Source organism: Ochotona curzoniae, unplaced genomic scaffold (genome assembly GCF_017591425.1).
Source record: "Ochotona curzoniae isolate NIBS_2020 unplaced genomic scaffold, NIBS_Ocur_1.0 contig_4612, whole genome shotgun sequence".
Classification (NCBI taxonomy): domain Eukaryota; kingdom Metazoa; phylum Chordata; class Mammalia; order Lagomorpha; family Ochotonidae; genus Ochotona; species Ochotona curzoniae.
The window spans coordinates 2,173,112-2,461,469 of NW_024466343.1; the positions used below are offsets into that span (position 1 = coordinate 2,173,112).

At 38.2% G+C, this 288,358-nt stretch overlaps 2 protein-coding genes and 1 pseudogene across 5 annotated transcripts; 1 reads left to right on the forward strand and 2 right to left on the reverse strand.

Annotated features, from left to right (window-relative positions):
• Window positions 1-11,558: 11,558 nt before the first annotated feature.
• Window positions 11,559-181,831, reverse strand: PTGER3 (prostaglandin E receptor 3). The gene is made up of 3 exons (XM_040987208.1): window positions 180,906-181,831; window positions 135,825-136,004; window positions 11,559-11,839 (listed from the first exon to the last, which is right to left on the reverse strand). Exons 1-3 carry the CDS (start codon window positions 181,788-181,790, stop codon window positions 11,567-11,569), a joined length of 1,338 nt encoding a protein of 445 aa, XP_040843142.1. The 5' UTR covers window positions 181,791-181,831; the 3' UTR covers window positions 11,559-11,566.
• Window positions 181,832-193,009: 11,178 nt separating this feature from the next.
• On the reverse strand, window positions 193,010-208,961 carry ZRANB2 (zinc finger RANBP2-type containing 2). Of its 4 annotated transcripts, XM_040987279.1 has the most exons (12): window positions 208,663-208,739; window positions 206,881-207,006; window positions 206,609-206,661; window positions 206,412-206,520; window positions 205,856-205,938; window positions 202,098-202,174; window positions 201,519-201,653; window positions 200,311-200,483; window positions 199,078-199,164; window positions 197,140-197,298; window positions 196,171-196,245; window positions 193,010-195,669 (listed from the first exon to the last, which is right to left on the reverse strand). In XM_040987279.1, exons 2-11 carry the CDS (start codon window positions 206,952-206,954, stop codon window positions 196,212-196,214), a joined length of 984 nt encoding a protein of 327 aa, XP_040843213.1. In that variant the 5' UTR covers window positions 206,955-207,006; window positions 208,663-208,739; the 3' UTR covers window positions 193,010-195,669; window positions 196,171-196,211. The 4 variants fall into 4 exon arrangements, with proteins under 4 accessions (XP_040843213.1, XP_040843214.1, XP_040843210.1 ...); XM_040987280.1 differs by lacking the exon at window positions 206,881-207,006 and having other exon boundaries at window positions 208,663-208,785; XM_040987276.1 differs by lacking the exon at window positions 196,171-196,245.
• Window positions 208,962-228,559: 19,598 nt separating this feature from the next.
• On the forward strand, window positions 228,560-228,962 carry LOC121161017 (annotated as a pseudogene).
• Window positions 228,963-288,358: the final 59,396 nt, after the last annotated feature.

Sequence of the window (288,358 nt, forward strand, 5' to 3'; positions counted from 1 at the left end):
CCTCTGATTATATGTATGTACTACAGGCAAAGGGGGGAAATGTCAACTGGAACAAACTGGGCCTCCTTGTGGTTAGCCTGAGTACACAATACCGTCTGTCAAAGAAACAAATAGAACCCTGACTAAATCTTCACTTAGAATGGGCTCTTCACTTTCATGTTTTTGTTACAATGGACTAGAAACACACCATGGTCCTCTCACTGTAGCATAACTAGATGGTAGCCAAAGCCTTAAGCATATACATTTAAATTATTTCTGGCTGGTATTAAAATGCCATGTCCAATGACATAAGAAAAAGGAAAGAAGGAAGAAGAAAAACATGAATAAAACAGAAGGAAATATGAAAAGAATGTGAGATGAAAAAAAAAATGTGTAGTGAGTGGTAAGCGAATGGGTAACTTGGAACTCCCTCATGACTGTGGGACTGTATGGGACTAGCTGTTGCAGTGTCTGGGCCTCAAGTACTGCAAAGCGCAGGAAAAAGCCTGAGACTTCCCATTACGTCAAAGCCGTCAAAAAGCGCTAGAGTAGCACCAGATTATTAACAACACTGCCTTAAAGTAGAAAATGATACAAGTCATCTCAGGAGGAAAGTGCTCTCAATTTGACACCTCTACTTCTCCACAAATCAAGTCCCTGTTTGGAATTCTGGATTATCTGAAAGCTCTTCTTTTAAAACTCCAGTACGTAATGTGTCATGATAGTGTTAGATAGAAGGATCTATCATATAGGAAGGAAAACATACCCATCACACGTTTTCCAAGAGGAATTCTTGCACTTAATTGTGATCAAGATTTGATGCCCACCACGATTCAAAGATCTAAATCTATAGAATCTCTGCTCTTTTACACTGCTATGTTTTTATTTATGGCAGTAAAAAAAGACAATGATATGATAATAATAGTCAATATTTAAGGAATGCTCACACTGTGGTACACTCAACCCTAAGCAATGCATAAAGTAGTGAATGATCCTAGTGTACTCTGATGAATATGCTATTATCTCTTAGTTACATAGGTAAGAAAGTAGTCACAGGGAGGCTAAATGTCTTTTAAGGTGCCATACGTGGTAAATGACACAGAAGTTGGTAATGCAAATCTATCTACTGAGCAGTCTTGGGTGAGAAGGAAATCAGATTGTCTTGCTTTCTTCTCAGTGACTTCTGGTCCCCAGAGCTTTAGCATCTAGCCCTGATCAGTCTGTAGCATCTGCCTGGGCAAGGGTGTGTGTTTTTGGTTCATCAGTGTGTCCTAGTATCTACCATAATGTCATGTACTACCATCTTTGGGGATCTTGGAGAAGGTACAAACATTACTTTGTAAATCCGTGAGACTTTCACAAGTAACACTAATGTATACAAACTTCATGGTTTTAGGTAGTGTGTTGATGAGACTCCAAAATGACATTTGGTATAATTAGCAATTTTTTTTATTCAAGTTTGTTTTTTCAAAGAGATGTTTTATTGAAATATTTGAAAATAAAAATAGAAATACTAAACTTTTTTAATTTAAGGAAGAAATAATTCAATACTTGAGGCACAATTATTGCCCAATATATACAGGAAATTAATACAAAGATTTATTAGTTAACTGGTTTAAAAATGTTGCTAGATTTGTTACCACTAAATTAGAAACAAGGTATTCATCATGTTGACTTGGAAACACAAGCTTTTGGAAACATTCTGAAGAAAGAAGTGCTTGCCTCTTCTGTCTTTTGTTAGATATTTGGAATAGTGATTTCAATGAAAATGAAAACTTTTGGTAAAAGATACAATCTTATGTTAGTATAAACAATATATTTACCATTAAAAACAAAACTTTTAGAATGATTTGAGAATAAAAACATCACAATTATTGCTTATAAATGTAATATAAACCAAACAGAATGAAAACTAATTATATATTTTTCCAAACAAAAGTACTAGCCTTTTGCATTTCACATTATAAAGAACACTAATGTAAGGGCACTGGTTTTATAAGCCAAATGGAGAGATGCACATTTCCTATGTGGAACTCTTTGATGGTGTGACAGTTTTTGAGTCTTCCTCTAAGATATTTCGTTTCATAGAAATAATGAGTTGTCATGGAACCTAAAAGAATGCTAACCATTTTCATTTATTCAAATAAAATAACATTTTGTGCAGACTTAAACTGTGCTACTACTGTTTTCTCCAAATATGGCTTACCAATCACACTCTAAATCATATTTTTAGATTGTAATTCTAATTTCAAAAGAAAAGTTGGGGCCCGGTGGCATGGCTTAGCAGCTAAAGTCCTCGCCTTGAAAGTGCCAGGATCCCATTTGGGTGCTGGTTCTAATCCTGGCAGCTCCACTTCCCATCCAGCTCCCTACTTGTGCCCTGGGAAAGCAGTCAAGGACCGACCAAAGCTTTGGGACCCTGTACCCGTGTGGGAGACCTGGAGGAGGTTCCTGGCTCATGGCTCTGGATTGGCACAGCACCAGCCATTGCAGTCACTTGGGGAGTAAATCATCAGACAGATCTTCTTCTCTATCTATCCTCCTCTCTGTATATCTGACTTTGTAACAAAAATAAATAAATCTTAAAAGAAAAAACCAAATTGCAATGGATACAGTCTTGGACTAGGGCTGTTTTACCCTGGATCAATTCTTCTCTTCATATTTTGAAATTATAACTAAAATGTTATCATTCTTTGTTTAATTCTTTAAGTTTGCCTTTATTTCGGTTGTCTTCCAAAAAACGTTTAAGACAGAAGTGCAAAACAAGGCAAAAAATTCTAGAAAGCAAGCCTAAAATTTAGACATTTCTACATTTTGAATGTCATTAGGGCCACTATTGGCATTGTTTCTGACTCACAAGCCTATGGACTTTTCCAGAAAAATTCATGTATGAATACCTATTTTGTGTTTGGATGTGACATGATAATATGCTGTGATATGTCCAAAAAACTGAACTTTTCCAAACTTATTCTTAAGTCTACTGACCACTCATTTCTAATAAACTATCATCTGAACTGATTCATTGTGTAGGAATATGATTCTCATATAAACATCACCTATACTTAAAAAATAATTAGAATTTCTGTTGTCTTTAACTACCAACCATGACAACACCAGTTACATCTCTCACATTTTGTTTACAGTACTCACTAGGCTTTTAATAATCCTACTAAGCATAGGATAGCACAATTCCAGGAAGAAGAAAGGGGTAAGACTCACACTGAAAGGAGGAGATGCTCTAGTGGAACCTAAAACTAACACAAATTTTGACTATATTTGAAAACAGCTTTTCCATGATGCCAAATGTTTCTATTTCAACATTTTACCTAGGTGTCATAAAGTAATGTTCTATGAAGAAATCTGCACCACATCGAGAGCAAAGGTGAGGGAAATTAAAACAGAGGTTGGAGAGGAAACGCAAGCGTACTCTAGGTAAATGATATTATCCATTGGTGAAGTCCAAGTTACATGGAGTGCAAGGACACTGAGATGACAGAGAAAGAGAAAAGAGGTAAAATGGAAGAGACGGGATTCAAAGAGAGCCTTATGAGAACTCACTGTATTTAATAAACAAACACAAAACATCATCATCATCAATAGTACATTTTAAAAACAACCATAAATCACTAAGACATTGATATACTATCCAATTTTGTAAGAATACAAAATACAGAAAAAAAAGAAAATATCAATAAAACTTGGAAAAGTCTTACTGTACATTTCAGTCAAGAAAAATATAAAATAAATTAACAATAGTATGTGATTCCATATTCAGAAGAATGTAGAAAATTAAAACACAAATGTTGGTATAGACGCATGTCAGAGAATCCCAAATATGTGGACATTTTGATTGATATATATTTAGTTTGAAGAGGAATAAATGTGTACAAGCAAATATGTATTGCAAATATTATGCAATGCTACATAATGGAAGTAGGAACAATTTTCACTTAGCAGAGGACTGAGTAAACAAAGAATGCATTCTTCAAATTATGATATACTCCGTAACGGTTAGAAGTAATGATTTAGAGTTTCATATGATGGAATAAATCTTAAGAAACGTAATTTTGGGTGAAGAAAATAAAGTGATGAAATATATATAATGGAAATATATTTGCAAACACTCCAAGGTCAAAAAACAAGGATATAGCAATGTAATGGACGCACATATATGTAACAGAAGTACAAAGAAAGCACAAAATATGCATGTAAGAAGGACATATGACTTCTTGGTAAGAATTATCTTTGAGGGAATTGTCATAATTTACTTTTACAAAAAGAGTATTGAAGAATTTCCAGTGATGTGATCTTGACAGCAAGGTAGATTTTTAATTTCCTAGTTAAAATTTCCAAAATTCCTCCTGAAAAACAAATACATAAATTAGAATACAAAAGTAGAATACCATTGGTAACATATTAAAATAAAATGGGTGGCAACAAATTTCCAAAAAAGAGTCAGGAAAGAAAAAGACAAGTATTTAAAAAGTAAATGATACAAAATGAAAGTAGTCAAAGCAGTTCAATGCTTACATAAAAATGGACACATAAACCAGAGGAATAATGAGCCTAAAAATAAATCCATGTGGCCATTATCAATCATTGTTTGACAAGAATGTCAAGAATGTGCAGTGGAGAGAGAGTGGCCTCTTCAACAAAATGCTAGATAAGTTGAATATCATCCACATGGAATACACTGCTCTAAAAAATCAGTTCAAAATGCTTTAAAATTTTAAAGTTAAAACCTAAAAAATCTAAAACGAGAAGAAGCAAGCAGAAAAGCTTCATAAAATTAGATTTGAAATGTTATTTTGGATATGACACCAAAAGCACAGGCAACACGTGCTGAAATAAATCGAGTTGAAAATGTGCATAACCAAAGCAATCATGAGCTTTGGGCGAATGGGAGAAAATACTTCCAACTTATATATCTGCAAGATGTGATTTCTAGAATACATAAAAAACTACAACTCAACTACAAAAGAAATAACCCAATAAAGGTAGAATAAAATACAAAGACAGGCATTTATCCAAAGATATGTAAAGACAAGATGCCTATAAAAATTTGCTCAATATCATCAATCATTCAATGAAAGCATATTAGAACTTCCAGAAGCTATTACTTCATACTCCTTAAAATGACAACATCACATTTACATAAAACAATAAGTAATTGGAAAGAACGTAAAGCTATTGAAATTCTTTTGAACTACGAATGGGAATGCAAAACAGTGCAGCAAGAGTGGAAATCAATATCAAATTTCCTCAAAACCTCTAAAATGCAATTACCATATGATCTCATTTCTAATAAATGTGCAAAAAATTGGAATTAAGAGACACATATATACAGAATCTATAGAAGTGTGCTGTTCTTAGGCATGTGGATACTTACATTGTCCTCAAAAAATTGCATCTTTTACATATTGGGATTGAAATAATTTTAATTCAATACGAAATTTTTAATTTATGCATACCTTTTCATAACAAGGATGTTGCATGAAATTTCTAAAGACCTTGAGGATGCGGTTTACTCTTACCCCTACCCGGTATTAATCAGATTGAAAAGAAGGAAATTGTGTGACACAGTACACTTGGCTGCACCTGGCAACATTTTAGTAAATTAAGCCAATCAGGAAGCACAAAAACAGTGTATATAGAGTGGTCAAATTCACAGAAAGCCGTAACTGTCAGGAGGTGTGGGAAAGTTTTCAATGGGTACGAAGTTTAGGTTCTACATTGTGCAGAATTCTGAGAGGTCAATTCTACAGCAATTTGAGCATTGTTAGTACTATTAAACTGTACACTTTAATTAACATGATAAAGTATTTCTTTTTCTAAATTTTTTATTTTTCATGATAGAGTTCCTTTGGCTCATAGATTTCCCCTTCTTCCCTCCCCCAGTTTCCCACACATTGTATCATGATAAATTTTATACTAAAAGCTTATGTCAAAATATAATTTTTTCTTTTATTTCAATTTTTTAAAAGATTTATTTATTTTTGTTACAAAGCCAGATATACAGAGAGAAGGAGAGACAGAGAGGAAGCTATTCCGTCCGTTGATTCACTCCTCAAGTGACCACAACAGCCAGTGCTGCACCGATCCAAGGCCAGGGACCAAGAACCTCTTCCGGGTCTCCCACGAGGGTGCAGGGTCCCAAGGCTTTGGGCTGTCCTCAACTGCTTTCCCAGGCCATAATCAGGGAGCTGGATGGGAAGCAGGGCTGCCAGGATTAGAACCAGTACCCATATGGGATCCAGGAGCAAGGTTAGGAGTTTAGCCACTAGGCTACCGTGCCAGGCCCAAAAATGTATTTTTAAATCACAATTACAAATAGAAAAATAAAATGCATCCAAAATTAACAATTATTTTATCCTGGTGATAGGAATATCTGGTACTGTTTCCTTTAATTTCATATCTATATAAAAATTTCATAACTTTTTAAGAAAAATGAAATCTGAAACAGAGGATTGACATTTGTTCACTTGAGAGGAGTAACCTGGAGCTTTTTGTATGGTTTTAATATTCATAATCAATTAAAATATTAATTGTAGCAAATTAGTCTCATTGCACCATACGGTTATCCAATACAGGCCTGTGCATCTTAGTTCCACATTCTTTAGACAAAGAATCACAAACTGATTTAGTTGCGATGTGTAAAAAGTCATATATTTGTCACAAAGCTGAGGCCTTGGGATCAATTTTTTGAGGAGTGATGTAGGGTTTTAGTGGCTGCAGAAATGTACACCACAGATCGGAAAGGCTAGTCAAACTTTCTCAATGGAGAAGAAAACCAGAGATTGAGAGTATAGAATGGTCTGCATGTACTTGGCTATCTCGGTTTAATGTCACAATCTTCTTACAGCATCGATGGATACTAAGAGTCCTCTACTATTTTACACTTCCCTGAAAGAGAAAAAAATGCCTGAAGAATCCTGAAGTGTCTGGCAATGTGACCTGGCAGCTGAAGATCATAAGTAATTTTTTTTTCGCTAGGAATTGTTACTAATCTTGTAAGTTATAGTAGCCATGAGTCCCCCAAGATGAGTCATTTGCTTTTCATATGTTAATGTTGAAGACATCGAAAACCACAAACTGATAATAATATTAAGATAGAATTATATTCCTCAAATGAAATAAATTGCATTCTATGAAAATAAATACCACTTTAAAAACAGTTTCTGAAGAAATATATCCAGTATTACTCAACTCTTTACATTTTCGATCTGTTTTATGGTTTTAAGAATTTTCAGGATACTAACTAGCAAATATTTTAAAGATATTTTTACTTTTTAATTCAAAATAATGGTAGACTTGTAGGAATTTTCAATTGATTGGGATGATATTTGCCAGCTCTACCTTCAGACCAGAGATGGTCTCCCCAAGAAACTGTTGAATTGATCTGGGCGATAAAATGCTGGACTCTATGCATGGTGTATGTTTGCAAAGAAAGAGTCTTGACTAAATTTGAACTGTAATACTGCAACAAGGTGGAGGAATCCACCATGGGGGGAGGGCACGAGGAGGGGTAGGGGGAAATCCTATGAAACCGTGTGCAATGTAATTAATAATAATAATAAAGAATGTTTTTTAGTCAGATGCATTTCAACTTTACTATTTTCAAGAACAAATGCATCATTTTCTACCAAGAGAATTTTCCTTTTGAAACATAACTGAACCCTCACAGGGTCTTTTATAAAACAAACAAACCCTTGAGATTCTGAAGCTTCATTGGTAAATCACAAAAACGCCTGTGAAAGAATATAATGAAATATAACTACAGTTTTTGCTCTCTTGGCTTTGAACTTAACACACTAGTTTTTTTAAATTCAGTACCGGGAAGAGAGAAAGGTCAAAATATTTCCATAAGGATATTAATTTTCTTTTCTTTTTTTTTTTAGATTTTATCGGGCAGATTTTACAGAGAGGAAAAGATCTTCCTTTTGCTGGTTCTTTCCCAAAATGGCTGCAACAACCAGAGCTAAGCTGATCCAAAGCAAGTTAAGAGACAGGGGCTTCTTCTAGGTCTCCCACGTGGGTGCAGGGTCCCAAGACTTTGGCCATCTGGTACTACTTTCCCAGGCCACAAACAAGGAGCTGGATGGGAAGCAGAGTGGCCAGGACACAAACCAGCATCCACAGGGGCGCCCCAGCATTCAAGGCTAGGATTTATCCACCAGCCTACCATGCCTGGCCCTATCTTTCCTAAAAATTTCTTAGTAAAAAGATTATCATCTGTATTGAATGTAACAGGACTAATTAGTATGTTTTCTCAACTAGCTTTAAAATCAGCCTAAAAATTTACATAAATTACTTAGAGTTAACATATCAACTGGTGAAACACAATTGACAGAGAAAACAACCTGCTGAAAGTATGATTTATAAAAATCTCTTTCTCTTCTTACTTCACCTCCCTCTTTTAAATGTTTTCTTAGAGGTGAAATGACACTGAGAGACAAAGAGCTCTTCCATTTTTTGGTTCATTGCCCAAATGCTTCTAGCAGCCAGGGCTGGGCTGGATTGTATTAAGCTGGTAACAGCAAATTCCATCCAGCCTCACACAAAGGAAGCAGGGACTCAAACACGTTAGACTCCACTGGCTGCTTCCCAGGAGCATTGCTAAGAACCTGGATTGGAACTGAAATGGAATCACCCACATGATACAGGATACGGTATTCCAAGCAGTGGGTTTAATACACACTGCTGCAAGGCTAGCCCATGTTTCCTTTTGAGGCTAAATGGTTTTGCTCATTTCATTCTTCTTTAGTACCAACTCCAGATAATGTATAAAAAAGGAACATTGGTGAAATAAATTGCCACTTTTAAACTTTTGTCACAAGATTAATCCATAATCATAATCAAGCTTTAAGATAAACTTCCAGGCCTGATGGCATGGCCTAGCAGCTAAAGTCCTCACTTTGAACATGCTGGGATTCCCATATGGTGCCCCACTTCCCATCCAGCTCCCTGCCTGTGGCCTGGGAAAGTAGTTGAGCATGGCCCAAAGCCTGGGACCCTGCACCCACATGGGAGACCTAGAAGAAGCTCCTGGCTCCTGATTCTAGATTGACTCAGCTCTGGCTGTTGCAGTCACTTTGGGAGTGAATCATCCAACGGAAGATCTTCTCTGTCTCTCCTCCTCTTTGTATATCTGAATTTGCGATAAAAATAAATCTTTTTTTTTCTTTATTGATTACATTGTATTATGAGACATAGTTCTATAGGTACTGGGATTCCCCCCCCCCAACCCTCCCCCTAATAAAATAAATCTTTAAAAAATATATAAATAAATTTCCTTTCTTTCTATGACAAATGTTCTAACATGTTATATCCTGAAAGCCTTTTCTCTGTGTCTCTAGTAATTCTATTATTAACAAAGATTCCTGACATTGAATTTCAACAAGTAACCTAACATAGTGAAATAAGTGAAGGTCTCAGAAAAAGCTGGGAAGTGGGCCTCATCGTGTTCCACTGAGATTCCATATCAGCACTGGTTCATATCCCATCAGATCCACTTGCTATCCAGCACCCTGCCTGTGGCCTGGGGCAGCTGTAGAAGATGGTGCAATGCTTTGGGACCTTGCACCCATATGGGAGACCGAGAAGAAGCTCCTGGCTCCTAGTTTTGTAACAGCTCAGCTCCAGCCATTGTGGCTACTTGGGGAATGAGCCAGAGAACCAAGTATCTTTCTCTCTGTCTCTCCTTCCCTCTGTGAATCTGTATTTCCAATAAAAATAAATCTTTTTTCTTATTCTTCATTATTTTATGATACAGATCTATAGACTCTGGGATTACCCTTACCCATCACCATACTTTTACTATGCACTGGTTTCCCCTGTATTAAAACAGTAGAGTTCTTCATAAACAGTCATAAGTTTATCATTATTCTGTTTAAATATATCTTGATATTGTGGCACAGACAATGGCAAAGAGAGTCCAGTATCCTATTCTCAAGATAAATTTAACGATTTCAATGGGAATCCATCTTTGGTCTCAAAGTACAGATGCAATACTGCACTGTATCATCACATCTGAATATCATAGTATCTATTATATAGTTACTATACACCCCTATAAATGAAAAGTCATAAACAAAATCAACAGGAATTAAGTTAAAAATGTTTACAACATCATGAGGTTAAATAACATGCTACTCAATGTGTCATTGAACAAATGAAAAAGAAAAATCAAGAAACTTCTTGAAGAAAATGGTGCTAACCTATGAATCAGTGAAGAATTTAATGAGAAAAGAATGTTTTGAAGAAACGAAAATAAAACAAAAAAAAATTCATGAGATATACATTCCACTGATTTTTGTTGGTTGGATGCATCTCCTGAGGACAACAGGGATGGGTTTTGGCTTTGTATCCAGTACATTAGTCTATGATGTTTGATTAATGAGTTTAAGCAACTTACATTCAGGGTTAAAATGGATTGATGGTCATCTGGTTCCCTCATTTTAGCAATGGGTTGTTCTTTGTTTGATTAGTCTTCTGTTGTCATATTATTGGGATATTCTCCACATTTGTCTTTGATTTTGGTAGGTGCTATTTTTTTGTGTGTCAAGAGGACATCTTCAAGTATCATTTGTAAAACAGACCTGGAAGAGGTGAATTCTTTGAGCTTTACTATGAATGGATTTTCTTTAATTTTGAAAGACAAAGGAAAGCTTCGATGGCTAAGGTATTCTGGGCTCACATGTTTTCCTTTCACAAGCAGGAATATATACCACTCTGTTCTCTTCTGGCCTGTAGAGTTTGTTGTGAGAGGTCAGTAGGAGTACGATGGGGGTTCCTCCACATGTTAATAGATTTTTTTAAGTGCACATTTAAGGATCTTTTTCTTATGCTCAGCTGATGAGAGCTTGATTATCATGTGTCATGGTGAAGATCCCTTTTGGTCAATCCTAATGGGAGTTTGGTTCCCCTCCTGAATGTTGTTTCCCATTTCTTGTCCATATCAGGAAAGTTTTCCTTGATGAGTTCATTGAATACATCTTTAAGCCCAGCTTCTCTTTCTGTGCCTGCTGTAACTCCAAAAATTCTTATATTTGATGTTTTAGTAGTGTCCCTTAATCTTGAATACGTTTTTAGTTTGACTCGGCCATCCTAATATTGCAATGAAAATTAGAACTACATTACTGGTAAGTTTGAAGGAGCATGAGCATCTTGTTGTCATTGCCTAGGGCTAGGGAGCTGTGATCTGAGTCCCTGAGTAGCTCTGCCAGCTTTTTACTTGTAACAGTAAAATGAGGTATTATTTGCTGTAGCTGACTCGTAGCGTTGATCATAGAGTGTAAAAGTAATAAAATTAGTTTTTTAATTACATAAATTTTATTTTTGATAGTTTTTACTATTTGATTAAGGTGCAAAGGGTCAAGGGCTAGAGGAAAGTGAGTGAACCCATTGTTTTGACATTCTCTTTTTTCCTTCCTTTATCTGGGGGATAAAGGGAAAAGCCACACCCAGCCTCCCAGCCATCCCAAAGTCCCTGATGTGGGCAGCTGGTGAAATTGGTTTTATGTATTAGGAATTCATAAATTATTATTGACTAAGGTTTTACTGATGTTTTCTAATTACTAGTTTATTTTTACATTGAGGAAGACTTGCTTATTGTTGAAACTTCCATGAAGCATGAGCTGTCAAACACACAGTCAGAAAACATCTTTGCATTTTTCTCCACTGCTTTCTCATATTGCTGATCAGAACAAGCACCAGGATCAGCCTGAGGCAGAATGGAGAATAGGCCAGGGCCGATAATGTTCTTCTCGCTGTCTCTGGCCACTTGATGATGCCCACTGTTTGAGATGTTCCTGTTCTCATGCTGAATTTCATCCTTCTGTTCATTACTTTCATGGATTACCTTTAGAAAGAGCAAAGGATGAATGAAATCATATTCAGTTTTTTGTAAATGCAACACAAAACCAATTAATATTAAACTTTTGCACTGTGATCAAAAGCTTGGTCATTTTCTGTGATAAATGTTGAAGGAATTCATTTTTTATTCCTATGCAAGTCAATGTTTATAAAGTACTCAATGAATCATATTCCTATTAGTTCACATGTGACTTGGAGCTGTGAGTGGGCTGGGCTGTGCTAGGCTAAAGCACATGCTGAAATGCACAAGATCCGAGCCTAGAGAAGACCCTGGCAGGAGAAATCTGAGGACTCCTCTGCTGGCCACTGACCCCACTAATGAGCATGAGAACTGGGACTGGGGGTGGACCACGCTTGGCAGTACTATAGCACCCATTGGCCTACATGTACACCAGGCTGGGTAGGTGCAACACCTACTGAGGCATGCAAGAACCAAAATGGGTGTGAGCCAGCCAGGCTAGATAGGATTCCCCTGATAGGCCATAGTTCCCACTGGGGAGCACCAGAGCAAGGGCTAGGGTCATAGTACCTGGCAGCTTGCATGTGGGCCAGATCTGGGTGCAGGCGGGACTGAGCTAAGTGCCAGATGGGATGAGTAATGAGTCAAGCTAGGCCACAGAAACTCCCAGGACATACAAACCAGGTGTATGTGAGGGCCAATCCAGTGGCAGGTTGGGCTGGGCTAGGCGGTAATACCCAAAGGTTCATGTGAGATAACAGAACTGACCGGGAAGCTACATTCACCAATATGTGTGATAGACATGAACCTGACCCTGCAGGTGATAGACTGAACCTGACCCTGCTCTAGCTGGTGCAAACAAGCACCAAGTCTGAGGACACTACAGTTGAGGTTTCTTAGAGGACTCCTCAATTTGATTACTTGACTCAAAACTCTGGCCTTAAGGAAAATCACAAAATATGCGATCTTGTATGCATGTGTTGGGAGTGGGACTGCTCAGTTGCTGATGCCCATGCAGTGGAGACTATGCCCAGGTGCACATGATCGTAGACAAAACAGCCTGCTTAAACCAACAGAGAACATCGACTACCTCATCAATAGCTAGAAAGTAGAATAGGTTAAACAACACTTGGCAAGGTTTTATAGCAAATATCTAGGTCTGTGGATACACTGAATTAGACCAGGTCAGTCAACAGTCCCTAGAAAGATTTTCTTAGCCACGTTGGTGCTGATAATTTCTCAGAACTATCAAGACCACTCAGTAAGCATCCCCAGAACACTCTTCTGTACATCAAGATCTCTAAGGCGACATCAAATGATTGTCTCCATTCTTTCCCCGCTGATGTAGTTTGACAGCAAGAAGCACGTCCCCCTTTCCTCCCCCCTGGGCACAGGAAGGAGAAAAAGAAAGAAAGAAAAAAAGAACTAAAACATTTTCCTCACTCACCTTCCTCCATACCTGGACCCTCCCCATCCTACTCAGAGGTCCACATGGACATGCATCTCTACTAACTATGTAACTAATATTAAAAAATAAAATTTAAAAAAGAAAAAAATAACAAAGTATTTTGTATGTTGAAGTCAAAACTGGAATCCACATTTGTTTAGCTTGCAGATATATTAAAACATTCTAGAACTTACTATTTGATTTTGAGTTATTGAGGAAAATCAGAGCCTGGAAAGAGGAAATAATAATGAAATAATAAGATAATAATAAAACTATGAACTATTTTATAATTTTGTAACCCCAAAGTATTCTTGTCTAAAACTGGGGGATAATTGAATATTTTTCCCAAATGTATTTTTTTCCTCAAATTTAGACTATAGAATTAGAGCAGAGGAAGAGGTTGAACATGCAATGTCTAAATATTTTACATTAGAAAGCTGGATTAAATGTGTAAATTGATGCAAGCACATAACCCTTTAGTGACTCAGGAGAGTCAAAACTAGAAGTCCCTGCTGTTTCCAAGATAATATACATAAGAAATTTAAAATGCTATATATTCTAATATGTGATTATAGTTTTTAGAATTGACATTTTCCAAACTATAGAGACAAAGACTATGAAAGAGATCCTGAGCTTATACTACAGTGACAGAGAAGAGGTGAAGGGAAAGAGGGAAAGAAAGAAGGATCCCCCATCCTTTATCTTAATTAGTCCCTCTTTAGAGTTGTCTAGACATTTATCAGGCACATTGCGTTCAGTAGCTTACAGTCCATTAGGGAACAGAGACACATTCATGAATAGGAATGATATCATGTGTTCAGAGCAATATGAAGATAAGTGACAACATGGCATGGTCTCTTGGAGACAGAAGGGTTTAATTCAGGTTGAAAAATTTGCATTGTTCTTGTGCCATCCCAGGAAACAGGAACATTGGAGTTGAACAAATTCCCAGGAGGCAAGAGACTACTTCAATCTGAAAAAAAAAAAAAAACCAAAAAACAGCAGAGACACAAGGCTCCATAAAGCGAAACATGTTAAAGGAGTAGCAAAGGCTTCAGGATGCCTCTGGATACTTAAGGCATAGTCCCACAGGTGAATTTTGAAGTTTTGGCTTTTGAAATTGTGGAATCATTCTTTCAGAAATGTCTTGCTCATCTCAAACTTTGCTTTACTTAAAAGTGCTTTAGAATATATCTGCTTGTCAAGTATGATCAACAGTCGCTCATGACTAACATTTGTACTGTTGTTGGTCATTGTTTAGTGAGGATGAATCAAGAAAGCTGTTTTGAAAAATATTTATTTATCTATTTATTTTTTTTTCCATGTTGTTACCTTCATGTTTAAAGGGGGGTATTAAGGGAGAAGGCCCACCCAATTTCCCACCCTCCCCAGGTCCCGGATGTAGGGCATGCTCTGAGGTTCTTGCTCAAGTGGTTTTGATCTTGCCACAGTTATGAATCGCTGTCAATCTTGCCACTCCAAGCACTATGAGGTCTTTGAAAAATCTACTGATTGACATAGTCCATCATGACTGAGATGGTTGGTTGCCCTGTTCTGTCTTCTCTCTTTTCTTCGTTAGGGTTCTGAGTCCAGCATTTAGATTAGGAAGATCTCCAAAGAAACTTCTTGTATGTGCTAACAAGTACAGGGCCTGGCACCGTCCATTGCTCCAATCAGCTGGTGGTTGCGATGCCTGGGTTGGTTCTGTTTTCAGTCCCGACTTCCACTGGAACCAATGGGTGTTGCAGTCCAGCCTGGTTCTGCCCTCACATAAACCAGTGGGAGCTGCAGCCTAGTTGGAGCGACCCACAATAACCCCCACCAGGCCCACCCCCTACCCTGGTTTGCCAGTAAGCATAGCAGTAATCCAGTCTGTCCCACACCCCATTCAACTCCCAGCCGCTATCTTAGTTTTATGTCCTCCTGTGCAAGTGGTAGCCCAAGAGGGATGAGCCCACTGTTTCCCTCCCAGGCCTCTCCCACTTCCAGATTCCAGTTGATGCTGCGTCTAAGCCCAAACAACCCTCACCCACTTTAATTTTGTTTGCACCAGTAGGAATAATCCGCCCAGCCCAGCTTTTCCCTGATCTAGTCCACAGGGGGCACACAGGTGAGGTAGCTCTGCCTAGTCTGGTCTGCCCCCATCCCAGCCTATGCTCTCCTGCGGAAGTAGCTGTCCAGCAAAGGAACCCTCCCTTATTCCCCTGCCGGCTCTGCCCACTTCCTTTCTTGTTCTCATGTTGGTTGGGTGCTGTGGTCCCTTCCGGTACAGGCAACCTCACCTCGGCATTCCATATTGTGCACTAGTCTTTGTTGTGACCGAACCTGGTTCGACCCACACTGGTGCCTGGATTTGCCAGTGGATGACGTGGACAGATTCAGCCTGGTCTTGCCCCCACGTCTGCCAATTGTATGTCAGTGGGTAGCTTTCCATGGCCTTTTCTGGGCTGTTTCCTATCTTGTTTCTTGCGCTTACCTGCCGGGTCTGTGTCTTGCCAGAGGAGTTGTCCAGGCTCCTCCATCAGAACCTCTCCCAATGCCAGGTTTCACACTTACCAGTGGGTCCATGAGCCAACCCTACTCAATCACCTCCTGTCATAGCAGGAACTGTGGCTTTTCCTGACTGGCCTTCCACCCAATCTGGTTCTTGCTGTTGGATGTTCCAGCCCAGCCATGGTTTGTCCATACCCATGTATGGCTCACACATGGCTCAGTAGGGGTTTGAGACCTTGCCTAGTCCATCTCACATCTGCCCTGGTCCTCCAGGACACCAGGGGATGTTGGGGTCCGGCCCAGTTCGGTGCATTCAATCCCAGTCCACACTTGTGCCAAGGGAGACTATAACTGTTTCCAGATCAGAACGCAGCCCCCCTTCCAGGCCACACGCCCCTTGGTGGGAACCTCAGCCCAGCTAGGGTTGTCCCCTTTGCTCCCCAACCGGGTCTGTTCCCAGCCATAGATCACTTGCCTGCCAGTGGATGCTCTGACTCAGCTTGGCACAGTTCCTCCCCTGCCCCGAACTCTGCCTTAGACACTGTGGCTTAGCGTTCCTGGCTCCTGCAGACCAGTAGGTACAGGAGCCTAGCTCGGCATGACCTTTGCTCCTTCCTGGTTTCTAGTTTTACTTGTGGGCTAAGGTTTGCTCAGTCGTGCCTGATCTACTCTGTTCCCTTATCAGTTGACACATTAGCCAGCTGTTGGAGCTACTTTTGCAGGACAAGCCCCAAGCCATAGCTTCTGTATGGACTGGTATTTGGTGCTCAGCATTATTACTGATTACAAGTTTTACAAAGGAAGAGTTACTGCCTGTTTCAGGTCCAAGAAGCACAATGGGTTCAACCTGGAGCTAATTAAGCAGTGACTCAAAGAACCATATCCCCAGAGCTTCCCAGCCGGGCGGCCAGTAGGCGCAGCCTGGCACCAAATGGTGCACTGGCTGCCCAGGGAACTGCTCACCATGTGCACATGGCGGCCATCCAGGATCCAGGCATGAGACGCCCCGTCCACCAGCTGCCAGGAGGCTGTTGGAGATTTACATAACCCAGGCCCAAGGTTGCACCCCTCCCAAATCCCATTCACCGCCCCATGAAGGTGGCGGGTGGGTCCCGGACCTGCCCAGTCCCGGCGGCCTCCCCCCTCAGTCTACTCACCCCGAAGGAAGCAGTCCCCAGAACCCAGCAGGCCCGGGGATCGGCTCACCATGTGCACATGGCGGCTGTCTGGGATCCAGGCATGAGACGCCCTTCCTGAGACCCACCATATTTATCTATTTATTTGAAAGGTAGAATTACAGAGAGCGAGAAAGAGAGAGAGAGAGAGAGAGAGAGAGAGAGATTGTAACTATTGGCTCACTCTCCAAATGATTTCAATGTCTGAAACAGGGCTTGTCCAAAGCCAGGAGCCAGGGACTTCTTCTGGGTCTTCCACATGGGTGCAGAGGCCCAAAGGCTTGAGTCATCCTCCACTGCTTTCCCTGGCACATTAACAGGGAGCTGTATCAGAAGCGGAACAGCCAAGACTTGAATCATGTCCACATGAGATACTGGAACTGAAAATTAGTCACTGTGTCCCAGGAAAAATCTTGTGAGAAATTCATGTAGTCACTGTTGGAATCATTCCCAACTAGAATAGTGAATAACCAATTGGGTTTAGCAACATGGTGACACAATGACTCAGCCACTGTGTGAAACATGCTGGAAAATATGACAAGAGAACTCTTGAAAGGTTTGGACCCCAGGGGAAGCAGAGAGGCTGAAAAGAAGCAGGCAGATCTGTGAGATGTGTAAAATGTAAAGTCAAAAGTACTAGTGCCAGGATAGATGGGAAAAGAGGAAAAGGCTGTTGGCATTCTCTGATTGAGACAAAGATTCTATAAGAGGAAAAGGCTGTTGGGGTTCTCTGATTGAGACAAAGATGCTAGGGCCATTCTCTAATCAAGGTAGTATGGAGAGAGGGGAGTTGATTTAAAGTGAAAACAATAAACTCACTTGCGGATGATAAATTCAGATATTGAGGGATATTTTTTACAACTACATCCAGTTGTCAATAGGTGATACAGAAAAACAAAATACAAGTAGGTAATTGGGAATGGAGACAAAGATTTGAAGAACATTTATACATGATAGAAGATTGATCCAGGCTTTGAAGTTACAAAGGTGATTACAAGTGGTAAAAGTGGAAGAAATGATGAAGTATGAAATTTTCCACTTGAAAAATTTCCCAAGACACTACAACAAGTTTAAAAAGTGCCTACTCTGTAGGGTGGCTATTACAAAACCCTGAAATATCCCCTTTGGGTAATCACAATGCAAATCCATCTGCAAAGGCACACTCACTATATAACAAGAGCTACAGCTGCACCTGGTTGCCTTGAGCTTGTTTGCTATCTGAAGATTTTTCCAGGTTATTGCTGAAACAGATACTTCATCATGTTTATCTTTGTCCAACATGTGATCTAGAATAGGCCATTTGAATAACCAACTTCAATGTAGAACAATGGCATGACTAAAATAGCAAAGTGTGATATCTCCTTCTAATCAAGTTGTGTTACAAAGTATCCTCAGGGTAACCTGAATCAATGTGATTAACTCTTTCACTGATCATGTGTTCCTATAAAGTTTTACCATCCTGTACAGAGACTTCAGATGCCCAATAATCAAACATTCCTGGTATAGAGGGTTCTACTGCTGGGAGAAAGCAGACTTAACCAAGGTAATCTCCTTCAGGAATCATAGATGTTGGGAACATCTTGAAAGTATTTCAATTAGCTTTCAAGAGCCATCAGTTGTGAAATATCCTTGGTGAGTTACAGCTTTCTTGTTTATTTTAAAAACTGAAATAGAATACAATGGATTAGAATAGAAAATGTCAAGTTACATTACACACAGAACAAATGTTTGTGAAGCAACAAGCATGGATTGGAGTAAAGAAGAAAGGAATTTTGCTAACAAAAAATACCTGAGGGGAAAATGAGAGAATGGGGAAAGATAAAAGGATGCATGGGAAAGTATCAAATTCCCCATATTGGATATCATTTATGATAGATAAATGCTGAGTGTTATGGGAGAACAAATTGTATTGGTCATAAGAAACAGCCAAGCACTTTATATATGATTCAGTAGGCATGAAGACTCACAGAAGATTCTTGAACAGGTATTCCACAAGATAGAAAGTTTAATCCGAGACCTGTGGAAGAGTTCTTTTCTAAGGCACTCAGATAACAGCTGTAACTCTAATTCAGACTGAGAACTAAAAACCTACATGTGTCAAACTTCTTCCTGTCTTATGCTGTTCACTGCCTGAATTGTTCTTTAGCTCAGCTTCTTCTATGATCCTATTCTAGCTATGTATGACCTTTTGTTTATCATGTATTAAATGTGTTTTGTTAGAGAAACATCCACCTCCAACTCTTCTAGTAGGTATTTCACATTTATAATTAATAACTAATGCACTATTGTTTAATATCTGTGTCAACTGCCAGAATGTAAGGCCCATGATAGATGAAAGTTGTCTTGTTTATAGCAGTATACTCATCAATTAGGTTACTTTGTGTATTTGTGTGTCTTTATTAAGTAAAAGATCAGTGACAGTTGCTACAAACAGAAACAGATGTAAGGAGTGTTGGAAAGGATACCAGGTGGAAGCTACCAATCCACTTGGTATTAGAGGAAGGAAAAAAATAGCCAAAGTTTCCATCTCTTTTCTTTTAAACAAGCATTTTGTCTTGTAAGCTCTGTATCAGACACCATGCTGTGTCCTGGGAAAATGGAGATGAAAAAGTCACCAAACACTCTAACATTAAGACACGGTTGATAATTCAACCAAATTTGGGCCCGGCGCGGTGGCACAAGTGGTTAAGGTCCTCTCCTTGCACACCCGGGATCCCATGCAGGCGCCGGTTCTATCCCGGCAGCCCCGCTTCCCTTCCAGCTCCCTGCCTGTGGCCCGGGAAAGCAATCAAGGACAGCCCAAAGCTTTGGGACCCTGCACCCGCGTGGGAGACCCAGAAGAGGCTCCTGGCTCTGGACCGGCATAGCATTGGCCATTGCACTCACTTGGGGAGTGAATCATCAGACGGAAGATCTTCCTCTCTGTCTCTCCTCCTCTCTTTATATCCGCCTTTCCAATAATAATAATAATAATAATAATAATAATAATAACAACAACAACAACTCAACCAAGTTCATGTAAAATAGCCACTCTGAAACAGGTACTATTTAAAGCACTAAATTAGCGACAATTTTGTATGGCAGGCAGCTACAATTATGCTCTAGTTTCCACATCAGGAAGCTGACCCAGATAGTTACACAATGTTCCCAGTTCACCCTGGGAAGCAGCTGAGCTGAGACCTGGGTCCATCTTAACTGCTATGCTTGGTAGTATTTTCACAGGTAAAACAGATTGTATAAATGACAATAATAGAGGCAGACATGTGGTCTAGAAGAATTCTAGAGGAGAAAGTGGCAGTTTAAGAGGGAGAGATAAGAAAAGATTGCCTGGATAAGTACATGGAAATGAATTTTGAGAGCTGAATCTAAAGTTTTCCAGGTAGAAACACTTGGCAGAGGAATTGTAGATGAAAGCATATTTCTATACACAAAAGAAATAAATAACATGATGTTTAGCAGAATACAAAACCAATTTAGAATTCCTGGACAATTCCTGGAGACACATTACCACAGATGAAGCTACCAAGAAGGTCAGCAGGAGAGATTTGTCTGTGTTGCTAAGGGGCTAAACCAATATAAAATTAAAAGGAACATGGGGGCACTGAAATTCAGAGATGGTGTGGGATACGTCAGACTTCTCAGAAATATCAGTTCGATAGTGAAACAGAAAAAGCTGAACATGAGCTAGAAGCAGAGACACAGAACAGGAGACCGTTGTCATTAGCCAAGCAGGAGATTATGAGGGACTGATTTAGCAATAATAGTTGACACAGGAAATAAAAAAGATTTAAGACTACTGAGAACTTGGTAAGGCATGGGCTGTTGCAAAGAGAAAAATAATAGGATAACAATTTTTTCAAGGTCCTTTAATTATAAAAATTCAGGCCTCTCAGAGATAGGTGCAGCAATCAAAGAAGGGGTGCTTTCAGAGATAAATGTGCTGGATTCAATTTGGGATTTGTTTCATTAGGGACAGGTTGACATTAGGAGTCAAAAATAACATATTTGGTAACACATGGTCTTCACTAAATAACCAGTTTGACACAACTGTTAGGAGAGGCTATGGGTAGGAATGAAGTCACTTATGAAAAAACATAGCAAAGATCTGAACAAAGGCCTGATTAAACAATCACATTGGAGTGTGGGAGGAAGCTGCAGATGGGAGCAGTCAGTGTTGGCTAGGGAAGGAAGAAAAACAGGAGCCACTGGAACACATCACCAAAGGGCAGGAGAATGCCATAAACATTCCCAATCAGAAGAGTTAATCACATCCATTCTACAGACACTGTTATGTTTACTTCTTTAACTGAGCAGACCACACACATTATTATCACTCATTTGTCTGTTATGAATAGTATGATTAGACTGCGAGTTTCTCTGGAATAAAAGACCAGTGTCTTAAAGATACATTTCTGCTGCTGTCCACAGAAACCTACACCAAGAATATACTTGGTACTCAAGTGAAAAATAGAAGGTTCTTGTTTTGTGAGCATCAGGGGAGTCAATACTAGAGGGAATGAGCAGCTCCAGCAGATGGGAAATGCCTGGGTGGAGACAAAGGTTAGTAGAGGGTTTCTAATGATCCAACTGTTTGCCTTTTTGTGAATACTTCTTTTTTTTTTTAATTACATTGTATTATGTGACACAGTTTTATAGGTACTGGGATTTTCCCCAGCCCTCCCCAAACCCTCCCCCCATGGTGAATTCCTCCACCTTGTTGCGTGACCACAGTTCAAGTTCAGTTGAGATTCTTTCATTGCAAGCATATACCAAGCATAGAGTCCAGCATCTTATTGTCCAGATAAGTTCAACGGCTTGTTGGGGAGACCATCTCTGGTCTTATGGTAGAGCCGGCAGAGTATCATCCCGATAAATTAAAAACCCCAACTTACCAACTCTCAAAATTACAACTTGTCATGCAAGCTTTTTTTACTATCCACTCAATGAAGACTTTTCCAGCCATCCAGGGAAAAATTTGTTCTCTCTTCTCCATGTTGTAAGATTTTAGGAATGTGCATGGGCCTGGTGCGATAGCCCAGTAGGTTAAGTCCTTGCCTTGCATGTGCCACGATCCCATGTAAATGCCAGTCCATATCTTGGCTGCCGCACTGCCCATCCAGCTCCCTGCTTGTGGCCTAGAAGAGCAGTAGAGGATGGCTCAAAGCCTTGTGACCCTGCATGTATGTGGGAGATCCAAAACATGTTCCTGGCTCCTGGCTCCTGGCTCCTGGATTCTGGCTCCAGATTTGTTCGGCTATGGCCATTGTGGCTACTTGGGGAGTAAAATTAGTGGATGGAAGATCTTTCTGTCTTTCCTTCTCTCTGTAAATCTGACTTTCCAATAAATAAATAAATATTTTTAAAAAGAATGCACCTTTATTATCACAGTTTCACATAGTCTATTTGCTTATTTCTTTCCTCCAGATTAATGTTTTCTCTATAAGGACAAGTATCACAGCTCAGAATCAGATGGATCTTTAATTACAACTAAAAATATCTGAAATGATGGAATATGTGTCATGGTCATTATCTGTGCACACCAGGACCGGCTAAAGCCAGAAGAAATTATTCCGTTTTCAGTGACACAATATAAATATCTAGGTCCAATGCACCCCAGATTAGTAAAACCGTTTAGTGGCTAAAGATTGTTTGTGCTTATATGGCAACTAGTATTTTCTCCACATTATTATTATTATTATTTTTTCTGTAATAAAGCTCACCGAATTCCATGCAAAGCAGGAGCTAATAGACTCTGCAGATAAATCGTAGCTGTCAGTTTGACACCACAAGTTGAAGATCCTAAACAAAGCATGCTAGGTTATTATTTGGCATATGCATCATGCTAGACCTGTGTGTATGCTGCTCCTTCTTCCTGGCACTGGGGTACCTGTGTCCCTTCCCAATTTGATCTACTGGTTATCTAGTTTATCCCGTATCCATTTTTTCACCTGTATGAGTCCAGGACAATTTCATCTCCTTTAACAATCATCTCAACTTTCATACCCTGGCTCCGTATCTCCTGTGCCTGTTGTGTTTCTTCCATTTCATAATTGGCAACATTTCCCCCTTCATTTATTTCTCCTGAGGACACCTTCCTCCTTGGTGATAAGGTTTGTGTCTTCTCACCTCTCAGCTCCAGCATTAACACAGCCAGTGTGTGAAACAAGCACACATTTAGTAAATGCTGAGTAAATGTATGAATATTTTAGTCCCTCATTCACAAATACCAATGGCCAAAATGTTCATTGCTGTGGCAAGCACTAGACAACAAAAAACAGAAAGCCCAAAAGTGTCGCTAGGGGAGCTGTCTGCTGGCAGCAGCTTCATAGTAATGCAGTTTTGCTCTGTAAAAAACTCTCAAGCCTAAATCAAGAAATATTCCCTGTAAGGATGTAGAGAAATATGAAACTTCTAGAGCAAGAATTCAAATGGAAACCTACAAAACTTAGGGCAAAGTCATGCATAGATTCCCAAAGTCAGATGAGAGGCTGAATCTCAGATATTAGAAATCTTGAGATATAGCTGCTTTGTAGACACACAGGGGGGTCAAAATCCCAAAGATTTCCCCCACATAATTTTGGGAAGAGTAGAAGACAAAGATGAGAAGCCAAGGTTTTAGTATGGATGCAAATTGGATTACTTAATAAACTGGAGCCAAAAAATTAGATGCAAAGCAAGCATCCACTATCCTGATCTGACCTTGGAATGTATTATTATTATTATTATTTACCTTTGCAGCTTGCATCACCTAAAACAGGATCTATATGAAGCCATTCTGTGGGATCATCCCTTTAGTAAAGTGATATTTTAGTTTATCAAAAGTTGAAGTATGTTCTGCCCTACTACATTTCACTTGAGAACTGCATCTGTCGTATTAAGGTCCATTTATCAAGGTCATCCCCAAAGTTTGGCATCCCAAAAGTTTGTTGAAGTTTGCCCTGGTGTGCAAAGATTTACAGATATGTTTAGCCTGGCATGTACTTGTGTTGACTAAGGGGAGGGGGAAATAGGAGTAGGAGAAAGGTAGAATCTACCTTTTAAAGATATTGTGTTGTTTGGTGTCCACCTGCTACTCTGGTCTTGCCCATGAATTGTAGGTTTCTTAGTCATATTAATATAAATAGCAGAGTCTCATGCTATGACTGCTGCTGCAGGTGATCAGTGCTATTCTGCCACATGCCATTTTCTTAACTTTGCCAGATGGGTTGGTGTGAATTTGATATGTAGACTGCTGATGAAGTATAGTGAATTTTGATGTTTGTGTCTTTTCCTTACCTGCACACTTTTTAGAACCCACTACGAGCAATGGTTCTATTTCTCATAAAGTCTTGGTTTATTTTTATCTTGCGAATACTCTGAGTCCCAATAAGCTATATTTTCTTTCTACAAGTAACATTTTGATCAGTTATGCATATATATACTCTGATATCCCAAAGACATTTATAGGCTAAATCCTGAAACAGACTTGTTTTGAAAATACTGTACATTATCATATATGCAAGATCATCAAATATTCATGGAAAGTATTACCAACATTATTCATGAATTTCCATTTTTACACCAAATAACATGTTTTATGTCTATTATATAATGAAAATTTTAGGTTCAACTTATGTCAGGGCATAGGAGTGGGGATGCCTAAGGAACAAGTTTTCTGATGGAGTCTTCCTCTTTAACTTTGGCATTCCTTTTTTAAACTTCTACATTCCAGAATTGTAAGGTTTCTAGAGAAACATGGTGTTGTAACTAATAATAGCACTTGTTTTAGACCTGATGTTGCAAGTACAAAAAACAAAGCAAAAATAGAATACTTCACCCTTGTCTGTGTTTTTTTTTTTTCTTTTTCCCCCTCCCTGGATTGAGGGCAAGACAAGCATTCAGGTCAGTCTAAAGAGGCAAGAATGGAAGCAAACTCTGGGGCCAGACGATGGCGTGGGTCTGTCTGCAGTCACACTCCTTAGTCCCAGGAAGCTCTACAGACCTGAAATTCTCCATTCTAAAATGGGAAAAAATTGAGTTTATTTCCACTTAGGTTCTAGTAGGTTGCTGTGCTCCCTGTGGATGGCCAATAAATATTGACTAAATTGAATGCTGCTCTCTTATCTTCATTTCTTGCTTTCCTTGCTTTGCAGTTCTGATTCTTGAGTCCTTGAAAATCATGTGTCTCTGTCCCACAACGATGGACTTGGTCTATGGAGCTGATAAAAATAACACTTGTGCACTCCGATTGATAGTCAAAAGCTGACGTTTATTAGTGGCATCAGACTTTATACACTGAGGGTCAGATGGGATAAGGGAGGAAGTATCGAGCTGACCAACAAAACCCATCAACTGTTTCCATACTTTTGCTTGGGACTCTTTTGTTTTGTATATTCTACCAAGTGTTCTCATTCACATTCTGTTCACTCAACTGTTCTCCTACAAATGATATCCAATCAGTTATACCAAAGGTATCCATCCGGTTGTTCTCGTACAACCATTATCCAATCAATTGTAATCCCATGTTCGATGACCTTCCAGGGTATAATGTCCATCTACAATCATGTAACATATATATATATATTCCTAGAATCTTTTTAAAAAATTATTTTTATCTCATCACTTTTCTTCGCTAGGTCTCTGTATTCTAATGTCACCTTTTCCTGTTTGCTTTCTCAATGTTTGGGTTTAATCCCACAGCTTGCATTTCTGAATTTGTCTTTGTTAAGGTTTTGTAATCTGATTTCTTTCACCCTCTCTCTGTTTGCATGTTCTTGTAACCCTCCCAGATCTCTTATCTCTGTCAGCACACACACACACACACACACACACACACACACACACACGGACTTCTGTGTCTATACTTATTTCTCTCTAGTGCTACCATGAAAAGAGCAGTCTTCAAAAGAACTGGACATATTAACATTTTTTATAATTATTCAGATGTTTATTTTATATTTTTTCTTTGAGACAATGTTTTTAGTCTTCAAATAAAGAACTCAGGAAAAGTGGATTGGTGTCTACTAATCATAACACATTTCTAAATCACACAGACTGAATGGGTGAGCTCTCCCTTGGGTTTTATTTCCACTCTGCCTAGACAGGATTGCATTCCTCTGCTTATTCTGACACAAACACAGCTACATTTCATGAAATGACTATTACCCTAGGGGGAATGCTCAGCTTCTCCCTTCCCCTCGTATTTTAAGTCCTTTCCTGTCATTTGGCGCGACATATTGGCACAGAAATAATGACAGCAAAAAAGCTCTGGGAGCCTAATACTTAATTTCTTGACTTTTGTGCCTCATTTCTGAAGTTTACAGCTGTGTCTGGTAAAGACCTGAAGAGTATGACAGCATTGCCTAAGGTGTTGGTAAGTTATACTGATTACCTTTAGTATTTTAATTACTTTTCTAAACATTGGTCGAAACATTGATACCAACGTAATTGGTATCGAAGATGGTATATGGGGATTGAATTTAAAACTTGTGTCCTTGGATGAACTGAAAATAAATTCTCTGACCATCTATTTAGAAGAATAATAAAGGATGTTGCTAAAACTTTATGTGAAATATTTCATTCATCCATTACAACTACCTTGATAATAAGAGGAAACACATTTGCATGTGATGAAACTGTTCAGTTTAATGACTTGGCAAACATACAGCAAAGCCTAAACTTCTTAAATTATAGATGTGTTCTGAATGGCAATTTGTATGTTAGGAAAAACTTGAGGGCTATTTTTGTTCACAATTTTTTAAACCCTTCTCTTTTACGACTTTACATGTGACTTAATAAATCTCATTAATATGCTCATATAATTACTTTGAATGAAGGTTTTACAACTTAGTTAAATGCATGAATATTTAACTACATTTATACATGTTTACTTCCTTTTTTCAGTGCACCAACCATGCGGTATAGCAAACTTCTCAAGCACTTATCCTATTCCCATAAATATAATAATTGAATTTGTATTCATGTGCACTTCAAGTCCTTTGAATGTTTCAAATATGGTTTTAATTTCAAATTACAAGTTTAAAGCAATTGGCCTTTTAAACTTCAATTACAGATCGACCTACCACTGAAATAGGTAGAATTTTCTTAAACAGTAAAATTAAAATTTAGCATAAGAATAGGAACATTTTAGATTTGTGACTCTGATGCTTTGATTCTCTATACACAAAATTAAATTTTGCCATCATGAAGCATTAAAAACTACTATTCCCAATAATTTTACCTTCCTAAGTAATATCTACAGTGCTATTGTAATATGCTGGGCCTTGTTTATCTAAGCTACTGATCTTTGATCTAGACATCATTTTAAAGTAATTTTCTGGTGTTCACAACTTATATGAATATCTTTTCTTGGATGTGGATAGACTTGTGAATGTAATGAAGTATCCTTCCCAGGATTGTGACACATTGCAAGAGGAATTTTCTACATGCAGTCTAGTCTTTTCCACACGCAATTAAAATCCATTGATTTTTGAGCTACTCAAAAGAAAAAATTCCCAACTGGCTGAGTAAAAGTGTCTAACATTCATTTCTTCCATAGAGAAAAACCAAAACAATAATCGTAAGAAAATGAATACCTATTTTTAGATAATGCCCAGGAGAAAATTGTGGAACTCAATAAGGGAGATATAGCAGCGCTGTAGGGCCCAGAGACCTCAGTTCAGAGCATAAAGCACACTGCCAACCCAGACTCGCACCAGGGAGAGTTTGGATTGCAGCATAAAGGGTCAACAGAAGAGCCACAGCAGAGTTTATCATCACAGCCCCTGTGCCAAGCAGTTCTGACCACACAGGGAATTCAGAGTACTCACATATTAAGGGGAGTCACCTGGAGGTTTGCACAGTAGCTTCACTCTTCACTTCCTAGAAGTCTTTCCCTCTATCTCAGAGCACAGGCTGTGGCAGTGTGGGGCCTCTTGAGAAAGGAACCAATAATGGAATCCACATGGCTCCAGGAGATACAAGTTCCTGCACATCCCCATCCTTGGTCCTCATAGTCATTTTATCACATTCTCAAAATGACTGTACTTCAAAAATCCTGTGCTTCAAAAATCCAAGTTGACCATGCAGAGTTGTGATTCTAACATCGTGGTGTGCACAGCACTCTGCCTACAAGGGGATGGGAGTGCAGCAAAGTAGGGAGATTCTACCAGCAGGAAGTTAGAATTAGGGTTAGTTGCCCTATCAAACTTTTGATTAATCTTCTGTCACAATTTCCTTTCCCTCTACCACCTAGTACAATGCTTGCCTTCATTAGGAACTACACACACCCACCAGGGCTGCTGCTTAGTATTTCTGCAATCCAAGGCTCTGCTTCCAGCCCATCCCTCCTGAAGGCTACTGCCAAACATACAGACTCTTTTTGAACTAAAGACAGGTTCTCCATGAGCCTGGACTCAGCTGCATCAACTAATACTAGGACTGTGTACCCTACCAAGATTGCTTCAGTGCTCCCACAACCCTGGCCTTGCCCCTGATTCAAGAATCTTTCAGAATGAAGACTTCCAGTGCTATGATCCTGGCTCTATCCCTCGGGCTGCAGCCCACTGTCTGAGCATACAGAATGTCACTAGTACTGCAAGCTGTGCTCCGAAAACCTTAAGAGTTTTAGCCCTCACAGAATTGCTTCCTGGGCTGCTTGGCTCTATTCATATGAAGAACAAGTGCCCCATGTTCCTGCTGCCATCACTGACATTAATTACAGTACAAGAAGCTATGCAGAGACCACGACACAGATCCACGTGGACCAAGAGTCAAAGGATCTTACCAAATTGACGACTGAAGAAAAAGGCTTCGGGAAAAACTGTTTTGGCAAAGAAGCTGCACTTCAAAAATGGAGTCGATTGGCCTGACAGATACACAGATATCAACATAGGGTAAAAAAAGAAGTCTGAAATAACAAGGTAAGATGATACCTCTAAAGGAACATATTAAGTCTTTAGCAATGCACTCTGAGTAAAAACTGCTAGAGAATTCAAAGGAATGATCAAAAAGAATCTCAGCTAAAGATAAGAGACTTTCGATGGCTTAATGTAATCAGGAAAATAATGGAAGCTATGAATGAGAATTAATTAAATAGATAACAATTTTTGAAGAGAATCAAACGATAATTTTAGTGATGAAGAACTCAGCAAAAAAATATAGTCAAATGTCTCAATAGTTAACTAGGTCAAGCAGAAGAAAAAACATGATTATGAAAGTAGTAAATATTCCATTCAGACAAAAAAAAAAAGAAAAAGAAAAAATATTTTTTAAAAATGAAGAAAACAGCCTTTGAGAAATTTGGAACCCATTAAATGAGAAAATACCTGAGTATTGAAGATTCCAGAATAAAAAGAAAAAAGACAGAAAACTAATGAAATAATAGCTGAAAGCTTCCTTAATTGTGATTATATGCATTAATGTGCAGCAAGATCATACCTAAATAGATATGGCCAGAAAAGATCCTTGCCAGGACATGAATGCATTATAGCCACATTATCAAAAGAAAAGCACAAAAGGGAATTCTAGAACCTGAAAGAGAAAAATTCCAAGACACATTTAAGGAACTTTAGCCTGACTAACTTGATATTTTTTTTCAACTAAAACCTTACAGGGAAGAGGGAAATGAAATAATACAGTCCCAAAACTTGTCAAACAATTTCCAGTGAAGCTACCCTAGGTAAGTGAAGGAAAAAAAGTTTAATAAATAAGCAGAAACAAGAACTTCATCATGAGTCTTAGAGATGATGCTTTAGGAAGTCCTTCATCCAGAAGTAAAATAAAGATAGCTACGATTGTGAAATGTACGAAAGTATGAAATCCTTTGGCACTCCCACCCTAAAAGAATCAGATATGCACTGAAGAATCAGAAATGTAAAGAAAAAATACTCTTTGTTAATATGGTAAAACACAAAACCACAAAGAATAGCAAGTGAAAAGGAACAACAAAGGATGTTTGAAGCGATCAAAAGAAATGTTTACAAGTTTATTCTGTTCTCAACTGCTATTGCTTTTGGTGTCCTTCTTAGAAAGTCGGAACCTACTCCTAGGTCTTGCAGGGTATTTCCTACATTTTCTTGCAAGAGTTTGAAGGTATCTGGATGTGGGTTTAGGTCTTTTATCCATGTAGATTGGATCTTGGTGTATGATGATAGATGTGGGTCTATCTTGACCCAGCAATAGCACTCCTAGGAATATATCCAAAACACCTGTTTTACGACAAACCCACATGCATCCCTATGTTCATTGCAGCACAATCAGTAATTGCAAAAACATGGAAGCAACCAAAATGCCCATCAGCAGAAGATTGGATAAGAAAGCTTTGGTTCATCTACTCCATGGAATACTACTCAGCTATTAAAAAAAACAAAATGCAGTTCTTTGTGGCTAAATGGGCACAACTGGAAACTATAATGCTAAGGGAAATGAGTGAATCCCAAAAGATTAGATACCACATGTTTGCCTTGATTTAACCTGTAATTTTTGTTTGGTTGTTTGTTATTTTTTGAACCTGTCATTGATACTGTCTCAACCCAGATGTTTCGAAGAATGGAACTTGCATTATTTTTAACATATTGTTTACCCAATACTATGTCAATTAATTCCATAATGTTGTATATTGACACTGAGGCCTTGTTGGGGCTTTTAACTGACCGGATCTTTACTCTGTTAGACCTATCTTCAGACCATAGAAGGTCTCCCCAAGAGGCCACTGAACTTATCTGGACAATAAGACACTGAACTTTATGCTAGGCATGTGTTTGCAAGCAATGAATCTCAACTGAACTTGAACTATGGTTATGCAACAAGGTGGAGGAATCCACCATGGGGGGAGGGGTATGGGAGGGGTGGGGGGAATCCCCAGCGCCTATAAAACTGTACTACATAATACAATGTAAGCAACAATAAATAAAAAAAAAAAGAAATGTTTACGAATGACAGGACTAGATTTTTAAAAAATAAACTTTCAATATAAATGGACTAGATTTATCAGTTGATACAGATTGAATCAATAAAGACACAATCATATGCTACCTATAGAGGAATAAGACTACTTCACCAGTAAACATACACATTGACAGAAAATGAAAGGATAGAAAAAGGTAGCTGTCGGAAATATAAAAAACAATGACAAAGGTCATAATGGCTATCTGAGTATTTGGATCAGAAATAATAGATTTTAGGATAAAATTTATCTTGGGCAAAACCAGACAAGGCTGCAGTGAAAGCAGAAAGCTACAATATTATGTCCTTGATGCATATAGATACAAAAATCTCTTAACAAATTATTATCAAATCTAATTTAAGAGCACAACAAAAGGATTGCTCATTCTATCCAAAATTCATCTTAGAAATGAAAGGATACTTCAATAAAAAGAGATAAACAAATATGATAGTTCAAATCAACAGAATGAAGTCCAAAATCACATGATTATTTCACTCAATGTATAAGGAACATTTGATAAAATGTAGGATCCCTTCACAGTAGAAAAAAAAATGGACAAATTAAGTGGAAAAGGAATCTATCTCAAACTATTAAAGGAAACACAAATCAGCATCTTTTATCACACTGAATGTGGAAAAGCTGAGTGCCCTGCCTCTGAGCTCTGGAGTGAGACAGAAATGACAACTTTCACAACTTTTTATTCAATATAACCAGAGTAATCAGTCATAAGAAAGAAATGAAGGACATTCCAGTTGGAAAGGAGGAAGTCAAGCTGCCATTGTTTGCAAATGACACAGTCTTACATGGAAAATCACACTGCACCAAATATAAAATAAAACAAAATTAATACAACTGATAAATTCAGCAAAGTTGAGGATACAAAGTCAAAATATAAGAAATGATAGTCCTTTTATACATTAATCCTAAATTACCTAAAAAAAGACAATTCTGCTTCTAATAACTGCAAAAGGCATAAGAATAAATATAACTTAAAGATGTGAAAGATCTTTGAAAAAGCAATGAAAATTATGAAACAATGTTGAAAATCAAAGAGAGTTTAAAATATTCAAATATGAATTGTATTCACAGATTCGAATGAGCAGTATTTTTAAAATACACCCACCATTGAAAATAATTAGATTCAGTCAACAAAACAAGAACACAACTAAAGAATGGTAGAAAATACTTGCTAGTTACTTATAAGTAATTACATGCAGAACGTGTAGGAACCTCATGAATCATAGTAACACAGGGGAAGGCAGTATGGTACAACGTAAGCAGTATCCTCCACTTATGAAACTATCATCATATTTCAAGAGTGCTGATTTGAGTCCTGACTGCTCTGTTCATAAGCCAGATCTTTGCTTTAGCCCTTGTCATCATATGGGAGACCAGAAAGGAGTTCCTGGCTCCTGGTATCTGCCTGGTTCAGGGTTAGCTTTTATGGCCATTTGGAAAGGGAATTAGCATATGCAGTTTCTATCTCTTTCTCTCTCATTCTGTGATTCTGATGAAAACCATTCCAATAAAAGAAATTCAGAAATACAGAAAATTATCCAATTTAAAAATAAGCAAATATGTTTACATCTCATTTTTTTATTATTGCTGCATTTTATGACACAGTTTCATAGACTCTGGGATTCCCCCAACCCCTCTCATGCCCTCTCCCTATGTTGGATTCCTCCACATTGTTGCAGCAGTACAGTTCATAACAAGGCATGATTCCTTCATTGTGAGCATGAACTATGCATCTATGCATCTCTAGTCCAACATCTTATTGTCCAGATAGTTTCAACAGTTTCCTTGGGAGATTATCCCCGTTCTGAAAGCAGAGCTGGCAGAATATCATCTCCTCCAGTGAAGAGCCACAACAAAACCTCAACAGCAATTTACAATATTATGGAGTTAATTGACATAGCATTGAGTGACCAATATGTTAGAAAATGTAAGTTCTTAATGACATCCTGTGGTTACTTCCTTGATATTTCAGTTTTAGTTTATACAGAACCAGATGCTATACACTTTAAAATGGTTATAGGGTACTATTCAGCTGTCTTGAGTCTATTTTCATTTTTACATTTAGCAGTTTATAGTATTGAAGCATGATTTTACTGAACTTGGCGAATTTTGGGATAGTCCAAACAGGCTTATAATTCTAACAAAGTATATGTTAACAATTGAAACGTAGAACAGTTTTAGGTGAGGTATACATACAAATCCTCAATACCTTAGTGAGGAATAACTAGTCTTTGTGCCCTACCTAGTAATGTGTATGTGAGTCCAGGCTGACCATTTCTTGCCTGTTTTGAGCTTTTCTTATCAGTCTCTGTGTATCTAATTTTGGGGGGGGGGCTCCGGAGTGACCCTGATAGTCATTGCAAGAGAGAATGGGGATCCAAACTTGGAACTAAGTATGGACCAGAGAAAGCTCCACTCCCAGGACCTGAAGGAAGTTTACTGTTCTTCTGTTTCTGAGGACCGCTCAGGGCTCCCAGCTGTTATCCCAATGACATTAGATCCTATGAGGAAGGATCTGGGCTTTTCTATCCCGTGTGGGAGATCCAAAAGGGAGCAGATGACCTCAGAGTTCTTGGCCTATGAGGGTATTCCAGTTTCCCATGGTCTCCTTGGCAGTTGGGATATTGCCCTTGGTGCCCATACTGATAGTCCCTAGGTGAGAATCCAGGAGTCTCCAGGGTTGGGATACTAGCCTCCTCCTATCCTCCTGCTCCACTCTGGGGTCCCCCCACTGCTCCGTGCATATGACCTCCTGTTAAGAGGCTATCAGGATTGCTCTTGGTTCCCACTGTATGTATTTATAGTTTTGCTAATGTCTAATGCAGATTCGAGTCTACTATCAATAAGTTGCCTGTTATAGTCTTGATAAGTTATACTTAACATCTTCCTCACATATTCTAAGAAGGTGGAGGATTTCTCTCCTCTCCCAACCCACTACGGAATAACATAGGGTAAACACCTGCTACACCAGAAACCAATATGCACCCCTATGTTCATAGCAGCACAATCAATAATTGCAAAAACTAGGAAGCAACCGAAATGCCCATCAGCAGAATACTTGTTCATCTACTCCATGGAATACTATTCAGCTATTTAAAAAAATGAAATGCAGTTCTTTGTGGCCAAATAGGCCCGACAGGAAACCATTATGCTAAGGGAAATGAGCCAATCCCAAAAGGTTAAATACCACATGTTTGCCTGAATTTAAGATGAAATGATGTCAATCTGAAAAATGGTACCTGCAAATTGTAATATTATTTCAACCTCAAACAACCTGTACCACATGCAAAAAGATATTGTGATGTAATCAATGAACCAACAATCAATGTGAGTCAGACTGCTTATGATCTACATCAAAGAACTGTAAAATCGAATATGCTTTTAATACATCTCATCTTCAATGCTTGGGAAGTAGACATAAAACAATTATAATGTTAAATATTGGCCCATTAACTTATGCCACAATTGACTTTGAATGTCACCTCTTTCAAATTCCCTTTTGTATGCCTTATCTTAGTAACTGGTCTATTACGCACTCAGTCACCAGCGTTCTTCTAGCCTTATTCTAGCCAGCTACTCTGCCTTATCAGTTTCTGTGCTTGAATGTGCATTTTAACAGACACTATCTCACTAATTTTAACAGTCTGTTCTCCTCACGTGCAACCCTCCAAGATCTATCCTCCACCAACAGCTTGTTTTTATTAAGTTCATACAGAAAGCACTTCAGTAATTGCTATGACAGTGGCCAAAGTTCTTAGAATGGCATAAAAGCCCTGCATGATACAGCTCTAATCTTTTCCCTCTGGCTTTACTCGTAAAGTTGTCACCAAGGGCACCAAATTATACCTTGATTAGAGTCTGTATGCTTTGCTCTGTTCCTTCAGGATCTTTTAAAAAAAGATTTATTCATTTTTATTGGAAAGGCATATATATATGTATACAAAGAGAAAGAGCGACAGAGAGGAAGATCTTCCGAAAGCCAGTCCTTGACTGCTTTCCCAGGCCACAAACATAGAGCTGGATGGAAAGCAGGGCCACCAGGATAGGAACCAGTGTCCATATGGAATCCCAGCATGTTCAAGACAAGGACTTTAGCCACTGCCTATTGCGCCGGGCCCATTCCTTCAGGATCTTAAATGTATTCTCTTTCTTTTACTTTCTCCAGACCCTTTGCCTACGAATCTCTGTGAATGTGTTTATTTACTGCAGTGACCATCACCCTTCTACAAAACCCAGTTTTTTTTTATTATTTTTTTACATTTTATTGTTATTGCTATCATTTTATGATACAGTTCCATATTCCCTTATCCCCTCCCCAATTCTCTTCCCCCCTACCTAGTTCCTTTATATCATTACTAACATATAATTCTTCATACTCAGTCATATGTCCATCATTGTGGGCATGGACAATGGCAGAGAGTCCAGAATCCTATTGTCAAGATATAGTAAGCAGTTTCATTGTAAGTCCATCTTTGTCTGGAAACAGAAATGCATACCACACTGCATCCTCACATTTGGATGTTAGTCTCCATTTCACAGCTACTGTACATCCCCTCAAATGAAAAGTCATGATACAAATCAACAATAGAAAGAAAAATAGAAATTTACCATGCCATGAAGTTAAATGACATGTTACTAGATATGACAGTCTCCATTACACAGCTACTATACATTCCCTTAAGTGAAGAGCCACAAAACAAACTCAACATCCAGGAGAAAAAAGAAATTAACAACACCAAGAAGTTAAACAACATACTATTAAATGACTAACATATAGCTGAAGAAAAGAAAATCAAGAACCTTCTTGAAGAAAATGATGCCACTGCATGATCTACGAGTCATTGCATGATTTAACCAGAAGAAAGTGTTTTGAAGAGATGAAACCAACAGAAAACAACAAAACCCATGTGATATAGTTTCTGCTGATCTTTGTTGAAATGTGTCTCTTACAGACAATAAACAGATGTTTATTGTCTACTAATCTATGATGTTTGATTGAGATTAAGCCATTTACATTCAGAGTTAAATATACATGGGTGGTACTTTGGTCCTGTCATTTAAGGAATGGGTTGTTCATTGGTTTAGTCTTCTGTTGTCATTTTACTGGGGTGTTCTTCATGTTTGCCTTTGGTTTTGGTAGGTGCTATTCCTCTTCTCTGTCAAGAGAACATCTTGAAGTATCATTTGTAGGGCAGGTTTGAAAGAGGCAAATTCTTTTAGCTTTTCTTTACTCTGGAATAATTTTATTTCATTTTCAAAGACGAAAGAAAGCTTTGCTGGGTATGTTATCCTAGGCCGACAATTTTTTTTCCTTTAAAATCTGGAATATGTCACTCCATTCTCTTCTTGCCTGTAGAGTTTCCTGTGAGAGGTCTCCTGTGAACTTAATTGGCATTCCTTTATATGTCAATTCATTTTTTTCACGTGCACACTTAAGGATCTTTTCCTTATGTTCAATTGAAGAGAGCTTGATGATCACAAGTCGTGGTGAAGATCACTTTTGATCAAGCCTATTGGGAGTTCTGTGACCCTCCTGGATCTTGTTTCCCAATTCTTTCTCCAGATTAGGGACATTTTCCTTGATTATTTCATTAAATACATTTGCAAACTCAGCTTCTCTTTCTGCACCTTCCAGGACTCCCATAACTCTTATATTTGGCCTCTTAATAGTGTCTTTCAATTCTTGAATACTTTTTCTGGCCTGATCCAGCTCTACTTCCAGCTTTTTGTTTGCTTCCCCATGGTGACAGGAAATATCTTCCAATTCTGAGATTCTTTCTTCTGCTTGCTTCATTCTATTTTGGAGACTCTCCACTGTACTTGTAATTTGCTCTACTGTGTTCTTAATTTCTGATATATCAGCCTTGATTTCCTTTACTGCTTCCTTAAATTCTTTCAACTCTTGCATGAGCTTCTCATTTTTATCAGAATCTTTAAAATGAGTCTTATGTCTTGAAGTCTTCCTCAGTTAACTCTGAGGTTGGCAAAGGGTTTTGCTCCTTTGCAGGGGAGTTTTCGGTAATACTCATTGTGCCTTTGTCTCTTCTTTTGCTCTTGATCACTGTACTTCTGGTTAGCAGAGTCTTCTTCTTGGGGCAGGTTTCTAAGCTCTGTCACTCACAGGTCTACAATGCATTTTTACTTATTGCAGTTGGTACACAACTTTTTGCTTGCAGCCACTTGTGCCACAACCTCCAGCAAGTTCCAGGTCTGGGTTCTTATGTCAGATTTCCACTGTGTTCTCCACAGCTCCAACTCTTGGCTCAACACTCTCCACCTCCTGTGGTACCATGCTGGGGCTGCACCATTGTCTCTGCAACCTTTCTCCCACTTCTGGTTGGGGCAGGTCCCAGCATTAAAGAGACACCAGGTGTCCTATCTAGTTAGGTTGCTGTTGGCACTGATCTTGTTGGAACTTGTTGGACATTAGGTCTGGGTGTCACATGGGCCTATTTTGGCCAGTATAAATCCACAGTAAGTATTATTTTCCTGCAGGACCTCAGCGATTTCTCAAGAGCTCAGCACATGCGCAGTTCTCTGTTGTCCCCTGCAGTCCCAAAGCTATTGCCACAGTGCGTAAAATGGGGCCTGAAGTACCACTACTACAGTTCTTGATCTGCTGGCCATCAGATCTGAGGGCTACCCACACCTGCCCCGGGTGGAACGTGTAGAATGCCACGTCGTTGCAGTTCACCGAGTCAGAAATGAGCTCACTCTCAGCTCAGAGCATGCTCTGTCCTTTCCATTGCCCTTTCCTCCTTACGCAAAATGGTGCCCAATTCAGCTCAAGGGGGCTGACTGGGCTATGAAATCCACTCTGTTCTTGCACTGCCAGTCTAAGATTTACTGTTCTTTGCTCCTGGTCAAATCAAACAGACCAGCAGGATGGACAGTTCTTTGTCTGGATTCACCTCCCAAGCTCCCAGTGAAAGTGCCTTCCCACCTGGTTGCTGGTGGAGTTTCTGGCTGCTGGTGGAGTTCAGATCACTGTGCTGGAGTATCAGTCACTGCAACACCACGCTGCTGTGCCTGCTGCTTTCCTGTGTCTGTCAGTATCCAGGTACCCCTCTGCTGTGGTTCTGTCCTTTCCTATTTCCTGAAATATGTCCTCTCTGCTTCATCCTTATGAAATGTTTCTCTGTCTGTTTTATTGTGTCCTTACCTTATTCCACCATCTTGAGTCTCCCAACCTCAGTTTTACTTTCCACAAACTGGGCTTCCCTGACTTGCTCCCTATCTGTTTCTATTGACAATTATTTGGAATTCAAGCACAAACTGCAAACGCACTGACATGAAATTCTTCCCAGTCTATGATAAGGAATGACTCCTCTGTTCATTTCTGCGTATAGACTATGAGCTTCTTGCAGGCAGTGATTATTAACATTCACCCTGTAAAAACTCAAATGGGGAACACGAGGAGGTAGAAATTCGGAGAAAAGTGCGGAACCCCTATCCCTGAAAAAAAAAATGAATTATGGAAAACAGGAAAATAATTCAAAAATAATTGTTTGATGTAAAATTAATGTTCAATTATCTCAAATAACTTCTATTTAATTTGAAGATGTATTTTCTAAATTCCCATTTTATATGAATACAGTCACCCACAAACTGATGTTGCCCTCTATGGATCTAGACAGTGAAGAATGGGGCAGAAGCACTCTGATGAATCTTAAAGGTCTGACACTCCTAGAATTGCATCTTCTTCACTCCTTGTTCTTCTTTATAGAAGTTCTCCTTTTACACTCTAAACAGAAAAAGTGAATTTGGGAAGCAAAATAAATAAATAAATAAATAAAAAATTCATCTTTAGTTCTTGATTTGATTTTGTTAGAATGTATGTATTCAGTAAAATTATCATATCTTCTAGGTCTTCTGAAATACTCATTTATTGGTACTATTACAATTTCTTGACATAAGCATTGATTGAAATGATTTTTCCTCTTAACCTTTACTTGGCTGTGCTCCACAGGGTTTGATACGTTGTGTTGATCCCTTGATTTGTTTTAAGCAATTTTTAAATTTCCTCTTAAAATTCTTCTATAACCCATCATTTATTGAGCAGAATGTTTTTAGTCTCCATGTATTTGCATATCTCCTGGGGCAATTGATTGCTTCGTCTCAAATTTTACCACATGTATAGTATTATTTTAATTTTTAAAAATGTGCTGGAGCTTATTTTATGGCCATAATATGTTGAATTCTGGAGAAGGTTCCATGTACTAATAAAAAAATGTATATTCTTCATCTTAGACTGAAAGATTTTTTGGATATCAGTTAAGCCCATTTGTTCCATTTATTGGGTGGGCTCTGTTGTTTCTTTGCTGAGTTTCTATCTCAAAGATCTGTTCTTTGAAGTTAGTGAGGTGTTAAAGATATCCTATTATTACCATATTGGAGTCTATTTCTCACGAGGAATGGAAAGCTACACTGCTGAATTCTATCAACCATTTCAAGAAGAACTTATCCTAATCTTCCACAAGCCATTTAAAATATAAAATAGGCAGTCCATCTAAACTTTTTCTATACATCCAACATTACCTGAAAAAACAAAGCCAGAAACACAACAAAGAAAGACAAGTATAGACCAGTATCCCTAATGAACATAGAACAAAAATCCTCCACAAAATGCTAGCCAATAGAATCCAACAGTACATCAGAAAGATCATTTACCTGGACCAGGTGGAATTATCCCAGACATGATTTAACATGCATAAATGAATAGATGCGATTTACGACAGCAACAAATTGAAGAAAAGTCTGGTGCTGGTACAGAAACAGAGAAGACCAATAGAACAGAGTAGAAACCACAGAAGTGAGCCCACACATGCACAGCTAACTAATTTTGACAAGAAAACTGAAAATAATGTATCAAAGAAAGTCAGTCTCTTCAACAAACGCTGTTGGAACAATTAGATAGCAGCAAGCGGAAATAGGAAACAAAATCCCCACTTTTCACTTTACACAAAATCAGCTCCACTTGGCTCAAAGAGCCTAATCTGTAGCCAGATTCCAAAGGAAAGTATAAAAGGCACTCTACAAGACATAGGCATTGGTCAAGACTTCTTAGAAAAGTTAAAACACAGGCAGTCAATGCCAAACTAAACAATTGGGACTACATCAAACTATCAAGCTTCTGTACAGCAAAGGAAATGATCAAAAAAGTGAAGAAGCAACCTACAGAATAAGAGAGAATATTTGCACACTACACAGCCAATAGGGGACTAATATCTAGGATTTACAAAGAAACTTAATGACGGCAAAACAAACAACTCTGTGAAGAAATGGGTAAAGGAAATGAGCAAACATTTTTCAAAAGTACAAATCCAAATGGCTAATAGAAACATGAAAAAAATGCTCTGGCTCCCAAACTATCCAGGAAATACAGATAAAAACCACATTGATGTTCCATGAGATTGGCTAAGACAACTGAAAAATGATTACTGTATGACTCAGCTATCACACTCCTGAGAATATATCCAAAGGAGATGAAATCCGCATATGAGAAAGTGACCTGCAGTCCTATATTTATTACAGCACAATTCACAATTGCAAAAATACGGAAAAAAACCCAGGTGCTTGCTAAAAGAAGAATGGATAAAGAATTACGCTATATCTACTCTAAGAAATACTACCCAGCCATGAAAAAGAATGAAATTCTACAATTTTCAACAAAATTGACCCAAGTAGGGATTATAATGCTCAGTGAAATAAGGCTATCTCAAATAACAAATGTATGTTCTTTCTGTTGCAAGGCAACTGTTGTGCAAAATACAAGATAAATAGATAAATAGGTAAACATGTATATACAATATTCAGCTACACAATGTGCATAATTGATACCAGTATATTGGGCAGTAAAGATACATGGCAGTATCTCTACTCCTGAATAAAAGTGGGGTTCCCAATGATATTCTTTTTTAAGATTTATTTTTATTATTTTTTTATTGGAAAGGCGGATATACAGAGAGGAGAGACAGAGAGAAAGATCTTCCATCTGATGATTCACTCCTCAAGGCGCAATGGCCGATACTATGCCGATCCGAAGCCAGGAGCCTCTTCCGGGTCTCCCACGTGGGTGCAGGGTCCCAAAGCTTTGGGCCGTCCTCTGCTGCTTTCCCGGGCCACAAGCAGGGAGTTGGATGGGAAGCTGGGCTGCAGGGATTAGAACTGGCACCCATATGGGATCCCGGGCGTGCAAGGCGAGGACCTTAACCACTGCACCACCGCGCCGGCCCCCTCAATGATATTCTTAAATATATCTTGACAACAGGATGCTGGACTACCATTGTGTTTACCTACAATGCCATGATACCCTTAAATAGCAAATTGTTGAATTGGGACTATTGCTGAAGGACTACACTACTGTGATAATATGAAGGAAAATAGTGGAAAAGGGTGGGAGGGATGAGGGTTAAAAATTTAAAAATAAATTAAGTTATGAAGATATAGGGAGGGCCTGGTGCAGTATCTTAGTGGCTAAAGCCCTTGCCTTACATGTGCCAGGATCCCATATAGGTGCTGGTTCTAATCCTGGCAGCCCTGTTTACCATCTAGCTCACTGCTTGTGGCCGGGGAAAGCAGTCTAGGACTGCCCAAGGCCATGGGACACTGCACTCACATGGGAGCCCCGAAGGAGCCTCCTGGCTCCTGGCTCCTGGTTTTGGATTGGCTCAGCTTTGGCAATGGTGGCCACTTGGGGAGTGAATCAGTGGAGAGAATATCTTCCTTTCTGTCTCTCCTTCTCTCTGTATATCTCACTTTCCGACAAAAATAAACGAGCCTTTAAAAATGTTCCATTGGTATTGATTATAAGCTAAAGACAAACAAATAACTAAGCAGATGTAGTTTTTCAGGTCCATAGTTCTCCCTATGGGGTATGTGAGATTTGTGTGATTTGAGAATGAGAATTGATTTTTTGAAGATTTATTTTATTTGTTTGAAAGAAGGTTATTTATAGAGAGACGGGGAAGAGAGGCCTTCCTGTGTTGGGTTGGGCTACATTGAAGCCAGAAGCCAGTAAATATTCCCAGGTGTCACATGAATGCCAGGGTGCCAAGTATTTGAGTCATCTTGTGCTTCCTGGGCACATTGGCAGGGACTGCATTAGAGGCAGGGCAGTTGGGACTCTAACTGGCCCCCATACAGATGCCAGTATTATAGGCTGCAGCCTTACCTACTATACCACAATACCACTACTCCATTTTTATTAATATTTTTAGATTTATGCATATTTTTATTTCAGGTTAGAAATGACAAAGAGAGTGCTCTTCCATTGACTGGTTTGTTCTACAAATGGATGAAAACCCAGAGTCTGGAACTTCATCTAGGTCTCCCTCTTGTGCCACACTTCACTACATATTCAGGTGCATGGACAGGAAGCCAGACTGGAAGTGAAGCAGCTGGGACTTGAACTGGTACCCATATGGGATGCTGGTGCTTACAACACTGAGCCTCCCCTGCTAAGAGAACTGATATTTCATGTAACATATTTCAGGCACCTTACACTATCAAACTTAATTGTCATAATAGCCCACAATAGATAGACATCAATAACTGCATGGCACAGAGAATAAAGATGAGACATGGGGCTAACACATTTGTCATGCAGTTTAGTTATATGACAGTGTAATACTTTGATTCTGAGACAGTCTGATGCCTTCTCTCGCAGCACTCTGGCTGCTACTTCAGCACAGTACACGCCCAGCTTGCTAGGAATCTCAGTTGCTGGGTTGTACACATACCTTTGTATGTGGTGACTGATGAGACACTAGGCCTTTTCCCAATAGTTACCTTATCCAGTAGAGAATAGAAAGGTCTTTATTTGAATTTAAATTCCATTTTCTAAGTTTATGTCAGTGTTCATGGAAAAAATAAAAAGGTCTTCAACATGATTGTGACTTCTTACCTGATTAGTCAGGACTTTCCATGAATTGACAGGAATTTATTATACATGTTAAAATAAGTAAGGAAAAAAAAACTCCTTTGAAAGTTACCTCTGAATGAAATTCTTCAGATGTTCTTGTCAATGTACAGTTGCTGCTAGAAATGAAAGCAATTTTATTTGCTCATAGCTTCCCTGTTTTTATTGTCTTCCACATCCTCCAAATCTCATCTAACATTTTCTTAAATCTAACAATTTTATTTATAAAGAAAGATTTAATCCACATGTAACAGTAAAATTAAAGCACATGCTGCTGTAATCAGAAACACAATTATAAAGGCCAAGCAGCACATCTTGCTTCTGGTTAGAATAGAAAATAACATTTACAAAGACCTGATAAAACCCATTTTTCATGTAGTTTGTAATAATCATCAGCTTAGCTCTTTTAATTTCCAAATGTCATTTTGATCCTCCAAGTCTTCAAGAAAACTGTATTTAATTGCTAGTTTCTCATACAATCTTAAAGAACTTCCTTCACACTCTTCAGAAGTTTTTGTTTGTCTGATATGCAAGATAAGGGGTCACTTAGTATTGCCTTTGAAGGCAGCCTTTCCCCCCCCCCCCGATAGTATATTGCATAAAAGGTTTACTCATAGAAGAAAATCAGATATTTTAATAAAGTTCTATTGTTATTGGCAAATCTTATGCTTGCTACATTAGCACATATATGAAAATTGGAACGATACAAACAAGATCGTGAATGAAAATTCCTATTGCATTTGAACTAAGCCTCACCTGTAGGCAAAGTTGGCTTGGGCTACTGTTTGCTTGGTAAAAGTTGTCATTCAGTCCTACCACCATCCTCAGCTATTAATCCTCACAATAGTCTTATCAGCTAGGTGCTATTTTTGTAATGTGTATTTTTTATTTTCCTATTTGAAAGGCAAAGAAAGGGTAGTGGGTGAGAGAAAGGGAGGGATTTTATCTACTGGCTTACTGTCCAAATACCAACAACAGACAAGAGCCTAGATTTCTAAGAGCCTAAATCTCCATCCAGTCCTACACACGGGTGGTAGGGACTCAAGTATTTGAACCATCACCTGCTGCCTTCAAGGGTGCACAGTAAGTTGCGAGTGGAGCTATAACACAAACCCTGGCATGCTTACATGGGATACATGTGTCCCGAGATGTACTAATCCAGTTTTATAACTGTTGAAGCTGACTCAATGAGCTTAGAACTGCGCTCTCTATCACACTACTACAGAAGGTAGTGGCAGGAGTCAAGTCACCCATATCTGATATCAAAATCCAATATTTTCACCTGCAGTGTGAAATAATATTCCCTAAGTTTCTCTCAGCGATTTGTCTTGACACCACAACACTGAATACTCCTGCGGTATTCAGTAATGAGAAAAGCATATTTTTTAAAAAGACAAATACTAGAAATGAATAATGAACAAACTGACATGTTTGCCAAACATATTAATATTTTTTCCCACTTTCTCAAAACTCTGAAAGTTGATGACCAACCCTTCTTGAGTATCTGACTGTGAACATTCATAAATCAAAGTTCTTTATGGGTCATGAATAGCAATTCAAACTTTCAAAGATTAATGTGTTTGGTTGTCTACAGACTTGAGAAACATTTTCTTGGTCTCCACATAAGAGAAGACATGTTCCAATTGGTTGCTATGATCACTTATTGATTTGGAAGAGCAGCTACTCCTCCTTCCAGATAACTACAAAATCATTCATGTAAAATCCATTGTAAGGGCTGATTAAATCAGAATCATTTGGAAATCAGATTGGCAAATGCACAGCCAAATTTCGGTTCCAGATGCTGCAGATGTTTTAGAATGCTTGGCTCAGTCTCAGCAGTGAGGTTTCACAAAATCAAGTTTCTGCTTCTGTCCATAACATACTTAAGGAAGAGAATAAATGAATAGGAAAGAAGCCTGACGCAATACAAAATCAGGGACAGAAGTGTGACACCAGGTTGACAGGGGGATCTATTTCTCCTGTTATTACCTGCAAGAAACACAGTTTCAAAATTAAAGCTAAAGTGGATGAGGAGAGGTTTATCAGTGAATAAATGGTTATACTAGACCAAGGAACCTGAAGGAAAGGTTTTACAAGATCCTGCAATTACTCTCGACAATCTAGTATAAGATTAACAAATGGGGCCACCATAGGGGCATAGGGGCTAATTTTCCACCTGTGGTGTTGGCATCCCACAGGAAAGCTGGTTCATGTCTCAGCTGCTCCAGTTCCAATCCAGTTCTTTGCTTGTGACCTGGAAAAAGAGTGGAGGAAGGCTCAAGTCCTTGGGCCCCTAAACACAAATGATTCCTGGCTCCTGGCCCCTGAACACACTGATTCCTGGCTCCTGGCTACAGATTGGCTCAGCACCAGCTATTGCAGCCATTTGGGGAATGAATCAGCGAATGATGGATCTCTCTCTGTCTTTCCTTCTCTCTATAAATCTGTAAATCAAGTCTAATCAATCTAAAAAAAAAAAAAAACAGATTCAGAAGTAAGAGCAACACGGAGCATGGGTGCAGGATGTTTGGTGCTAGATTCCTGTGGTTTTTTTTTTCTTTGTTTTTGTTTTCTAAAAAATGTTGCCCTTCACAGTTAAATATCATTCCAATAAGTTTTGCAGTTTAAACACCTTCTTTTTGTAGTGATAAAGATATTCAGATGGAGGTTTTTTCTTCTTGTAATATCTTAACTAAACTGTAAGTGAGCCAACCTTGTGGGTTGAACAATGTCCACCCAAATGGCTAGAAGTCTTAATCCCCAGTACCTATAATTATTACCTTATTTGGAAACATAGTCTTTGTAGATTATCAACCTAAAATGAGGTTATTATAGTGGGACCTAATTCAAGACTATCTCCTTAAAAAAAAAAAAAAGAGGGATACAAAAGTTGGTCACAGAATTAGACATGTTTAAAGGGGAAATGTGGAAAGACTTGGGGGACATGCTATCTGCAGGCTAAGGAATGCCCAAGAAAACCAGGAACCAACAAAACCTGGGGAAAGAGAAAGAGAAAGAGTGAGTGAGAAAGGAAAACACTTCTTTTTGTTTTAAGATTTATTTATTTTTATTGCAAAGTCAGATATATAGAGAGAGGAGGAGAGAAAGAGAGGAAGATTTTACATCTGTTGATTCACTCCCCAAGTGACCGCAACAGCTGGTGCTGCGCCGATCTAAAGTCAGGAGCCAGGAACTTCCTCTAGGACTCCCACCTCCCATGTGGGTACAGGAATCCAATACTTTGGGCTGTTCTCCACTGCTTTCCCAGGCCACAAGCAGGGAGCTGGATGAGAAGTGGGGCCGCTGGGATTAGAACCGGCACCCATATGGGATCCCTGCGTGTTCAAGGCGAGGACTTTAGCTGCTAGGCCACAGTGCCAGGCCCAGGAAAGCACTTATTAGTCACAGTCCTCAGAAGCCAGTCGTGCTGACACCATGATCTCAGACTTGTAGGCTCCAGAGCCGTGAGATTATTCATTTCTGTTAAGCCTCTCAGTTTGTGGTTGTTTGGTATAAGCAGCCCTAGGATACCCTGTCCTCTTTATGCCAAATCATTACTTTTGCAATTGTTTTGATTTGCTTTTAGAAATATTACTAGTTCTTGAAATCACAAAGTCTGGGAATCCTTAAAAGATATGACCTTAAGATTCCATCCAAGCTCTGTGTTTTCTATTTCACCATGGGGAACTTCTTTTTCAAGTTTTCTGATTAGTCATCAGGGTTCATCCAATACTGGAGTTTTCCAGATTTTCCCTAACATAGCAGAGGAGAAACAAGAGTAACCATCAGCTGTTTCAAAGCCAAGTCCAATAATATCTCACTTTAGGTTTTAGAGCTCTATACATAAATAATGAGTTTATTCCCAATTGAATATCCATTAGAATAAAACTACTGATGTGAAATATGAGGATCAGAGAACTTCTTTGCTTATAAGTCTAATGTTTCTTAGACTGAGAGGTCTGAAGAGTGAATTTGCCTTTCACTAACCTTGGATACTCATTCTCCTTTCCATTCTTGTCCCAGGAGAACTACTTAAGAAGAAGTTAGGGACAGTGAGGCATGTGTCAAAGAAGATGGGAGTAGAGCTGGAAACATCAATCAGATTTTCATGAAATCATTTCATAATTACAGGCACTAAAATGTATTAAAGACCTCTACTGATTGAAGATAAGGGATGGCTTAACAGGGAATACATCAACTTTTACCGTAGTAAAATATCAAAAGAATAGGGGACAACTGGAGAGAAGTTTGCAGTGGAAAACCTACAGGAGAGAAGAGACTCTGTATATAGCAACAGAAACTACAAAAACATCTAGCAACTGGCAAGTCTATCAGCTTCTCCCATGGCTGTCAGCTGATGGCAATGCCATGATCTCAGAGTGAGGTTGAGAGAAGCCTGCACCAAATCCACATGCCACTTCTGATCTTGTCTGAGGGAGAAGTTCAAAGTCCGCACTGATCTTGGATTTGACCTGGAGAGATGGCAGGAGTCAGGGCACCTATTTACCTATATGAAGGCTGCGTTTATTGCTCTCCCAATCAAAGGACTTTGTGGATATTTATTGGGAACCAAGTGTGGCTGCTGTGCTCCACACACTAGTGGGGATTCCCTCTACTAGGCAACAGCACCTGCTGGGGAGCACAAAACTAGGGCTTGGGGTAAAAAGCCAAGCTAGGGAAGTCTGCTTGGGCCAGGTTTGGGTCAGACCAGGCTGGGCCAATACTCAGCACCCTCTATTACACTTGAGAGCCAGGATATGGTATGGACTGTGCCTTGCTGGGTTAGGTTGTAACACTTGCCAGAAAGAGCTGAGGTGCAAGCATGACATGACAGGATGGGTTGAAACATTTGCCAGCACATGCAAGACCTAGGGCTGGGAACAGAACTGGTAGGAGAACTCTGGGTACTCCCTCGCTGTGTTGCAGTTCCCACTGATGAGTTTGAAATCTGAGGCTATGGGTAGGATGCAGCCCAGGCTAGATTGGACATAACAGCCAGCAGTTTACCTTATGGTTGGGGGTAGGTCAGGCTGAGTTAAACCATAGCACCTACAGTTGTGCATGAGAGCTGATGGAATATAGGCTGGGTTGTGCTAGGCCACAACAGAAGCTGTCATGAGCTAAAGCCAGAGCTGGGGATCTAGTGTGGGTTGTTGGGGGTTACCCCAGCTAGGCCTAGGCACCCACTGGTATGCATGAGGACAGTATCTGTGACATGTTGGTTAGGCTGGGCCACATAATCCATCAGTTGATGGGAGATACAGGCCTTGGGCACAAACTGACCAGGCAGCAGCATCCACTGGTCTGTGTGTTGGCTGGTACAAGTGATGGACTGACCCTGACCCTGCACTGGCTAGCACACACAAGAGTCAAGTCTGAGGTAATCCCAGGCAAGGTTTCTTGGAGGACTCCACAACTACACACTGGACTCAGACCTGGCCACAGGAAAAAAAATTATAGGATGTGTGCTCCATCCTTGAAGTGCATGTTTTGGAATTGGGTCTCCTCAGTTGCTGATGCCTATTCAATGAACACCATGCCCAGATGCACACAGGGGTATATGAAAGCCAACTCACGTAGGTCAGTAGAGAATGTCAACTGCCTCATCAGAGGATGGAAAGCAGAACCGGTTCAACAATTCTGGTCTGGTTTTACAGTGTGTTCCTGGGTCTGTAGATGCACTAAGGTGGACTTTGTCAACTAGCAGACCTTGGAAAAAATTTCTCAGCCCTGGAGCAACCAAACAAGTAATGTCTCAGGGCTATCAAAATCACTTAAGTAATACTCTTGGAGTACTCTTTCCCACATTGGGGTCTCTAGGGCATCATCAAAGGACAATCCCCCATAATTGAGTGCTGACGTAGGTTGACAGCAAGGGACAGCTTCCTTCTCCACTGAGAACACAGGAGGAAAAAAAACAAAAGAAAAAAGAAAAACTAAGAAACATTTGTCCCACCTACCTTCCATGGTATTTTGACCTTCCTCACCATAATCAGAGGCCCACAAGGGCACATATAATTAATTCTCAATTATGTAAGTAATATTAAAAGAAAATTTGAAAATTAAAAAAACAGATTCTGTTAAAAAATAAGGGGAAATAGAACACCATGTGTCAAGTAAAATTTAGCGGAAAGCCTTGACAGGCGCCGTAAAATGGAATAAACAGTATACCAGCTAGAAGACGTATCTGGAAAATCCCATACAAAAAAAAATAATAAGAAAGGAAGAAGGAAGGAAGGAACAAAATGATATAATATATGTGTTTTAGGAGTTCCTGAGGGAATGGAAAAACAAAATGGCTTTGAAAACTTATTGAGAACAATTGCAGAAAACTTCCATAATTTAGAAAATATCCAAGAATGGAATTATGCATAGAACCTATACAGATATGATTAGAAAATAGTTTCACCATGAAGTATTATAGTCAAACTTTCAAAGGTAAAATGTATTGGCAAAAACCATTAAATGTGGAAGACAGAAGCACCAGAGTTACTTTAAAGGATCTCTAGTTGGATTGAAAACATATTTCTTATCAAAAATCCTACAGGCCAAGAGATGGAGAAATATAGTCCAAGTCCTAAAAGAAAAGATACATCAATCTAGAATACTATACCTCCTGAAATGCTCATTTATAAACTAGGATGAAACAAATGTATTACAAAACAAACAACAAGTGAGAGAATTTGTCACCGTTCATTCAGCCTTGCAAATATTGTTTAAAGATGTGCTACACAGAAGCAGAGAAAGTGCGTCAGAATCATGAAAGAATGTGAAGGCAGTCTCCTAGGAAGTAGAAAGGAGATTCAAAATAATACAAATATTTACAGAATATGTGAGGACCAGATAATTCCTTGTTCATAACAATCTTGAACATAAATTGCCTAACTTCTCCAATTAAAAGATAAGACAGTTTAGATGGATTAAAACACAAGACACATCTTCATGCTGCCTACCAGAAGATACCTTATCAACAAATACACACATAGATGGGAAGATGTGAATATAGTAAATGTGCATTAATCCAAAGACAATGCAAATAGCTATTTAAAACCAGTGTTAATGGAACTAAAGGAAGATAATACAATCATAACGGGGAACTTCAACTCTTCCAGTTCAACAATAGACAGGTCACTTGGACAAAAAAACAGTAAACAGATGATACAGCTAACCTACACTATTGGCCAAACAACTCTAATTCTATCTAGAGAACACTTGACTGCACAGCTGCAGAATACACATTCTTTTCATCAGTGCCTGGTGCTTGGACCGTTGTCAAGGATAAATCATATCATCATATCATATGTTAAGCCACAGAACAAATGTCAACAAATTAAAAAAATTGAAATCATCCCCACTGTTTTTCAGATCATATGGAATGAAGCTGGAAATTAACAATTTTTAAAATTTCAGAAAATATACAGACTATGACTAAAAACATGATCCTAAGTGAGCAGTGGCTCACAGAAGTAATCAAGAGAAATTTTAAAATTCCTAGAAATATTGAAGATGACAATACAACATATTCAAAAGTTACAGAATACAGTAAGCAGCGGTGGAAGGGAGAAGTTTGTAAAAATTAGTGTCTATATTAAAAATTTGTAAATATTTTAAATAAATGATCTATCAAGACATCTTAAGGACCTAGAAAAACGAAACCAAACTTAAAATTAAAAAGAGAGAAATAATAAAAATTAGAGACTAAGTAAACAAAATTGAAATATAAAAATATACACAGATCAGTGAACTTTTTGAAGAAAAAATTATAGATCAGGCCTGGCGCAGAAACATAGTGGCTAAAGTCCTCGCCTTGCACACGCCAGGATCCCATATGGGCACCAGTTCTAATTCTGGCTGCTCCACTTCCCTTCCAGCTCCCTGCTTGTGGCCTGGGAAAGCAATCAAGGACAGCCCAAAGCCTTGGGACCCTGCACCCATGTGGGAGACCTGGAAAAGGCTCCTGGCTTCAGATCAGCTCAGCTCAGCTCAGCTCAGCTCCAGTCATCGTGGCCACTTGGAAAGTGAGTCAGTGGATGGAAGACATTTCTATGTCTCCTTATCTCTATTTATCTGCCTTTCCAAAGAAAATAAATAAATGTTTTAAAAATGTATAGATCAATGGCTGAATTGATCAAAGAATAGACAACTCAAATTAATACAACCAGGGAGATGAAATGAGAGGCTACAAGTCATTTAACAGAAATAAAAAGAGTCATCAGGAATTACTATAAGCTTCTATAAACAAACATTGATTTTTGGACACAAGTAACTTGCTTAAATTGAAGAAACATGACATAGAAAAGCTAAATAGATATATAATCAAGACCAGATAGTTCCACTGCTGAATCCAGCAAACCTTTCATGAAAGAACTAATTAGAACTCTTGAAGTATTAGCAACAACTAAAAAGGAGGGACTCTTCTAAAATTCTTTCAATGACACCACAATCAACTTAATTCCAAAACCAGAAAATTATACAATAAGTAAAACTACAGATTCATATCTCTGATGAATTATAGAAGCAAAATTCAGCAAAAGATTAGCTAATTAAATCTAACACCTCATCATAAAGCTTATCTTCCCAGACCAAATGGAATTTTTCCTAATAATGCAGTGATGGTCCAACATACACAAATCAAAAAAAGTGACACATCACAATAACAAATTGAAAAGTAAAAACCTGGTCATAGCATGGTGGTTCAATTGGGTGTAAGCTTGTGTCCTGAGTGTGCCACTGCTTATCCAGCTCCCTGCTTGTGGCCTGGGAGAGCAGTAGAGGATTGCCCAAGCTTTGGGATCCTATAACCACATAGCAGACCCAAAAGAAGCTCCCAACTCCTGGCTTTGAAATCAGCTCAGCTCTAGCTGTTGTGGCCATTTGGGAAGTGACCTAGCAGATGGAAGGTCTGTCTCTGTTTCTCCTTCTCTCTGTAAATTCTGCCTTCCTATCAAAAATAAATTTTAAGAAAGAAAGAAAAAGAAAAAGCATATTATTGTCTCAATAGATGTAGAGAATGCATGTAGCGAATACAACACTTATAAAAACCTTGAGCAAATAAGGTGTACAAGGAACATATTTCAGAACAAGCAAGACAATGTGTAACAAACATAGCCATCATCAGAATGAATACAAGAAGCTGGAATTATTTCCACTAAGATCCAGAACCATCATACTAAGAAGCTTCCGTAACGCAAAGGAAGCAACCAATAGAATGAAGAGGTCTGACACAATGGGCAAAATATTTATAAACTGCATCTGATAAAGGAGTGATATTAAAAATTTGTAAGGAAGATGAGAAGTCAATTACAACAAAACAAGTAATCCAGTTAAGAATTAGGTGAAGAATATGGTCAGGCACTTTTGTAAGGATGAAAAACAAATGGGTATCTGTTCTTGTCTCACTTTATAAATGAGAACACTTGGTCTCAAATAGCTGAAACTGCCCTTAATTCCACAGCTGGGGAATCCAGCAGTAATCTCTATGATTCCCACAACTTTTATTTCTCCTTTATATAAAACTTGCCTGGACTATCCACCAAAGTGGTATGTGCCACAGTCACATGGACTGTCTCCCTTTCATAAACTCATTTCTTCCAGTCCTCTCTGCCTCCAGCCCATGTCCAGTACATTAAAACATCAGTTCAAACATATTCTGCTGCAGGAATACTTCCAGACTTTCTGATTTCCACATTTACTCAGTTAATTATTTAGCACTTAGATCTTAAATTGTGCAATTTTTGTTTGCTTTACATTTGCTTAAATGCTATGTTGTTTTTGATACCAACAGGTTTCCATGTTTCTCTATTTGGAAGATTACCAGCTCTGCAAACAAGAATGGATATCCTAATTCCAACCCTGCTGCTAAAGAGATATACAGACTTACTCAAATCACTTTATATTTTTATCTCTATGTTTCCTCCTTCCTACAGAAGGGAGGTGTGAAAAGACAGTGGGACGATGCTGGCTACGAAGTTTCTCCTGGTAAATGGGTATGCTGTGCTTTCCAAGCAAACCTGTTCTTTGCTCATTGTGACAAACACATTTTGAGGCTTGTTGTCTGGTTTCTCATGGAAGAGACACTCAAATATTAGCAAAGTGGACCCCTCCCTGATTTCCTTGCTGGGTTACCTAGGCTAACACTATTGAGTGTAGGCATAGGTCTTCGTTTTCTCCTCTTCCCTTTCACTCGACATTGATTGATAAATTTGATTCTAGACGAAACTGGGAGATTTTCCACATGCATCTTATCTTTACAGGCACTACTTTCATTTTCTAAAACTCAGTACCACCTCCTTAGTTCATTCGTATTCCTTTTAGATTTGTCTATTTCTTACCTTCTCTAACCACCAACCTGCCATCTGTCTGTCGTGCTGCCACAGCTTTTACAGCATTATCCCTGTGCACTGTAGTTGCATCATGTAGGAAGTACACACCGAAGCTGTTATGAGAGTAGTGTTCTGGTGTGATGAGCTGTGTTGTACAGAAGCAGTTAGATATTACGGTAACTTGCAGCACAAGTAATTGTTCCAGGAATTGCAGAAGAATTTAAGGAAACTTTACTCAGCCTGTATCTCAAAAGATGAATGAAACTGAATCAGTCTTGGAAGAGAAAAGAGTGTCATAGGCTAAAGAAGTCATATGGGAAAATACAACTGGTGCATGTAGCATTACTATGCTTTTGAAACAACTCCAAGGCATTCTGAGAGAGTGGAGGGTGGGAAAAAAAAAAAAGCATGGAGCTCTGCTTGGATTACACCGTGCAGGAATTTACTGTTGAGGAGCTCATCAGAAGATTTATGGAGTTAACGAGCAAGTTACATAGGGGTTATGAAGAAAGAAAGAAAGAAAGAAAGAAAGAAAGAAAGAAAGAAAGAAAGAAAGAAAGAAAGAAAGAAAGGAAGGAAGGAAGGAAGGAAGGAAGGAAGGAAGGAAGGAAGGAAGGAAGAAAGAAAGAAAGAAAGAAAGAAAGAAAGAAAGAAAGAAAGAAAAAAAGGAAGGAAAAAAGGAAGGAAAAAAGGAAGGAAAAAAGGAAAGAAGGAAGGAATCTGTGAAGCTATTACAGTAAGGTCCATGAAAACTGCTAAAAATATACTAGAAATAAGACAAAATAAAAATAGCCTGCTAAAGAGAAGACAAAGATGAAAAATAGCTCAGAAACAAATAGAAGTTCATACCAATTTTCATAAGAGTATGATTATACTACATCTGTGAATGATTCAGTCTTAGATATATTCCTTATTCCTCCATAGTTTCTAGGTACTGTGACTGAAATGGTGGAAATTTGGAGGTCATTGGAACATATCTTTGGAAAAAGGACATCTTTGCATCTCAGCAGCATTTCAATGGCTGCAGCCCTTTTCATAGAAGTGAACCTTAGACTGCACAAATAGCCTACAGTTGCCAGTTTTGTCTCCTGATTTTGTTACCATGCTTTTTTAGATGCAAACCTTATTTCAGATTAGTGTTGATTTTCTTATTTTATAGACCCCTGTCCCTATTCTTAAGATTTATTTATGGGCCCCGGGCGATGGCGCAGTGGTGAAGGTCCTCGCCTTGTACGCCTGGGATCCCATGGGTGCCAGTTCTAATCCCGGCGGCCCTGCTTCCCATCCAGCTCCCTGCCTGTGGCCTGGGAAAGCAGTCAAAGATGGCCCAAAGCTTTGGGACCCTGAACCCTCGCGGGCGACCAGGAAGAGGCTCCTGGCTTCGGACGGCATAGCATCGGCCGTTGCGTTCACTTGGGGAGTGAATCATCGGACGGAAAATCTTCCTTTCTGTCTCTCCTCTCTGTATATCCACCTTTCAAACAAAAAAAAATCTTTTAAAAAAAGATTTATTTATTTTTATTGGAACAGCAAATTTACAGAGAGAAGGAGACAGAGAGAAAGATGTTATGTCTGCTGCTTCATCCCCCAAGTGGCCACACTGGCAACCCACCACATGCAAGGCGAGGATTTAGCCTCTGAGCACTTTGTGCCACGCCTGTCTGTCCCTTGTCTTTACCAAGTATTGCCAAACCCCACTCCTTATCAGAGTTAGCATGGCCTCTTGGTGCAGGAAACAATGACTGAGTGTCCATGGCTCTGAGCAGATGAGATGTAGATTAAACCACAGATTAAAACTACTGTCTGCTTTTATGTCCCTTTCAGGAGGGTTGCTGCAGTTTTATATCAGGGCTTTTGAGCTGAAGGAGGAAAAAGTCTTTGAACACAATGTATGAAATATGAAATGTAACATAAACAGCTTGGCACATATGTTAATGGAAGAACTACTTTTGCTCTGTTTCATTTGAAGGCAATAGAGGAACAATAGAAGGAAGTACAACTTTGTAGAACCCTTTGCTACACAGAACTTAACCCTCCCACTAAGAACACCAAGCTCACACTATACTTGGGGCTACAGGAGGCACTGGTCTTAGCTAAACCTCCCCAAACCTAAGTGACAAAGCACCAAGGGTCTATACTCGACTGCTTTGATATTTGACCATTAATTCAACATTACATTTTAGATTAGTAGAAGAAGCAGACAGGAATATCTTACTTAGTTTTATTGTTATGACATGTATTAGAAACTAAAATTTAGTGATTTCAAAAGAACTCTTCCTGGGAAAATCAGTAACATGTGCTTTACCGAACATGTGAATATCAATCGTGTGGCAGATAGTGCACCGATATGATTAAACAGATGAGCAGGTAGGTATTTGTCAGTTTTATATCACTATAACAAATACCTGAGACATCCTAACATTATAAGAAAGAGGATTATTTTTGCTCAGGGTTCTGGAGGTGGAAAGTCTATTGGCCTCATCTGGTGGTGGATTTCTTACTGGCAGTTTCAGGTGGCACGAAGCATCTCATGGACACAAGGAATGCACTTATCTGTGATGTCCTTAGAAAGCTGCCAGAATTCCGTCATGGAGGCGCTACTCAAATGGCAAGACACTATTCGATCACTTCCCAAAGGCCCTTTACCCTACATATCATATTGGATTAAGTTTTCACCTTCTTAATACCATTAATGTAAGACATTGGGACTGATGTGGTATGCCAGTTAAGCTGTGGTTTATGACAATGGGATGCTATATAAAGTGTTGTTTTGAGCCCTGGCTGTTCTATTTCTATCCAGCTTCCTCATAATGCGTCTGGGAAAATGAGAAGCATGATCAAAGTGCTTGGGATCCTGCCCCACTTGGAATAAACCCTGAATGCAAGTGTCTACCTGCTTGCACAGTAGTTTATTTATCTGTTTAGTAAGTTTGGTTTCTAACATAGATTGAAAAAAGATGTCACTAGAAAAATCATGGAAGGAAATAAAGAGAACAAATAGATTGCACTCCAAAAGTAGAATTAAAATAAAAAATACACAGCAGAAATCTGAGGAAAGAAGAAAAATTCAGGCAGCCTCCATGCTCATGCTCTATCAAAATGTTGACTGGAGTGTACACACACACACACACACACACGTTTTTGCAAAATCGAAGAGCAGGGAGCAAGAGAGGGGCAGGCGGCAATGGGAATCAGGGAAAAGCGGAAAGCATGGTTATCTTCTTGGAATTGTACCTATGGAATGCTTAAAATCTGTTTTCTTCATATTAATATTTTTTTTTTTATTTAAAGCTCAGTCTGATAGGGAAGCGAACTGGTGCTTGTGAGGAGTTCTGGAATCGGTGTAGGAAACCTAAAAATACAGCAGCTGTGGTCAGAAAAGATAGAGTAGTATTTTTTGATGATTAGAAAATACTTCGCAGTATACCTTAAGTTTATGTATATGAGAAGGATTATACCCTTCCTAGCCTTTACTAGCTCATTTGTATTGATTAGCTTTTAGAGACCATATTCGTTTGTTAGGGTGACTGTAACAAATCACAACTTTGGTGACTTAAGACACAATTCTATTATCTCAGTTTTTGAGAGATAAAGTCTGAAATCAAGGTGTCAGGGGCATGCCTCTGAAGGCTCAAGTAGTTAATTTCAGAACTGTCTCTTCCAGTGTCTGCTAACTACTGACATTCCTGAATAATGCTTGCATTGCAGATGCATAAGTGCAATGTCTACCTCTGCCTTTCTATCATTTTTCCTTCTCCTACCTCCTTCTGTTAGAAGGATACTTGCAATTGGATAGAGAAAGCACTGAAAACCCTAGGTTATCTTCTCATATCTACATCTTATTATACTTATACCTGCAAAAACTTTTCCCCACAGGTTGACACTCACAGAATCCAGGGATTAGGATACGGATGTATCATTTTGAGGTCAGCATTCATCCTATGTGTCATGTGAATTTCTTAGTCCTTAAATTCAATTCTCCACTTTTTGACTGCTTACTAAGAGATTTCAGTTCAAAATCCTTTGTAAACAAGGTTTTTTGTCTATAAACATTGGTCTTCAAACACAGAATTTTGTGCTGTTTTTCAAATATAACAACTTTCTAAATTATACCTTGCAAATTTTATAACTTTGGGAAAATCAATTTCTCCAGTCTCTGTTTCTTCATCTTTAAAACAGGTTCACTCATAATGTTATTATGATAATTGAATCAGACTATATATAAGTTGGGGAACAATTCATGTTGCTTTGATTTCCTCCATTCTTTTTGTATCTTTAAAATCTTTGGAGAGTCAGGAAAAAAGGAAAAGGAAGTTGCACTTAACACATACAATAAATTTCCAAAAGTAAGTCCTAAGCTGGATTTTCTCAATTTGAAGTAAAGTTTTATGGATGTCGGTGACTCTTGTATTATAAACACAAGTATTAGTTAATGTAATCAGCACGCAAACTCGATTTTTTTAAAGTAAAATGAACAGCTTCTCAGGGCTTATAGTAATTCATACTGAATATGAGACCAAGTATTGTATTATTAATCAATGTCCTAGGAAAATGTCAAGTGTTTCTGTGCTTTCCAAGTCTGATTAGGTTACAGTCACAAGACTGCTTTTATTGCTAAGGACATTTATGATCATCAAATGTTAGGTCCTACAATGAGAAAATTTCACTTTATTTACTAATCATGGAGAAGGTCACACATTGGTCACATGATAGTAATAACTGTGGCTCTTGATTTTACCTTGCTTGTGAAAAACAGTCTAAAACTGAAAAGCATTTCAGGATCTAAACAGACATTTTTATCTTCATTCCCTAGTTTGAAAGACAACTGTTAAGGGGACAAATGCTGTGATGTGGTACAGTGTCTGAGATGGAGTCCTGCTTCTTCTGACAGTTTCGTGTACCCCCTACGCATACCTCCCACATGGGAGACCTGGACGAGTTATGTTTTGCCATCTTTTGCCTGTCTTAGCTTTGGTTGCTGCAAGCTTTGAATGGTGGGCAGGCAGAAGGCAGGCTCTCCCCCTTTTCTCTTTTTCTCTCTCTCCTGTTTGCTTTTCAAAACAAAAGAAAGCTTAATCTTTAAAAGTGCTTAGTTTATTCTAAATATATAACCATTTTCTGTACAAAGTTCAAAAAAGCTTACATTGTACAATAAATTGTATATGTTACAATATAATTTGAAATTGCATCTAAGCATCCCATATTTAATTTTTATGAAAATCGTTTATGTAAAAGTCATGTACTAATTGCCACATTTCTGACAGACTAACTCATAATTTGGTACAAGTCCGCAAACAGTGAATAGAAGTTTGTTAACTAAATAAAGCATAGTATGTTGGTTTTCTCTGTGTACTTTAAAGTAAATTCAACTAAAAATAGTAACTGGCAGATCAGACCCATTCTTTTACAAAAGTGCCCAAAATATGCAGTGGAGAAATGATAATACCTTCACTAAGTTATAATGTGGAAACTGGAAATTCATATGGAAATTCAGATCTGACACCCTACCTTTCACCTTACACAAAAGACATTGATTCATTTGGGAACTATGAATCTACTAGAAAGGAAGAAAACTAGGGAAGCACTTCAACATACTGACATAGGCAATTACTTTTTAAGATCCCAGAAACACAGATCCAAAAACAAACAAAATAAACAAATGAGATTATTATTAAGATGCTTCTATTCAGCAAAACAAGTTAATAACAAACAGAAGAGGCAACTTCAACAGTTGAAACAAAATTTTAACAAACTATGAGTTTGAGATAGAATTATTGTCTACAATACATAACTATTCAAAATACAAAATTCAACAACAGAAATCAGCCAATCTGGGCAAGAAACATTCAAAGGTCTGCGTGGATATTTCTCAGAAGTGCCAAAAGCCAACAAATGCCTGAAAACGTGTAATAACACCAGCCATCAAGCAAATGTAAATCTGAACCACAGTGAAGTATCTTCACACTCCATTTATACTGAATATCATCAAAAGAACAAAAAAAAAAAGGTTCACAACGATGCGGAGAAAGGGAACCCTTAGATATTGTTCATGGGAATGCAAATTAGTACAGCTACTACGGAGAACGACATGGATGTTTATCAAAAGCTAGAAATAGATTGCCACATGACTTACCTATCCATTTTTCAGTACATATTCAGAGGAAATGAAACGAGCACATGAAGTGCACAGTAAGAACTTTGTGGCTCAGCAGGAAGGAGTGCCTCAGTCTGGCTCCTTTGTCTGTATGTACTATCCAGTCAAGTGTCTGACATTCAGGGCATGATGTCAACAGTATGTCATGGGTTTCAAACCCATTGTTCTAGATTGAGAAGTATCAACAAAATGTATCACATTGGTAGAATGACACACAATACAATGCTATAGTAGAGACATTGCTACCTAAGGTTTTAGTTAATAAAAAAGCAAAGATTTATTTTTATTGGAAAAGCATATTTAGAGAGAGAAGGAGACATACACACATTTACACTGAGAAAAAGAAAAAGAGATCTTCCATTTGCTGATTCACTCCCCAAATAACCACACAGTTGGGAGGTTACATAATTTTTTCTGGTCTTATTTGCATTTCATTCTTATGTCTCAAGACAATCAAACTTATAATTTGAAATCTGGCCATAAACTCACATTAGATAAATTTCCCATGAATAATATTATTTATATGCTTTCTTATTATTCTATTTATTTGATCTGGGGAGAGGCAGATAGAGAGTTCCAATCCAATAGCTACGTCAGTACCCAGTAATCCAGAGCCACAAGCACAAAGTAGCTTTGTTTCAAGAATATAACTATCTGAGCTATCACCACTGTCTCCAATTTTCTATATTGGCAAGAAACTGATGTTGGGATAGGAGCTGGGATTTGAATCATAATGTGACAAGGTTAAGTGATCACCTTAACCACAACATTAAACATCTGTTTCTTTTTGCTTCCTTTACTTTTTAAAATATTTTACTTGAAATTTAGATTTACAGAGAACAAGAGAGAGAACGAGAGACCGAGAGTGAAAGACAGAGAGGGCGATCCTTCATTTGCTGGTTCACTCTCCAATCACAAAAATCAGGGCTGGGCTGGTTCAAAGCTGGAGTCAGCAACTTCTTTTGTTCCATGCACAAGTATTTGGACCATCTTATGCTGCTTTCCCAAGCCAAAAAGAGGGAGCTGGACTGGAAGTGAAACAGCCAGTATAAAGCCAGTGCCCATACAGGATACGAATGTCACAAGCAGAGAATTGGCCATCTACTCAATCATGTCAGCCCCGTATTTTAATTTTAATTAAATATTTTTGTTGGTACAGTGTAAGACTTTAACACATGCATTCATAATGTAAATTTTCAATCAAAATAATTAAAATTTCATTTCCTTAGATTTTTCTTTTTTTGTAAATTTTTGACTGGGCACATAGTTGTTGCCCATATTCCTAGAGTGGAGTACATTTGAATACGGGTATACAACGTGCACTGATTTATTATGCTAAAATTTGCAGGGGCGCATCTTTCCTATTTGGAGCACTAAGCTCTTTTTCTGGTTATATAAAAAAATATAGTGACAAAGTAAGTCTGACATACAAAGATGAAAACTACATTATCAAATGTGGTGCCCCGTGGAAAGTTGATATGGTCTTAAAATACTGATGTAGGTACTGAGGAAAGGTAGTGCAGGAGAGGAAGCAAAAAAACAAGTACCATAAACAGGGATAGAAGGAATCAGCACTGTTACTTGAGAGCATAGTTGGATGGCTGTAGTTTTCAATAACATGCATTTTACAGTGATTGGTTTTTTAATATTCAAACACCTCTGACATGATAATGTTCTGTTTTGTAGGTCAATGGACATAATTAACTAATATATATTATATTTATAAATTTACATCTATCTTTCATGAGCAATGATATTCTGTAGTTTCCATTTTTATAACATGCCTAGCACTTCCTAAGAATTATAGGTTCACTTCTGTTTTCCCTCCTGAACAGAGATCCTGAATTTGACATCTGTTGTTTTTTTTGCTACTTTACTATTGTTAAATGTGACTAGATGTTTGTATTTTGTTGATTCTCTGAATTTTCTGCATTACCTATTGCAAATAAACTGGTCACAGATAGACCACTCAGGAGTCTGGTAAAGTTTAGTTATATAAGCTGATACCACTCTTAGTCTTTCTTTGCTTCATACACTCACTCTTTCACTACTCATTTTAATGGCACATAAACATAATAGTGTTTGTCTTTTGAATCTATGCTGTAAGTACCATTCTATTCACTAGCAACAAAGACTTCACCCTCCAGGAACTTAAAACATAGTAGTGGTCAGAGGCAAGTACACAGAACACACAACTGTGCGTCTCTAGGAACAAAGGAGGAATTTTCAGGTGCATGTGTCTACACAAGAATGACTACGCTGTCTACTTCCAGGAGTACCTTCATTTATTTGATATCAAATCTGAGTAATTGTTTGCTACATTTGGTTTGTTCCTAACACATATCTGTTCATGGCTAAGCAATACACAATCTCTGCAATGCCTAGTCTTTTAGTTCAATTTATTGTCTAGGTTTCTGGATTCTTTGCCAGTAAAAGCAGCATTTTAACAGAGGGGGAAAAAAAAGATTTTGGAGAAAGTTTCTATCTATTGAATATTCCTATGCTTGTTAAGAGAAATGTTTATTAAATATAAAATCCATCATATCTTTATCAAGTATGCAAAATGAAGATGACATAGAAAGCTACATATTCCAACAGAATAACATCTCACCAACCATCCCTGCAGAGCATGTATAATGAATGATTTCTCAATGGCATAATATTTTCCAAACTGGAAGAACTACTCCTCCCCATGTTGTTCAGTTTTCTTGAAGAATAATACTAAAATGCCTAGAGTTAAATCTACATCTGGAGATGGGCATTTGGTGCGGTATTGAAGTGATCACTTGGGATATCTGCATGCTATGTCACAATGCCTTGTGTGAATACGTGGCTACCCTGTTTGCAATAAGGTTCCTTCTAATGAGTCCTCAAGAATACAGTAGATGATGGAAGAGGTACTTGGTACTTGCTACCTACATCAGAGGCATGGATTCATTTCCTGGCACCCGGTTTTACTCTAGATGAATCCTGGCTGCTACTGCCAGGGCTTGGGGAATAAACAAACAGATGAAGAACCTACATTTTTTTTTTCCTATGGCCCTCCTCCCTCTCTATTTTTAAAATAAAAGTGAAGAAAAATTGACGTTTTATCTCCAGTCCCTATGCTTCCAGTGTATGGGGTAAGTGAATTACTAATTGTATTCTATGTTTGTGGTTTGCAATGATTTAGGATGTAGGCTCTTTGTGTCTGAATCCATCGTAGTGCTTCCACCAGTTCAATGTCAGTGTTTAAAGTGTCAGTTACATGGCTGGGGTACTACAGTTGTCAACCTTTAGTGATAAGGCCTCATACTTATACATTTTGTTCACTATTGCTTCCCAATGATGACAATTCAAAAAGTTTTGTGAAAGGATTTAGGGCCTGGCACAGTAGCCTATAAAGTGCTTGCCTTGCATGCGCCAGAATCCCATATGTGCACCAGTTTCTATGCCAGCTTCTCCACTTTCCATCTAGCTGCCTGCTTGTGGTCTGGGAAAGCAGAAGATGGCTCAAAATCTTGGAACCCTGAGCCCACATGGGAGACCTGGAAGAAACTCCTGGCTCCTGCCTTTGGGTGGGCTCAATTTCTGCCATTGTGGCCACGTGGTGAGTGATCAGGAGATGGAAGATCTTTTTCTCTGTCCTTCTCTCTGTGTATCTGCCTTTCCAATAAAAATAAACAAATCTTTAAAAAACAAAAAACAAAGTGTTTAACCTCTCTAGTTTACCAGTCTTCTCAAGTCATCCGAAAGTAATCAAGAATAAATAATGTTTCTTATGCACATGAAAATTCAAAACACAAAATAACAATTTGTCTTCTATTCCCTAACCCCTATCTCCTAGCCTCTTAGGCCCTACCCTGCTACCAGGAGGATGGTCTTACCCAATTTTCTAGGTGTTGACATTCTAGACTGACGGTGCACTTACTTTCTACTATTTTGGTGGCTACCACAGAACAGCAAAGGAAATACTTGTTGAATGAAGAGTACTAAAAATTACAGAAAGCTCTCAAGCACATTTTATCCTCTTAAAATTCCTGCAAGAAGCCAGAGGAAAGTAGAGGCACAATGAGTGAAAAGCAGATTGTAGACAAAGGAGAAAAGTGACTTGTGACTTGTAAATGTAGGGCCTTGAGTAAGTTGTATAGTTTCTCTGATTGTCATTTGGTACTTCTGTAATGAAAATAATAGTTAAGTTAATGTCTAAATGAGATAATCAATAAAGGAATTTATTACTGTTCCTGAAAAGAAACAGATACTGCCAAAAGGAAATAGCAGGGCTGGTGTGATAGCCTAGCGGCTAAGGTCCTCGCATTGAAAGCCCGGGATCCCATAAGGGTGCCCGTTCTAATCCCAGCAGCTCCACTTCCTATCCAGCTCTCTGCTGGTGGCCTGGGAAATCAGTGAAGCATAGCCCAAAGTCTTGGGTTTCTGTGTGGGAGACCCAGATGAAGCTCCTGGCTCCTGACTTCGGATTGGCTCAGCTCCGGCTGTAGTGGCTACTTGAGGAGTGAGTCAGTGGATGGAAGATCTTCCTCTCTGTCTCTCCTTCTCTCTGTATATCTGACTTTACAATAAAAATATATAAATCTTTAAAAAACAAATAGCAGAAAAGTTTAAAACATAAATATTTTAAATTATTATACAATTTATCAGAGGAATTGATTTGTGTGATAATCCAAAACGAGCCACATCTTGATCTGTCTAGCTCCTTGTTGTGTTGTTCTTGTACAATTGCCTCAGACAGGAAATATTAATGAAGAGATTATAAAATGGAGACCGAAGAGACTTTTCTATTGCTTTGCTTAGGATGATAGGCTAGTGCAACTAATGCAAAATTGAAGAATAACTATAATTTTAATACTGCTGATTAATTTCAAATTGAGATATATTTTGATATCCAGTCTTCAGGATGCCACTAATTGCTTCATAATACATTACAGCTTTGGGTTTATGTAATGCTTTCCCTCAGAAAGCAAAAGGAGTTATCGATTCTTCATTTGTCTTCTCAGCTATCTAAAAAGATGGTATTAATAATACAGTAAATTTGTTCACTTATTCAGTTAATATTTTACTAATTACCAGCTACCATGAAGTCAGGAATTTTAGATTTATATGTAAGCAGACTGTAATTCTAACTTTTACTATTAACTCTAGGTGAGGAGTCTGACTTTAGCAATGACCCCTCAACCTGGTAAATATCATCACAGTGCACTAGCAGCAGCATGAAAGACTAGTGTGGGAATACTACAAATGAAAATTGAAATAGAGACAAGCTCAGGACATGGTGTTTGGTTCTGAATACCAGAGTCCACCAAAACATTTTTTTACACACTCTTACTCAAACACTTTGAGCACTCAGTATTAATACATCTTTAGCATATCTTAAATAATGTGCATGTAGAGCTGCTAATACATTATTTTCTGAATATATAGCCACTATATTATACAACAGTTCCACTACCATGTATATTTTTGAAAATTATACAGGTCTACTACAAAAATATGCAATGCTTTTCATAACAGCATTTTCCATTAGAGCTACACTAGGAAAGGATACAAATGTCCATCTAAAAGAGTCTGATAGGGTTAGTGCAGTGGCCTAGTGGCTAAGGTCCTTGCCTTGAATCCACTGGGATCTCATATGGGCAACCTTTCTAATTTCTGCAGCTCCACTTCCCATCCAGCTCCCTGCTTGTGGCCTAGGAAAGCAGTCGAGGACGGCCCAAAGCGTTGGCACCCTGCACCCATGTGGGAGACCTGGACGAAGCTCCTGGTGCTGGCTTAGGATTGGCGCAGCACTGGCCATTGCAGTACTTGGGGAGTGAATCAACAGATGGAAGATATTCCTCTCTGTGTATCTGCCTTTCCAGATAAATAAATCTTTAAAAAATTAAATCTTTAAAAAAAGCGTCTGAAAAAATAACTTGGTATATTCACAAATGAGAATGAATGACCCACAGCACCATACAGCAATAGTAATGAATCTTTAGACCATACAACTGTGTTGAGGAGCATGTGACAAAGTCTGCATGTTCATTGTGATATAATTTTTATAAAGTTTAGGAACAAAAGTCTACTACTGATAAATGTGTACATGTGGTAAAGTTTATAAAAGAGAAACTCCACGCGATGTGAGGCTGGATTGGTGGAAGCATGAGCAGACACATGAAAGCCAAGCAGAAGGGAAGTTCTGTAAGTGTTGTAGGATCATTAACTTTAGTATTACATATTATAATATAGACATTTAGTTTGTTTTTGTTAGTAAATATAAATTACTAATGGATATGGTTAGGGGTTCTACTATTTTCCCCCTGGGCTTCAATGTACTTCCTATAGTATATGGATAATTCTAAAACGGGCAGTAGAAGTCACTGATGCTTTCCTTGTCCAGGAATGAAATGTTTATGGTTTCACTTTAAAAACAGGGTATTTTAACAACATTGTAGGAGAATGTTGAAAGACATCCCATGTGTTGTGACACTCTGAGTCAGTAGAGTTGCTGTAGAAATAAATTATTCATTAATACTGCTCAAGAATTACTTTTACAGGTAAAGTAACAAGAATTAGGGGTATTTAAAAAGGTGAAAGTCATCTCTGAGGACTTCTAGCTTCCTAGATTAAACAACCAAAGTTATTAATCAAATATAGATTAGGGCAAAATAAGCATGATTTTACAGCTTCTAGGAGAGCTGTATACATATATATATATATAAATATGAGTTTGAAGCATTTTCAAAAAATGGCGTAGTGGTTAAAGTCCTTGCCTTGCATGCCCGGGATCCCATATGGGCGCCGGTTCTAATTCCAGCAGCCCTGCTTCCCCATCCAGCTCCTTGCTTGTGGCCTGGAAAATCAGTGAAGGACAGTCCAAAACTTTGGGACCCTGCACCTCCGTGGGAGACTCTGAAGAGCTCCTGTCTCCTGGCTTCAGATTGGCTCAGCTCCAGCTGTTGCGGCCACTTGGGGAGTGAATCACCGGATGAAGATCTTCCTCCCTGTCTAATAAGATGGAAATGAAGTTGCATTGCAACATTTAGATGTTCTTCCTGGGGGTCAGGAGAATGAAAGGCTTTGGGAATAAGGACGAGATGCAGTTAAAAAGATCAGTGACAAAGAACACAAAAGTAGATAAGATCATTCATGAAAGTGTGCAATTAAACAAAAGAGAGCTGAGCTGGATTCCTAGCAACCATCCAGCATGAAGGACGCTAAGGAGACTGTCTCAGGGTGTAGAAAGGAAAACAAAACAAGACAGCCAAGTGACCAGCCATGTCTAATGTCCCCACCTGAGTTCAGTGAAATAGAAATTGTATGTGGAAGAAAGAGAGGCCATGCAAGACCCCAAACTTTCCATGCCTTACTTGCTTTGTGATATTCTTATCTACAATCTACTGACCTTCAATGTGCCCCTGAGCATTCCAGAGAGCTGCCTGCTTGGAATGGTTAAAGGAACATGATTCTTCATTCCACATGTTGGTTGATCCCCTAGGCATCATGTAAGATCCTTCCAGCCCAGTGCTTAAAAATCCTAGCTTCAAAATGAAACATTTTTCTTAACAATAAAGGAACCTGTTCATCGTCACTTTTATATCTTATATGATTGTATATATATTATATATGCACATATATAGGAATGCATGAGGAGATTTCAAAAAGTTTATGGGGAAATGGCATTTTTTTTTTTACAATCCTTACATAGTTAAAAAGGTTCGAGGGCTACAGCAAAGTGGGTAATATAATCTTATTATATATTGTATATCTCCATATTCTTTCTTATATCCCAAGCACTGGGCTAGAGCCTGTTGGTAATAGAGCATTATCTCTGACTCAAGGAATACACACGAAATCAAAACATTTCCTAGTCACGGTGGCCTAGCAGCTAAAGTCCTCACCAGTTCCACTTCCCATCTAGCTCCCTGTTGGTGGCCTGGGAAAAGAGTCAAGGATGACCCAAAGCCTTGGGACCCTGTAACCCGCATGGGAGACCCAGAAGAGCTCCTGGCTCCTGGCTGTGGATTGGTGTAGCACCGGCCTTTAAGGTCACTTGGGGAGTGAATCAATGGATCTTCCTCTCTGTCTCTCCTCCTCTCTGTATATCTGACTTTGCAATAAAAAAAAATTAAAAAAATTTCCTAAAGAATTCATCTAAATTTAGTACATGGGGTAAAATTGATTTCTCAAGGGAAGTCACATTTAAGCTAACATCCTCGAAGCATGTCAAAGTTTGCATGAAAAATTAATTTGGGAAGAGAAGCATTCTGTTCTAAAAGAAAAGTTGAAAAACAGTACATTGTATATAAATTTTAAATTACAAGTCATGCTAGCCAAATTAAAATTTCAAATTTGCTTCCTAATGTAGCAAGATGTATTTTAAATATGTAGAGGAATATGCATAAGATATTTGCTGTTCTCCAAGAGTAATTATTTTGTTTCACTTTTGTACTGTTTGCCTTGCTGCAATCAGCATTGGGACCAATGATTATAGTTCAAAACAGCTACTCAGCAGAAAATTCAAGAAATTTATACTCTTGCAATAACCTGTTATTTCACCTTTAGAATTTACACAAACTGTGTTTTGTGTTTTTCTGTTAAATACACACATTCACAATCTAGAAACTGGGAAACCCCAATCCAACAGTCCCCTCCAACAAAGTTCCTGCTAGTTGCTTTGAACTGAGAAACCCTCTCAGTTCACAATTTTTCCAGAACTCAGCTGCAATCCAGTGTTTTGTAAGTTGGCTTGCAGATAATATCTTGCTGTGTTGCAGAAAGACTATGACTTTGACATGCTTAATGACTCATCTGATGCTGTGAAGAATGATAATGATAAAGGCTGCTACACCCAGCAGTGATCTGATCCCCCACTTCTCATTTGTGATCCATTCTTTTCTTTTGCAAGTCTTACCTGCTACCCTGCTGTGACACCCTGATGTGGGTTTATAAAGGTTAATTCAAAATAAACTTGATAAAGTTAAGTCATGTTAGTTTTATTTTTATTCTGATGGTCTATATATTTTTTTACAAATGTATAAATCTTAGCAGTATAAGACAAGGCACAGGTTTATGATAAAATGCAGCTTGATCTGTGGACGAACTATGCAGCTGATCTTATAATTTAAGTATTTCGTGCATAAGTGGAGAGGATATGAAAATAAACTAATTAAAATAAAATGGTTAGTAATAAGTAAAAAGTCTAGTAAAATATTAATCAAATAATTAAATTACTCTTTAGCCACTCTAGTTAATCAAATACTTTGTGACACACAGAACCCAGCACAAAATGACATTGCTTTCACCCTAAACCAGGTCTCTCTGAGCAATGTTTACAACACTGGTGAGCTATGAAGCAGGTGGAAAGATAATCCTAATCAAATTTCCATTCCAAAGAAGGATTCTTATCTCTGTTGTCCTTGGGGTTACTGGTAGGTGATGGAGAAATGAATACCTTTAACCTTCAATTTTTATTCCCAATGCTTTATTTGTTCCTAAAAAAAGTCAGTAGGAAAAAAGGGAAAATAAAGTAGATTCTGGAATACTACCAGGGTGGGGGGAGATTAGTGAATTAAAGAGACACATGAAATATAGGAAAATACTCTAAAGTTCCAAGAACAAACGAACTCTTTTCACTCAAGTTGAAGAAAACTTGTTTTGAGCTCTTCCTTAACAGTTTTAAAATGCTTCTGCTATAGTAGCCCTCATTTGTAACTCTTTTGATTTTCTCTTTTTTAAAATATTCAGTTTATTTTATTCGAAATACAGAGTGAAGTTGTGACACTATGTGAAAAATCCATCAGGGGTGGAAAATGGGAGAAGGGGAATCCAAGACTATGAAAAGTTGTACAATAAATTTCAAAGATAAAAATTTAAAAATAAAATAAAAAAGAAAAAATTAAATAAGAAAAAAAAAAGAGAGAGAGAGAGAAAGAAATAAGAGTGATAATTAAAGGGAGTAAGAAGAAGGCAGGAGAGAAGATAGAGAGAGAAATCTTCCATTAGCTGGTTGACTCCCAAAATGTCTCATACTTAGAACCAGGTCAGTTTGAAGCCAGAAATGCAGCCAGATCTCCATAGATTCAGGGTCTATCTTTCACTGCTTTCCCATGTGCATTAGTAGAGAGCTGAATTTAAAGCAGAGCTTCTGGGACCCATATCAGAGATCTAATCTGCTGTGCACCAATTAATTGTTCTCTCTATTCTTGATTTTCAAACCTGAATTTCAATATCTACATGCAAATGTGAGGCTAACAGATAATAACTATTATTTTACCTTTCCAAAGTATTTCTGACAATACCAACAGTTTGGCTTCACAGCTCCTACATTCAAGAGCACACATTCACAACACAGTTGGGTGGGATGTGAAAAAGGAGCAAATGAAAAGTGGGTGTATGCAAAGCAGACTGCAGTGTATTGGCCCTGTCTCACCAAGGATGAGTTAGCCACAGAGCTCCTCAATGATTTCCCAAAGCTTTACACAATGTGTGTGTGTGTGTGAGAGAGAGAGAGAGAGAGAGAGAGAAATGGGGTGGCGGGGAGAGACAGAGAGGGAGGAGAGAGGAGAGAGATCTGGTGCTTACTTGAGATTTAGTTTGTTTTTCACATCTAAACCATGACTGACTCTATTATTCCCACCCCAACATCTCACTACCCATTCTCTTCACACTATATCCAGACGCAGGTTTACTAAGGAAATGTGGTGTTCTCCCTCCTTTACCTTAAGTGTTTCTATCAGTGTCTAGGGCAGCTTGCTGAAATCTCATCTATTCACTACATCTCAAATCTCTTCTAGAAAGCCTTTCCAGCTCTCCTTGATATACATAAACACACCTGTGTGAGCACACACACACACGCACACATACAGAGGCACCACAGTTATAGATCTAAGACATAATTAAGGACTCCCTCAGTAACTGTCGTACAATGTTTCATATAGTATAATACACTTAATATTATAAATTGATCATAATTATTTGATTGTGTGTTTGTTTCTTCAATGACTTGCTTATAAGCTCCTGGAGAATAAAGTTTATTTTCTCTATATCTCACATACTTGTGTAATACTTGGTATTTAGTGATGATTCAACAAATGCTTGATGGACTCTCATTCTCTAAAGCCATATTGCTTTCCCTTGCCTCTGTGAAGTCTTACAGACCCATTAGCTTATCTCCTATGTGTTGCCACAGCCGTTTATTTATTCCATGATGTGGCTTCTGTCAGTGACTGCTTTCAATTTTATTTAATTGACTCTGCCCTGTCACTGACAATCTCAGAAAAAAAGATCTTGCCTCTTTCTATTACCCTTTTCTACTTGTAACATTGATTTGTAGGGTAAGATCTCTCTAATGCTTGCTCAAGTGAACTTATATATTGGCAGTGTTTTCTACAAAGTGATATCAAACAATCTCACATTTATTTTTATTTTCCTGGGCTGAGAACACAGCAAATCTGTGCAAGCAACACGAGGAAAGCAATGATTACCTGAGATACATAAGATTCTTTCTTTCATTTATACATTGCCAACAATTTATTCCTTATTATCATATATTTTAACGATTAGATTCACCAATGTATTTTTTTCTCAAATGCTTAGGTATTCTTATAAATTAATTACATCAGAGTGGAAAATAGTAACATTTTTCAACTCAGAAATTAGGGAAATCTTAACTTTTGATTCACTGGCACATTCTTCCAAAACAGTGACAATATTGCCAGCCATTAGAAAGAGGTCTTTTTCAAAGAGTTGCCTGAAAAGTTGAAGTATGCTGTAAATGCTGAAGTCATTGAGTGACATGAAAGAATAAAATAGCTGCAGTTAGTAAAAATAAGCTGAACAGATCTCTATCTTTTTTAAAACAATAACTCTATTTATGTAAAAGTTCTATGTTAGCCCTGTACTGATATATTCATATACATTATTACTTAATTATCTTATCAGCCTCTTTCTGAATAGATAAGAAACATTCAGTTTATCTGGTATTGTAGATTACCTGCATTATCACAGACTGTCATTCATCTCTGACTGATACATGACTTAAAAAATAGTTAATTTACTGTAGTTTGCTAGAAAGACAAAATTAGACAGGGAAGCTCTCTTTTTCCTGAACAAAAGAACTCATAAGATCACACACTGAACAAGGTAAAATGATCTGTCCTCAGTTGTGTCCAAGCCTTTAAGTTGGCCAACCAAAGCAACCTGCTAACCCTAGTTCTTTCTGTGTTGCACACTCCTGTGTCTCTGAGAATATAATCAGTAATCTGTATCATCATGAAGATGTTGCAGCATAGGAAAAATACATATCTCAAAGGAACTGGCTGTGTGTCAGGAATTCTTCTGAGAAAGCTTAGTTTGGCAAAGTTGGGTTTCTTTTAATCTTCCACATCCTCTGACTCGATGATTTCCCACTAACGCTGTACTTGGGAAACTTAATTTTCTTCCTGCTTAGTGCCCATATTAACAAAAGGGGCCCCTCTGACACCAACATGGTTTTTAAAATACTAAACAATAAATGTTTTCATGGATCAACTGGGAGAAAAAGTAGGTGTCTCCATAAATATGTGAATACTGGCCACCTGAAACATTACAGTCCAGGGAGTTTGCCCACACCAGTGTGAAGACAAAAATAAATGTGGTCGTTACATAAGGTGATTTATCATTGGAATTATGAAAAGCATGCTTTCTAAAACATTCTCCAGATCTCTTTTCCTGGCAGAAGCAGTCATAACAAGAGAAACAGTAAAATTTCCACAAGAAACAGCTTGTTGAGTTTATTATAAAACATGATGTCAGTTGTCAAAAATGATTACTTCCTCAAATTGACCTTGTCTACCCTTACAACTCTAAACTTTCTCTTCTTGGCTGTTGAAGACACATCTTGATCAGGAAATTTAAATAAAAAGATCTTGTACAAAATATCATTGAAGCTACACGTGATTCATATTTTAGAGAGAAAAGGAAATAAACAGGCCCACAATTGATACACCAATGTGTCTTGATTGTAAAGTGATGTATACTTGAGAAAAAAAATCAAATGTTTTATTGAGAAGAGACATTTTAAAGATGAAATTGATTTTTCAGAAGTCTGAGGAATTGCTTTCAAAATTTCTTATAGATAATTATCAAGATTTGTTCATTCCCTTTTATAATACACAAGAAAGTCTAAATATTTCTTAGTTTCCTCTAATCCTCATCTAGTTAGTCCTATTTAAACGAACAAGAGATATTTCTCCTTCCTCCTTTCCTACTATTTCTGCTCAATTCTGATTTATAAACCAAAACAATACATATATCACTGTACTATTTGGAGTATTTTAGCCTAAATCTTAAACTTAATTGGAGATGTGCCTTAGTAAAAAAGTTCACAAAGATTGACCTAACTGGTTTTCAATACTGTGCACGCCAAGTTAGTATGTAAATTCTATCTATAGCACATTTCTGTTTTGTTGTTCTGATTTAGTTTTAGTGTTTGCTTTGCCTTTGCTGATTCTGCATTTTCTGAACGATTAGAACTCTTAAAAAATATCCGTAGTGAAACATAGTGCTGAATACTAAGGATATGAATGTAAATGCATTCCGCTTCCTTCCTTTAAGTCATTTGAAATACATATTCACAAATACTCTAAATAGTGTTAATTGGGTGATGATTCTGGTGAGCAGTGTTGGGAATGGAGGTGTTAATTTCTAATGAATTCAGAGAAGGCTTTATTGAAGATGTGACAGTAGAACAAGATCATAGGTTCCATGGGATTAGAAAGGATGACAAACTAAAGAAAGAAAGTGTGAGATCAGAAAATTCATGATCTTTCATGGAATGTAAAAATTCAACATGGTTGGGACTAGAATATGAGAATACGTTTTTGGAGAGGAGACCGACATGTAACAGAAATGCAAAAAACTAAACAAAAAAAACCACAAAAACACTTGAAAACAAAGGAAATCAGTATGGACTCCAGTGACTTGACAATACATCACACAAACATGCACACACGGATACACATAAACATGTGAGATATAAGACCTACCTTTGAACCCTAGGTAATATGAGCTTCAGATATGTTTTCCTTGAAATGTGATTGCCTTGCCAGAATAATTAACATCTCTTGGAAACATTAAAAGTTCAAAATCTTGTGCTCTAGGGTAGGGTTAGACCAATCACCACCCCAGCACTCATATGCTACACCTATTGTTGAAGGTGGTTTTCTTATGTTTATATGAGTTACTATTAAATAATAAAAAGGATGTTCATAAATACATTTTCACATATAAAATTGAGATTTAGAAAACTGCCCTGCATGAAATGTTAGAAGAACAGAGATTTGGTGAAAATGTGTGAAGTGAATATATTTTCTAGTGGCTGGTATGGAATGAAGAAAAAACAAAGCAGAACATGAATTCTAAATGGTCTAACCATGGTTATTGCAGGCGTGCGTGGAGTGAACCAGAGGCTGGAAAAATCTATATGTGTTTTCTATCTTCTGTTATTCAAATAAAATTAAAATTTTAGAAGTCTTTAAGAGAAAAAAGAAAGAGACTCCAGGAACAGTCTTTTGGCATAGCAGGAAAATCCCACTTGGGAGACCCATGATCCATATTGGGAGTGCCTTGGATAGAATCTTGGTTTTGTTTCATATGTCAGCTTCTTGCTGATGTGCTTTGTGGGAAGTAGAGGATGGTGGCTGAAGTACTTGGGACCCTATCACTCACAACTGGAGCTCTAGATGACGTTACCAGACACTCGCTTCAGTCTGCTCCAGACTTGGCTATTGTGAGGATCTGAGGGGTAAACTAGAAAGTGGAGATGCTACCATTTGGAGCAAAATGGTTCCAACTAGAGATCATTATGCTCAGTGAAACAAGCCATTCCCAAAAAGACAAATATCATATGTTCTCTGAAACAAGGCAACATTCAGGAAAAATAAAAGATAAATAGATATATAGGTAAACATGTAAAGAGGAACGATATAATGGAGATTAGCATACTGGGAAGTGGAATTAAAAACAGTCTCCTGATTCAGCCACCTTCTCTTTGAAGTCCTTGAAGTGTTGTTTCACCAATTCCAGAGGGCTAGGAATAGAATTTGTTTGTCCCATGATGTTAAGTGAGAACAAAGACATACACCAAGACACAAAAAGGACAAAACTAGAGATCTCGAGGCTCTAACGTTTTGGTGGCAACCTGGACTCAATACAATTTTTACAGTCCTTACCTGAAACTTCCTGAACTAGACCAGAGGAGTCCACCGGCATCCCGGTTGGAGTCCTGACTCGGGGCAATGTGCTGCGCCCAGCTTGGCCCTCTGAGTCCCAGTGGTGCTCCCAGACAGACTACCTGCAGCTTCTAAAGCGATCCTGAGCCTATTTCCTCTAGTGACTGGATCTCCCAATCCACACTTCCAAGAGAGATGGTGAATAGTGCAACAGAGGGAAAAATTCCCGGGCAACGCACCAAATGTTGCATCCAAACTGAATTTCTTCACAAGAAGTGCAACCCAGAAAACTCTACTAAGCAGCAAAGTTTATTGAGGAGGCAGGTAAACCAACTGGTTGGGCTCAGCTCTCCTTACCTTCAGAAAGTGACCCCAAGGTAAGAGTTAGATGAGTTTTTATAGAGAGAGTGAATTATAAAACCATGGAAACAATAGATGATAAATCATACATGATTGATTCCTGGAACTGAGGGTGGCCAGCAGGGCATATAAGCCTGGGGTGATCTGACCGAAAATGCAAAAACTGGCAAAGTATTTTGTACAGAAGCATAAAGAGCAGGTTAGCAAACTTATACAGGCCTAAACCAAAGTGACTCCATTTTGTGACTGGATTTTACAGTAGGAGCCTGAGTTTGAGCCCCGGCTGCTCTGCTTCCAGTTCAGCTCCCCGCTTACGTAGCTGGGAAAGCAGTAGAAGATGGCCAAAGTACTTAGTCTCCTGTTTCTTCTCTTTGCCATTTCACCTTTCAAACAAAGCAACAAAAAACAGAAGATTTTTTTTAAGTACCATATTCATGTCTAACAGTGAGCAACCAAAATTTGCTTTTTTGTACCTTATAAGTTTAGTTGAATAAAGTTGATAACTTCCATTACTTACTCCAAGACATTAAATATAGCAGGCAAGATTTATATAATCACTTTCCTAATGACTTTTTTCTCAAATACCAATGAATATAATTATATGCTTCTACTATATTTTTTAAAGATTTATTTATTTTTATTGCAAAGTCAGATACATAAAGAGAGGAGGAGAGTAAGAGAAATATCTTCCATCTGATGATTCACTGCCCAAGTGACTGCACCAGCCAGTGCTGAGCCAATCCAAAGCCAGGGCCCCAGATACTCCTGTGGGTCTCCCACTTAGGTGCAGGGTCCCAAGGCTTTGGGCCGTCCTTGACTGCTTTCTCAGGTCAAAAGTAGGGAGCTGAATGGGAAGTGGGGCTGTTGGGATTAGATCTGTTGCCCATAAGGGATCCTGGTGCATTCAAGACAAGGACTTTTGCCAGTAGGCCAAGGCAATGGGCCCCAATTATCATATCTTATGTGGCATAGTAAATCACAAAATAGATAAATTACCCAGTTAAATTTTACCTAAAACCATTATTCCTTAAAAGCACAGAACTTGCAGTGACTCATCCCAAAAAACCAGATTTGAAGTACGAAAAAGACACAATATGTTGTAGTAGGTTTAAAGTTGAAGAGAATCATGTGAAAAATCACATATATGATCTTAAGAAAATGAAGATGCACCAGATGACAGCCAATGGATAAATACCTGAGCTCATATACTCAGGCATAATGAATTCAACAGTCACACAAATGAGATTGGTAAAGAAATTTGTACTACAGAAGAGAGAGCAGCCAACTCACAGCTTGATTTCCATCTTGTGAGACTCTGACCCGAGAACCTAGGTACTTGGTCATAGACTTCCAGCTACAGAAATGGGAGATCACAAACGGACATGGTTTTTGTTATAAAACAGTAGCTACTAAAACACTAAATAAGACCTTTCTCTTCTTTCACTGATTTCTAACTTAATGGCTTTGAGCTTTATTAAGAAATCCACCAATTTTAAATTCATTTGAAAGTATTGATTTTGATTGGAAGCAAGTAGGATTACAAAAATCATTGCTTTTTAAAAATGATGTATGATAAAGCATATTTTCTGGGCTGAAATTATGTTTGTGGCCAATAACCAAGCACAAATTTCAGTCACCTCTGTGTCAGGGATATCTGACCGGCATCTATTCATTTAAAAAAGCAGTAACAGCCGAGTGTTTATTTCAGGGATGATGCTAGATATGAGCAAACATATGTTTCAATTTTAGGAAAAATTTGAAGGAACTTGTATTCTTGGAGAAAGAGAGAGAAAGGCATTAATGACAGAACGTGAGGAATGGAATATCAAGGTACGAATATGTGGCTGCAGGGATGCAATGAAAAGACACCAAATTCAGTGTTGGGTTGGAGCAGGAGCGGTTCACTGGGAAGTCAAAGACCTGAGCATTACACCAAGTAGTGAAAACTGGTAGCGGGCTTTGCAGTAAGAACTGTTTCCAACAAAGTCCAATAAGTTACCTGGAAGGTCCTGGGCACACATAGACCACAGGTACAATGATCCAGCTACATGATGTTAACAAGCTTAGTAAGAAAATCAGACATAAAAAGTGGGCAGAGCTGTAATGGAAAAAGACAAAAGTCACACATAAGAATATTGGAATCAAAATTGTCTTTTGTGTGGATATAGCAATAGGAGGACCAAGAGGTTATCTGAGGTGATCTCCTGATTGGTGACAGGGCATACACATCCTACGAGTAGGCTTGGGAAGCGGGTTATGAGTCTGGGTACATAAAGTGTGAGGTCCAGCCAGCTATTGCATAACTGGTTAGGAGGCCTGAGCAAAAGCCAGATATTGGAATATTCAGCATGTGGATGTGATTTTAAATCATATAACTCACAAACGTGTTCTCTGCAAAGATCAAGTTAAATCCCTGGGGAGCTTCAAAAGACATAGGTGAAGAGGATCCTGAGAATAGATTTAAGACTACGTTTTACATATAACTAACTCAAAAACATGTGATTAATGCACTTTGTTTACTCCCCTACGCTGCCTCAATTTATTTAGTTTAGTAACTATTTGAAATTTTCTTCTTATTGATTAAATCTAATGCATGACGTTAAAAAACACTTTAGATTTAAAATGATCAGTGTGTGTTATCTTTATGAATCATTTAAAGCAATTGACTAATTTTACATGCAAGAGTTTTACTTTTTGTTTTACTTTTTGTTGCAAAGAATAAGAAGTTAATTACTTTTTGTTTTACTTTCTGCTGTAAAGAATAAGCAGTTAATTCCAGTAGTGGATATTTCTCATAGCCATTAAAAGGCCAGTTTGATGCTGTATCCAATATCAGAATAAGTAGGCTTGATGCACAATTCCACTTTCCATTAAAGGGCACTTGGAAGGTAGCAGGTAAAATTCAAGTAGTTAGGTCCCTGTCACTTACCAGGGATACTCTAACTGAATTCCAGGCTCCTGCTTTCACCCTGGCCCACCCTTGCTTCTTGTAGGTATTTGATGGCTGAGCCAGAGAAAGAGAGATCTCTCTCTTTCTCTGCTTCTCTCCTTCGCTCTCTTTTCTCTCTTTCTCTCCCTCCAGCTCTCTCTCTCTCTCTCTCTCTCTCTCTCACACACACACACATACACACCTCTATACCTTTGAAATCAATTAATTCAAAAGAAAAGTAAATATTTGTAAAAGATTTTCCTTTATTGTCTTTGAAAAGCAAAATGACAGGAAGAACTTAAGGAAGAAATAGAGATCTTGCATCCACTTGTTTGCTACCAACTGAGGCTGGGACAGACTGAAGCCAGGAGCCAGGGCTGCATCGTAATGTGCTGCCTCCCAAGCACAATAACAGGAGGCTGATATGGGAATACAGAGTAGCTGAGGTTTGACCCAGGCACTCTGACATAGGATATGGGTACATCAGGCAATGACTTACCCACTATACCACAATGCCCGCTCCCTATACTTCCTCTTTAAACAAAAAAGCAATAAGGGAAGAACATCATATATTTTAACAGAAATTTATTTAAAATTTTTTATATAGAAACTGGAATAAAGCATATCTCAGAAGACAATGAAAAAGCTGATACACCAAATTCAGAATGAAGATTCAGTAATCAAAAACCACAACTAAGCCTGAGTTTCAAATTAGAAAGTGAAAGAAACCAAATCACAGTACTGGAAACACAACTTTTTCAGTGACCCTTGCAAAAATGATGATGATGATGAAGGTTTTTCAAGATCTACCATAATGGTCCTCTTGAAAGAAAGTCACATGTTTTGGAAAGTGCACATGTTATATGTTTTAAATACTTTATGTTTTCATTTCCTGACTGTATTAGGATCATCTGCAGAAACTCCAACCGTTTTCTAATGTCTATTATTTTGCTGTTTGGAATTTTTCTTGATGATTACCATAAACAATCTTCCCCTGGGATCTTCAATTTCTGTCACCTTTAACTTGCCGGTAATTATTTTGAGACTAACTCCAGCTATCCCTAGACTTCTCAATGCTGATTCCGGACTCCAGATTTCTGGCAGGGCAAGCCCTAGAAAGCTGCAGAGATTACTCAGCCTGTTAGGTCTCTCAGCGATATGGGAGACCTGCGTTGTGTTTCTTTCTGCTTCGACTCCGGCTCAACCCGAGCTACTGTGAACATTTAGGAAAATGACTGGCGGATGTGAGCTCCATCTGTCAAATAAACAAACAAAATTTTTGACACCACCAGAACAAGTTTTGTGTTTGTTTTCATTAATAATATGCTGTATGAGTGAAGTTTATTGTAAGTACAAATCCACAGAGGTTTTATTTTTAAAAACATCTTTGCTTGAGTTTTCACTATTAAATCTTATGTATTACTTGACAATGTAATTTTCACATTTTTTCCCAAACATGAAAAATTAGACATAACCCCATTTAATTTAGAGAATGTGGTAATAGTGAAACAAGGAAAATACACTGAAACACACCCACACGGTTCCTTAAAGCTATTCTTAGAGTTTGCAGTTTTTAAAAGCAACAAATGAGAGATTTTGCTTTACTTAGGACTGTGGGACATGGCTGTCACCACAAAGTACTTTCTCTCAAATTCAGACTGCATCTCTGCCTGCTAGGTGTGTGTCCATGCATGTGCAATCCAGAGAAAGTGGCTCTAATATACTAAGTCAGGAAGCCTTCCAAGGTCTCATTCATGGATCAACCAACCTTTTACAACTTTGAATGACTTGCAGGAAGACAAGAAAAATCTTATTCACAAAAAGTTATGTTCTCATATATAGCTATGGATTTCTAAAATGTTTTTGATTCCAGTTAAAAGGGAAAAATATACAAAGCAGACATTTCTTTTTAACACAACAAAAACCTAGTCCTTAGCTTTTGAAATACCTGGATCATGGATTGTATCAAGAAAATACTGTATTTCTTTGAACATTTTATTTCATTTTATAAACTTTAAAACTTTTTTTTCTGAGTATGGAGCAGTTATAACTATGAAGACAAACTCAGGAGGGTTTTTATATACTGACATAAAATCTCTGCCTAGCATTCACTGAGTCCTCAGAACTTAAAGAATGCAAAGTACCATTAAATTAAGATAAAGATGGATTCAGTGATGCAAACATTAAAACTGCAAATTTACGTGAACACTGAGTAGGATCTTGGTAATTTCTTTATGCCATCTCATAGAGCAGTCAAATGAGATAAGAAAAAGATGAACTCTTCAGACTGTACTTAATCTGCTTTCCCTAAAAACATCTTGGTGAAGTTCCTACAGTCTCTCCTTTATAAGCATCTGTCTCTCCGGCTATACTTATTGAAAACTCTCATTCTGTGTAGCCTAGGCTAAAAGATTGGGCTCTCTTTCACACCTATTAAAATTCCAAGTTCCGGGCCCGGCGCGGTGGTGCAAGTGGTTAAAGGTCCTCGCCTTGCACGCCTGGGATCCCATATGGGCGCCGGTTCTAATCCCGGCAGCCCCGCTTCCCTTCCAGCTCCCTGCCTGTGGCCTGGGAAAGCAGTCGAGGACAGCCCAAAGCTTTGGGAACCTGCACCCGCGTGGGAGACCCAGAAGAGGCTCCTGGCTTCGGATCGGCATAGTATCGGCCCGTTGCGCTCACTTGGGGAGTGAATCATCGGACGGAAGATCTTCCTCTCTGTCTCTCCTCTCTGTATATCCGCCTTTCCAATGAAAAAATAATAAAAATAAATCTTTAAAAAAAAAAAATAAATAAATAAAATTCCAAGTTCCACCATGCATTATCTTTATGAATTAATTCAAATAATCTGCTTTCTCCTTTATTTGTCATACATTTGCTTAACCAGTTTCATAGTCCAAACACGGTTTAAAGCTCTTAATAATCTGAAACAGTAAACTGTATTATCACTTCCAATTTAAAAATGGAGGTATGGGTCAAAGAGGAAACACATTGGCTCTACTAGAAAGTGTAGAATCAGTAGTCACAGAAGTCATACTCAGGCAGTTTGGTTACAGAGTACCTGCCCTTTACTGCCAATTTACTTGCCATGCTAAACTATGCCAAATAATCTAATAATCACACTTCCTCCTTTTTATGGCAAGGTTTAATTGAGACAACTGTCGTAAAGTAAATTATACAATAAAAGACACATATTAAGTGCATCTGTTCCTGGAGTTGACTTGTTATAAAGTGAGTATATTTGATAGATCATGATGATTTTGGACCAATCGTGCCAAAACAATCCTCAATGGTTTATTTGATTGACAGTTTCTACTTCTGTACCTTTGCTAAAACTTTTTAATTTGACATTCCTATTTCCAGTGGGTCTGTCGCCTAGAACAAACATCCAGCCCATTGGCTAGGGATCCAGTTAATTTTGCTTTAAGAATCTAGTGTGCACAGTCACATGTCTTAGCTTCTCAGTCAGTCCTGCTACACTCTATTTCAGTGGTGACTTGTTTACATGTCCTTGTAAATAGTAACCTGAGAAAGTTATCAGTGACCTAAAGTGAAAACTTAAAAAATGAATGACTCGAGGGTCGCACACTGGATTAGAATTCACATGTTATTATTTTCTTTGGGGAGTCATCACATGCTCTATGCCTTAATTTGCTCATTGATATAAATGGGAATAAGAATTCATATCCTCGGCATCAATGGCAAAATTTTACATATTCTTGTTTGTGTATTGATATAATGCCAGATTTTAATGTAAAGCAAATGCTCCCCAAACTTGCTTTCTCTCTTTGAAAGTACTGTGTCTAGAAAAATAATTCAGGTCCCGTAGCATGGCCTAGCAGCTAAAGTCCTTGCCTTGAATGCCCCGGGATCCCATATGGGTACCCTTTCTAGCCCCAGCAGCTCCACTTCCCATCCAGCTCCCTGCTTGTGGCCCAGGAAAGCAGTTAAGGATGGCCTAAAGCCTTGGGACCCTGCACCCATGTGGGAGACCCGGAAGGTTCCTGGATCCTGGCTTCGGATTGGCAAGGCACTGGCTGTTGCAGTCACTTGGGGAGTGAATCATCGGACGGAAGATCTTCCTCTCTGTCTCTCCTCCTCTCTGTATATCTGACTTTGTAATAAAAATAAATAAATCTTTAAAAAAATAATTCAAATTAAACTTTTTATTGGACACGGTGCAAATCCAGACCTGCACTACTGTAGACTTTGTGAACTTCAGTGTATGCTGTTGATGTGGTGGTGAATTGCTTACATCATTTCTGGGTGTTTGCAGCTAAAATAAAAAGCACAATTCAGCTTAGAAATCATGTTATATTCCATATATGTGTTAATTTAAGTACATATTACTAAAATTTATAATGATACGTGCTGTGATTTTTTTTATGATGTATTGTTGTTTGATTTTGGGAATTATAAGAACCAAAATGTTTTTCTAAAATGCCCTATATCAAACTAAATATAAGTATCAGGGATTTCACCACAACTGCAAGGACAGTGAGTGCAAAGGAACTGTAGAATTTTCCAGTACTGCTCTATAAAGAGCTTTACAATACAGATCATTTCATGGAATATACAGTAACAACTGTCACAAAATCAATAGTCCACAAAATTGAGCTTGATCTTTGAGCTTTACACCTTGCCATTAATTTTTAAATGATTGCATATCAAATTGCTGTCATTTTCAAAGATAGTGGAGAGATAAAATCTAATGACTGGGAACTAACAGCAATATACATAAGATTTTATCTCTTATAATTACTATTCCATGTTACTTCGTTACTTGTACAAAATATTTTTAACTTATACAATAATGGATAATGTTTCACTGAACTAGATTTTGCATGATTGGGTCTTTTTATCTGAATTATGAAGAGTTTAAATGCACCCACATCCCTTGCCTGATGAAGATTATGAGTGCTCAGTTCATGTGATCCAAAATTAAGGTAAGTGTTATGATCTTCGTCAACTGGGGCCTATTAAATTAAGGTTGTGAAATCTTTGTCCTAGTTAAAACATTTTTAGGTTCTCTGCCTGCTACCTGGTGGACGTGACCTAGAGCTTGTTTGCCCTGGCCTAAGGCACAACTTCCAACACTGAATACCAAATGTGACCTCTGACATGATCGGAAGGTCAACAGAATTAGGCATGCCTTTTAGCCAACTACAGTGTCATTATTGGGTGGAGGGACTACCTAAAAAATGCCCTTTCTCCCTCCCTTTCCTTAAACCTTTAACACCTGGAATTTGTGCCGAATAAAGGGACATTCCCCACCAGCTTGTCTCCGCTGGTTCATCTACCAAAGAATACTGTCACCGCACCCTTGGTAGGCTCGGGTTCTGCTGGCAGGATTAAAACCCCTGAGAACATAAGTGCTTCTGGCAATCAGAAGCAAAGGCATCAGACTCAATTCTCAAGTATTAAGTAAAAATGTAAGAAAAGGCTCCTTGTTATTTTCTTCTAAAACAATAAATATATTCCCTGAATAGACCTTTATCCTTAGTCTCTGCATTCCAAACACAAAGATAGATCAGGGAAATAGAAGCAAAGCAGCCTCCATGTATGTAAGATCCCAGTACACATTTGTCATCCATTCATAAAAACATTTAAGATAATATTGTAATGTCACTTAAATGTTTTCATTTAGGGTTCCACAACTCTGGCAGTATTTCTTACAACCTCGCCAGGTCTATATCCAAATATTCATAGCTAGACAGGATTCAGATACAGACTAAATGAAAGACCATAGACCCTCTCTAAACTGCACTGCTCCTGGCAATCATAATTTTGCTGTGGATGGTCCTTCTCTCTAAAAGCTCCTTCTAAATAAATATCACAAAAGTAAATAAAAGATGAGTTAGCACATGCTTGTCAAAACCTCTGGGTAGCGCCAAAATACTTTCTTAAATATTGGAATGGTCTCAAGCACAGTTTGCACTTAATTCATAAACTCCATTCCTTCTTCACATGTGGAGTGCAGCAATGTGGAGGAAAGGTCTCAGTACAGTGGTGGGGTTTTACACACACACAAACATCTACGGATAAAATTACAAAGATTCATTTCTTACAAAAGCTTTGACCCATTTAAGTCCCTTGGGTTAAGGTCTATTTCCTTAGGAAATTTTGTTATATTTCATCTTTTTCTGTGTACAGAACACAATTATATATTTTCCTATGCCCTAGATTGCTTTGTTATGTTGAATGATATAAATAGACAAGCAACATTAGATTAACCCCACATCTCCAAGTAGTCTGAGGGGATTAAGCACTTACTCTATGAGAACCCCAAGACACTGAGTGGAAATAATCCAGACTAACAAAACAGCAGATTTGCAATTGGAGTCCTAAGATGGAAAGTCTCTCAGAAGACCACAGACCAAGAAAAAGGAATAATGATATGAAACAAATGGTAAAGGTCATGATGAATTTTGTAAGCCTTGTGAAAGAGTTTGGAAAACAATTACATGCATCATTAACTCAAAGAAAAGTGCCAAGGACATTTAACCAAGACACAGTTTGCTAAAGTGTTCTTTAGACATTGATGCATTCCAATCAGGAATCATCAGATGTCAGAGACTGTCACTCTCAGGGACAGGAGAATTAGTGATATGATAGGTGAAGGTCTGGATACTCGACAGCAGCACTGTTCAATAAAACATTCTTCACAATCTGATATGGTAGCCACTAGCTTCATGTGGCTATTAACACAAACATTAGTAATTCAATGATGTTGCTTGCACTTAGGACAGTAAATAGTAGAAGAAAACAGAAATCATCTTGTTGGGCACAAGAAGCAGAAATGTAGTAAAAACTCCAAACCCCTTTTCAAGTTCAGAGTAACATTGAGAACTTGGCCAATAATTTCAGTGACTGCAGCGTTTTATGTGCCAAAGTCTAGAGGCAAAAAAATCCCAGCACATAATGGCCCAAGTGAAGGAGCAAGGACAAGCAGGTAGGAAGATCAGAAACACTTGGCAGACCTTAGAACTTTAAGTTGTTTTAGAGAACAGATCAGTTGGTATTCACTGGTGGTAAAAGTAATATTGCATTTTAAAAAAGAAAAACTTGCACTGCATATTACGGGATCAAGTAACAGAGAAATGCAAAGAGGAAGACAATTTGAGGATCTCTTTTCTTGTGCACCTGACACTCTTGAATACTTAATGTGCTCCCCTTACCCATCTTAAAATTTAAAAAAAAGAAGGAAGGAAGAAAAGAGGAAGGAAGGAAGGAAGGAAGGAAGGAGAGAAGGAAGGGAGAAAGGAAAGAAAAGAAAGAAAAAGAAAGAAAGAAAGAAAGAAAGAAAGAAAGAAAGAAAGAAAGAAAGAAAGAAAGAAAGAAAGAAAGAGAAAGAAAGAGAAAGAAAGAGAAAGAAAGAAAGGGAGAAAAAAAGGTAGGTAAGTTTAATACCATTTACAAATGAAATTGTATCCAGAACTATGGTAGATTGATTTAAAATAAACATCTGTTCTGTGTCTGGAGATCTAAAATCTAGAAGATCGGAAGTAACAAATAAGCAGAATTTGAGAATTAAGGATGTTTCAGACTAATTTCTTCACCTCACTGCTACACAGCTTATCATAAGTAAATTGATGGAGTGAGTGCATTTGCCCATCTTTCAGGCAAAAACAAAAAACAAAAAACAAAAACGCTCAATTGGCAACTCATCACTTTCAATCAAAGTCAGACCTAAATCACGCAAGTCAAGTGTTCTGCAATGAGATTCCCTGCTCCAAAAAGAGCTGAAACAGATTTAAATTTCAAAACTATGTCTCATATTTTAGAGATAATACCTGAAAGTAGATACTAACATTTTATACAACTATTTAGACTTATTCTTTTACATGATAAAAATATTAGTAAGCTGCTTAATTTTAATGCATTCAATAAAAACTGCATACTTGGTTATACACAATTTTGCCTTAATTGCAGTGACATTTTTATTACTTGTTTCTTCATTTTTATATCACTGTGTTACACTATCTTTTAAGTAACAAAAAAAGTCATTAAAACATTTGAATAATTTTACCACTCTTATGTTTTACGTGAACTTAGAAATAGCAGCAAACAAATGTCTATAAAGGAAAAAAATGTTATGCAAGAGTGTCAGCGCATACTTCATAATAGTGATCATCAATAGACAAATGCTTGGATTTAAAACACTGGAGATTTCTTGAGCAGCAATGGAAAATGAAAGGGGACAAAGAACATCAATTACTGAGTACCGCCTAGGTACTTAAACATGCACAACATTAAATCATTTTTATTTCTCTTTCTTTTTTCTTTCTTTGTACCAAAGATATAGCTGATGCTGTTTGGTGGATACAAGGATAAACAAAACAAAAATACTCTCTACCATCACGAAATTCAAATTCTGGCACCATAAACACATAAACTAAACCAAATGCAATCAAGGATTGGCATTATGAAGGAAATAAATTACATGAGAGACAAAGTAAGAGGAGGCATTTATGACATACAGAAAGATCAAAAAAGTAAAGCTCGAGAAATTTTAGAAAAAATTAGAATAGTAGCATGTAGTACATACGAAAAATAGTGCCATCATAGCATGTGTAAAGGGCATGGAACAGAAAAAAGTTTTTATGTGTACTGATTAATTAATTTCTATTAGCTTTTTGAAGACCCCTTCACATGTTTTAGAGATGTAATCAACAGAACATGTAATATCTTTTAATACGATTCTCACATTACAGAATCAGCATATAAAATTGTGGTACAGGTAAAAGCTAATATAATGAGTATTTAGGATGTGGATATGTGTAAATGTACTCTGCCTTTCTTAAAGGGCATTCAATTCTATTGTCCTCCCTAAATTTATTTACTAACATTCAATATAAGTGCTATAATACCACACACCTGAAAAATTTCATCACTTTAACAATTTCGAATTGAAACATATTTTCATAACCTGATCAGCTTGTAGATTTCAAGTTCAAAAATCCATGACCTTATTTCAGTAAACTTGGCACTACAGTCTACAAACAACATAGATGTGTTTCTCCTGCACCAACTGTCGCAGTATTCTTACATGTCTTCTGGAGACGTGCTGCACTGCCACGCACTGGGAGAGTTTTCCTTTGACCACAGCAGCAGTCTGACCAATGCTGAACCACACATCCTGTTACTATCTAACACTCAGCTAAAATGACAATTCTGGTTTTGTTGCGGTCACTGCTACATTCCTTTGCTAAAACCGTGCCTGTACCTTCTGAAATTGCTTCCTAGCTTTCCTATAATTTCCCTGCTTGCCAAATCATTTAGCCCATTTACAGTTCTGAGTCAAAAAGAACCAGTTCCCCGTAAACTCAGCATTTCTGTAGGTGTTTTTTTTTTGTTCATTTTTATTGTAGCTTCACTATTGAGATTCTGGTATACATGTTAGTGGTTCCTATCAGTAATCCGGTGCCTCTGCTTTTTCAGCGTCTGGTAGATCTATGCTCTCTTACAATGTACTTACTTTTCAAAATCACGTGGCATAGCTCCTATTCTAAAAGTGTATGAGCGGCTAGCTCATGCATTTACCCCTTCCTCCACGGTCAAGTCTATTATTGCTTGAAATCTGCATTGGTCTAAACCTTGGATGAATATACTGCACAACTCTGTCCCCTCACCTGAGCCCCAACAGACAGATTCTATGAGGGCAAGAGAACCTTTGTCCATAAAATTAATAGAGCAACTGCTGCTACTCTAAAAGCTAATCTCTTGAACTGGTCTAGATTCTTCCACATTGTTGATATGAAACAAAAGAAATTTTTCAAAATAAGGGGCATAGTATAGTTGACAAAATGTGGAGGTTTGGATTTGATTGGGTTTGATTTTAACACTATCCTTATGTCTGGCATGATCTCCTGAGATTTATTTTTCTCATCTGATAAAGAGAGGTAGTAGTGTAAGTTTTCTATAATTTAGTAGGGACATCACTTCTCGGGTTTTCAGGTAAGCTCAAGTGCAGTGTAATTTAACAGGGAAAGTGTCTAGCAGGATTCTGAGCCATATATGATATTCAGTGAAAATGGAGGTTTTAACGATGGGCACCGAAGTTACCTAAATCTAAAGTCTAGAAGGATCTCTCCTTGTAGTTAGAATTGACTACAAGGAGGTACAAAATCAGGAAAATTGTCATGCTGCCCACAATACTTTGTTTCCCTGAAAGCCTCTTACTGGCCTTGAGCACACTTTATTGCCCCTTCGCTGTGCCCTGCTGCCTTCTCTGTTTACTTCCAACCGCTTTGTCATCAAGTGTTCCCAGAAAAGTATACAGAAATAACTCTTTAAAATTGCTGCCTTTGAACAGAAATGAGCTAGAGATAAAGGACCAAAGCTGTTCCCTTAGGCTTGGGTGCAGGAAGGTGGTGAGGAAAGCACAGAGGACTCAGCATGTGGGTCCATGAAGCTGCCTCACTCTCCTAGGCAGCCTTAGAAACAACTTTTACAAGGCTTTCTGTGTTTTATGAGGTGGTCCAGCGTCTGCTGCTGGAGTACCATAATCATTTGGCAGGATTGGGCACTGGCAGTACCAGTATTGTGGGCCTCAAGTACTCTTAAACATTGTCAGGGAGCCATAGCGTAGTATACTCACATTAATCCTCGTAGCAACCCTGAAAAGAGACATTAAGATCTTTGTTTTAGAAAATGGAACTGAAGCTTGAAGCTTTTAAATGATGTGCCCACATTGACTCATATTCCCCATAAATGGAACAATTTAAATTAAAAACCCGTGCCTCTGATTTTAAATCTTATTTATTTATTCAGTCCATTTCACTGTTAATAATGTTCTCTGTGTCTGGATAGGCAAAATAGATATTGTCGCTTGACAGTATCTTGCTATTATGGGAAGAAAAGAGGTAAGGAGGGATGAAGAGGAGTAGGGCTCCAGTTAGTGGGAAAGATTTCACTAAGGAGAACAATGCTAAAACCTGGCAGAGGGACAGGAAATTGGCACATGGCTAAGCCATCACTTGTGGCATCACCCATATTAAAGAATTCAGTTTCCTGCTGCTGTGAATGAATATCCAGAGGGAGTCGACATTAGACTAAATAGTTGTACACCCATCACCAAGAATCCCAACAGAGATCCCAGCTCCTGATCCCAGGTTTAGCCTGGCTGAGACATGGCCAATGCTAAGGTTTCAGGAATAAAATGGGATTCTCTCAGTCTCCCTCTCTTTTATTCTTTCTTACCCCCTCTCTATTAGTTTAAACATAAATATTATTATCTCACTATGCAAATTCTGTGTTTGTTTTTCAGCCAGCCCATCAGATATATAATATAAGTCTAAGAGACAGAGCAAATTTCATCACAGTAAGATTAATCTTAATCGGAATTTTGGATTCCATTTTAGAACTTCTGGAACTTGGGGCAGCTGTTGACACTAGAAGGCTGGGTTAGTTTCTTCAATAATCTTGGAGTCTGAAATAGGAAACTACTACAGAACATGGCCAAAGTTGTTAGGTGAATTGTACCAGTGCAGTTCCCTCTATTTACAAGAGTCATTATTATAAAAAAAAAATAATTAAGAAGGTATAGTATAGAAAGATACTTTAAAGAATTATAGGCATTTGCTCTAGTAAGTGGAATTTATTCAGGAACTGTTTTAAGAAAATTGTTTTGCTATATAAAAGATCAGTATCAGTTAGGTGTTGAGTAAATACCATTGTGATTGAGAAAACACAGCAATAGTGTTGATACAAAAAGAACTCCAGAAATATCCATATAGTTCAGTTGTTTTCCCCAAAATAATTACATCACTTCCTAGAACACAGATACACTTTTAAATCACTATTGCTCCTTGTTTTAAAAAAAAATTGTGTTGGGGAGAGCGATGTGCATGAACACAGCAATGAACAAAAAAAGTCTTTTAAATTTTACTGGCACAACTTGGAAATAAGATCAGATTAATATCATTATTAATTAAATTATTAATATTGTTATTAATAATTAAACACTGAAAATTATTCTGCCTGATTGTGAGTAGCTTTCAGAGGTCTTCAAATAAAGAAGTGAATTGGGCAAAAGCTAGACTTTGGCATCAAATAAATCAGAAAAGACCATTGATCCTGAATTCAAGATGAAAAGTTTTTTTATCAACAAAGAAAACAGAGGCTACAACACCTGTTGGCCTCATGTGAGCTGTATCAGGGAAAAGTCAGGCTGGGTTGACGATTCCTACTGGTACAAGCATAAGTCAGAGTGGGTGTAGGTTGTTTGGGCTTTGCCACGGCATCAGATAGCAGATGTAGGCACAAGGGGCTAATTCTGCCAAGTTAAACAGCAGAACTGCTTGGAGAGTGTATGATCCGGGAGTGGGAGTGGGCCCAGTAGGGAGACAGCGGACACCTCCCTCTTGAGTTACTACTCCCACTCATGTACATGAGAAGGAGGACTGGGGCTGGCATGGCTACACAGAAGGGTACCCCCGCAGCAGGTGTGTGGACTGGATTATGGAGATGGTTGGGTTGAACTAGACTTCAATGCCCATTGGCATGTAAGACAGCCAAATGGGATGTGGGACAAACTGGACTACTCTGCTGTACATACTGGCAAGCATTGGGACCAGGGCAGGGGGTGGTCCTGGTGGGGGTTATTGTGGGTAGCTCTGACTAGGCTGCAGCTTCCACTGGTTTGCATGAAGGCCGAGTGTGTGGTGGGCAGGATCAGACTGGACTGCAAAACCCATTAGCTTGTATAGAAGACAGGGCCGGAGACGGAACTGATCCAGCAATTGCAACCACTAGCATATGCATAAGCTCATTGGGGTGACGTACTATCCTGGACCCTATACTGACAAGCACACACAAGAATCAGGTCTGGGATCAACTCAGATGAGGTTTCTTCAGAGATTCCCTCAACTGACCTACTGAACTCAGAACCCTAACCATGAAGAGAAGTGCAGGTTCCATGGTCTGACCTTGGAGTGCATGTGTCAAAGCTGAGCCTCCTCAGTGGCTCAGCTGGAGCAGTGGACAGCATAGCTAGGTGCATATGGAGGATATGGCAGTCTATCAGAACCTGCAGAGGATACCTGGTACCACAACAGAGGACGGAGGACAGAACAAATTGATCAACTACCCCAGCCATGTGTTGGCAGTAAAAATCTAAGCAAACGGGGTCCGGCACAGTGGCTTAGCAGCTACATTCTCTCTGGAAATGTGCCGGGATCCCATACGGGCACCGGTTCTAATCCAGGCAGCCCCACTTTCCATCCAGCTCCCTGCTTGTTTCCTGGGATAGTAGTCGAGGACAGCCCAAGGCGAAAGAAGGCACAGATAATAACTAGCATATGTAAAATAATCTTCCTTAGTAAGATAATAATTATCTTTGCTAATAAGAAAAACAGATCAATTAGAAAATGAAAAGGGATGCAAAATCGAACTGCTCTTTAGAATACGGATGAGGATGTAGTGATGTCTAAAGAAGTGGAGCAACAAGCACCTGATTTTGTCATCACATTTTTAAAAAGATTTTTTTAAATTTGAAAATTGAGACATGAGAGACAGAGAGAAGCAGTTTCCTTGCATTAGTTCACTCCCAAGGTGGCCACAGTGGCCCAGAACTAGAGCAGGAAAAGCCAGGAGCCAGAAACTTTTTCTAGGTTCCCCTTATGGGTAACAATGGTACAAAGCACTTGGGCCATCTATAGAGCCACCAGTACCCAAATGCCTATATGGGATGCTGACATCCCAGGGAGTAGCTATACCTACTATGCGAAAACTCTGGATCCAATTGATCTTGTTTTTAATTGCAGAATATTTGAGCTAAGAGAATTTCCTAAATAGCTACACTTATAACTCCCAATTTTCAAATCTCTGGACTCATGTGGTTTGAAAATTGTGGTTTTCAAGCTTTAGCATACATAAGAATCAGCAGAGATCATCTGAAACATGCATGACTGGATTCAACTCCTAATTTCTGATTAAAAAGGTCTTAATGGGGTTCTGAGAATTTGCATTCCATCAAGCTCCAGATCCTGCTGCTGCTGTTGTTCTGTAAGAACCACTGAACTGTATCGATGTTGTCAAACCTGCCAAATAAAAAGTTTCACTGAGAGCAGCTATTTGAAAAACTGCAAAATCTTTGTAACCATGACAGACTTTCTGAATCGTAACCTCTAGGAAGAGACCTAAATTTTCTATTTTGACAATCAATTTTTAACCATGATTAGGCAATTTTGGGAACTACTATCCTAAATCTCCATGAGTTCATTCCTAGTACTTCATATTCCCACATGGTACCAATGAATTTTGCAATAAGGCAATAGCCGTGTGATGAGTTCAGAGTAGTACAAACACTGAGTTCTATAAGCTTAATCGCCTAGCACTATAATTTGACCACAGAATCCTTCCTGTTTGCATAAACAGATTCACTGGTGAACAGTCTCCCTGAGTGCCAGCAGGCCTAGATACTATGTCCAGAGAACACTGCAACAGATGGAACAGATGATGCACTGGGGTCTACCCCTCTTCTCTTGCTGCTTCTTTTCACATTACTCTAAATATTATATAGGAATTATACTTACAGGCATTTTTTTTCTTAAATTTTAAATATTTACATGTGAGTTATTCTCTATGAATTTTATTTAAAAACCACTTTCTCATCTATTTTTGGCGAGGATATTTTTGTTGGCACCTATAAAGGAAATCCCATTGGTTCACCAATGGCAAATGGTAATTCAAGTTAACTCTTTAAAGTGTTTTGATTTGGGGGCCTGGTACGGTGGCCTAGCAGCTAAAGTCTTTGCCTTGAACATGCTGGGGTCCCATATGGGCACTGGTTCCAATCCTGGCAGCCCTGTTTCTCATCCAGCTCCTGCTTGTGGCCTGAAAAAGCAGTTGAGGATGACCCAAAGCCTTGGGTTCATGCACCTGTGTCAGAAACCTGAAAGAAGCTCCTGGCTACTGGCTTCAGAACAGCTCAGTTCTGGCCTTTGTGGTCACTTGGGGAGTGAATCATCGGATGGAAGATCTTCCTCTCTGTCTCTCCTCCTCTTTGTATATCTGACTTTACAATGAAAGAAAGGAAGGAAGGAAGGAAGGAAGGAAGGAGAGAGAGAAGGAAGGAAGGAAGGAAGGAAGGAGAGAGAGAAGGAAGGAAGGAAGGAAGGAAGGAGAGAGAGAAGGAAGGGAGAAAGGAAAGAAAGAAAGAAAGAAAGAAAGAAAGAAAGAAAGAAAGAAAGAAAGAAAGAAAGAAAGAAAGAAAGAAAGAAAGAAAGAAAGAAAGAAAGAAAGAAAAAGAAAGAAAGAAATGTGGATATTTGGAAAGAGTGCAGTAATGTTACTTGCAGCCATGTTTTCCCTGTGTTTCTTTGGTGCACACCATTTCCTATCTCTCAGATCTGAAATCTAGCAATATACTCTAAGTTTATGTCTCTTGTAGTTGGTTTTCTTTGGACCACCTTTAATATCTGAGAGTTTACATAGCATTTTAAAATTAGTGGCTTAATCTTTGCAATAACTTTACAATGTATGTGTTACTTTATTCAACAAATAAGGAAACCATGACTAAATAACATAGAATCTTTAAAATGATAGTACTACCTCATATCATTCAGGATCCAAACCCAGTGCTCCCAAGCTTTAAAGCCTAAGCTGTATCTATGAGAATACACTAACCTGACTTTGAATAACCCTGTAATATGTCAGAAAGCAACATCTCCATTTTCTATTTTTTTTTTTGCCTTGAGCTTCAGAGATTACATTTAAACTCCTGGATAATATTCTGCCAGCTCTACCTTCAGACCAGAAATGGTCTCCCCAAAGAAATCATTGAATTTATCTTGACAATAAGATGCTGGACTCTGTGCTCGGTATATGTTTGCAAAGAAAAAATTTTGGCTGAATTTGAACTGTAATACTGCAACAAGGTGGAGGAATCCACCATGAGGGGAGGGCATGGGGATGGGTTGGGGGAATCCCAGTACCTATGAAACTGTCACATAATGCAACGTAATTAATTAAAAAAAAAAACAAATTAGTGGGTGGATGGGTCTGCTTTGTGCTATATCAGGTCAAGCCACCACTTGGGATACCAACTTCTGTTCCAGCTTCTTATTGACCTGCCTGAAAAGCAGAAGAAGGTCCACCTATTTCAGTCCCTTCCATCCATATAGGAGACCAGATAGAATCCCTAGCTCCTGGCTCTGGCCAGTCCCTGCCCTGGACATCGTGGCCATTTGGAGAGTAAACCAGTGGACTAAAAACTAATCAACCAGACATCTCTCACTCTCACACTCTTGTGCTCTGTGTCATTCTGTTTGCAAAAGAATAAAAATCTTTAAAAAAAAAAACCTAGTATTAAATAAGATAAAATTATTACATTTTCACCTTAGCTGCTAATGCCACATAATCTCTGCCAATTTTGGACAATTATTCAAAAATTGTGGCTAATTGCCTGGTTGAAAAGTATAAAAACTGTGTAGCCTTGATTTATTGCTGTTATTTAGATTTTCATGATTTGTTTTTATTCATCTCTCAGTCTATTCTTTTCACCAGCACAATTTGTTGAGCATCTGCTCTGTGCAACACACTGTGACATCTACACTAGACACAGAAAAGCAAAACAGTCACTGCCTTGAGAGCAAAGAAGACGGACAAATATTCCAACAAATTAAATACAGAGAGATGTTTGAGCAAGAATGAAACTTCTTGGAGTGAGTAGCCCTTGTGTAGAAACATGAAAGATGAATTGGGATTGGTCACGTAGGGTATAGGTGAAGAGAGAAATAATAACCAGTATGAAAGGAACTCTATGCACAACAGGGAGAAGAGTTACCAGCTCGACACTGCAGGAAGATAAACTGAATCGAAAAGAGTAAATCAGGACCTTACTAGAGACCAGATTGGAGAAACTTTTAAGGATTACACTAACTTGTTTTTACTTTGTCATGAAGGACATTAGAAACTATGAAAGTTATTTGAAATGAAAATATCAAACATTTTCATTGTATTAACAGAATGTCACTCTGGCAGCAGGTGTGATAGATGATCAGAGAGCCCAGGATTAGGAGTGGGACATTTATTATTGATGTAATTAATTTGGATAAGGCATTTTAGGGGCTTAGATTTATACCACAGCAGAGAAGTTAGAAGGACAAAGCTGAGAAATTCAAGCAACATAATAAAAACATAAAGAATGATCAGGTGTATAGATAAAAAGATGAACTCAATCTTAGTTTTTTCAACTTTATCTAAAGTTATTTTAAGAATATAATCCCATTTTCTATATCTGCAAGTCAGGGTATACTTCAATAGAAGAATGATGGACTTGTGACTGTTATGAGGGGCTAAAATATTGTTACAAAATAGGGGGAAACAGTGGGAGAGAGGGGTTGGAAGAAGGTGGAAGGGGAAATCCCTGAGCCTCGGGAACTGTATCATGAAAAGTAAAGAATTTAAAAATGAATAAGTAAAATTTTGAAACAGAAAAAAAGAATATATTACTATGTTTCTCTCATTTTCGCCTGCTTTCTTAGTATAATATTTACCCAATTCTGCTTCAATGTCTGTTTTTTATTACTATCAGCAGCCATGGTACCTTCCCAGTACTATTTCCATGGCAGTTAGCAAGCATTTAAGGAACACGGAAGGGTACCAAACAGTACTTTGTTCAGCCTTTTAACTACTTTATATTCCTCTCTCCTTTATTACTGCAGGTTTATGAGTGATCTTGGTTTTTTCCTGTGTGTTTAATGAAATTATGATTTTTTTTAGTGTGTGTTTTCTTCTGCATTTGCTAGGTATTCCAGTGCTCATTGCTTCATTTTCATGTTCTTGGCTTATTACTTAATTCTCACACTTTATGATTTCATGATTTTATTTTTATTAGCTCCTCAATGTAGGGCTTCATAAATACTTCTCATGTAATTCTAAAGAACTTAAGGGGATTTAGTATTTGAGTTACGGCTAGATCAATAAACAACTTAATAAAGGTATAATCAGCAATCATCAACTTTCACTATGAAATTAACTATAAACTAATTCACTTACTAGGACTCTGGTGTGCTTATTTCTGAAAAGATAGCAATATATTCAAAGTAGTAATAAAATATATATTATCTATTCTTCATATGTGTAAATTATATTTGCTTTTCATTGGCCAAATATCTTTAAGAGTATATTAATTAGAACATTTATATAGAATCAAATTAACTATCTATGTCAAAGTGAAAAATCACAAAAAAATGTGATCTTATTTGTAGGCTTACCGTTGCTTCATCTTATTCTAAAGGCAATGATCTCATTCTCAAAACAATATTTGCAGTTCAAGAAATCCAAAAAAAGACCTTCTTGTACTGCTCAAATATAAAGTCTGACAAAAAGTGGCCCAGTATCAAAAAGAAACGTAAATGGACAATAAAATATTAACTACATACCACTCTTACCTGAAATGTGACACCACATAGTTATCGTAAGCATCAATTTTATCGTGGCTCAGTCACTTAGACTATCCATCAAGTTTTTATTGACCAATGATATGTGCTTACCACTGATTGCACAGGCTCTATAGGTACAAAAGTTATATAAAGTACTGATCACGACTTGGGTAGCTTATAAAATAGCTGAGTAGTATTAAAAAAAAAAAAACCCGCAAAACCTCTCAGAGTTTTATGTCATACAAATTAGTCTTATGTAAAAAGGTATTTCAAAATAGGAAAATAAACCTGTGAACATGAATTGAAATGAACATTTTTATCTATTGGATGAGCCTACAACATTTTGAATTAACAGAATATCCAATAAAAGCCTAGATAAAGTAAAATATAAACAAAAAATATTGCTTACTGAAATTAAATATTGAAAATCATAGTAACTGAATCTATAACAAGCTATATCTATATTTCATATAGATATAATTTATGTGCATAATAATAACAATCTTAACAAAAAGTGTTTTTTAAGATTTATTTATTTTTCTTGGAAAGGCAGATATATAAAGAGAGAAGGAGAGACAGAAAGATCTTCCATGATTCGCTCCTTAAGTAGCTTCAAAAGCTGGAGCTGAGCTAACCCAAAGCCAGGAGCCAGGAACTTCTTCCAGGTCTCCCATGTGAGTGCAGGCTCCCAAGGCTTTGGGCTGTCCTCAACTGCTTTCCCAGGTCACAAGCAGGGAGCTGAAAGGGAAGTAAAGCAGCCAGGACAGGAACCAGCCCCATGTGAGATCTAAGCACATGCAAAGCAAGGAGTTAGCCTTTTGGATATCGCATGGGGCACAGCAAAAAGTTATTTTTAAAAGTAGAGAATGGCTCAAGTAATTGAGTTCCTGCTACTGTTATGGGAGACCTGGATTGAGTTTCCATCTCACAACTCTCATATTGGTACAGACTCAGCTTATCTGAGTTCATTTTAATTTTTACGGCACTATCTTTAAAAGTTTTTTTTTTATTGTGCAATAAAAGAGCAGAGCAATTTTTCTGAATTTCCATATTTTTTTAGACCATGGTAAAGACACATACATTGGGAGGAGCAAAAACTTCACAAAACACACATGTTATGAAAATACTTGGATTTAGTTCTACACTCACCATAATTTCATTGCATAATAATGAGTATCTGCTTATAGGAGATTATAAAAAATTCACTTGGTTGTTGAAGCATGACTTGAAATATTTGAATATATATAATAAAATATATTATTTTGATGAATTTATTATGTAATAAATTCATTTCTGTGGATTGGGAATTTCTAGTCAGACTACAAATTAAAACTTTTAATAAATGAGGAGAGACAGGGCAAATACTTCACATAAGCCACAGTTCAAGCCCCAGCTGCCCCTCTTCTGATCCAGCCCCCTGTTAGTGCACCTGGGAAAGCAATAGAAGATTGTCTAACTTCCTGGGTCCCTCCACCAATGTGGAAGATCTAGAAGAAGCTTCAGACTCCCAGCTTCAGTGTGGCCCAGCTCTAGCCATGGCAGCCATTTTTTTAGTATAATTCTGAATTTCAGCTAGATAAATAAATTTTTTAAACAGAAGCAGAATTACTCAACTTCTGGTTTAATCTAGTTGATAACAATGACAATGGAGTCACAGTAAAGGCTCCAGTGACACAATTGTCAATACCGAAAAACAGGCATAAATAAATCCTTATTTTTTAATTAACATATTTTTATGGTCTATAATTATGTCAATTATCAATTTTGTCTTTTTGTATGCTGAGAAGAAATTTTAATAAATCTTAAGTTGATAGTGATTCAAAATAAATGAAAGAAGAAAAAAATCTGAGTTTTTTATTGCTCAAACCAGTTTATCATCCCGCTCCAAATCATTTTCTCTGACACTTCAGAGATAATCTTAACGCTAGCTGCATCATTTCTTTGTCTTCAAAGGCAGATAAATCAATATAAAGCAGATTTCAGTTAAACATGATGTATAACTAGACTGAAAGTTAAGAACTTATATTTTCAAGTTCATCTCAGGGGAATAGAGAGCATCTCTGAAACATCAATCGAACATTTGGCATAAATATTCTTCATGTAAGTACCCCTTCATTTAGCATGCTTTTCTGTCTCATTAAACTAACACCTGTTGACTGAATTTTTGCTCCTAATGTGTTGAATTTTAGCAGTCAAAAACACTCACTAACCCTTTAAGACCAATCCACTGTACATGCACATGGAGAACATGGTAGCCCATTGAGGGCTGCAGAGGATATCTGGTACCATAGCAGAGAGTGGAGAACAGAACATGTGGACAACTACCCCAGCCATATGATGACAGCAAATGTCTGGGTGAATGGAAACTCTAAGGTCAACTGTGTCAGCCAGTGAACATCGGAAGTGATTCCTCATCCATAGATCAGTGGGATTGACAGCCGTTTGGAACGAACGCATTCATCTGGGCAGAATCCTCACAGCATGTGTCACATCGTGACCCTGAGTTGATATCAGGTGGCCCTTCCCCATCCTTGGATACCGGGATGGTTGGGAGGCTGGGTATGGCCTAAAACCTTGTCGTCCCCACCCCAGAAATGGGAAGAAGAAACAGGGTTTGGAAGCAATGATCACACCCTCTTCTCCCTAAAGCTAGGTCATTGCTACTCTGATTGACTATGCAAATATCATCTAAAGATAAAAAAAATAAATATATAAACTCAGAAAATATAACCTTTCCACCCTGTTTAACTATGTAAACATCATCTAAAGTAAGAAAAAAAAACTTGGAGAAATGTAACCTTCCCACATTGATTGGCCATGTATGTATCATCTAAAGTTTAAAAAAAAATAATAATTTTTTTAAAACGCTCTGAGAAAATGTACATGTTCACATTAATTAAAAACAGGTAAATATGTGAAGTTGGAGAAACTCCCAAAACATTGATCTTCCTTTTTCTCACCTTTTCCATGACTCATCATCTGTGAAATTCTGCCTCACTTCTTACGTACATTTTCAAAATCCCATCCAAGAAACCAATCAAACATTTAGAAGCGTGGCTTTTTGCCAATAAATCTGGTCTCAGTAAGTACCAATTATGAGAAAAATAAGATAAATTTGAAGAAATAGTCCAAACCAAAATCTAAAACCTTTTTTCAGGAAGAAACACACACACTCAAGGAAGCGGAAATTATAATTAAAAATTCAACTATGCTTTTTCATTATCAGTAGAGAGTAGGAATGCAGTAATAAGCACATATAGAGAGAATTTTCTTTTAATTTTGGATATAGTATGGGAAGTAAGATATAAACATGACGTTTATATGCCTTAGACATTAAAAACATTCTTGTTTGAAGCAGTTGTGTATGTCTTACAAATGAAAGCAATTATAAACTCACCAGATCATCAAATAATCATATCATTGAAACAACTGTCAGCATATAATTGTGGTCTAAAAAGCAACAAGGAAAGGCACAACATGGACCAACCAGGAAGTGGAATGTTTCTCCTACCAAGCCCACTATGTATTCTGATAATCCTTTTCATAGAAATATCGTGTTAATCATTTTCAAGCTGTAGCAAAACAGAGAATGTTACACACCGCTGATGAAGTATTAAGTTTACTTAATCAACCAGAACACATACTTCTTTAAAAATATAAAAAATCCTATATAATTGATTCTTTAAAATCTTCTTGTGCTAAAGAAGTTAGAATGTCAGAAAACTTCTGTAGTTTAGTCAAGCAATGTGATATTGTGTTACTCAATATAATGCCAAATTCAACCACAGCCATAATAAAGTAAATGGTGATGTGTTCCTTTGATAAACTATTACATATGTATTAAAATGAAATTTATACAGAATTTTCAGATATTCTCAGAAATGCTTATTTTAAATTAAATAGTATAGAAGATTCAAATATTCACATATAAAAAACAAATATTCACATATAGTATTACCATATGTGCACCAAACAAAATCAAATAACATATATTGAAAAATAATTTTTAAAAAGTAATAAAACAAGGACAAGTTTTTCATGAGTAGTGAACCTAAAATTAAATATGCTGCCTTTCTAAGTCTCTTCATAAGCTTTCTACAGATGGCATATCTTCCTCTAATGACTAGATAAAATTTAATTACAAAAATAAGGATAGCAATAGGGTGAGCCTATCAAAAAGAGAGAGTAAAAATATTTCTTTCTGTTTCCCAGAAAAAAAAGAGATTGTAAGAAAATAAGTATTCATGAATAATCATATCCACACACAAGAAGTTGTGAAAACTATAATTAAAAGGTAAAAGTTTTGATATGAAATATTTTAAAATCTATTCATAGTGTTTTCCTACATCTACATTTTTATAAATATTTTGAAGACCTATAGGTCTCTTTGTTCCTAGATAATATATATAATGCCAAATATAGGTATCTCAAACTTTTGCCCCTAATCAAACCAATCTTTTAATTTCATTTTCCGTAAAGTATTTTTTTCTCTACACTTGAGAGGCAGAGAATGAGCTTGACAGCTCACACGGGGAGATGGGAACTTGATCAACTCAGGTTTCCCACATAGACGCAAGACCCAACTTCTCAAGAACTGCTGTCTCCTAGTCTGAATGTCCCAGGATTTGAAGTCAGAGCCAGAGCTGATAATCCAAGCCAGGCACTCTGAAGTGGGAGCGAGGCATCATAACCCACTGCTAAGATGAATGCGCACCCCGCCACAAGCGTTGAAGCACCTATAGATAATGTGTGAAGTACAGATGTAACCAGATGTAGGACTGTGAGGGTTAGTTGAGTAAGCTTTTTATTGGTTTTATGAACCTTAAGTCATTTCCCCAGAACTAACCATGGAAACTAAACATGTAACTAACTATGTAATGTAAGCATTATTGAAAACTGTTTCTCTTTTGTGAAACATATTCAGATCTGCCACTAAAAGAAGAGGTGATAGCCTATGGAACTATATCATGGAATTAATAAATAGGTGATTAATTTTCTTTTACATCAGTCATGGAAACAGAAATCAGCAAAGACACCAACTTGCCTTAATGTCTACCTACATAATAATAAAGCATCCACTGAATGAAAGTTATTGTACCAGAGGATAAAATATAACAACCATGCTTAGTTTCCATTAAGATTACGAGTTCAACATATTCTGGACTATCAAAACTGCATGAGTAGAACCCTCAGAGTTTGCCCCACATTGGGGTGAGATGTGTGATGTGAGATGGGTGAGAGGCTGGGTGGGGCTTTTCCCTTTATTTCTTCCCTTAATCTAGATACAGAAAAAAAAATTAATGTGGAAACAATGGTTTTACCCACTTTTCTATAGCCCTTGACCCTTTGTATCCTAATCAACTATGTAAAGATAACCAAAATAAAAGAATTTAAAAAGAGTTCAACATATTCAATAAATCAAATTATTTATCATTGAAAACAATACTTGAATCTTTTAAGTTTCTCTCAGAACACACACACACACACACACACACACACACACACACGCGCACACAGAGCTCACCTAATGCATGAAAGCCCAGGAAGTTTTCATTCAATTCACCCAATAGTTACTAACAAAAATATGGAAAACTGGTGCTTGACAAAAAAAAAATCAGTCTTGAAAATTCAATACAGCCAGTCATGCATTATGTTTAAAATTATGTTTTATTTCCTAGATTGGTTACTCATTGAAGTATACATCCTATAGAAGATAACTTGTGACAACAATGGAGACAGTGTGTCAGGTTTGTGGTGAACAAAGTGGACAGTGATATCCAAGTAAAATGGGAATTTTTTAGAGTTAAGATTCTCCTAGAAATTGCTATAATGTAAACTAAGTCACAGTTCTTTTTGACCATGGGAGTTGGTTAGTTACAACACCTAACTGGAACCAGCCTCAGAAATTTCTTAGTTAGAAGATATATAAGTAGATCTTAAGAAACTATAATAGCTCCTCTAAAGAATTTAGACTCCTAAATCAGATATATATGTTTAACTTCTGTTTCAATTCTTAGAGACATATTGCCTTTGTAGTAATAACTCTGATGATAACAGAGAGAGAGAGTTTTCCATCCAATGATTTATAATGCCCACAACATTAGCTGAGTTAGAAATAAAAGAACTGGGCCTGGTCCGGTGGCCTAGCGGCTAAAGTCCTCACATTGAATGACTGGGATCCCATATGGGCGCTGGTTCTAATCCCAGCAGCTCCACTTCCCATTCACCTCTCTGCTTGTTGCTGGGGAAAGCAGTCCAAGACAGCCTAAAGCCTTGGACTGTGCACCCACATGGGAGGCCTGAAAGAAATTCCTGGCTCCTGGCTTTGGATCTGCGCAGTACCAGCCGTTGCAGTCACTTGGGGCGTGAATCATCGGACGGAAGTTCTTCATCTCTGTCTCTCCTCCTCTTTGTATATCTGACTTTGCAATAAAAATAAATAAATCTCAAAAAAAAAGAAATAAAGGAACTGAGATTCAAACCAAGCTCTCATATATGGAAAACAGGTGTCACAAGAGGTATTTTGACTAGATGAAGAAATTCCCTTGAAATTCTTCATATTTCTTGCCCACATTATACAAATGAAAAGCCAGTTTCCTAATATTTTTAAAGTCTTAACAGTCTTTTGTGAGGTGCATGAAAAGGCAGGGACTTTAAACTGTACGATACTTTCCAGCAAGAAAAAATATAATAGCTTCTTCAATTGCCTTGAGAAAAGCTTCTTCAATCGCTTTTCACAAAATCTTTTAGTATTCTGTTTCCTAAGGACCAGTTAGTAATTCTTTCATTATGAGGCAAGTTTTTCTTGCTCCTTCATGTGGTTTTTCACTAGTAGAGCACATACAATATGATACATTTATCTTTGGCTTTGCATTTTACCCATTATTCCTGCTTCAGGCGAAGCTCCGAGTAATACTTACAAAAGGAATGGATTTATTAATCTTATTTTATCATTCTTCAGTGTAAATAACTGGAAAAACATCACATTGCATCGCAGATGTATATAACATGCACAATTTAATTTGATAATTAAGCTAATAAAATAGTTTAAATAAAATGTAAATAAGTAAATAAGAAGCCTAAGTTGTTGGGTCCTTGGAAAGTGGAGAGAGGGGGATTACAGTTTGGGATGATGACCATGGGAGAAGAGCCATCACAAAAAGCACTCATAAGAAGGGTGAAGGGATCTGGGAAACAACGCAGCAGCCCTGAGCAACCACTCCTGTAATACAACATCATGGACTCTGCAATCTTCAAAGGATTCCAAAGGAACTGAAAATTATAAATCACACAGATGTGCTTGGAACATTGACATTATCTTAAAGGAAAAGAATGCTCTATAACCAGAACTGGCGATAATTGAATACAATCAAGGTCACTTACTGGATAGTAATTTCACATGATTATAAGCTGAGTGGAGGTGGGGGTTCGATGCTATCTTGGCTCTGTGCTAAACCCACAAATCACAGTACCTTTAAACAAAGTGTGAACTCAGTAAGTATTCTATTAATAGAATGAATGATCTATTCAACAAGACCAGCTCTTTGAATTGAAGACTGTGTTATAGAAATCCTGTATCTCCAAAGAATCAAACTTGATGCTGAACACAGATCGACAGTAATAACTATATCCTGGTTGATTTTACAAATCCTTTACGCCTAGAAGGAAGGGTTTTTTTTACCCCCTTAAATTTGGTGATAAACATGTACACCTGATTAAATTGGTTTATTTGTTTATGATTTACTTGCTCCCAGGCTTGTAAAGGTAAATTATGTAAAAGGAAGAGCAGTGCACTGGTCTCAACAGTACTCTGGAGATAACTGTTTCCTCTGCTATCTTCGCATTCCCTGACTCATTGACATGGATGGGTTTGTTCTGCCTAACCACAGTTTCCTGTTTCTGCTTTCCTGGAAATAGACTTTAACCTGAGGCTGTTACTGAAAAATGACCAGGTTTTACTAAGATCAAAAATCTGAGTTCACTGGAGTGCACAGTTGAGTACTACAGGAGGTTATTACTAGATACGTAGTACAGTGTAGCTTAGCTATTGTAGCTGTCCTCTATATTGCTAATAGTTTTCAATCTCATGACTAAAATAACAAGATTATTTCAATGACTCAAAATTACTTGACTAATAAAACAATCAGAGGAGGCTAGGCACTTGCATCTTGAATTCAATTATAAAAGCAGGGGAAAAAGTTGCTTCTTTTTATCTGTGTTTTTCAGGCAGTAAAAATTATTTTGCACAGTTCAGAAAACAAAATGCAAAGATTTTTTGGTGAATCAACAAAAATACTCTTTAAATCATAAGTAATTGTCAGGATCTTTTCTTGGATTGGTAACAGCATACCCTGCTGTCTCCTCCTGTCAAGTGGAGGAACTTGGGAAAATCCCCTGGTGGGTCATAGCTCCCACTGGTGAACACATGGTCCAGGCCTGGGGATCGAACAAGCTGGGCAAAGTGGCTGCAATGGCTGACTAATGTGTGGGTCAGTAAAGGAACAGGGTGGCCCAGGCAGGGCTGAGTAAACCTTAGTTCACAAGCAAATTTAAAATTAGGATGGAGCACAGGTCATGCCGAGCTAGGTTCTTAAAACCTACTGATGTGCATGAGCCAGGGATGGTAGGCCACAGAATCTATGGCAAAGGCCAAGACAGGTGAGGGGCTATGCCAAGCTGAGTCATAGCAACCAGTGGTATGCACGTGATCTATGGCTGGAAACACCCTAGCTGGGTTGGGGTTCCTACTGAAGAGTGCGGGGCCTGGAGTGGGGGCTGCGTTCTGGTCAGGATACGGCTGCAGTCTCCCTTGGCACAAGTATGGACTGGGACTGGATGCACCAGGCCGGGCTAGACTCCAGCACCATCTGGTGTTCTGGAGCACCAGGGTAGATGTAGAACAGACGAGGCTAGGTCTCTGCTCCTACTGAGTCATGTGTGAGCTATGTTTGGGTATGGACAAGCCTTGGCTGGCCTGAAACATCCAACGATAAGAACCAGATTGGGTTGAAGGCCAGTTAGGAAAGGCCACTGTTCCCGCTAGGACAGGAGGTGGACTGAGTAGGGCTGGCTCATGGACCCACAGATATGTACGAAATCTGGCATTGGGAGAGGTTCTGATGGAGGAGCCTGGGCAACTCCTCTGGCAGGACACAGTCCTTGCAGGTAAGCGCAAGAAGCACAATAAGGAACAGCCCAGACCAGGCCAGGGAAAGGTACCCACTGGCATATATTTGGCAAAGGCCAAGGGCAGACCAGGCTGAACCAGTTCACATCACCTGCTGGTGAATCTGATTACCAGAAGAGGGTAGGTTGGGCCAGGTATTGTCGCAATACATACACGTTACAGCTGGGATAGTGTACATACTTGGCTGGGGTAGACTGTAATCCCCACCGCCTGGAATTGGTGATGGGCCGGGCTGGGCCAGGCTACAGCACCAACTAGCAAATGCCGAGTTGAGGGGGGCCATACCAGACTGGGACACAGCGTTATTAGGAACCAGTGGGGGGAGGGGATAAAGCTAGTAGGGGAAATGTGGAGGGTGCCCCTGCTGGAACACCTTGCCCATGGGAGAGCATGAGTTGGGATGGGGGCAGACCAAACCAAGCAGGACTGGAACACCTGTGGGCCTCATGTGAGCTGTATCAGGGAAAAGCTAGGCCTGGTTGACTGTTCTTATTGGTGCAAACATAAATCAGAATGGGTAAGGATTGGTTGGGCTTTGCCACATCATCAGATAGCAGATGCTGGCACTGGTGGCTAATCTGTCAAGTTAAACTACAGAATCATCCGGAAAGTGCATGATCCTGGAGTAGGAGTGGGCCTAGTAGGGAGACAGTGGACACCTCCCTTTTGAGTTACCACTCCCACTCATGTACATGAGTACCAGGACTGGGGCAGGAATGGACAGACAGAATGACACCCCACAGGGTGTGTGGGCTGGATTGTGGGGATGGTTGGGTTGAACTAGACTTCAATGCCCATTGGCATGTATGACAGCTGAATGGGATGTGGGACACACTGGACTACTCTGCTGTACATACTGGCAAGCACAGGAACTAGAATAGGGGGCGGTCCTGGTGGGGGATATTGTGGATCGCTCTGACTAAGCTGCAGCTCCCACTGGTTTGAATGAAGGCCGAGTGTGTGGTGGGCAGAATCCAGCTGGACTGAAAAACCCATTGGTTCCAGTGGAAGACAGGGCTGGAAACAGAACCGACCAACAATTGCAACCACCACCTGATTGGGGTGATGGACTGTGCCAGGCGTCTGGTCCTGTACTTGCTAGTGCGTGCAAGAATTTGGTCTGGGATCACCTCAGACAAAGTTTCTTTGGGGATTTCCCCAATCAAACTGCCAGACTCAGAACCTCAACCATGAAGAGAAGTGCAGGTTCCATGGTCTGACCATGGAGTGCAAGTGTCAAAGCTGAGCCTCCTAAGAGACTCGATGGAGCACAGAACAACATATCCAGGTGCACAGGGAGGATATGGCAGTCTATCAGAACCTGCAGAGGACACCTGGTACCACAACAGAGGATAGAACAAATCATTAATCACTACCCAGCCATATGTTGGCAGTGAATACTAGGCAAACGGAGACTAAAATGGACTATGTCAGCCAGTGAATTCTGAACAGATTTCATCATGCTTGTAATGGCAAGATTGGCAGAAATTCATAACTGTTGAACTGTCAAAACCATTTGAGCAAGACCCTCAAAGCATGTCCTATATCAGGGACCTAGTGTGGGTGGGAGGCTGGATGGGGCTTCTCCCTTTATCTCCCCCTGTGCCCCAGATACAGAAAAAAAAGAGAATGTGGAAATAATAGTCTTACCCACTTTCCTGTAGTCCTTGAACCTTTGTTCCCCAATTAACCATGTAAAGATTATCAAAAAAAAAAAAGAAGAAAAAGTCATAAGTAACTGCTAATATCTTTTCTTGGATTGGTAACAGCATACCCTGCTCTCTCATCTCCACTATCTTGGAAATCCTCTCACTATTTTAGTCCATATAAAATAGAACTTGAGCCGGAGGAGGAAGCCTGTTTGTTTGAATGGTACTTTTGTAGACAAAAGCCCTTCTGTAGAGCAGATATTTAGCCACGCAGTCTAAACACCTGAGTTCCACATGTGAGTTTCCAGGTTCAATTTTCATCTCCAGCTTCTAATTCCTACAAATGCAAGCCCTGTGTTATAGCAGCGATAGTCCAAGTAATTGGGTTCCCTCAGCCCATGCAGTGTCTTCAGTTATACACCCTGACCTAGCCCAGATAATTGTGGATATTTGAGAGTGACCAGGGGATGGGAGTTCTCTCTCCCTCTCTCACTCTATCTCTCTTTCATTATTTCTCTTTATTGCTCTGTCCCTAAAATAAATAAGTAAATGCATATTTTTAAATGTCATTTATTGCTAGAAGAAGAAACAACATAGGAAAAGATGTGGATATGATGTCCTTGCCTGTCTATAAAAAGTGCTTCAGGGTACAATGTTGCAGTGTAGTGGGTTAAAACATCATTAGACATTGGCATCATATGGATGCCAGATCAAGTTCCAGCTTCTGCACTTCCTGCTCATGAGATAGTAGTGGAAGAAAGCCCAAGTGGACCCTGACCCACATGGAAGACTTCAACAAAACTCCTGGCTCCTGCCTCTTGGTTCCTGTCTTTGTCTTGATATAGCCCAGCCCTGGTCATTGCGGCCATTCCAGCATGGAAGATTTCATTTTCTCTCTCTTTCTCCTTTTATCTCTGTAATTCTGTCTTTCAAATAAATAAATAACAAATGAAAGTTTTAAAAGTGGAGTTTCAACCTCAAACCTTAGAAGTTTGGAGGAAGGGAAGAATGGAATCCCATAATGAAAAGAATGAACACTGGATGTTCCAGCACACATGCCTTGACATTAGATAAAGCATCAGTGAGAGTTGGAGTTTCTTCCAGCCTGTTGAATTCACCCTGAGTTTCCTTGGGGAGACTTTAAAGCTGAATGCCACAGAGACAGGAAGTTATATGGTTGGGACCAATATGATGCACCGGTAGAACAATTGCTGCAGAGAAAAGTGCCTAAGGCAGTATCTGAAACATGTGGTCCATCTGTGCCAGGAAGTAACAATGAAGCAAAATGAGCCAAGTAAAACTGCAAGGCTCAACACATACTGGAAAACAGCTTGCAGATTTCATCAACACTGAAACCCACTGGGACTACCAGCAGTCATCCACATCCAGGCAGGACAAAAACTGTAGGGAAGCCAGGGAAATGCACAGGCCAACCAGCACCCACTTGTGCACAAGCTACTGTTTACCCCAATCTCTTCCCATGAGGGATGTAAATTATCTCCTTCACACATATGCTATCTTGACTAAAGAAGGGAAAACATGAAATAAACAAGCTTCCTCCAAGAAACTGTTTAATAGACCATCATATTGTGATGTGAGGATGCAATGTGGTATGCACATCTACTTTTAAGTCAAAGACAGATTCCAATGAAACCGTTAAATATATCTTGATAATACAATGCTAGACTCTCTGTGATTGTCCGCACCTACAATGTCTGGATACACTTAAATAGCAGAATTATGAACTTATGATTGCTTAAGTAGGAATAAACTCTTGTAATAATATCGGGGAAATCAGGGGAGTGAGAGGCTGGGGGAGCAGGAGGGGAAATCCCAAAGCCTATGGACTGTATCATAAAATAATAATAATTTAAAAAGAAACTCAGCCAAGGGAGAAAAAGGTATAAATACCTTCAACTGTAAATCAATATCTAATTTCTCACCTCCCAGTGACTATCCCAGCCAGAAGACAACAAGGATTTGTTAGAAGAAAGCTATGTTCTGTATAGAAAAGCAAAATGTATATAAAATGGGTAAATCTCACATAAATCATACTACAGATTTAGGAGGAGCCTAGTAATATAGCTCACCCTTCCTTCCCTCTGCCCACATTCTCTACCTGCTCACCCCCTCCTTCCTCATTTCCTCTTTTTTCTAGTTTTTACAATAATATATATTCGTTTCACTCTACACTCACAGGTTTAACACTCCATTAAGTAAAAACATCACCTATGACAAGTCTAAAGTAATAACAACCACAACAGTAACAATAACAATAATAACTACTATGTCTTGGGAGTACTAAAAAAGACCGAAAAATAATCAAATACCAAGATGTCACTCTCGTATAAATCACATTTTTGCATCGAAAATTCTAAGTAGATATTTTGAAATACTTGAAATTAGTATTTGCTTTAACACCTCATTGCGACTGCATCAATTTTACCATAGCCATTAGCGAAGTGCCACCAGGGAGGATGGGATACTAATTAATATGACAATCCTCCTTACATATCTATAAAAAAGTCTTTTTTCCCCCAGTTTGATCCATTATAAAAATCAGCAGGAAGGAATCTGAATTGATGTTCATGATGACTAATTGAAAAAGACATTCTAATTCTGAACAAAATACAAATAAAGTCTGATAAAATGCATGTTATATTGTGTTGTAAACCTTGTAAAAAAGAGACTCAAAGAGAGTCAAATGAGATCATCGTGGTTTTAGAGTTTTCACATAACAGATCATTGGAAATATAGCTCAAATAAAGGGAAAAACAAGTACAATCAAGTATACATTCAAATTTACATTTGAGATGGATTAAATAAGATTAAAACTATCATATAGTAATTGCATTGAATAATGAATTTTGTGATAAAGCATGAATTTTATTTCATTTATATCCGTGCACTTTAGTGATTCAGAATATTTTCTAGACTCTGAAACCGCAGGTACCATCATTGTCTGACGTGTAATTCCTTATGGTCCCTGCTGTGTAGAGCAATAATCCCAAAACCATCAAATTCAATCAAATTAAATCAGAACCAGTGAACACTGTCATAAAGGTAATGGGTAGATACTAGCAGAAGCTATCAAATATCTTTTATATATCAGATACAGCAACTGAATAGTGAAGATCAATACAATTTAGAACTCATTGGCTACATATCTCTTCTATGTGAAACTCCATGTTGGGCATAAAAGAAAATCAACTCAGGGTGGACATTTTGCACAGTACCTAAAGTCAACCACCTGCGATGCCCACACCTCATATTAGAGTATCTGGTTCAAGTCCCAGCGTCCACTTGGAAACCAACCTCCTGCTAAGGCACATCCTGACAGCTGATGATGACATACATGGGTGACCCCAAAAGAGTTCTGGGCTCCTCTCTTTGAAATGGTCCATCCTTGGCTATTGAAGGCATTTGAGGACTAAACCAGCAAATGGAAAACCTCTCTCCCTCTCTCTCTCTCACATTCTCTCTCTATACATATGTGTGTGCGCGCGCGTGTGCGATTATGCCTCTGTCTTTCAAAAAACTGAAAATAAGTTTTCTTTTTAAAGAAGGAAATTACAAAATAAAATGGACTCAGGGCCCCGGCCTGAGAGTCTAGTGTCTAAAATCCTTGCCTTGAATGTGCCGGGATCTCATATGGGTGTTGATTCGTACACCGTACACCTGCTGCTTTACTTCCCATCCAACTCCCTGCTTGTGGCCTGGAAAAGCAGTAGAGGATGACGCAAAGCCTTGGGTCCCTGCACCTATGTAGGAGACCAGGAAGAAGTTCCTTGACCCTGTCACAGATAAGCTCAGCTCAGGCTGTTGTGGCCACTTGGGGAGTGAACCACTGGGTGGAAGATCTTTCTCTCTGTTTCTCCCTCTCTCTGTAAATCTGACTTTCTGATAAAAATAATAAATAAAGCTGTTAAAAAATAAAATAGGACCCAGCACTCTGTCCTGGTGGCTAAAGTCCTTGCCTTGAAGGTGCTGGCATCCCATATGGGCACCGGTTCTAAATCTAGCAGCTCCACTTCCCATCCAGCTCCCTGCTTGTGTCCTGGAAAAGCAGTGGAGGATGGCCCAAAGCCTTGGGATTCTGCACCCATGTGGGAGACCTGGAAGAAGTTCCTGGATCCTGGCTTCGGCACAGCACCAGCATTGCAATCATTTGGGTAGTAAATCCTTAGATGGAAGATCTTCCTCTCTGTCTCTCCTCCTCTCTGTATATCTAACTTCGCAATGAAAATAAAATAAATCTTAAAATATGAAATAAAATAAAATGAACTCATCACTAATTGAAACATTAAATTGTACATGTTGTGTAGAATATACTGTAATTATTTAATGTTGATGATAGCTGTGTGTTTGCAAACGTATTTTCACTTTTTATGCAATAAGGGCATCAAAAAAAAGTTTATATTCCCATCTTTCACATTTGTAATCTGGACCTGATAAAAATAGTTGAATAGTCAGTAAATTAACTTTAAATAAAAAATAATTCAGGAAATTATTATTCAGCTTTTCTGTTCTTAGTGATACAGTTGCTATGATCCTCAAGCATAATATTGGTAAACTATCTAATGGGTCTCTGTACTGATGGGAGATTATGAAGAAGCTCCAGGTTCCAGGCTTTGGATTAGTCCAGTTCCAGCTATAACAGCCTTTTGGGGAGAAAATTAGAAGGAAATCTTACTCAGCTTCAGCCCCTCCCTCTCTCTGTCTCTGTTTTCTGTCTATAATGCTGCCTTTCAAGTAAATAAATAAGTCTTTTTTTAAAAAAAAAAACATAGGATCAGGTGTGATATCCTAGTGGCTAAATTCTGGCCTTGCATGTGCCAGGATCCCATATGGGCACCAGTTTGTATTCCAACTGCTCCACTCCCCATTCAGTTCCCTACTTGTGGCCTGAAAAAGCAGTAGAAAATGGTCCAAAACCTGAGTATCCTGAACCCACGTAGGAGACCCAGAAGAAGCACCTGACTCCTGGCTTCAGATCAGCTCAGTTCCTGCCACTGCAGCCACTTGGGGAGTAAACCAGCGGACAGAAGATCTTTCGCTCTGTATCTCCCTCTCTCTGTATATCTGCCTTTCCAATAAAAAATAATAAAAAGATAAACTTATATAAAATAATCTACGTTGTGTAAGGGCATGTAAAAATTTATGCAACATAAGCACACATAATATGTTCTGTGAATGTGGTAGATTGCCAGTTGCTTTATACAACATACTTTCTCTTTCCTGACAATAGAGCCCTGGTTATTTGCTGAGCACCTGCTAATAGAGTGTGATTCCAGACATTCCATTTTTACGTGTGGCCATATGATTACATTTGGCCTATTATATAGGAATAAAAGTGATGAGACTTGTAGAAAACCTCCCTGAAGGAAGGAGACACTCCGGGTTTATTCCTTCTTTGTTCTTGCTAGTCATAGGCAGACTCATGGCTAGAACAGAAGGAGCTATGTTAGTCCAACGAATCAGGACAGGAAGTGTGACAACCAACAATAACTTTAACCTCCCACAATCAGGAAAGAGGCCAGCTCAGCCATGGACTGCCTACATTTGAATTGACCTGAGGAGGAGATAAGCTCTTTCTATGTTCTTTCAGACATTATTATTTTGCTTTCTGGAAATGACCAAACCTGACACACTGAAAAAGTCATTCAATCAGCCAGATTAAATTCTTAACAAATCTGCATAAAACAGAGCAAATCTACACAAAACCAAAAGGAAACTACTAACTTTCAACGTATGTAACCCAAAAGGTAGTTGATTGCGAAGGTGTTATTGATCCCTAGCATGTGTCATACCCAAAAGTTCCATAATGATTTAAGATTGTTTTCCTATAATCATCCTGAAAATTGTACAATATGTCCATGTTTTTAAATAGGATAAGTAACATGTATCATACCATGAAGTAATACAATTTTTTCTCTCCTCCCATTCTGAGTTTACAACACGGACAGCTACGTTAGAGAGAGCACAGAAAGGATACCATGCTAATTCACTGCAAACCTGCAGAGGTTGCTTTTATTTCATAAAGCAGTTTCCTTATCTGTGACATGGAGATAATGATAACACTGTCATCATTTTACTCAAGTTGGGATGAATCAAATTAAATTACTGTTGTGTAAATATTACCTCTATTATTTAACTTATTTTTTGTATTCACTGGAAAAATACTTTGGTTTTCTTTTTCCAGAATAGTTGCCTATATTTTTTAAAGATGCATTAACTTTTTTTGAAAATTATAGTAACAGAGATAGAAAGGGAGACAGATAGAGAAAAGTCTATTAACTGATTCACTCACCTAAATGCCCATTACAGCCAGCACTTAGCCAGGCTGAAGTCAGGGGCTTCATGAAAATCGCCCATGTGAGTGACAGAACCCAAAAAGTGGGACCCTCTTCCATTGCTTTTTCCAGTGCATTGTCAGGGAACTAGACTGGAAGTGGAAGATCTGAGACACAAACCAGCTCCTACATGGGGTGTTGTCACAGACAGAGGCTTTACCAGCTACAACACAAGGCCTCCCTGGATAGCTACATTTAAAAAGTAAGTTTTTCTGCCTGCATGAAATTCTTTTTTCTACTCTGACACTTACATGTCTCTGTAGAAGAATTTCATTTTTATGATGTCTTAGTTTGTCTGACCCACACATATGCAACTGTTTAGACTGAGAGAATATTATTGGGAAAGACCTTGGCTAACTTACAAGTGTTTATTTTGAAAGCAGCACTTAAGAAGTATTTGGAAAAATGTTGAGAGTAAAAATAAGTTTATTAGTTAACTAAAGAAAAATGTGTGGTTGGAATATGTCACTTACTGGTTGAATCTAAATACTACATGCAATAAGTCTTTTTAACTCAGAATGAGGCATCCAGACAGCTCACATAGCAAAATTAATTTTCCTGGCATTCAACTATTTTTAACGGGTATAAAAATTATTCTGAACCTACTAAGTACTGAAGTGCCTTCTGAAGTATCAAAATATTTTTTACCAGTCAAGAGCATCAAAGTATTTAACCAATGTATATCCCCTCCACAATCAATATTTGCAATAAAGAGATTACCAAAAAATACCACTAGATTATTCCTAAAGATTATCTGAGGCAAAAGAAAATGCTCTAATTCAGTTTCAAATGGTGAAGATGAGACCGAATGTCTTGCCGAAAAGAAACATGTGGTTTAAATTTTATTGTCAAGAACTGTCATCTGGATAGTGATTCACGTCACAGGCTTCCTTTCTACCTAGATGATCCTGAGCTGCCATTTGATTAACAGTAGAAGTCAATTGGTTCTAAATTCCGCTCAGCCTCCCTGACATCCTCCCATATACACATATATGCCCACAGGACTCCATTTCATACTAGGATCTAGAAAATGAGGCTCTACAGAAGAATGAACTTGTGTCCTGGACCTGGCCTCACACTTGCACCATCACGAGGAATCCTGTTGGGGTATGCAGTGCTGCTTCTGTCCTCTTACTACTTTTAATCTCATTGTTCCTTTTCTCCCTTCAGCCCCTCTCCACATTTCCAGTCTTCCCTTTTAAGTCTCCTCTGTGTCTTCAATACCTGACTTGGTTTTTTTGTTCAATTTCATTTTACAACCTTAACAGGTGAGTCAGCAAAGTACATTGGGAAGGGGGACAAGTATTGATAAAGGAGTGAGCAAATGGAGAACCTGATATCAGTCCTTTCTAGAAATTGCATGAGATTCATTTTATGCCTCAGTGGGCCCAGAAGGAAATTTTGAAAGGTGCCACCACTGATTTGGGCAATTTTATTTTTCTGAGACTTGCCCCTGTCATCCTTCATTCCTTTCTAGGATTTCTACAAAGAAATCGTAACACCAATTTAAGACCCAATTAATATGGCCCATTTAATAAAAATTATAATGGCTAGAGGTAATGGCGAGCCCTTAAGTCCAGTGAATTGATGCTGCTCAGTTCAACCCACAATCCTTAAAGCCTGATTCTACCTTAAACATACACATACACACATGCCTGTGGATACCTACATGTATGCAAGTATTAACAGAAGTTCTCAAAGATAGGGTACTGTTGAGTCCAGTGGGAATTCTGTTAACATAGTGATCTCTACTGCATTTTCTATCTGCATTTTCTACAATGATATACACACAATCAAATCAGCAGTAAAATATTCTTTAAAAACACTTATTTTATTAATTTGTAAGGCAGAGTTTTGAGGCACAGGGCGAGACAGAGAGAGGGGGAAAAAAAGAACAGGAAAAAAAAAGAGAGAGAGAGAGAGAATCTTTCATCCTCTGGCTCACTCTCTGAAAGGCCACATGGCCAGGGCTGAACCAACCCCAAACAGGAGCATCTGCTGGGATTTCCCTGCTTGTGCAGGGATCCAAATATCTATCCTCCATTGTTTCCCCATGCCATTATCAGGTGGCTGGACTGCAAGTGAAATAGCCGAGACTCAAACTGGCATCTATATGGGATGCATGCCACAGGTGGAAGCCTAATTCATTACACCACAACACCGGCCTCCACAGTAAAGTCTGAAAGTATGACCTCCTGTCTCCTGGGCATCAAATGGCAAAGGTCTAGTGCCAGTATCAGAAAAGACGCAACAGTGGATAAATAAATAAGAATCTTTTTATCTTTTTTTCACAATTTTGGTTAAGTTCCTCTAGAGCTAAAGCAAATAGGAAAACAGCAACTTCAGTCTTCACCTTAAATTTTAAATCTTCCTTAGAAAACCAGGATGAAAAAATAAAGTTTTGGAGCGCTTAGCAATGACCACCAATTTGGATGACTCTCAAGACTGATCATCAATGTGGACTTAACTTTGTATAGCAAGAATGTCAACATAAATAATTATACCATTACTATATGCAGAGCTCTGTGATTAATTCTATTGGATACTTGAAAATAAATTTCATTAACTGTTTTTTTCTTACTTCTTTTTTAAAAAGATTTATTTTATTTTTATTGCAAAGTCAGATATACAGAGAGGAGGGGAGACAAAGAGGTAGATCTTGCGTCCAATGATTCACTCCCTAAGTGACCACAATGGCTGTTCCTGAGCCGATCAGAAGCCAAGAGCCAGGAACTTCCTTCAGGTCTCCTACATGGGTACAGGGTCCCAAAGCTTTGGGACCCACCGCACCGGGTCCTTTTTTCTTATTTCAAAGTAAATGCATAAAAGTTGGTTTTTCTTGGGCCCAGCGGCGTGGCCTAGTGGCTAAAGTCCTCACCCTGAACACACCAAGATCCCATGTGGGCGCCGGTTCTAATCCCGGCAGCTCCACTTCCCATCCAGCTCCTTGCTTGTGGCCTGGGAAAGCAGTCGAGGATGGCCCAAAGCTTTGGGACCCTGCACCCATGTGGGATACCCAGAAGAAGTTCCTGGATTCTGGCTTCGGACCGACAGAGCATCAGCCGTTGCACTCACTTGGGGAGAGAATCATTGGATGGAAGATCGTCCTCTCTGTCTCTCTGCCTCTCTGTATATCTGATTTTCCAATAAATAAATAAATCTATAAAAAAAAAGTTGGTTTTCCTAATGTTGAAGGTGGATTTTGGATCTAGGTACACTTACTTTCTTCCCATTGCCGCATAGTCTAAGAACTGTACTCTTCCTTTTCTACAGAGTAGAACATAATAGTTTCAATTTTTTTTTTTTTTGTATTTCAAGATCACTGTTCCATTTTCAGTGTTCATTCTCCTTGATATTCAAAAAATTTATTTGGCTTCTATGAGAATGACTTCTATCCATTTTGTGATGCTAGTAATAAAACTTGGTGATAGAGTGCAAAGGTCCCCTAAGATCTAGAAGACCATTGTCTTATACCACTAAGTACTGAAAACGAGCTCATCTTAGACAGAAACTCACACTTCACAGTCAAGCCAAAATCTAGGCATATTGGACATTCTTTTTCCTATGTGCCATTAGTAAGCCTGAAGTGTGATGTAAAAATAGGGGGGGAACAAATTGTTATGTCTCAACGACTCACAGAGACTTTCAGGAATGAGTTAATGGTGTTTAAGTTTCTTGAGGTTGATAACTTTCAAGCTTTCCCTCTGACTGGCAATTTATAGCCCTGCTGAGGCACAGCACAGTACCAGGTAGGAAGCAGAATCTCCGTAGCAACAGGCTGAATAAATGAATGAAAGACGGAATGAGAGATAACTATAAATGAAAGGGAACTGTGGGCCAGTAGGTGATATGAACGCATAATAAGAAGCCAATTAGCTTCCTAAAGCTAACCAAGAAACACACTGAAGCTGCCCAGATGTTCCCCAACTTCCTTATATGTCAAGCAGGTGGCCACAATTTGTTTTTCTTAAAAGGTTCTCATTTTTAAAGGGAAGTGGTTTTACTTTGTTGTTTTGTTTTGTTTTTGCTTTTGGTTTTTGGGGGTTTTTTCTTTGTTTTGTTTCACTCTTTATCAGTCCTTGACTAGATGAATTGGGAGCAGGGATGTGAATTAGGAAGCCCAGTCATGCAGTCAAAGCTTGTGTTTCTTAGTAACTGTGCCAATCCTACTAACCACTGGCACTCTCCTCTCTAGCAGCCTAGATAATCATCTCTCAGCCTGTCCATCCCCCAGCTAAGTCTGCTGCACAGACATCTAAACCAACGCAAACACTGTTTTCCTTTACTTTCATCTCTGAGAATTAACACAAAAGTAGAAGTATTGGTTTGGATGAGACTAATAATTTATTCAATTTAACATTGTATCCAGTGGTGGCACTAAAGGACTTTTACTGCGTAGGGAAAATAGCATTTTGAATTAACATGCCAAAGAAAATCAGATGATGCCATCATCTATCATTTCATTTCCAAATTGTAGTTAATAGTGTTCTGTTAAAATGGGGGTACTTCAAAAACTCATAAAAATGCTATTAAAATAGAAGTTTGAAAATCATACATAATTCCTCAGAAAATGCATTTCTTATAAACTTTCTGAAGACTCCACATACATTTATATCAGAGTAAACTGTGTCATTAAGTTCTATAAGCCTTAATGCTTAAAACTAAAATCCTTTCTTGAACATCCTTTGATTTTTGTTTGCGCTTCTTTATGAGATCATCTGAATCAATTTAATAAATATTTCTACATTTTCTGTCTACAGTTCAAAGACTTCACTAACTTGAAGGCTGCAAGTCTGGGGAGAGGACAGGAAACAGGAGGGTCTGGCACATTAAGATTAAAAAGCTGTGGTATTCAGCCATTAAAAAAGTAGAAGTATGACATCCTGTCATTTTCACCAGTATGGATGGAACTGGAGGGCATTATGTTAGCTGAAGTATGTCAGACACAGAAAAAAAAACGCTGCCTGTTCTCACACAAGGAAGTCCAAAAAAGCAATTTTGCAAAAGTAGAGTCCAACAGCAGTCACTAAAAGGCTAGAAAGGATAAGAAGAAGGGTTAGGATTGCTGGGTTACATGTGCCATACGCAGTTACACAGGAGGGATACGTTTTAATGTTCCACAGTACAACGGGATAACTATACCATCTAACCTTTTATTATATATGTTAGTTTTGTTAAAGATTTATTTATTTATTTTTATTGGAAAGGCAAATATACAGAGAGGAGGAGAACAGAGAGGAAATTCTTCTGTCCACTGATGCGCTCCCAAAATGGCCCCAATGGCTGGAGCTGAGCAGATCCAAAGCCAAGATCCAGGAACCTCCACTAGGTCTCCCACATGGATGCAGAGTCTCCAGCCATTGGGGCATCCTCTACTGCTTTCCCATGCCACAAGCAGGGAGCTGAATGAAAAGTGGATCAGCTGGGACACAATCCAGTGCCCATATGGGATCCCGGGCATGCAAGGTGAGGATTTAGTCACCAGGCTATCGTGCCTGGCCCCCATTATATATGTTATAAAAGATTAGAAACAAGAATTTGAAGATTCACAGCATGAGAAACAATAATTATTCAGGGTGATAAGAATGCTGATTCCTCAGATTTAATTGTCACTCACTATAAACATTCATCAAATGTTCACTTTATACCATATAAATGTATACGATTAATATATGTCAATAAAAAATTTAAAAAATTTTAAAAAGGGGTCAGCATTGTATCATTGCCAACAACATCGGCATCTTCTATTGGCATTGTTTTATGTCCACTTTCAATACAGCTCCCAGCTGATAGCATGAGAACAGCAGAAGATCTCTTAAGTGTTTGGTCCCCTGCCACCGATGGGGAGACCTGGAGGAAGTTCCTATATCCTGTCTTCGGTCTGGCACAGCCCTGCTGGCAGATGCAGCCAAATGTGGAGTAAGATGGAAAAATCTTTCTCTCTTTCTTGTTGTTACTCTCACTGTGTATGTGTTCCTTTTCTCAGTAACTCTGACCTTCAAATAATTAATAAATCTTTTTAAAAATAAAAGGAACCATTACAAAATATGTGGTTATTCATTCGAAAAGCTACCAGTGCAGTGGAGGGGCCTCGTGCGTGTGCAGCTGCCTGTAATACAAGGCAGGCGGCAGGAAGGAAACACAGAGGTATTAATAATGTATTATGGATGCACAATGGAAGAAGCCGTTCATTCTGAATCAAGCAAAGGAAAAGCTCATGGAGTAAGTGCCATTTTAATCATTTTGAAAATTTTTCAATATTTTGACAGGCAAATTTACAGAGAGGAGAGAGAGAGAAATCTCCTTCCCCCAATTCACTCTCCAAATGGCTTTAATAGCCAAAGATGAACTGATCTGAAGATGGGAGCCAGGAGTTTCTTCCATGTCTCCCATGTGGTGCAGGGGCCCAAAGACTTAGACCATGCTCCACTTCTTTGCCAGCTGGACGGGAAGTGGAGTAGCCAAAACTCAAACAAATGCCGGGATAAAATACTGGTGCTGTAAGCAAAGAACTAGCTTGCTAAGACACTGTGTGGCCCGGAGTAGGTGACATTTATAATGGGCATTAAAGAATTAGCAGAATTTCATCATGTCAGAAAAAACCAAAAGGACACATAAGAAAAGAAAGCAGTAAAAAGTAACTGTTAACATGCATAACATATTTGAGAAAAGGATTTCTTGAAGTTTGGAATTAGTATTTTCCAGATAAAGCTGGGAGATAGGTTGGAACCAGTTCACTGACAGCTTTGAAAAGTGAAAGCATCCTGGCTTTGTGCAGTGGGTAATAGGGGAAACGGCAAATAGTGGCTTCCCAGTATTTGCTTGAACATTTGTTGCAATAGGAAGTTCAGTATGCCCCGCGGCAGAGCACTTTCACCTTAGGCATACTGAGTAGGCTGTCTTTCAGATTAACCCAAACTTTTTCCATCTGTGGTTGTTTCCTCAAGTCTTAGCTCAGCCTTTTCCCTATGGAATAAACTTTTGTTGTGTGAGACGTTCCTTCAAACAGTAAGGGAATCTTTCCATGATTCTTCCATGATTCTTCCATGATTCTTAGATGTAGCTACGTTTGAGGAAAAGCTTGTAAATACAAGTATTTGAAAGAACATTAAAATGATTACAATGGTTGATCTTAGTGGAACATAGGGATTATATCTTTGGGCTTTATATTTTTCTTCATTGCTTAACTTTTGTAGATGAAAAATGTTCCAGTTAAAATGGAAAGAAAATGTAGAGCCATGTGTATCTTAGGGAAAATATTTAAGAATTAAATGCAATGAATAAAAATGGAAATAATTCATTTTGAAAAACCAGAAAATTATAAAGCTGGATTCTGTGATTGGTAGATCTCTGTCTCCACAAGGCCTAAACCCACATGAAAAGTGCTCATCGAATATGTGTACTCATTAAAAATGTGTATCTTGTGATAGGCATCTGGTTATAATGAAGGCATAGCTTGGGATGTATTCAACCCATACTGGAGTGCCTAGGTTTGCATCTTGATTCTGTTTCTAATCCCAGCTTCTTGCTAATGTGCCCCCTGGGAGTTCATGGGTGACAGTTGAAGAACTTCAGTCCTGCTACCATAAGAAATTCCCAGATTGAGTTTACAGCTCCTGGTTTCAGCCAGACCCAGGCCTGGCTGTTGTGGACATTTAGGGAATGAACCAGAGGAGGGAAGATATTTCTCTCTCACTTATTTCCTGCTCATATTTCTCTTTGGGATATATCAGATATGTCAATTAAAAATAAGAATTTGTGAGTACCTACATAAATTAACCAAATCTTCACTTCATCATTGATAAAATATAATGTAAACTTGCTTATTCTCAGGGACATAGTTAGTGCCATGACTCCAAGGAGAAACCAAATACAAGGAGAAAAAGGATCACTTCATCCTAGTTAAACTGATTCATCTCCTTTTTTATTGCCTTTATCACAGCCATCATTTTCTGCTGGTTATATATGCAGATAATTTTTCATCACAGATAAATAAATGACCTTAAATACCCAAAATAAATTTCGGTTCTCATTGTATCTTAGTAAATTTATGAGAAGTTTGCACTACAAATGATGATAACGGATGACACTGTATGAATGACCCATATTAATGTAGTTTGTCTTAATGGCCTCTTCAAATACTTAGTTACCCATAACTATAAAGTGTTATTCCAATCATTATTTATAGGTTAGGTTATTGAGCTGATTCACACACATGTTACATTAGTCTGTATTAGATAGTGGTGAGAAGGCATTAACCAATTTGACTAAATCCTTTCTGAGGCTTTTCAGACAAGACCTGCCACCTCAAGGTTTATTTATTTGCCCAAGGGCTCTCATTTCTATTTTTCTGGTTCCATGTCAATTAAATTGTTGCAAGGACTTTAATTTTTTAAAGATTTAATTGTTTTTGAAAGGCAGAGTTATAAAGCAAAGAGAGACAGACAGACAGACAGAGAGGCTTACTCCCTAAATAGCCACAGCAGCCGAAGCCTGGCCAGTCTGAAGCCAGGAGCCAAGAGCTTCGTCCAGGTTTCCCACATGGGTGCAGTGGCCCAAGCCTTGTGGATCATCTTCTGCTGCTTTCCCAGGAATATTTACATGAAGTTTGATAGTGAGTGGAGCAGGTGGGAACTTAGTCTATTACATCACAGAGCTGGCCCCTTCTTTTCTCCTTTTTTAAAAAATTTATTTAAAAGGTAGAATTAGAGAGAACACACACACACAGTGAAAAATAGAGAGATTTTCCATCTGTTGACTCATTCCCTAGATAGTTGCCATGATCACACCTGGGTCAGACCAAAACCAGGAGCTTCATCCATATCTCCTACACAGGTGCGTTGTCCCAAGCATGTGGACCATCTTTCCCCAGTTTCCCAGGAGCAATAACAGAGAGCTGCATCAGAAGTGGAGAGGCTGTGCTTTGAAATAGCATCCCTATGTGATAATGACATTGCAGAAAGTGGCTTAACCAGACAGGCAACAGCACTGGCAAATGATTGAAATTCCAAATGTAGCAAATCGATTTTACATGTTGGCGATGAGGAAAAGAAGACTCAAAAACAAGGACAGGAGTTCATTCCCTGTTTCAAAGATAAAATATGCTTGATTCTGAAATCACATTTAATGTTTCAGGACGACAGAATAGATACCAAAATTAGGTGCAGGGAGATGATTTCACTGCTGAGAAGGAGTCTTCTATGCTCTCTTCCATACTGATTTTCACAAATTCTCCCTAAAGTGTTTCTGTAGTTAGGAAGTACAGTAGCTATGCTCTTCAGCTACTTAGTAAGCCACAATATAAGAATGGGAGAAAATATTTGCACACTACTCAAAAGACGGGGGACTAATAGCCAGGATTTACAAAGAGCTTCAGAAATTCAATGACAGCAAAGTAAATAACCCTGTTAAGAAATAAGTGAAGGAAATGAGCAGGCATTTTTCAAAAGAACCAATTCAAATGGCTAATAGACATATGAAACAATGCTCATGCGCCCTTGCTTTTAGGGAAATGCAAATAAAAACCACATTAAGGTTCCAATCAACTCCAGTGAGACTGGCCTACATTCAGAAATCTATTAACCACAATTGCTGGTATGGATGTGGGGGGGAAGATACCCTACTCCACTGTTGGTGGGAACATAATTAGTGCAGTCACTGTGGAAGTCAGTTAGTATGGAAAGTGCTAAGACAACTGAAAATTGGTCTACCATGTGGTCCAACTATAACTTCATGCAAAACAAAGATAAACAGATACATAGATAAATACAGGTATACACATATTCTCATGGGTGAACTATATAATGGAGACCAGCATAGCAGGACATGAAGATACATTGCAGTATGCATCGCTACTCTTGAATAAAAGGGAGATTCCCAATGAAACTCTTAAACATACTCTGACAATATTATACTAGACTTTCTACCATTGTATATGGCTACAATGTCGTGATGCATTTAAATAGCAAATTGTTGGAGTTATGACTGTTGCTGAAGGACTGAACTATTACAATAAAATATAGGAAAAGAGTGGTACAGGGGGAAATCCCTATGCCTGTTGGCCTATATCATGAAAACTAATAATTAGAGGGCCTGGTACGATAGCATAATGATTAAAGTCCTTGCACTGAATGCTCCAGGATCCCATATGGGCGCCGGTTCTAATCTAGGCAGTCCTGCTTCCCATCCAACTCCATGCTTGTGGCTTGGGAAAGCAGTCTAGGATGGCCCAAAGCCTTGGAACCCTGCATCCATGTGGGAGACCTGGAAGAGCTCCTGGCTTTGGATTGGCTCAGCTCCAGCCATTGCGGTCTCCTGTGGAGTGAATCATCAGATGGAAGATATTTCTCTCTGTCTTTCCTCCTCTTTATACATATCTGACCTTGCAATAGAAATAAATAAATCTTTAAAAAGAAAAATTATAATTATAAAAACTAAAGTATCTTATTAAAATGCAAAATTTAACATTAATTAGACAAAAATTGTACTGTAATTAAAATGGAATAATTAACGGAGAGCTAAAACCAGTGAAACAGAACATCTACATGTAATGTCAAAAACATAAAAAACAAAAGACAAAAGCATAAGTATATTATTAGAAATATGGTGTATGTGTTAGAAGAAATGTCAATAAAAGAGGCTAGAAGCTACTGCCTGTGGAGATCAGGATGATGTGTAGTTAAGTGAGGACTGTGTGTGTCATAATAAATCTTTTAACATTAGCTGACCTTTATAGCTGTCATTAAAAGATTTAGTTAAACTTTTACTTAAGAAAATTATTTAATTTAGAAAAGCAACACATGTTTGAAATATAATGGACATGAACACATCTGCTAATAAGCTCAAGTGTATGAACACCTACAGGACCTAATCTTTGTGACATTTTCTTGATTCAATCAATAAGCAGGTAAACGACAAATGCCGTCATCTAGCAACTAAGAGCATTGGATGTGGCAGCTTGGAGAAGCAAAACACAGACCCTCAAGTCAAGGATCTGCAAATTCAGCTTGAAGAAAAATCAATTCTAAAGAGCAGGGATATTGGAAACCTAAAATTTGTTTTGAGGAAGAAAGAGAACAGAAACATGTAGTGGACCTTGCTATCTTGGTCTCCTGAAGGTTCCTATGAACTGAGTTCCAGGTCTTCAGAAAGAAGTGACTTATCTGTGTTCAGTAAACAAGGCAAGTGTCATGGCATTTCCAGAAAGAAAGGGGAATCACACTTTTCCAGTTGGAAGACAACACATAGATCACACAAATGAATAAGTAAGTCTATGAGAAGCTATGCACACACCTCATCCAGAACCACAACCAGATTTTTAATATTACTTCTATGTTTTGGTGAATGTATAATTGCCCAATAACAAATTGGGAAGATGGTGCTAAATTTGTGTGAAACGAGAATAATCATAATTCATTTTAATGTCCCACTAGTGAAATCAGCATAATAAGTGACATTAACCTCTTGTAAAGGACTTCCAAAATTGTTTTCATCCTCATTGCCTATTTAATTCTAACACTCTTGTGCTATTGAGAAAATTCCAGTTCAGACAGGTTAATGAGTTGTGAAGGGAAAATAACTAGTCAATACCAAGTGATATTATTAGACCTAGGTGTTCCAAATTCTCATCAAATGTAGAAATTTTTCTTTACCATTATGATCAACAATGGATAGAGTATTTTTATATAATGATTTTATTTGAAAAATGCTCTCAAAAGTATATAGGGGTGATTATTTGGCAAAGTAGTGAGGAAGCCTCTTGGGACCAGCTTCTTGTAACAGAGTGTCTGCAGCACATTCCGGCTCCACTCTGTATTCCAGCTTCCCACTAACACACACTGGGACATACTGCTACGGGCTCCAGATTTTGGGTCCATGCCTTCTATCTTAGAGATCCAAATTCCAGCCCCAGCTCCTGACTTCCACCTGGTTCGGTGCTACCTATTTTGATATGGCAAACAATTTCTGTCTATTTCTCTGTCTCTCTGACTTTCAAATAACATAATAAAAGCATAGATAACTAGGTAAAATTTAAAAAAAATAAATGAGAGATGGTTAAAGTGCCTCTTGGGATTCTCCATCTTATGCCAGTGTGCCAATCTGAATCCCAGGTGCTCCTCTTCAGCTTTCTACTAACGTGACTGGCATGTAGCAATGATGACCCAAATTCTTGGTCCATTTCCATCCATACCATCCTTGTGGGAGACCTACATATAGTTCTGAAAGTCTGGTTTAGGTCTAGCCCAATCTTGGCTGTTATGGCCATTTGGGCAGTGACTCTTTCGATGAGAGGGATTCTTTTTCTCTCTCTCTTTTTTTTTCTCTTTCAAGTATGTAAAACTAAATAAACTTTGAAAATAAATAAGAATTACACATTTACAGTTTTATAAGACAAATTAGTTTAAATTATTATTATTCAAAATAAATGTGATGGGGCTTTTAAACTATTATTATTCAAAGGAAATTTGGTGGGGAAAAATCTGGGATCGGGGTCTGCACATTGGTGCAGCAGGCTCGTTCTTCACCCTGTGGCACTGGTTCATGTCCTGGCTGCTCCACTTCCAGTCTTGTTCTCTGCTTATGGCCTGGGAAAGTAGCAGAGGATGGCCAGTTCTTGGGGACCCTGATGCATATGGAAGACCCAGAAGATGATCCTGGCTTCCAATTTCAGATCACTTCACATCTGACCCTTGCAGCAATTTGGGGAGTGAGCTAATGGATGAAAAACCTCTGTCTGTCTCTCTTTCAGCCTTTCAAATAAAAGTAAATGTTTAAAAAAAAAGAAAAAAAGAAAATCTTGGATCAGCACAGTAGCCACAGAGATTTGTGGGACTTACAACACTCACAGAGCAGTTTCCTTTGGCATGTATCAATATTATTTTTTTAAAGTAAAAATGTATTTTGTAACCATAAGTCTTAAGACAGAGGTTAGGAATAAAATGTCCAAGAAATGTTGAAAGTAAATAACATACGGAAATAGCTTTTCCTCAAAAAAAAATGGCCTTTTATAGATCTTCCAGGAAGATCCCAAATCAACGACTCATGACAATTAATTGCATCTTCAAACACACACCTTTGCAGCTACCCAACTCACAGATACACAACTAAAACATAGGGTGCTTTGGTATCAAAGAGTTGAGTCTTATTAACAAATACTTCAATCTCTTTTTATCTTCCTAAGTAAAGCAAGAGAAATGTAAAGACAAAAGACATTACTAGGTACACACGTTTCTGTCTAGAGAACCACAAACTATAATCACCAATTTGGCGTTAGTTAGATTGATAACTGCAGTAAGAATATCTTTGTATGTCTTGCAATCTTACTCAAGATTTCAATCAGTAAGTTATCCTTGCTTCCTTTGCTGAAATGTAAATAAGTGGTGTGTGTGTGTGTGTGTGTGTGTGTGTGTGTGTGTGGGCATGCACATGCTTGTTTGCAGTAAGTGAACCTGCAGACTAAGCATCTAGCTTTCTTCTGTACATAGGGTTTCACTTTTAAGATGAGAAGTTAGTTTTAATTATTTTATTAAATGTCTCATGTGGCCTAGCACAAGGCAAATGTGTAAGGCAGATGTGATATTGGATAACCTGTATTTAAAAAAATAAAAGGTTCTGTCATTTTCCCAGCAGCTGTTTTTTCTCTGATTGGACTTTTTTGTCTCAATTCATATAAAATGACAATTTCTTAAAATTTTGGCAATTCTTTCTGATAATTCTGCTCCTGAATTGTCAATTTATTATTGTTGATGTAGTGTGAGATGTCAAACAACCTTGGCATTTTGCAGAAAGTAACTATTTTGACTTAGTTCCAATTTTAGGCTTTAGCTTTCTAAATAAACATGAAAGCACATGCAATCCCTTGATTTATAGATTCTCTCATATCAAGGTTTCTTAACTTATGTCCATAAATTCCCAAAGATATGTACACAGACTCAAGAAATCTATACAAATGCAGGCACTATGCAAGAGGCCTCTGGATTTTCTCTAGCAAGAAGATTCCTGCTTTTCATCAGAAAGGTCTCTAATTCTCACAGGAGCCCCCAGTTTTGAAATGATTAAGGTTCAGGTTCTACAGAACACGTTCTAAAAATTACCCAACTTTAAAAGACTTCAGCTAAGTAACCAGAATTTTTTTCTTCCAGTGTTCTTTTCTTGTTTTCTTTAAAGATTTATTTATTTTTATTGGAAAGTCAGATATACAGAGAGGAGATAGAGGAAAATCCTCCTTCTGCTGGTTTATTCCCCAAGTGGCCGCAGTGGCTAGTGCTGAGCTGATCTGAAGACAGGAGCCAGGAGTTTCTTTTGGGTCACATGGGTGCAGAGTCCAAAAGCTTTGGGCCATCCTCTATTGCTTTCCCACGCACAAGCATAGAGCTGGAAGGGAAGAGGAGCAGCTGAGATTAGAACCAATACCCATATGGGATGCCGGCATATGCAAGGCTAGGACTTCAGCCACTGGCCCCCAGTGTTCTTTTCAAAACCAGATTCAAACAACCCTGTATAAAAACAAAGCCTTATTTTAAAAAATGCATCACAGGGCAAGCATTTGACCTAGCATTTAAGATACCCTGTCCCATGTTGAAGTGTCTAGGCTTCATTCCTGGTTTCACTCACAGGTCTGTCTTTCTGATAGCACAGACCCTGGAAGGTAGCTGGTGATGGCTCAAGTAGTTATGTCTCTGCCACCTACATGGGAGACCTAGACTGAGTTTCTGTTCCTGTTTCTGCCTTGGCTGTAGGAGTAATTGGGGAGTACACCAGCAGATGGGAGCACTCTCTCTCCTACCCAATCACTCTGCCTTTTATGTCCTACAAAGGCATACTAGGCACAAAAGTTGATTATTCATGGTTCTTTGTTACTTGGCTGCAGAAATTTACAGTTGCCTAATGAGTACTTTTGTTCTAATTGTACTATATCAATCAGATTTGGGCTTTAAGATTTTTGTAAAACTCACTTTACAATTTCACTCTAATATGAGATTTAACTAGAATCAACTACAGGGACCAATTATGCACAAAGTCCATTAAAAGGAAAATTGAGTAAATTACTTCTTTCATATTAAAGCACCAGTCTGGAAATACGTATTTAATTAAAAATAGTAACAGGTAGATAAAAGTCATGAAAGAAAAGGACACACTTTAGACAACCCTTTGAAAGATATATAACCCAAGGATCTCTTATCAAAGAGAAAATAAGAGTTAGAGGCATCAACAGAAAGATGATACCTCTAAGAAATTGTACCTCCTGCTCTCTGAGTAGGTTTATGTGATTATGGAAGGTGATTTGCTCCCATGAAGTGGCAGCACCACATTGTTGTGCAGAAATAAACTGCATTGCAGTGCCTACAACTGTGAGAAATGCCAGAACTGTGGATTCTAGTATAAAAGGCTCACAATGTCCTACTCTACAAACCCTGGAAAGTACTTGCTTGATTGCTATAGCCCTTGCCCAGGGCAGAGGTTCTCACTGGGGACACGTTTGGTTATCACAATTAGAGAGTCATTACTGACATCTCAAGGATGAAGATCAGGGATGCTGCTGAGAAAATTAACAATGCACAGGACAATCCATTAAAACAAAGACTATCAGAGTCAATGTGTTATGAGTGTCAAGGTTGAGAGACAACACATGAAAAGTTCTGCCTACCCTGAGAAGTTACAGAGGTTTATTCTATTCAAATTCACATTTTTTGCAGGGTCACTTGAATTTTGGTTATTAAAACAAGTTGGAAATAGTTTTAAAGAAAATTAATTGAGGGACAGGCTTTGTGCTATAGTTGGATTCTTTCTGATAATACACTCTCTACATAAATACCAAAGTGACTATATATATATCACTTTGCTTTTTAAGTAAATAAAATCACATGAGTAAACAATAAAACAAAGATAGTGAATTGAAAAAATATCCTTCCAGGGACTGGAATGGTGGTACAGCAGGCTAATACTGCTCCTAAAAGCGATGGCATCACAGCAGCACGAGTTCCTGTCCAGGTTGCTCCACTTCTGATCCAGCTCTCTGCTATGGCCTGGGGAAGTACCAGAGGATGGCCCGAGGCCTTGGACCCCTGTATGTGTGGAGGAGGCTGGGAAGAAGCTTCTGGCTCCCAGCTTCTAATCAGCTCAGCTTTGGCCACTGTAGTCATTTGGGGAGTAAATTAATAGATGGAAGACCCGTCTTTCTCTTCTCACTCTATGTAAAAATCTGCTTTTAAAATAAAAATATTTTTTGAAAATAATAAAAATATCCACCCAGTTTTACATCTTCTTCTTTTGTTAAAAATGGAGATGAAATATCACCTGTAGGCAACTACTTCCCATTTTCAGGGTACATCCTCCAAGTGCTCATATAGCAAGTACTATGTAATTACTCTAAAGGTAATCAATTTACAATTATTTCTTGGTATCTCTAATATGCCCAAGTTTTGTATATAATTTACATATAACTGTTATGCATCTTAATTTACCTTATTACACCTAATACACATTAAAACTATGTAAAGTTGTTTCCTGCATTGTTTAGCAAATAATGACCAAAAAATTGTCCATGTTCAGTGCAAACACAAACATATCATGTGTTTTCAGTTCATGCTTGAATTCATGAGTGCAGAACCAATAGTTATATGTGGCTGACTATATTTGTATTTCCTTGCCACATCATAAATTTGTTGACCATGTGAGTGAGCTATTAATCCTTATGTTATATCACCTATCAAATCATGACAAATAATAGACACACACACAAAAAACACATGCCTAAGGGCAATCTAGCCTTAGGGAGCTGATTTGGATTCTCCGTACCCAATGACTAGACTAAATTTACTCAAGACTGCTTTTAGTGAGAAAATTGGTTCCAAAAACATCTGTCCATGTGTTGAGAAAAAGAAATAGGAATGTCTCATCTCATGATCTGTAGGTCTACTAGTTCAGTGGCAGAGATATTTGGCTAGCTGTAGCTATAGTAGCCATGATAATTTTTATCAGAAATTCTACACAAAAAGGAGGAAACCATAAAAACTCATCTGCAGCCTAAAATCCCATTAGGTGGAACCAAAAATAAAGTTTTCCTTAAAGGTCTTAGTAGGAATGAGGGTAAATTAGATGTATTAGTTTTAACAAATTTGACTTTGTTGTCTAGATTCCCCTGAGTGAAAAAGCAAGGGGAAGAGTCTTCCAAACACAGAACAGGTTGGTGGCACAGCCCAGCATCCATCTCTACCAGTAATCAGCTCACACCAATACCCGAGTGTTGTCTGTTGAAGAGTCTGATGATGAGCAAGGGCAGAAAAGGGAAGAATTAATTTTAGGATGTATAAACGTGATTTCGTGCTAAAAGTAATAATACGGAGATTACATCATGAAGAATTATCATGTTGAAAATGTAGAAGGAGAATCTCATATTTGCAATAAATAGACAGTAATTTATCATTTATGTGACTGTGGAATACAAAACAAGATTATCTAATTGTGCCAGATAGTATGGGTTATTGCATTATCTTGTGCCAGTATTTGACAAAACATGTCAAATAAGACTTCAGTAAAATCCTCAATACAATTAAAATAAAATATCCTTTACATCAATTTGCATCAAGAAAAAAAGACAGAGACATTTTATAATATTAAAGTTTATTTTCATTGACCAATACAACATAAATAACATACACTTATTAAATACATAGGCTAACTATGACATAAATGTCACCAAAGTTCTAATGCACTTTTCATAGCCGCATTTATTCTTTTTCTATACAATATTGAAAAGCAACCTTTCAGATACACTGGAAGATGTATTTAAATACACTAACGATAAGTATCCAGAAGACTTTACACAGAGGTGACAAAATACACCGTCCACTAATCCAACATGTATCGATGGGATGTGGAGGAAACACGGAAAACCACATGGTTTCTGTATAAATAAAGTGTCAGTGATTGTGATTCTTCAGGCATACTCAGTAATTAGTACTGATACACATTTGTTGTACATAAAGACAAACAGCACCTGTTTTTAATTTTTCAAAATTAGCTTTAGGCTATTTGTATGGAAATGTTTGTTTACAAAAAAAATAGAGTAGGTAGGATTCTTTCTCTCTCTCTCTCTCTCTCTCTCCTTCTCTCTCTCCCTCTCCCTGGTGCCTTCTCTCTTCCCTCCTGCCCTCTCATGCAGGTGAGTCTGAAGGCTCAGAGTTTAGCAGTCAATGATGACCTAAATGAACTTATCACTTGATTTCACAGGAAAGAGCCTTGACCACTTCTATTTTATTCCAGTGATGCTCAAGAGTACAAGGATGAACACAGTCTTCCTTTACTTTTATTTCAGAGATCTTACCTAAGAAGATGGAAACTATAAGTAAAGTGGAAGTGGACAGAGTTTACATCATTACCCTCTCTATGTTGCCTATCCCACCTCCCTCTTTGTATCCTTTCAAAAGAAAAAAAAAGAAGCATATCAGTAAATCACAGGCATTTCCACTATGTAACATTGGAGTTTTGACATTTACAGAAAGTGGAATCTGGGTAAGCAAACCATTTTCAAGTTAAGCTTAAAGTTTGAAAATTGACTACCTTTCAGCTAAGTCTCTGATTTGCTTTAATTGAAGGATCAAACTATTCTACTGCAAAAACATTCAACAACAGAATTTAAGAGCTGTACATCTGAAAATAACTTGAGAGGTAAGATCAACTTCAAAAGGCTCAAAAAGCATGGAATGGCTGATTGGTTATGATAAAATTGTTCCATCAAAGCAAATTTATCAAAATCAGATTTGGACTATTTCATCTATTAGACATGGTTCTCTCTCTTAAAAATAATCTGTTTCACCAATAACAAATATTTCTGTTACTTTCCTTCTCTAGAAGAATGGATAGGTAGATTAGAGTTAAGGGAAGTAGGAGGAAGAAGTCTAGTTCCCAACAATATCAACAACAATAACATAAACACATACATACATATATATGCACATATATTTAGCTTAGAAGATATGTGTTTTTTCCTTAATCTTTTGCAAATCTTTTAAAAATAATTTTCATTCTCAGTAAATAAACCATGTGACATATAAATGAGTATGATATATATACAAACACATTGCATTTCTAGGGAAATATACTATATTCTATTTACAGTATTATAATGTAATGGTATATAATTAAACTTGCATAAACCTATAAATCTCTAAATAAAGTCTCCATTTTAGAAACCATGAAGCTAAATATATGGAAGTATTTGCACAAATTAGCTGATTCATGCTTCATATGCAATCTTTAATTACTTGTTTCCTTTCGGTGCTAAATTGATGACAACTGCCTAACAGATATATATGCAAGTCAAGGCTGCTTGTTAAGTTTTAAAATGTGGCTCCCTTGTAACCTTGTCATGAGACACCACAGACATGTCTGCTGTCATCAACTGTTTATTGCAACTGCTAAAATAGTCCTGTGGAATTAGCTACAGTTGCATAATTCTGCATGTATATTTAAATGTCAGTTTTGACACATTTTAAGACATACAAAAACCAAAATAAGCTTTTGGGATGAATAAAATGTATATTTTAATTACTCAAATTAAAACTTTTATATTTTTGTAATAATGAATACCTGTCAATCACTATATCCTTCATCAACTATTTAATATATTTCAGGAGAAGCTTTCAGGGTTAAGTTATTAAAATAAGTAGGAAGTACATATCTGAAATATTCAAATAACAGATATTTTTCCTGTCTCTGGTTTTATATCATTCCAAAAGAACTACTCAGTAAGTGTTGATGTCGGGAATGATGACAGTTGATGACTAATTTGGGGTCAAAAACCATAAAAGAATAAAACATATAACATTCACCATACATTTTTGTCTGGAAAATAAACTGCTATTGGAGAGCATGGCATCATTTCCTTCCATAGCAAAGCCCATTTTATAAATTAATTATTTGGAAAATCATTGAGACCTGCAATTTTAAATATAATTATCAATTCGTTTAAGTTTAGGAATTGTCATATTTTATGTACATATTTTCCCAACTCAAACATGCCTGGCCAAACAAAGCATGTGAGAATAAATGCTAAGATCAATAAGCTTACCAGACAGTCTATTCTGTGAAACTACAGATGAACACCAAGAGCTGTACACAGCACCCTTTTTGTGTAACCTAATCATCACCAAGTGCTGACATCACTGGGATTTTTACTCTGATTTGGTTTTGTCCAGACTAATAAATGGCTGTCCAAATAACAACATCACTTACCATTAACATAACTTCTTCTTTTTCAACATTCTTTTAGATTTTGTTCTAAAACTGTAATTCTTTCACTTCATCCCTGTGTGCCCTGGACAGGAATTCATTTTTTAGCTAAGGATATGTTTCAGGATCATTTGTCTTTTGTACTTCCTTGATTTAATGAACACTGATTTTTTTTTTAAGAATAATGCCCATCACCATTTGGAATCCTAAATTATTAATGCAATGAAGCACTTTGCCCTCTAACAAGATGACACTACACCTTTGAAGATAAGCTTATCTTTAATAAGCACAGATTATTAAATTCATCACCTTGAAAATTGTGTTTGCACAAAATGCATCAACCACATGATGTGTGCCTTATGAATTTGTAGTCATTTTTTTATTTATTCTTCCACTTAAAAAATATATTTAATAGACAATTGCTACATTCCAGCTGATATACTAGATACTGAAAGGAATAACCTATTTTCATATCTCTCATGTCCACACTATGTAAACAGTTATGTATTATAATCTAGTATCAGAGGACTACAAAATGGTAAAACCCCTCAATTGCAAAGTCATTTTAATGCATTGTTCTTTCGTGAAAAGACGTATTTTTGTCTTAAAAGCCACTGAGTAATCTTTTAGGATAATCCAATTATATAGCATAGAGTATTATAATGGATTTTACTATGGGTTATTTCTCATATTTTCCATAATTTGTATTGGTGAAAGAACCATAATAAACTACATGAGCCCTCTCACCAGATATTATCTCATTCAATTTTGGTGTACATAATAACGAAATAGATACACTGTACATAATAAAATAAATTTTTCTTCAGGTGATTGCTAAATACAATAAAACACATAGCTACTATAAGGAGTATAAATAAATTCCAATATTTGAAAAAAACTAAAACAATACCAAAATAAATTGGGAAGTAAAAAAACAATAATAAAATACATATTTTTACAAAATGAATGCACCAAAGAATTTCACAAGCATTTTGAGCAGGCTTAACCTAAAGGATCACTGTGTTTGGAAGAATGTTTTTAAAAGTTCAATTCCCAAAATAAAACGTTATGACATCCTCGTTTTACAAAGGTGTCAAGCTTGGCAATCAATAATTACATTTGCGTGAGATAAAGAAAATATTATCAAAATTATTATTTCACTATATAATTTTAAATAAGTAATGCTATTTTATTAATAAATATCTGGTTAGAGATACTTCAGATAGACAGCAGAGAGTGTAAGGCATCAATATTACTCATCTTCTTATCCTATTGTTAGGTCTAACTATGGAAAGTCTTCATTGCACAATCAAAATATTTGTTTTAGAATCAATGTTGGTATTTGAAGATCCCAAATGACTAGAGTAGCTGTTTTGGAGAAAATCAAAGGAAATATTTCATCAGAGTATCTATATTTAGTGCCCAAATCAATCCTGAAATAGCATTCTGAAAAAAGATCACTTCACTGATTCTCACAGATCAGTTTCATGAATCTCCTCAAGGCTTACAGGAATGCAAGATGTACTGAGATGAAAGAATATTCAGCAAGTTGAGTAGTCACAAACTCTACCATATTTGAAATAAATGTAGTAAGTCCTTCTCAGATAAGGAACCAACCTAGTTTCCAACCTGACCAATCAATTTTGGAAGGGTAGTAACCAACTTGGTATATTGAGCAATACTTAAATAATATCACTATCAATTATTATTGTGAATATATAATACATATTTCTGTCCTAATTAAACTTTTAATGTAAGAGCAAAAATATAATAACAAATGAAAACTGGGAGACAATGAAAGAGAACACACAAGACCAATGTCCTAGAGTGAAAGCAAAGTACTATCCCCTTGTCTCCAATGATATGTGGGGTTAAATCCTTCATGTACAAACTATGCCAAGAACATAAATAAAAATGATTTCATCACATAAATAACCACATATTCAACTGCATATGGCAGGGATTCAAAAACCACTAGACTGTTATTAATATGTTTTCTCTTGTTTATGTTTCAGTATTTTTGGCACATAAAGGATTATCTATGTTTCTGAAATCATTTAGCATTATACCAAATATTCCACATTGTTGGATAAACACTGGCATGCCAGATATGTTCAAATTCACAGTATTTAGGGATCTTTGTTGCCAAAAGCTATGAACATGTCAGTTGATTAAGTGTTCTCTTTCATGCTCCTGTCTGTATAATTTCATTAGATAATGAGATAGGCTGCCCTTTCTGTCCATCATTAGAGCAGCTGGAGACAGCATTTGCTACCTGGCAAAACTTTCGAAGAAGGATCTTTCTTAGCAGCAGATAAACCCAGGGATCCAATATTTGGTTCAGTGAAGCCAGGCGAACAGCTATCAAAAAGAAGTTGCACTCTTTCTGTTTTCCTGTGTGTGTCTTGCAGTGCTCAACAGATGTCTGATTGAAGATCATTTTCAACATCATTATCTAAAAAAGAAGAACAAAAGTCATTAAGGTTCTATATATATTTATATGTACCCACACAGTACTCTAGAGAGTACTACTCTTCAATCAATCACTCAACTGAAATGTTAATTACAGCAACATTTAGACTCACAGAACACATCTGTAAGTTTTATATTGCTTTGGATTTTTCCCATATTTTGATTGTTCAACTTGATGCAACTTTTTAAAAAACACACATATTCTCAGTCTTGGTCTTTCAAATGTAATAAGCTTGAAAATACATTTATGAGTATGGTGCTGTGTTTGTGTTTGAATAAATAAACATTTGTGAATTAATATTTAAGATCAACACAAAAGAGAAAATTGAAAGTTCATAAACATATAAAAAAGTCAAATTCAATAATCACCATACAAAATGTAAATGATAACAAAATAAGCTGTTTTATACCTAATGGCTTGATCAAAATGATTATGACTGCATCAAATTTGAATGAGGATGTAGAACACAATTAGTGGGAATGTGAACTGCGGCAAACTGAACAAACTGCATTATTGCATTTGTTTTGTCCTAGTAGCACCAGTTGTGGAAATGCTTTGCCTAGACTTATTGTTCCAGCAGTTGAATCTACAAACTGTTTCCGACAGCCTGGGCCATAACGGCAAAAGAAACAGAAGTGACAGTGGTTCACATTTGCAAGAAAGGAAAGGAAAGGAACTAAGTTTTTAACTAATTTCTAAAATCATCCTTCCAGATGTACACGGATGTGGAGTGCTTGAAATGTTCCTGGATTGCACTGAGATGTCAGAATATCTAATATATTCATAATATATAATAGTATTTTTGCAAATCATAATAAATTTATCACAAAAATTCAAGTCACTGCATTTTATTCTTTTGAAGTGTGTACTACTAGCAAATTGAAAATTATTCATGTGGTTTGCATGTGTTGTTTACTGTACATTTTTGTTCAGCCCATTCTTGAGGCTCATCATTACGAGCATTCAGGATGCTTAGGTCATATACCCAAACTGAATTCAACTGCCTTAAACATACAAACAAAACACTGCTAACAACACACTTTCAGTACTGGTGCTTTCTTAAAATTCTCCTGATACAGCCATTTAGAGTAAGAGGCATCTTCCCTGATGTATTTAGCTTATTCCATTCTCACCCTCATTCAGATCTCTTCTCATTTAAATCAAAGCAGTAACAGACATCTGGGTGGCACATTTGTGGACTGAATTCTGTGTCCTGTCCCTCAAGAATGTCAACACAGACTGAGTTTCCTAAATGTCAACTTTGAGAAAATCTTCTCCAACAACAGAAGCACTTGCATTTATTCCAGTATACCAAGCAAAAATTCAACTCTGGAATCCAAAGATTTTCCCTTTTGGGCTTCGATGTATCTTTCCAATCTTGTCTGCTACTACTAGCCTATACAAAATCTCAACTCTCAACTCATTCATCTAGAACATCATTTTATTCTCTCTTTTCTACGTCTTTATTCTTTTTTTTTTTTCTACCTCAGGAAATTTTTGAATCCTAGTAAACATTTCTACTTCTATGTCTTTCAAGGTTACATTAGTTTTGCGGTTTTTTTTTTAAGATTTTACTTATTTTTATTGGAAAGGCAGATCTATAGACAGAAGAAGAGACAGAGGGAAAAATCCTCCAACCATTGATTCATTCCCTAAGTGGCCTGGCAGCTGGAGCTAGACGGCTGGTAGCCAGGAGCTTCTTCTGGGTCTCCCATGTGGGTGCAGGGTCCCAAGGCTTTAGGTCATCCTCTTCTGCTTTCCCAGGCCACAAGCAGGAGCTGGATGGGAAGTGGAGAAGCTGGGACAGACAAGAATCCATGCCCATTTGGGATCCTGGCACATACAAGGCGAGAACTGTAGCCACTAGGCTCTCACACTGTGGTCCCATCATTTTTTTTTTTTACTTACCATTATGAATCATTGTCCTCCAAAGACCTACAAATTGTGTGTGTGTGTCCAATATACAAGCACATATTAATAGGCAGATATCATATGTCCCTCAGAATCTTGGATATGAGAATAAAAATGGGCCTTATGAGTTAGGATGGATATAACCTCAGTAGACAAATACAAAGTTAGTGAATCTGACTGCAAGCAAATGAGCCAAGTATTGACATGATAGAATCTGTTTGCTCTAGGAAATCTAATAAGTGGGCTTGTAATTTTCTACTGTTAGCAAAATGGATTCCAATAGTGAGATCAAAGATGCAATTGATCTTATTAGCATTCTGTTTAATGTTAGTAAATATTTGATTGTTTTCATTCTCCATGTCCTGGGTCTTTTTCCACAGAACTAATAATGACTGGTCCCACTACTGGTAAGTCCACAGGAAGGAATAACTTAGAAGATTTTTGGTGTAGTCAGTTGGAGCCTTCATTTTATTTTACAAACACAGATGAGAGTGCTTCAAAAAAGTTACTGGGAAATGGAATTAAACACATTTTGTTGGGAAAAAAAAATTCAATACCCCTACATATATACAGTTCTTGAAAACACTTATGTTAATTATGAAAAAACTGTGAGTAAATTTCAAGGAGTTTTGGTACTAAAACAAACCTATTTAGATTTTATTTTCTATGGGCTTTTAAAAACACGATTTTATACTAAAGAGCAGGTGGCCAGGTAAGTAGACAGCAAAGAGAGGGATGGGAAAATTAACCAAAAATCCTACAAATCAGTGCAAATACTTGCCTTTAAAGTCATTCTCCTTTTGCCTTGCTGAATCACAATATACTCTCCAACTGCACACTAGCAAAGGCAACAAGGACTCCCAGATCTCATCTGTCTTATAGCACAAATTTGTGCTCTGGGGCTGGATCCATAGTCCTTGGCCAAATTCCTACCTAATGGCTGAAGAATTATTGTTCTATAAACAAATCAGAGAAGAATGGATAGGCAATCAGTAGACAGCCCTATTTTCTGACTGTAATGTCATTCACAGAAACTTGTCTGAGGAATGTATTCTATAAAAGCACAAAAAAGCTCCACAGTAAACAAATGCTCAGAGAATCATTATCCAAACAAGCCAGAAATTTCAAAAATATACATTTGTAGCATTGGGTGTGAAATTTGAGAAGCTCAAATAATTCATATACTAGTAAAATAAGAGTTAAATTACAATATAAAATAGCTATATAGTTATTAATTATGTTATATCAAGTATAGACATGTAGAACACAATGAGATGATGCCTGTTAAATAATCAGTCGCTACCCAACAAAATAATACCTAAGATTGCATGTGTATAACAATTCAAATGAGCTAAGAAAGCCTTTTATTTAAAATGAATGACTATTTCCTTTATTAATAAACATACAGTACTATAAATCAACTTTAAAATAGACACACTGTATTATAAATAATATATAAAAATAGAAAAATTACATATGTTTATTATTTTTTATTATTTTCATCAGAAAGGCAGATATACAGAGAGACGGAGAGACAGAGAGAAAGAGGTTCCATCTGCTGGCTCACTCCCCACATGGCTGCAAATCCATCCTCTACTGAGTTCCCAAGCCACAAGCACAGAGCTGGATCGGAAGTGGAGCAGCCAGGGTAGAAACAAGTGCTCAAGTTTGATCCCTGTGCATGCAAGGCTAGGATTCAGCCACTAGGCCATCACGCTGGGATCATAAGGTATTTATAATATATAATTTATTATCTTCTGATGTTGGTTCATAGCCCTGTTCACTTTCATTGCAGAAGGAAGGACAATAGCACCTGCACAAAATCAGTCATTTCCAATACAAAGGACCTTTGACTTTATTTCTGCAAATGCCAAAAAGGACTTTGATATGATTAAGCCTGGGGACTCTGGGATGAGGACACCATTCTAGATTATATGGATAGGCCCAAAGTAACCATCACCGTCTTCAAAATCAGAAAGCTCTTCTAGCTGACTAGAGAGAATAGCTGGAAGGATACAATGTTGTCTACTTTGAAAATGGAGAGGAGAGCCAAGAGCTAAGGAATGTAGAGGAATTCCTCTAGGAACTCACAAATTCAAAAAAAGTGATGTTTCCTTAGAGTTCCAGACAGCAAGGTAGCTCTGTAGGCATTGTGTTGTTGGCCCAGGAGGACCAATATCAGATTGATAACCTATGGAACCAAAGAGAAATGTCTTTGCTTTTAAGCCACCAAATTCATAGAAATGTCAGCAGTGGTTGAAAATTGACAAATCCACACAGTGAACTTTCAACACAGATTGAAAGAAAGCAAAGAATGAACTTAAAAATGAATTTATTTTCCTACAGGAGAAATATCCTAGCAAGACTGCTTACATTGCTCACTTTGTTATGAAAAAAATTTTTTTACTATAAACCTAGTAAAAATAAACTTAATCCTCACTCATTTCCTAACTTACAACATGGAAAAATGAGTGCCTGTTTTTGCAGTGGCATCAGTTAGATTTCAGTGTGTTTGCCTAAAAGGCATAAAATCAATACTTTCAACTTAGTTGTCTTCATGACAAATGAATGTTCACTAATCTTATATAAAGTTGTCTCTGGTTGCTAATTCATCCAGAACTTAATATTTGACTATTTACCATCTTCAGGAAGTATGCTATAGAATTGGTTTGAAATTATCTAAAAATTTGCCTAAATTACATTTTCTTTTTCTTTTTTGTTTTTAATTATTTTTTTTTATTCTCCATGATACAGTTCCACAGGCTCCTACATTTCCCTTCCCCTCTCCTCAAATCCCCACTCTCCTCAGTGATTTCCCCCATATCATTACAATAGTATAGCCCTTTACAATCAATCGTAAGTCCATCATTCTGCTATTTAAGTGTATCCTGACATTGTAGGCATGGGCAATGGCAGAGGGCTTAGCATGCTGTTGTCAAGACACCTTCAACAGTTTCATTGGGAGTCCATCTTTGATTTTTAAGTAGAGATACACTCAGCCATTAAAAAAAAAATGAAATCCTACCATTTGCAACCAAATGGTTCCAACTAGAGACCATTATGCCCAATAAAACAAGTCAATCCCGAAAGAATAAATACCATATATTCTCTGATATAAGGCAAAATTCATACAAAGTGCAAGATCAGTAGCCCTTTCAAGCTGTTTTTGCTACGTCTCAGGGAGTTTGATATTCGTGATTTTATTTTCACTCATTCAAAAAAAAGTTTATGTTTTTCTTATTAATTTCCTCACTGACTCATGGGTCACACAATAATATTGTTTACTTCAAGAAGGTCTTTGATTTTCTTTTCATTTCTTCAGCAACACATTGGTCATTCAGTAGCATACTATTCAACTTCATGTTGTAAATTTTCTATTTTTCTTTCTGTTGTTGATTTTGTTTCATAGCTTGTTATTTAAGAAGATGTATAATACCTGTGTGGTAGAGACCATCACATCCAGATGTGAAATTACAAGGCGGTTTGCATATCTACTTACAATTCATTTTTTTAACATAAAATATTGGATTTTCCTAATTTTTTATGACCTGGAAAATTCACCAAATTACTTGTTTAGATGAATTTTCAGTCATTTAAAAAGATCACTGAAAATTTTAAATTAATATTTTGAAGATAATAATTTAAGATTATTTTGATGAGGCTAACATAGGCCGCATATGCCTTACATTGCTTAGTGCACAGTAATTTCCAGTAATTTACTATTGAAGATGCAATGATTATGACATTATGAAACCAAGCTCTCTGAATAATAATTGTCACATGGGTAAAGACATTTTAGCTTTTCCCAGCAATCATGAAATGTGAAATATGAATATAATTGGAATTAGAAGCAGTTATCCTAATGTTATCATTTCCAAATGGAAGCAGGGATGGAAATAAGGCTCCAAATTTATCATCTAACTTTGAACATCGATGTAATTTTCATCTATCTGTTAACTTCTTCATATTTAAGGAGATAAACAGTGATTGACAACTGTTATGTACGTATTTTCAAGGATTTGTTTAGACCACTCAAACTTGGGGAGAAAATTCTCAGTCAATTAAAAATTCATATTTTGCTTTTACTCCTAACACTGAAGAGGAGGGACAAATAAAAAGAAGGTTGCTCATCTGCTAAGGGAGTTAATTTTTTTTATTTATTGTTATTGGAAAGGTGGATATAGAGAGAGGAGGAGAAACAGAGAGGAAGATCTTCCATCTGGTGGTTCACTCCCCAAGCAGCTGCAATGACTGGAGCTGAGCCAATCCAAAGACAGGAGCTCTTCCAGGTCTCCCACATGGGTGCAGGGTCCCAAGGCTTTGGGCTGTCCTCAATTGCTTTCCCAGGCCACAAGCAGGGAGCTGGATGGGAAGTGGAGCTGCTGAGATTAGAACTGACGGCCCATATGAGATCCTGGCATATTCAAGATGAGGACTTTAACCACTACTCTATTGCACCAGGCCCAGGAATTAATTTTTAAGCAACATTTAAGTACACGATGCACTGTTGCTCCTTCTGAACACCTTATATAAAGAAGCATCTGCTTGAAGAAGTAGAAATAATTCTGGCTGACTAGAACCACAGTCCTTGTGCCAGCAACCTCCCCAGACTTCATGTAACGCGCTCTGGCCCTCTGGCCTCTCTCCTGGTTATCAGCAGAATAGACTGCACTTAATTTACTCAAGATCATCAGGAACACAACATATCAGTAACCTCGATATTCTCCAACCCTGCCCACCATCAGTGCAATCACCTTGCTCCAGACAAAAGGAAACAAATGATTTGTCCTTTTCCCAGTGATAATTTTCTTTAAATGAGCAAAGAATTAACTAGAAATTGTTTTGATATTCTGCATTTGGATTGACAATTATATTCTGTGTGTATTTGATTTTTTAAATGTTTATTAATATAAAGAGAATAGATTTTTTTTGTATTTTATAGGTAGCACTAAAGCAATAACCATACTTTCTTTTCTTTCTCTCCTTCCCTCAAGGTCCCTCTTTCATTCCTTTATTTTTTTTTTCATTTAATTTTTGCAAAGTCATAATTTCAGGCCCCTTCATAATCATAAGCTTAACTTACCACTAACCATAATATTTAACAAGTAAAAAATAGAAAGACCACAATTCCACAGGCATATAAACAAAGACAAAAAGCAATCATATCACAAGATATGTTTCATTCCTCCATACTACATAAAATCTTCGGCACTCTCCTTTTTGGTTCAAAACTGCCTTGGATTGTAGGCTTCATATATTTACTAAAGGTAATGAGAAATCCTCCCGAAAATTTAATCTAAACTAAGGTTAAAAAAATTATTTAGCTGCCTGGAGCTTTCAGTGTGGGTGTTTATTCATTTCCAGTTTATCCCTAATATATGTGTTTAAGAGGCATTGCTTCACAAGCCAGTTGTTATCTGTAATGTTTTGTTTTCCATGTTCTGTTGTTATGCTTTGAAAGAATAACCTGCTATACTGGAAATTCCCCCCTTGAGTTCCTACACTGGGAATTTCTGCCCTGAAACCAGCTTGGGCCCTTTAAACTGCTTAATTACATAATTTGAAGGATTTTGATCCATTGCAGTTTCACTGTGCATGAGGATTAAGAAACAGGTGTAGTCTTTCAAGTCTGGTTACCTACCATTCTTAGGTTGTCAGAGTGTCATGCCACCCTCAATTCTACTAGATTAACAAGCTTCCCTGTCTTATCTAATCTGAAACCTTTGCAAATAAATAGCTCGCCAACAATAAAACAAAAATACTAGTAGCTGAGTCATTTCATCCTTACGACTATGTAATTTTATAAAATGCTGAAAAACAACAATGGATTAAAAATCAGAAGAGCTTAATTATAGTGCTGGCTTTGATATCATTTATGACTTTTCTAATATCATTTATTTTTCCGGGATTTATTGAATTCACTGTAAACAATGCGATTGAACTGGAAGGCATCCATATATACTTGAATAGTTACATGGTTTTTTTTTTTTAATGTATTCCGGGGCAAAAAGAGTAAGAATTTAATTTGTCAAGGAAAGAACCTAAACAGAAAACAAAAGACAATTTCTTTGCAAGAAACACCCAAATGTGTCTTTCAGTTAAGGGTAAACAGAGGTAAATTACAAAAGAGAGAGAGAGAGAGAGAGAGAGAGAGAGAGTGTATGAGAACAAAGAACTTGATTCAAGAATCTTTGCAAGAGGAGTTTTGTAAAAGCAGCAGACTTAGATAAATGTAATGGCAAAAAAAAAAAAAAAGAGGTATCCCATAATTCTAACTCACTTTGCTTCTGGTTTGGAGACCAAGTACCTAACTTTAGATCTGACTCTCCCCTGCTCTGAACAACAATTAACACCTGCTTATTGTGCACATCTTCTTCATCTAGTAATGTAGCTGCAAAAATTACAGTGAGATAAAAATAATTAACATCTTTACTTTCTAGCATACCTCTTCCCAACCCTCAGGCACTGTTGCATTATCACACATTTCCAGAACAGAACACTTTGGAGGGAGGCAGAGCATTCTGGGTTCTGCTGCAAAGAAATGAGTGCATTAAATCAATTTTCCTTAGATTTCCACCTAACAGAATGATTTCAAAACCAAAAACCCTCTTCAAAATTTCACTTAAAAAGTGTTTGGTATGCAGGAAGGAAAACTAAACACCTCCTCCCACAACCAACCCTCCACAATTGGAATTGGAGGTCCACATGGATATGTAACCCGCTCACCTTTGTAACAAATATTAAAATAAAATCAGAAATAAAAGTGTTTGGTATGATATAATCATCACAAATCATTATGTAGATCTCCACATTGTAAGCAAGCAGGCACCCTGCCTGCCCATTATTTCCTCCTACGAGCCAGCATCTCACAATGGGCATCAATTTCTGTTCTAGCTGTATCACTTCCAAACCAGCTCCCAGTTAACACACCTGGGAAAAAAACATGAAAGATAACCCAAATCCTTGGATCCTTGTCACCCACATGGAAGATACAAATGAAGCGCCAGGTCCCTGGATTTGGTCTCACTCATCCATGGTCATCATTGCCACTTGTGGTGTGAACTACAGGACAAAAGACTTCTCTTTCTCTCTCTCTCTCCCTCTCTCTCCTTTTTTCTAATAAAGTAAAAAAAATAATAATTTATGATGAGTTTATGGGATCCAGCATTGAGCTATAGTGGGAAAGCTTCCACCTGCAATGTTAGCATCCCATATTGGACTGCTTCACATTCTGGTTATTTCACTTTTGATTTAGCTCCTGCTAATAGCATGGAAAAAAAGCAGATGATAAAGGAATAATTATTTTAAGAGAAAATTTTCTCAGTTACTAGGAGTTGCAAATTCTGTGCAGTTGCTCCACATAACAGAGTAGGTAGATTAATGATTATCTTCTATGACATTAGTCACAGAATATCACCAAGTATTCAAATTCTAGCTGAACTAAAGGCAAAATTCACTCAGTGAAAGTACTCATTCCATGTATTATAGAATTAAGACAAATTTAAGAGAGTTCTCACCAATACAATTTCATGTAAGCCTAAAATGCTCAGTATATCATTACCTACCCAAAGAGTCACAGTAATAGTAATAATTAAAAGTAGCCAAAATCTTTTTATTATTCTTATTCTTCATGATGTGGTTGATAGGCACAAGGATTCCTTCCTCCAGGCCCTTCTCCACCTCCCACTGTTTTCCCCAATATTATTACAGTAGTATAGTCCTCCAGCAGCAGTAACAAGTCCAGCATTCTGCTATTTAAGTGAATCATGGCATTGTATGCATAGACAATGGTAGAAAATCTAGTATCTTATTGTCAAGGTACATATAACAGTTTTGTCAGGAGTCCTACTTTGATACTGCAATGTATCTTCACTTCCCAGTATGCTAGTCTCCATTATACAATTCATCCACGATAATATATAACAATCTCCTCTTCTCTCTCCCCTTCTGCCAGATACAGGAAGAAAAAAGAATGTGAAAGCAATTAAGCAATTGTCTTATCCACTTTCCTCCAACTGTCTCATCTACTTTCCCCATTCCTTCACCCTTCCCACGCTAATCAGTGGTCCACATAAACATACATCCATTTCAACTATGTAAACATAAAAATAAATTTAGTTTATAATACTTAGTTTTTATCTGTGTAGCTATTTGTTTTGTATTTTGCATGAAGACTGCCTTATATCAGGGAGGGCATATGATATTTATCCTTTGGAGATTGGCTTATTTCACTGTCCACAATAGTCTCTAGTCGAGACCATTTTGTTGCAAATGGTAGGAAATCAAAGCAAAGAACCAGAGGTGTGGGTTAGTTTAGTGTGCAAGACTATTCATCTTCGTATAAAAGGGAAAACATTAGAAAAATATAAGTGACAAATACTACACTGTTTAAATTATGAAACATCATCACATGCAAATGACTTAGGTATCCCAATGCCACTCAACTAAAGTCAAAATTTTGTGAAATTTTGGTACCACAAAGAGATGTTTAAGGGAATAATATATGGTACAGCAAGTTAAGCCATCAACCAAAATGCTGGCATTCTGGATTGGAGTAACAGTTCTGGCTGTGTTCTGGCTGTATTCCAAGTTGTATCATGCTAAAATGCACATGAGAGGCAGCAAATGATGGCTCACACGTTCGCATCCTTTTCGCCCACGTGAGAGACTTGGCTCAGATACCGGAGTGCTGGCTTTGGTCTGGCCTCGAACTGGCTACTGTAGGTATTTGGGTTGCAAACCAGCAGACTGAGCATCTGTGTGTGTGTGTCAATCTGCCTCTTACTGTATCTCTCCTTATCTACTTTCCAAGTAATACATTTTTTTAAAATAGTAATTTGTTAATGTAGTGGTAAAATCCAAGTATCACTATCCAGCATATCGCTATAAATAATGTCATTTTAGCTTAGTTCTTAGCTAGGCATTGTCTCTGTATAATTTTACAATTAGTAGGCAAATAGATTGACTCAATAATTGATTAAAAACACTTAATTTCTCCAGTAAATTCATTATGGCCCACTACAAAGAATGTGATTCTCAGTAAATCCCTGGCTGCAGTAATTGGTTGCATGGAAAGCATACCCTTAGCATGCAAAAATATTCCTTCTTTTGCTACATCAGTACACAAAGCTGATAATGACAGGTGTACAACCCTGAAATGGTAACTTCTTATTTAATTTTTTATTCCTTTTTTTTTAATTTTGACAAACTTTACATAGTTAAGTAGGGTAAAAAAGTTCAAGGGCTACAGGAAAGTGGGTAAGACTACTATTTTTTTCCATATTGATTCCTTCATGTTTAAAGGAGGGTATTAAGGGCCCACCCAATTTCCCATCCTCCCCAGGTCCCGGATGTAGGGTATGCTCTGAGATTCTTGCTCAAGTGGTTTTGATATTTCAACACTTATGAATCACTGCCAATCTTGCCACTCCAAGCACTATGAGGTCCTTGAAGAATCCACTGATTGACATAGTCCATCATAGCTGAGATGGCTGGTTGACCTGTCTTCTATCTTTTCTTGGTTAGGGTTCTGAGTCCAGCATTTTGATTGAGGAGATCTCCAAAGAAACTTTGTCTGGGGTGTTCTCAGACCAGATTCTTGTATGTGCTAGCAAGTAAAGGGCCCAGCACAGTCCATCACCCTGGTCAGCTGGTGGTTGCAATTGCTGGGTTGATTCTGTTTCCAGCGCTGTCTTGCACGGGAACCAATGGGTGTTGCAGTCCAGCCTGGTTCTGCCCAGCACATACTTGGCCCTCGCATAAACCAGTTGGAGCTGCAGTCTAGTTGGAGCGACCCACAATAACCCCCACCAGGCCCGCCCCCTACCCTGGTTTGCCAGAATGTGTAGCAGTAATCCAGTCTGTCCCACACCCCATTCCACCCCAGCTCCTGTCCTAGTTTTATGTCCTCCCGTGGAATTGGTAACCCAAGAGGGATGAGCCCACTATTTCCCTCCCAGGCCTCTCCCACTCCCAGATTATGCACTCTCCAGATAGTTCTGTGGTTTGACTTCACAGAACTAGCCCCCCAGTGCCAGCTGCTGCCAGCTGATGCTGTGGCTAAGCCCAAACAACCCTCACCACTCTACTTTAATTTTGTTTGCACCAGTAGGAATAATCAGCCCAGCCCGGCTTTTCCCTGATCTAGTCCACATGAGGCACATAGGTGTTGTAGCCCTGCCTAGTTTGGTCTGCCCCCATCCCAGCCCAAGCTCTCCTCAGGAGTAGCTGTCCAGCAACGGAACCCTCCCTTATACTCCTACCGCCTCTGCCCCCTCCCTTCCTTGTTCTCACGCTTGCTGGTTGGGCACTGCCATCCCTTCCAGAACAGGCAACTTCACCTTGGCATTCTGTATTATGCACTAGTCTTTGTTGCGACCAAACCCAGCTCGACCCACACTGTTCTGGTGCCTGGATTTGCCAGTGGATGATGTGGACAGGTTCAGCCTTGTCTGCCCCCGACCCCTGCCAATTGTATGCCATTGGATGACTTTCCATGGCCTGTTCTGGGCTGTTTCCTATCATGTTTCTTGCGCTTACATGCCAGGTCTGTGACCTGCCAGAGGAGTTGCCCAGGCTCCTCCATCAGAACCTCTCCCAATGCCAGGTTTCGCGAATACCTGTGGGTCCATGAGCCAGCCCTACCTTGTCCACCTCCTGTCATAGCAGGAACAGTGGCTTTTCCTGACTGGCCTTCCACCCAAACTGGTTCTTGCTGTTGGATGTTTCAGCCCAGCCATGGTTTGTCCATACCATATGGCTCACACATGGCTCAGTAGGGGTTTAAGACCTTGCCTAGTCCATTGCACATCTATCCCGGTCCTCCAGGACACCATATGGTGTTGGGGTCTGGCCTGGCTCAGTGCATCCAATCCCAGTCCACAAGTGCCAAGAGAGACTACAACCGTTTCCAGATCAGAATGCAGCCCCCATTCCAGGTCACACGCCCCTTGGTGGGAACTTCAACCCAGCTAGGGTTGTCCCCTTAGCTCCCCAATTGGGCCTGGTCACAGCCACAGATCACTTGCATGCCAGTGGATGCTCTGACTCAGCTTGGCACAGCCCCTCACCTGTCCTGACCTCTGCCTTAGACACTGTGGCTTAGCGTCCCTGGCTCATGCAGACCAGTAGGTACAAGAGCCTAGCTTGGCATGACCTGTGCTCCATCCTGGTCTTTAGTTTTGCTTGTGGACTTGCTCAGTCCTGCTTGATCTACCCTGTTCCATTACCAATTGACACATTGGCCAGCTGTTGGAGCTACTTTTCCCAACTTGTCTGACGCCCAGGTCTGAACCACATGTTCACCAGTGGAAACTATGACTCCCCAGGGGAGTTTCCCAAGTTCCTCCACTTAATCCACTCCCAGACCCAGTTCTCCTATATGCCATTGGGTTTAGGCCAGTGCCCGGCACAGTCTGGCCTTCCATTTGGCCTTGTATGAGCTGGTGAACGTTGCAGCCAGGCCCACCCCACACCCTATTCAGGATGCACATTTGGGTGCTGCTGCCCTGACCAGTCCAGACTATTGGGGGTTCCTTTACCTGTGATTGATGGCAGGTTCCTTGGTCACACCTAGCATAGTCCATCACCACCCCAACTCTTGAGATAACCAGTGGGGCTAGAATTTTCACAGGATGTGGCCCACACATCCCTCACAGAATTTAGCCCCGGTTATGGTTCTTGGAGTGCTAGTTAATGTAATGGCTTGCTTAATGTGACCCTTCTCCTGATCCATCATCATGTCAGGTAACATGATATAATTCTGCTGGACAAGCCCCAAGCCATAGCTTCTGCATGGACTGGTATTTGGTGGTCAGCATTGTTCAGTGACTACAAGTTTAACAAAGGAAGAGTTACTGCCAATGGGAATCTTTACGAATGCTTCACGTCCTAGAAGCACAACGAGTTCAACCTGGAGCTAACTAAGCAGCGACTCAAAGAACCAAAACCCCAGAGCTCCCCAGTTGGGCTGCCAACAGGCAGAGCCTGGCACCAAATGGCGCACTGGCTGCCCAGGGACAGCTCACCACGTGCACATGGTGGCTGTCGTCTAGGATCCAGGCATGAGACGCCCCGTCCTGAGACCCACCTTCTTATTTAATTTTTGCAGCATATCAAAATGACACTTTCTTTTGGACAGATGCTGTGAGAAGACTTTTTCTTACAGGAGAATCTAAAACAGATTCATTATGTACTTGGAAGGTAAAGTAGGTGAACATGGGAAGATTGAGGTCTGCTTAAGTTTATAATCTTCAGTCATGCTGCAATGTAAGACAATGTGCTCACTCTCTTAAACTAACTCTCTCTCAAACTCTCCAAAATACCTATTTTGCATGCACTCTGTAGTGACTTATTTCACAGAAGAAATATCACCTGGGTGGGGCAGGGATGGTCAGCTCTTGCCTTCTTAACCACTGACTTCAGCATCTGTAGCCATGCATTCTGACTTCCTTCTCATTTAAGATGGGTATTTCCTGTCTGTAAGACTAATCCTCTCTCTGCATCCTGAATTTAAGATCTTATTTTTCTCAGTGATCCCATGAAATCTTCTACAGTTAACTTCTCCTTTTGTTTTCTCTTTCCATTGCTATTTTTTAACCTATCAAATTTTCACAACCTCGACAAAACAAAACTGTAAATTCTTGCTTATTTACACATACTGCTCCAAGTATATTATAGCCAAACTCCTCCCAAAAGTTGCCTGCCCTCTTGAAATAAGCCCAAAACTACTGCAGTCTGACCTTAGAATCAGCAAGCCATCAAAAAGGGCTGTTCCTTAGGCCACCAACAAGGTTGTGAAATCATTGGATGTCTTAACTTGACATCTGTATAACATTGGACCTAGCTGAACACAGTTGTTTCTGAAAGATTCTCTTCCATAATATCCAGGCTGACATTTGTTCTGATTTTCTTAACTAACTTCCCTACTGTCTCTCTGAGTATTCTTTTTTGTACTTGTACTGCTCTAGAAGACCATCTTCTCACAATGAATAAATACAATGCATGCCTTGGATTGAATTTCAAGCTTCTGGAATTAACTATCCCAGCCCCAACATCGTGGACATTTGCAAAAATGAATCAGTGGATAGGGGTGCATTCTCTCTCAAGAACTAAAAAATGTAAATATGGATTCTATATGGCATATCTTTTGCCATACTTCAAGACTGTTGAATGTAGCTGACTATATACAGCCATGCCTAGCTGTCTTACATTAAACTTGGCAAATTCAAAACTGAAATCATTTCGGGCCTGTCACGGTGGCCTAGCAGCTAAAGTCATTGCTTTGAACACACTGGGACCCCATATGGGCGCCAGTTCTAATTCCAGCAGCTCCACTTCCCATCCAGCTCCCTGCATTTAGCCTGGGAAAGCAGTCAAGGACGGCACAAAGCCTTGGGACCCTGCATCCGCATGGGAGACCCAGGTGAGCTCCTGGCTCCTGGCTTCGGATCGGCGCAGCACCGGCTGTTGCAGTCTCTTGGGGAATGAATCATCCAATGGAAGATCTTCCTCTCTGTCTCTCTTCCTCCCTGTATATCTGACTTTGCAAAAAAAAAAAAAAATACATCTTAAAAAAAAACTGAAATCATTTTATCTCTCCACAGAAGTGTCTCTATCTTAATTTTCCCTGTTCAGTAAACTAAGTTTTCTAAAACAGACACTCAAAACTTATTTTGATTCATTTCTGCCTCTCTTTTTTTATTCTGCCTCATTCACCAGCTTTTTTATACTCAGTCAACCACCAAGCCACCAGTGATTTATTGGGCTAGTTTGAAAGGAAGAAATATAGAAACAAAGGGAGAGACAGAGAGAGTTCTTCCATTTACTGATTCGCTTCCCAAATGGCCACAATGGCCAGCGTGAGACAAGGCACAGCCAGGAGTTTCTTCTAGATCTCCAAAATGAGTGCCGGATGATCAATCAGAATACCTCATGCTGATTTTCCAAGTACATTACAGGGAACTTGATTGGAAGTGGAGCAGCCAGGACAAACCGGTGCCCATCTGGGATCCTGGCATTGCAGATTTCAGCTTAACCCAGTATGTCAGCTGTTAAACACCTATTTTTTTTTAATCTGTCACTTTTTCTATCTCCACTCTCATTCAACTACAAAAACAAGCTGGCACTCTCTGTTGTTTAAATCATATAGTAGTCTAATTTCTGGCCTCCATTCTGGACCTCTCTATGAAGTTTTTTACAGACGATGTCTGGAAAATGTAATTTTGTTTATTTGTATTTGTAAGTACTTTTATTAGTGTATAGAGGACAGATCTTATGTATTTCATAGATCACTTACTCCTCCTTCCTTTTGAAAACTCAGGTAACTTCTCATTGTCCTGTGTTAAGATGATTGTAGGTTGGGTGCTCGGGGAAGTACTTAAGAGGGCTCTGAGAGGCCCAGCAAGGTAGCCTAATGGCTAAAGTCCTCGCTTTGCACACTCTGAGATCCCAAATGGGCACCGGCCCCCATCCAGCTCTACTAAAAATTTGGGTCTATAAAATTGAAAGAAACGATGGCCTAGTGAGTTAAGTCACTGTCTGCAGTGCCAGAATTTCAGGTGGTCACCAGTTCACATCCAACTGCTTCACTCCCTATCCAGCTCCCTGCTAATGTGCCTGGGAAAGCAGTGAAAGATGGCTTAAGTGATTGGGTCCTTGCATCCACAGGGGCTATCCAGAAGAAGCTCCTGGTTCCTGGCTTCAAACCAGCCCAGCTCCAGTCATCACAACCATTTGTGAAATGAAGTAATGAATGGAAGATTAATCTCTCTGTTACTCTTGCTCTCTGTAATTCTTTCAAATAAATAAATAAATATTTTGAAAAATAACTAAATAAGCCAATATTAGAAATTAAATACATTGCATCTATAAGAAAGAATTCCTATTACCTACGTTTTAAATAACAAGGAAAAAAATAAAACATTATAACATAGCAGTACAGACTTTAATCAGGATATTTACCAATATTAATACACATTAAAAAGCTTTTAGTTACCATATAAACGCTACTTAAATTTTGAATATTTTTTCCTTATAGAATATTTGTCCACAAAAAGACTATCTTATGCTCATGTTACAATAAATATTCAAAATACCCCCTAACAGTCTAAGACATAATGCATTGTCTTAGTCCATTTTTAGTTGCTATAACAGAATAACACAGATTGGCAATGTATAAGCCATAGAAGTTTACTCGGTTTATGATCCTAGAGGCTGTGAAGTCCTAGCATAAGGTGCTGGCAGCTGCAAATGGCCTCTGTGCTAAATGACATGGCAGGAACTAAGGAGCAGGTGAGAGACTGAGAGAGGAAAGTGGGATGGACTTACCATTATTATAAGACCCAACTCCTGCTATAACTAACTCATATAACCCATTCATGTAGGAGAACCCATGATGTCATCACCCACCTAAGGGCCAAATAGCAATACAGTATGCCACAATGACTAAACTTCGACATGAGTTTCAGAGGGGACATTCAAACCTCAATAGCAATTTGATTTACTTACAAAACTTCCTGCCAATGTTAGGGTTCTAAGCAGTCCTGGCTGACATCAGGGCATTTCTAATTTTACATTAAATCAATTTATTTTTCCCAGGACAAAACACACGCTCAGGAAATGTATCAGCTTTCTTTACAGACACTTCCCGTCCTGTTCACTGCGAAGAGGGAATAAGTAATTGGGCGATGCCAGATCCACAGTCCAGAGAACTGAAAGTATGACATAAGAACATTGCTTTTTCTTTGACCTTAAGAACATTTATGATTTCCTAATGCTTCAATCTTTGTGAAGAGACCTATGCTAACTAATTTTTATCCATACCTTTACTGCTGGGCTTTTGCGAGGGGAGAAGGTGGCAACTAAGCATTGTTGGTGATCCCTCCCCCTTCAGAAATACTAAGTCATAGCATTAAAGACAGTGATTCCTACAACCCACTCACATCCAAGGAATGAAGATATCAGTATATCTTAAGCTGTACACAAATACATGGAGTCCAGGGCTTCAGTAGTACTGTGTAAGTACTTAGTTATTGTTCACGTGATATATAATAAACATAGAAAACTCTTCACTGTCACCTTCTAAAATATGAATTTAAACTAGGAAGGGAATGGTTACACCTTACCACAGATTCATAATGTGTCACATCCAAGAAGGCAGGGGTTCTTTTTTAACCCTGTCACCCATTAAGTTTTACATAACAGCAGTGTTGTTCTTATACATTTTTACCATCACTGTCTCAAGGATCATAAAATACTATGACATTTGCATTACTGATTTAAAAAGCTTTTCTCAAAACACTGCTCTGACAAGAGCTGGCATACCCTTTCATGAAGGCAGACTTCAACATATCATTTCGGGGAGGGGAGAGGCAGGTGCTTGGCACAGAGGTCAAGACGCGGCTTGGGATGTCCACATCTCATAGCAGAGAGACTGGGATCAGGACCTGGCTCTACTTCCTTTGCCAGCTACTTGCTAGTCTACACCCTGGGAGACCAAGTGTACTTGTGCCCCTGCTATTCAAATAGGAGATCCTGATTTTGTTATTGCTGTGTCTGTTTCTACCTGGTCCAGTCCCAAGCTTTTTCTGGCATTTGAGCAAACCAGCAGAACTCTTTCTGTGCATCTGTCTCTGTGTCTCTGCCTTTCAAAATAAAGCACATTTGACAAGCCAGTTGTTAAAACTAGTTATTTAAAATACAACTTAAACTATTCTTAACAGTTACAGATCTGTGAAAGGTTTGAAGGAAGCTTGAAGCAGATGAAATTCACATTATACATAAGAAAATGAAAAATTCTATCTCCATCTCCTATGTTTACCATTAGACTTCTTTTTGCTTATCTGTTGATTTGTGTGGATTAATACTACAAAAGTAAATAGTAGCAAACAAGAAAGCAAACATGAGGTAAAACTTATTTTTCCCATGGCTCAAATACCTGATTTTTGTGATAATCACAGGTTCCTGAAAAATGATGACCTGACCGATTAGCTTCCTCTCTCCTTAATGCTTGAACTCAGTGGATATAACTCTTACTGCATTTCTCAGCTTTCTAGGAAAACTCACAAATCTTAAAACTGTTCCTTCAGGAATGTCAGGGAAACCTTTTCTGGTGAATTCATTTAAACCCTATATCTGATATACATGTTTTCAAGAACATTTTTTTCCAGAAATTAGGGAACATATGTTAGTGACACAACTAATATTCAGTTATCCACCCTCCTTTTAATTACATCAGCTGATGACATCAACTAAGGCAACCGGAAATCAAGTCTCCAGTAGAGAGTTATTCTATAGAAATACAATTCAAACTGTGTGAGCCATACATACGTGCTTTGGGTTTTCAGTCATATTTAAGTTAATTCCCTTTAAAAACAGGGTATAATACTAACTAGAATACTGCCAAAATTTAACCAATAAGTCCCACTGTTTATTAGATGCAAGTTAAATTAATGACTGAAATAAAAAAGATCTGTGTTTGTGTTTGATTCACCCTTTAACAGCTGTAGGACTCAATACATGCTGTTTACACAGAAAATTAAAAAGAATTAAAGTATAAAAATATAAAACACTTAATCTATAAATATATAATATGATACCACTTGTATTGTAAGACCTATGTGAAGATTAAAACCCATCTAATATAAGTAAAACTCTTTTTTTTAATACGTAAAACTCTTAAAGCCAGGATCTATACTTCAATCTTCTGATTTCAAACCTAATGTTCATTTTACTTCCTTGCCACTTTACTTCGTCATTCATTCCACATCATTTATCAAGTAGATGCTATGGACCAAGAGGACTTACCCACAAGTAAGGCAACATCTATGGTTTAAAGCACTTCATAATTCACAGTAAATCTGACAAATAGATACTGTTAACAAGAGGAAGGTCATATAACTTGATTAATTGCAAAGGCAATAATCAAACAAATCTGGATTTGAAGGCAGGCTCTGAATTTTAATTACCCTGTTATGTAACATCTCAAAAGCAGTTCTCTTGTCTGAAAATGGATAATTAACTGATAGAGGCCTGTCTGGAGTGAAAAGAGGGGCATCTGTGCCAGTCTGAAGGCTAGGGAAGCACTGATTGCGAAACCAACAGACTCTTTGGAGAATTTAAAAAAAAATGGCGTCCATATTTCTGAGCACAAGACCCAGTGAATCACTCTAGGAACTGCAAAGTGACTTTTTAATGATTGAAAGTAAGGATGCGTGGAAACTGACACTGGGGGTGCTCAGTGTGGCAGGGTCCAGGATCCTTAAGACTAAACTTAGGAATTGGAAGTCTTTTTTAGTTTGGATAAAAGGCTGCTAAATAGTAACATGGCTTCCCTAGTAGAGTGTCCCTGAGGTCACTGGTGTTCTCAAGGGCTCTTTTTCTTCCCTTTAATATGAGGGGAAAGGATAAAAGCAGATTTGCAGGAACCTCAGTGGCACTGTATCATGCTGGAAGTTTTAAAACTGTCAAAACAGATTTTCTAATTTTGACTGTGGTCAAACACTTTCCCACTAAGCAAAGAGAACTCAACAAACAGTTTTATTTGTCTTATAAATAGTTTAATGAAAAGCATAAAATTTCTGAGTCATACATACTAGCTAAAAAAAATGTTTGCCTGGTAAAATTTTATCCCTGTGTCAGTGTGAGAGTGTTCTAGGCCTGAAACACACACAGAACTGGATGCTACACCATCACAGAAAGCACCTTGTAAATGGGCAAGGGGCGGGGACCAAGGGAGGGAGGAAAAGGATGACAGGGGGAAATCCCTACACTTATAAAACCACATACAAGAAAAAAAAATTTTCTAATTCATTTTTAAAAAGCAGCAGGTATAAGGGTGAAAAGAATCCTTTAACAAAGCAGTGTCAGGTAAGTGAATATTTTTACCACCTACAGGGATTTCCAGCACAGGTTCCCTAGAAAGCCAAGCTGCTGAGAAGGCTGGCCAATCCACGAACCAAACAAGTTTCCAGAAAAAAAAATCTTTTAACTACTTTTATTGCTTGGCCTGGACAGTCTCTGTGATATGTTTTTATTCCTCCCAATTAAATTGTTATTTTCTGTACAATATTTTTAGTGAGGCATTTGGCAATGTTTTAGTAAGCTAAACAAAAGAAAGAACCAGTATGCCACAAAACAGGATACTGTAAGAAAGCCTAAGCTTTACCGCTTACAGAAAGTAAAAGCAAGATAAAGTGTATAATCTTTTCAGTCTTACTATGTGCAGCTAGAAAAAATGGGAATGAAAAAACACCAAACACAAGCTGCGTTGATAATTAGACAACTCATGACAAGGATGATGCTCAAGTATCTGAAGAGTTCTGTCCCTGAGCCAGGAGTTTCACCTGGGCCTCTTATGTGGATGCACAGGCCCAAACACGTAGGCCATCTTCTGCAGCTTTCCCAGGTTCATTAGCAGGGAGCCGGATGAAAAGTGGAGCAGCCAGGAGTTGCTTCTGCATCCAAATTGGGGCGCCAACACAGTTCAACCACAATAGCACAGAACTGGTCCCAGTACTAGTCTTCTTATTCTTTGTGGCTTTTTCCAGCTTCCTGTGCACCTATTTAGGGTCACTGCATCTCCCCAACAGATCATGGCAGGAACACACATTCACAGAGTTTTGAAAATCCTTTACAATGTTTCCAAGAATGAATTCAATCGTGAAAATGAATCATCACCTTTTGCTATAAATATCTCCATTTTATACAACTTCTCTGCATTCCAAAGAGAAATTATAACAGAGTTCCCAATATCATGCCCTTCACCCGCAACTCAAAACCCCAAAGCTAACAGTGCCTCAATGTGCTGTTCACATCAGGCAACAGCCAGTGGGATAAATAAACTAAACCAGAACACCCAGGCCTGTACCAGGACTTTGAACTCCTCAAAAGAGCACCCCAAAAAGGGGACTTTTTAAATGTCGCCTTCGTCATGGGAGTAAGCAGTACCCGGGACCTCAACTGTGTGGTCAACAGCTCATCATGAGGCATGTGCTGGTTCTGCTGTCTCTTGGCGCTGAGCCCCCAGCATCCTCCTAACAGCCTTCTATGCTTGCAGTCAAACTGTTACTTGCAACCACAAGCCCAAGTCTAGGGCAGAGACTAGAGCTCTGGAGACAGAAAATATTTCCAGGAGTCCTGATACTGATCTATAGCATAATTTAATAAGAAACAGATGTGGGAGGCAAGAATTTCAAAATGTTCCCTAATGTCTTTTAGAGAACAAAGGCTCATATTAAGAAATTTACTTTGGGGTCCAGAAAAATCCTTAGTCTATTCTTGGAGGAAATTACTGCCATTAAATAAATTTCAAAATCTGCCACCCAGCATGTTGGCTGTTAGCACAGCTACTGATTTACAAAGAGAAAGGCTCTTGCCAGATTAACATCGAATCCAGACTACAATTCACCCTTTATGGAAAACCTGAGAACTTTTTTTTTTTTTACACGCTAGTCATCTTACTAATGGTGTTTATGGAGTATCTGTGAGCTTTTAGGGCCTGTTACAACCACCCCTGTTCTGCAGTAAACCTTTCATTACACTCTTAATTTTACTTCTGGACAGAGCTGGGATATTTAATTGTAGATTATCAAAATCCACATTAGTCTCTAAAGATAAAACTAGGTATTGTAAGTTTTTGTCAGCTATAGCTGTTTCCTGTATGCACAAAACAAAATGCTAGAACATAAAAGTAAACAGTGCTGCAAAATGACATAGTCACTGAAATACTGTGTTGCCTTTAAAGCAAAATTAAAACTCCACATGCAGAGTGTAAACATAAACCTGAGGCTTAAAAAAGAGAGATTGAGAGAGAGAGATAGAGAGAGAGAGAAAGAGAGACAGAGAGAAAGGCTAGCCAAGGAATTGCAGAGCTGGATCTTCAGTCGGTTCTTCAAAGCAAAGCCTGAAGGAGGAACTCAGACCCAATGCCCCAAGCCAAAGGAAAGAGGCAGTCCTTGCATCACTTCAGTTCTGGGCAAAGCCACTTGCACTCCTGACATCCTTGCAGTTCGTGTCTCTTTCAGTCCCATTGCTTTTATTTTCTTCAGCTAGCTTTCTGTTCTTTGTAGCCAAGAATCCAGATTTTTAATTTAGGGAACATTAACAAGAGGATTATTTAAGCAAAAAGTAACAAGAGTTAGTGTAACAAAAATAACCATATAAAGAAATTCCTTTCAAGACATAGTCTGCTAATTGGTTAGGTCTGTATTTTCTTCAGGGCATTTTAATGCTAATATTTTCTAAGAAAACTGCTGACTTTCCACTCTGAAACTATTCTGGCACAGGTCACAGAAAAAACACATAGCACCTGACAGAGGGCAATTACCTCCCGGCTCTGCCTCCTGCTAAGTACGTGAGTTTGAATCAGTCCCCTTCTTCTCAGGGGGACAAATACAACTCTTTGCAGACAAATGGCCACCTCACCACCCATTCCCAGAGAACAGAGATACTAGATGGTGAATAGATAAATGGCCTAGTGTCTCATAAACTTTGTCTCCAAAATACCCTGTGACTATTTCTAAATCTCTTTTACATTGCCAGCTGTGATTGTGTTTCCCATAGACAGCTTCAACACCTGCTCACCAGTTTCTCTGCTCTTCTCCCACATAGCTGTCAGAAAGGTCTTCAGAAAAACACCAGCTCAGTGTTATTCTCCTGCTCCAAATCTTCAAACAACCACCAGTAGCTCCCACACAAAAATATCAAAACTCCTTAGCATCTAAATCCCTGCCATTGGCACCAGCGCCATGGCCTGATCGGCTGTCTCTGCCTTCAGCAAAGGATTCAGGTCCATCTGATCTACTTTGAATCCAGCTCCCTGCTATGGCCTGGGGAGGGAGTGGAGGATCATTCAAGTCTTCAGGCTCCTGCATCTGCTTGGGCTACCCAGAAGAAGTGCCTGTGTTTGGATCGGCTTGGTTCTGGCCACTGCAGCCATTTGTGGAGTAAACTAATGGATGGAAGATACTTCTGTGTGTGTCTCTCCTTCTGTCTGTAACTCTGCCTTTCAAATACAATAATAAATCTTAAACAAATCCTATCACCGAAGTCACCTGGCCCACACCTCCGACTTCAGTCTGTGGAGAAGGTTAGCCTGTTTATTTCCATTTCCCCTCCACCACCTTTCTTGCTGGATTCTGGATACAGCAGCTGAGGATTAGAGTAGCTCTCTCAGCCTAGAATGCTCTTCCTGTAGAACATTCACACCTGTTTCCAGTCACATCTCAGAATAACTGTTAGTCCTCAAAGGTGTTATTCCTGATAACTCAATTCTTAAAAATATATATCAGCTTCTGATTCCTGGTTTGTTTGTTGCCTCCCTCCACTAGAATTCAAGTTCTTCTCCTAACCCTAACCCTACCCAGCATCTAGAACTGGGTCTGACATATCGCATACTTGATCACCAATCCTTGAAGACACAAGTAAGTAAATGAATTCAGCATCTCAGCTTTGTTCTAAATATGTTGCATTTATGACTCAACCTCAAGTTTCTTCATGGAATATTTTGTAAACAACACATGCTTTGAGGACAAGGGTCATGGCATGCTTCTGTTAGGCTCTCGCACAATGTCTCACACACAATCCATATCCATTAAGTGTCTGTTGAATGAGTTAGTAAATCATGGATGCTACTGCTTACACTGTTAAGGCAATTTCAAGGTACTTTCCAGTTCATAAATTTCGTAAAAATCTTCAGTGCTTAATAGAGATCTAGAATATTATACAACTTTTAGTCTAGGCTGCAGACATTACTCCTGGCCAGGCTGTGAGAAAGAGGAAGAAGATGCAGCCAAACAGAAGTGTCCTTATTCTGCCACTTCCAGCAGAGTGAGCACACAGGTGTGAAAGTTGGTGTCCCAAAAATTAGCAGCCTAACCAGGAACGGCAATGATCTTTCTTATTGTCTAGGTGAGAAGGTAAGCTGAGGAGAGAGCTGGATCATGCCACAATTCCACTTGCTCTTGGGGAACAAGTGTCCTGCACTCTCAGGCCATCAGTGAGGCTAAACTGTGTCTGGCGTCTCTGATCAACATGTAGTTTTCTTTTGGAAATCTGAGGGTAATTACTCTTATTTTTATTTTTAAGAGAGAATAATCTTATTTTGAAACTCATTTGTGTTAAATATCATCTTACAACTTTAAAACTATAAAACAATGGTTTGTTGTCGTTTCTAAGAATTAATCTTTTGGTTTTTTTTTTAAGATTTATTTTATTTTCATTACACAGTCATATATACAGCAAGGAGGAGAGACAGAGAGGAAGATCTTCCGCCTGGTGATTTATTCCCCAAGTGAGCGCAACAGTCAGTGCTGTGCCGATCCGAAGCCAGGAGCCAGAAACTACTTCCAGGTCTCCAACACGGGTGCAGGGTCCCAAAGCATTGGGCCGTCCTCAACTGCTTTTCCAGGCCACAAGCAGGGAGCTGGATGGGAAGTGGAGCTGCAGGGATTAGAACGGGCCCATATGGGATCCCTATGCATTCAAGGTGAGGCCTTTAGCCTCTAGGCCACAGTGCTGGGCCCGAATTAATCTTTTGGAACACTCTGAAGCCTAACTTGAACTCCTAACATGTGTACATTTCTGGATCCTATGTCTAATTGTTAACATTTTTTATTTTATATTTTAACACAATTTTTTTTAAAAAGATCTATCCATCCATTTGTTTGACAGACAAAGTGATAAAAAGAAGGGTTGACAAAGAAATAAGGAGAGACAGAGAGACATAGACAAATGTGCTCCATCCACTGGTTAACTGCCCCAAATGGTTAGAACAGCCAGATCTATGCCAGGCTGAAGCAAGAGCCATGACCTCCACCCTGGTTCCCCACGAGGTGGCAGAGATCCAAGCACTTGGCCATGATCTGTCACTCTCCCAGGAGCTTTAGCTACTGCTAAGCTATCCTGGGCTTTGGCTGCCCGCTCAACCTGAATGCTTTGTGGAGTACGTGGGAGGGCTGCTGTCTGAGTCCCTAGCAGTAAGCTATCCTGGAGGCAGCGTAGCTTCTATCCTTTTTACCATCAACATTTATTTTAAAGCATTTCTTCAGTCATTTAATTATTAGGTTTTTTTCTGGTTTGACATATTAACTATTCTCTGAAAAGACATATATATACATATTCTTCCACAAGCTTGTGCCAATGAATTAAAGTAGCTGAATTCCTTTATATTTATCATTTTTACTGAAGTTTTTGGCACAAAATTCATCTAAATCTACAATAGTAACTTTATATAAATATTCATGAATTTGTATTATTCAAATTTTTGATTCACTTATACATTACATAATATTTTGTGTGAACAGATATTAGTTGTCAAAAAATGTGTGGCTTTTTTGTCATAAAAATAATTATTAAACCAAATCATTATTGTTCTATATAATCCCAGGACCAGTACTGGTACTCAAGAATGAAAATAAAATGGGCCCAGTGTAATGGCTCAATTGGCTAATCCTCCCCGTACAAGTGCCAGGATTCCACGTGGACACCTCTTCATGTCCTGACTGCTCTACTTCCTAACCCGTTCCCTGCGTGTGTCCTAGTAGGCGGTATAGAATGGTTCAAAGCCTTGGGGCCTTGTACCCGTGCAGAAGCTGGGAAGAGGTTCCTGGCTCCTGGTTCCTGACTTTAGATCAGCTCAGTTACAGTAATTGTGGCAATGTGGGGAATGGTCTGGCTGACGGAAGATCTCTCCTCCTCCTTCTCTCTGTCCCTCTCCTCTCTGTAAATCTGTCTTTGCAATAAAAATAAATCTTTAAAAGATAATGGAAGCAAAAGAATGGAAATAACATTAATCAATTGAGATATTGGAAATGAATTTTTTTTAAAGTGCAGGGTCCACTGCAGTAGCCTAGTGGTTAAAGTCCTTGCCTTGCACATGACAGGATCCCATATGGGCACCAGTTCTAATCCTGGCGGCCCCACTTCCCATCCAGCTCTCTGCTTGTGGCCTGGGAATGTGGTCGAGGATGGACCAGAGTCTTGGGACCCTGCACCTGAGTGGAAGACCCGCAAGAGGCTCTTGGCTCCTGGCTTTGGACTGACGCAGCTCTGGCTGTTGTGATCACTTGGGAAGTGAATAATCAGAAGGAAGATCTTCTCTGTCTCACCTCCTTTCTGTTTCCAATTTAAAAAAATACATAATCTTTTTAAAAATCTACAATGCAGTGGGCTAAGCTGCTATGTGGGGCATGCATATCCCCTAGAGGAATGACTTGAGCAAGTCCTAGCTACTTCAGTTATAATCCATCTTCCTGCCAGGTCATCAGGGAAGCCAACGATCGCTGAAATGCTCAGGCTCCTACCGTATGGGTGGGAGACCAGGATGGAGTTCTAGACACCTGACTTCAGCCTGGCCCAGCCACAGCAGATATTTATGGAGTAACTAAGCAGATGGAAAATCAAATGTCAAAAGAGAAGAAAAAAACAGGACAAAATGAATTAAGCTACTCTGAGGCATTACACCGTAACAGCCTGAACTTTCAGTCCTAAGTTAACCACTTACTGGTGCTATTACCTTGAATAAATCACTCAAACTCTTGATTTAGTGTTTTTTAATGCTGCAAACCTAAGATAATGTTCAACTCATATGATCATTGTAAAAAATAAAATTACATGTGAGACAGGGCTTTGCTTTAGGAAAAATTTTTATGTTGCTTGAAAAGCAATACATTTCCTATAGGAAATGGTATTCAAAGGTTGGATAATTCAATAAAGAAAAGAAGAAGTGAGTTATTTTATAAAAGGATCTTTATGACTTCAGATATTATACATAATGTGAACCCTTTAATTTTACTAATATGAACCAGAAGTATAGAAAAGCAATGTGGGAGACTCGGGACGGCAAGGTCTGTGTCCAGCCGGGTGGCTTAAAACCCAGTCAGACGGACAGGGTGCCAATGTCACCAGATAAAGCCTCATGCTGCCTGGCAGTACACTCTGGGAACTTGAGGATGTAGGCTTACAATCGGTCTGGGTATGGCAAGGTGGGGGGCCAGCAGAGACCTGAGGGTTTATGTCCATGTGAGAAACAGATTCTGAGGGTCTTCCATGGACAAAACCACTGTACTTGTAGGACTAGATCACTGAATTCACAAGTTAGAGTCAGAACAAGGAATGAGTAATGTGAGGCTGGTCCATGACACTAACAAGCATATGAGTGAATCAGGTTTGGAGACAGAATCTGTGAGGGAGTATGTGAACTCAACCCTGCTGAACAACAATCTCCATTGGCACAAGATCTGTTGCTGGGAGCAGGCCTGGTTGTGGAGTTAAGGGGATGCCCCAACTGGGTTAGGATCCCCACCTGTGAGCATGAGGATCTAAATAGGGGTAGTGGACTGGGCTGCACATGGCTACAACCTCCCCCAGGAAGCAACTGGGTCTGGGAAGTGCCGGACTGGGCTGGACTCCAGCATCCACAGGTACTTGTGAGAGCTAGATCTGGTGAAGAATGGTATGGGCTAGATCTTGGCTCCTGCTGAGCCGCATGAAAACCATGTCTGAGTGTGGACCAAATGTACTTGGGCTGCAACACCCAATAATAAGATCCGGATTGGGTATGGGCCAGTTGGGCAAGGACACATTTCCTGCCAGAACAGGAGGTAGGCAGAGTCAACCTGGGCCAAGAACCCACTGGTGTGTGCAAGATTTATCACTGGGACTGATGTGATATGCCAATTAAGCTGTTGCTTATGACAGAGGGATTCTATGTTAAATACTGGTTTGAGTGCAACATCTGACATTGGGAAGAGATCTGATAGAAGAGCTTGGGAAAATCCTTTGTCAGAAATCAGTCTTTGCAGATGAGTGCAAAAACAATGGCAAGGAGCAGCCCAGACCAAGGCAGGTTATAGTAACCACCGGCATACATGTAGGTCAGGCCTGGGGATGTGCCAGCCTGGGCCAGTTCATAACATCCATGGTCAGATCTGAGAATCAAGACAGGGTGAATGAGGGGCCAGGTTGGGCTGCAATACTAGCCAGTTCATACTGAAGCCAGGACAAGGGGCTAGCTGGGCAGGGCTAACCTATAGTACCCACCAGCAGGAGCTGGAACTGGGATCAGGCTGGACCGAGCCAGGCTGAAGTACCCCCTGGTTGATGCCAAGGTGAGGTGAGCCATGTCAATCTGGGGGCGGTGGGTCTCAGGTCCACGAGTCCTGGGAGTGGCGAGTCTTGTGGGGCCTGGGTCACCTGGCTCATGTCCTTGAGCCTGCATGCATGTTGAGTGCAGTGTCTGTGAACCGTAGGGTTCCAGCGGGGCCCAGGTCACCTAGCCCAGGTTCTTGGGCCAGCTTGCGTGGTGGGTGCCAGGTCTGTGAGCCCTGAGGGTGGGGGTTCCAGCAGAGCCTGGGTCACCTGGCCTGGGCCCTTGGACCCATCTACAACTGGTCCTCCTCTGTGAAAAAGATGGAGTTGTGGACAGCTGGCCCAGATTCTCATAGAGGATGTGGCAGCCCTCTGGGGCCTGCAGAGGGCATCTGGTACCATAGCAGAAGAAGAACAGAACAAATTGGACAACTACCCCAGCCAAACGATGACAGCAAATATCTGAGCAACTGGAGACTCTAAGGACAGCTATGTCAGCCAATGGGCATTGAAAGTGTTCCCTCATCCTTGGATCAGTGAGATTGACAGCATTTCAGAATTCAAAAATCTTTTTTTTATTAAAGTGTGTATGCATCCATCTGCCCGCAGATTCAAGGACTCTGATACCCTACTCCTCAAATTTGTAATGTAGCCTGAGTTACCTTCTTTATTTGAAAAAAAGATTCATTTATTTATCTGAAAGGCAACATTACAGAGAGAGGGAAGGACAGACTCAGAGAAAGAGAGAGATCTTTCACATTCTGGTTTACGCCCTCAAATTATTGCAATGATCTGGGACAGCCTGAGACCAGATACCAGGAGCTTTTTCTGGGTCTCACATGTGAATGCAGGAGCCCAAACACTTGGGCCATCTTATGCTGCTTTCCTGGGCTGATTCAGGTGCTGCAGTCCTTGGCAGATGACATAAGGCTGACCCCAAGTTATCGTCTCAGTATGTACAGATCCTATGACTCCCGCACTGAAAGCTTTTAGTTACTTTCCAATACTCTCAAGGTAAAAAATCAAAACTCTCTGAAACAACCAAAAAGGTCCTGTGTAACCTGGTCCTGCCAAACTTCCTAGTCTCGCCTTAAAGGAGCTCTCTCTTTCATTCCCTCTAATTCATCCCACTGGTCTCAGTTTCCCCAATGCTTACAGCTGTTGCCTGCATCGTTGCCATCACATGCTGCCCTTTTCCATTCATGCTTCATCTTTCAACAGGAACCACAAATGGTATTTCTCAGCAAGGTCTTCCCTTTCCCCTCACCTCAAACAATGCACCAAGCAGGGGCCTCCTTTACCCACTCCTAAAGCACCACTTCTTGTCTTTAATATCATGCCTGTTGTTTTGTTGCATATAAAGGGAATGAATCACAAAGATATTCTCACTTTTCTGTTCATATGGACAGAGGAAATCATATTGGAATAGATGTGAAAAAAATAAGAATCACTTGTTTGAAAAATGAAAATGATCAGGTTTGCATAGAAGAAATTTGTGAGCTAGGACAAAGGAAACCTTGCACAGCACCCCTGGGTGTTTTATGGGGAGCACTTGGGAAGAAGGAGGTAGTGCTCCAGCTTCTTAGGACTTTCTTCCAAAGAAGACAATAGTGCATGAGGCTGGCATCCACATGGTCATTGGTTCCAGTCCTGCATGTTCCACTTCTGAGACCCAAAAGAAGCTCTTGGCTCCTGGCTTTGGCATCACTCAGCCCTGGCCCAGGCAGTTGCAGCCAACATGTAAATGAACCAACAGATTCAAAATCTCGCTCTCTCTCTCTCTCTCTCTGTCTCTCTGTATTTCCCTTTCCATTCGTTTCTAATAAATAAAATCTTTTTTTTTATTTATTGTTGCTTACATTGTATTATGTAGTACAGTTTTATAGGCGCTGGGGATTCCCTCCACCCCTCCCATACCCCTCCCCCCATGGTGGATTCCTCCACCTTGTTGCATAACCATAGTTCAAGTTCAGTTGAGATTCATTGCTTGCAAACACATGCCTAGCATAAAGTTCAGCGTCTTATTGTCCAGATAAGTTCAGTGGCCTCTTGGGGAGACCTTCTATGGTCTGAAGATAGGTCTAACAGAGTAAAGATCCGGTCAGTTAAAAGCCCCAACAAGGCCTCAGTATCAATATACAACATTATGGAATTAATTGACATAGTATTGGGTAAACAATATGTTACGTTTTGGGGTTTTTTGTTTGTTTGTTTGTTTGTTTTTGCCTTTTTTTTTCTTTAGAAAAGAAGCTTAGTTGCTTCCTCAATTATGTGAAAGCAAGAGACTTGGAGCAGAGTGGACAAGCCTCAAAACAGGAGGAGAAAACAGACCCTTTAGAACTATTCTGTCTGGTCTGCCAAAGCAACAACAAACAGGGCTCTAAATTGAGTAAATCAGTAGTAAGCTAATAGTTAAGTCAAAAACTGTAGAGCTTGTGAATGACATTATAAGTATCCAAATAGTTGAGTAGAAGAAAAGCTTACCTAAGCCTTCCTTAAAAGAAAACAACTGCTAGGGCAAGGCTACCCTGTCAAGGAGTGATGTGAGAACAGCACAGAGCTAAGGACTCCAGAGTAAGGACTCAGTCTGGAACAGCATGCTGTCTGACAGACACAGCTCTCTTGATCCACACAGGTTGTACACAGCTCAAGTGCAAGGAGGGTCACTCACATAGGACACATACTGTAAATGCCACCCGCTACAGCTATGTAATTGTTCAATTGGTACAGTCATCTAGGTCAGCCATGGTCACCATTGCATCTTCAGAAACAACTCCATCAATACTTACAGAAAAACTGAGCACGAGTGTGCAATCTACCTTGTTTGTAAGTGTTAAACTGTTAACATAACTGCTAAACTCTTATATACTATTAACTTTGTAACTATTTTGTCATCCTGATAAGAAGTGGGAAAATCAGCAAGAAAAAGCATCTTTCTTCCTGTGCTGAAGTGGAGCTCAGATTCTGCACTCTTGCCACATAAAGCCTTTTTCTTTTTCTTTCTTTTTTTTTTTTTTTTGAGTAAAGGCTGAAAGATTTCTTCAATCTGAAAAGAAACTGGAGTATTAAAGCCGTAGCCTCTCTGTGGCACTTACCTGCTTTGCTCTCCTGATGAAACACAAGAGTTCTCTCAAGACAGGGACACAGAATCAATACCTGCCACTCCCTGGCTCAAGAGATGATTGTTGAGGCAGTTTTATATGGAGAAACTCAGACCAGTATGATCAGCTATAAGTAACCCAAACAATGTGGTTGGTAGCAACAAGTTATTGGGGAAAATTTCTACAAAAAAGCGATTAAAGCACCACTATCTTGTCTTGTGATTTCCAAAAACAAACAAAAAGCGCTGCATTTTATCTTTCACAATCTCTTACACCTTTTACAACAATAGTAAAAAGCATACCTCTTTTTCCAAAACTCTCATGAACTACACTAATAAAGTATACTTTCAGCCATAAAAAATGACATTTATTAAGTGTTCAGGAAAAGAAGAAAATGATACAAATCAAATCCAGGTCTAGGAAACATCAAGAATTAGCAAAAAGTGTTTCTTTAAAATTATACATGGGCCCATTATAATAACCTTGTGGCTAAATCCCTGCCTTGCATGCATCAGGATCCCATGTGAGCACTGGTTTCTATCCCGGCGGCCCCACTTCCCTTCCAGCTCCCTGCTTGTGACTTGGCAAAGCAGTCGAGGACGGCCCAAAGCCTTGGTACCCTGCACCCACATGGGAGACCCAGAAGAATCTCTGGGTTTCTGGCTTCAGATTGACTCAGTTCCAGCTGTTGAGGGCACATGGGGAGGGAACCAACAGATGGAAGAACTTTCTCTCTGTATATCTACCTTTCCAATAAAAATAAGCAAATCTAAAAAATTAATAATCAGTCTGGTGCAGTGGCTAAAGTCCTTGTCTTGCAAGTGCCAGTTTCCATATAGGCACCAGTTTATGTCCCAGCTGATCCACCCCCATCTAGCCTCCCACTTGTGGCCTGGGAACACAGTTGAGGATGGCCCTAAGCCTTGGGACCTGCGCCCACATGGGAAACCTGGACAAAGATCCTGGCTCCTGACTTTGGATCAACTTAGCTCCAGCTATTGCAGCCACTTGAAGAGTGAACCGAAGATCCTTTCCTCTGAATCTCCTTCTCTCTGTAACTCTAACTTTGCAATAAAAATAAATGAATGTTTTTTTTTAAATTACACATAATTTTACTCAGTCATTAAGTGCTTAAATTAAATGGTATTACACAGTTTCAATGTGATCTTTTTATTCTTACATTACCAAGATTAAAAAAAAATAATATTGTCATTGGGGCTTCATTATGACATAGCAGGTAAAGCTGATGCCTACAATGTCAGTGTCCTATAAGGGCTCAGGTTTGAGTCTTGACTGTTCCACTTCTGGTTCTAGTAACAGCCTGGGAAATCAGTGGAAGGTGGTTCAAATGTTTGAGCTCCTTCCACCTACATGAAATGAATGAAGCTCTTAGATCCTGACTTTGGCCTAACCCAGCCCTGGCCAGTGTGCCATTTTGGACAGTGAGTCGGTGGGTAGCAGAAATATCTTATTCATTCTCTCTCTTTCTCTTTCTCTCTCTCTCTGTCCCTCTCTCTATCTGTTTGTCTTTCAAATACACAAATACATATTTTAAAAATAGTGATGTTACTTGGTATAGAATTTATTCTGTATTTCCATCACTTTTACGTAAACTTGTGACTAAACAAACTTTTTTCTTGGATAATTAAATTATGAGTGATCAGATTTTCTCTCATATCTTTTTTTTAACTTTTATTTTGAATTTTCAATTTTATGCTACAAAAATGATGACTTTTCTAGACTTTCAGTACTATAATACCAATGATAATTCCAGAATTGTTAGAATAATATGTAGGTTTTGAGTAAGCTCCACTACCCGTCACTGACATGTGCCTTCTAGTGGTGCTCCAGTGAATATCCGGGGAAAAGACCGAAAGGGAAAACAACCTTCTGTGCTACCTGTAGGCAGAACAATGTTAATAGGTTATCAGAACTGGTCAGTGCGAGTTCCTTTGTAATTCTATGATTGCCACATTAGTTTAATTTAAGGCTCATGCAAATTTTATTCTGTACTGAGGGTTAGTAGCACAGATTCTATTTGGTTAACATTTCTTGTGAAGAGACGTAGGCAATTGAAGTTGTATCATTCAGAATATTGCAGACTAGCCTGATTTAGGACAATAGCTACAGGCACAATTAGTTCAACGAAAACATTTGGATGAGGTTAGGACTATGCCCAAAAGATCAGCAAGAAGAGGCCCCTGCAAGGAAAGAACTCAGACCTCAAGGTGTGGAAACAGATGAGGACCATTCTCAATCCAAACAAAGGAATGGCTGTTCATGTGTGGAGGGCAGGCACAGCTTGCTGTAGAACATAAGTCCTTCCCCCTTTAACAGCCATGGAGCAGAACATGCTTGACCAGTGACACTGGTCTTCAGTGAAGATAATGACAAATTCTCCAGGATTAAGGGAACAGGGATAGGATGCTTAGATTCGGGAAAATAACTGGAAGCTGTACAAGGGCATGAATTCCAGGGCTGAGAAAGAACAAAAGAGAGTTGGAGGCAGGTAGAGGTAGGATTGATGAATTACAATACCTTTAAAAGTTTATGCATGCTTAGTTCATAATTTTCTTTTAGTTTTGGAAACATGGTGTTTTATTACATGTTTAAGCCAATTAACCATAATCAAGTTGTGAAGCTGCCTGTTTGTATTCTCCAGTTCCCTGGGGAAAAGGTCTCTCTGGACACAAGTCAACATTATTATATAATAAAATGCCAAAATGATATTCCAAATATGCAATGAATATTGTCAGCTTGGTTGAGTAAGTCAATAATAAAACATTTTCACAGCACTGCATTTATCCTAATTATTTTCACATATGCTTATCTCATTGATTTTCATCACAATCCTATGAAAGTGTATGTGTCTTCATTTTTGTTTCTCAAAAAAAAAAAAAAAGAAAGAAAGAAAGAAAGAAAGAAAAGAGCTCATAAAGATATCAGGTGAATTGTCTGAGGTTACCCAACTAGTTGCTCATATAATAAGATCAGATACTGACTTCTAATGATGGTATTTGCATAGAAGCCAATAAGCATGTGTTGAGCACATTTTATATGGCAAGCAACTGCAATAGAACTAGGGGAAGAATAATGTGCAAGACAGAATTACACCTACCTCCAGGAGATCTAACTGCAAAAAAGACAATCAATACGTTCATTCACACATGACTCTAACAACAGCAGGTACTGTGGGACTAAAAATCTGGGAAAATAAACCTTAAAAAGACTGAGAAAGAAGGCTTCTCTAAGAGAGTCATTTTTAGGGGTGAGTGACATAGTTCAACTGGTTAATTCTCTGCAATCACTGGCCTCCCAAATGGGTACTGTCAGTGTTCTGGCTCCTCTACTTTTCATCCAGCTCCCTGCTTATGGCCTGGGAGTGGAGATGACCCAAAGCCTTGGGACCCTGCACCCTCAAGCGTGACCTGGAAGAGATTCCTTGATCTCGGTTGGAGATCAGCCCAGCTCCGGCCAATGCAGCCATTTGCAGAGTGAACCAGCAGATGGAAGGTCTCTCTTTCTCTCTTTCTCTTTATATAAATCTCACTTTCTAATAAAAATAAACCTTTTTTTTTTTTAAAAAAATCTATGTTTCCAATAAAAATAAATAAAACTTTGAAAAAAGAGTCATTTTTAATCCAAAAGAATAATTCACCATGACCAAATGGGATTCATCCCAGGGATGCTACGATGCTTCAATATATGCAAATCAACAAGTGTGACACATCATGTCAGTAGAAAGAATGAAAGTCATATGATCAGCTTGATAGGTGGATAAAATGCATTTTACAAAATTCAATATCCCTTTATGATACAACTTGGACAAATTAGATTCAGAAAAACCACACACCTTAATGTAATAGCCCATACAAGGCAAACCAACGCATAACATATTAGGTAAGAAAAGTTAAAGGGTTTAGAATAAGACAAGGATTTCCACCACTTTTTTAGTTTGAACAATTTGGCAAAAGAAACAAAGAGCAATTAAGTTGAAAAGGGGAAGAACTAAAACACCATTTATAGATGTCTTGAATAATATATGAAAAACCAAAAAAAATCCACCAAAAAGCTGTTATCACTAATAAATTAATCAAAGTGGCCGAAACAAAGTTAACATATGAAAATCACTTGTATTATTGAACACAAATAGTAAATTAAGAATGACCGCAGATACAGGGAAAAAATGATGATATTAGTGTGGAAACAATTGTATTACCCACTTTCCTGTAGCCCTTGACCCTTTGTACCCTAATCAAGTAAGTAAGATTATTAAAAAATTGTTTTTTAAAAATCTAGAAAGCAATCCCATTTTCCAATAGCTATAATATAAATAAATAAACAAAATACCCGTGAAGTACATTTATCCAAAGAAGTAAAATATCTCTACAATGGACATTATTAGTATTGATAAAAGAAATAGGCTAGGAAACAAAAAAAAAATGGAAAATTTCATTGTTCATGTGCTGGAAGAATCAATCTTGTTAAAATTTGCATACTATCCAAAGTGGTATACAGAGTAAACTAAATCACTACCAAAATTTCAATGACATTTTTTTCAGAGTAAGAAAAACTGCTGGTAAGATTTGTATATACCTGCAAAAGATTAGCCAAAATAATCTTGAGCAAAAAGAACAAAGCAGGAAACAGGTATTGTGGCACTGCAAGTTAAGCCTCTGTATTGAGTGCCTGCCTCTTAGAGTGCATAATTATTTCCAAGCCACATTACATCCAATCTAACTTTGTTAATGCAACCTAGGAGGCAGGCAGACAATGGCTCAAGTGCTAGGGCCCTTGCTACCCACGTGGAAGATTCAGATAGAGTTCCAGACTCCTGGCTTTGGATTGAGCCTACCCTGGTTGCTGAAGGCATTAGTAGATGAAAGATATCTCTCCGTCTCTAGATCTTCCCCTCTCTCTTTCTAACAATGCTTTTCAAGAAGATGAAGATAAATAACTTTAAAATATGAAAAGATATTTATTTTTAAAAAGAACAAACAGAAAGCATTGTAATACCTAAATTTAAAATGGATTACAAAGCTATGGTAATTAAAACATCATGGTATTGGCATTAAAACATCATGGCATTGGCACAGACCAATGGTACAGAAGAGACCTTACCAAAAAAAAAAATTATGGCAAATTGATCTTTGACAAATGTCCTCCAGATGTGTAATGGAAAAAGGCTAGTCTGTTTAATAAACAGTGCTGGGAAAACTGAATATTCACATATATAAGACTGAAAAGAATCCCCTATCTCTCGCAATGTACAAAAAAATAGAAAAAAAATAGAAAAAGCACTTTAGGATATTGGAATGGACAGGAATTTTCTAAATCTGGCTCTGAAATCAAGAAAAGCAAAAATTAAAAATATACAAGCAAAATATCATTAAACTGAAGAGATTTTACCCAGCAGATGAAACAAAAAAAGAGTGAACAATCTACAAAATGTGAAAAAATATTTACAAATTATACATGTGACAATCGATCCGGAATACATTTGGGACTTTAACAACTCAACAGAACAACAAATACTTCTTATCCAGCTCCATAATTATTGCTGTGAAAGAAGTGGAGGATGGCAAGTTGCTGAAGATGTTGCAATGGATGGCATGCCCAGATGCATTTGGGGGAAATGGTAGTGTATTGGGTCCTGCAGAGGACATCTACTACCATTGTAGAAAATGGAGGGCACAATGAATTGGACAACTCTGCCAACCAAGTGTTGACAGAAAGTATCTGGGCAAATGAAAACTCTAGGGTAGACTATGCAGTCAATAGACCTTTGAAGGGCTTTTTCATTCTTGGAACAACCAAATCAACAGCTTTTCAGAACTATCAAAACCATCTGAGCAGTTCTCTTGGAACACATTCCACATTGGAGACACTGGGATGACATTTGGCAGACATATCCTTCCCTGTGTACTGATGTTGTTAGGATACTGGGCACAGCTTCTCCCTTTCTCTCTCCTGAACAGCCACTCCCCCTCCAGGTACAGGAAGAAGAAAAGGAAAACTGCAAACTATGGTCTCATCCACTTTCCCCTGTTTCTCAATTCTATCCACTCTAATCAGTTGCCCACATGGGCATATATATGTTAATTTTACACACACACATATACACGCATATATAGCACACACTCTCATTACTGGGTGTGTATCCAAGGGAGATAAAAGCCATTTGTCAGATATTTGAATTTCTATGTTGATTGTAGCACTTCTCACAATGCCAAAAAATAAAACAACCAATATTTGCTCATTAATGAATTAATGAAGAAAACATGGTGTTCATGCACAACAGAATAGTCTTCAGCCATAAATGAAGGTTGAAGTCTTTTCATTTGCTGCAACATAGATGGAACTGGAAGTCACATTAAGTGAAATAAACCTAGCTCTCAAAAAACAAACATCACATGATCTCATTCGTACACGGGATCTAAAAAATAATTTATCTCATATGATGCAGTAGAGGGAGAGATGTGGAAAGTTCGGTTGGTGGGTATGGCTAGCTAGGAGTAAGGAATTCTAGAGTTCTACTGCAGAATAAGGTGCAATATAAATAAAGCTAATGTTTTTCTCTATAGAAATAACATGAAGATGGGTTTCTGGATATGTTCACAATTAATAAATGTATATGCTTGAAAGGATAAATGCATTTACTCTGCTCAGATATTCTAATTGTATACATGTAAAGAAAGACCACATGGTACCACATTAATATGTACCATTTATACGTGTATGTTAATTTTCTAAAGGAAAACAATTTGAAAAGAAATTCTTTTTCTTTTCAAGAGGGAAATATAGGGATACAGTTCCTCATCCAGTGGTTTAGACCCTGAATTAGAAGACAGGAACTTATTACAGGTCCCCCACTGGGGTAACAGATACCTAGTTATTTGAACCATTCATTGCTGTCTCCCAGGATACATAGTAGCAGGAAGCTGGAACCAAGACTCAAACCCAGATCCTGTAATGTGGGATGCGGCCTTGCTAAGCAGATGCTTAACCATGAGGGAAAATGCACACTCCAGAAAGTGACTTGTTTCCATAAACCTTTGCTAATCCAAGAGCAGTGGTTGCTTGAGAGTTACTGCTGCATGGCTGAGGAGTAACATGACAAGTGGAGAGTATTCCAAATAAAATGAGTTTAAAACCGCAAAGAAGTTCCACTCTATGGTGTTACTGCCCTGTTGAACTGTCATTTCTGTGTTAGAGTGATTTATTATGTTTACCATACAATGTTGTTGTATACTTGGACAAGTTACAAGGGGAACTCCAAGAAAGTTAAGCTCTTCCCTTTGTTGCCATTTTTAATGAAAGTTAGAAATTTTTAAACAAAAGGAGGACCTTTATGACTAGCAAACCTCAAGAAACAGAGTTGATGAAGTTGAAATACAAAGTTTCTACTCAAGTCTGTGCTAAGAGTTGAAGGAAAATGAGGGAGGCAGAATATGACCTGTTATGGTTGTAAATCTTAGAGTTTCGAGGCATGAAGGAGATAAATAAAGAACATAGGCAGATCATAAAAATGTTCAAATGTCAGGAGTTTTAGAGAGGAATTCTCTGTACTGCTGCAGTGCAACTTAAGGTGAAGACTGCAAACTGAAGTCTAGCATCAACAATTCCTCATCTACCTCCCTTTGTAACCTCCGATGAATCACAGTCTTTTACAAATGTTTATAGTGCATATTTCTGAATGTTATTCTCAGAAAACAGAATCTAGGGAAATTTTTGTAATTCAGTTATTGACCTTTACAGATTTTTCAAAAGAGAAAGGTCAGTAAATCACAATTATGTGTCAACATTAGCCCAATTGAATTTCTTCAAAAATGATCACTAAAAAGTGTTTGTGGGCCATCAAGTGATTAGTAAGTTAAGCCTGTAATTGAGGTGCCAGAATCCAGCTCAATATTTGTTTGTTGCATCATTCCCTTAATGAAACATTAATAAATAATATTACAACTTTTTTCTCATTCCTTCCATAATTCATTTCTTCCAACTTTCTCTACCCTAAGGCCCCAACTGACCTATAAAAATAGCAAGGCATAATTGATGTCAATCCTTATTTTCTGTGATAATCTATCCACACAATTCAGCCCTACCAAAAAACTCTTATCCCTATTAAAAAAAAAAAAAAGAATCAAAGCAAGTTCAGAATCAGTGAAGGTCTAATCTCGTTACTCATGAACTAATTATCTAAACGTGGTTTCTTGAATATTCATTCTCAAACCATGATTCCTATCATTGTAGTGTGCATGCTGTTCTCACTGGGTTGCATTCCTGGGCACGCTTGTTCTTAGCCATGAGATCTATTCTCCCTGGAAGGCTGCTCTAGTAAAATTACAAGTTGTTTCTTCGGAGAGAATAAGAACTAGGTACACTTGTTTCATATCATTCTTCTTTCATAGTTTCATTCACAACTGTCAAAATACTATTTCTCTCTGAATAGAAAATTGTTTTTAAAAAGAATTTTTGTTTGAAAATCAATTAGAGAGAGAGAGAGGGGGAGAGATGGAAAGAGAGGGTAAGATCTCTCATCTGCTAGATGGGTGTAATGGCCAAGACTGGGCCACGCTGAAACCAAGAACCAGGAGCTTAATACAGGTCTCCCATGTAGGTGGCAGGTGCCCAAACAGTTGGGTCCTTTTCGGCTGCTTTCCCCAGTTTATTGTCAAGGAGCTGCAATGAAGGTGGAGCAGCCTGAACATGAACCACCACCCATGTGGGATGCTAGAATTGCAAGAGACAAATTTATCTACCACAGCATGTCAGTCCAAAACATTGTAATTTTGATTGCTTTGCCACAACTTTCTTTAATATTTCTCCTATAGTGTCTGAAACATAGCAAAGAACAAAAAAAAGGTATAAAGAAGTCTGAAGGTTCCTAAATCTTAAAACACTAATTGTAAGTTTATTTTCCCATGATGGAAACTCACATGCTGAATCATGCTCCCTGAAGTAGCATTCTAAATACAGCAGAAATTCATAGGAATATAAGATGAGCAACTGAACAAACTTTACATGAATGTAAAACAACATTAATTCTGCCAATCTATTACACCTGTCACATGTGGTACATGCAAAAGGCAAATTTTATTTCCCAGAACATAGTAGTTACCCGTAAAGTTTAAAAAAAAAATCACAAATACATTGTGAAAATTTCTTGAACTGAAGTATCCCTATTGTAGGTACTGAATGGAGAATTTACTAGTTCAAGATTAAAGGCAAAAGCTTCTACAGCTACTTATGTCCAGGTCCAGGGCTAAAAATGAGCAATCATTCTTCATAACTCACCTATAGATATTCAGTTTTATTTTTAATTTTTTAGGCCTAATTTATTTTTTATTGAAAACTCAGATACACAGAGAGGAATAGAGATCGAGAGGAAGATCTTTCATCTGCTGATTCCATTCACTCCCCAAGTAACTGCAACAGCTGGAGCTGAGCCAATTTAAAGCCAGAATCCTGGAGCCTCTTCCGGGTCTCCCCAGCGAGTGCAGGGTCCCAAGGCTTTGGCCTGTTCTTGACTGCTTTCCCAGGCCACAAGCAGGGAGCTGGAAGGGAAGCAGAGCTGTTGGGATTAGAACTGGAGTCCATATGGGAGGACTTTAGCCACTAGACTACCATGCCAAACCTGATATTCAGCTTTATATTTCCTACTTTTAAGATAGTTACAGCATCAACAACATTCTACCTGATAGAGTGCTACGTTCGAAAACTACAAAATGTCCTCATGGCTTCCTCTGAAAAACATTTGAATGTTATTCTTCTTTCTGGAAACTTGGCTATTGAATCAAATAACAGGACTAATTGCTGAGTATATCTCATAAAAATCAAACAGAATAATAATAATAATAATTCAAACAACGTTGTGGAATGAGCTAGACAATTCCAACAGAAGGGTAATCTGATGCCTTACATAAACAACGACTGAGAAGTACATAGTTTCCCACTTAATTTCACAGCTCATAGTCATATTTCACATCTGTTTTCCAGTTAATTTTACATCCCATATTTATATTGAAAAGCTTCTAGAAAAGAAAAAGAAAAATAGTGTTTACATCATAATAAGCTTTCTGTTTAAGTATTTAAAGGTGGGAACTTGTAGCAGTGGGGTGCTTTCTTATCATGATATTTCTGCTCTACTAAGTTTTACAGCAGCAACAATTGAATATTACTATAGTTACAATAGTCTTCCAAGGAAACACATACTCAAGATCACTTTTAGTAAGGATTTTGGATAATTGGTTTAGTAACAGAAGCCCAAACCAACAAAAGGCAATAGGAACATAATTTTAGCCACAGGAAAAGAAATAAACAAAACAAAACAAAACAAAAATTCTTACTTTAATACTAATACACTGAAAACTCAATTTACTAAATTCTAATGTTTCCATTCTTACAAGTCCCTATCCAATTAAGAAAGCAGTTTTGCCAGTTTCTTTCCTTTGAAATTGTTCCAACTTGGTATTGTAGATCATTCTAAAGATACATGAAGGTTTAATCTCAGTGGAACATAAAAGATAAAAACATTTCCCTTTTAAAGCAGTCATTTTTGAAGCATAAATTTCTACTCTTCAACATTATCACATGTTAAATTTATTTTATTTCCAAATTAATGTTTTCTAAGAAAAAATGCTATAAATCAATGAAAATTACCTAAAGGAAAATACTTATTGAAACTAATAATTCTGAATATGTTTTTTTAGACCATTTTCAACATCATTTATATTTTTCCTAAAGGCACTATATTCATAATATTAGAATCAAAGCTTCCGGGCCCAGCGTGATAGTGTACCGACTAAAGTCCTCACCTTGATGTGCCAGGATTCCATATGTGTGCTGGTTCTAATCCTGGCAGCCCCACTTCCCATCCAGCTCCCTGCCTGTGGCCTGGGAAAGCAGTCAAGGACGGCCCAAAGCCTTGGGAGCCTGCACCCTTGTGGGAGACCTAGAAGAGGCTCTGGGCTTCTGGCTTCAGATTGGCTCAGCCCTAGGCGTTGCAGTCATTTGGGTAGTGAATCATTGGATGGAAGATCATCCTCTCTGTCTCTCCTCCTTTCTGTATATCTGCCTTCCAAATAAAAATAAATAAATCTTCAGTTTAAAAAAAGAACCAAAGTTTTCAAATTGAAAAAACAAAAAGAAAAAAAAAACAGCTTCTAAACATTATGTCCTATTTAAAAACAAAGAGAAAGTATAAAGATGATCAACTGCTTAGCTAAACATTTTATTCACACACTAACACACTAACATACATAAAAGTTATATTAACTGCCTTTTTTCCCTAGGATTTCAATTGTGTGATAGCAAAGTTAAATGTGCAGGACTCAAATGACAGTTGTGAAAATTTCAGATGCTGTTTGTCTTTCAAGTTGGTGCTAATTACTGCACTTCATGATTTACTATTCCAACATTTGTCCCTTCCGGTTGGACCACCTTCACACCTCATTCCTCAAACACAGAGTCAGTGTTTCTAAAATTGGTGCTGGTTTTGGTAAGCCTTGGTGATGACCCCAGCATGTAGTCCAGCCCTGGGACCACAGACCTGTTACCACACAGGGACTTGTGGGTAGCTGGGTTTCAATATAACTTGTCTTTTCACCACATGTCTCTGACTTGGAGCCAAGGTTGTGCTCCAAATATATCACACCAGTTAAACACATGTATTATCAAATATCTGTTTTTCCAAGTGCAGGGGAGGGGTGAAGGGAGAACAGCACTACATTTCAACTTTAAAGGACAACAGATTTAGAACTGTATATGTTACACTACTAGGTCAATGTATTCACTACATTGAACAGTACACTTACAATGGTTGAAATAGTAAACTATATGCCATGTGTGTTTTAGCACAATAAAAAAACAACACTTTTATGTGATAGAATGTGAAACATATTTCGTTGTATATATTTCAGAGTTTTTCCACAACAGTGTGATAACTTTCCAGGTCCAATGTGTAATTAGTGCTGACACTGTCAAAACAGTGCTCAGACATCTCTTTCACCAAACCTATTGGGCCAGGCTGCCCCAGGCCTAAATGAATATCCATTGTTCAGGAACTAGCAAACAGCATTGCCCACAGACATTTCCAGCTACAAACATCATAAAAGAAAACCTAAAAAATAACATCTAAGGGCAGGTGTCTGACAAGGAATGTGTGGAAGCATCACCTGTTCCTGGTACCAGTAGGGAGAGAGCCTGCACAGTGGAGGCTCTCCTAGCTCCTGACTCCGGAAAGCTGGCTGCCAGGGCTCAGAGGCCTGGTCCCATTGACTATCTGCAAGTTCAAGTGCATCCTAGAGGATCAAGCACACTCTAAAGAGTTAAGGCTGAGGGATGTCCTAAGCTGCGCCTCTCTCACTGTCCTGTGGAAACCTAGCACATGACCTGCTGCACAGCAAGGGTGCCCTGTGGGTGTGTTGTTACAGTAAGGGGTTTTATACCTGTCTGGAGTTACAGTAGTTTCCTTGTGCAGAGTGAAAAGTGCTTGAACTTGAGAGAGGTATTAGAAACAAGCAGAAAACATAATCCGTCATTACCATTCTGTTCCAACTATACCGACACACCTCTTCTTGCACTTGCCCTGATCTAATACCTGAGAGTCCTTTCCCCCTTCTCGGATTCGAATGACAGTAGTCCTGCCATCCTCATGTGTGCACAACCAGTGCCAGCACAGCACAGAAGCTGCCTCAGCGTCCTGCCACTGTAATCACACTCTGCAGATATGGCAGTTTGGAGAAGTCTCCATGTCCCTCCCACCCCATACCCGGCAACGACCTACCAGTAGGGGTGACCAGCAGACCGAAAGCACACACATGATGCCCATGAGTTGGATGGCCGTCTCAGTCGTGATCCGGCCCCACTGGGCACTGGACTGCGATGCTGCCGCCTTTGCTCGACATCGTGACATCAGGGCCTTAATGGTGGCCAAGTTGCAGGCGAAGGTGACAGCCAGCGCCAAGAGGCCCAGGAAGGCGAAAGTGGAGGCGAAGAACAGGTTACCCCAGGTGTGTGAGGGGCTAGTCCCATTGCCCCCTTGTTTGGTGCTGATGAAGCACCATGTCCCAGGCCACTGGATGGTGTACTGGCCCACCCCCAGCACTGGCAGCAGGGCGAAGGCAAGCACCGCCAGCCATACGCCCAGCAGCACGGCGCGAGTGGCGCGCGTCTTCATGTGGCTTGCGTACCAGTGTGGCGCACGGATGGCCAGCGCCCGCTCGACAGCCATAGCACTGGCGATGAAAAGCGAAGAGAGCCCAAAAACAGTCATGGTCAGACCGAAAAAGGTGCACAGGCGCCCCGACGGGTCGAGCTGCTCCCAGCGCTGCTTGGACAGGTATACCAAAATGACCAGCGGGCTCGTGAGTAGCTGCCCAACCAGGTCAGTGAGCGCTAGCCAGCCAATGCACAACAGGAACGACTTCTTGCGCTTGCTCTCCCGACGCCGGTAGCTCCGCGACACGAGTAGCATGGCCAGCGCGTTGCCCACAAAGCCGGTGATCAGCATGGTGAGCGGGAAGGCCACCGACACGGACCCGCAGTCCTCACCCGGCCCAGGGGGGCGTGTGAGGTTGCTCTGTGCCTCTGGCGCCCACATGCCGGAATAGGAGTCGTTGAGGCGGGTACAGAAGGGAGAGTTCCCGCCGTGTCCCCGAATTTCCTTCATGTTGCCTTCGAGGTGAGGAGGGCACGGCGTCCGGGCAGCAGTGGCAGTAGCAGCACCGGCAGTACTAGCGGTGGGAGTTGGCAGACGCGGCGTGGGCGATGGTGGAGGTCGGCTGCGACCGAGGCTAGGGCCGGACTGCCCCCCATCATGGGGGGCGCAGCAGCCTCACTCTGCTCCTCCCGCCACGGCCCTGGCTCCACCAGCGCGGCAGCCCTGCGCTTCGCTGGGGAGAGTCTGAGGCTCAGAGGCGCGGGGACCCACTATAAGGGCGAGGGGGCGGGGCGGGGCGCTCGGGGGTGGGTGCAGCAGTAAGGTGGGAGGAGGTTGGAGAAGCCGCTGAGCTTCTCCCTCGTCCTCGTCCGCTGGCCTGACTCGCTGCCTGGGCTGGGAAACCGTGCAGGCGCAACCTTTTGCAAACACACGGGTTGCAGGCGGAACAGGGCGCCCCATCTGCGGCTCTGTGCCCCTCCCAGTTGTCCCCAGCAGGCAGTAAGCGGCGTGCAGCTGGGCAGTTCTCCACTGTGAACCTGCCTTCTTCTTCTAGACACAGCCTGGTACAGGAACCGACCTTTCTGAAGCCGCTGAGTTACTGAGTTACTGTGGCAAGCGTTACACACTCGACGCAAGCCGAGATCCTTTCCATACTAAGCAGTAACTTTTTCCTCTTCCTAGTTTGAAACTCTATAAACCGTCTTGAAAAGGCCGAGCTCTCAAGCCGGTTGGATTGCACCGACACGACAGTTAATGGACGGAGCCTGTTGATTTAAGGGAATAGACACAGGGAAACCCAAAATAGGATGCTTGAATTAAAAGACAATTTCAACTGCCATCACTCACATAATCCTGCCTCTGCCTCACAATCAAGAAAGATGGGCTAAGGCAAAAAAAAAAAAAAAAAAAAAAGTTGGCACGGCTTGAAGTGGCGCAATTACCAGCAGCCAGAGAGGCGTAGGCGGGGCACAGCCAGAGGCTTTGCCTCACAAAGCCTGCAGCCTTCCTTTTCAACCTTGGGCTCATTCGCTACAACTGAAATTAGACACAGCATGTATATGCCATGGAGGCCTTCTAGCCACGTGTCATTCTTGCCTTTGATGTCACACACATTCAGTGAAAGCAGCGCTAAGCCATATTTATGCATTTCCCGCCATATTCTGCGTTTTTCCAAAATAATGCGTGTTTAACAAGAGTTTTCCCATCATCAGACACTCTACAACGTTTTCAGTGATAGCTTTCTCTTTGGGGTGACTGAAACGTCAAGAAGTTTAAGAGAGGCCTCAGGCATCGACGATCATGGTCATCTTTGTCCTCCGTGAAGCACTTTCCTATAGATATTTGTAACTGTTCCCTGAAAATGAGATTCGACTGCAAGTCTGGGTTTTGTTGCTTCCTCTTATTCAGGAAAAATAATAAATATCTACAAATCCAATTTTTCCCCATTGTAGAGGGCTATGGAATCCATTTTTCCAAATAACTAGCTGTCGGAATCGGTTCCATCAAAGTTCCCTTTCCCTGGCTTAGCTGATTTTGTGTGGGTATCATTGTTAGCAAAGAAGAAGAGCATGTGACCAGTCGTGTTCTTCTTCTTTTCTAACCCACATCATTTGAATTATGTACAAGCCCTTAAAATGTTCGCTATGAAGACTTTAAAGGAGGAAAAGAAATTAGCTGAAACACCTTAACATGCATTAATCACATCAGAAACTTCATTTTAATTGGTTCTATCATTTCAAAAATGTTCACTTTTAAATGTTATTTATGAAAGTGTCATATTTACAATAAGAACAAGGAAGAATGACATGATTTTAGAACATTCCCAGAGTTTTATCGTAATATATTGGAATTAATGTTAAGCCCATATTTGAGATGTTCTCCAAAAACAACATTATTAAAGTAAAATAGTAAGTGCTAATAGTAACTGGGTTCTGGCTGTCACATAAGCATTAATAATCTGAATTGTATTGGTTGAACTTCTACTACCCTCTAGTGAGCAAAAGGCTAATAACACCATGCATACTATTTTTGAGAATTTCTAAATGCTTAAGGAATGTTTCACTTCTTTCTCCTACTTTAAAAAAAAAATATTTTTATCGGAAAGGCAGCTCTATAGAGAAGCAGAGGCAGAGTAAGATTTTCCACTTGGTTCACTCCCCAAATGGCTGCATTGGTCAGTTAAGCCAATCCGAAACCAGGAGTTTGTGTGGGTGGCCCATGAAGGTGAAAGGCCCCAGGGCTTTGGACCATCCTCCACTGCTTTCCATAAGCAGGAAGCTGGATGGGAAGTGGATCATTTGGGCCATGAAGTGGCACCCATATGGGATCCCAGCACATGTAAAGGGGGGATTTAAGTATGAATACAGAAACGTGGTCCCTTAGTTTTTCTTTCAGTTCACAAACTGAAATATCTGGTTAGTCAATAAATCAACAGATGATTAAGCTGAAAGACCATATATTCAATTTGTTTTTTTTTTTTTTTTGCTTTTAGCATTTTTAAAGTATATAATCACCTAATTGAAATTCTTAGAACTGAAATCCTTAGAACTACTTTAAATTCATAAATTGCTTAATCATGTCATATCTTTGCTTAAAAATCAAATTTATAAATATTCAAGTTTGATTTTTAAATTTGCTTTTATTGAATCTTTGAGAGACACTAAACATGGATACAAAGCAATTATTAGTAAATAGCTTTACATATTTAGTCCCTTGATGGTTTCATCATGGAAGGAAGTCATGTTAATTTTGGTGTATTTTTACCTATTTAGTATTCAGTAAGCATGTAATCTTTATCAATCACTATTGTGATTTTTTTAAGGGAACAAAGCAACAGATAAAAGTTCACATTTGTGGAATTCATTTATTTATATGAGCCCTTAATATTAATTTTTAATGGAAAGGCAAATTTACAGAAATAGATTCCATCTGTTGGTTCATTCCCCAAGTGGCAGCAATGGATGAAGCTGAGGCTTTCTGAAGCCAGGAGCCAGGAGCTTATCCTGGATTACCCTCACAGGTGCAAGGTTCCAAGTTTGGGCCATCCTCCTCTGCTTTCCAAAGCCATTAGCAGAAAGCTGGATAGTAAGTGGAGCATGGACCCAAATGGGATGCCGGCACTTCAAGAGGGAGGACTAGCCAGGTCCTGAGACCTTTTAATTCTAAATCTCAAGTTAACAGAACATTTGATCCCAGGGAGGCAGGGTTTATGTGAAATTTGGGAAAAGCAATGTATAGTTTTCAAGGTCACATAGGAGTCTCAAGAGGATTGCTACATTTAACATTCAAACACCAATAGAATTATATCAACAGAATGAAGAGGATGTTATAAAGGTTTTGTTTTGTTTTTAGTTCATGTAAGTACTTGAGTCCCTTAATCTGAAAGCCTTTTCATCCTTTTTCTTTGTATGACTTTATTATTTGAGTAAAATTCTGACTTTGCAGTAATTTGAGAGGCATCACAAAGTTTATGGAAAAATGAAATGACAAGATAAAAATGAAAAATAGGAGTGAAACTTGAGCCTAGTAGTTAATACAATTCATCTTATTTGGGAGTAACTTGGTTCAAATCCTGGCTTTTGAAATCTGGCTTTAGTTTCCGGGTTACTACAGATCCTTGGAGGCAGCACCTTTAGAGACAATCACGTGGGAGACCCAGATTGTGTTTCTGGCTCCCAACTCTGGCCTGGCCCAACTCTAGCTATTTTATTTGGGGAGTGAAACAGCAGAACAGAGGTAACTATTTGTCTAATTCTCAATTTAAAAAAAAAATCCAAATTCACCAAAAAGCTATACACCTCAATGAGTTTGCATAACTTCACTTTTTGAAAGATTTTATCTTTATTGTAAAGTCAGATATGCAGAGGACAGAGGTGATCTTCCATCCGTCGATTCATTCCCCAAGTGGCTGCATGGCTGGGGCTGAGCCAATCAGAAGTCAGGAGCCTGGAGCCTCTTCTGGGTTACCCATGCAGGTGTAGAGTCCCAAGGCTCTGGGTCATCCTTGACTGCTTTTCCAGGCAGCTGGACAGGAAGGGGGGCTGCTGGGATTAGAATCGGTGCCCATGTAAGATCCCTGTCAGTGCAAGGCAAGGACTTCAGCCACTAGGCTACTGCCCCTGGCCTGCATAACCTCAAGTTAATAAAAGCTTTATTTCTCAATGTTCCGCTTAAATAAAAGACAATTGTGATCAATACCATCACACATCCCTAAAGAACTGAAGTTCTTACTAATTCAAACATGTCAGTACAATCTTTCAACATTAAACTTAAGAAAAATGGGTGCCTTTTAAAGTTTTTAAATTAGAGGGGGCCAGTGTGATAGCTTTGCACACACAGGGATCCCATATGGGCACCTATTCTAATCCTGGCAGCCCTGCTTCCCACCCAGCTCCCTGCTTGCAGCCTGGGAAAGCAGTTGAGGACAGCCCAAGGCCTTGGGACCCTGCACCTGTGTGGAAGACCTGGATGAGGCTTTGGGCTCCAGTCTTCAGATTGATTCATCTCCAGCCGTTATGGCCGCTGGGGCAGTGATTTAGCAGACAGAAGATCTTCATCTCTGTCTCTCCTTCTATCCGTATATGACTTTCCAATAATAATAATAAAAATCTTTAAAGCGTCTGATATAGAAAATCAAAAAGGAGGAGCCAGACTGGTACTTTAAGAGGATGTCTAATGACATACCATCAAAAGTGTTTAGAACCTGCCCATGTTTGATGAAAGCAATGTGCAAGCAATGTAGTAATACTCAGTGGTGTAGCTTTTCCAGGTATTTCCTTGCTTAAAGCATTGTCTGTCACAAAATCTCCCACAGTAACATGGCTTCACTTTGGTCCTCCAGAAAGCCAATGCATGCAAAGCCATCCGTATCACCCAAAACTGTTGCTATTATAGCAGGGTGCATCTGTTAGTAACTAACCAGGGTAGTGGTAAATCTCGAGTGCTAAACACAGCTATCTGCTTCTGTACCTGACTGGAACTAAGAGCCAAGTTCACTGATTAGTTGCTCCTAAATTGATTTGAAATGCCTGGCTGCTACAGGTTAATGAGTTCTTAACCACCCCCGGCTTCAGTCATGCAGTGTGTTGGTTCCTGGAATGTAGCTGGGCTTGCAGTTGCCAAGCACTCTTCCTTACATCCAACACTTGGGTCTGGTGTGATCTCTTGCTCTCTGCAACACTACGACTTTTGCTCAGACCAGGCAACTTTTGCTTTGACAGGATCACAGGTGTTGGTACCTACTGCTTTTGTTGCTTTTGCACAAATAAAGCCATATCTCATCTGTTCTGATTCTCCCAGTTTCAGCAGGGGCCTGGCAGCGTGGCCTAGCAGCTAAAGTCCTTGCCTTGCACACCCGGGATCCCATATGGGCGCCGGTTCTAATCCCAGCAGCTCCACTTCCCATCCAGCTCTCTGCTTGTGGCCTGGGAAGGCAGTCAAGGATGGCCCAATGCTTTGGGACCCTGCACCCATGTGGGAGACCTGGAAGGTTCCTGGATCCTGGCTTCGGATTGGCAAGGCACTGGCTGTTGCAGTCACTTGGGGAGTGAATCATCGCATGGAAGATCTTCCTGTCTCTCCTCCTCTCTGTATATCTGACTTTGTAATAAAAATAACTAAATCTTTAAAAAATAATAATAAAAACATTGAAGAGGAGCCTTCAGCAAGTTCATGATAGATGCAAATTACAAAACAGCCTGTATGTGGGCATGCCAACTTCAATGCTTGAAAAGAAATTCATATTGACTATAGCATGTCTGAACAGGATCTAATTTGAGACACAATGGACATGCCAGTTTGAAGGCAGACCCTTATCAGAGCGAAGTCTTCTACAACTGAAGAGAAAATACAAACCTTATAATGTAAGTTGAGTGAAAGGATGGTGAACTCATTGGCGCTTTTTAAAAAATGAAATTGATAATACAAAGAAACCAGCCATGGGCCTGGTGCAATAGCCTAGCGGCTAAAGTCCTAGCCTTCATTTGCTAAGATCCCATATGGATGCAGGTTGATGTGCTGGCTGCACTACACCCCATCTAGTCCCCTGCTTGTGTTACGGGTAAACAGCAGAGGATGGGCCAAGACCTTGGGGTCCAGCACCACGTGGGAGACCTGGAAGAAGCTCCTGGCTTTGGCCGTTGCAGCCACTTATAGAGTGAACCAGTGTATGGGCAATCTTTCTCTCTGTATGTCCTTTTGCAATAAAAATCAATCTTCACAAAGAAACCAGCCGTTCTTAAATAGAAAAGTCAATTTACAAAGGGACAAGAAAAAGTTGAAGATGATGTTGGCAACAGTGGAGTATCCACATCAATTTGCAAAGAAAAAAAATCAACCGTTCACACTTTAACTAAAGGCTGGCGATGAAAAGCAGGAACAAGTCAACACCACAGCCATCTCGGGTAGCTGGGCTTACAGAATTCCAACTGAAGATGTAAAGTGGAGCCAATGTTCTGCTTGATGGATGTCAAAACATTACACTCCTTCAGTTACAGGCAAGAGCACATCCTGTCATGGAAATCTGAGTCAAGGTCATGATGCTGAGAAATTCTAACAGAAGGAAATGAAACTTGACATAAGCAGGTATGGTGCTATGCAGCATACTCAGAAGTGGAAGTGACCCAGGCAGAGCAAGCGTGGACTACTCATGACAAAGGTCACGGTAACACTTTCTGGAGATGCTGAACGTATTTCGAGTATTCACTTTCTTAAGTGCTACACAATGATATTAAGGAGATTCTCTACGTTCAACCAGACCTGGCCATCACTGCAGTGCCATGCTAGTCATTGCTCATCAAACCAGGGTAATTTTCCGAGTTCTAATTTGTTAGTCTTTTGTTTTTATGTAAGTTTCCTACTCCTAAAAACATTTCTGAATTTCATTCTTTATGTTCTAGGTAAAGTAATGTAATACATATACAATGCAATGGCTGAATTCCTATGAACCTTGGTAGTTCTTGGCATGACTATACTATATGTGTGATTAGCATTACCTTAAGTCTGAAAACTTGACGGAATGGAAGCTAACGACAACTGCCTTTTTATTTCATTTTCCACAAGCTTCTTGTATTCCATCATTGTGCTGTCCACTTTTTCTGTCATCTTTCAGGTATTTATATTTCAACTAATGCTTGGTTATGTTTAGCAATTTTTAGCTCAGCTTTTTAAAAAGCTAGAGGTCTTTTACCCACCAATTCATCCCCTAAATGGTCCCAACAGCCAGAGCTGGGCTAATCTAAAATAAGCAGCAAGGAGCTCTTTCTCTAACAGCGTGGGTGCAGGAGTCCAGAGCTTTGGCCTTGCCTTGTCTTTCTCAGAACATTAGTGGGGAGCCAGCCTGGAACTGCAGCAGCAGCAGCAGCATATGGATGCCCTGCATGGCAGGGGGCATGCCTTGCCATTGTGCCAGCTGGAGTCTTTCTCCCTTTTCAAATTCATTTTATTTGCAAAGATAAATAAGAGACCTTCCAGTGTCCATTTCACCCTTCAAATCCTTGCAACTGGCCGAGTTGTGCCAGGTTGAAGTCAGGAGACTGCTGTGTTCAAAAATGTTTTAAGTCTGCTCGATAATTTAGATAGCTGAAGTTCCTATTCCATCTATATGCTTAACATTTTCACTTAGACTTTACTGTACTTAAAAATATTGCTTCTTATACATCTATTATCGCCATTGCTGTTCTGCTTAAGATTCTGAGCAGGTTCAACTTATGAATGACAAAAAGCTTCATGGGCCAAATTATTGGAGACTTGTTATCTTACTTCATGGCAGCTTATGTCAAGACAATCCTATTGTCAAGAGGACCCTCTGCAGACCTACACTGAAAACCACCGACAGCCCCGGACTCCCCCTGTGAACTTTGATGATCTGATTTCCTGTCTTACCCTCAGGTGAAGCAGAATGCAGAGCTCCACCAGGGTAACTGAAAAATTATCACCTAATAATGTATCTACACAGTTTGCCTAGTTTGGGGAGGAAGCATAACTTTAATCCCAATCCTCTGCTTCCACTTTTATTCTGTAAGGCTTACAATCTGATTGCCCAGTATTCCTCAGAATTTCAAAAATGAAACAGCTGTTAGTATCTCAAATATAAGTTTTCAAATTCTCAAATAAGACTGGCAATCTGTGTTCCCACCTCCCAGTTAAAAGCAAACATTTTTAACTGGCATGCTCTATGTCAACAGCTTGATTATAAAGGCCTATATCCACAGATGAGGATGAATACAACTTGATCCACTCATAACAACTTGCCCAGTCACCTCCATTTTGACTTTCTTAAGATTCATTTTTCTTGGAAAGTCAGATTTACAAAGAAAAAGACCTTCCATCCTCTGGTTCACTCCCCAAATGACTGCTTTGGCTAAAGCTGAGCTCATCTGAAACCGACCAGGAGATTGGCACCTCCTCTGGGTCTCCCATGTGGGTGTCATTCTCTACTGCTCTTCCAGTCCACAAGCAGGAGCTGGATGGGAAGTGGATCAGCTGGGATATGAACCAGCACCCACATGGGATTGCAGTGCATGCAAGATGAGGACTTCAGTCACTAGGCTACCACACAAGGCCCTTTTGACTGTCTTCTTTACTAAGTAGACATGCTTTTTTTAAAAATAACACCTAAGGTGTAAATGTACAACATCTTTATTTTGAGCTCTGTTCCTACTTCAAAACAAGGTAACTGTCTTACTCATTTTGCAAAAGCGCTACCATCGCACTCACTGTAATATACATTTCAAAGGGCGCTTACCCATTCATTGAGAAGTTCCTGAGGCTAATTTTGCAGATCACATGGCATATTAAAAATACAGCCAAGGGGTCACAAGTATTATTTAATACATCAAAATGTATGCCAGTGAGCTTATCTATTTCTCAAACTTACTAATCTATGATCTAAGGTTGCATACTTCATAGCAAAAGCACAACACAATTATTTACAGCTAAGGTTGAGTCTATCTTCCACTGAAACACAGCTGAACTTTTTCAGTTCATAAATGGCCTATTGCACTTTAATTGAAGTGGCCCTGACACAAACCAACCACTAGTTCCCACAGTGATCTAATTAACTTTAGTATAAAACTTCTTTAAGAAACGACAATCTTTTAGCCGAAAAAATAAACATTTATTCTGTACTAGTATTGATGGAAAAAATGATCTTTTTTCTTTGAGATGTTAACAGATAGTAACTTCAAGAGCTACAGTAGGAAAATTCAGAAACCTCACTGCACTCAAACTAGAGAAAACAAGGGTCATTTTAGTGTTCTCAATTGAATCACACAGGCTGAAAGTAGAAAGGCTGGTTGTGTGTGTATGGAATGGTATCTTGGGAGAGTGATCTGTGCAAGAGTGAAAATGTTATTTGCTCAGCATGCCTCACATTTCTAGTAAATATGCTCCATGTGTTTACACCAAATTGGGGAGTATGAGCACTAGGGGAAAAAACCCATAAACTTAAACTAAAAAAATCAAAGCAAGGTACTGCAAGGTTTTAAAGAAATGACAACACGAGTAGAATCATTAGCTCAAAAGGTATAGGGCTGAGGGCTAAAATAAAGTCTCAGTTCCAGCTAAATCAGGTAGTTTTTGGAGTGAAGAGGCAAAGGGAAATCCCAGAGATTTTATACTGATAATGCTGGTTATCAATATAAAATTGGAATACCAAGTATCAGTCTTCGTGCAGTGTCGGATGTAGCGATATATATGGATGTGATATGCCAGATAAGAAGGAAATAGGCACCTGCAAGCTAACATATGCATCTGGTATCTAAAACACAAGGATGGGGTTGAGAATAACAAATATTTGCTGCACGTTTAATTTATCAGATGCTATCATGAGCATCTCTGAAATCTCATTTCATTTGTACAAGGCAGACCCTCTGATTTTCATCTGCAAAGAGACATGTATAAAGATCCTTCCCAGAAACATAACAGCTATTCTATTAGAAATATTTAACTTGGCAGCCTCAACTTCAGTGGGAAGACATCAAATCGGTCAACTCTACCACCAGATCACAATTACTAAAACAACTCATTTCAGTTAAATTATAGGCATTTAGTCTTTGTAATAACAGGCAGCAGATGGTTCCTTTTGGGGTAGGGATTAAATTCTGAGTTCAATGTGGTTTAGTTTAATCCTTAAAGAAACTAAAGCTTCCTCTCCTTTCTCAAAGGTATCTCACAGCCACAGAATGTTTGGTTCCCTAAAAACATCTTATTCCTCTATAAACAAGTTGAGGCAAGACGGATCATTCCCATTTTATACTTCCTCTTACCTGAAACATTTTGTATCTCTTTGAATAAAATTGGCTAATTTTGCTCAAAATCTTTTATCCTGCTCACTCACAGATACATTTAGTATTTACGTGGCTATTGCAAATCTTATCAGAGACCTTTTGCTAAACAGACACTAGAGAGCAATTTATATTCATTTTTTAAAAATCTGTGTATAATCTAACCATGCAATCAATATGGCTGCACAAAAGCTTCAGAGACTGTTTACTGGACTACAAAATTTGGCTCCCAGGCTATCCATTCCCATCCCTCCTCATATAGTACCCATCAAGGTTCTCAAATACAGCTTGAAGCTCTCCAACCCCACCACCATTGCTAGAGATGACTTTCCTTAGCTATTGTGTTGAAGGAACTGTCAATGGAAGATATGTGAAAACTTTGAGCAAGTATAGAACAAGCAGAAACATACAAGTACATTCAGATAAAAACAAGTGGATAAAAATGTTAAAACATTTCTAAATATGCATGGATTTCCATCTGTAATAGGCAGAAATTAATTCCCTACTTTTCACCCTCGCTATTGTGAGGTATACTTAGTAAATCTTGATAGAAGAGTAGGTTAAAGGAAAAGTAGTAACTGCCATGGTTAATTGTGGCAAACCCTTTCTTAACCAAGTGATGAAGGTTAACATTTACAGTAATACCATAGGGAAAATATGTTCACCTTTTAAGACGTAAATTAATAAAGGATTTTTCCTGTGTTTTTTCCAATATTCTATAACACTAGCCAAATTTACAATGCGGGTAAGGACCATTTACAGGAAGCCTGGCCAGTATTTTCAGAATTGTCAAACCCATTAAAGCCAGGAAAAAAATTGTCACACATCAGAAGATATTGGAAGATGACAGTCATGCAAGATAGTAATCTATACTGGATTCTGGAATTAATGGAAAAAATGAAATGAAATCTGAACTCTAAAATTAATAGAAACATACCACTGTTGGTTCCCCAGTTTCAGCAAATTTATCTTGAGAAGATGTAAATAATTAGTACAGAAAGGGTAGAAATAAATTTGATTATTCCAAAAATAATGTTTTGTCTACCAAACTTTCCAACAATAGTTGACTAGTTTGTCTACTAAATTAAAAAAAAAAGCATTTTTTTATTTAGTAAATTCATATTTTCTTTTTTCAAAGATGGTATTTGACTTTTTATCAGATAAAACACTGATAAAACATGGGTGTGAAATCTGTCAGTGATTCCCTTAAACAAGTTTTGTTAATAACTGCTTGTTCATGAAACAGGGGTAAACAAAACGTACTCTCACAATACCACAGGGAAAATTAGGTGACACCTACTAAAATTATTTTTAATTAATACCTTACATATTATTTCCTAAAACAATGTCCAGGTGAGGAAGGCTACACAGGCTTATTTCTAAATAGAAAACATTTATAACTTAAGAAAAAACTGAGAGCAGTGTAGCAATTCCCTAACTTCTTAGGAAAAGTTTTAAACAAGGTATTGTGCATACCAGATAGCAAAACAGACCTAAGGTATAGCTTCATAATTGAGCCTAGAGGTCTTATATTTGGAGCTTGTTTTAAACTTCATCATTTCAGAGACCAGCCAGCACTCTGTAGATGAAATGATCTGAAATAAGAAGCTGTATCAAGGTTAGGTAGTAGTTACAATTTTGCAATGTTTTAAACTGAGAACTCATACGTAAAAATTATGTGAATTCAAATACCTCAGAAATGAAATAATGTAGAAAGTGACAAAACTGCAATTACCTTACAAATGAGCATTAGATCAGACTTTTAAAAAAATCTCATTTATTTCTAACAAACACCACTTGATGCTTGGCTCACAGACTTTATTTACATTTGTCTACAGCATCATTTCCATAAGAAATGAACTAGTACAACTTAGATAAACCAAATGAAACCATAATTATCTGAATTGTCTGTAAACTACTAGCTAAATTTATAACCTTGCACTTGCTTAGAACAGCCGAAGTGTTAAATACAGAAAGCACAAGAATAAACCAATGGTAACAAGTGGAATCTAGGTCATCTGGGAAATTTAAAGGTGGACTTTCAAAAAGTCTGAGGCACAATTACAAGATAGTAAAAGTTCTTGTGCAACCTACAGTAAACATAGCAAAGAAAATTAAAACAAAAAACATGAGAAGCTCATTGTAAAAATATTATCAAAATATTTCTACATATTTTTGCTTTCATTTTTAGATCACTTGAAGGAAAACATTCACTTTGAGAAAAAAAAAATATAATTTTGGTCTGTCTACTAAGTACCTTAAAATGTTTTAACTTTTATTTCAATTGCAGCAGACAATGTTATGGAGAAAAAGCAACACACCAGAACAAAAAGCCCCAAGCACAATTACTGATTTCCCTTAATATACTTACCTTGTATTGTCACTGAAGATACTGTTAAGAGAAATCTTTTTGTTTTGTAACCAGAAAACAAAATGGAGCTCAAGTGACCAGATTTTGAGAAATGAAACTCTGAAAGCATTTTAAGCCATAAGTTATTACAAGTGATAAGAAAAATAATGACTTTTTATTACACCATGCAGAAATAACACCTCTTTTGTTATTCAGAAGAAAATTTTAAATGCAACCTGTTTAAACAAGTCAACACAAATGCTCTTAAATTCACAGTATCTGTTGGACTTTAACCCAAACAGAAACACACTATAAATGGCTTCCTTAATTGGCTTATTAAGTACAATTTAGCCTTTCTAACCTAATGTATCTGATAACTGCATTTTTAAAGGATATCACATAAAACTTCTCAAACTTTTAAACAAACATTTTGAAAGATGTTTTTGTTATCAGGTAACTGTATCCGTAGAAAAAAGATGAAATATTAGACGTTCTTTCTTACCCCAAACTGTGTGTCAGCAAGAGAAATGAGTAACACCTTCTCTTTCAATTAACAAGATTGTTTTGCATTAAATGTGATGGTGCAAAACAGTAAAGCTGGATAAAAGACAATGATTCTAAGGCACCCTCAGCGTAGGGAATTTCAATATAAATTACTGGCTGTTTCACAACTTTTTTTTTTTTTGGTAAGAATCATTTTTTGACATAGCTTAATGTAATGAGTTGAGTCCTTTTCTCAGATTAACATAAGCACAAAAGTTTTCAATTAATTTACCAGTCTTGCCTCCTTATCAAGCCTAAGCCTAGGTAACTTAACAAGACACATTTAGAGTTCAAAATCAAACCAAACAAACCAAAATAAAACAAACAAAAATACAAAAACAAAAAACAAGGAAAAAAAAATCCCCACAAAAATGTAAATTAAGAAACAGTACTCTGTTATAGCTGAGATGGTTTTAAATGGTGCAAATGGCTATAAATGAACAGAGCATCTATTTGGGGACATTATGGCTTAAAATGCAATTTAATTGTAATTTCACAAATAAACACAACATGTATTGTCCTGAAAAGCAATGAAAAACATGCACCTCTACTAGCAGATTTAGCACTTCTGACCAAGTAAGACACCAACTTCTTTAAAAATGTTTCATGCACTGTGTTGATTTTTTTTAAGATGTAAATTTTAACACATTATTTCTTTTTTGAACTTGAACGGGAACCAGAATGGGACGATCCAGAAGATGACCTGTGGTGCCTGTTAAGACATAATGAAAAAAGTGAAATTTCAGCATCATTCTTCAGATTATGAAACCATGAAAAAATTAAGTCACCTTGAAGATGGTAAAATAACTGGAAACTAAGATATAAACTTACACACATAAAATATTCTGGGATTTACACTTGGTTGTGCCCAGTAACAATATAATAAACATCTTTAAATTTAAAATTTTGGTCTTCTTTAAAAATATAGCCACCTCTCAATTATTTAAGATAATGAAGGAAAAGCCTTGCAAAAATCAAAATTATAGACTACATAAAACAAAGGTATACAAAATTGGTAATGAAAGCATGACTGGTTCAATCTCTGTGATGCACTGTAGAAAAGTGTAATAAACTATATGTATAACATATAGTGCAAGGCATAAGCCAAAATATATTCACAAATAATTAAGTTTTGGAGATCTAGGTCACACAAGTTGATTGTACAATTATAAGGTTATATTCATGCAGCTAATATGAATAATTCAATATCAACCTGGGTAAAGTAGTGGTGTTCCGCAGGGGTTGGCCCTGGGCTCAGGGTTGTTTAGTGTTTTCACCAATCACCTGGCTTATGGAATAGAGAACATGTTCATTAAGTTTAGATGACAACAAACTAAGGGGATTATATGTGGCTAAGATAAAAAATTGCAGAAGTGGCAAGAAAGCAATAGTACAGAGTCAGCAATTATTGTACAAAGAAATAAATGCACAGAAACAGGTTTATGTGTAATCTTAGTATCTAAACTCTTAAAAAAAAATAAAAAAGCCAAATTCAACGGTCTGTACCAGTAGGAATCATGAGAAAACCCTACTCTGGAACCCACACTACACAGACTTCACAAAATCATTACTTTGAGAAGCTAAAAGTGTATGAAAAAATTCCAAGTTACAAATGAAGCCATTTAAAATGACCATAAAACTAAGACATTGAGAACCAAGAAAAAGTTAATGAAATAGTAATTAGTCTAATTTCAAGAGTACAAGATCAATGATTTTGGTATGATTTCCTTGCAAAAGGCATGAAGCAATTCACCATGGCAATATTTATAGGTATGTAAATGAGGATGGATTCTCAGATTATGAAGGAAGATGACTATTCTAACAGATGCCCTAAATTCCTACTTCTACTATTTAATGGGAAAAAGGTATCAATTCAACATAGAGCTTCCAAACTGCAATCTAAAAATACAGAAATAACCGAGAGTTGGCTATAATAATTTTGTATGTGAAAATAAAAATTCAAACAGTAAAATGAGTAGAGTAGTTTGAGTCTATAACTTTCCTAAATGATCTGATCAAAGTACAAATATTATGCAAAAGTGCTTTTTTTTGAAGTTCAAAGGTGAAAAGTATAATTTGAAATTGGGACAGAGGAGACAATAAAATTTAACCCATGACTAGGTAGTTTAATTTACCAAACACACTTAAGAACACCCATTCTTATTTCTACAGAAACCCAAACCTTTCGGGTGACCGTGATCTTGTTCGTCTTTTTTTGCGATCACTGGTTGAAGAAGATCTAGAACGACTTCTCTTTCTGTTCCTCTCAGGAGATGATGATGAACTTGAATAAGATCTTTTTCGTGGGGAAGAAGAGCCCCTGTGGGACCTGGAGCTGGATCTTCATTGATTGAGAAACAAATCAAACATTTTATTAAGGGAAGACATGAAGAAAACTGTTATCAGCTCCACAAATAAACAGGATTTATAACTATGAAAATTTTATAAGGAATACTTACTGCTTACTCAACAGAAGACTTCTGGATCAATCATGAAAACATTCTTTTTAAATATAATTATTTTAATTTTATGCTGTTTTAGGATTTTAAGGATTTTTAGGATTTTCATCATTTGTAACTGAACACAGCGTATTGTATTAACAGAATTCTTTTTTGTTGTTTAAGGCTTTCTAAATAGTAAAATCAACAGACAGTAATTACATTTGAAAGAATTTGTTTAAAAAATTGCATCTCCACTTAGGCAGAAAAAATGTTATGTCCTACATAATTTCCTCAAAAAAAAAAAAAAAAAACCCAACAACTGTGGATTTAAATGATAACTTACTAGGTTAAACTGGTATAAAACAGGAATATGGGACAAGAATAGTAACCATATTCAGGTACTAAATATTAAAAGAAAAATTAGTAACTCTAAAGCTTGTTTCATATTTATTAAGATTGTTTTTCTAAAGGATCTCTATTCATGAAATAAATATAAAGTGTTGATATTCACATGCTTTGCAGGGGTAAATGTGCAAATATTGAAATGCAATTTTTTTCACCTTTTATATTTTTGGTTGAAGGAATTTAGCCCAAACTTCCCAAAAAATTCACCTTTGGGCTTAAAATAAAACCAGAAAGCCCAAAAGGAGAATTCTTTGGAAAGTTATAAGCAATAAAAATTGGGAAAAACATGAAGGTTGTTCTGCAAAGCTTTACTGTGTTGGTTTCCAAAGGGAATACCAAAACTCAAAGATTTTCACCTATGAAACACTAAATTAACAGGACTGTAATATTAACACAAAGTAACGTAAAACACATTTGCTCTGTATTTTATATTGGTTAATGAGTACAAGTGACTCTTTTCTCATTACTGTAATTAAACAGGTTCCCTTCAAATGATTTGACTCAAACAAACCAGTAATTTTCTACCAAGAGCCATTATTAAACTTTTGATATTTCTACAAGTGTTAAGTTTAGATCAATATATTAACCTAATAGCAAAAGCAACATTATTTTGACGAAATAGTAAAAATGGAAATAAATGTTAGATTCCCAGTACAGAGGTCACTAAATAAATTCTGAAATCTTACAATGCTCATTCAAAAACACAAGCTATGCTAGTCAACCATCCTTCTTTGCAATTTTAAGTGTTCTACAAATGTTGTATAATATCTGTTCCAAATTTCAGAGAAAAATATATGTATGATGTTCCCTAGTGTCTCTGATACAAATGGAAGTTATTTCCACAATTGTTGCAACCTTGCAAAACAAAATCTATTTTAGGCAAGATTATTCTCCCTTTTAATAACAGTTAAACCTATTCTCTTACTGGAATATCTGCTTTAAAGTACCATTCCAAAGTTTTAACAATACTAAAGATTTGGTGACAATGAGCTGGCTTTACTTTCCTACACCATAACATGCTATACCCAAACAAATCTCACACCAAAACAAGCCCAGCAATATTAATTTAATCATGGGAATGTCTGGGCACACTGTTGGCAATGGAAACACTTCATTGTAAGAAAATTAAGCTGAAGGGAAATACATTAGTTTTCTAATGCTAAAATCAAACTGACAAATAGAAGCAAACTAAGGGAGGGGCAAGCAGCAACGCCTTCTGCAGCCTTTAAATACTTTTTTCTCTCTGCTTTACAGAGAGATGCTACCTCATTCACCTTGATTTCGACCCACGAGATCTCGAACGTTCTCTGGAACTGGAACGAGATCTTGACTGCGAACTGGAAGAACTTCTTGAACGGGACCTGGAACAACATGGAAGGTTTTTTTTTTCCAGGACCACTTAAGTGAACTTTGTGATACGAAGACCAAAAGAAAAGTTATGCATTAGAATTCATTTCTCACATAAAAAGTTACTGCAGCAGAAATTTATTTTTAAAATGCAGAATTTTAAAGATTAAATAATAACTAATGAATGACTTTGAAGAAATTAAATTATACCCTCCCCTCAGATTGGAAACACTGAGCAATGCCTCTGAATATTTTGGTTTACAATCAATTCTAAATCACAGAGGGCCAAATACCCAGGAAAATAGGATCCTGGAATTTTTATCTACTTTCTCTGGAACACACCACTTTCTTCTACATAACCCATTTTCTTTGTTCTTGTCTAGGTAGCAAGAAACTCTAGATATAGGAATGTATGTAACGTGCTTATGTTTTCTGCATATTCAAATAGAGAATTAAATGGAAAATAACAATATAGCACACAGGCACATACAGCTTCACTAGATTTTAAAAATCACAAATAAAATTACAGCTGGTTAAACTAATTCTGACCTTTGTCTCTTAAAGCAATAACTATATAATAATGTCATCTAAAAAATTACTCTTTATAACCACCTTAATTTTTCAAATACTCAATTAATAGGTATCTAATTGTTTAGCGCTCAGTAATATTCTATTCCTGAATATGATTAAAATTCATCACCCACAGTATCACACACTTATGAACAGGGTTTTCAAACTTGTATATTTAAGGCTCTTGTATCCAGGCAACCCATTTCAAAGCAAATTACTTAAGTGTAATAAGCAATGATTTCATCATTGCCTACAAAATTTCTGTATTGGTCTTTATCATCTTGAATGAGAATTATTTACTTACAAAAATTCTAACTACAGCCTAGTTAGTTAGATACTTAAATATTCCCATATGTAGCAATTTAACTGATTTTAAAATGCATGAGACTAAAACAGCTTAAGATTTTACATTTCTGAAAATAAGGGAAAACAATGTGCAACAAGAGATCAAGATAAAAACAATTTTTAAAAAGGTTCCTAAAATGATCTTTTAAAAAACGTTTATTTCATCAAGAAAAATGACATTTATAAGTAAAGAAGTTAGATACTGACATTTTGACTGATGTTACCCTTGACCTGTACCCGTTTACCTGGACCTAGACCTTGAACTTGAGGGGGAGGATGAACGTGATGAAGATCGTGAATGTGAAGATCGGGACTTTGAGCGACTTCGTCTATTAGATTTCTTTTTATTACTACTATCTTCTTCTTCACTGGCATCAAGATTGTATTTTGATAGGTCAGCATCATCTTCATCCTCATCCTAATAAAAATTCAATTATAGCCAGACATTTAGATATTCATGCTACTTATCAAGAAAAACGAGTAATTCTGTGTTTTGGACATCTTCCTATCACTGTATCACCAAAATCTAACAAACTTCATCTATTAAATTTTTTATTGAAGGTAAACAAATTAGATCAGACGTAAACCTAGAAAATGAAGCTAATTTGTTCCTCAATCACGTGCACTCTGAAGTTTAGCTGTCAAGAATTTGTTTTCCATATCCTTAAGTGTTCTTTACTCTATCACTCTTGGTTTTACCTTAGAACTTCATTCTTTTTTCTCCAGTACTAATACATTACAAAACTCTTGACCTTAGAAATACATCATGGTCTTCTAATATCTCAGTATTTTGAGCCACTACCTAGAAACACATGCTAGTTATTTTGTTTAATGTTCAAATTGAACTTAAAGTACCTGTCATTAATTGAGATGCATATAGCTGGATCCTAAAACTGTACCATCTAACTCCACTTAACATCAGCAAACCTAAAAGGGCCACTAAGCATGATCATTAGGCCTAAATGCCCCCATCATTATCCAATCACAGAAGACAGTGAATGGTGAATAAATTCTTTACATTGTTACTTGTTTCCTAATTAAGAATCCTTATCTTATTCCCAGCCTCATTGAACTCAGTATTTCTACCTAAGTCACACCAATTCAAGTGTCAGTCCAAATTTTACCTCCTTAGATTATGCATCCACTAAAACCAAAGTGGTTGCTGTTCTAATCACTGTTATCATTTAATGTCCCCATTAATGTTATTGGTGTCCGAATTATCCTGTACATGTATATACTGCCTCCATTAGAATTTAGTAATAGAGTAGTACTGTCTTGGTCACTACTGTATAAAGAAAAGAGCTTGGCAGAATAAAAGCTCAAGATATTAGTAATGAGGGACTGACTGAACACACAGGAGAATGTATCTGTACACCTTTATTAAGGTTGCCAAAGGTCTGCACGTCATTGTACAAATAAGACAAAGAAGAAACAAGATAATAAAACCACTAACCTCATCTAATTTATATTTAGAAAGATCTTCATCCTCATCTTCCTCTTCTCCCTCTGACTCCTTATCTTCAACTTCTTTGAGTATAGATGCAGGTCCAACTGACTTTCCTCTGTATTTTTTCTTCTTACGTCCAAACTTAAAAAAAAAAAAATTTGTCAGCCAAAAATACATTAAGAAAAAAGCATTTTTGTTAAAGATTTACTTATTTATCTGGAAGGTATAGTGTCAAAGAGAAAGGAAGAGACAGATTTCTATCCATGGTCTCATTCTGCAACTGTCTAAAACAGCCAAGTCTGGGCCAGGTTGAGGTAAGGAGTCTGAAATTTCATCTAGGTCTCCCATTTGGATGGCAGGAACCCAAGTACTTGGGCCAACTTCCACAGCATTCTCAGATTCTACAAGCAGATCAACCCACTGTATTATATGATGGCCTCAAATTAATGTAATTTGTTAAAAAAAGAAAAAAAAAGGTAAAGCTGTTAGTTCCCAGTAAGTCGGTTTGAAAGATGAAAAGTGTTATTTTTCTTTGCATTGTGAATTTGAGATTATACTCAATCTGTTCACCAATATATAGCTTACCTCATCATATTCACCATCAGATTCTTCCCTTTCTATATATTCAACATTTTCTCTTTCATTAAAACCACCACCATACCCTAAAAAGAGGGTAAAAACAGTTATCCTAAGACAATCCATTTAAATAAAATCATTACATCTAAAAACATCACTTCCAGACATGTTAATGAGTTTGTCCATAAATTTAATCATTAATCTTAACAACAAGTAAATAAAAATAGAGAACAGTCTTAGCAACACCTTAGTTGGAAAGTCACATGGTTATATTTGTAGCTCTTTCCAATTTCAAAATGTGCTATGATTTGTACTTCATGGGTGAAAATCATCTTTTTAAATTTTTGCTTAAAGCAAGTTTTCAAAAATGTAGTAATACTCTGTAAGGAATGGGTACAACAAGAACCAAGAATCAAATTTCACTGCTGCCCAGCTGCAGATGGTCTAAAATTTTGCTGAGCAACAACACAGTAGACCTGTTATGAGAGTAGAAAATCCGCAAATAAAATAAAAACATTGAAGGCCAGCCTTTACTCTTGATATTGTTTTAAGGCAATTGTTCTATAATACTTATCTTATAATAATGCTTCTTTAAATAGCTAGTAAACTTTCAAATTAAAAGTATTCTGTGGAAAAGCAATTAGGATTAATATATCACCATGTGATATCGTAACATTTACAATTTGACAGGCTTTTGACAAAAATGTGAGAGGAATTAGCAAAATAAGAAAGTGGTTTTTAGAAAAAGAACAAATTTTTAGCAAATCTGCAACTTAGAGGGATGTGGTCACATAACACAATCTGACCAGACATTCCAGAGCAATACAAAGTAATTGCAGAATCAAGGCTTCATGAATCACCAAAATGTAATGTGTATGAAACAAAACAAACAAACAAAAAAAAAAAAATGAATTTGACAATCATGGGCATTAAATCACTTACATAAGAATAAAAATTAAATCTAGTTCAACAGCATGATTGGTCTTATGTCACAAGTGCCCGTTAAATTGGACTGTACAGCTCATAAAAAAGAATGGATTAAATAGCTCATAAAGAGATAATGTAGAAGTATTAATATTTAAACAACAGCATTTAAAATCAAGAATCAGTAGTTAAGTAGAATTCTTTACCCACATTTAGTGTTACACAAATGAGAAACAATATGGTAAAATACACTAGCTAAAGAATACATTAAAGAGTCAATATTGTGGCACAGCAGTTTAAGCTGCCATCTGCAACACTAGCATCCCATATGCGCACTAGCTTGAGTTCCAGATGATCCAATTCTGATCCAGCAGCCTGACATTGCATCCAGGAAGGCAGTGGAAAATGGCTCATGCTTGGAACCCTGCTATCCATATGGGAATCTCAGATAGAATTCCAAAATCCTGACTCTGGCCCAGTCTACATCAGCTATTGTGCCCATTTGGGGAGCGAACCAGTGTTGGAAAAATCTCTTGTTCTGTCATTCAAATGAATAACATAAACTTTTTCAAAAACAATAGTCAGAAAAAAAAACTGTGGTTAATGCAGGCAATTTTATAACAGCATGTGAGTAAAACTATTTTAAAGCGACTATCATCACAAATACAAACCTATTTTCACGTTCTCTCATACAGGACACAGAGTAAGAAACTAATTAAGATATGATGTATGAACTTTTAACAAGAAATTAAATTTGCAGAGTCTGTCCCTACACATAGGGAATATTTTAACTACCTAACAAAAAACCCTGGAGTATATTATTTAATCAGAAATAGGTGAGTTAAAGGAGTGGTGTATGTTTCCTTTGTCCTCAACTTTACAGACAACATAAAAACAGGTATTCCTATTTGTTTTTAGTACCCCTCCCCACATGTAAAATTCTTTTGCTCTTTTGCTTCAATATGCCAAATGGTTTCAAGTCTCTGGTGCTCTACAAAACGCTCTTTGTTTTTACTCAGAAGGACCAGTCCTCAACTCATTACTTGGGTCACTCATCTTTCACTGCTTCATTTAAACTAAACATGACTTTCTCAATCTTTAGTTATGCATGCCTGGTCAGCTCATCCAGGTATCCCTATGAACTGTACCAGTAGCTTGTAAGTATCTAATTCTGGACCAGGTAAAGAATTGGCAGGCTTTTTTTTTTTTTTAATAATGTTTTGAAGCACAGGAGTATAGGGTAAAATGAGTAGCCAACAATCAGTAGTTTTTGTTAAGTGTCTTATAAGTACATTTTTCAAATATTTCTCAAGGTAAAATGTAAAAAGCTGAGCCAGGGTCAATAAAAAATACAACATAGATTTAAAATACAGGCTTGGTTTGGGCAATCCAATAACTTATTTCATGCCATCAACCTTTATTGTTGAATTATTGCAGCCACAAAAATAGGAAAGGTCAAAGACATTGAAGGGATGGAAAGAAGAGAATGAGTAAATCGAAATGAAAGGTTGACAAAATTATGCTAAGCTCAGTTTAAGACCAGGTAGCTCCTGCCATAAAGTATGAAGCACTAATAAAACAGATCACGTGAAACAACTTGACTTTATCCCAGGGTAATCCAAAGTGTCTTAAACAAACAAAACTGGCTACAACTGGTCAGTAGGGGAATATGAAAAGACCAGCCAGGAAGCTATTTTTCTATATGATAAGACACACTGATCATTGTCTACAGTTGTGATGGAAAAGGAGCTACCTAAGCTGAGATGAACCTTTAAGGTTTCCAGCTTACGTAAGTATGGTAAGGTGAGTAGTACTAATCATGAGAAAGAGATCACTGGAAGAAGGCCAGGTCCTAGGGGGAAAATATCACAAATTCAGCAGGATATAACGAGTTTCACATTCACATGGCTATGCTGAATAGGGAGCTAAGTATATGGGTCAAAGAATTCTGAGTTGGAGAGATTAATGTGGGAACAACATATACTCAACCCTACACTCAAACTTGGGATTTTGTAGGCCATTTAAGAATCATGGCTTAACCTTTAGACAAAGTTCTTCTGACCTTTTCTGTTATACTAGGATAGCAAACACTTATTACCTATCATTAATAATGTCAAAACTAACAAGGGGGGGTAAGTATATTTTTATTTATTTGAAAAGACATTACTAAGAAGGGGAGACACAAAGGCATCATCCATCTCTTGTTGCACTCCCCAAGAGGTTGCAGCAGTTGGAGCTGGACTGGCCAAAAGCCTGGAGCCAAGAGCTTCTTTGGGGTCTCCAACACCTATACACTCATGCCCTTGGGCCATCATCCTCCAGTGCCTTCCCAGATGCATGAGCAAGGAGCTACTGGGAGTTTAACAGGCAACCACAGGAAGGAACATTTAAAAAAAGCAACCAAAAGCTATAGTCCTAAAATTGTACTCTATAAATTATGAAACTGAAACAAACGATTTGGACTGGGCATCTGACTTAGCGGTTATGGTGCCCTAAGGTACTGACTGAAGCACACACAAATCCAAGAACTTTTGTTCATATCCTAGCTCTTGTGGCCAATTTTAGCTTCCTGTTAATGTGTAACCTAATCCAGTCCCAGCAGCTATAAGCACTCCAGGAGTGAACCAGTAGACAGGAGTGCTCTGCTTGCTTCTGTCCCTTTGTCTTTCAAATTATAAAAAAAAAAATAAATAAAAACAAAACAAAACCTGTATACACAGAAAACCAAAATCCCAAAATAGTTAGCACCTTCTGATTACAGTGTTGTTATGACACAGTGAAAAATTTATCAACAACTTTAATTCCTTTAAAAATCATTAAGATAAAACATAGCTATGTCTTACCTGTCCTTTCTTCCAGCTTAGCATATTTTGGAGTATTACACATGTTACATTCTGATCTTCTGGCCCAATTCACATTACTGCAACTTTAGAAAGGAAAAATTTAAACAAATGGTAACACTAGAAAAACATAAAATTCTCTTATTTTAGAACCTGAAAATGAAAGCTAGGATCATTAACATAAAGAAGCGTTCATTAAAGAGAAATGTAAATCTAAGCTTGAAAAAGAAAAATGTTAAAACAAAAAAAATTACCTAATCAGATTCACGACATGTAACTTACAACTCCAAAATTAGTTTGTAATAAAACAACATGAATTTCGCCTTAATATCAGGTTAAGCATTTTTGAAAATAACAAACAGGCCTTAGTGCTTTTGAATATTCTCTTTTGGTCTTTTTTTTTTTTTTAAACTGCTACAAGCAAGTCATAGCGTTAACAATTATTACTACGACATGCAAATGAGCATTGAAAATATTTTTATGGTATGCTTAAGAGTTTCAGATACTGAGAAATTTCTGATACATTTCTGAGAGGAAGAGGACAATACAAAACACATACGTTTTACACTGCCAGTCATTAGCACTAAACAAGCCTCGGCTCTTTTCTGCAAGTGTCTTTCCTATTTCCGTGCCTCCAGCTTTCATCATCTTGGCTTCAGTTGTCTTCTCTGGAAAAAGAAATATTATAAAATATGAATCGGGGGAAATAAATGATTTACATATACAGTATTAATAGCATCTTGCTTAAATGCTTACCCCGACCGCATCGATTACAACTGGTTCTTCTAGCGAAGTTCACATTTCCACATCTGAAAATAAAAACATAAGGCATTTATATCGGTATTTATATAAGGCATTTATTGATATTTAAAAAATCTGTAAATGCTTTACACTTCAAAGGGCCTTGTTACATACATGGAATCCAAAACTTCAAATTCATCTTATTATTAATGTTAATCACAAGAAAACTTTGACTTAGAGAAACAATTCAGAGTCTGGGTCACAACCAGAGCAAAAGAAATCCTCACCTTCCACTCAGCAGCCTAACAATATTGATTAAATCATCTGGTGTCTGTGGCTTGGCTTTCCCACACGTGTGCATACCATAACAATGGAATCCTCTTGTAAAGCTGCCCCCATTTCTTCAAGAATTACTGACAAGAAGCCAGGGAATTAAAAAATCATCAAAATAATTCTCAGTACAGAAAATAAAACACACAAAAATGCAGTATGTGTTATGTAAGAAGTATAAAGTATTAGGGGAAGAACCAATTGGAGGAAACCTGGTAGGTCACGAATCAGTACTCTCTTCTCAACAAAATAAATACACACTAAAGGCAGTAGCAAAGATGATAAAAATTGACATAACTACAACCAACAACTTCAATATCCAAAGTAACCCATCTTATGAGAACAACTGTAAAATTAAAAATGTATCTTCACTCACAGGACCTTCATAATGCTTATGAACTGTCAGTAAATACAAGTCAAATGATATGAAAGACGTAATTCTTCAATTTTTAAAGAGTAATTTTAAGATGCTATTAGAAAAAAGATGTACAGTAAGTGATGATACAATCATTTCCTTATTTTCCATTCTAGAAAAATTTTATGACTCAAAAAACATTGAAAATATTCTAAAAATTTCTTAACTTACACTATACACGCTGTATTCTCTTCTATTCCCATATTTGTATATGAATCGAAATGCATTCACCTAGAGTCACACCTTCAATTCTGGTCTGTTGTCATTAAGGGCAGCTAAAATCACGTTATTCTTCATGTGAACAAGAACCCAAGAGAAAAATGTGTTGCTTTGCATCTTCCATGTTTTTAGTAAGTCTCAGCTCTGAGAGCAATCCTATTCATCTTTGGCTCTCTCATAACTAAAGCATCCGTAACTAGCACTTTACCCTTCATTCAACTGCCAAGCCATCCATCTTATTTCACGAGCACCTAAGGGAGTAACTCTACTGACATTTCCTACAAAGTTCAAGTCACATAATTTGCACGCAGTAACACTAGAACTTAGCCTGTTTTTTTTCGAAAAAGTTTGCTTTTACCTACCATGACTTCTTTTATGTGACCTGGGGACAAAAAGATAAGTTCCTTTTTTTATTCTTTTGAACACGAGCTGAGCATTAAAAATGCTCTGCTATGTCCAGCTTGGGTGCCTTTGTGTAATTTACGAAGCGCACTGGCTTTAGTAACAACGTTAAACAGCAGAACCGCCAACACGTGTGGGGACTGGGCCCAGACAGCCCTCCCGCCGTGGAGTCCTGCAGCGGCGAAAGGCTCAACCCTTCAAGGAGAAATTAAAGACCAATGAAGGAAAAACAGGTGAGAATTTTCCACCCCCCGCCCCGCAAAGGCGCAGCGTGTGGAGGAAAGCGACAAACAGTACACCCGAAGAATTCCATTAAATCTGAACCAAGCCAACAGGCGCGGAGGCAGCGGGACGGGCGCCAGAATGCCCCCGTTTCCCACCGACTCCGCAAAGTCACGTGCAGGAGACCCAGCACCAGCCCCGCTCAGATCTGCTGGCCGAAGCCTGGCCGCGGCGGGGGCAAAAGGGCAGGCCCCCAGCGCCCACGGAAAGCCGATGGACCGCTGGCGACAAACCCAAACAAAGACGCCCCGAACGCCCTCAGGAGGAGGACGGGAGCCTCCTCCCGCCGGCACACGGCAGTTCGTCTCCTTCTCCCGGCTTCCGGATCGCGAAAAATAATGAAAAGCGCTAACGCCAAAAGGACCTGAAAAGGCTTTTTCCGAAAGCCCTCGGACCCATCTCAAACCCTTCACGAACTCACTTCTTATCAGGGCAAATCCAGTCCCCATCACTGACTCGGAAATTCTTCGTCGACATCTTGAACGCCTCCACCTCAGTCAGCCGCAGCTACGTCTTCACCGGAGGAATCGGGACGGGGGCTTTCGGCACCTTGGGGCTGTCCTCACACTGCCTGACTCGCGCTTCCAGCTGCGTCAGGCACTGACAGTGAAGACGCTAGGCTAGACTTGTGTCTGAACGTTGTTGTTTGGACTAAGATACTGGTGAGATTATTTCCTGAGAAAAAAGTTATATTGCAAGTATCTTTTCTAACGCAAAACTAACAGGCGCCGTAGAGACAGCCCAGACGGGAGGTGTCGTGGCACTAGAAACACCGGAGAGCCCTCTACTGGTGGGAGGACCCAAAAAAAGTACTTCCGCTTAGGCGGGTGCAGCCAGGAAGCCAGAGGCGGAAGTGACCAATCCTTCAGGGGCGTGGAACTGCGGGTTCAAAGTTTACGTTCCGTGAGGCGATGAGTTGACTTTGTAAGGTTTGCGAGAAGTTGTTTTAACGAAAAAGGGTAGGTTTTCGTTTTCCCATCATGCAACTAGGCTATCGGTTGGAAAACTTTTTGCTTTGATACTTGAATAGTTGTAAGAGACAAATAAGCTGTGTGCTCACGGGACCCAGCCAGCCGTTTGAGAAAACTACATTAAAAACAAAAGATTTACTTACTTTTCCTGAAAAGGCAAATTTAAAGAAAGAAGGAGAGACAGAGAAAGGTCTTCCATCCGCTGGTTCACTCCTCAAATGGCTACAACTGCAGGAACTGGAGCCAGGCGTTCCTCTGGGTCTTCCACACGCTTACAAGGTCCCAAGGCTTTGGGCCGTCCTGGACTGCTTTCCTAGGATGAGAAGTGGAGCAGCTGGAGCACGAACCAGCGCCCATCTGGTATCCTGGATCCAGGAACCTATAGGTGGAGGAGTAGGCAATTAAGCCTTCACGCAGGAACCCGAACTATCTGCTCCTGTAGCACCCATTACTTCCTTCCAAAGATAAAATCCTGTACATTTTGAGTTTGTTATGTAGTGTTTTTTTTTTAAAGTTGATTTATGTACACGTATTCTTAATAAGGCATCTATATAATTTATTATTTTGTATTTTTAAAGATTTATTAATCTTTATTGGAAAAGCAGATTTACAGAAAGGAGGACATACAAAGTGAAAGATCTGTCTGCTGATTCACTTACCAAGTGGCCACAAAGCTTAGGGCTGAGTTGATCTAAATCCAGGAGCTTCTTACAGGTCTTTCCGTGTGGGTGCAGAGTCCCAAAGGTTTGGGCCATTTTTGCTTTCTTTGGCTAGAAACAGGGAGCTGGGTGGAAAGTAGAGCATCCAGGACATGAACCAGTGCCCATATGAGATCCAGCACTTGCAGGGCAAGGATTTAGCCACTGAGCCGATGTGCCAGTTACAAATTTTTAAATTGATAGACATTACTAAATTCGTCCTGGGTGATTGCATGTACTTGTATGTAGGTATAGTTCCATTATTTTTACTTGTGCATGCTGATAATTTTTCCCTCCATAGCAATCTGTTCATTCTATTTCTCAGATTTTACCCTTGGACGCAGCACTAGTATGAGTGCAGTTATTCATGCATTTTGATAAATAAATGCCAGGTTACGTGGCATATAGCGTGTACCTAAGAGGGAAATTGCTCAGTTATTTTTTTCGTTAGAATATATGGTATAAAATCTTGGCAACTTGTAAATATTGGTTGTTTGGGAATTGTTAGTTGTTAACTGTATTTTCCCTTGAAAGTTGGACACGTTTTTCTAATTTTGGAAATAGAAATATACATCTGTATTATATATTGTATATTTTATACAAGATATTTGGAATATTAGATTGCATAGATTTTGATTCCTGTTAAAAACCCTTGGGGAGTTTGATTGCTTTGTGTTAGAGCACAATGCAGTTTTGTTTAGATAGCAAGTTCAAGTTCACTCTGTGAGTACTGATTTTATGTCCAGTTTTTTACATGTTTGCTGTGCTGCTTTAGTCTATGCTATACAGCTATAACACAAAGGGATTATCTAGGGACATGAACAGTAGTTTGGTAGTTTAGCTTTTAAGATTTTTTTGGTGTTCCACTTTGTGTCTATCCTATGCATGCTCAGTTCAGGTGTGAGCTGAGCACAGAACATACGTGATTTCAAACATGCAGTTAGGAGATTCACTTCTTCAGCTGTCTCTTGTCCTATATTGCTCCCACAGTCTATCATATTTTTTGATTGTGTTGGAGTTGTTAGCTGCCTGCTTCGTCTACAGTTATCAGCTAAGGCCTCGCTGAAGCAAAGAGGTGAGAGAAAAGGACAATATGGATTCTCTCCTCACTTTTCAACCTTTTATAATGAAATCCTTTGTCAGAATTTCTCTTGGTAGTGTCTGTGTCCAGGACTTCATCCTGAGTAAAAGATCAGAAGGAAAGCAGCAAGAACGAGAGAGATGGGGTGGGAGGAAGATTTGATTTAGGTATAGTGGGTGGAAGTGAAGTACCCCCACAAACTTGTAGCTCACATCAAATTGACCGTAGTTCATCTGACCAGAGATGATAAGGTATCAGATTTTGTTACCTGTGCTGCTATTACAAATTGGTTAGATGTCAAAACTCAGAGAAAACAGGAAAACAAATACATAGATAGTTTTTCTAAGTTGTTTTACCTTAAATCCCCTTTTAAGTTAATAATTTAATTAAATATATGTTAATCATGTATGTTTATGTTGTTTACATAATTGAGAGGGATGAATGCCTATGTGGGGAGGACCAGGCATGGAGGAAGGTAGTGTGAGCCACATGTGTTTCAGTCCTTTTTTTTTTTTTTTTTCTTACTCTGTCTGCAGGGGAGGATGGGGAGAGGGCTGCTCTGTGCTGTAAAACCACATCAGCACCTGGGGAAGAGGGGTGGTACTTTGATGACACCCTCGACCCCAATCTGAAGAAGGGGGCTCCTAGAGTATTATTTAAGTGGCTTTGATATTTCTGAGATGTTGTTGGTTTCTTTACTCAAGGGTTGAGAAAATCTTTTCAAGGTCTATTGGTTGGCAAAGTCCACCTTAGTGCTCGCAGACCCAGGAACATGCTATAAAGCTTGCCAAGCAGAACTGTTCAGCCTGTTCTGCCTTCCGTCTTCTAATGAGCAATTGATATCCCTTTCTGGCCTAGATGAGCTAGCTGACTGTCATATCCTGCCTGTGCTTCCGGACACGCTGTCCCCTGCACAGGCATCAGCAACTGAAGAGGCTGTCCTGATACTTGCAGTCCTAGGTTGAACTACATATTCTGTTATTTACCCTGTGGTCAGGGTCTGAGTACAACAGTCCATTCAGAGAGTATACCTGAAACCTCACCTGTGATGATCTCAGACTTGACTCACGTAAGTCAAGTGTCAGCCAGTGTAGTGTCAAGCGCAGTCCGTCACCCGCACCAGACAACTCAAACATCGGTGGATGCACTTAGTCAGTTTCACCCCAGCCCCTATACCTCATAGAACTGACAGAAGCTTTAGCCCAGCCTAGTAAGGCTGCTGCAGACCTGCTCCTCACCCATACCAGTGCTGAGGCCTGGTTAGGGTGATCTCCAACAATCCCCACCAGGCCTGTCTCCAGACCTGGTTTTGCATGTTCCAGCTTCTGGTGTAGCCTAGCCTGGCCCTGTTCACATGTCATCTGGGGTCATGCACACCCACAAGTGCTGTGCCTTGGCTCAGCCCAATCTTTCACCAGACCCAGCTCTCATGTTTGCTGACAGTTGCTGCTGCCTTGTCTGTTCTGGCCCACTCCCAGCTCTGGCTCTTGTGCACACCAATGATAGGGACATCCTAGTGGTTCCCCTGCCCGGTATGTTCCCAGCTCCGGATCTTGTACCTGTGAGAGGGTATTGCAGTCTAGCCTGACATGACTTGCATGCACTCACTGGTGAGTGTTGTAGCCTAGCCTGACTGGCCTACACCCATCTGGGTCTCACCAGTGTGTGCTGCAGCCTATCCTAGCCTGGCCCAGCTCCAGACCCAGCCTGCATACATGCCAACAGGTGCCACAGCCTTACCTAGCTTCACCCAGCTGGTCACATTTAGCATTAGGCACTGCAGCCCAGCATGGAAGTCCCCAGAGTTCCCCACCAGGCTTGTTCCCAGCCATGGGTCTTGAGCATGCCAAGTGTTGTAGCCTAGCCCAGCCAGGCACAGCCCACATCCTGGTCTAGTTCTCATGTGTACCAACAGGTACTAAGTCCTGGCCCAATCTGGCCTGTGCCCAGACCCAGACTACACAAATGATGAGGAGTGCTGCAGCCATGCCTTTCTTGTTCCACTATCAAACCCAACTCCTGTGCTTCCAAGAGGGAACTGAGGACAAGCAGGGAAGTTCCCACATTCCCCTACCAGACCTATTCCTAGCCCCAGTTCCACATGCATCATTGGAGCAGCAGCCCTTCCTTGCATAGTCTGCCCTCAGTCCTCACCCTTGCATGTGCTGTGGCCTTCTCTAAGCCCCAGCCTTCACGAGTGTCAGATGGATTCCTGACATGTGAGTTGCGTAGTCCAGCCTGACTAGGCCCATCACTGTCCCACCTCTCCATGTAAAATGGCAGGTGCTTCAGTCTCACACAGGCAAACCTATAAGTTCCCTAAAGAATCTATCCCAGATCTGGCCCACATCCTGTTCTTACACTCACGGGTGAGCACTGTGGCTTAGCCCAGCCAGGCATACTCCCTGCCCCAGCTTTTGTGAGTGCCAGGGGGTAGCAGTATACACTGTTTAACCCAGCCCAGTTCTTCCACATGGACAGGTGCCTTGGCCTGACTCACATGGCCTTTGGTTTCCTCTCTAAACCACTCTGTCTCAACTCCATTGCCTACCTGTGAGTTCAGGGTGAATCTGTAGAAGACCCTAGAAGTCATTTATTCCGTGCTAAATATGCTGCTCCAACTGAATATGTCCCCAGATATCTTCCCCAGGCAGTCTCCAGCCTTCCCTCTGGGGTCCAGGATGGCATGGCTTGGCCGGAGTTCCCTGCCTTCACCACTTAAAGAAAAACAAAATAAAATAAGAATAAGAAATTATGCTGGCATATTGGTTAGCATAAATTTGGCAGGCCCGAATTAACCAGGCCCAGAATACCTGCAAGCTACTGGATGCTTTTCTCCTAGCAGTTTAACACTTGCTTAGGTACAAGGCAGCCTAGGCAGTGGCCTACAGCTGGGAATGAGTTCTTCATTGTAAACAAAAATACAGGTAGTAATGGCCTTACTATATCTTGATTGACACTGCAAGTCAGAAGAATGATACTAAAACCATAATTTACTAAAACAGTATCCATTATCCATTAAAATAGTTGAGAATTAAAATACTACCATGTATCACAGAGTGTATAGATCAACTGGAATTCTCATACATTGCAAGTGGAAATATCAACTGACACATCTGTTTTGAAAAATGCCACAGTGTATTAAATCTGAAAATGTGAATACACTTGGTCCTTGAAACCTTCAGAATATTTCCAACAGAAAGGAAAATGTTCCCTGAATACGTGTGCATTTGGTCTTTCTGTCAGTTGTTGATAGAAAATGTAGTTAATTCTGTTAGTTGTGTCTCAAACTATTCAGACTTCTCTTGTCATCCTAAATAATACAATTAGTATAAAAAACTACTTCATATATGTATTAGTGTGCAAGCCATTTAAATTGTGTAAACGAGTACACGTTATATTTGCAATTACTATGCCGATACAAAAGATTTGAGCATTCCGACTTTGCTACCCAACAGAGGTCCTGCTGTCAGTTCCTTGGATACCAAAGGATGACTGCAAATAATGTTTATAGTTGCACAATTCATAATATTCTCAAACTGAAAGCCTTCCAATTACTATGTAGTACCTTTATCAGGTGTAGCCTGGAAGAAATTGCCATGTGATCCCTTAGTGGAGTACTTTGTACAGCAGTGAGAATAACAAGCTGCAATGATATTGCAATGGTATCACTCACAGAAACAATATTAAATTGAAAAAGGTGGTCACAATGATATGTAATTTCATTTACATTTAATCTAGAAGCAACAAAAGTAACCTGGAACAATGAGTACCCTTTAGGAATAGATTCTGGCTGGGAAGGGACAAGAGGAACAATAGATGATAGAGCCAGAAAATTATTTGAATTTACTGTAGCCAAATTAGCTAGCTGCAGTTAGCAAAATTTTTTGGAGAATCATAGGTCAAAAAGAAAAATCTCTGATAAGTTTAATATAACACGGAAAAATTGCAGGATGTATATGGTAATGATCAGAACAGTTTGAGCTCAAGGCCTACTACTGATTTTTCCAAGAGAAGCATTCCTAGAGAAGCAGTTTCTCTTAACTGTCCTAATTAAAAAAAAAATTCCTCAAAATGACCCATTCTCTTTATTTTCATGGTTTACTCACTGAACAACCGCAAGATCGATAGTTTTGTCTCTTTCCTTAAATACATTTTATCTACCAGCATGAAATACCCAGAGCAAATTATCTACATAAGTTATTGTTTTAGATTAAGTTTTCTTCATAGATCAACAACTTAGTGTTTTCATGTTCATGCTATTTCTTATGGGTTAGAAGATGGCAATTAGCTGTGGTGAAATGGTCGAGTTGCTTAACCTAGAGTCATGAATCTGGCTCTGTATATTGTATTAGGGCTCCCTCTGCTTGTAAGAAACAAAAACCAAAATATGATGGCTTAAACCAGGAAAAGGAGGAGTGTGAATTATATATAGAGAGAAAATTATATAGAGAGGGAATGCAAGAGTGCTACACAGATCTAGCCAAAGGCACAAAATATCACTTTGTATCTAAACAACTTGCTTTCTCACTTGCCAGACTCACTGCGCACACAGTGTTTGTTTCTTTCTTTAAACCATGTTTCCCTTGTGCTTCATAAAACAGAAACAATACTTTCCTTAGACTGTCTAGAAGGGCTCTAGACTCAGCCCTGCCCATATCCCACACTTTAGAGTCCCTTCCTGAAGATGTTTAAATTCCCTATCATATCTTGGAGTTTCCTGTGGGCGCCAGTTGGTCGAAGACAAGTAGTCTTGTTGGGACTGAGGAGGTCCTCGACAAGGGAAGCTCGTAATCTTCTATTGTCCTCTGAAGCTGGGATCACTCAGGTCAGCATGACCTTCTGGTTGATACATCCCAAGCCTAGACAGGACCTCATTAGCCTAAGTCCCTGTCACTCCCTTTCAGGGACCTTTCTGTCACATTGCCTGTGTCAGTGTTTGAGGGATCCATCAGTCTCCCAGCAGTGCTGAATCCATGGGGTGGCCCAAGTCTGCATGGTCACGTAAGTTTCTGGAGGATGGTCCGGAAAGTGCAGAATTTCTTTCATGGGATTGTAGGAGTTTACTGGTTGACTGATTGTTTTCAGTGTGATTTTCAACAGGATTGGATACAGCATGAGATCAGGACTCAAGAACTATCCACTATCCAGTGCCTAAGCTAACCCTGATAGGCCTTCTTCTATCTCTGATCAGACTGGGTAGGTACCCTGATGGAGTAGTGCCCAAAGATAGCACAAAGAGCTTCAGGAGTCCTGTAACTTGGGGCCGTATAAAAAATTACCCTGCTGCTGTCAACCACAGCTGCCATACCCTGCCATGTAATTTCATCACTGCATGTCATGCTGGTCTATGTCCTGGCTATGCTTGTGCCCTCCTGGGTATTTTTAAGACTTTTCAAGGCATCATTACTGTGCTTTCTTGCCTTTAATCAGCATGGCAGCATCTTGCTCTCCTGGCTTAGGCTTAAACTTTGTTAAAGAACAAACAAACAGAGCCTAGTGCTATGGCTCAGTGGCTAAAATCCTCGCCTTGAAAGCGTAGGGATCCCCCGTGGGTGCTGGTTAGTGTTCTGGCTGCATCTAGTTCCCTGCTTGAGGCCTGGAAAAGCAGTAGAGGATGGCCCAAGCCTTGGGAGCCTGCACCCACGTGGGAGACCCAGAAGAAACTCCGGCTGCTGGTTTTGGATTGGCTTAGCTATGGCCATTGTGGCCACTTGGGGAATGAACCACTAGATGGAATATCTTTGTCTCTCCTTTCTGTAAATCTGTCTTTCAATAAAATCTAATAAACAAAAACAAAACTAATGAAAATTGCTTACTCAAAGTCTTGATATGCCCAGAGTACTTCCCTTTATTCATTAGTAATTGTGTGTAGAAGACAGGCTCATAGTAGCTATCAAGAGGATGGCATTTTGGGAATGTAGTAACTAAGGCCTTGATCATTCAAGAGACGACATCGTTGAGAAAGTGTCAATGATTGTTAATGCTAAAAAATTCTCTGAATAAATGTTATAAAATTCCAAATGATAAATTTAAGATTATTGAAATAAATAATTGTTTTATGTTTCTTCATTTTGTGGGTAAGACTGGTGTTTGTGGTCATCCTCAGTAAAAGCTGTTTGGATCACTATTCATAAGCAGCACAGAGGATATTATATTGAGATGAACACTGATGTAATCAACACTACATAAAAGGCATTAGAGAGCTGTAGAAGCAAGAAAACCTACATCATTTCAATTTATAAAGTATCCAAAGAGCCATGGCATGTGTTGGTACCTCTTTGCAGCAGGAGGTAAAAATAGCTAAGAATGGTATCTTAGACAGTAAAGAAAAAAGAGGTAATTCTTAGAAACTAGGGGACCTTTTTTTTTTCCTCATACACCAATTGATATCTGATGAACACCAAAGATAACTTTCATTCACTGGTTCATTCCCAAAATGGCTGAAGTGGCAGGCCTGGCCAGACCAAAGCCAGTGTCCAGGAACTCCATCTACATTTCTATGTGGGTACAGGGGCCCAAGTACTTATAGTGTTTTTCTGCTATTTTCCCAGATGCATTATTATAAGGGAGATGAGTCAGAAGCAGAGCAGCTGTGACTTGAACTGGTCCCCCGTATGAGATAATGATGTTGAAGGCTGCCGCTTAGTCTACTGTGCCACCATGCCAGCTTTCTTAATTTGCTTTTAAAAAACAACATAGTTTATTTAATGTTGAAACTATGTGTAAATGTTCATCTGAGATTCTTTCGTCTCTCATAGTACTCTATAAAATTTGCTAGAAGGAATGATAGGATATTATTAAATGTTGTTTATCTGAAATATTTTATAATTTGAGAGTTTTAGAAATTTAGGGGATTCAAAGATGTGAACACACAAGCAATTCATAGCTGTTCTGTAACTTAAATACTTTTTTCATTCTGTAGAAGTCACTAATAGGAAATTTTTGCCATCTGGTGTTTCAGAGCCCTTTATGAATTAATTATGGTGTTTACTAGCCTTGTGGGAGTAGAGAAGTCTAATTAGGTCAAGGAGTTTGGCCCTGCTGGAGACTGAAAGGCAACACATGTATAAGGTGTCACTGGCAAGGCTACCGCATTGCTTTCTTGAGAATACAGATTTAAAAATAAGACTAGAACAATTCAAATATGATATGTAAGTGTGTTAGGAAAATAATATCATAATTATAATAAAACTTACTACAGTTTGTTTTCAATGTGTGGTAAAAATAAAACATTTGGGCCCGGTGCGATAGTGTCGTGGTTAAGGTCCTTGCCTTGAATGTGCCGGGATCCCATATAGGTGCCGGTTCTAATCCCTGCGGCCCCGCTTCCTATCCAGCTCCCTGCCTGTGGCCTGGGAAAGCAGTTGGGGATGGCCCAAAGCTTTGGGACCCCGCAGCCACATGGGAGACCCGAAGGAGTCTCCTGGCTTCAGATTGGCTCAGCTCTAGCTGTTGCGGCTGCTTGGGGAGTGAACCATTGGATGGAAGATCTTACTTTCTGTCTCTCCTCTTTGTAAATCTGCCTTTCCAATAAATAAATAAATAAATCTTAATATATATATATATATATATATAAATTTTTACCTGACACAGGACTTTGCAAGTTTTCCGTGCTATAGGAGGAAGGGAATGCTTGCTCCTGAAAGTCCACTCATTCATTCATTCATGGCTTCAGTCATTTAACAGGCATGAGAACTAGATATTGTAGCTGAAAAGGACTCTTTCAAAGTCTCTTTCTTGAAAGAGAACATGAAGTGTTGGTGGATACGATGTGTAAATAGTTAGAAAACAATGTTGTAAGTGTAGTGTAAGCAAAATTGGAGGATATTATGGGTGTTCCCCAAAGGAAAGACTCCCTGTTCATGGGTAGGGAAGGGAAATTCACTGAGCTTATTTCGTCAGGAATCAAATCTGTTTCAACTTTGTTGTTAAAAGGTTGGGACAAGAATAACACAAACAGGATACGTAGAACATGAAATTTAAGGTGGTAGTCAGAGGTACTGCATCTGGAGGTTTCACCTGAGAGTGAGTACCTACTTAAATGTTGAGCTGTCAGCATCTGTCTCACCCTTGTCAACATCTTTTTATTCCTTTAGCCTTATCCTTCTTCTCAAGAATTTGGCTAATTTTCGCTGATGATAAATGGCTGAGAAAATAATTGACACAGGTGTAAATAGCTGGAAAAGTTTAAAGTTTACATTCTTATGAAACATTTTCAGTTTTTCATAAAATCCCAATCCATGAGTTAAAACCCAAATGTTTGCAGAGGCCAGGCAATAATATAAACTAATGAAGCAGGTATGTGTAAGATACTGGGTAACGAGGGAGGTTGTGATGAGCTATTTAAATATATTCAAAATCAACAAGAGTAGTCATACTTGGTACCTGTTCAGTGTGCTTTCCTTTTGCCATCTCAGGGTCCAAGTGTTTCTAGAAGCTTGCCAATCATAGTATTCTTCTTAAAGATAGCTTGAGATTCTTGCCCCAGGTGGTCCAAACAAAGTGAAATATCCTGATGAACGGTAAGCAGTCTGACTATGAACCCCATTCATTTCTTTTCCTAGAGGTACAATACTAGAGAAAAAGAAGTCAGCGACTTGGTCTAATCTCTTTGTTTGCTGGGTACCCTAGTAAATAAGATGATTTTAGATGGGGGGAGAAAGAAGCCTTGCTATAGAAGGCTTAGCATAATTTCCCTGGGTAAGAATTATTTCCGGGAAATGAACTTGGAATCAGTTGCTTTATAGACGTGGCTTCCTTGAAGAGTTCCAGGTAAAGTTTAAACATCTTGTAATTCCCCAAGGTATAAGATGAACATATTTAATAAATTATATCATTCCATCATTTGACATAATAATTTGCAGAATATTACACAGAGATCTTACCTGTTTTTGAGGGACAGTTGATCAGAAATACTTGGAAAGTTAATTTTCCAAGCCTTGCATTGCTATTCCTTTCCTTTCCCTTCTTGATTTCTTGGACTTTCAAAAATGATTAGTAAAGCTTAATGCTCTTTCTCGTTTTTGTGAATCTAAATTGATAAGCTAATCTTAAGTGTTAGTTCACCTGTTCATGGTGATTGATTTAAAGATAAATATATTGAATCAGAAAACATCAATAAGAATATCATATAGAATTCATTCTTGGAACATTGCAAATAGAGTTATTTATTCACTCGAGCTGCTAAGCTGGTACATACTAAGATCCACTCCATGGAGAGGGTTTCCTCACAGAAAGTCAAGGAGAGAAAATAAGAGCTGATAAGCTTATGAGAAACAGAGAGGGTAAGGAGAGGTGAGAAAGTGAACTCTGACGATGGCATTTGAATCTGGAATCGAGGACTGTCTGTAGCTAGCAAGTTGGTGCACACCCCTTTTGCTTAAGCTAAGTTGCAAGAAGCTTGTCCCGTGCAAGCAAGAATTGTGATTAATATCATAACTGGAACTTGGTGTTGGCTTAGCCTGAAGGGTCTAGAAACTCAGAAACATGCAAAGCCAGCTGGGGAGAACTAGTTCTCACATGGAATACATGATATGAAATAAGGAACATATATATTGTAAAGTGATTTTAAGCTTTGTTTCATACCTAAGTTTATTGGAGTTTCAAACACATAGAAACTTTAAAAAGTTTTAAATACAAAGGTACTTTGAAAAATTTATGAAAACAGAATGAAGAGGTAAGTTAATTTTGGGTAAAGCTACCACCTGTGACATTGGCTTCCCAGATAGGCTTCAGTTCATATCTGGTTGTTTAATTTCAGATCCAGTCCCTGCAGTTTGGACTGGGATAGACCGTGGACAAATTCCCAAATATTTGGGGCTCTGCTCTTCATTTGGAGACCTCAAATAAAGCTCCTGGCTTCAGTATGGCTCAGCCCTGGCCATTATGGCCATCTAGCAAGTGAACCAGTGGATGGAAGATCTTTCAAAGTCTCTTTTCTGTCTCTCTCACACACACACACACACACACACACATGCATACTCTTTCTGTCTCTTCCTCCCTCTCCAGTGCTTTCAAATGAATGAAATATCTTTAAAAAAGTAAAAAAATCCTTGAAATCTGTTCATAGCAAATTTATTCAAAAAGTGGAAGATGCATAGTATTAAAATTGTTCACAGATATCGAAACATTTTTGTACTAATACAAACTTTTTTTAAAAAGATTTATTTATTTATTGGAAAGTCAGATATACAGAGAGGAGGAGAGACAGAGAGGAAGATCTTCTGTCCAATGATTCACTCCCCAGGTGAGCGCAACGGCCGATACTATGCTGATCTGAAGCCAGGATCCAGGAACTTCCTCCAGGTATCCTACACGGGTGCAGGGTCCCAAAGCTTTGGGCCATCCTCAACTGCTTTCCCAGGCCACAAGTAGGGAGCTGGATGGGAAGTGGAGCTGCTGGGATTAGAACTGGCGCCCATATGGGATCCTGGGCGTGTTCAAGGTGAGGACTTTAGCCACTAGACCACGCCGCCAGGCCCCAATACAAACTTTAAACATTTTTAAATTTATGTTCTAGAGTGAGCCCATTCACTGGATTATTTCTAGATGCCCACAGTGTCTAGAGGTGCCAGCTAAAACTAGGAGCCAGTAACTTAAATCAACATCTTGCACATAGGGCCCAGCTTGGTAGTCTAGCTGGTAAAATCTTCACCATGAACACACTGGGATCCCATATGGGCACTGGTTCTAATTCCTGGCCCAGCTTCCCATTCAGCTCTTTGCTTGCAGCCTTGGAAAGCAGTCAAGGATGGCCCAAAGCCTTAGGACCCTGTACCCATGTGGAAGACCTGGAAGAGGCTCTTGGCTCCTAGCTCCTGGCTTTCAGATCAGCTCAGCTCCAGCCTTTGCTTTGTTGATCATTTCCTTTGCTGTACAGAAGCTTCTTTGTTTAATTTAGTCTTATTTGTTTATTTGGCTTTGACTGCCTGTGCTTTGGAGACTTTTCTAAGAAGTCTTTACTGATGTCTGTGTCTTGTAGAGTGCTTCCTATATTTTCCTCTAGTAGCTTAATGGTTTCTTGGGGAAGATCTAGATCCTTTATTTATTTAGAGATGATTTTTATATAAGGTGACAGGTGGGGTTCTTGTTTCTTACTTCTTTAGCTATCTAAGTTGTCTCAACATCATTTGTTGAAGAAACCACCTTTTTCTTGGGTTATTTTCACTTCATTTGTCAGGGGTTAGTGGTTATATAAGTGTGAGTATCTTTAACCCTGTGCCACAATGCCAGCCCTGGAACCAATTCTGAATCCATCACTGTTGTTGCCATGCTGTATGTTGATAGGAAGCTGGAGTCATGACCAAAGCTGCAAGTAAGACCCAGATCTGATATTTCAGGTACTCCAGTGTGGGATACAAGATCTTAACCTCTGAGCTAAACACCCACAGTGAAAATAAACTTTTGGTCCAGTTTTCCATGAGCTTTTTGAAGCACCCTCATAAAATTGTGACTATTTAAAAAAGTATTCTTAAACAGCATAAGCTATCTAGTTTAGAAGGAATGTTCTACATTTGACTGACTGTGTGATAGGTAATACATAATGTTTTATAACTTTAAATTTGATTTAGGAAGCAAAACCCCATTTTAGCAATCTTGCTTTTATGTGTAGTTTTTTGTTTCTTCTTATACAGATGTGTTGTTTTCACAAATAGGACATGAATCTTAACTTCTGTAAGCACAGCTCCTGCAACAGTGCTCAATGATTATAAGATGAATGAAGAATTGAATTTTACTCTTATCATTATTTAAACTATGCAAAAGCCTGTACAATGTGAAATTGTGCAGGAATGATTCCCTCTTCTCTACCAAGTGTGCATAAATGTTTTACCTAATTTTCAAGACTTTGTTTAATTGTGAAAAATAGTGTCAGAGTTTAAGAAATGTTGCAAACACTTGTTGAAATAACAAAATGCTTTAAATTATTCCACAACTTAAAAAAAACATAATTAGTTAATTATTTGAAATTCAGAGTTACAGAAAGAACCCAAGATAGTAAAACATCTTCCATCCTCTGGTTTACTCTCTGGATGGCAACAACATCCAGGGCTGGGCCAGGCTGAAGCCAGGAGCTTCGTCTGAGTTTCCCACCTGAGAGCAGGAACCCAAGCATTTGGTCCATCTTCCACTGCTTTTCTCAGGCCGTAGTAGGGGCCTGAATCAGAAGTGGAACATCTGGGACTCAAAGCAGCACCAATACATGATGCTGGCATTACAGACTGTCACTTTAACCACTATGCTGCAATGCTAGTCCCCATTACAGTTTTGAGTCTTGGTTGCAATCATGTAACTTTGAAACCAAAATTACCACTCTGTTTTTTGCTAGTCTGACAGTCTTGGCCTAAGTGCTCTCAGTTTCCTTAAACATATGAGAGAAATCATAATGTATCACATTATTGTTTGCATTAAATATATAGTATGCTTAAAATTTTTTACATAAAGCATATCTGGCACATAGTAAAATGTCATGTAAATGTTTTGGTAAATAGTCTTGCTATTATTCTCTAAACTTTAGTCTTATCAAAATAAAATAGTTATACATATATAAAATATGTGAATTTCAAATCAGGTAAATTATAAAATTCATGACAATAAAAATAATTATTAAAATAATGCATTTAATATTAAAGTATGCATACGCACTAACACATTTAAATAGTAAAATATAAGGTGTGGGCATTGCTTGGGTTCAAACCAAGATTCTGTAGCATATTGTTCATATGATTTGGGGAAGTTATCAACTTTTGTGTGTACCTTCTAATAAAAATGTGAAAACTGGTAGTGTATATTTTATAATATAGTTAAGTGGGTTAATCTGGTAACTCCTGTGGAGTAATAAAGATAGTGGCAGAAACATAGTAAGTAGTAAAAAATGTTAGTTTCTGATGTTACTTTGAATCTTAATCACATTCAGTGCTAAAAATGAATGTAAAACTACCTACTTGTTGAGGCTGTTATGAGGATAAACATGCCCATGAAAATGTTTGGTAAGTGGCAGTTATATGCTAAATTCCAGTTTCATTTCTGTTTTTTTTTTATGATTCAGGAGATTAATCAAAATTTTAATGTCTTCAGGTTGTCAATGTAAGGATCCGTTCTATTTTTGTTTATAGGATAGAGAAAATTGGTTAAATTTTGATCATTGACTAAGTTGACTTATCAGCTTAGTTTATTATAATTGGAAAAGGTTAGATAAATGGACTTGTATTCAGATTTCTTGTAGCAAACAGTGGTGTATAGTTGGTTGGAACTTAAGCAGATGTTATTCATTAAAAGGTGCACAAGACATGAAAGATGTCATTATGCTGTTTTGCTCCCACAACTTGCACCTGGGGCTTTTTAATGAACGTGCCCTTTGGAGACACACGACACTTTGCAAAGTATAAACCTCCCTAAACCTCTTCTTGTTTCCCACTGACAGGTCTTCGTGGTACTGTGAATAATCTTAAATGATGTGAACTATAACTAGCTGAAACATTTTTTTTGTTGGTCTGTAAGAACACATGTTAGGATAAGGCGAAGAAAAAATTGTCAAGGAATAGCTTGGGAAAATTGTGTACACTATAAAATTGTGTAGTCAAAAAATTGTGCAACTCTATAAAGATGGCAGTATATACCTAGTGACCAAGTCCAGTAGATGGCAGTTTAGTAACATATATTCTTTTGTACTGAGCAATTCAGGTTTGGGAGTTGCCTTATCTTACAATATATAGGTAAATATGTATCTTAACTTTTACTTATTAGTGTTACCTTTTTATGGAAAATTTAGCATGTTTCATCATTCTGTGTGATGTTTGATGGCTCAGAGAAGCAGAATTGTTATAAACTTGTCAATTGACATAGACTGGAAAAGAAATGTTGAAAATTTCCAGGATTTTCCCACTACTCTTTATTACAACTTAATTCATTTGGAAATATACATATTTTTGATATTTGAAGAGATAAAGGATATAGAAATCTTTCTCCAAGTAAAGTAACACCACCATGACAGTTGGTTCCTCTGAAAAACAGGCTGTAGTGTTAGCTTTTCACGTCTATTTTCTTTAAGATATTCAGCTGAAAGAGGTATGAAAAGGAGCAGAAACATACGGAATATCAGAATGAAAAGTTAATATTTCCAGTATGAAAATGAGAAAAAATAAGAGTGCAACCTCCTTAAGGACTGCAGCTCTTGTTCCATGGGATTTACTAGAAAGGCCTGGCATTAGGAAAGTTTCAGTGCCACAGAAGAAAGCTGACAGTTCTTCCTGAGATGCAATCAGACCATTACACCTGGTGTATTGGTTTAATTGAGCATGCATTGCAACCTTCAGCAAGAAATCCTCTGTCATGATACCCTATTTTCTTGGGCACTAGGGCCTGACAGATTCTTCACACAAGTAAGCAGTTGAAAGTGATACAATTTTGACATGAAATGTGCTTATATTTAAAAGCCATGAAACGGGCTTGTTTGCTTATAATTTTGTAATAAAATAAATGACCTTCTGTGTAAAAGCAGTTTTAAAAACACATCATAACATTTTAAGTATTTAGGTCTTGCAACATTTGTTCCAATTTTCTAGTGACAGACATAGAGTAATAAGATTTCCCTAACAGATGTTCAGTGCTGGTTACTCACATGTCACTCAAGCTGACAAGCTTTTCGAACAAAACATGCTCTTCCTCATGTGAGCATTTTCAAATTTCAGCTATTGCACATAATTCAATTTTAATTGAATATTATATGTTCACAAAATTCATGTTGTTAATGTGATAGAATGATTTGTAGCACACTCTGTATACTACATGATTTTCTCCTGTGTTTTTCCAACTTTAGTATGTGTGTTGCCATACATGATCTTTTTAACATTTATTTATGTATCTTGAAAGTCAGAGTTGTAGAGCAAGAGAGAAAGAGATCTTTCTATCTGCTGATTCGCCTGAAGCTGAAAGCCAAGAGCTTCCCGATCTCCTGTGTAGGTTCAGGGACCCAAGTGCTTGTATCAGCCTTTGCAGCTTTTCCAGGTCATAAGCAGATAGCTGGATGGCGAGTGGAACAGCTGGGACATGAACTGGCACCCATATGCCATGCTAGTGTCACAGCTGAAGGATTAGCATGCTAAGCTACATCACTGCATTGGCCCTTACCTGGTTTTAAAAATATATTTATTTTATTTATTTAGAAAGGCAGAGTTATAGAAATAGGAGAAGAGACAGAGAGAGGGGAATCTACCACCTGCTGATTCATTTCTCAAATAAATGCAATAATCAGGGCTAGGCAAAATTGAAACAAGGAGTTTCTTCCAGATCTCAGCACATGGTCCATCTTCCACTGCTTTCTCAGGCACATTATCAAGGAATTGGATCAGAAGTAAGCATTTGAGAATCAAGCTGTGACCTGTATGGGATGCCAGGGTCACAGGCAGCAGCTTGTGCCTACTATGCCAGAAGACTGGCCTTGGAAATAGACTCAAAATGACCACTAAGATCAGATCATATATTACAAATTTAAGTATATCTCAGACAGTATTCTAGATCCTATATGCCTTAAGAGTAACTTTGGTCCATATCATAATGAGATCATAGTATTTTGGAGTTGTGAAAGATATTTACAAATAATCTATATTAAATGAACGCATATGTTTAAAGGATTTTCTTTTTTGAATATTCCTGCAATATTTGGATTTATTTTATATACTTTAAATTATTTATTTATTTATTTTGGAAAGACAGATTTACAGAAAGAAGAGGGACAGAGAAAAAGATCTTCCATACACTGGTTTACTCCCCAAATGACCACAAAGGCCAGAGATGAGCTCATCTGGTGTCAGGAGCCAGGAACTTTTTCTAGATCTCCTACATGGGTGCAGAGTCCCAAGGCTTTGGGTCATCCCTGACAACTTTTCCAGGACACAAACAGGGAGTTAGATGGGATGTGGAGCAGCTGGGACATGAACTGGAGCCCATATGAAATCCTAGCATTTGCAAGGCAAAGATTTAGCCATTGAGCCATCACACTGGGCCTATTTGGATTTTTTTTTATTATTAATAACATTGTATTATGTGACACAGTTTTATAGGTACTGGGATTTTCCCCCATCCCAGTCCAAACCCTCCCCCCATGGTGGATTCCCCCACCTTGTTGTGTGACCACAGTTCAAATTCAGTTGAGATTCCTTCATTGTAAGCATATACCAAGCATAGAGTCAGCATCTTATTGTCCAGATTAGTTCAACAGCTTCTTGGGGAGACCTTTTTGGTCTGAAGGTAGAGCCAACAGAGTAAAAACCCGATCAATCAAAACCCCCAGTATAACATCAGCAACAATATACAATGTTATGGTATTAATTGACATAGTATTGAGTAAACACTATATTTAAAAGAATGCAAGTTCTTAACCACATCCTGTGACTACTCCATTGACATTTCAACAATTGAGGTGCATAACAGTTATAGGAGGAATGTAGCACAAGGTTTTGAAAGTATAGTAGATTTTACAATTTCTCAAAACACATGGATTGAGACGGTATTAATTACAGGTTCAAAAAGAAGAAAAAATATTACAGGTTAAATTAAGGCAAACATGTGGTATCTAACCTTTGGGGATTGGCTCATTTCCCTTAGCATTATGTTTTCCCGTTGGGCCCATTTGGCCACAAAGAACTGCATTTTTTTTTTTTTAATAGCTGAGTAGTATTGCATGGAGTAAATGAACCATAGCTTTCTTATCCTGTCTTTTTCTGATGGGCATTTCGGTTGCTTCCATGTTTTTGCAATTACTGATTGTGCTGCTGTGAACATAGGGGTGCATGTTGGTTTCTCGTGTAACAGGTGTTTTGGATATATTCCTAGGAGTGCTTTGCAAGTACCATTGGAATTAGATAGTTTTTGTTTTCATTAATTTATTCTCTCATGATGTATTTATCTCAAGATGTATTTTCCAGGAATTGTGTTAGGAATTGCTAATGCAGAATAAGTATTTCACTACCCCTGCTCCTGAGAAAACCTCAGTCCAGCTGGGAACTTAGGCAAGTAAAATAATAAGCATACTATAGTGTGATAACTTCCAAGATAGTTTTGTACACGTTCCTGTGGGGAAATAGGTGAGGGCAGCACAATCTGTGTCACTCGTGGGTTCTGTTACAACAAAGAAAAAAAATCAAAATAAAGCTGTTTCTCGAATTTGAACAGGAATTCTCAGAGGAGAAGTGAGAACTGAGGATAAGGAAATTAAACATGAATGCAGAGGGGTATGTTCAGAGAATGATAGTATAAAATGGAGAGAAAAATGGGACATGATGGAGGAGTATTGCAAAGATGATTCAGGGAAATACTGTGAATATCAGATGCTATAGTTTGATATATGTTTTGAAGGAAATAGGGAGGTATAGCAATTTTTGACAATGAATAAAAGGGATATGCTTTCATTTATATTTTTAAAGTTATCTCTTGCAATGTTGTGAAAGATGGTTTAGATTAGATAAAAAAGAATGGGCAGGTAATATATGTTCTGGTCCTGTATTAATAAATTGGAGGGGTAATGGGCCCCTTATGTTAAGATACATTTTAGGGGCACATAGTGGGGGGATGGACAGTGACAAAAAGTAGAAGGAGGACATCTTGAACCTGTCCAAGTACAATTTTAAGACCATCTGGATGGAATTCCAAGGAATCCACGAAGCCAGTGGGATCCTGAAGGGCTTTGATCTGCTGCTGAAACTTGTGGTGGACAGCAGCATTGAGCTCGTGCAAGATACGGAACAGTGCAAGCTGAGTGAGGATGCGAGCCAACTGGCCCTGGCAGTGTGCAGAGGCACCTCCGGTAGTGCTCATCTGTCCACAGAAGGACATGGAGGCCATCCCCAACTCCTCTGTCCAGCAGCAGGACACCTATCCTGCTCCCTGCTCTGGCCTCCCAGTATACCTGCTGTCCCACAAGGAAAAAATAAAATACATTTTAGGAGCTGAATCCACAGAACTCTTGTATTGAAAGGAAAGGAAAAAGGATGGCTCCAAGAGGTTTAGCTGGCCTGAAGAGTTTTGAGGGATTGGGTAGCATTTATTTAATTCTCATTAGCTTTTGAAGCTTGTAACAAATGAGAAAAATGAAGCTCTAAAATAGCACTAAAAAGCTAAGTCATTTGTAACCAGAATTGCTATGGACTGAATAATGTAAAATTCTGATGATGAAGCCTTAGCCTGCAATATGCTAGTACTTTGGGATAAGAGATTTTGGAGGTAATTAGGTTTAGGTAATTTCATGAGGGTGGAATTATCAGAAGCGGGTGAATGCTGTTACAACAAGATATTAGGGAACTATATCTCTAGCTATACCAGGAGAGGATACAGCAAGAAAGCAGCTATCCGCCAACCAGGAAAAGGGCCTTGCCATGCCATAATCCTGATCCTGGACTTACCAGTGTTGAAAATTATGAGTTATAAATGTCTGTTCATTTTGTACCAGAAGTATGAGTCATATAATTAGTAATTAGTCTGGTTGACCAGACTGCAAACTTCTAACCAGTTTCTAAAATGTCTCATGAAAAACATTATTTGTCTTTGGATGATAATCAGTTTTACCTCTATTATCTAGATTTTGATGTATTTTATACGCCAAACAGTGGAAGCATTCAAAGGAGAGTTGGACAGTTCAGTCCTAAAACTCATAAAAGAATTTCATTCAAAAACTTCAAATTTAGGAGAATAATCAAAGGTGGAGGCCCCTGGAACGATTCGTATCATCCAGAGAATGACAACTGAGGAGGATGGTGCAAGATGTTTTTAACAGTAGTGGAAAAAAAGCACTCAGTAGAAGAGGCTGAGAAGGAGTGCTGAATGGCTGTAATAGTAGTAGTGGTAATAATAATAAAATAATAATAATAGTATAATTTTCACATTATATCAAGTAGGGTCTTAGTTTTCACTTGTGACAATCCCTTGGACAGAGTTGCCTCTGTTCTTAATGGTTCACTCTCTCTAAAAGCCTGTTATAAGTGAAAAATGATCATTCACACTCTCCTTTTCTGAAGTTCAAAATGATACTCCACACAAACTCCTGTAATTGTATGTGGCCGCAAATCCATTTCCTCAGTGATTACAGACACACGGGCACACACACACACACTGATTCCCAGGCTATCTTTAAGTCAAGTTCATTTCCCACATGTCTCCATGTCATTCCAGGAACTGTTCTACTAGCGAAATGTTTTGCTATCAAATTTCAATGAAAAACTGAGCTTAGCATATCTCTCTCTTCCTTCATACTTAATTCATTTTTAAACATAGTTCTCTCTTCGTACACGCCAACTCAATAACTGACAGTTCAGGTTGCTAATAAAATACTTTTATCATGTGTTATAAATGTCAGTACACACACACACACACACACACACACACACACACATCTTAGCACTGAAGCACTGTCCTCAATTTCAGTGATCTCAGGAAATAGGAAAAGAGCAGTATATGTAAGCAGGTTATTTACAAAGCTAATGTGATAAAATAGTAGAAGTGTATTGTTAGTGGAGTATTGTGATACAGTGGAAATTTAGTAGTTGTACTTGAATTGAAAATGAAAGATTTATTATTGTAATTTAATAACTAAGCAAAAATGCCGTAGCATATAGTATGGATTAACTTATTAATTTTTTGTTTTGTTTTTGTTTTTTAAAATTTATTAATTCTTATACTTCTGTGAATTTGCTGGGTTCTACCTTTATTCATCTAGTGTCTGGGAATGACAGGTTGGGCTTGGTCTCCCTAATATATATATTATACATAATATAGAATATAGATATATTTACATAATATAGATATATCTATAATATATGTAATATAGATTATATAATATAGACACATATAGGTATATGTATTTTAGATATATATAATATATTATAAATATGTAATATTAATATAGCTATAGTTATGAAGACAAATCACCAGAGGGGCCGTAGTAAGGAAATGTATTTGAAATGAGTCTCAAAGAATTCTGTTGGGTAAATATGAGTTTAGGAGAAAAAAAAATTAAGTGCTTCTGAAAGAATTGCAGCTGCTTGACAGCAGAGAATAACAGAACTTTTCTGTATACTAGACATGGAAGTCCTGGGAAATTTGATGGGAGGAATTGAGAAATGAACCTGAGAGGCAGGCAAGAGTATATAAAGCTTACATAAGAAGTAAATTGAACTTAATCTTTTAGACTGCAAAATGTCCTGAAAGAGGTATTATTCAGGGGAGTGGCCGCTCTTCATTCTCATTGATTCTTCTGGTACTTGGTCAGCTTCTTATGTTCTTGATCAATAAGCCTCCCATGGCTCCATTTCCTCATCCAATTCAATCGACAGCCTGAGGTCATTCAGTTAAAACTCTCATTGGCACTCAATCCCCAGTGCTCTCATAGCTTTCTTCTCCTTTTGTTGTCTTAATCCTCAGTCTAGAATAACTTAATCTGTTTGTTGTGATCCTAAAAGCAGACGTTGAATAAAATTGAGGCAGATGATGCAGCCGTGTTGTGTTTGCCTTGTGCATTAGTGATTGCTGACCCCTCTTGGACTCCCAATTTTTTAAATGTATTTTTATAGATAGTTACTCTGTGTGATGATTGTATGCTTATGTAGTATGTGAAATAGACATAACGTAAATCTAATATCATATAATATATAATATTGTGTGTTTAACATATATTACACACTCCACTTAGCACTTAATGCTGCAGTTCTTACCCTTTAGAAATTACTTTGCTGTGCCTACTTCTCAGAAAAAATAATAGAAGTAATTGTTTTAAGTTTGGAATACCTTTCCTTACAAACTGTTTGAGGTTCATTTATTCATTTGAGTTTTGTATCATCCCCTTTCTTTCATTCCAAATTTCTATCATCATTCTAGGATTTATTTTACCTTTTTTGCCTGCCTGATTTGATTTTATAAGTTGACTCATCTTTGCTTATTTCTTCCTTTTTTACTTTTGCCCTTGACCTTGACTTTTACTACATCTTGTTCTAGTAATTATCAGTTGATTATTTCTTTTTCCATCCATTTTTTTTTCTATAACTTTTTCCTTTTTAAAAACATGCAGAGGTACTTTCTCTCCTGAGACATTTTCTTCTGTTGTGCTTCTATCAAGCAGAATTCTCTCATTTCCTTCCTCCACAGCACACATATACTTATTCTCCCTTACTTCATCCTAAAACTTGATCAAATGCCAAGTGTATCTGTGGATGTATGACATGCATGGGATAACTATGAACTAATAAACAATTCCTAACTGCCAGTATTGTGATCCTTTTTAGCCATCATCTTACTCATGGTATGGAGTGGGGGTCTTGGTTTCATCCTGTCCCTAACTCTGTGAGACACATAAAAGCATGCTTACAATGGATGTCATGGCTGAGATTCTTGTCTTTTTTCCTAAAAGCATTTTATTTTAGTTTTTACTGACGTATTACTTATCAGATACTTATTTATGTGAAACAAAGAACATTGGAGTTAATTTTAAAATAATTAGCAATATTTTTATTTTTCAGTGACTTTGTTTTTAAGCTTTTAAATGGCTATTAATTTATAACATAAATCAAGAACCTATACATACAGTTTAAATTTTTAATTAATTTTGAAATTAAGTCCAATTTTTTTACACGAAAAGAAATCACATATTCAGTGTAAGGCTCTAGTTTCCATGGTGTTAAATTTGCATCACATTTTATACCTGTAACAATTTAAACCCATGTGTGAAAAAATATAGGAGCGATATAAATTTAATATGATAAACTATTTCTCAGCCACTTATGTAAATATTGCAAATATATAATTTTTGGCTTGCACTGTAGATATGGTTTTAAAATGCAGACAAAAAAGGACAGGTGATAGCTCTAAAGATTAATATTTCTATTGTATTATTCTACCTTTTCTGCATTCAATATAAATTGTTACATATCAGACAAAGTATATTTGTCTTCTTGAGATTGGCTTATTTTAATAAACATAATAATTTATCGTAACATCTATTTCATTGTAAAGCACAGCATTTCACTCTTTGTTATGGTTGAGCATCATCCACTGATGAGCATTTGAGTCAATTCTATATGTTATTGTTAGTTGAGCTGCTATAAGCAAAGGAATACAGAAAACTCTTTGATTTCTTGATTTCATTTAACCTGGATAATTTACCTGGAATTTGATGGCTGGGTCATGTGATAGATCTATTTTCCGGTTTCTGAGCAATCTCTATATTGTCTTATAATGATTACATTGCTTTACATCCCCACTAACCTTGTATTAGGGTACCTTTTTCTCTACATCCTCTTCAACATTTGTTATTATTTGGTGCTTGGATTATGGCCATTCTAATTGGGGAGAGGTGAAACCTCATTGTGGTTTTTATTTGCATTTCCCTGATGTTTAGTGATCTTGAGCGTTTCAGAGAATAATAATTTGTTTAAGAGAAACAGCTTTTTTATATGTTAGGCAGGTTTATAAAGACAGAATTCATTGATTCTTGATGCATGGAAGATAATAAATACCATTGTAGAATGAATAGATGAACATTTATAATATGTAGTATAAGTGATTTTTTCTAATGAACATAGAATAATATATTTCTGCTATTTTATATCAAATATGCCATCCATTTTTTAAGCTTATAGTGTTCACTTATTTTAAGTGACTTTGTGATGTTATTAATAAGGGAAAAATTATACCATAAATCAGTGTATCAGTTCATAGGCTTATTTTGTTTGGTAACTTTCAACTGTGAAAGTGTTGTTTTAGATACCATTTTCCATAGAAACACATAAAAACTCATGAGGAGTTGAGCTTAAACTGCTGCTATGAAACTAGGTACTTACTAGCCTTCAATTTATCTAACTTTTATCTTACAGACTGTGAGCTCACTTAATAGCACCAGCTAAAGAAAGCTGGAATAGCATCCCCTCTGCTGCATACCTCTGGGACCTTCCTGTATGATGTTGACTTTCAGTCTCAGCGAACCTGACAATTAAATGATCCATTCATCTAACACAAGCAGGCAGAGGAGCAGATACTGCATCTTTTCACTGTGCTGCTACTCTCTGTCAGCCCGATGCTTCCTTTGGGCTGAGCACACAAAGTACCTCATCAACAATTTTTCATGTTTTCTGTTAAATTGGGTTTACTCTTACATGAATTTCTCCCTTGGTAACCAAGAAAGTGTTTGAAGTCAACTAAAACTTTAATAATAAACTTTATGGTTGTAAAACCTAGAAATACAAAACTATTGAAGCATTTGGAAGAAATTGTGAACGACAACAAAAAAAGATTTATTGATTCTCAAAATGAAACTTTTCAAGGAGTCAGTATTGTCTAATTGGCACTTGTGTGGGGAAACTGCTCCATAAAATAGCTATTGCTTTCATCAAGATTATTGAGTGGAATTTTTATTTCCTTAATCTCATGCCCTTGCAATTCTATTTTTAATACGCACATACGGGATTGTCTTTGTTTTGGGCATTTTATTTTTTTTACCTGAGCAGACTATAACTATTTTGTTTTCCTATTTAATTTTTTTTCATTTAAATAGAAATAAGTGTTCCCTTACGGGTGACATTTTGTTGCTAATGTAGAATTAGGAAATGACCAGGTAGATTTGAGAGCAATCCTAATTAAATGAAAAATTTTGACTTAATTTTGTCATGATAAATAATAGCTTAATATTTGAGAGGAATCCAAATTGCCAGGCACCCTGGAATATTTTGTCAGCTTTTCAAGCACCTAAAAACTCCATCATCCTTCTTTTAAAAGCCTTAATTTTCTAGACATCTCTCATTAAAATATTATGATAGACTGTTAGTAGATGAAGACACCTCAAAAATTCATAAAATTAGACTTAAAAGGTTCTGAAATCCATGCACATAAAGAGTTCTCATAATGTTCATGGAATATGTATATTTTGAGAAAACTATGCATGGATATTAAAAATCTGTCCACCAAATTAAACTCATTTTTAAATTTCATTTTCACGAGCTCTTTCAAGTACTGTCATCTCAAACAAAGATAATAAGTAAAACTTAATTTTAAATATGGGGAAAAAATATGAGAATAGGACCTGACATGGTAGCCTAGCAGCTAAAGTCCTCGCCCTGCATACACCAGGATCCCATGTGGGCACTGCTTCCCATCCAACTCCCTACTTTAGGCCTGGGAAAACACTCGAAGACGGCCGAAGGCCTTGGGGCCCTGCAACCACTTGGGAGACACGGAAGAGGCCCCTGGCTCCTGGGTTCAGATTGGTGCAGCTCCAGCTGTTGTGGCCATTAGGGGAGTGAATCAGCAGATGGAAGATCTTCGTCTCTGTCTTCCTCTGTATATCTGATCTTCCAATAAAAATTTTTAAATCAATCTTTAAAAAAATATGGGAATAGAACAGAAAGATTTTGATGGAAAATAGTGGCAGAGAGGCTGTCAGAATGGCATGAACTTTTTCAGGAAAAACTCTATGTAGCTATAGGTGAAATGAGGATGGGGCCACATGTTAGCAATCTTTAAGTTGCAATATCTTGTAAATCCAGTCAGATTTGTCTCAAACAAACAAACAAACAAACAATAAAGAATTACTGCTAGTTTCTGTGTGTCAGTTATCAACATATTACCACTTGGTTCCACATTTACTATTCAATATTTTTTCCATGGGAATGTAGGACTTTCAATATTTCCTGTGTAAAAAGAGACCATTATGACATTGCTTGGCATATCCACTTCCCAGACTAAATGCCTGGGTTGGGCTGTGGATCCTCTGCTTCAGATCAAACATCCTGCTAATGGACACAATGGGAAGCAGTAGATGATGGTTCAGGTACTTGGGTCCCAGCCTTGCATGTGGGAGACCTAAATGTGGTTCCTACTTTCTTGTTTCAATGTATTCCAGTCCTGGCTATTGCAGGCATCTGGGAAATGAAGTGGCAAGTGGAAGATACCTGTCTTCTCTCGATTTCCTCAGCCTCCCTCCTAGTTCCTTGGCCTTTCAATAAACAGACAAACAAACAAACGAATAATAGCATGACAACAAAATATGAAGAGAGATCTGTTGAGGATGCTACAGGAATACTGCAGGAAGAAGGTGTAAGGACATCTAGCGAAGCCTGGGCTTAGCCATGTGCTGTGAACAAGGTCATTCAGCCATCTTGTAACATTGGTCTGGTAATGACCTACCTGCTATGAGTTTGTCATGGGAATTGGAAAATTCAAAGGCTTCCTGTTTGATCAGTACAATTTCCCATTGTGAGTCCCCTTGCAACTTGCCTGTGCCTTAGAGGGTTCAAACAGCCTGCTTCCTCTGTAAGCCATGCATTCTTTGCTTATACCACAAAAAGTTTCCACCTGCTCTATGCACTTAAACTTGTTGCTTTGTGCCTGCTCCTATACTGCAGGCAATTGTTCTCAGACTGCCAAGTAATGGCAAAGTAATCTTGGCCTGGGGAAACTAGTATATTTTTGGACTAACCACATGGGGCTAAAGAGACCCTTCTCGAGTGATTGTGAACCACAACCTTCTGGTTTGTCTAAAATTTGCAGTTTTGACCCTCAACTCTAGGGTGTCATACAACATTTCCATATATCTAATGGTTATTCTCTAGCAGTTTAATAATTCTTTAAGTTTCCCCAGGTTGTTTCTGTGTAACTTCTATTTACTAGTTTGATAAAAACTGATACACTTTGACTAAGAATTCAAATTGTTGCTGGGCTCTGTGTCTTGGCTGTGCTTAGGTTTGGCTTGTCTCTACCTTAATCCTGCCAGACTTTTGTAGCTTCACATGTTGTGTTTTTTTTTCCATTAAATCTACTTGAAGAGTCAAACTCCTTTTTGAAGAAGCCTTGGCTGAAATCTCACAAATCAGTGGTTTGGCTTTAGTTACAAGCATGATCCTGATCCTATTTCTGATTCAGCTGAATGTTATCAGTCTCCTGCTTATTGCTTATATGAACATAGTCACTTTTTACATTTTAGGGTCTGTTACATGTAACATGCAATTTCTGACATCACTTTTACATTGGTTATTAATTTTACTCTTATAAATTGACACCAACCCAACTTAAAGGGGCTTAAATCAAATAGGGAATTTACTGGCTCATGTAATAGAAAAATCCTCAGGTGAGCCTGGCTTCACATGCGACCTGATTCAGCAATCCTGAGTGATATCAAAAGCCTCCTCTGGCATGCTGCTATTCCCAAACTGACTTCTCCTGTGAATTTAATTGATAGGGCATTTCCAGTTAGCACATCTGAAGTGACCAAATCCAGCTGAAGAGTCAAAGCCTCTTTTGTCAGAAGGAGGAGTTCCAAAGGCTTGTTCTGGTATTGAATGGGGATGGTAATACCCGAGTAGTGCTGGAGAACTGCAAGCACCCAGAAGGTGTGATCTATTGTTTCTGTTATCTTATTGACTTTGTGTTAGTTGTTCATTTCTGAATCAAATCTTGTGGTCAAGAGAATAGAATCCCTAGCTCATATTTGGGTCTTCCTTGAATGGAATATACTCAGTTTCCTGTGTGCTGTTGATGGCTAACTTTATGTGTCTACTTCACTGGACCAGGTGGTATCTATTTGATTATACACTGATCTTTTATGTATCTGAGAGGGTGTTTTTGGATAAGGTGAACATTAGAATTGGCATAATGATTAATGTGCATTGCCCTAACTAATATGGGTGACTTTTATTCCAACAGTTGGAGGCCTTACCAGAAAAAAACATTTGATCTTTTGCTAGAAGAGGGCAATTCTTTCTACCTACATACTTGAGCTCAGAAAATAATCTTCATTGAATTTGTACTTGAACCAAAGCATCCATTCTTTTTGGTTCTAGAACCCAGTCTTGGTTCTCAGTCTTCCAGGCTCAAACTGAAGCTATACAATGGGTTCTTCTACATCCCAGCTTGCCAGGTACAGATATTGGAATTTCTCATCCTCCATAGTTTCTGAGTCAATTCCTTATGGTAAATATACCTACCCACCTATGTACATATTACCTACGTGTTTATGTTTGTATGTAAAAATATCCTGTTAACTGTGTCTCTGGAGAAGCTGATTTATACAGCAATGAATGAATGTCACTATTGACCTCTTAAAATCAAGGGGAACAAGGAAACAGTTTTCTAGCTCAGCAAGAACTAAACTATGCATCTATTTATATATAGTAAATTGCATACTTACATAAATATGTATTCTATATAATTATATATAAAAATTTATGTGGCCAAGTCAGTACCCTGATCCAATCTGATGAAGAAGAGAAGGCGTATGTGTGGCTGGCTTCTGATTATGATGCTCTGGATGTTGCCAACAAAATTTGGATCATCTAAACTACATTCAGCTTTCTAATTCTAAGGATATGTTTTTTAACCATAATATAAATACATGTAAGTATGTAACATATATAATCATATAATAATTATTTATAATAAATTGAATTATATATATGAAAAATAAAATCTTCAAAATCAAGATTTGTTTTAAAAGATTTATTTTATTGGAAAGGCGGATATACAGAGAGGAGAGACAGAGAGGAAGATCTTCCGTCCGATGATTCACTTCCCAAGTGAGCACAACGGCCAATGCTATGCCGATCCGAAGACAGGAGCCTCTTCCAGGTCTCCCACGCGGGTGCAGGGTCCCAAGGCTTTGGGCTATCCTCGACTGCTTTCCCGGGCCACAGGCAGGGAGCTGGAAGGGAAGCGGGGCTGCCGGGATTAGAACTGGTGCCCATATGGGATCCCGGGCATTCAAGACGAGCACCTTAACTACTGCGCCACTGCGCCGGGCCCAAATGTTTCATTTTTTGATAAAAAAAACATAAACTAAGAATCTCTCATCCATGTACCAAAGGCACATAACAGCTAAGGTTGAACCAGGCTGAAGCCAGGAGCCAGGAACCAGGGACACCATCCAGATGTCCCATTTGTGTAATAGGAACACAAATTATTAGGCCATCATCTCTGCTTCCCAGGATATACAGAAAGGAAGCTAGGCTGAAAACAGGGCAGCCAGGGCATGAACTGGGCATTCAAATATGACATGTGGGAATCCAAATCGATGACTTAAGATGCTTTATCAAATGCTCACCCTGTCTTAAACACATCTACAGTTTATTTGCTTTCATTGTTCTATAATAATTTAGTGGATAATATAGTGCAGTTTGTCTTCCAGGTAACTTATTTTTGTGATGTTTAGTGGTTGTAGCATATGTATATGCTCAGCTAATTAATATAATGTAAAACACTTTTCCAACATGATTCTTTTTATACATTACTAAAAGCTTTATAATAAGAGTTATTGTTTTTTGCTTCTTTGCCTTTTGGCTAAGATCAAATGTGGGAGTTATTGTTCAGAGCCTCTCTTCTACTTGGTAGTGTCAGGCTTTTAACTTTTAAAATGGGAAATTTAGACTTAAGTTTGCATGCACTGATGAACCCTTAAAAGCATTTGAGTTGCAGAATTGTATGAACTGGGAACAAATGTCTGGAGGTCTTGCATACATTTGAACAAGAAATACTTAAGGAGGGAGGCCAATTGCATTTTGCTTTAATGAGTCATAAATAACATTAAAATAGAATGGTAAAAGATGAGATGAAACATCATTGTTTGGACCCAGCATGGTAGCCTAGCGGCTAAAGTCCCCATCTTACATGCACCAGGATCTAATCCAGGTGGCTCTGTTTCTCATCTAGCTCCCTGCTTGTGGCCTGGGAAAGCAGCAGAAGACAGCCCAGAGCCTTGCAACTCTGCACCTGCATGGGAGAACTGGAAGAGGATCTGGGCTCCTGGCGTCAGATAGGTGCAATTTCCAGCTATTGCAGCCACTTGGAAAGTGAATTATTGGACAGAAGATCTTCTCTATCTCTCTTCTCTGTATATCTGACTTTCCAATTAAAATTTAAAAATTTTTAAAAATAAATCTTTTAAAAATATTTAAAGACAAAGCAAAAAAGAAGCATCATTCTCATAGTAAATGTTTTTGGATAGTAAGATTTGATAGTGAACTGTAGCTATGAATACAGTCAGGATGATTGAACTTGCTGGAACTTAAGTGACTGTTGAGTGTGGTGGAGTCTTAACTAACCTAAGATGACTTGGGAGGAAATTCTGGTTTTAGGAAAATTGTTTTTATTCTAAAATTATATTACTTATTATTTTTACAAGATTCTCAATTCTGAGACAATACGTATCTCTTTCTTTTTTTGTTACTGTTGTATAAGATAATTCTTGGAAGTCGAATCTGTGAAAGAAGAAAAACCAACAACTGTGGAGGGATAGTTAAATTGTTTGCTTCTCAGTGAGCTTAGTTTCCAGAGAATGTGAAAGAAGCTTTTCCATTATTCAAACCTGACAGCTTTGGTGTAAAGACTGATAGTAGCTAGGAGGATGACAGGTCTGGGGCTTCTGAGAGCCAATGTCCACATAGTTCTTAGAGTGATGCTATGCTGTGTGATCATCTCTATTACAGATTCTTGCTGTAGATAGTTTTTTCCCCATAACTGATACAAATTTTTTTTTCATTTTTTTTGTAGTAAGTTTTTCTAGATCAATATAAATGGATATCTTGCAAATATGCACATGATTTAGATGAGCTCTCTAGTGTGTTCACCTATTCATATAGTATCACAAGTGAATTATAATTCTGTTTGATTAATTTTTGAAACCGTTTTCTTGGGTAACAGTTCAGGCATTGCTGGGATTTTAGTAGAGGCTTTCGCTTAGTTTCTTTGGTAATATTTTATCTGATTTCTGTCCTTGAAAGCATAAGCCTATTCATAAACTGGCTTATATTATTTTTTCTAATGGGGTCACTTTTGACTTAAATTTGTACTTTCCAGGGCTGTTACTATGCCTTCGTAGTTTATGATGTGGCATTAGCAAGAAAGGGAAGAAATAGTATCAGGTATTTTTAGACCACTTTCAAATTCTCAAAGCATTTTTACATCTATTATCTCCCATTGCTCTTTTGTCATCCTGTGGGTGAGGTATTATTGACTGGATTTTCCAGATGAAGAAATGCAGACTCGAGGACATAGTGTCACAGTCATTGATTTGTGGAAAATGGAAATTTCTAATGCTGGGTTTGGTGTTCCTTGGTAGCTCCTCTTCTCTGATGGCCATCCATGTTTTGTGGTAGATTTTCACGTTATCTTTCAGCTGTTTATCAGAAACCCTATTCTTCTCATATGAGGATTTCTTTGTACTGAGAACATGCATCTTATAATTAGTGGTAATTCTCAAAATGTTTGGGTTAATTTGCTACCTGGAACCAATTTCCAGAAATCCTTTGGTGATATAAGATTTACTTTTAGATTTTTTATTTTCATTTGCTTTAATAATTCTTGAATTCATATCACCTCCTGTGTGAATAAGATTCAACAGAATAGACATTGGACTTCTATCATGTATTTGTTTTACATGTGACATCTTTGTGGCACCAATACAACCTTTATCTACAACCTGCTTATATTCTCAAGCAGCTGATATTCATCATAGTGTACGAATTGACTCAGTGCAAATGTAAAAGGTTTCTTTAGAAAAATTAAATTGTTTTCCTGGACTTGGTTAGTTTTTAACTGATCAAATATAATTTGTACGTACAATTCCAAGAACACAATGATATTCCTTTCTCTCTTTTCTCCCCCACTCTCCTTCTCATCCTGAAAACAAACAAAAAGGGAAAAGGCAACTTTTATATTAGCTTAACAGTAAGTATCACTAGCATACAAATCAAGGACTAAGATACAAATGAGAACACATCAACTGTTTACTGATTTATTAGCTACATGCAATTCAGTCATCTGTTGATTAAGATCAACATCATGGAGAATGACTCTCTTGAGTGGCAAACATGTTAAAACATGCTTTTATGCAAAACTATAAAAATCAAGCAACTGTGAAAGGCAATGGGGCATTCATCACAGTGTAGTGTACTTTGTCCATTATGTCATTAAAAGAATAAAGACATGAATCAGAACAACGAAACACATGGACATTTAAATTCCTGCAAAATGATGTGTATATGCCATTATTAATTATTTGGCTGACTGTGCTTACTTTCTAGGTAACTGCAGGGAATTTTCATAATCATCCATGTTACCCAATTTTGAACACAATTTAACTTCCTTCTTCTGACTAGGGCTGGAGAATGATGGAGCCAACATAAGCTCAGATGGAGAAAGGGGGTTTTACCTAGATTCCTAGATGGTGAAGAATAGGCAATTCTTACTGACAGCCTTAGGGACTGGCCAATATGAACTTCAAATCTGTCATAGGAAAGAAGGATCATTGTATTTACCAACCGGGAAATTAGACCCCATCACTAAAATTTTAGCTGAAAAAATAAGAACAAAAGCCATTTGAGACTGAATAAGTGGTTCTTTGGCAATTTCCTTTTTTCAGACCTTCAGGAAAAGATGACTGATGCTTTTCTGTATGGAAAAGTGGGCACATGATGGGTAGGAGGAGTCAGGCTGAGTTGACAGGGACAAGAGCTGAGGATATAATTATCTGAATATTCTTTCCTAAAATGAATATTACTTAGATACTGTCAATAAATATACCTTAAAGTGTGTGATACCAGACAAGTTACAAATGTAGTTAATTGCTTCATTTTTCTAAAGGGTTCCAAGCTTTCAAAATGAAACCAGTAGTCTTTGGAATTCAATTAGCACTGAAAACCTTTGATATCAGAATGTGAGAAGAATCTCAAAGTTTTTATCGAGTCACTCTCAATGCAAGAATTTTTTCTATATGGCTTAGACTGAGAAAGAGTGTAGCAATTGGTTCTGTCTAGACACGGTACATAGTACGTTAGAAGGCACCACATTCCACTGTGTATGTACTTTTTATTCTCAACTACCTAGAAAATCTTGCTGACTTACAGCAGCCTTTTTATTTATGTTTCTGGGGGAAAATCCCATCTCCATCATGTACAGTCTCATCAAATTTCAAGTAATCACGGCCCTAATCCCATCCTAAACAAGGGGTATCAACATGAACTACCATAGACCTACAGTTGCTTTTCATTCAGATTTGAATATAGAGTATTGGGAAAGGCAACTTATTTGAACATTATTTCCTTTCCAGCAGTGATGCCCTTAAGGACCATTTTCCTCCTGAAACTACCTATTTTTCCTGTGTTCTCATTCTTGGATGAATTGTTCTTTTCTTTCTTTCTATTTTATTTTTTTTTACTTTTTTTACCCCTTGAAATGGAGTCTCCTACTTCCTTCCATTTCTGTGCATGTGAATTAGCTGGGTGCTTGTTAAAAATGAAGATTCCCAGACCTCACTCTTGTCAAGTGTGTCAATAGGAGGGGTTGGGACACAGGAAGTTATGTTTATAACACATGTTCTGGTTGACACAATGTAGAGTATGGGCAGATTTTGAGAATCATTGTTCAGATGTTAAAACTCATGTAAATTTTGCACATTAATAGAACATTTCTGAGTGCAGAAAAAGCTGACAGATTCACCAAATGAATTAAAATCAGTTCTATTTCTTTAATAGTTCAACAAATAAAGAGTATCTATACTCTATCAGGCACCTTAGGATAAACATTATCGCTAATATTTAAGCTTGCGACTGGTGGGTCTGAATCACTGAAGAGAACAAACAGCATAAATCTGAATGTTCTAATATTACATTTGGTGAACATCCCCAAGGATCTTTAAGAGAAATGAATAAACATCTATTTCTGTGTTTCTGAATGTTCTGTAGAACTCAAAAATGTAACAATGAAGAGATTTCTAATTATAAGCTTGTTTAACCTGAGTATATTAAAACGTTCTAGGTAAAATAAAAAATCTTAGCTCTAGCTATTCTTAGGTATCATAACAAAATTTAACCATGCATTTTCTGCTAGTTTTAATGAAACAAGATTTCCACCTTTTATTGTGCTACTCATTTATCTCACAGTCACATGAATAATGTACAAAAAATAACTGGATGGTCGAACAGGATAAGAAAATATTCAAAAGTGTATTCTTTTAGCTAGGAAAAATAGTTCTTAGGTAAAATAGTTGCTGTTAAACTAGGTACAAATTTGATGTTATATTGGGGTTGTTTTAATGTTTAGGTCAACGTCCTTAAGTTTTGAAAATTTATTTTTTTCTGATATATGCTTAACTTAAACTCTAAAATTCTCATAAGCTTAAATTGTTATAAAATATAAAGAGCTTGTAAGCATTGCATAAAAATTCATTACTCCTTGATATTTAGCTATTTTGGTTCTCATCAAAATACACATTAGAATACCTAAGCAGGGGCAGGCATTATGGTGCATGCAGCAAGTTAAGTCTCTACTTAAATCCCATATCTGAATGCCTGGGTGGTATTCCACTTCCTCTTCTGATCTAGCATCCTACTAAAGCATGTGAGAGGCAGCAAGCTATGGTTCCAGGACTGGGGGTCCTGCCAGCAATGTAGAAATCCTGGAAGAAGTTCCTGACTCCTGTTTCAGACATGGCTCTGCTCCAACTATTGCAGGCATTTGGGGACTCAGTCACAAGTGAATTATTTCTCTCTCTGTCTCTGTCTCTCTATCAGGCAGCTTAGGATAAATATTACCTTAGGATAAGTGTTATAAATATTATGTCTCTTTCTCTCTCTCTTTTCTTTCCTCTTTCATTTTGCCTTTCAAATTAATGGACAAAAATTTAAATGAATACATTATCATCATATATAACATCCAAACATTATACATCACTTACATTTTCTCCATGAAATCCTATTTTAATACTGTTTTTGTGACAGAATTTTAACCTGGCTTACTATATTCTTTCTGCTGAAAAGTCTTTAAATGATCATTCTTTTCTCGCTGTGAAATATATAAGTACATTGGAAATTGTGACGTGAGCCTCCAAGTGCTAATTTTTAAAATTGAATTTCATAATTATTAATTTGCCATTAATCTAAATAGGATAATTGCATTTATATTTAGATAATAAACAAACTTAAAATGTATTACAAATCTATTTTTAGATGATTATTTTTAACACATGTCTGTATGTGTAGTGGAATGTTTCTTGCAGCTAGAATGAGGTAGAGCTCAATATCAATGCATTCTACTTTTGTTCTTGTGGATAAAAAAATTGACATAAGTTGTTCCCACAAATAACTAGATGGGAACAGAAATAATTTTGTTTTAGCAATGTCATTCAAATATTTGAACTTCTTCCAAGTTATATGCCAAAATTCACAGTTATCTATCATCAAAATTATTTTTTATTATTTACCAGCTGTCATCTCTATTAGGTCTTCTTTCAATTTTGTTAAAATCAAAGAATTTAAAACTAATTTCAGATTTAATTATTCACTTATTAGAGCCACTTACTTTCTCAACACTAATACGAATATTTTGAATTGTCCAATTGTTTGGAACTCTGGAGATTTTTGTGATTCTGGGTATCCTAGTAAGGTAGCAAAATGAGTGATGGGAACACATTTCTTTTTCCAAGTATGACAAAGATATGAACAACCAGCAAGCTAGCTGTCAAATCTTAGGAAAGAGTGAATATTAAACTTTGTATCTAGAAATTTCTTCCTTGAAACATTTGTTACCCCAGGTACACATATGTCAGTTTAAAATCTGATGGGCTAATAATATTTCCTTTTGAAGGTAATTAATATTTATTCAACATCTTGCAAACAGGTTTTTCTTTCTTGGAACAAAGATACCTGTAGCAGATTATATTTTCCATAAGCACCGTAAAAATATCTCCTATCCCTCATGTCTTTCTTGCAGTGTGACACAGCACTCCTTTCAATTAGAAGTGAGGATCTATTTTCCTTCCCTTTGGATTTTGAAATTCTGTGACTATGAAGGAAGTGTTGGTAGGTGGCTTCTGAGGGTCAATCTTGAAAGACAATAGAGCTCTGCCTGCTCTCCTTGGGAAGCTCACTCTTAGAACTCAGCTGCCACACAGGAGGCTAAATCACGTGGAAACTCTGAATAGGTGTTTTGCTGAAAGTGTTTTTCACGGTATAGACAACTGTCAGCATTGGTGAATACATATGTGTGGGAGGTAGCTTCAGTCATCTTACGCTTCTGAATGAGAATGCATGAGTGGACTTTTGTGTTTCAATTTGCTATAATTAGGTTCACATGTAAATAGAATCACTGAAATGCTATCTTTTATTTACTGATTTGAAATTTTTGGTTTTAGTTCACAGAGTAATACTTAATAATATGATATACAGTATCGTACATGAAAAATGAGTGAGTGAATAAATGAATGAAGAAATACAAGCCTTTTCATTGCTCATTCTTAGCAAACTTTTAGCTCTTTTTTTTAATCTTATATTCACTTCCAAATTTCTAATATCACACTTTATTGCTAGTTCTGCTTTTTAAAAAGATCTAATTTATTTATTTTTAACGGAAAGGCCAATTTAGAGAGGGTAGGAAAGACAGCAAGATCTTCCATCTGTTGGTTCACTCCCCAAGTGGCCACAATGGTCAGAGCTGAGCTGATTCAAAGTCAGGAGCCAGAAGCTTATTCCAGGTTTCTCACATTGTTGCACGGTCCCAAGGCTTTGGGTCATCATCTGCTGCTTTAAGCAGGGAGTGAGAACGGGAAGTGTGGCAGCTGGGATGTGAACTGGTGCCCATATGAGATCCTGGCGCTTGTAAGGGAGGATTATGCAATTGAGCCCTTGTGCTGGGCTGTATAATTGTTTTATACAGCTTCCTCACCTTCAACTTCAATGTATACACTTTTCCTCTTCCAGTTTTCTCATTATTATTTTATCCTCTTTTCCCGATACACTAACACTCTTAGTTTAAATTTGAGGTGTACTGTAGTTATGTTTCTCTTTCCGAACTTTTTGCAACAGTTTTTATTATGTCCTTTGATTTGTCTAGGCCTCTGTGACTGTTTCAGCCTCAGTCTTTTGAAAGGACTGTAAACCAGCTTTCAGTAATGTCCATGTGACTGAACATGTAATCTCTAGCTTGTTTTCCTTTTTTTTTTTTTTCAAATAGATCTATCTTTTCTGGAGCCCATATCTTCCTATATTAAACTTGATTTACTGTTCTTTAGGTGAGGCACCCTAGACAACGCTATCATTGTCACTACTAGGTTTTCTTTCTTTTGTTTTCTCCACTATATTTTCTTAGATTTATTTATTTATTTACTTAAAAGTAAATCATTTATTTGAAAATCAGAGTTATAAAATGATTGGCAGAACAAGAGGGAGAGAAATCTTTCATTCACTGATTTATTCCCCAAATGGCCGTAACTGCGAGAGCTGAGCTAGATCTAGATCAAAAGCAGGAGCTTGGGACTCCATCCAGGTCTCCTACATGGGAAGTAAAGGCCCAAGGATGTAGTCCATCTTCTGCACTTTCTGGGTGCATTAGTGGGAAGCTAGATTAGAAGTGGAAGAGCTGGGACTCAAACCAGCACACATGTGAAATGCTGGCATAGCAGACAGTAGCTTAATCCACTAAATCACATGTTATCTCTTAGATTTTATGTCCCATCATTTCTTCAAATATTTCTTTGGTTTGATGAAGTCCATCTAGTATTTTCTTTCTTTTTTTTTAAGACTTTTTTTTTTATTGGAAAGGCAGATATACAGAGAACAGGAGAGACAGAGAGAAAAATCCTCCATCTAATTCTTCATTCCCCAAGTAACTGCAACGGCTGGAACTGAGCCAATCCGAAGCCAGGAGCCAGGAGCTCTTCTGGGTCTCCCAGGCGGATGCAGGGTCCCAAAGCCTTGGGCCATCCTCGACTGCTTTCCCAGGCCACGAGCAGGGAGCTGGGTGGAAATTGGGGCCTTGAGGATTAGTACCAGCGCCCATATGGGCTCCTGGCGCATTCAAGGCGAGGACTTTAACCACTACGCTATTGTGCCGGGCCCAGTGTTATACATTTTTAAGACTTATTTATTTTATTCTTTTACAATACTGTTCAAATAGCTCTGGAATTTCTCTTACCCCCTCCCCAAATCCATCCCCCTTCCTGCTGATTTCCTCTGTATTATTATAATAATATAGTCCTTCAAATATAGTCATGTAAGTCCATCGTTCTGCTATTTAAGTGCATCCTGATATTGTAGGTGTGGACAGTGGCAGAGATTCCAGCACCCTATTGTCAAGATACATTTGATAGTTTCATTGGGAGTCCATTTTTTATTTGAAAGTAAGATGCACATTCTATTGTATCCTCACATCTGGATGTGATAGTCTCTACTACACTGTTACTATCTGTCCCCTTAAATGAAAAATCATAGAAAAAAAATCAACAGCGGCTAAAGTCCTTGCCTTGAACGCGCCCGGATACCATATGGTCGCCGGTTCTAATCCCGGCAGCTCCACTTCCCATCCAGCTCCCTGCTTGTGGCCTGGGAAGGCAGTTGAGGATGACCCAAAGCTTTGGGACCCCGCACCCACATGGGAGACCCGGAAGAAGTTCCTGGATCCTGGCTTCAGATCGGCATAGCATAGGCTGTTGTGTTCACTTGGGAAGTGAATCATCGGACGGAAGATCTTCCTCTCTGTCTCTCCTCCTCTCTGTATATCTGACTTTCCAATAAATAAATAAAAATCTTCAAAAAAATAAATTCTTTTATCTCCTTGCTTTTCTTTTTTTTTTTTTTTAAGATTTATTTATTTGTACTAGAAAGGCAGATGTACAGAGAGGAGGACAGAGAGGAAGACCTTCCATCCGATGATTCACTCCCCAAGTCGGCACAATGGCCAGTGCTATGCCAATCTGAGTCCAGGAGCCAGGAACTTCTTTCTAGATCTTCCAGACAGGTGCAGGGTCCCAAAGCCTTGGGCCATCCTCAACTGCTTTCCCAGGCCACAAGCAGGGAGCTGGACGGGAAGTGGAGCTGCTGGGATCAGAACCGGTACCCATATGGGATCCTGGCGTATTCAAGGCGAGGACCTTAATCATTAAGCTATCGCTCCGGGCTGCTTGCTTTTCTTTTAAAAGTAATTCATGATTGAGAATCAGTGTTTAATCTGCCAAGTTTAGCTTGCATTCTGTAGTTCTTTTCTTTTACTTCAGAGATTTATGAGTTCTGATTTTGTAAATTGTTTTTAAATAATGAAATTTTATAGCACTCAGTAAGCATATGCAAATATCATATGTATTATTTTTCTCCTGAGTCATTAGTATTAAGAAACAGAGGAGGTGTATTAATAAACATTCAATCAAGGAAACTAGAAACACATATGAAGAATTAGTCACAAAATTGTTGAAGTGGGGATACAAGATGAAGTTACTCTTTTCTAAACCTGTTTGCCTGAAGTAGCAGTGGTGGGCATTTGGTTCCCCAAGTCTAGGATGGCTGTTCTGAGGAGGCCATTTGGCTGTTCTTGCTGTAACCTTCACTATCCATATCAGTCAACAGGGAACCCTGAGTTAAGGGAATCTAGGAAGCTACAGTTTCCTGCTGCACAGGCTCTTGTTGCTCTTCCTGCAGCCATGGTCCATAAGTTCAACGCTGAGGAACATAGGTTTGCCATTCCTGTGGAACTGCATTACCGAGAAGGCTCATGAGTTAGCACTCTCCCCACTGCTCTCACTGATGCTTTGAGGCACTACTGGAAGCAGGAAATAAAACCCACAAAACAAACCAACAACAAATAAATATATATAATAAGACACTAAGATGTATCTCCCTTTCTGTCATCCAGCACCTTGGCAGTGCTTCCCATTGGCATACTCTCATCAGAAAGCAGCTTGCAAAAGTGAGAGATATTGTTTGCGGACTGCTAGCCGTCGTGCGACACAGAGGAGATTCCAGAAAACTGAGAGCAAGGTTTAAGCCAAATAACATATAGGAGCTCATAGAGCTTAATGAAAAAGTCAGCAAATCACTGAGAATTATTTTTCTGGGTGGGAATATCTGCTTGGCACATTCTTACAGTGGGATATACATCTATAATTATATATTCTATAACACATTTTTAACAGAAATACTTTGAGAATCAAATAAGACATGTTTGTGGCAAAGAGGTTTGATAATTTTCCAGTTGTGAAGAAAAATTTAATGATTATGACATTTCATTGATTATTTTAGCATTTTCAGAGTTTATCTTATGCATTTCTGTTTTTGCTGACATTTTACACAATTTAAGCAGAATAAGAATTTAATGGCTAAGTGGGAATTTCCCCTTGTCTCCTATTTTCAGTTCAGGCTGAAAACTGAGTAGAAGAGGTGCTAAATTCATCACATTCTAAAGATTGCTGTGAAGGAAGCTGAAGTTACTTCAGCAATTTAACCCCAGGGCCAGCCGGCCAAGAGGGGGAGGACTGCAGTTCTTGCTGTCAACTTCTCCTCTTCCACATTTCCTACTCCCTCCTTAAACTGTTCTAGACTCGGTAAATGAAGGACTGAGAATTTTTTTTTTCCATTTTAGCTTTTTACTAAAGTGAATATGATCTTTTAGCTGAATTTTGTTCTTATTCTTTTCTTTTTATTATTTACTTAATTATATAGGTAAGACAGACTGATTTCTTATTTGTTGGTGCACTTCTCAAATGTCTGAAACAGCCAGAGCTAGAATGAGATAAACACCAGGAGCATAAATCTTAATCCAGCTCTCCCAAGTGATTGGCAAGGACCTAGCACTTGAATCGAACCTGCTGCTTCCCAGGGTGTGCATTAGCAGGAAACTAGAATCAGAATCAGACTCAAACCCAGGCACTCTGAAATGTGGATGTCAGTATTATGAGTATTATCTTAACTTGCGCATCAAATATTGTCCTCTAACTGTTTTCCCTAAAAGTTAAATATGCAAAAACTCCTTATCACTGTCCATGTATTATCACAAAAAAGAAGGGATATCTGTCACTTAGGTTTCTGTGCTCTAATCAGATATTAGGAGTTCATAATGACCCTCAGTTATTTGCTTATGTTTTGAAATGGTAAAGAGAAACCATATTTATGGCAGAGTATAAGCCTATTGATTTTTCCTTTATCTTCTGACAAAGCTATTCAATTTGCCTCATGTGCTCAACTATAGAATGTTCTCCTTTGGAGCATGTGTTTCTTTGTGTTTCCTAGTTGCAACATAATGTTCCCCATCAAGGAGGCATTAAATGACCCTTGGTGATAATAAAGTCTCTTAGTACTTAGGATCAGTAGGAGTCTGTGGAATAACTGTATTTTTTGCCTTTGAATGTTTGTTCTTTTGGAGAGACATGTAAGTGAGTGTGAGTGTGGACTGCAGAGACAAAGGCCATCTCTTAAAATTCTCTTTTTGATCCAAGGGGAGAGTGATAGAAAGCTCTTGCTTTGGTGTTACTCAGTTCTGGAAGAACAGGTTTTTGTTTCTCCATTTTCCCTAGTTGACTCTCTGAAGCTGTTTCATAGAGTGAACTTGCAATTATCATGGGGAAAAGAATAATTTGCCTGTATATATCAGAGCAATTATGAAAACACGCTTGCACTGGACTGACATAACATATGACCTTAACCAACCAAAATTTGTTACCTTCCAAAGACTGAGAAATATCCTTGGAAACAAAAATGAAGGTGAGGTGGAAAGCAGAGATATCTGCTTTACAGATAACTTTTGGAACATTACTTAAACTATCAGAAATCTTAGTTTTACATTTTACAAAAGTGACAGACCATTTGAGTTTAGATTTTTTGACTGACATTTTTGCTGAAGCTCAGAAGTAACTGAGAGACACTTGAGGTTGAACTTTGGATTGACATGTTTTGTTTATTTTTTTGCAAGATAGTCATTCCTTGTTGGAAAGAATGATTCACTTGTATAAAAAATTGACCTGTGATTGACTTAGTGCTGGAAACAAATGAAAAAGTTAAAATAGGCCAAGACAGGTTATATTGATGTTTGTGAAAACCTGAGCTCAGGTACAGTGTCAATCTATACTAATTTTCCTTCTTTAGAGCATTAGAGTTTGGGGGGGGGGAGGAGTAATGAATGGGGTTATTTTAACAGAGTGCTAACATGATGAGTGCCAGGTGAAAAATTCAATTGAAATGCTGTCACAAAATTCTTTTGTTTTGCTGAAAATAGGTGTCATGTTCTCTTGATTCCCAATATATGGAGTGTGAACTCATAAATAGTTTGGAGATGAAATTGTCAGTCACCATTATCACACTCAAGCAATTATCTTTTCTGGTGGCTTTGCAATGCCAGCCATGAAATTTAGGTTGTGAAATGTGGAAGCAAAGAGAAGGAATAAACAATATGGATAGCCATAAATTGGAAGTGTGTATGTTAGAAAAATAAGGTCCTAAGAAGCTTAAATATGGCAGGAAGAATTTTATGCTACTTTTAAGAATGAGAAGTTAAGAAAAGCCAGGAGTTGAAAACAAATCAGAGGCCATTCTACATTAAAGCTAATGAAATTTTTAAGCCTCAGGGTTCCTTAGATGTAGCATTCTATGTTCTTGGAATGAACTCTACCAATATATTCACATGCCCATATACAGCTGTAAATTTTTTTCAAGATATTTAACTGCAATCATCTGTTATTTTTCCATTGTAACTTCTCTTCCATTTTATGTCCTCTACGTAGTGGTTTGGTAGTGTCCCCAAACATTGTTTGAAATGTAGATAAGGAAACTAGCATGAAGAATATATTTTAATCTAGTTTAGTAGAATAGATTTAGGTTTTTCATTCTATTGGTTTCTGTACCTATGAATTGCTACTTTCTCATGCTAGTATATGAATAGTTTCTATATATGCTCTTGTTGTTCACTTTTCCAACTTGGTTAATAATGTGACTCACTGGTACATGGCCACAGTGGTATAAGTATGTGATATAAATATGCCTTAAGGTGCCCAGCATTTAAAGTATGTGTATAGTTGGAAAGAAAAAAGTTTGAAGTGAATGAAGTTAGAGTTAGTCTCTGGAAAATATTTCTAAAAACCAGACGTGTAAAATGGTAGCTGGATGATTTGGTTCCTATCAATATTCCCATTCTTATCTGTCAGCATATAAATCTATCATTATTTTTAATTATTATGGAAATATAATACTTTATAAGATATGTATGTTGAAGTGGTTGTAAATCATCTTACTAATAATCTGTGGTTGAAGGCATTACTTAAAGCAGTAGTCAGTTTTTAGAACTTCATGACTGTACCTGGATGCTTGTTTGTGAAAGTCAGTCTGCTCTAGGACTTGTGCTTATCCAACGATGAAATGATGTCAACAAGTGGTCAGGAATCTTCTTATAGAAATACCAGCTTGACAAAGCAATCCACACACAACATATCTCCACAGGGAAACAATACCAGAAATTGTAACATCTGGGTGGGGCACATAAACAGAAGAAGCCACATTTAAAAGGAAAGCAAGGACAATTTCATCTGTGCCTGGGAAGGCAACAGATTAAAGACCCAAGCATTTGGGTCCCTCACTTCTGTGGCAGAACCTGGTTGAGCTCCTGGATAATGACTTCAGCCTGGTCCAGCTCTTGTTCCTGTGGTTATTAGGAGGCCTGGTCAATGGTTGGAAGAGCTTTCTGTCTCTTTCTGTCTCACTCTGCCTTCCAGATAAACAAATACCTGGTTATGGGGTGAGGAGAGGGAGAGAGATTTTTCTTCCACGGTTTCACTCCCCAAGAGACCAAAAACACGAGAGCTGAGTCAGATTGAAGCAAAAAACCAGGAGTGTTATTTGGGTCTCCCATGTGAGTGACAGGAGCCCAAGCACTTGGGGCATCTTCTGCTGTTTTTTCCAGGCTGTTAACTTGGAGGTGTATGGAAAGTGTTGCTGCTGGAACAAGAACTGGAGCTCATCTGAGATGCTGACTTCACAGGAAGCTGTTTTATCCACTGTTCCACAAAGCTGGTCCCAATAAACAACACACATGAATCTTAAAAGCATATGCAGTTAAAATACCACATACTCTGATGGTATATAGCAGGCATCCAACAAGGTGTTTTTATTAACAAGGCTTCCACAATCTAAGTTTTGTTATCAGAACTGGCATTATAGAGGTGAACTGTAACAAAATTTCTATTACCAAAATTCGTATTTCAGAAAAGAGTTTGAATCTGTTGCAAATCTGGCTTATTCATAAGGACCTTTTTCTCTTGAGGAGTTTATATTATAGGTCTCAACAAATATTCCTTCTTTTAGCAAAAGGAATGATTAAAATTATCAGGAAATGTTGGTGCAATAGCCTATGGAATTTTGTTGTACAGTTTCTACCTAACAATGTGCATTAATTGATAAAAGAGTTTAAGAAGGGGAGATGTGGAAAGTTTACATTTAGTGAAATTGCCCAAACAGTAAAAGCATGCCAAATTATTTGGGGTTACTGTAATCTAGTTAGCAAGAAAAATTGGATCTCTCTCACATTTAAAAGAAAGATTCTTATCAGAGGCAAGCTGTTTCCTTGTTTCTTTAGTATTCTGAAAAATTTAAAAGCAATTTTAAAAGCAAATTTAATTTTGGACAGCTTTTCTGTTTTTTTGAAAAAGCAAAACTAAACTCTCAATATGTTGAAAAGTAGGCTTAAAAATGCATTCCCAACCTAAACCAAATTATGCTGAAAATGTAAAATAAATTTTCTTTTATAATTTATTTATTCTGTAGAAATAATATTGCATTATGCACTACATTAATTAACTTATTTTTCTTCTAATTAATGAATTGTCCTCGTATACTTAGTTGGCTGGGAAGAAAATACCTCAATTTTTTTTTATTAAAGTTAAATTTTAACCAAAAGTTCACTTTAAATTCTATCTATCTTCAAATTTGGTCTTTGATTTTGTGCTTTTGATTAAATAGTATTTTTCTCAAAACAATAGATTTATTAAGAAGATAGATCAATTTTCATCTCATCTTAATTTAACTATAAAACACACTGACATATGATTTGAAAAATCATTTTTTTATTTTAAACATCAATTAAATATCAGCAAAGAGCCCAGTTGCTCTGCCAACACATGTTTGTGAAGGTATACAACTTCAGCTTACTAACTACTTCATTGTATTAAAAATATAACTGTAATTAGATAAATCCATTCTCACAGGGCTGCTCCATCTATCAGTATTGCTTATTTGGTATACAGTCCTTGCCTTTGTATTACAATGATATGTATGTTTTCAGTTCAGTAATGGAACTGAGCATTTTTATAGCACCTTGAATGCTGTTGTTGGATATCATCATGTTCCAGTTTCCCATGGTCTCACATACTCCCTCCCTTAGCTCGAATTTTCCTAAAGCCTGCTTTTATATCTATAATGTATATGTATAATGTGTATATAATGTACAATGTATCTAAATGTTTTTCTTATAGGCAGCATACAGATAGGCCTTATTTCATTTATCTATTAGGCAATTCACAATGTTATTGATAAATAATTCCTTGATCCTTCAATTGCACCGTAAATTTTCCTGTTGTTTTGAATCTCCTAAATTTTTATTACTAGGATAGCTTTCACATTCTTATGTGATTCTCTATCTGAATAGTACATTAGTAAATATCATTTGTAAAACTGACAAGGTGGTGACAGATTCTTTCAATTTTTGTTTGTTTTGAAAGCTGTTTATTTTGCCTTTATTTATGAGTGAACATTTTGTTGGATAAAGAATAAAAAAAATTTTTTTAAGCCTTGGGCTGAATTTCTTTATTCCCTCCTGGTGTATGGATTTCTGTTGAAAAATTTGCTGTCAGTCTGGTAGGAGTTCCTTTAAACATAATCTGGCATATCTCTCTTGCACAGTTTAGGATATTTTTCTTATGTTTTTACTTTTGAAAAATTCATTATAATGAGTAATACTGAGGGTCTTTTTGATCATGCCCACATGTCCTATGCATTTCCTTTATTTGGTCATTCATATCTCTGTTCAAGTTGGGAACAGTTTCTACTGTTACTTCACTGAACAGATTTCCTAAGCCATTTTCCCCCACACCTTGGAAATTCATAAGATTTATGCATTTGGGTCTTTGAATGACATCCAGAAGATAAGCAAATGCTGTTTTTAGTCTTTGGTCTTTTTTGGGGGGGGGAGGTGAGATATTTTAGAGGAATTATGTTCTAGATTATATATTGATAGTACTAGACTGTTCGCCAGGTTAAGACTTTTGATTGTATTTTGATTGTATTTTTGAAATATTGAATATGCCATTTCTAATAATTTTCTTTGGTTTTTCTTTAATATCCCTCTCCTTACAGAATTTCTCATCTGTGCCATGTGCTTGTGTTATTTTTTTATTTCATTTGTTTCTCTGTGTTATTCATATTCTTTTAACTTTTCTGTGGAAGACTTTTCTTTCATTTTCAGACGAGATCGGGCGTGTTTAGGGTGGTAAGGCTATAGACTTAGTTCATTTTCAAAGACAAAGATAGGATGCCACATTGCTGCAATTCGCTGAGTCAGAAATGAGTTCACTCCCAGCTCAATGCATGCACAGTACTGTCTATGGCCCTTGCCTCCTTAAACAAAATGGCTCCTGTTTCAGCTCTAGGGGATGGACTGGGTTGTGAAATCCACCTTGTTCCTGCACTGCCTGGCTGGGATCTGCTGCTCTGTTTCTTCTCCTGGTCAAATCAAACAGACCAGCAGGAATGGTAGTTCTTTCTCTGGGTTCGCCTTTTGAGTTCCCGGTGAAAGTTCCACCTACCTGGTTGCTGGTCCAGTTCCGGCTGCCATTGCAATTCAGATTGCCAATCGCTGAATGTTACTGGGGTATCAGTCACTGTAATACCACATTGTTGTGTCTGCTGCTTTCCTGTGTCTATCAGGCTCCAGGTACCCCTTTAATGTTGTTCTGTCCTCTCCTATTTCCTGGAACATGCCCTTTCTGTTTCACACTGGCTAATATTGTTTCATCTGTTTAAAAGTGTCCTTACTCTATTGTGCCATCTTGATTCTCTTGATATTTAAGATTCTTCACTGCTGCTTAAAGGGGACTGTACTTTATTATGCTCAGTGAAATAGAACAACCCCAAAAGGACAAATATCATAGGTTCTCTCCTGTTAAAGACAGCATTCATGCAAAATACAAAAACAACATATATATGAACATGTATATAATATATTGTTATAGATGAACTGTGAAATAGAAATTTAGCATATCAGGAAGTGAAGATATGTTACAATAGGCACTCCCAAAAAAGAATGCCTCCCGATGACTGCTAACTACACTTTAACAATATGATAATAGGCGTTCCACCATTAATTAAATGAGCTGATATAAATCCAATTATGTCAGGACATTTGGAGGTGACTAAATTAAACAAGGTTGTTAGAGTAGAATGACTGCAATCCAATCATGCTGACTTTATAAGAAGAAATCATATATACCTAGATAAGGCTAAGTATACTCTTTGTCTCTGTTTCCTAATCTTCCTGTATCCGTAGTTCATGGATATTTTTAATTTTTTAAAGTTGTAGTTCATTATTAAAGAACTTCCTTTTTTCTATTCTTCGTTTTTATATTCCAAAAATTACTATTTTAAATTTTTGAAATTGTCTCATGATTATTTTTTCTCAGTTACCCTTCATTTCATTTTGAAAAATTTTTATTCGTGTTTTTCAAGTTTGCTAATTTCTCAGTCATGTCCAGTTTCCTCGTCAACTCATCAAAAGTGAGTATTTTTACCTCTGCATGCTGCGACTCAGTTGTTTCAACAGCATTTGTTGAAGCCTGCAGAAGTAAGAAGTGAGGCTCTCACCTGGCAACTTTTTATAAAAATCAACTCTAAATGGATCAAGACCCTAAATCTACATCCTGAAACCATCAAAGTGTCAGAGAAAAGTGTAAGAAGCAATCTCCAAGATATAGGAATTGGGAAAGGCTTCTTAGAAAAGTCACCAGAAGTACAGGTAGTCAAAACCTAAATAAACAGTTGGAACTACATGAAACTGAAAAGTGAAGAATCAACCAGCTGAATGGGAGAAAATATTTGCACACTATACAACTGATAGGGAACTTGATTCTCCTGGAAAAAATAAAGTGCATAAAACAGACAAAATTTTTGTTGGAGCTTCATTGTCTGCTTGTACCTGTCCCATATCCTTATTTTGCCAACACCAGTGCTAGCAAACCATTAACTCTGACACTATTTTTGTGAATTAAGTGTATTCTTATCACAGTTCTACAATTAGGGAACCTTGAGAGAGACTAATTCACTTGCCTAAGATCACTAAGTGAACCAATAGCCTGGATAGCTTGAATATAACCCAGATCTCTTTTGACTTTCAACCTCCTGTTCTGTACACTGAATGAGACAACATTCTGCTTTCCCATCAATAAACTATTGACCTCATTTCCTTTGTAGCTGGCAGAGATCTACCCTTTGTGTTAATTTCATTTTTGCAGTTCATATCCAACTTACTTTTCTGCTTGGTCAACTTTGAAGTGTTGCAGTATTTTCAGAGTATAGAAACAGTGCTGAAAAATAATCTTTTGAAAAAGTGACATAGATGTGGAGGTAATACAATTCTTAAAAGATACTGAGTCTTACCATGTACAGGTGTACTGTAATAGCAAAAATCAAGATAGGTTTCCAAACTGAAATTTTAAAAAATTCCCAAGATCTACCTTAGAAAATGATTAATTAATGTTTCATTTTAGCACCTGAAGGCATCTGTCGTAAGTTATACTACAAATGGTGTTCTTCATGTAAATTCACTTGATTTACGCTTCATAGTCTTAAATTGCAACTTTTGTTTCCATCTTGTCACTGTCTTCTTCAAAAATGTCAGGAATTGAAATCATTTGTCATTTATGAAATTCCACTTTCTTTTGTTGTAAAACTTTTCTTCACAAAATCAATTAATGTTTGCTAAGAAATTTGCATCATGATTTGTTTCTTTATGGAAGGCTGAATTGATAATTATTAAGGTTTTATTAATAATTGATAATTATTAAGACTTAATAATTAAGAGTTCTAGATGTTATGAAGAAGTTTCTGGGTGCAGGTGTAGTGCTATAATGGGTTGAATAGCCACCTATAATGCTAGTATTCCATATGGGAATGGATTCCAGTCCTAGCTGCTCTACTTCCAGACTAGCTCCCTGCTAATGCCCCTAGGAAAGCAACAGAAGATGGTCCAAGTCCTTGGGCCCTGCACTGTGTTGCCACAGGTTAAACTAATTTGGCTTTGCTTCAGCTTCAGGTTATTCTGATAACCTTGGACTTCTAGTACTATTAGAATTTCTGGAAAAATATATTGATTATACTCTCTGCTGTGTGATGACTTGGATAAAATTCCTGGGTTCTTGCTTTGGACTAAGCTCTGGCTGATATAGGCTTCTTTTCTTGGATTGTATACATAATGCTGGATAAGGTGATTAAGGAAAGCATCATAAGGAATACAAGATAGGAAGATTTGTTGGAAATAAAGTTATAGGAACGATGACAATGTTAGCCAATAAATAAAAAAAAGGTCAACAACCTGAGTAGAGATAGACATTTGTTGGAGAAACAAGAACTGGCTCGCTGACAACAGAAGCTGAATGGTGCTATGACTTGCTGTTGGCAAAGAGAGATACAGGAAAGTCAATGGTGTAATTCAGTCTGGGTTTGAAGAAATGAGAACCAGGGGAGCTGGAAATGTAAATCCAGTCCAAGGTCAGGAGAAGATAACAGCAGATGTCCCAGCTCAAGTAGTAAGAGGAGGATAGAATAGCAAATTCTTCCTTCTTCCAGTTCTTATTTTATAAAGGTCCCCAAAGAATTGGATGATGCTGCCTACATTGAGAACAGTCTACTTTTGCAGTCCATCAATGCAATGCTAATTTCACCATTCTCAGAGACACAACCAGAGATAATGCTTAATCTGAGTTTGCCTTGGCTAATTCAGGTTAACATAAAGTTTATCACAAGTCTATCCCTTGTCAATGAGATACCCATATATCTGCTTAAACTATATTTAATTTTAAAAGAAAGAGAATAAGTTACAAGGTCATAAACTCACCTAACATAATACAAGTACCTGTCACTGAAAACATTCTTTTCTTAGAAGAAGAAATAAAGTACTTGAGCAAAGTTTACTTTTCTCTTGCTATCTTGTAATTTAAAAGGTATAATATTATGCCATATTAGTTATATATTCTAATATATAATATTACCTAGATATTATGAAATAAAATAAATGTATATAATATTACATTACTCATAAGAAAAGAAATTTACGAATAAGTGTATGTAAGAATGTACATGAATGGAGATTGATTATGAAGAATTGCCTTATACAATTCTTTCCTTAGTTGGGGCTACTATTAAAAAGTACTATATTGTTGGTTGCTTTATAAACAATGGGAATTTATTTTTCACAGCTCTGGGATATAAAAATGTAAGAATAGTGTGACAACACTTTTGGTTTATTCTCAGGTTTCTTGTCTTCATTTGCAGATGCTTGCTTTTTGGATGGCTCTACGTGCTTTTTCTTTTGTGCCATTTCATCCTTGGTGTTTGACCGCATTTCATCTTCCAAGGGATACACATCAGATTAGATTAGGTCCTACACAAATATTGTTATTTTACCTTAATTAAAGGTTCTGTCTCCAAAACAGTCACATGCTGGGTTCCAGTGGTTTAGGACACTAACATATGGGTTTGAAGGGAATTCAATTTAATCCATAAAAAGTGTGACAGATGTTTGAAAAGCACATAGATCCTTTCTCTTTCTCGTATTAACTGTTATTTATTTCCTCTCTGAGATGTTTGTAGTGTAGGGTTAAGTGTGTGGGATTTGAACCCAACCTACTTGGGTTCTATTTTTGTTGTGTTACAAAATTTGCATTCAAAGGCAACTTGCTAAGTTCTCTTTGTCTCAGCTCCTTGCATGTGCAATTAAGATGTCAATAACAGGGGTCCTGGCAATGCCTCAGTGGCTAAACCCTCTCCTTGCAAGTGCTGGGATACCATATGGATGCAGATTCATGTTCTGGCTGCTCCACTCCCATCCAGCATTCTGCATATGGCCTGGGAAAGCAGTAGAGGATGTTCCAAAGCCTTAGGACTCTGCACCCACGTGAGAGACCTAGAAGAAGCTCCTGGCTTCAGATTAGCTTGGTTCTGGCCATTACGACCATTTGGTGCTTGAGCCAGCAGACAGAATCTTTCTCTTTGTCTCTCCTACTCTGTGAAAATCTGCCTTACCAATAAAAGTAAATAGATCTGAAAAAAAGATGTCAATAACAATTACATCACTTAGTAGTATTTGATATATAATAAGCACTTACTAAGTGTTAAGGGCAAAGAATAGTATTAACGTCTGGCCATAAAAGAGCATTTATTGAAGAGACTGTCCTCATGCATAATAGTGATCATAAACCAAGATATGTATTCTATGGGGCTGTATCTGTTTTTCATCAAATGTCATAATCAGAAAGTTTAGGGTGACTATCCCTGCTACAATTTATGCCACTTACTATTTACATGTTCACATAAAGCATTAATCTGTCAGACCGTCTGTGTTTCTAAAATTGTTCCAGTAATATTTCAGATCCCTAATATGGCTAATAATGAAACTCTCGATCACGGGTGATAATTCTATACTTTATGCGACTACTCTGAATTCATACTTGCCTAAGTTTTGGTCTATTTCTAATGCATGGGTTAGCTTCTTTAGTAGTGCTTTATAAAGACATTTATTATCATTTTCTCTCTCATCTTCAAACTTTAAATAATAAGCAAAAAGAAAGTTTATTTTTTAAAGTCATTAGTATATGTGTGTGCTTTCTTCCACAACACACTTTGTCAGTGACAATGATCTTGTAAAAGACAAACCTAATGGATTATTTTCTAGCGTCAACCAACTTATCAAAAGTACAGTCTTTGCAGAACACTTTTTATAAATACTTAACGTACATTTGTCCTCTGTCTGGTATTCTTCTATGTACTTTCCCTGTGTTAATCATTTCTGCTTTCAAAACGTCCTCAATAAAATAGGTGATATTATTTCTACCTTATAGGAAACTGAGGTACAAAGAGATTAAATTACTTGTCTTTCATAAAGTGAGTATACAGTTATACCATCAACAATACTGGGCAGTCAGTTTTGGTATGGGTTTTGTTCTTTGGCACTCTTTCTTTTGGCTTATGGGATATCATTCATTTCCAATTGTCTTGGATACTCCTTAATTTCTAATAGGTTTTTTTTATTAGAATAATCTGGGGCTTTGCAGAGTTTTATTCTTGGGATGCTTGATTTCTCCCTTTAAACTCTCTCCTAAGTAATCACTCTAGGCCTCCAATACAATCTATATTATGTTGAATCTTACATCTGAACCACATTTTTTAAGTTAAATACAGGTTTCAGTCACCTGCTAAATACTTCCAACTTGGATGCTAAGCTGGCACAAAACTTTCCATTTATCTCACCCTTTCCAATTCTCAGAGTGGGCTCTTCAGGCACTCTCATTTCACATGTGCAGGCTGGTACCAGGTTATTTTGATTCTAGCCCTGGTAAATTCCTAGTCTTGCCTCAGATATGACTATCTTTAATTTGGTAGCATTTGTAGATTTTTCTCTTATCTGATCACCCATTAATGATTTTTACTTGCTGAAAGTTACCATTTGATTATTGTGTAGTAGACTCATGCTAGTATTATTATAGTACTATGTTTATTCCCCCAGTCTCCTAGGCCTAAGGCAGGGCTTTATTTTTCAAACTAGCTTTCTGCCTTCTGTTTGCTGGAAAAGCACCCAGTTCCCATTTCATCTCAGTAATGTTTTCTGCAAGAGCAAGATACTTTGAGGATCAAACTGTTTTCAGAGTTTTAAAAAATAGATGAGGTTTTTGTTTCCTCCTGCAGCAGTAAGCAATGCACAAACAGAATGAGAAGAAATGAAGACCTTTAAGGAAAGACATGAGATCTTTTTTGTTGTTGAGCTGGTTCCCTGGTCTACAAAAATCTTTCTGGGGAGGATTCTAATTACATTGTATAATATCTCTGGCTTGGACCTTTCAGACAACCTTTATGCTTTCCTCTTTTCTCAACCTAGTTTATCCTCAAGAAAGCTGTTCTAAAAATGGAAAGCAGTGATCTATTGGCCACTGGATTAAGTAAAAATCATTCTGCGTGGTGTGCAGGGTCTTCACCCAGTCAGCTTAAAATAACCTCCCTAGCTTCTTTTCCTTTTCTTCCCCATGTTCACTAAATTCAAATTATAATAACTTCCACTCCTCAGGCACAAGATTTTCCTCTCCTTTTCTGATGCCATGTGCTTTTCCTGTGTCGGGAAATATTTAATGAATCATTTCCTCTGACCCTGAAATGACTTCCAAACCTCCTACTTGGTATCTCTAACCATCTATGCATTGTGTTACTTAGGACAGCCCTGTCCTTGGTGATTTACAGCTAGGATTTTAATGCCTAATTTCATCTGGTCCCTTACCACCAACATGTTTCCTTTTGATGTATAATTAACACTTTTCGTTTCTAAAGGTGAGTTGGGATTCTATGGCTTGTCTTTCACTACATATTTTAGATGAGGCTTTTTCTTTTGACTGTACAGGATTAAGCCTTGACCCTGGCCTTGGCTTTCCAGACACTCCTGAAAGGCCAAAGGAATGATTGCTCAGTCAGGTGATATCGATTGGGACTTACAGGGTAATCTATTGCTACCCTATTGGACAATTTCTACAGTGGTGGTATAGCCATTATGACAGGTCAGAGCACAGATTTAGGATGAAGGTTATCACCTGGTGTTTCTATAGCTCCACTTTTACTGACACATGTCAATGCCCTGCCCTGATTTACTCTTGTCCCTTTCACCATATCTTCTCAGTCAATCTGTGTTGCAAGTGCACTTGAGATTCCTCTTCAGAGGATGTCCTCAAGCTCCCAGGGCTGCTTTGTTCAGAATCTGGGAATCATATTCATCCAGGATGACCTTAAGTCAATGAATGATTGGCAAGGAACTCCTGCCCAAAGAACTGGGGCAGGGGTGCGATCATACTAGAGGGGAAATATTTGGTCTTTAGGGAAAGTATGCGTTTGTATCTTGAATTAGAAAACTTGCAGTTAATCATGGAAATATTCCATAATGGCAATGGAACAAATGTAGTTTAGGAATGTTTGATTTGAGGACCATGTTATTAAACTATTGAGAAAAGAACTCTCCTCATCGTATTATTTTATATTCTCACAAGTTCTACCACTTAGCAGATAAGACTTTAAAAAGCAGCTCTGATATCTGCAGGGGAACAGAGGAGGCATCACCTTTCTTCCTAGTCATCCGTGTCAGTCTTTGAGCTCTCCTAGTGCAGTAGCAGATCTGCACTGAGCTGAGTGAGGGCAGGAGCTGGGTGGATTGTTGCTGTTCAGATACATTGCCTTGTCAGTGGGAAGATCAGTATAGTCTGAAAGACTTGACTTAGTTAATATGCTGTACTTTCCCTCTCAGGCACTCTGGGGCACGTCTTTTGTTATTCTGGTTATTTCTCCCGACAAGGGCATGCTTTGGAAGTTTGTAAGGGAACAATATTACCATTTAGTGGAAGAACGTTTTGAGTTTTAAGACTTTTAACTTGAATTAATGTCATGTAGAGTATATTTGCTTTAACCTATTGACTCTTAGCACTTAAACACCTTAGGCAAAATCCATCTGTATGTACAGAATCTGAAATCATTTGCAATTTGTTAATGTGTCTCTGTATAGCATTTTTGAATGCTCTTAAGCATCAGACACGGTAGTATCATGTTCTATTCCGTTTTGAGATCTTAAAGTTGACATTTATTTTTGCAAATAAATTGCATGCAAAAACTGGAATAGTACTGTCTCCAGCTTGCACAATTATGGTATTTGAATATTTTCATCTAAAACTCCAAATACTAACTTGAAGACTTTATTTTTCTTCAAGGATGTGTTATTTAAGTTTCTAGCTGAATAAAGAAAATCATGTTGTTTATAGTGGGAACTTTGGGGGTCTTCTGTCCAGCATGCACTAAACCACAGGGCGGGAGGTGGTGTGAGGTAACAGTGTTCTTCTGCAGCAGAAACACTGGAGACAAACTGGTGGTGAGAAATGTCTGTTTATTTGAGAGGAGTCACAAGTTTATATGGAGTAGGAAAAATGGGCAGGCAGAAGGGCAGTCCCGACAGTACTTACACCCAACAATGACACTGTGACAGGCTAGTATGTGTGTCTATCTCTATGGACTCTCCAACGAAGTTAAAGGTCATGAAGCACAAAAAGCACAGGAAGCTATATCTTAGAGCATACTCATTACCTGCTGAAAAGCAGGATGAATGTAACATTTGATTTCCTTGATTTGTTTACTAAGGAAGGCCTACCACCGGTTGCTAAAGAGGCAAAGAAAAGAGACAGGGGTGCATACCATTGCTCTTGCTGCATGCCCAGTGAACAGGCCATGTTGGGGTTTCAGTTCATTGAGACTCCTGTCAGGGGTTTCCCTCATAGGCTAGGCAAGCAGAGAGCCAGGGGCAATCTCCCATAGGGAACAATGTGTACAATAATGGGTAAGTTTCCAGCCTAATAAGGCAAAATCCATGAGAATGAATATGGGTTCTCAAACTAGAGGACCTTCAATAGCCAGTATTCTGTAGAATTGTTAGCAAGAGGAAAAGTGTGAGATGAAATAACATATATAAACAGAAACACGTTAACTAAGCCTTGTTAGGGCATGTTAAGAATTTGGATCTTATTGTCAATCTGTGGAAGAAAATTCGTGGTTTTATACATGATATAACCGTTTAAATGTTCACATTGGATGTAGTATGAAAGGTATGAAAATGTTAAGAACTTGTATGAAGAAGATAGAGGGAGTGTCTAATTAGATACTTTTTCTTGAGATTTCCCATTTCCCTGTATTTATCTTGTGAATTTTTAGCATCTTTTTGCCTTTTGTACACTAAGATTGCTCAGAAGTCACTTGAAATCCTGTGACAATGTTGGTTGGTGCCCAGCATCAATAGTTTAAATAATGCATTAATTTAATACCCTGTCAACTAAGGCAAGTGTGAAGACAAAATACTTAGAACATGAAAGTGCTGGGTGTGGCTCTCTGTGTTTGTGTGTGTCAGTGTACATATATGTGTACGTATATATTTAAAACATAGAAGAAATTGGAGATGATAGAATTCTGGGATAAAATGGACAATACATTTTAACTGTTAGCAACTTGAATTACTAAGACTTTGTTGAATACAGAATTAAATTCTGAATAATCCCTCTTGACCATGTTGGCTGAAGTCACTCACATGTTTCAATGGGAAAATCAGTATCTCAGAGCTTGGAAATTGGTGTCTAAAAGGAAAGAAATAAATTAGGTACATTATTGACTGAGAATGGAAAGCATTTGTTAGGACCAACATTGATTCTTCTAAGCATTTATCTAACTTTGAAAAATTACTGATATATAACTCTTAAAGCCAAATAGACTCTTTGGGAATGGTCATATGGATAGTATTTCTAGAAATCTTCTAAGAGATTCTATTTTGCAGGTATGATTGAAAATCATTGTTCTGCTTCAGGATTTCTCAACTTCAAAATTGTTGACATTGTGGGTGGGACACCTTTTCACTGAAGTGGGGGGATATTCTGGGTGTGGTAGGATGCTTAGAAACATTGCTATTCTATCTACTGGATGCCAGTAACACTCCTTGCAAGTAGTGATAAGAAAAAATTGTCACTATTCACTTCCAAATGTTCTATGGGCAGCAAAGTCCCTACCTTGCCTTAAATGAGAACTGTCAATACTAGCTATCTCTTTGACACTATCTTTTACCACTCTGCCTGGAAGAGGCTGCTGCAGTTTCTACATGCTCCTCAAATCAGATTGTGCCATATAAGACTTTGAATACCCTGAATCGCAATGTCTGCCTTTAAAGAAACCCTGGGCTAACTCCCACTCTCGTCTTTCCATGTTTCACCTTAGGAAAATCTTTTATTAGTAGTCTATGAAAAATAAACCCTCTGCAAACCTTTCTGTTTCTCTTTACATAGCTTATTTTTATTCCTAGGGCTTACTACTATTTGACATTATATCAGATAACTGTTTTTAATCTTCCCGCTTCATGGAATGTAAGTATTTCAAAACTTTTATAAAAAGTGTCTGATACATAATGAGCAAGTAATAATTTTTACTGAATGAATATGTATATTTTCATTCATAATATATATTATATATATATTATGAAATGGGGAAACACAAGAAATTCTAGAGAATAGTTATCTTTGAAAAGTGTAGAATTTTGTAAGGTTTACCATCTTCCATAATGTTTCATTTTTTAAAACCTGTATATATATAAACAACTGCTTCTAATTTAACATTAAATACACAAAAGTGTTTAACCTACAACAAGCAGATGAATATGCTTTCATCTGGATAGGAGGAAAATCTCAACATTTTTTAAAAAAATACAAATGTTTATTATCCCCCAAATTCTACAACTACAATCAAGTTAGCTATCTGCCAAGCTTTAGTGTTGGTCAGGTGTTTGAAATTATATGTATCTGTAAGAAAAATTGCCAACATTCCTGGATGATATTCTCTAATTTAAAAATGTAGCAACAATTTTTTCCACAAGATGAAGAAAGACTTTTCTCTATAAATTTTCTAATAGAATCTGTCTATGCTATGGTAGAATATAAAGTTGGGGCCCGGCGCGGTGGCACAGTGGTTAAAGTCCTCGCCTTGCATGCCTGGGATCCCATATGGGCACCGGTTCTATCCCAGCAGCCCCACTTCCCATCCAGCTCCTTGCCTGTGGCCCGGGAAAGCAGTGGAGGACGGCCCAAAGCTTTGGGACCCTGTATCTGTGCGGGAGACCCGGAAGAGGCTCCTGGCTTCAGATTGGCTCAGTTCCAGCCCTTGCGGCCGCCTGGGGATTGAATCATCGCACGGAAGATCTTCTTCTGTGTCTCTCCTCTCTGTATATCCGCCTTTCCAGTAAAAATAAAAATAAAACTTAAAAAAAAAAGAATATAAAGTTGAAACAATTTTCTATTCATTGTAATCAACACATTTGCATTAATTGCGATGACATCTTCTCTTGAATAGCTCAAATACTTCTTTAATGTTATTTCAAATAAGTAACTATAGTTTGAGGAGGGATCTTATGGGATTGTTGAAAATAACTTCTTTACCTCAAGGGAGTACTATAATTAAGCACCAGATTGATGCATTTTATTTGTTCTGGAATCATTCCTGGAAAAGCACTATCATGTCTACTGATACATGTTTCTCTTTTCTGTGCTGAATACTAAATTACCAATATAAAAATTACCATAGCCACTAGAAAAATTTTAAAAGATAAGATTTACTACCCAGATTAATCAAATAAATAAACAACTTCTCTCATTTTTACCGCAAGTTCTCCTAGATTGCCCTGACCTCACACTCAGCCATCAGTATGTAACTTCATTAAAATTTTTTTTACCATAAATTGTTGGACAGTGTTCAATTTTATTTAATACAACTTTTTTCCTTTTTTCTCTTTGTATTTTACCATTTCATCCTTTTTTCTCTTTTGCCAACTCTTCCTTTTTCTTTCTTTTTTCGCTTCATTTTGATTATCGCTGTCTTCATTTCCTCAAGCATTTATTGGACACTATTCTAGATGCCCAGAATATGGGATTAAAAATTTTAGATGGTAAAAAATGTTTTTTGTTTTTGCTTAAAATAGCATGGATTTATACATAAAGTTAAGAAGTAAAGTCATAGGAATGCTACATCACTTATTTATTCAGCTAGTTCAACACGTTGCAGAATTCATTTATTCCTCTGTTAACATAATTTGATTAAGTAGTTACTATTGTCAGGTACTGATCTGGATGTTTGAGACACAGAAGTGAACCAGACAAAACCTTTAATCTCCTGAGCTAGAAAGCTAGGGGTAGTTCATGGTACATGCTGGCTTTGCTTCTGCCCAGTGAAAACGGACAGTAGACAAGACAGCTCCATCAGCAGTAATTAGTATATCTCTCTCCTGGTATTAATTGTACCAAGACCTTCTTTCTCCTATACACCTTTGACTTGCATACAAACTTGAGTCCTCTACTTCAGAACTAGAATTAGGAGCCAAAAATTATTGCAGGCAGAAATGTTGATCTAACTACAAGACAGAGAGCTTTAAATGTTTGATTGTGGAGATATTTTCCTATCTCAAAAATTATATAAAAAGACACCAGAAACTGTGAGAAAGAGAAAGGGCATTTGAGTAGAACAGCAGGAATGGAGTTGGTGGTGTTAGGAGGCTCTGCTGACCTTTGAGGGGCAGGGTCTAGTGGGAAGTCCTTGAGTTTTGGAGGATGTCTTCTCAGAGATTTGAGATTGTGGGACATATATCCTTCTCTGCTCCTGGCTTTGGATATGGCTTTTGTCTTGAACACAAGATGTATTTCATTGTAGTGTTGCAAAACTGACTAATGTAGGAAACACAAGAAAAGAAGTTTTAGAAGATATTTGCTAATTGTAAGAATTCTTTGAGGAAACTTATAAATTGCTACTTTGACATCGTGTTGTACAAAGTGGGTATAATTTCCATTAATTACACTGAAGCCACCTCATTCTTAATCTGTCAGTATTTCTTTTTTTTTCAGTCTGGAACATTTGTAACTTACTCACATTGAAAAATTAGAGGTTAGAAAGGCTCAGACACCTTGCAAAGTAGAGAGAAACCATTAAAGGAAATCATAAACAATAGTTAATAAAGGAACATTTTGAAATAATCCACTGAATAAGGAAAGATATGGGCCATGCGGTTTCCGTTATCTATATAAAGACTCCTTCTTTCAAATTTTCACTGTGACTGAAATTTCAGCAAGCAAAATTGTGGTTTTGCTAAGAGATCATGAGCTGAAACTGAAAATATATGAAAAGCAGTAGACAAACAGTTTTATTTAATTTACTCTTGTATGATGATTGTCTAACACTCCCAAATGAAACTGTTTACAGCTGTGGAGAATGTCACTATTGTACTGTTTATCTACAGGTCCTTATGCATTATTAGATCAAATCAGCTCCATTGAAGAAAGCCTTTTCTTTACTTTTATTTTTTTCATCTCTTCTCAACGCTATTAGAGCTATTTTAATAAATCCCATCAGTTAATTTCTCACTTCTTATAACCTATGTGTATACCGTATTTTTAGGTTGTTCCCCAAAGTATATCATGAACTGACCCTTAAAATAATCAATAATACATATGCCATTTGTTTTTTAATTATTCACTTTTATTGGAAAGGCAAATACAGATAGAAGGTGATAATAGAGAAAGTTTAGATTCATTTGACTAAAATACATGCAATATTGGAGATTTTTTGTTGAGTAGAACTCTTCATTTTAAGAAAACAAAATTATGGTTCTGTGGGTTTTGATTTTCAATTATGTTATTCTAATAAAAATCATAAAAGCTATTTTAAAGTGTAGCTTATGAACTACACAAGAGTAATTGTAGACACAACTGCCATGCTGCTGGGGAATGAATCGTATGTAGATTAAGAAGGAAATACAGTTTTAATCTCTATTATTAATGTGTTCAAGAAAGTCAGGAAGACAACAGATGATTGCTTAAGTAGTTGGATCCCTGCCACCCAAATGATAGAGATGAATTGGGTTCCTTACTGCTGACATCAGCTTGGAGCAGAGCCTTAAGCATTGTGCACATTTGGGGAGTGAACAAGCAGATGGAAGTCCTCTTTCTGTGAATGTGCCTGTGTCTCTCTCTCTGAGCATCTCTGTATGTCTCTCTTTCTCTCTCAGGTAAATAAAATGATAATGAAAATAGGATGATAGGAAGGTCAATACAGTATTGGATACAAACAAGAGTGCATTGTTCATTTATCTGAGTATGTGATGATATATAGCAGAACCCAGAGTGCAGTGTGCTGTTTTCTTATCAAAAGAGAAGTGTGAAGCAAATGCTAAACTGATATGATAGGAAGGAAAGGAGTCAAGGCAAAAGTGTAATAGTTTCCTATCACATGTATAGGAATCAGGTGCAACAAAGTATAAGCTATAAGAAATGAGTGAGAACTAAGATTAAGAATTTGAGAAAAAAGCTTTTTAGGATCTATTTTCTCAAAAATGATGCTTGACAGGCTCGCCTTTAAAGTGTCCTTTAAAGGGGTCATCATGGGAGGAAAACATGATAGTAGAATGAAAACCAGGAAATACCATTTTATCCCGCTTTACACTTAAGTAATTTTTTTTAAATTTTAGTTTTATGTTTGTTGGTGTTCACATAGTAGACAAGAATGCAGGCACATTTGGGGCATCAGATAGAATGGAGAGGGTTGAGGTGTGGGGGAAGATGGGTGGGGAAAATGCTTCCAATTTTCCTTTTCTTCCTTTGCTCCTGTATGGGATGGGAGGGAACAACTGACATTTATCCTGGTCCTTGCATGCCCCAGTAGCTGCAGTGGCCTGCCCTAGCACGGCCCTCCCTCATACCCAGCTCACATGCAGATGGAAGGTTGTTGGAGCCATGCCCAGGGTTTCTTGCCCCCAGTCTCAGCTCTGACACCAGTGGGAGCAATGGCCCAGCATTGGAGTCCCACTGCCCCCACCTCCCACTGGGTTTGCACCTAGTCTAGAGTCTTTTGTGTGTTGGTGGGTGCTGTGGTCCAGTCAGGAATGGCTGCTCTCACCTCAGCAGTTGCTGGAAGGTGCTGCAGCCTGACAGCCCGGCCTGTTCCCAATCCCAGCTCATACTGGGGGTGCTGCAACCTAGGCCAGTCTGGCCAGCCCCCAGTCCCAACCTTAGTGTGAACTGGCAAATATTGTATCCCAACTTCACCTGACCTGCACCCAGTTCTGATTCTTGCACCTATCCGGGGATGTTGCTGACTAGCCCAGCCCAGTCTTCCCCAAGACCTGACCCATATAAATGCTGACAGGTACTGTAGCCCAGCTTGGACTAGACTGCCCCCTGCTTCTGTTCTCCCACTCATCTGATGGGGCTGCATTTTCACAAGGGAGTTTCCCAAGCTCCCTTATCAGACCAGCTCCCAGTCAAGGATCTTACACATACTGGTGGGCATTTGTGCAGCCTATCTTGGTGTACTTCCAGTCCTGACCTTCACTGGTGGGTGCTATGGTCTTGCTAGACCAACCCACACTTGTTCTGGCTCTCACTGATGAATGCTATGGCCCAGTCCTGCTTGCTTCACCCCCAGACCCAGCTCTCATGTGAATCAGTGGGTGATGTGACCTAGCCTAGCCTGTCCCACACACACTTTGGCAGGTTTTGGAGCCTAGCCCAATCTGGCACATCCCCAGACCCAGTCCACACACATGCCAAGGGATGTTGTAGTCATATTTAACTAGTTCTACCCCAATTCCCATCTTTTAAGTGCACCAGTGGGAACAGTAGCACAGCAGGGGCATCTCCTTAGCTCCCCTACCATGCCTATTCCCAGCCACAGATCTTACATGTGCTGATGGTTGCTCTGACCCAGTCTAGCATGGCCTATCCCCAATCTTGTCCCTTGCCATTATGTTGTAACCTGGCGTGTCTGGCTTGCTCTTAGCTGCAACTCTTGCTGGAGGTGGCTGAAGCCTAATTCTGTTCAATCTGCTTCCATCCCTGTATTTCCTGCATATCAATAGGGGTGATGATAGTTGAGCCCATTATGGTCCACATTCTGTCCTGGCTCCTGTGCATGCCAGTGTACTATGGATTGGCCCAGACATAACGAGTCCACTCTCTAAGCCAGTCCACATACCTACTGACAAGTGGAGATATCTTGCCTGGTTTATCCCACGTCCAACCTTGAGTCTCATGCTCACTAATGGGAACTACAGTCCACCAGGATATTTCCTCAAATTTCCCCACCAGGCTCAATCCCAGACCCAGATCTACATGTGCCAGTGGATGTTATGCCTCTACCCAAAACAGTCCACCCCAATTCTCAGTCTTTGTGTGTGCTGGTGATTTTATGTCCTGTCCTGCCCTACACCCCATTCTTGGGTGTGCCTGCAGGCGCTGCAGCCTGGACCAACCTGACCTGTTTCCAGCCCCAGTTCCCGTAAGTGTTGGTGCATTTCATGGTTGTGCCTAACTCAGCCCATCACCACCCAGCCCTGCTCTCAAGAAAATGAGTGGATATTACAGTTCCACAGGGGTAAACCCACAAATACCCACAGAATCTGCCATAAGCCATTTTCTCACATGCTAGTCAGTGTCATAGCCTGGCCTAATATGACCCACCCCTGCCCTGTTGCTCCTTGGTGGTTAATGTGATCTCTTGCTGCCAGACAGGTCCCTAGTCCTAGCTTTTGTGTGCACTGGTGGGTGGCATTAGATATCAACTAGCCTAGCTCGGGTCTTCCCTGTGGACAGTCATTCATCTGACCCAGAAAAGTCCTTTAGTTTTCCTCCTCTAAACCACCCAGTATCAGCCTCCTCACTTACTTGCACGTTCAGTAGCCTGGTTGGTAGAATCACTCAGAAGGCATTTCTCACCTGTAACATAGTCCCTCAGTGGTCTTCTCTCCACACATTTCCATACCCTCTTCCCTCCATGTCCATTATCAGGCAGGTCCACAAGCCTAGTCTTCTAGCAGTGTGGCATGTCAGCCGGAAACCCTGCCCACCTGCCAGGGACCCACACATGCTCATATGTGTGTCCCCAGATATCCCATCTGGCAGCGTGCCAATGTGCCAACATTTGCCTCCTACATATCTTTTTACAAATGGAGTAGTTAACCATGCTGGCATACTGGCATAGTTAACACAAATTTGGCATTAATCAGATGCCCACCAGCTATTGGCTACTTTTCTTCCATCACTGTAACACTTGCCTAGGTACAAGACAACCCTAGCATTTGCCTACAGCTAGGGTAAATAACTAACTTTTAATCGACAGTTAATGTTGGATTCAATTAATAGAGGATTCAGACATGGTGCTTAAAATTTTAAAGGGATGATGGACTGCATTATAAAAGATCAAAATGTGTAAAGCTCAGTGGAATGATGAAGTATGATTGGGAATTCAGTGGGTTTTAGGTGGTGTGGTTTCAATAGCTTAAACTCCACTTGAGAGGTTTGTATCCCTTATTCAAGTTCCTGGGATTGAACTGTATCTCTGCTTTTGATCCAGCTTCCTGTTAATGTGCACCCTGAAAGAAAGCAAATGATGGCTCAAGTAACCTGGTCCTGTGACCCACATGGACAACTCAAATGGAGTTCCTGGCTCCTGTCCTCAACCTAAGCCAACCTTAATTTTGAAGCTATTGAGAGTGAAATCGGTGAATGGAAGAGATCTCTCTCTGTCTTTCAAATATAAGCAAGTAAAAATTCAGAAATCATGAACAATATTAATGAAGAGAAGATTGATCTGTGGTGCTGGAGGAGTGAAATAAATAATGCATGTCAAATTTTAAGAAAGTTGAGGAACTAGTAAAAGGAAATACTATTTTATATAAAAAGTAATTACTTGAGTTTCTAATTCTAGATATCAGTGGGATAAAGCAATAATGATGCTGTCTATCAGAGATTTAATAAGGACTCTGCTCCATGTCATTAAAATTGAGCCTCAGGGTTTGCATTTTAGTGAAGGTTTAAAGCTGCTACCTATGACACTGTCAGACCATATGGGTACCTGTTTCTGTCCTAGCTGCTCCACTTCTGATCCAGCTTATTGTTAATTACCTGGGAAAAAATAACAGAAGATGACCTGTGTGTTTACTGCTTATTTCAGAGATCTGGATGAAGCTTGCGTCTCCTGGCTTTGGCCTGGCCCAGTCCTGGGCACAGTAGCCATTTGGCAGTTAAAAAGCAGATGGAATTTCTCTCCCCTGTTCTATCCCTCTCTGTATCTTTGACATTAAAATAAATAAATATATCCTAAAATTTTTAAAATTCTTCAAATATAGATTTAGATACCATCAGGCCCCAGTCTCTTATCCTTCCTCCATTAGCCTAAACTGTACTTGCCCAGCCTTTCTGAGCAAAATTAACTGCTTATATTACTTGATGGAATTGATAGACTGATGCAATCAATTCATACAAGGTTCCAATCACAGGACCCTTAAGGTCATTTTTTAGTCCAATGGAAAACATCTTGATGTTCAGTCTTGTCTGAAGGGATCTCTTTTTCAATAATCCCAGACTCCAGAGAAGAAGCAATTACCACCTGCATGTAGACCATTGCCAAGCAGACTGACTGAAGGACACTTGGTCATCATAAAAGTTCACTAAATGATGTGGTAGCTATGGAAACCATAATGCTAAGAGAAATGAGCCAATGTCAAAAGGCTAGATATCACATGTTTGCCTTAATTTAAGAATTTAAGACGAAATGATGTCAATATGAAAAATAATACCTGTAAAATGTAATTTTTTAAAACTTTATTTTACTTTAACATATGTGTTACTCAATACTATGTCCACTAATTCCATAATGTTGTGGATTGTTGCTGATGTTATGTTGAGGCGTTTGATTGGTCGGGATGACACTCTGACAGCTCTATTTTCGGACCAGAGATGGTCTCCACAAGAAGCCGTTGAACTTATCTAGACAATAAGATGCTGAGCCCTATGCTTGATATAAGGTTGCAATGAAAGAACCCCAACTGAACTTGAACTGTGGCGATGTAAGCAATTGGGAAAGGGGTGAGGGAGGGGTGGGGTGAATCCCAGTACCTACAACTGTGTCACATAATACAATGTAATAAAAATAAATAAATAAATAAATAAATAAATAAATAAATAAATAAAAGACTTATGGGAAAAAATGACGTGGTAGCTTGAGCTGTCATGAAGGTCACGGATACCACTGAGCAATTAGGAACGTGGATATTAACTGAAAACACATCTCTCAGCTTCAGATTCGTGTTTAGAACCTTCACCATATTCCTTGGAAAGCCCAGGAATTAAACACATGCTTCCTGGTTCTTTGCTTCTTGATGTGCAGTAACATCTCCTTTCTTCTACCACCCTAATGTCAGTGATTGATTTCTGCAAATTAAGCAAGTCAATGTTTTGTAGAAATCTCTCTGAACAGTTTTTTTCTTTATTATTTGTATTTTTAAAGATTTATTTATTTTTATTGGAAAGGCAGATATACAGAAAAGAGAAGAGACAGAGAGGAAGATCTTCTATTTGATGATTCACTCCCCAAGTGACTGCAACGACTGGAGCTGAGCCAATCCAAAGCCAGGAGCCAGGAACTTCCTCCAGGTCTCCCACATGGGTACAGGATTCCAAAGCTTTGGGCCATCCTTGACTGCTTTCCCAGGCCACAAGTAGGGAGCTGGATGGGAAGCGGGGCTGCTGGGATTAGAACTTGGTGCCCATATGGGATCCCGGTGTGTTCAAGGCGAGGACTTTAACCACTATGCTATTGCACCAGGCCCTATTTTCTTTATTATTTGGGAGATTAAGATGCCATAACTATCTAGAGCATTGCTAGAGGAAGGCAGGCAGGTGGTAAATAGATAGTTAATGGCTCCTGTTGAATCTTCTGGGAGCAAGCATACTTCACTTCATTTGTATGTTGCTAAAGTAAGTGGTAAGGTCATGCCTGTGTTCTTCAGGCATGAAAATGTGGTCTATTGTAGGGAATGAAAGAAGATAAAATTCAAATGTTTGGAAATAGACACAATGATTTCAATAGTAATGGGCTCTCAATACAGATGTGCAAATAGCTAAATATATAACCACATACAAATAAATGCAGGTAAGTTAATAGATATATAAGTAGATATATAATAGATGCATATGATATAACTATTACATTAATAGATACATACTAATAGATATATAATATGATCTTATATAAGATATATAAGTAGCATTTGTACAGAATGTGTTTTAGAGTGTTCTCCTATTTCAGCCAAATGTAAAAGAAAGGCACCATGATTTTTCAAAGTAGTTTTGATTATACACAGTATAATCAGGAACTAGTCTGTGAATCCAACTTGCCACTGTGAGATTTTTGTATTCTCATTTAACCTTTCTTATAGGTTAGAAGTGCTTGTTACTATTTTTACTATTCTAATCAGCATTAGTATATATGTATATATCAGAGGTTTCTGAATAGCAACAGTTTTGTATAGAAAAATGTTTAAAAAATAAGCAGACATCAAACCTGGAAGGGATGCCTTTTGGGGATCTAAGTTAAATCTGAATATAATGTCAGAAATAATTATCAGTCTCTAATAATAGTTCCCAACTTCCGGTATATCAGAGGGATCATTGACCTTGAAAAAACAGACAGATGCCTAGCTCTGCTCCAGATGCATCATATCAGAATCTCAGTGGGTGGGAAGTGTGCATGTACACTTGGATAAGCAGCATATTGTAATAAACAATGTAGTTGACTAGCACGAATACAAAACAAAGTGTGATTTCAAGTACGATGAAAGTACAAAAATCTTGCAAATAGTAACTTTATTCAAAATGTCTGTCACCCTCTTCAAAAAAATGTGGGTTGGTACATTGATAGCAGCAAACTGTAGTGTGATTGTGTTAGGGGAAGTTACTCAAAGTACCAGGCATCTAGGAAAGTCCATTGGTAGAAACTTCAAAGCCAGTAAATTCATCTGTCACCACTGGATTTAATTTAAAACCCCAAACCATTTAGCCCTGAGTTGAAACTTATCTGGGAGCAGGTGTTTGATAGTGTAGTTAGGACATGACTTGGAATGCGTGCATCCCTTATGACAGTGATTGGATTTGAGTCTCGTCTCTCTATTTAGATTTCCTGCTAATGTATACCCCAAAAGCAACAGTTAATGGCTCTAGTAGTTCGGCCTTTGCGACCCTATGGGAGAGATGGATTGAGTTTCTGGCTCTTTAGTTTTAGTCTGCATTTGCCTTGGCTGCTGCAAGCTTTTTCAAAGTGAACAACTCAGTGTAAAATCTTACAATGTCTCCTTGTTTTTCTAAATAAATAAATAGATATTTGGGGAAAATAAAAGAGTCCTCTTATTAATCAGAGAATAGAGAAGGATTGGGTAAGTGGGAGAAAAAACAAAAAACAAAACCAAGAGTTTTACTTTTTGAGTACGTGGTCTAAAATTAGCAGCTTAAACAGTATTTTAAAGATAAAATTATGACTTTAAACTATGATTTAAAGATAATTGAGGAAGTTGTGAAAAATCAGGATATGATTGATACAGAATTCCTTTTCTATGCCATTTTTTCCACCAGTCAGTGTTGAAGCTAAACTTTACTTCCAGCTCAAGTCAGAACCTACCTACCTCTGAACTAATACTTTATTCCTACAGTTGTCATGACAGAAAATTCTCAAGAGGCACAACAGACTGTTTTCATAATGTGGGTGTGTGATGAGAAGTAGGTGTATAAACTTGTGTGGAGCCAGGGGACCTCATCAGTGAACACAGGATGATCCGGAGCACTCTCCTTGGATTTGAGATTTGGAGGTCACTGGCAGAGCGATGTAAGAGGCAGAGTAAGATGTGTACTGCTTGATTCTTGTTTTCCAGTGAGCTAAATCCTTGTTCCTGTTTGATCCTCACAGTAATTCTACTAAGCAGATGTTAGTGCTCTGTTTCATAGAAAATAAAAATTAATTAAACACAATATTACAAAAGTAATAAACCATAAAGACAGCATTTGATACCTACCCCAAAAGCCTCAAAAGCTATAACTTGGCTGCAATACCACATTGAGAAGAAGAAAAAGGAGGTGATCAACTTTGATAGTATCACTAATGATTGTCCCATATTACCTACTTCTGTCAGTAAAGTAGCAAGAGCAATGGTGGATTATAATGGAAAATCAGAGTATTGTGATTTGACAAAGATAATCCCACTTTCAGAACTCTGGGAATGGCTGGGATGGTAGTAAACAAGTGTTTATAGGCACTAAAAATAAGTTAGGGAAGGAAAATGTAAATATACAGCTTTTAAAACCACACTCAAGGCAGTATGTAAATATTCTTTATTTTGTTTGTATTTTAAAAATTCAATAAATCTTCAGCAGTAAAAAAAGAAAAAAGAAAAAATGAACTTTAAAAAAAGATTTATTTTTTATTGGAAAGGCAGATCTACAGAGAGGAGGAGAGACAGAGAGGAAGTTCTTCTGTCCAATGGATCATTCCCCAAATTGCCCCAATGGCTGGAACTGAGCCAATCCAAAGCCAGGAGCCAGGAGCCTCTTCCAGGTCTCCCACATGGGTGCAGAGTCTCAAAGCATTGAGCCATCTTCGGCTGCTTTCCTAGGCCACAAGCAGGGAACTGGTTGTGAAGTGAAGCTGCCAGGATTAGAAGCAGCGCCATTATGGGATCCTGGAGCTTTCAAGGCAATGACTTTCAAAATTTCTATTCTCTAAAAAGCATCTTTTAATTCAATTTCTATGAACTTTTAAAAATACATTTTGTAGCATTATTGGAAAACGGGGAAATAACAGACACACATGAACTATATTCTGGATTGAGTGAGCAAAAAGAGAATGTTGGGACAGAGATGCTTCTCTTTTCATCTTGTATCTTATAGAAGAGAGAGAGAATGTCCCTCATGGTTGCCTGCGCTCTTATAAGCCTGGAAAGGGGAGTGGTTTCACAATACAACCCCCAATTACTGAGTGAGAGGGAGTACATCCAGTGGAAGGGGTCATTTGACTGACTTGTAGGCCGATAGTATTACATAGAGTGGAGGGATGGTTGCCTTCCAGTTTCTGACACTGTGCTAGTCACCTGTCCATCCTATTTCATTGCCCATCCCCCCATCACGTATCTCCTACCCTTGATCTTAATAGTTGCTGAAGGACACAGATTCATCACATTTTATGTAGCCACTTCACATGTCCCAGGTTTGGAAACCTCCTCCCTCTCATCTAATGTTTCCATTTCAAGAGCCTGAGAAATTCCGGTCAGTGACTGGATATTCCAGTCCCCTGAATCACCACCACCACTCGGAGAAGCTGTTGATTTTTAAAACAGACAGTCCGTTGATCCACATGTGCAAAATTGGAAAGAAGAATACTACAGATAGAGTGATCCCTAGAAAAGGAAGATTGCATTCTGCTGTTTCCCAAATATTGGGCAGTGATAGATATCCCCTGTGCAAATTGAAAAGCCATCCATCTTGAGCAAAAAGATTATTAATTTCCTTTACAGTGAACATATCATCATCAGAGAAGAGATGACAGACCCCATCAATCACTGCAATATCTCTTTCCCACTCCACAGTTCAACAGGATTTTATACTTATTTAAGCCAAGCACATATTTACTACTATTGTATTGTATTAAATTATCAAGGAATTCTCTCATCTATTGCAGTTCTCCCATCTATCGCAGTTTCCAAAGAGAATCAAAAGAAGATGCAGGAAAACAAACATTCAAGTATATCTGCCTTAGAGTGATACAGCCTTGATTTGGTGAGAACAAAGCCCCACTTATCTTTTTGTCTTTTGAAAAGGCAGCTGAGGTCCTCAACTGGTTCACAGGAACAGACTTTATTTATGTGCATCTGGGGATGATTCTTTATCCTGCACAGGAGTTAGCATATAAGGTGATGCAAAGTGTACTGTTTGGTATAATGGCAGGATACACACCCCAGGGCTCTGGTCTCAGATTGAACATTCTGTGCCATCTGAGGCCAACTGGCTGTGAAAACCCATGCTGCTTAGTGATACCAATATCCTCATATAATCTGTGGACTACACCTTGGATTTTATCTCCTAGTCTGGACTAGACCTCAGAGCTGAGTAGTAACATGGTGAGAAGATTGTTCCTGCTGTCAATCATGGTATTATTTTGCAGGGCAACCTGAGATTTCAGATGATTTTTATGTGGTATTGGAGAAGATGAGAGTCTGAGTTATATTTTCATGCCAGTCCTTGGCTTTGTGCTGCTTGTCTGAGTTCATGAGTCAGCTCTTGCCCTGCTATGATCTACCTCTGGTTCACTGCTCTGGAGGATTGTGTTGAAGGTAGCAGATAACTAACCTATGCACATGCTGCTGCTGCTAATCGGAGGCCTATTCCAACACCTTTGCTGATTTTATCCAGATGAGAAAAGTCATCCTGAAGTGACCTCAACTGTCACTGAAAGCTTTGGAGACCATTGTTCTGCAGTTTAGTGGGGCTTCTAATCAATGACGTCTGTTCCAATAGATGTGACACTGTTATCTTGTCCCTGGATGGTCTTAAATTTTGTCTTGTGAAGGATGCCATTGTTTCAACAAATGTGGTCAGTGTTCTCATCATGACCTTATTGGTGGTAGTAGATAGAAGGCAGAAGTGATTAAAATTAAGAGATCACTCTTTGGGGCTTAATGGAATACAAGAGAAGATGAGTTTAAAGAAGTATTCCTCTTTCTTTGACTATGCATTCTATATCATAAAATTTAACAATCAAAATAAGAATTATCATCCAAATTTTACTCAATATTTTGGGTAACACTTCTGTATTTGTGGTCATCATCGATGAAACAGCAACAACCTTTATGAGAGTCATTGGAAACCAATATTCATTGGTGGCACAATGAATGATTACATCGTTACATGAGTAATGATGTAGCCAGCATTAACAGATGATATTAGGGAACTGGTGAGGCAAGAAGATCTATCGAGTTTCAATACAAAAGATACCAAAGAGCCACAGCATTGTGAGTAATAATAGCATCACTGCATTTTATTTCCTCTTGGTAGGACGCATGAAATCAGCCAGCAATAGAGAATACTAAGACAGTTGTCAACTAAAACAGGAAGAGTTGGTAGCTAAGGCATTGTAAAGGAAACTATGTTTCTTCTTTATCCACTATTTTTCAACTTTATTCAGAAAAGCGGCTATACTTAATACAGACCTGTACATCCTAAATGAATTTTAAAGTTAAATTACTCATAGTATATATAAATAAAATTAATTTTCCTGGTTACCTGCAAAAGTCCATCATGCTGTATGTTAACAGAAAACTCCAGAGTGAACTGAAGTCATCCTTGGATGTCTTTATTATCAAGGGACCCAACTGTATCCATTGAGTTAGGAAAATGCAAATGCTATTGAAGAAAATCAATACATATAGCTAATTGGCAGGCTGAGGGTGTAGTCTGAAAAAAATGAAACTCTTCTACACATTAATCAGGGAAGAAATGAATAGACGACATTTTATGGCAATAAGAAAAGTGCAGCATCAACACGAGGCTCAGATACCTCTGAGTGCTGAGCTTTAATAACAGGGAGGAACACAGTATAATAATAGGCCCAGAGCTTGATTACTTTTCCTAATGAGAGTGAAGCACAGCATGGAAAAGTGATAACTTGAGATAATTCAAAATGTCACATTAGCTTTGAGTTTCAATCTCCTCCACAACCAGTCTTCATAAAAACTGCTTAATGAGTAGTAAATTGGACTGATTTGAGTTTTGCTTCAATTTGCTTCTTGTGCTGATCTTCAGAAAAGGGTTTCAGGCAGTAGAATATCACAGTTAGTACAGAGAGCAGAAGTCAAGTGGCCTGAGTTATAGTCTGTGTGACCCAGGGCATTGCAGCCAAAGAAAGGAGTTGTTTATGAACCTGTGTCTGATGCAACACACTGTGCCGGTTCCAGAGGAAATGGGTGAATACATTTGGGGCCCTTGAAGCACTCACATACTAATAGTAAAAATGGTCATGTATAAAAGTGAGTTTAAATATCTTAGGAAAAGCTGAAACAGTGTGGTCCAAGGACTGTGTGATACCAGGATATAGTGTTATTAACAATAAATGATAAAATCAGTAAGGGTACATGCTAATCAGTGTTTAAGAGTAAACCATGAAAGCCACACAAATAATTTGACATTTCTAGAAAATGCCTTGAAATGAGTAAAAATGCATAGGTGAAATTAATTATAATGCATTTTATTTAACCTAATGGATCCAAGATAATATTTCAACCTCTGACAGATATAACATTGGTAGTTTGTCACAGTACACATTCCTGGTCTTTATTAATTCTTTGAAATTTGGTATTTTACATTTCTTGTACATATCAATTTGGACTATCCATTTTTTGAGTCTTTGGCAGCCATAAATTACTAGTGGCTATTTTTTTTTAATTTTGCATTGACGTATGCAATTATATCCCCCCAAATTTGTAGTTTATATACACTATTCCTACCTTGAGATAAATATATGTAGATAAGGTTCAGATGTTTTAATGCTCTCCAACAATAGTTCTAATCCATGGATTGTCAAGCTGATTTTAAACTCTGTGAGTGAATCCCCTGGGAAATTTGTGAGAAGACAGACCTCCAGATCTCTGAGATTCTAAATCATTGAGTCTTGAGCAGAATTTCTATATTTTATAAAATAACTTATTCCACAGCATGTCCAGATTGGAGAATACTATCCCATAAGTTCTGTAAGAGTCATCTGGAAAAAAATTTAACAATAAAAGGTATTTGATTTAGGTAACATTTTATGATTTTTTTTTTCTGTGTGAATGGATCATAGATTAGTGAGGAACTGCATGCCTTGTTTACCTGGAGTGACCTGCTTTTTATTCTGCTCTCTCCACTTGCTCAGCCTGGTATTGATGGCATCTCTACAATACACTGGGGAGTGGCAGGATTGTATGGTACAAAAATCTTTTGTGGATTCCTCCTCAAGCTAGAAGCTTGGGGAGAGGGGCTCAGAGTTCTATATTCCAAACTCCTCAAGAATCTTCCAGTACTACATAGTCTTGTTTCTGAGTCATGGCAGGTGTGGTTTCTACTGAGTGCGTACTCATTGGGCAGTGCTTAACTTCCTTCAGGTTTCTGCTCAAATGCTATCTTACCTGTAAGATAAGGTAAGATAAGACCGTCTTTTAAAACTAATCTATTTCGGGCCCAGTGCAGTGGCCAAGCGGCTAAAGTCCTAGCCTTGAACACTCCGGGATTCCTGCTTGTGGCCTGGGAAAGCAGTGGAGGATGGCCCAAAGCCTTGGGATCCTGCACCCGCATGGAAGACCCGGAAGAGCTTCTGGTTCCCAGCTTTGGATCAGCGCAGTGCTGGCTGTTGCGGTCACTTAGGGAGTGAATCATTGGACAGACGATATTTCTCTGTCTCTCCTCTTCTCTGTAGATCTGACTTTGCAATAAAAATAAAATAAATACTTTTAAAAAAATAATCTACCTCAATTCCTTATTTGATTTTTCTTTTACATTTTCTTTTGTGCTTACTTTCTTTCTCTACTAAAGTGTAAATTACCCAATGAACATGATATTAGTCTGTTTTTACTCATATATACTTTTCCCAAAATTGACACATGTGAGGCACTTAAGAATGTGTTTTGTGTAAAAAAACTAATGCCAATACCAGGTACATAATATGTACTCAAGAAAGTCAGGGTAAAGATCCTGCTATCCTTTAACTGAGAGAATGAATTCAGACAGAAATTTAGCACTTCAACATTTTTTTTTTAGTGATTCGAAAGGTTTCAGAAATAATTAGAAATTTGATTATAGTAATGAGGCTTCTTTGAGAAGAACAAAAGTGTACAGCTTTTTGAGAGCATCATTCTGGCAGAGGGGATTGCTATTCCTATTGGACTTGTGTTAAAACGGAAATTTATACTTGAAGTTTTAGGTTTTCTTTTTTTTCTTTTTTGTGGACACCTATGAGACTTATTATTCTGTTTCTCTGTTTTCTGGAATTTTCCCAGCCCCTATTTACGTGGCTGTAGAAGAAGGCATCATGTTAATAAAACATGATCATTCTTCTTTAACTTGGTTAGATAGGAAATGAAAATATACAGCATCATCAGTGGGGGCCTCAACATAGAATTTGGATTTGAAAATAAAGCAAATGTATCTCCATAAATACTTGTTGTTGATGGAATTGTAGTATAGAAAAATGTATTTTCAAGTCCTAACTCCTAGTGTCTGGACTGTGACCTTATTTGTAGAGAGGCTCTTTGCAGATTTCTTCCAGTTATGATGAGGTGCACTGAGTCAAGCATACGACACAAGAAAGAAGATCTTGATGTATCAAAGGAATCCAGAGAATAAATCCTGATTGGATTTTGATTTCTGGTTCTAGTTTTCTTTGGGCCACACCTGAGTTCATATCTCGAACCTTCTACAAAATTCCTATTTGTAAATATGAAATTTCCAAATTGTTTGATTTGGTTACTGTTAGTTGCAACCAGAAGAATTTTAATAAATATATTTCTGAGAAATTTCTTTTTTGAATCAAGTTTAACCTAATGACATTTCATATGTAAAAATGTGAATTTTCTTACTTTTTCACTCAGGAGTGTTTAAAATAGACATCACTGTTTATTTCTTTTTAAATGATTCATATATTTTTATTGGAAAGGCAGATATATATATAGAGAGAGAGGAGAAGAGACAGAGAGGAAAATCTTTTGTCTGATGGTTCACTCCCCAAGTGACCGCAATGGCTGGAGCTGAGCCAATCCAAAGCCAGGAAACAGGAACTTCCTCCAGGTCTCCCACGCGGGTGCAGGATTCCAAAGCTTTGGGCTGTCCTTGACTGCTATCCCGGGCCACAAGCAGAGAGCTGGTTGGGAAGTAGTGCTGCTGGGATTAGAATTGGTGCCCATATGGGATCCTGTTTTGTTCAAGGCAAGGACTCAAGTTGCTAGGCCACCAGGCTGGGCTCATCACTGTTTATTTCTTAGGACTCAAAGTAAACCATTTGAGCAGATCTTTAGTGTCCTTGGATTTGGAAAATTACTCTCACAGAAAGACTCTTAGGATTGTCTACCATCTATAAAGAATAGAAAAACTATTACTAATGCAAAATCTCTAGTTCTTTGGTTTTCTTAAAGGCCATTATATTGGAATAGTTTTGGAAGTCTATTTCTATAAATACAGCATGGATGATACACTGTTACTTTCTCCAGAGCTTAGACATTAGAGAAATATGAGATGCAGAAACAACACTTTTAGCATTAGGATGACATGAAGTAAATACTGTGATAAAAGTGCCACCTTAGAATTGGAAGGTTAATACAATTCTTTCTAGTTAATATTGTCATTGAAGGCTTCAGTTATGAATAAAATTTTATATAGGCAGGGCCCAGCGCGGTGGCGCAGTGGTTAAGGTCCTCGCCTTGCATGCCCGGGATCCCATATGGGTGCCGGTTCTAGTCCCGGCAGCCCCGCTTCCCTTCCAGCTCCCTGCCTGTGGCCCGGGAAACCAGCAGAGGACGGCCCAAAGCTTTGGGACCCTGCACCCGCGTGGGAGACCCGGAAGAGGCTCCTGGCTTCGGATCGGGGTAGTATTCGCCGTTGCGGTCACTTGGGGAGTGAACCATCGGATGGAAGATCTTCCTCTCTGTCTCTCCTCTCTGTATATCCGCCTTTCCAATAAAAAAATAATAAAAATAAATCTTTAAAAAAATTTTTATATAGGCAGGGGTAGTTAAGGCCAACACCCCAGTATAGCCCTGAAAAATAATTAGGTTAGCTGTCTTTTTTGTTGTTGTTGTTAATAACATTGTATTGTTTGAAACAGTTTTATAGGCACTGGGATTCCCCCACCCCTACCACAATCCTCCCTCCATGGTGGATTCCTCCACCTTGCTGCATAACCACAGTTCAAGTTCAGTTGAGATTCTTTCATTGCAAGGTTAGCTGTCTTTTAAAATACTCTTTTAACTTCATATACGCGTCTATTTACTGTGGGTTTGTTGTTTTTGCACTCTACTGAAATACATATGAGAGAAGTAATTATGTTTGTTATGGTCAACATTATATTTACAAATTTTGCCATAATGTTTGGTGCATGGATGTTATCAGTAAATGCTGTTTGCGAAAATAAATCAACTGACTACAGAGCCATGTCACATAGTGAATGGGACAGGAGAATGGCTCTCTGTTAGAGTGATTTTAAGACCTCAATAGTATGAGCTCATGTAGTTTTTGTTTTAGTGCTTTTATGTTAATGTGGCTTACTATACCTCATGATTGCCTATTTCAGCAGGCAGATCTTCTCTATTGCTCTGCTCCGGCTCCAGAAAAAATAAATGAGTTTGGCAGCTTTATCCATGTTTTCCAAGTAAGCCATACTTGTGATTGACCATATAATATAATGACAGTGCCTGTGCATGTGTTTGTCTCTAGATATATTGTCTATAGCTGGAAGGGAATTCCGTAGTTGAAAGCATAAATCTTTAAGCAAGTATGATATGATTATGGAATAGTTTTTACTTAGATGAGGATTTGCACTGGGAAGACAATGGCTGATCTAAAATGCTCGTTTCTTGTGGAAGCTTGTATGTGTAATGAAAACACTGACTTGTATTGACTTCAGATAACACTGGAGTTAGTAAGGAAGACTAGATAAGTGAACAAGCAAACTGCCTAAAATATAGGGGAACACCAGTTCCAAGATCAGTGTGATCATCAAAGAAATATGACTTTAGCTCAGATCTTCCAATATTTGCATTTATTAAGACACTTCTTCAACCTATCCTCCACATTCTCCGGATCCTCTCATAGTCTCCAGGAAGGAGAGAAGCTTAAGTCACTTGCTTATATTGTTCATTAAGAATGTACATTCTCTTTATTTTGAGTACTAGTACAAATATCTTGATTTGTATTTTTTAAATCAAGGAAGTATGAATTAAATTTTTACCTTTTTCTTTTCCTGAATGATTGTTTTGCTTCTCTCTCATATTCTCCCTCTCTCCTTCCTCCACCCCCCCTATTTCTTTCTAAAGTGGACCGAGAAACAAAAGTGAGTGAAACTTACAGCTAGACTGCTAGTATGATGGTGGAGATAAGAATTCAGAAATTTAGACTAGAAAGTTGTAGGCCTTTTTTCTAAGTTAAAGTGAGCAAAACTAAATTCTAATGATGGGAATACTTCAGTGATATTGCACTTAACTGGGGAGTGCAGTGTATGCATATGCCCACACATACATCCCTTCTCCCCCCCACACACATACTTCTATGTGACTATTAAAAATGCTTGTTGGTAATTGAGATGACATGCGTGCAGAAGAAAGTTGAAATCTCTGACTCACAAAATTGTTTGAGATGTATTTGGCATCTGTTTGACATAAATTTAACTTACAATGGTTCTACATTCTGTTCTTAACCTGAATCATTTTTATAAATCATATTGCAGTCCCACTGTCAATAAGAAAAGCAATTTCCTTAACCTTATGGTAAGACAGCGTATACAAGCTTGTTGGAGCTGTATTGTCTGAAATGTCATCATTCTGTTTGAGGATAATTCATTCCCATTTGTTATTTTGTGTATAAACTCAGGTTAAGAGATATGACCAAAGAGCTACATTTTATCTATCTATGTTCACAGGCTGGGCTTTATAAAGACAAAACTAACAAGTAGGTGATCCTTGAGTTAATACCCCAGGTACTTCTCCTATAGTAACAGACTTAAGTTTAATCTTTCTATTCATGATAATTGATGTTCTGTTTGCTTTGGTTTGCAAGCAGAGGAACCACCTCCAAGTACAATTTTATTCTGTCATTCAAAAGTACCAAATTGAATGTAAGTTCTTCCTTGATCACAGCATATAAAGAACTGCAGTTGAGACTACAGTTGCTACACAGTGGTTGTAATT

What these genes read in the sequence shown, in the direction of transcription:
- PTGER3 (XM_040987208.1), bottom strand. Translation starts at nt 181,790, where the DNA reads ATGAAGGAAATTCGGGGACACGGCGGGAACTCTCCCTTCTGTACCCGC. An exon ending in TCTGCTGGTCACCCCTACTG is followed by an intron (nt 136,005 to 180,905) that starts GTAGGTCGTTGC and finishes CTTCTTTTTTAG; the next exon opens with ATAATGATGTTGAAAATGAT. An exon ending in TTCTTCGAAAGTTTTGCCAG is followed by an intron (nt 11,840 to 135,824) that starts GTAGCAAATGCT and finishes CTCTTTCTAAAG; the next exon opens with GTAATCCATGAAAGTAATGA.
- ZRANB2 (XM_040987276.1), bottom strand. Translation starts at nt 206,954, where the DNA reads ATGCACACGTGTGGGAAAGCCAAGCCACAGACACCAGATGATTTAATC. An exon ending in TAAGCTGGAAGAAAGGACAG is followed by an intron (nt 202,175 to 205,855) that starts GTAAGACATAGC and finishes CCCTCTTTTTAG; the next exon opens with GGTATGGTGGTGGTTTTAAT. An exon ending in TCTCGTGGGTCGAAATCAAG is followed by an intron (nt 197,299 to 199,077) that starts GTGAATGAGGTA and finishes CAATCAATGAAG; the next exon opens with ATCCAGCTCCAGGTCCCACA.